Source organism: Nothobranchius furzeri, chromosome 8, assembly GCF_043380555.1.
Source record: "Nothobranchius furzeri strain GRZ-AD chromosome 8, NfurGRZ-RIMD1, whole genome shotgun sequence".
Classification (NCBI taxonomy): Eukaryota; Metazoa; Chordata; class Actinopteri; order Cyprinodontiformes; family Nothobranchiidae; genus Nothobranchius; species Nothobranchius furzeri.
The window spans coordinates 66,724,506-66,984,669 of NC_091748.1; the positions used below are offsets into that span (position 1 = coordinate 66,724,506).

The window sequence follows — 260,164 nt, forward strand, 5'->3', positions numbered from 1 at the left end:
ATGGAGAACGTTTAACACCGGGATCATGGAGGAAAACAAGAAGAAGAACCGTTCTTCTATCATTCCATGTGAGTAGCAGCTTCATCTGGACCCGCCTCTTCTCTTTGTGAGTCTTTAATCCCACGTTGGTTTAATCTGACTCATGATTCTATTTCTGCTGGATGAAATTTTCGAACCTCAGACGACTACAACCGAGTGTTGCTGAAGATGGACGACGGACACAGTCATGACAGCGATGCTGATGATGAGGAGCCGGATGATTCCTCAGATGAAGAGGAGGATGAGACCTCCACTAAATACATCAACGCCTCACACATTCATGTTTGTTACTTTACTCTCTTAAAGGGATATTTTGCACCTTTTTCATATTTTTAAATAACTTTCTTGAGCCAGTATGAGCTAAAACGACCCTTTACAGGGTCACACAGCCCCTATCGCCTCTTGCAAGTTCAGCCTGCGGGATGCTCTGTTGGAAAATTGAGCTGACATAACTGGCGCTGCAGTCTGCTTCCAGAATGTTTCCTGCATGTTTTAGATCATTAACACAGCAGCATTTCAGCTGAGACAAACACACAGCGAGGAGATTTTGGTTTCGGACACTAGGGGGTGCTAAAAGCAAGCCAAGACTCACTAGTTCCCCTTGTAAAAATACACAATCCACATAGAAAATGGTGATGTTTTATTTTTATTCACCCTGTATGAGTTTAGATTTGTGTGTAGTGATAGATGAACGCATTTCCTCTGCCACGCAGGGATACTGGGGCTCACACGCCCTGATCACAGCTCAAACTCCTCTGGAGGACACCTCTGCAGATTTCTGGTTGATGGTTTATCAGAAGAGAGCTTTTACCATAGTCATGCTTTCAGACTGCAAAGAGGTACTGAACACCTTCGCTTTTTTCACTCATAACTTTATACGTACGTTTATGCATTCAAAATGTATTACAACATGTTAGGGGTGCACAATGTCAGTATCGGCTGATGTTAGTCATTTTTTTAAACATATCATATTGATCTGATTAGCAAACTTAGCCAATATTAACAGCTCATGTTTATTTCCATCTTGTTACTGTTTATGCATGTTTTGTTTTGTTTGTTTTTTCTTTGGGGGAGGGGGGGGGGGGTCATGTGCAGGATTGTGGAGGTGTTTAAATGTAGCAGATAAGTAATGTAGGTGGAGTAGTCACTGTTGAAAGTATACAGAATATGATATAATATGACATGTTTTATTATACTATTATAGTAATACTACCGTATATAGTATAGCTTAGCATATTATAGCGTAGCATAGTATAGCATAGTACAGTACAGTACAGTACAGTACAGTACAGTATATTATGGTATTGTATGGTATAGAGTGGTATAGTATAGCATAGTATAGTATAGTATCATGTCATCATCTATCATATCTTATGATATTGGATATGGATAACAGCCCATATTTTCATACGCGCGTGCCTCTTGAACGTTTAGAATTTGTTTCTTTTGCTAACAGGACAGTGAACCCATTTACTGGAGCAGAGAGAAGAAGACTTTTGGAGACATTGAAGTGGAGGTCACAAGCACAGACATCTCTCCATCTGTCATCACACGCAGCATACAGATCCGACATGTCAGGGTAACGCCGTCACGTGTCCCTCATGCACCGGTGTCAAGCAGCAAAATGTAAAAGTATCAGAAGTTCAAGGCCAGCATCACTTCTTTCAACAGAGAAAAGAAATACGGACGGTGAAACACTTCCAGTTCCTGAAGTGGAAGGGGGCGGAGCTGCCGGAGCAAACTCAGGACTTCATGGAGATGATCAAAAACATCCGACACGCGTACAAGGACAGCGGGTCACAGAAGGGCGTGCCTGTTGTGGTCCACTGCGAGTAAGAAAACCTGAGTTAGGGTAGGAGAGGAACAACAAACCAGCTGTCAGAGACTTTGCAGCTTGATTTCAGAACAAACATCAACATCTAGTTTGTGTTTCATTGACAGCTTGTTTTATTGCAGCTGCATCATGTTGATCATCCTGTTGGGATTTTATTTAAAGTTTAACAAATGCAATCAGCTCAACACAACCTTAAAGTTATACTGAAGAATCCAACAATAAAAAACCATCCAACACAACAACAGTACTGCAGAGCTCCTATTTCATATAATCATATTTGCATTGATTATTAACAATACTCACTTAGAGTGGCTTAGATTAGAACTTAATTAACTGTAAATTATGAATTTGATCCATTTAAGTCTAAATGATCTCTATTTATTTTCTCAGTTTGATACAATGGGTCCAAACAATAAAAGTACCACTATCCACAGATTTTATTTATTTGATTTGCATATGAAGATGTCTCCTAATACTGTTAAAAAGGTCGTCCATTCGATTATCAAGCTACTGTGTTTTAAAAGCCTGAAACTGGAACTCTGACCTGATCCATTATTAAACTTAGTGGTGTTTTCTTATCTTTATGAAAATGGGTTTCATTACAGCTTTATGGTTTATTTCATTTGTTTGAATCAAAACTTTCTGGAAACTTATTTCATTAAAACTTTTGAAATAAAACTGAAACATAATAAGAATCGTTGTGAATAACCAATCGTGTCCTTATTTTTACTGATGTTGTGTTCGTTTGTGTTTCCCCACAGCGATGGGTCGTCCCGCTCAGGGATCTTCTGCGCTCTGTGGAACCTGCTGGACAGCGCTGACACTGAGAAGCTGGTGGACATTTTCCAGGTGGTCAAAACTCTACGCAAAGAGCGGCAGGGGATGATGTCCAGCCTGGTAAGGTGGAGGAAGACTCCCCAGAATTTTGCTGATTTAGACGATTGTGTTCTGCTCCTTCCTGTTTACTTATGAGCCTGTTATGCAACTCTGAACCCAGAAAAATCAAGACATCACATGACTTTTTAAAAATGATTGCAGTTTGCTTCAAACTATTTCATTCATACAGCCATTTTAAAAGAATAGAAGAAAAAGCTGGTAGCATGTCTTACTTTAATTTTTGTTTTCTAGTTTGGTTACTGTCTCTCTAAAATAAAACGTTCTAATTTAAGATGTCTTTTTAGCTTGTTGTAGGTTAGAACTGCAGCACGCTCCTGTTTATGTATCTTGTGAGCAGGTCCACAAATAAAATAACCTGTTTATATATGCTGAACATTTGTAAACAATAATTAATGGTTCAAGTTCATACTAGTCTGTTAGTTTTATATAATTACGGCCCTACCTGCATGAGATGATGACTACTTCCTGTCTCCAGGGACTCCGCCCACTAACCCTACCTATTAATAACTAACTTGTAACTTTTATTTAAAGTTAGGCAGCATGCTCAACATCTCTCAGCTCTGCTGTTCTTTCCACTACATATTATATTTATTCATTTATTTTTCTGACGGGTTAATAAAGCTTTCTCCTTCTTACTTTCACTAACAGTTAGGAGGAACTAAAAATAATCCTGAACTAGTATAACTACTCATGTCGGCACTTAGTAAAAGTCGTGAAATTAGACAAAATGTGTGATTCAATTTAAAAACATAAAGAATGTCATTTATAAAATAACATCCTTTTTCATTTAGCCTTAATAGATTCTCTCTCTCTCTCTCTCTCTCTCTCTCTCTCTCTCTCTCTCTCTCTCTCTCTCTCTCTCTCTCTCTCTCTCTCTCTCTCTCTCTCTCTCTCTCTCTCTCTCTCTCTCTCTCTCTCTCTCTCTCTCTCTCTCTCTCTCTCTCTCTCTCTCCAGGAGCAGTACCAGTTCCTCTACAGCGCTCTAGGAGTCGCCTTTCCTGTCCAGAACGGGGAAGTGAAACCAGTTAAAGATGCTGCCGAAGCTGACCAAGTTCAGGTTGTCAATGAAACCGAATCCGCTTCAGAATCTGAGCAGCCAGTCAGCACTACCAGCAACGTGCAGCAGGCGGCAGCAGAGATCACCCCTCCTGGGGCTGATGAAGAGCCCAGCCCCCCCACAGAGTCAGCACCAGTCAAAATGTTTGATCAGAATCTGTTTTCCCAGAGTTTTCTGTAAGTTATAAATTATTTGTGATGGAAATGTAAAAAGATGTGAGTGTGTCATTTCCTGCTGTTTCACCATGACTGCTGTTGTCAAACTAGGACCAAAAATCTAATGTGGGAGACGTTCTCAAGTCCTTTTAGACAGGTTTTAGGTTGTTTTCATCTTAATCTGAGTTCAATATGTTAGTTTTAGTCTTTGTGGTTTCATAAAAAAATATTTTTACACACTTCACAATCCACACATATACTGTATGTATAAATATTAATAGTTTTATCTAAATACTTTAGCTCAAAATGTTCTTGTTAAAAATAAAATGCTAAAACAACTATGTTTGTGTTTTCAGCTTTGTTTTTGTCTTTATTAAACCACAACAAAAAAATCCTGAATTTGTTTAGTCAAGCAGCTGAAAAGGCTTTTATTCCTAATCTCAGTAACTGGATTAATATAGGTGATGTGTGATGATTACACTGTGGAACACACAGAAGTCACACGCCAGCTGAAAGACCGTTTAATACACCATCTCAAAAACAGTAGAAAAGAGACAATTACAACATGTAGTCCTTTTTGTTCTGATGAGTAATATTTCAAAATCAGAAGTTTGTGACTGTTGAAGGCAAACTGTAACAAAATATAAGACACAACATTAAAAATGGACAGTTTCCTTCAGTTCTGCTGCGTCTACTCAAACTTTCATCCAAAACTACAAAAAACATCTAAAGTTTAAAGTGCATAAAAAAATATTTTATTTTAGGTGTAAAAACGCAAAATCTACTTCTCAGATTGTCCTCACATCCAGCTGTTGGTGGGTTTTGTAGATGCTTCTCTCCTAAGCTAATATGTTATCTAAACATGCATGAGTTTAGCCTGTGGGAGGAAACCACAGAAAGCTCTTGCATGCATAGGGAGAACATGCTAACTCCCCACAGAAAGGCTGCAGGGATTCAAACCTGCAACACAGCACGGTTTAATTGCATTAACTGAAAATGAGAGCCACGCTTATTACCCTGACACATAAAACCAGTATTTGTCATGTTCATGGTTTCAGAACCAGTTTGTGCTTTTTTAGACTCCGCTTGGATTCATTGATGAGTTTTAACCAAATGTAATAGCAAACACTTGACTGAACACGGGTTTTAGGAAGCAGCAAATTTTCTTTCACTTCTCTTCTGAGCAGCTTCTTCTTTCTCTTTTTTAGCTTGAAGAGTCAACATTTGCATCTCATTTTTTCTTTTGATTAAAGGTACATGAAGTGAAATAATCACAAATCAGTCTGATCATGTTGGAAGAAAGGTTGCACTGAAATCGATTTTCTTCTCAGCCTGGGGGGTTGACGGCTTTTATTCTCTTAGTAGGGCAGAAGAGGGGCGTAGTCACTGCTGTCTGTAAGTCTGTGAAGTTGCCGAGTCAGCAGAGCTGACATTAATTTGACACCAGCCGGCAAAATACACTTCTTTTGTGACGATCCGAAGCCAGTGACAGAAGTGACCCAAATGTTATTTCTTGTACTCGTAAGAAGCCATGGCATCGTTTTGTTTTACTTCAATATGGGGTAAAGCAGGCTAGAGGCTAACGTTGAGCTAACAATGCTAACGGCGAATTAGTAACAAAAATTCGGTTCAAAAATATACATCAAGTTACTTTCTTAATTACCAACAACTGGATATTACAGTTAGATGTATTTATCTACTTATCAACTTACTGTGTATGACTCATTTTCACTCATCATCTAGAATCTTCTGTCGCTGATCCGGAGCTGGCAACAGCCATCAAACTCAGACTGCAGTACAGGATGTCATTCTTACTCCCTTCTTACATCATTCTGCTTTATCACCTGGATCACAGTGCAAAGATATTACTCACATTTAAATGGTAAATGGCCTGTATTTGTATAGCACCCTCTAGGGTTCTACAACCCCCCAAGGCGCTTTACAACACAATCTGTCATTCACTCATTCACACACATATTCATACGTATGCTGATGGTGATTAGATACAATGTAGCCACAGCTGCCCTGGGGTGCACTGACAGAGGCGAGGCTGCCAAACACGGACTCCAACCGGTCCATCCGACCACCGCCAGCAGGCAAGGTGGGTTAAGTGTCTTGCCCAAGGACACAATCACTACAGAGCGAGTGGGACTTGATCCCACAGCCTTATGAGACAAGTACTTAACTCCTCTGCCCTAGCCGTCCACTATGGAGACAGAAAAAAAATCATAATATTCTACTAAATGTTTACATTTCCGCTCTATGTTGTTTAAAAACGTATCATAAAACTCTGTTTCAGGACCGAGGGATAAATAAATCCAACCAAACGACACGTCCCAGCATGCAATGTGTCAGTTTGATATTAAAGGTGCTAAAACATGAAGCTAATAGATTCTCCGTCCGTTTTCACATCACAGTTTTGTTGTTGATTTTAATCACTGCTGTAAGTTTTTGTTTCCTGTTTAATTGAGAAATTTTAAGGCACAACCCGTCATCTCCTGAGCTGAAACTCCTGTAGTTCAGTAGTTTAGTTTCAGCTCAAACCAAACCTGAACGTCCTCCAACGGTTTTCCAGACTGGCTCAGACAAACTGGTTCATCGTCAGGTGCAGCAGCTCAAACCAGCGCAGATTTCCCGTCTGAATCCCGTTTTCTCCCCGACTCTGTTTGGTCATGTTTGCTTGGCCGTGGCCGGACGGACCTTGGCAGACTCAGAAATGACCCGAGCGTTTTCAGTTTGAGCTTTGGCCGTCTCCGGACGGGTTTTGGACTCCTTCTTTGGTAGTGGAAGGGTAACTGGTTCCCACAGGAAGAACTCGTGCAGGAGTGTGTTGACGGCCTCGGGACACTCCAGCATGACCATGTGACTGCCGTCCTCCAAAACCTTCAGAAACGCCATGAGAAGGATCTAAAATAGAGAAATAGTAATCATTAGAGAGAGAGAGAGAGAGAGAGAGAGAGAGAGAGAGAGAGAGAGAGAGAGAGAGAGAGAGAGAGAGAGAGAGTGTGTGTGTGTGTGTGTGTGTGTGTGTGTGTGTGTGTGTGTGTGTGTGTGTGTGTGTGTGTGTGTGTGTGTGTGTGTGTGTGTGTGTGTGTGTGAATGTGTGTGTGTGTTTTAAGGATTACACCACTTTCATCAGCTCCTCCAACACTGAGCTCATTTTAACAGCATTCTTACTCCTTTTTCCCTTTAACTGAACACCTGCAGCAGTACAAACCACATCTTCATCCCCACTGGTTTTCTCGGTCGTTACCTCTGCCATCCGCTGGTCTTCTTCTACGGGAACAAACTTGTCGTGCATCCCGTGAACCAGCAGGACGGGCGCGGTGAGCTCAGCGTGGTAAACCTCATCCCCCTCAGGCCAGTACTGCCCGCTCATCATGGCACGCAGCACGAATGACGACACGTTGAAGGCATTGTTCTCTTTCAGCAACTGCTTCTCTTTGGCACCCTGCCGAGCAAACCCGGCCCTGCGGAGGCACAGATTAAAAGGGAGCGACTGATAACCGACCCCGGATCTGAACGGCGTTCCGGGTGTTTGAAGGTTCTTGAAGGTCTTACTTCAGAAAGCTCCAGGCCAGCAGAGGGGAGAGGCAGTGAAGCACACAGGTTGGCAGGTTGAAGATGGAGCAGAGGCTGGGCTCCAGCGCTGTGGGACCGCCACCGTTGATCATCACCATCTTGTGGATCTGGTCCGGAAACTCGTGAGCCAGGAATGTGCAGAACGACACGCTGGAATGACAAACAAACACGCCATTATCATCACTTCACCTTGCATGTTTGGACGTTCTGCACAAACTGAGATATGCTCCTGATCTCCTTCCTAAACTCTAAACGTCTAATCCTAATTTCACCCGTATGAATGTCCGATGAGAACATTCCTCTTCTTGGCGTATCTCTTAAAGATCAGCCTCATGTCCTCCGCCAGGGCATAGAACGTGTACCCAGCAGCTATGTGAGGGGTCGAGCTGGCGCCGTGGCCCGCCAGGTCCGGGGCGATCACCTCATAGCCGAGTCGGGAGAAGAAGTCCAGCTGGCTTCCCCAGATATCCAGAGACCCCCCCACCCCGTGGATGAAGAACAGAGCCAGGTCTGAGTGAGTCCCCTTACAGGAGGCTATCCTCCTCTCACAGTCGATCACCACGGTGCGTTTGGGTTTCCTTCTCCGTTTCCGGGGATGCTGCTGCTCAGTCTGTCCTGCAGCAGCTGCTCCTCCTGCTGCTCCTATTTCAGAGGCAACCACGTTGTTCCCGGCTGGGACGGGGTCCGATTGGGGCTCTGGGATGCTGACTGGAGGCGAGGAGTTTCGACAGTCTGTCAGCTCGACCTCCACCGTGCTGTTGGGTTCCGTGTCTCCGTTCTGGCAGGTTTTCAGCTCCGCGCTCGCCCTCTCGCCCAGGTTCTCGATGAACAGCTGTCCGTTACGATAAACCGTGATTTTCCTCTTGCAGCTCACGATCCCACCCTGGGAGGGCTCCTCCACCGTCGGCCGATCTGGGATGATGTGTCGAACCCTAAGTACCCGGCCCGGTTTCACCTCCACAAACTCGTAGCCGTCTGTGGGTTCAGAGGTTTCCACGGGAACCACTTTGTTGGCCGGTTTGGAGGGGAGACAGCAGAGGAGGCCTTCAATAAAGCTGGCCAGCATGGCTGCCAGTCTGCAGGTAATAAAGAGAAAAAAAGGACTGTAGATGATAAACTAGAAAACATTTGATCTGACCTTTATTATCGGTCGCTGTGTGGACAATCTAACAAGCATCACAGATACATCTAATGTCATGATCACCGTTAGATCTTTCATTTTTTCTATAAATATTAATAAAAATAAAACAAAATTGATGCTTTTACATTCAGAAACCTTTAAATTCTCCCACCATCTATAATAACCTTATTCTAAAAGTCAGACAGGTCTGGTGTCTGTACCTTCTGGCAGCTATTTGCAGCCCAAACTCTTGTGATTTTCTGTGCATCATTCCTTCCTGTAGTATTTAAGGCTATTTATAGCCACAGGCGCTAATAGCTGGCTGAGTTAAAGCTGTCAGCCATGTGAACCCTCCTGCAGCAGCACGGTTAAGACCACAGGGACACTCATGAGCAGTTATTGCACTTTTAACGCGCCAATTCTTTATTATGTAAGAGAATATAGCCTCCCTGTATAACAAAGCTTTTACAGAAAACATTAATATTTGTATAAATGATCATGATAACTAGGGATGCACCGATGCTGACAATACCATTATCGATATCGGTAAAAGTTAACCGACACCAATGCAGCTGCCTGAAAATGGCTTCACTGTAACTTGTCATTTGTGTTCACCTAATATTTTTGTTTTGTGATCATTTCTATTCATTATTTTACGTTTTATCTACCACACAGTCTTTTCCTGTTGAAAGCAAAGGAGAAAATAAAACCTGTATTCCAATTCATAGCATTTTTTTGTGTGTGTGGTAGAAGTATCAGTATCGGTAATCGGTATCGGCGAGTACTCAGATCCAAGTATCAGTATCGTATCGGTTTGGAAAAAAGTGGTATCATTGCATCCCTAGTGATAACTGCGGAAACTGAGCAGAACTCTGGTATAAGCTGAATAATCACATTATTACAACCATAATAACAAAAAGCTAGCCTCTCAAAACAGGGATTGATTTATTAAAATTTTAACCATTTCATTCAGATCTAACAGGAACAGATCCCAGTTCAGGGTATTGTTATGATCAGGTGTAGTTTCAGCTGTTTACTACAGTAGCCAGTCAGGTACGCTCTGCAAGTGTCTCTGCTGGAGGCATTATCTTACCTTCCTGTTGCTCCCCTCCCAACCAGAGGGGATTAGACTCTCCGCCTCTCTAAGACAACACAACAAATCAGACCAGCCTGGATAAACAACAGTCATCCAGCGCTGCAGCAGCAGCGATGTCCTGCATGTCTCCAGTGAGATGCTGCTTTCATTTGAGCATCAGGGACAAGCAGCACCCCTGCTCTGCTGGCTAACACACGTGCACATCCTCTTTGGCTGCAGTGTTGTTGTGGAAGGCTGTTTGTGCTGACTGGAGGCTAGTTTGTTATCTGTCAGGGTGATACGTTGACCTCTGACACGATCCCTACATCAGGAGGAATCCTTTTATCAGTCAGACCTGACCAAAGCCTTCATGCTGATAGTCTGAGTTTCATCTTTATGACATCTGAGACGCTCTGATCTGGATATGCCAACCACCGCCTGGTTCCTGTCACCTCTCCGTTACCTGGACTTGTCCCAGTTTGTGAACACATCTGTATCTTAGTGATAAAGCAGCATCATAATACACCAGATAAACGGCGATTCAGACCAATGCATCGTCTAATTTGGTTGATTCTGCTTTTGTTTTGTCATCATTAAATATTTAAGTAACAGGAATGCCCAGACCAGGATAGACAACAGCTCAGTCAGCTCTACAATACAAAACAATTTTTATCCATGGAAGAATCATTAAAAATCAATAATACAAATTAAAAGGAGTCGAATGATGTAATTAGTATTTTCTGTGCAGTATTTGTAAATAAAAATGTTTACATCCTTGTGTTTGAACATCTAAAATGTCTAAAAATAGTTTAAATTCATCCTGTTAGACGATTTCAGTCAAATTGAGATTTAGGAGCTGAAGAATAAAGGGGCAGAGAGTCCTTCCAAGATAATTTTATTATGATTTTATTTCTCATTAGTCACTGATTCATTTTGACTTTATTTGATCCTGTTTTATTTTTGGTCTTGTTGCTGTAGCCGGTTGTTACGTAACGTTACAAAAGTCTGACACAACCACAACAACAGATCCAGGACAAAGAATCATCAACAGAGGGTTCACGTTTTCATGTTAGCCAGGATCAATAAACTGTGTTTAAGTGTTTTTCTTAAATTACTGAGTCACTGCAGTCATTTGTTTCAAGTGGTTTTAGTGGTGGTTTCTAATTAACTGTCATCTGTGCAGCAATACACTAAAACTATAAAACACTATAACACTATAAAAATCAATCTTCTGTTAAATGAATTAAGTTTTATTTCATTTAGTTTAAGTTTACTCTTCTCATCACATATCTGTCACTCTGATGCAATGAGCAGTTATTTTGAGTGTAAATTTGTTTATTTTTATTTGAAATATGTCATATTGAACTGTATTTATCATGTTAATTAAATGAATTTTGCACATCTGATGTTCGTTCATCAACACAAACAACACCTGATAGTTCATCTGACACTTTTTGTGTCAAATATTTATTCTCACTGGAGATAAAAACTCTTTTTCAGGAGCAGAAACGTCTAAAATCATTCAGAAATTAGACAAAACAGCAGAATTCTTACCTTCATCCAGGCGGCGTCTCCTAAAAGCCCCTATGATCAAATCTCTGGAGAAGGAGAGCTATAATCTGTGGCAGTCAATCCAATAATCTCATTTATCGGGATTGAATTTACTTTGTCACCACACGGGGGCCTGGCCAGGCTATCAGCACGTCTTTCTACGGGTCGCTGGTAGGCTCAGAAAGGCCCTCCCACGCCGGAGTTGTATGGCAACCCAATGGAATAAAAAAAAGATCCGCTTCAGGGAAGCTCTAGGTTCCGGTGTTACTGGACAGAACACCGGTGTTAATCATTGATGTTTAACCCTCAGGTTCGGAATGACTGACGCTCCTCGGACATTCTGGTTGTTTTCATTCAAGTGAAGAACTGCCTCCTGCTGCCGGCTGGTAAAAGACACGTGTTTGTTAGTGACTTGAAATTTAACACACACACACACACACACACACACACACACACACACACACACACACACACACACACACACACACACACACACACACACACACACACACACACACACACACACACACACACACACACACACACACACACACACACACACACACAAAGTAAAGATCCTGCTGGAAAAGTGTGTCAGGAACAAAAGAATCTCATGTCATTTGATGAAAATTATGAACTAGAGAACTTATTTGCAAAACAGCTGGATCTGTTCATTGAAAAATGGATTACTCAGTGAGCACCAACACGGGTTTAGAGCAAAAAGAACACTTACATATGCAATTGTGGAAATGGTAGAAAAAATAGAGGCCAGGGGAAATGATGAATATTTTGTTGGGATTTTTGTTGATTTGCAAAAAGCATTTGATACTATTGATCACAGTATATTATTTTTTTAATGGGGAAGATAGATTAAGAGGAGTGGCTTATTCATGGTTTAGGAGTTATTTGGACAATAGGAAGCAATATGTAGAAATCAACAATACAATGTCAAAATTTAGGAAGGTTACTTGCGGTGTTCCCCAGGGATCTGTTCTTGGACCAAAAAGTTTTTTTTTTTTTTTTACTTTATATTAATGATATTTGTAAGGTCACTAATTTATTGAAATGTGTGATTTTTGCAGATGATACAAATTTATGTTGTCCGGGTAATAATTTACAGAAACTTTTGCCGTTTATAGAAAAAGAATTGGGAATCGTTAAGACTTGGTTTGATGTTAATAGATTATCGGTCAATTTAAAAAAGACATTTATGATATTTGGTAATCAAAAGGAACTTGACAGGGAAATTAACTTAAAAATATGGAATGTTGAAACTGAAAAGGTGACAGAAATAAAATTTTTGGGGGTAGTAATTGATCATAAAATGAAATGGAGACAGCATCAAGTCAGTGTCTTGATGCAACCTGCTGGGTTCCTTATATAGGAAACTATTTACTGGGCTGCATGGTGGTGCAGTGGTTAGCACTGTTGCCTCGCAGCACGAAGGTTGCAGGTTCAAAACTCTGCAGCCTTTCTGCATGGAGTTGCGTGTTCTCCCCGCATGCGTGGGTTTCCTCCGGGTACTCTGGTTTCTCCCACAGATCACAACACGCCCTATAGGTTATAAATTGTAAGTCGCTTTGGATAAAAGTGTCTACCAAATAAATAAACATAAACATTTACTGATGTGCTTAATGAACTGACCTGTATTGGAGTGTTTACTGAAGTGCCTTGAGACGACTCTTGTTGTGATTTGGCGCTATATAAATAAAATTGAACTGAATTGAATTGAGTAAAGAGAGGGTGATGAAGGTCACATCAAAGCCTGAACAGGTGAGTCTTCAGCTGCTTTTTAAAGGAGACCACTGAGTCCACTGATCTCAGGCTCACGGGGAGAGAGTTCCAGAGTCTGGGGGCCACAGCAGCAAATGATCTGTCACCTTTGGTCTTTAGCCTGGTGTGCTGCACAACCAGTAGGCTTTGGTCACTGGACCTCAGGGACCTGCTGGGGGTGTAGGGACTGAGAAGATCACCAGTGTAAGATGGTGCTTGTCCATGTAAGGCCCTAAAGACCAGAACCAGGATCTTGACATGAACCCTGAAGTTGACTGGCAGCCAGTGAAGCTGGAGGAGAAGCAGGGTGATTTAATCAATTTCCCTCTGGGAATAATATTGTATTTTTGATTTGAATTGAATTGAATTGTGGGTGTATTTGGAGGACTTGGTCAGAAGCCGAACACAGGCATTTTGAACCACCTGTAGACGATTCAGGTAGGTTCTGCTGAGACACGTGAAAAGAGAGTTGCAGTAGCGTGAGGAGATGAAGGTGTGGATAACAGTCTCAAGTTCAGAGCGGGACAGAATGGGACTCAGCTTAGCAATGTTCCTGAGATGGAAGAAGGAAGAGCGAACAAGAGAACTGACATGAGAATCCAGGGTGAGAGCTGGGTCAAAGGTCACACCAAGATTCCTGACAGAGGGTTTGGTGTAAGAAGCAAGCTGACCAAGAGAGTCTCTGACTTTGGGAACCAGCTTGTCTGGGGCACAGATGAGGATCTCAGTCTTATCTTCATTCAGCTGTAGAAAGTTCCCAGCCATCCAGGTTTTAATAGAGTCTAAGCAGGTGTGTAACAGCTGCAGCTTAGACGTCTCATGGGGCTTAAAGGAGATGTACAGTTGGATAAGATTCCTTTAAAGGAGCTCAGGATGTGCTGCAGGGGAAGCAGATAGAGAATCAACAGTAGAGGCCTCAGCACAGAACCTTGTGGGACACCATGTGAGCATTGAAGCCAGTCTTAATGTAAACATTTCTTTAATCCTCTAGAAACTGCCTGCATGCTGCCATATGGGGCTGCTCATCTATGCTCTTGGGACTGTTCTTACCTTTGGGGTCTGAGTATCACCTCATGCTACCAATAAGGACCCAAGGGACAAAGTCATTTAGAATCACTAATTAAAACTTCAAAACTGCAGACCCCTTCTGCTTACAGGTAAGTTTCAAAAATATTTATTTAGTAGCTGTAATAAACTGCCATTACATTTTCAAATCTAAGATATGATACAATTGAAAACGATCATTTTTACCACCACCATTAATTTATTTTATTTTATTTATTTATTTATTTATTTTACAAAAAACGTGAAATTTTCATTTTGTACATGCCTATTAAAATAAAAGTAATTGTGTTTGGGTTACATGAAATAGGTACTCATCTCTTTGTTCAAAATAACCCAAACAATAAATCAAAACAATAGGATATGTTTAAAAATATTTTAAAGCTGGTAGTTTTAGACAATGTGCGGGGCATTTGTGTTTTTTACTTTGTGTTTGTTACTCTCCAAGTAACTTTTCTTGACTTTTAACGGAAGCTTCGTGAAACGTACAGTTGTTTAGAGTTAAATTTGTGAGATCTCTGGTGGATTTTCGCGATATTAAAACATAAAAAAACATTGTTTTGTAACTTGTCTTGCATTCACAGTTTGTAATTCAACTACAAATCCACAAGATGGCGACAGTTGTCCATCATACAAAGGTAAAGAAACGAGCCCACTCTGTTCTGTCGTGAAACGTATCATGCCAGAAACTGGGACCTAATTGTTTTCTCAATATTGATTGGCTCTCTGGCCAAGGTTGCGTCACGTGGGTTAAAGGCTAAACCAATGACCACTTTCAAGGGCGTGGACACGTAAACGTAGCCAACATGCTAACCGAAGAAGTCATGTAAATAGCTTTAGGAGCTTTTGCAGCGACAACTTGGATTTTTTTTCTTCCAAAGACTCTGGTGACATTTATATTACAGATTGAATATATGATGGAAACAAACCCTATTGTGTAAACGTGCTGTTTACTTTGTCAAGAGGATACGTTAGTTTAGCTGTCTCGGTGAGCTAATTTGTTAGCAATCGCGGCCATCACGAAGCAGCCCAAGAAAAGCTCTCAAGTCGACGTTTGAAATTCTCCCGTCGTCATGGAGAAGGTACTCCTCACACGCCCCGCTTTTTACTTTTTATTTGAGTTGAACTTCAGATGGTACAGCGGGATGTTGATCTAGCTGACTGTAGCTAATTGTTAGCTCGCCACACCTGGTCGCCTTGTTCACGGCCGAACCCGGCTTCTATCAATGCTCCGAAACATTCAGTTCTGCCCGGGTATATTTAGATCACCTGCTGTATACTTTCACATTCAGAGCTGATCGTTTACGAAAAACCCTCGAATAACGATAGGACCCTTTTTTATGGAACTGGTCTGCTAATGTAGGTGACGCCCAGCCTTGACTTGGATAATTACTGATACCAACCAATCATTTAGACTTTTGACCTTTAATAACCCCATCAGCTTTCACAAAGTGCTGATGAACAAGTCATTTAACCTGTTCGGGTTGTGATCCTGGGAGATCCAACAGCACTAATCAACCCTCTCATCTTCTTTCCTCAGGCTGATTTCTTGAAAGGACTTCCAGTTTACAATAAGAGCAACTTCAGCAGATTCCACGCAGACTCCGTTTGTAAAGCATCAGTAAGTAAAAACTGGCATATTTGTCATGTTTGTCCCCTCTGCTCTAGAACATGTTGTTCTGATGGATGTAAAAAAGCCCTCAGTGTAGAGGCTGTGTCCAGAAATAGATCCACACTAATGTTCCATCAACGCTTGTGCGTTTTTATTTAACAGATTAGCTCTGGGTGCTTTTCCAAGTGTAATTTTTCCATTTGAAAGTTGGACGTAAAGCTGCTTGTTTTAAGGTTTCTGACAGCAAACAGAATAGTTTAAAAAAGAATAACACTCTGGATGTTAAATCTCACAAACATGGTGTGCATTCATAGCAGGATCAACATGATAAACACTCATCTGGGTATTGGTACAGTTATAAAAGGGATGGTAACTGCATGCGACTTCAGTTAGAAAGTATAGAATATTTTCTGTGGAAGATGATAGGAGCACTGTGATGTTCATCTTCTTTGGGTCACTTGATGATGCATTGATGATGTAACAGGATGCAGCAAAGCTGATCAGCACAGATAGACAGTGATGCTTTACTGAAAAGCAACCTGATCAGTTCAGAAGGTTAAAAAGTGGAATATGCTGCGACAGATTATTCAGTCTCAGATTTCAAATAAAAAAGAGCCACAAACAACAAAAGAAGAAAACGTTTATCTGACATCTTTGGGTTTCACGCTGCAGGATTCTCTACGCTTTTATTAGAGACTCTGGGAAAGAGTGTTTTCCAAAACTTCATTTTTTTACTCTGTTCATCCAAGTTTGACTCGCATTGAATAAAAATCCAACTTAAAAATTAGCTCTTTCTATTCATTAGAGGATGTTTGACCCTTTTTTCTTACATTTTCATGTAGAGTAATTCATTATAAATGGATGGCACGTCATCTAATATTAGCATAAACATGAAATACTCTTAAACTCCTTCTGATTTGTCTTCTAGAATCGAAGACCTTCTGTTTACCTTCCAACACGGGAATACCCATCTGAACAGAGTGAGTCTGGGAGAATACTGCAGCAACAATTTATTTATTTATTTTTATGTGGGTGGTAATCTGTTGTCCTTGTTGGTTACAGTTATTGTAACAGAGAAAACAAACATCCTCCTGCGCTACCTGCATCAGCAGTGGGACAAAAAGGTGAGCATGTGCTTGACTCTAGCCTGACTTGAGCCTCGTTTACACCAAATGGGGAATGGATGCGGTCCGTTTTCCGTACGGTTTCTGAAAAGAAAGAGGGGAAAAAATCATTGAGTCCAATCGGAGCATTCACACCAGCTCCAGATCTGGAAAGTTTCCACATGGAGTCTTTTTCCCGGATGCAGATTGTCCTAAAGCTGAAGAAATTACACGAACCAGACAGGAAGTGAGACGTGCTTTACCAAAGTGCATGCTGCACATTTCAAAATAAAACCAGTGTCACATTATTTTTGCTGGATTTTGTTTCATTGTTAATGACATCAGCGGTGTGATAGTTCACGTTATTTTTACGGGAATAACCATGTTGTGTCGGATTTCTAATCATTTGGAGCTTTTTGTGGGAGCAGAAACCTGGAGACGTTCAGCACACGGTGTGAGTGACAGTCCGTCTGGAAGCCGTACGGAAACCGTTCCACGTTCTGTGTGAAACAGGCTTTAAAGTCATTGGTTACGATGATTTGTTTTTTCTGACGGCTGAAAAAATCCCATTTTTAAGCAGAATGCAGCGAAGAAAAGGGAACAGGATCAAGGAGAAGGCGACAGCCCTGCACCCCCGAGGAAGATCGCTAGGACAGACAGCCAAGAGATGAACGAGGATTCATAAGTGTGTGTGTGTGTGTGTGTGTGTGTGTGTGTGTGTGTGTGTGTGTGTGTGTGTGTGTGTGTATGTATGTATGTGTGTGTGTGTGTTTGAGCTGAGCGAGTACGCTAAAGTGTGTAGATGTAGGGGAGACTCAGACATGACAGAGAAGGTCAGACGCTACTTTTAAAAACTCTAAACTTGTGTAGTTTTCTGTCCGCTGGAGAAGTCTGATCAGTGTGAGCATTTTGTTACTGTTATAATTTTATTATAATACCTGTTATTGTTGTTATTGTTGTTGTTTATGTATGGCAATGAGCTTCCTGCCGGCCACAGTGCCCACTCTGTTTCACTGCCCACTTTTTATCCACATGGGGGGGGGGGGCATTGTAACATCTGGGGAAACTGTTTAGATCCACAAACCCAAGAGAGCACTGTGACAAGGAGCACAACGTTGCGCCAACTCTTCCTGTACCCCCCCCCCCCCCCTTTGCGTTTAAGGTCCTGCTCCGGGACTTGTGCTGGTGGGATGTAAACTGGATACTTCAGACTTAGAAAAGTGGGATTGTCTCAAATATTAGAAACGGTGAAACGGGAATCATTTCTTCCTAAAAACCTCTTAAGTTGCACAACCTGGTAACAGCACAGAATGAAAACTAATGAGCAATATAAGGAAAAGGATGAAGAAAGCTTTGTGTTGGGAGAATCTCTCATCAACACACCCATGGGTATGATGAAAGCGCCCCGTTTCCTGGTGGATCTGGTCCTGCATGTTGTTGCTTTCTCTGTTTCCTCCAGAACCAGTTATAAATTAAAGCTGGTGTTGTATTGTGTGACTTAGAAAAGGCATCAGCCAAGAGGCCTTACCACGTCTTGTTTGGATCTACTTCCCCCCCCCCCCCCCCGGCGTAGCTGCAGAGTTCACCTCATCGGTGTGATAAGCATGTACAGCAACATGCAGTAGCCCGCCCACCTCCTTTCTCCTCATTCTGTTTATTACAGCATCATAAACCGCAACACTGACTAAAGCGTCTCATTCTTATCGCTGCCCTGCAGATCCTCATCAAAGCCTCCTGTTCCTTTTGTCGGTGGAAGCTGCGGTGTAGGTGGACCGTGTGTTTCCACCTGCAGGGGAAACACCCCGCTTGTTTTTCACGTTAAGCTTCTGTTCTGATAGACTGTCGGGCTACACCCGAAGCCTGGCCCATCCTGCGTGTTCGGTCAGATGTTCTTTTAGGCTTTGCTTAAATAAAGCTTGACTGAAAACTGGATGTTTTGTCATGTGGTGTTTAAAATGTGCTGTCAAACCAGAGTAGGCCGTCAGGGTCGACACTTTTCAGATGTCATCAGTCACTGATCAACAGCTCACTTTTGCTGGGGGGGGGGGGGGGGGGGTCTCTGGTGTGCCTGTTTCAGCACAGATAATTAGTCAGAGAAAATAGCTTCAGAGGACAGGATTTAGTCTAATTTCCTGATATTTGGACATCTCTGATTGGCTAACAGCAACACGAGTCTACCGCTGACTGTTTAATCTGCATACGTTGATGTTTTATCTCCACAAATAACACAAGCCTGCAGGAGTTCTGCTGTGTGGTGGAGTTGCTAATGCTAATGGTTAGCTTCTAGTAGTCATGGCGTTGTCTGCTGTTTACTGGATGCTAAACCAACATCCTTCCCCGTCATGAATGAAGATGGGAGTCAATGAACTCTAGTGTGACGTAGATCTGTCAGGCCTTTCTAATCCTAGAGTTTAGTCTATTTTCTATCAGAAGTTAATGCAGGAGACAGGTGTAGGAGACTACTTTCATGTTTCTCAGAGAAGGACCTCTGAAAGGAAAAAAACATCCACACCCAAAATGCATTTCAAAAGTTTTATTAACTATTTTTCAGATTTTACAAAAATATGACAAAATAAAAGAAATAAATAATCCCATTTCCCAGTATTTTTCTTTAAAAGTATTTTTTTTTTTTTGTACATTGGAAGAGCGTTTGATGTTCTTTGAAATCAGCGAGGCTTCTGTGAAAGTGTTTTAATTTGGAGGTTGGGGCGAGGGCATTAATGTAGCTGTGGGGAGAATCTTCACATCCAAAACAAACACCAAATCCATTCCCACAGATTAGATCAACCTGAAGAGCTACAGGTGTCTGATGATGAATCAGAAGTTTGAACAGTGAGCTGCTGTCTTTATCTGAAGGATGCTGGTCCTCTGCCTGACGACTGTGATGCTGATGTTTATTTTTAAATCAGCGTTTTAAATCTATTCGATCAATAGTTAATTCAACTTTTGCAGCTGCCTCGAGTACAAAGACATTATCGTTCCATATAAATGTTAGTTTCACCTGAATAAGGCCTGCTAGCTGTGATGCAGCAGCATCAGCACACACCTCGACCTTTGCCCCCCGCTCCTTTTTTAAACTGCTTCCTCTGCACAAGTTCACAGACGGTGATGAATGAACTCCTCTGCACGCTGACGTCCTTCATTCCCGAGTCCCAAAAGCTGCAAACTAAAGTGTTTTTTCTGAGTCTTGAGCTCAGCTAACGTTTACATCTCCGTTAGGCTGTTTTGTAACAACCCCAGCTTGTGAGATTTACACTAAAACACTGAGGATCTCTCGTTTGTAATCAAGGGTGGGAAACATTAAAAAGGACGCACTGTACTGATGGTAAAGTGGCGTTTTCACAACTATCATCCTCTTGTGTTTCACCTCTATTGCATTAGACCTTTTTGCCTTTTTTCTATTTTTATATATTTACTTGAAAAACTGAACCGAACAGACAAGATTCAAACGTTAAAGAGGGACAAAAGACAAGAATTAGTTTCAGGGCGGCCATTTTCTTCTAAACAGGATGATCTGTGGGATGGAGGGTTTTCTTTAAGGGTCAGAATGGAGACTTAAGGGAGCTAACCGTAAAGGGCTAAAGTAATGCAGCTGAAGCTGGCGGTGACCATGTCAGTCTGGACTTATTGTATTACCACCTCAGCTCTGTTATTGCCAAAGACCTTGTGTGTAAATGCATAGCTGATGTCTCTCATCCCACAGTGCAGTGCTACGGCCTCTGACGCATTTACTGATGTGTGTTTTCTAACGCGTTTCCCTTCCAAACCTAAACTCTGCTGCTAATGCTGAAAAATGGTGTTAGGGGTTAAAGGTCATGAAAAACAAACCAGGAGGTTTAGCGAGACGTTTAGGAACTGGCACCACTTTCTTGGAGACCCCACAGAGTTGAATACAGGTTTTTAAATGATTAATTAAAAAAAAAACACTTTTAGTTGGAAAGTTTTCATACAGTTGTGTCCAAAAGCTTTCGGTGTGATCAGCTGTTTGGGATCTCGATCGTTTTTCCCCCTTTCATCTTTAGGAAATCTGTAAAAGTGATGGTCTCTCCCTGTACCGCGATATAATACGGGCAATGTGTCATTTTATTTGGAGCCCCATGCAATTTTAATTGAGCGCCATTCAGCACCAACTCCTCCTTGTGACGAGAACCAGAGACGGACTGTGGCTAAATCTTTTGCACATTTCAGGTCAACAGTATTATTTATAAAATATAATATGATTAAAAAAACTATCTGCGTGAGAGAAAAGATCGTGAAAACAAGCATAATAAAAATATTCTAAAACCGAACAGAAACAGCAGTGAGGACTTTGGTTTTAAATGAACAGCTTTTGCATAACGTGGTGAATCAGGCTGGTGTGGGTCTCTCTACAGACGTGTCTCTGCGCAGGTCTGGCTGGAGCGTGTAAATGAAGCACCATCTGTGTTTACAGGCGCTCGGCAGGCTTGGATGGAGAACAGCACACAACAGGCATCCGTGCTCCACTTTCTCTAAATCACCTTCATCCGCTCACTTCGGTTTCTTTTTTATTTGTCTTTTCCATTTTCTCTCGGGGGGGGGGGGGGGGGGGGGGTACTGGCACAGACAGCTTGGCTCAATAAGCTCTTTACTTTGTTTTCAAACAAATCCGCCACCAGAACAGTGGAAAGGCTGAAGGCATCGCCCTAGCTTTTCAAAATAAAGCTGCTGATCTATCGGGGACGAGGATGAATGGAGGGCTTTTAGGGATGATTGACTGGAATCGGTAAAGCACTGACTGATATTGCTTTTCAATTTTTCTGCTTCCAGAGAAGAAATTCTCACACCACAAAAGAGGAAAAGTAATCACTTGTGTTGCTGTAGCTTCAAAAATAAAAACAAGTTACTTTTTAGTGTAACAGGTAATCATTTCACACCACTTATCGTTTTTTTTTACCTCGTCTTGCTAAACCAGGCCGTTATTTTCTGTGATGCCACCCAGATGCTTACAATTTCTGACTGAGATGAAGAAACAGAGATTTCTGCTTTAAAGGCTTAAAATAGTCGAAACGCAGCTCATGCATTTCTTTTATGTATTGAAGAACAGGAAGAATTTGAATGTGAGATTTGACTCCGTCATGATAGAAGGGCTTACGTTTGCTGTTTTTGTCGCTCTGCAAAAAAAAGAAGAAATTAAAGAAAGAAAAAAAAAAGCTAACCGAAACAACATTGGTCTCCCGCCGTCTCTTCGCTCCCCGTACCTGCACGCATGGTTTTGGCAGCACGTGGAGGTGCATCAGGCCTCTTCTCACAGTAAACACATCAGCTCTGGGCTGATGTGTGATCGGAGATGGGTTTCGCTGTGGCGAGCCTCTAGAGTTTAGAACTGGCCGGGTCCGAGTCGGCTGTATGTCCGTTTTCAGACCCATCTCCTGGAGGGGAAGGGATCTCATCGGGAACGCCATTCAGGTCCGATCGGGATGCTTGTTTTTCAGATGTCTGTGATGATGACAATGATCCCTCTGAAGATTTTGGCCCTGGAGCTCCATTCACACAAGCTCCTCCTTCAGATTTCCCAAAGGTAAACAGTTTCCCAGGGTTGAAGGCTTTACTGGGTGACTGCGATCGCTCCTGAGAGCTGCTACCTGATAGTGAAGATGAAGAGGATGTTGCTGTGGCGTTAGCGGCTGCAGCGGAAGAGGCTGCGGGGCCTTCCTTCTTGTTCTCGGGGGACTTGAGGAACTTGAAGCCCAAAAACCCGGTATGTTTGGTCTCACTGCCGGTGGGCGACTGAGGGGAGCGGGCGCCGCCGGAGAACTTACTCTGCAGCGGGATGATCTGCTTCAGCTTCATCACGTTATTGTTTGCCAGAAGGGAGCTGGGTCTCTTGGGTTTGTCTGATCCGCCGGGCCCGCCTCCCCCGCCTCCGCCCCCAGAGCGAGACTTGTTCCCATGATTCTTGTCATGGTGGTGGTCCACAGAGGCGTCACCTTTGCTGTCATCTCGTTCCCGCTCTCTGCGGGCCATGTGCTCCGCCTGCCTCTGCCTCTCCTCCTCCTCCCTCTTCCTCCTCTGCAGCTGCTGGTAATGCTGCTGCGCCTGCCGCTCGTGCTTCTGCAGAAAGGAGGGGAAAAATACTCACTCAGTGTGTTTACTAGCATCAGCACTAACCCAGCTAACTATTTCTAACGTTTCCACCCTTACGACAGTAGTAGCTCTGCAGAAGGACTGCAGTGACCACTCTACTCTTTCCACTGTGCAGCAGAGCTGCTGACAGCACGTTATCCAGATGTGCTGCAGCAAGTCTGAACATTTACCTTAAAGGCCTCCCTTCGCTGGTAATCCAGTTTGGCCATCTCGTCTTTGACCCAGGTAGGAATGTCAGGAATAGCTACGTGGATGACGTACTTCAAGAGGATGGCAAAGTGCTGAAACAGATGATAAAACAAACCCCTGTAGCCGAAGTACCACATCCGTACCAGACATCAAAAAAAAGAAGAAATGATTTCTCCCTGAAGAACATGCGGGCTGTAAAACTGTCCTCCTGATACGCCTGGCTTCTTCACTGGGCCAAGCCGGAGCTGGAAGCTGTTCGCCTCCTTCAGCCGCAGACAGCAGAGTGGAGAGCTGACAGGACCAGGATTTAAAAATACCAAAGGCTGGGAGGACATGGCTCTTTAAACGATCGCTAAATACATAAAACCAGATCCTAACATCAAACTTGAGCTCAGTTCCAACATCAGATGTGTTTGCTAACAAACACACACATGAGGACCACCTGTCCTAGGAGACGAGAAGCTCTACCTCGAGGATGACAATGGAGATGATGGCCATCTCGGGACTGAGCCACGGGAAGAGGCGCTGCAGCTGACCGCACTGACCAATCAGGTAGCAGTTCACTATGATGGCAATCAGACCCATGGCTTCCATCGCCGTCTGAGTAGGAGACAAAAAAAACGTGTTTCAGCTCAGCTGTGACGCTTCGTTAAAATCAGGAGGGAATTTTTATTAAATTCTGAGCCACCGGTTTTGAAGCTTTGCCACAGCAAATGTTGAAACTCTTCACATAACGATAAGATCCTTTCTGAGTTTCAGACCCACCCACACCCCATATGACACCAGCATTAGAATGTTTTATCTGTTCCCGCTAGCCGACAGCCTGGTGAGTCAGAGCGAGTCTCTCACCTGCCACTGGCCGATGCTCTCCACGCGGACTCCGAACGGCCGCTGCAGCCCGGTGCACAGCTTAAACGCATCGCTGCGGATCTCGATGATGTTGTTGATGAGCGCACACATGGCGGCCAGAGGAAACGCGGAGGAGAAGAGCACCACGTAGCCAAACTGGACAAACATCTCCTGGTAGTCGTGGAAGGTGTCCTTAAAAAGTGACAGGTGGTGTTAAAACCCCTATTTGGGTCGATTCCAACATGTCTAAATGGTTTTTAAGCTATTTTAAATTAATCTACAATAAAAAATTCAATAAAGGAAGGTTAGAAGGGAGAATAAAATGATCTCAAGCTCATATTTCACAAAACAAAACAGAGAGAGTACTCCCCCATAAATCTATGTATCCGAGATCTTTTGTTTACTTCCTGTTTATAGACACACAGCAGAATGTTTACTCTGGTGATAAAAGGAGATTTTCCTCCCAGTTTGTCTGGTGAGTTTTCCTCAGAAGCAGATATGAGATTTTTTTTTTCCTAACAGAGAAAATGTAATCAAATTGACAAAGAAGTTCCCCATTTTCATCTTCAGTTGTCTGAGTCTAAATAACGATGGAGCTAAAACAACACCCAGATTATTGTGGACTGTGAGGTTTACAGGTTGGGATTATCAGAGGATCTTTCTTACAGCATACGTCTGCATGCAGCTCTCCACCTCAGCCTGAGTGAGGGTGGTGCTCTCCGTCTCTTCAGGAGGATCCATCCAGGACTCTCGTTTGGTTTTCGTCTCTGTCTTCTCCACGCTTTGGCCTCTTCTTCTGTGTCGCAGTAATGTGCTGCTCTCAGAGGCAGAGGGCAGCGCCGCACCGCCACCACCAGCAGCAGCGCTAATTCCCTCAGTCCCGCCTCCTCCCGAGTCCTTTATATCATGGATTCCATTATCGTCGTCATCATCGCACATTTCAAACACAGAGGCTGGGTCCATTCCCTTTTCCACCATCGTGGGGCTCCCTTCTTCCAGGAAACTGTTTTCCAGGAGGGCTCCACCACATACCGGCCTTCTGTCCACCTTGACGACAACACAAACAGCCCACAACAGCTTGTGTTACTATTTTTACCCCACCACAAAGTTCAGCGGTGTGAGGACGCTGCTCGTACCTTCTCTATGAAGCTGACTTTCCTCAGCTTCAAACCACAGTCGATCAGACTACTCTCCTCCTCCGTCTCTCCTTCACTGAACCTCCCGCTGTCGGCCTCGTCCCTCTCGCCTCCCTCCTCTTCATCAGGCACTCCACATCCTCCGTTCAAACACTTCTTCTCCCTGAGAGGAGTTAAAGGGACAACCAGACGTCAGACAGGGTTGTTCTGAGGGTCTGTTCTCGAAACGCCTGACAGGCGTGGATCATAACAGCGCGCAGCACACAATGACAGTGACTTCCTGTTTGAACCCAAGCGATCGTGTTTGTGGTGACTAACACTATTAACGTAAATGATCTGTGTTAGCGAGTCTGGAGCACCAAGACCTTCGATCCGGCGGCCCCGCGCCGGGCCGGCAACCCCTCAGGCCAGGTCCTGGCGTGGTCTGGTCTGCGGGGGAGGCCTGGGCCTTCCCAGCTGCCAGTCGGCCATATTTCAGCAGCACTGAGAGCAGCAGGTCCCACACAGCTCTCAGAGAGAGCTCCCCCAGCTTGTGGCGCTCATACAGGTAAGGCTGCAGCACCTCCTTCATGTTCTGAAGGAACTGACGGATGATGAGGAGCGTGGCCAGCATCTGAAAAAGACATGACACTGAATAAGAACCTGGAAAACTAAAAAACATAAACCCCAAAAACTCATCCATTAATCAATCATATACAGGACAAATTCAAAAGACGAGAATATCGTGCAAAAGTCTATTTATTTCAGTTGTTCAGCTCAGACTGAGAGACCATCTAAAGCAGGGTATATAAGAGGGCCACATGAAACAATTCCTATGATGTTGAGGAACGAAAAGGAAAAGTTCAGTGTTTGTTCCAGAGTTGTTTCAAATGAGAAGCTCTTTCTAATTCCCCTAATTAAAACCAATAAAAGAAGATCCGGAGGACTTAGAAGCAGTCTGACAAAAACTCTGATGACAACAAACACTTTTACTTTCACTGATCCTGCAGCTCAAAGGGAAATATCTCACAGTGTTGGGTACAGATAGGCTTAACGACTAATTAAACACCATTACACCTCTGGATTACTTTTATGGTTTTAATTATTAGTTGCAATAATAAAATCGTGGCCGTCTGCTCATCTGCAGAGGAGAAACCTGACTGAGAAATAAACAGAAAAACTTCTATGAGTTTTATATGAAACTCAGAAAAAAGGTGAAAGCTCAACGGCAAGGTGCACTGCAGATACAATTTATAGAAAAAAGCACATGATTAAAATAAAAAATCTGGAGATATTGACCCCATTTGTTGTCCAAGTGCTACAAAGCTAAAGCCTTCAAAATAAAAGCACGGACTATGAAAAAGGAGAATACAGTCATTTGAGTTTTGACAAGGAAAGCGGTATGCCCTTAAAATGCCCTCGACCTGCAGCTGACTCTGTAACAGACACATTTTAACACACAGACAAAAACGGACAGAACTTTTACTGTAAACATCTGAAGCAGGTTGTTAAGTCGTACCTCCTTCAGGCGCTCCATGTCTTTGAGGTAGAATCCGATGTAAAAAAGGCTGAGATAAGAATTTACAAACTGAAACTGTAAGAAAAATGATGATTAAAAACAGTCAAATGTGCAAAAACTAAAGCATTACAACAGTAGATCACATCTATAGTGAGAAAATCTACTAACAAGAACCATTTTGATGATGAGATTTTTCTCATAGGCACTCTGGAGTCTGTAGTTTTCTATGGAAACATAAAAAAAAACAGTCAACACTAGACGTATTAAAAATGCTAATTATTATTTATTATGATCGATCTAAAATGAGTACAAATCCACAGAGAGAGCTACAGAATCCCAAGCAGCCACCGAGAGCTCTCACCCATGTCGTTGAGCCAGCAGGCGATCTTCCTGTACACCTCGTCACATGCAGTCACAGTGATAGCTAGCATGATTTTGGGGATGAAGCGAGCGAGCCGAGGCATTTCCTTGATCCCCATCACAAACTCCTGCAGGACACGGAAGTCACTTTTAATCCCGTGACCCCACAAGTGAGAATTATGGTCCGATTTTGAGTCAGCTGTATCCATAAGTTGTGTCATTCATGGTTCCCGCCACACTCAAACAGATCTCAAACAAACTGGTGATGGTGAGGGACTGACCTGCAGCTCAAAGCAGACAAGCATGACCAGGAAGACAAAGCAGAGACACAGGATGCAGATGGGCAGGCTAACCAGCCACCTGAACACCCGCCTTCGCCACGGAGGATAGTAGAACTCCTCCCGTCCCGTTATCGGACTGCAGCGCTTGATTCCCTGTGGACAGAAAGCATGAAGCAAGCCAAAAGGACAGAGAGGGATCAGAGCTGCAGCGGCTCTCACCCGGAACTGAGGCCGCGGCTCCTCCAGGGACTCGGCGGGCGTGTCCAGAGTTCCCCACTTGTAGGCCAGCTCGGCTCCCCTCCTCTTCCACCGCTCCAGGAAGAGAGTGGCCCAAACAACGTTGAACAGTGCAAACACCACGCAGCAGATGTCACGACTCGTCTGAGGGGCCCCGAACGCAAACAAGAGGAAGGTTTCTGACTGAGATCGGTCAGAGAGGCGATGATTCTGGTCAGAAAAGGTTTTCTCCTCACCTGATCTGACTCGGTAAGCATCCAAAGCACGAAGCCAATCACAGCAGGGTATAGCATAGAAGTGGTGTAGAAACCCAGCCAGGCAAAATACATGGCGATCTTCACCCCGAAGTAGTCACAGATGTCATCTATGATGATGATGATGATGATGATAAAATATACTACAACCAGCATGAAGATCAAAAACCTCAGCAAAAGATCTGAGCTGAATACGAACCTAAAGGCTGCTTCTCACAAACAGCCTGGACCCACGACTTCATCAGCTGACCGAGGATCCGCTGCTCGTGAAGAGGAAACACCTGCTGGATCACACCTCTCGCTTTAAGCTCTGGAACTGGAAAACACACATAAGTAATAAAAGAGGAAATTCTGGACTGAAAAAGCATTACGGCACAAATAGGTGAATAAACTGGTCAAAGATGGCTCCTTGGCCGAGTGCTGCTTACTGATTGGCTGTCCCTCCAGGAAGCTGATATTATGCAGAACCTCCCCCTGTTTGGCACGTAGATTGTCCAGCCAGTATTTGATGATGTTCTGCCTCTCCTACACCACCAGGAGGACCAAAAATACTTCTGACGGTTGAAGACACTGGGTGCGGGTGTGTGTGTGTGTGTGTGTGTGTGTGTGTGTGTGTGTGTGTGTGTGTGTGTGTGTGTGTGTGTGTGTGTGTGTGAGACAGACCTGTGAAGTGAAAAAGCACATCTCGCTCTCGATGTTTTCATAGATGTAGTCCTCTTCACAGGAGAAGCTTCGCGTCCCTCCGCCGAACTCGGGCTTCACCGCCTTCCTCAGGCCCACCTCCTCTGCTCCTCGCAGCATGCTGCAGCAACAGCACCACAGATGTGACTTTGTTAAAAGCTTCCGAGCGGATAATTTGTCTCAGTCTGCTCTGGTGATATCTGCCTTTGTTACTGACTGCCTACAAATCTGGCATTACGCTGACCCTCACGCTGTTTAGCCACGAAACGTGTGGGCGGTGAGAGCAGCTCTGAGAATGATCGCATAGTAACAGCAAAGGAGTGCTGTGATTCCTCAGTTGTAAAAACAAAAAAAACAAAAAACAATTCAATTCAGTTCAATTTTATTTATATAGCGCCAAATCACGACAAGAGTCGTCTCAAGGCACTTCACATAATAAACATTCCAATTCAGGTCAGTTCATTAAGCCAATCAGAAATAAAGTTTCCTATATAAGGAACCCAGCAAATTGCATCAAGTCACTGACTAGTGTCAGTGACTTTACAGCAATCCTCATACTAAGCAAGCATAAAGTGACAGTGGAGAGGAAAACTCCCTTACAACAATCCAATTTATTTTGTGACAACGCAGAAAAAATAAATCACTTCTGAAAATAAGTAATGTTATCAAAAAATGTTCTAATAAAATAACGACATGTATGTTACGCATGATACTTCTTAATCATTAATTTTATTTTGATTTCAGGATTTTTTCACCATATTTTTTATTATAAGGGCTTACAATTAATAATAATAATAACAAACGAGCAACTGAGGTTTAAACTAAGTGGACGGATCTCTGCATGGCATAATCTTTCACATAATATCAAAGAATATTATTTCATCATAAAGCTGCACTTTAAGGTGTTCTGTGGTCTGCAGGTATTAGATATTTCACTAGAGATATACAATATATCAGCATCAGTATCGGTATTGGCCGATGTTAGTCATTTTAACATATCGGTATTGGTCTGATAATTAAAACTGGGCCGATATTAACGAACAACCCTTTCCCCCTCTGGTAGCTTTTTTTGTAATGGTTTTGGGGGGGTGGGGGTGGGGGTGGGGGGTTAATGCGTAATTGTTTGCTCATAAGACAGTGATAGTAATCATCTCTGAAGCATAAATGTTTGTGGCGTGTGTAAATAATAATATTATATTTATAAATAATTCTTATATTTCTGGTGTTTATTGGCAAGAATCTGGCACCTCCAAATCTGAGACCATGGTTCTCGACCAGAAAAGGGTGGCTTGCCAACTCCGGGTCGGGGGAGAGGTCCTACCTCAAGTGGAGGAGTTTAAGTATCTCGGGGTCTTGTTCACGAGTGAGGGTAGGAGGGATCGGGAGATCGACAGGCGGATTGGTTCGGCGTCTGCAGTGATGCGGACGCTGAACCAATCTGTCGTGGGGAAGAGGGAGCTGAGCCAGAAAGCCAGGCTCTCGATTTACCGGTCGATCTACGTCCCAATCCTCACCTATGGTCATGAGCTTTGGGTAATGACCAAAAGAACGAGATCGCGGATACAAGCGGCCGAAATGAGTTTCCTCTGTAGGGTGGCCGGGCTCAGCCTTAGAGATAGGGTGAGGAGCTCGGACATTCGGGAGGGACTCGGAGTAGAACCGCTGCTCCTCCGGATCGAAAGGGGCCAGTTGAGGTGGTTTGGGCATCTGGTCAGGATGCCTCCTGGACGTCTCCCTGGGGAGGTGTTTCGGGCATGTCCTGCTGACAGGAGGCCCCCGGGTCGACCCAGGACACGCTGGAGAGGTTACATCTCCAATCTGGTCCGGGAACGCCTTGGGGTCCTGCTGGAGGAACTGGTGGTGAAGGCCGGGGAGAGGACGGTCTGGAGCTCTCTAGTTGGGATGCTGCCCCCGCGACCCGGACCCGGATAAGCGGAGCAAGATGACAACGACGAATCTGGCAATGTATACACACACACACACAAACATATATTTATATACAGTATATATATGTGTGTGTGTGTGTGTTTGTGTATATCACATCACCAGGCAGTGACTTGATGCAATTTGCTGGGTTCCTTGTGTAGGAGACTATTTACTGATTGGCTTAATGAACTCACCTGTATTGTTAACTATGTGAAGTGCCTTGAGACGACTCTTGTCATGATTTGGCGCTATATAAATAAACTTGAATTGAATTGAATTATATCACAGAACAGGGGAGACGATAAAACAGATTGTGATACTAGAAGTCTGACAATCTTTGTGATTTTTTTTGACTGAACTTAAATTGAAAATCTCAGGCCGGATGCCTCCAAGTGTGTCACGTCTCATCACAAGATTTTGTTTCTGTCAGAGTGCAGGCGGTAAAAACTGCTGCCACCTAGCAGTCGGGGTTTGAATTGCACCTCACAAAAGACAGTAAACGTTTGCGTGTAAATTCTCAACAAAAATTTGAGACGCTGCTTTTAAATGTAGACTCATTATTACACAAAATTGCACATATTTCAGAGTATTGATATGTTTTACATTCCTTCTTGGATGATCGAGGTTAACAGAGATAATACTGGATATCGATAATGACCTTAATTTTCATATCGGCGCAACCCCATCTTTTACCCTAAACATAAACAGTCCTGGATGAAGCTGACCCTGTAAAAGACCAACTCACTGCTGGGAGGGGACATTTCTTAAAGGTTTGGGTTAATTTAGCAGACATAATAAAATCTCAGCAGAAAAGACCAGGAGAGTGTGCTGTAGGCACCCAGTCGGAGCAGAAGAAAGAGGAAGAGATGATGCTTCAGATGAAAGAAACAAAAGCTGGAGGATTTTTGTGCAACAAAGAATTTTAAATAGTTAGAACTGTGTTTTCGCATTAAGTAGATTTGGATTTCTTAGTGAAGCTGTGCTCCAGATCTCTGGATCATAATCAACAATCCTTTCCTTTTTTCCTATGCACCTAATTTTTACAGCAGCTTATCCCAAATCAGGTCACAGGAGCAAACATCTGAGCTGAGATCTCCAGACCTCCCTCATCCTCAACTTCCTCCTCCAGCCTTTCTGCTGAGTACAGATGTGATCCAGCGCCAGCTTAGAGATTATAATCCTTTCGGTGAATTCAGGTTCTTCCCCTGATCCTCCCACTGCGACATGTCTGACACACCACCCCAGGGAGGCATCTATCATTACTAAACCGCTGGACCACCTGGACTGGCCGCTTTAGATGCAGAAGCAGCCATTCTTCTCTAAAACTCTGCTGGATTATTGATGTCCTGATCTAATCTCTGCTGCACCAATTAGCATGTCAATTTCTCACTTCACTCCACTCATGAATAAGAAGACCCAAAAAACTCTCATGCAAGATATTTATCCAACTCAACCTCGGTCAAAAAGTAGATGGCTTCAGATTGAGAGGTTCTAGAGGTTTTCTGCTGTGTTAGTGCATCCACGGGATTATCAGATCTGAATCAGACAGTTGAGGACACAACAGCATGTGGCTTTGTTTTCCTTTCTTTAATTTCTCCTGATTATCCAGCTAAAATGGTAAACTCCTAAACAAACAAGAGGCCACAGTATCCTGAGTGAATACAACCCTAAAAATCTGCCCAGCAGCCCTGCAGCCAGAAGCAGATGAATGCACCAAGCACTTCCACTAATGATCCTTCCCATGCGAGCCAAACTGCTGCCTCTCTGTAGCAGCAGCTAAATCATAACTATCCTAAGGAAGTTCCTATTTAACACGGACATTTTTATCTTTTGCAACCTAAATCCAGGAGCAGCATTTAAAAATAATCCAACTCCTTGAGACAGACGTGGCTTGTTGTTTTGTTCATTACAAAGTTTGTTCTGTTTTGTTGGTTTACGTCTCGATGGAGCAGCGTTACAGCTGTAGCTTCTTCGCCTAAACTCAGCCTGGCCTGAAGAGGCGACTAAGGCACACAGACGCAGTTTAAACAGCAGTTAGTGCACCTTCTGTACCAGGTCACGACTGCTGATCTCAGATCAGAACACACGGAGTTCGTCTTTTACAAATATGTAAGTCGGTCAGTGATAGAGAGCAGCTTCTGCAAAAACAAAAAGATGAATAATGATTTTTATCAGTAGACAAATGTAATCAGGGTTTCTCCTGGTTTAACTAAAATTCAAGAAATATTAAGATGCAGAGCAAAACATGTTTGCCTTTGTCTTCAGTTTTTACATAAAAAGCCTCTTTCTTGTTTGGTCTAACAACAAAAATGTCTAATAAAGTAAAAATATGTATAGGGATTTAGTATTTTTCAACATTTTTGCTTCATAAACTAAAAACCTTCTCATTCTAGATTTATTTTTTTCTACTTTTCGAACACAATCTGCTACAGATGAAAGACAAATACATCTAAACGAGTAAAACCTGATCAGGTTCCTTACTTCTCATAAGTAGCAGTGACGAAGAAGGCGTACACTCCGGTTTGCTTATGGTGTCGGATTTGGATGATGAGCTCTGGAATTCCCAGTCGGATGTGGTTCAGTAACCATAGTAACGTGTGGTCATCTGTAGCATCTGTGAGAGAAACAGGAAACATTAGGACATGTTTCTACAGAGCTGCAGCTCTTTTCTTTGTTGCAGAGATTGAACACGTGCTTCTTGTTTTTTAGAGTTGCGTCTGATTTCTGATGGGGCCAGACTGGCAGGTGGACATTTGACCCAGAAACGGAACAAAACTGAATTCTTTCTGCAGCACATCAGGGTTTAATTCTAGCTGCAGGATATTTACTGAATGCCACTTGCTTTCCTGTGTTCTTATCAAATAAATGAAAAAAGAAAAATGGCTCATTCCTGCAGCTCTGCTTTTGCTTCTTTTGGCAGATGGATTGTTTCAGGTTAAGATAACGAGCATATTAAAGTTCAACAAGACTTAATATACTACTTGATATAATAGAGGAGATTATGCACATTAGAATGAATTATACAACAGTTCTCGGCTGTATAGGGTGTTAAAAAGGAAATCTGTGGTTTCTTTTGAGAGCCTGACCTGCAAACGTCATGAGGACATCACAGTTCTCTGTGGGCACCGTTTTCATCCAAGACTTATGAGACATGAAGTGTCTCCCGGCCTGCAGCAGCCGCTTCCCGAACAGCTTGTCTGAAAGAGACGGGGAGAAGGACGAGGACAGAGTCACCTTTTCAAAGTCAACCAGTGGAAAGACGGGTGACATTTGTTACTTGTGTGTTAAAAACTCACACCCCCCGCTGTCCCGCCACACAAACACACACAAAAGACAAATAAAACGTCCCTCACAACAGAGCCGGAGTAAATGTCACACTCACAACGTGAGACTGGTGGAAGTAAATGGGAGCCTGCAGAGGCTGCAGGTCCTACACCAGGTCAGTGTTTACATTACACACAAATCATTCAGACTGAATCTCAGGAAGAATAAAGTGATTAAACACATCATCAGATGTTAATCTGTTCCTGAGCGTTGAGTTAATGCGACTTTATCCTCCAAAGCAGACATTTCCTCTGGCTTTAGGAGTTCGCCTTGACTCCTTGTTCATCAGCCCTTGACTCTGCAGAGCTTGTGCTGACGCAACAGTGCAGATCTGGAGACAATGTGGGTCCAGACCACGCTCTGCTGTCAGAGGGCGGTTTGTGAAAACTGCTTCCTGCTGCTGAATAGTAACGACAGCGGCCCTGAGAGACTTCCCATCCCTCTACAGCTCTGCAATCACAGAGACGACAGCTGTGGGGCCAACCCAATCTGGAGCCGTTTTCCAAAACTTGCACACGCGTGCGTGTTCACTCTCACCACCGTAAGGCTGAAGCTGTCAGAAGTCAGAAACATGACGGGCCATAAATATCACGACACTGACAGTATTACAGTGATGCTGTGACTCCTGTGTGTCAGAGTGGAGATCCGATAAACACCGGCCACATAAAAACATCTTTGTGCTGCCGCTCGGTGTGTCCTTCTGCTTCCTGGAGGTGTGGGGTTTCAGAGGGGGAAATAACCAACGTGTTCATGCAAAAGCATGCAACATAAAACGGCCGCACGCAAATGACCAGAACTTTTGCCTCAGGCATTGGACTTTGGCTTGTTTCCAGAAAAGGTCTGCTGATCCAATCCTTCATGGATCACTGTTTCTGCAGTTGGTAGCACTGCTGCTTCAGCAGGAAGGTTGCCGGTTCAGATCCAGCCTGCATGGACTTTCTGACTTAGCATGTTCTCCTCATGCATGTGTGGGATCTCCCCAGGCGCTACAGTTTTCTCCCATAGACCAAAAACACACATATCAGGCAGATTCAAGACTAAATTGTCCCTATGTGAGTGAGTGTGTGGCTGGTTGTTTGTGTGTCCCTGTGATGGACTCGAGACCTGTCCAGGGTGTCCCCCACCTCTCACTGCTGGAGACAGACACAAGCTCCCCCCGCCGACCCTTCTGAAGGGCAGTTCAGACAATAGATAGCTCACAGTTTTTTGGTTTTCAGCCCTGAAAATGGCCCGCCTCAACCTCATTTTCAGTATAATTCTATACGAGCTTCCTGTACAGCAAGAGCAATAGTCTGGTGAATGTATGAAAGCATTTAGAGACTTCCCCTGGGGTTTTTAGAGATCCAAATTATGGGATAGAGTGATATATCAGTGAGCCAACATATTGGGCCGATATTAATCACTTATATATCGCACCGGCCGATATACCTCTTTGGTAGAGCCAATTTTAAGTCAAGTACATCCGCGGGCAGCCTGCTGCTGAGTTTTATTTAACAGTATATTTACATTCCTTAAAAATACCCAATTAATAAATGCTATAGCCTTGTCAACTAACATTTTTATTTGCCTGCTTTATATTCATGACTTGGTCATTTTATTGATTTGTTTGATTAACAGTGGTGAAATTTGTGATTTTGTAAAAAATTAAGCTTCAACTGTTGGCTAAATTCAGGGTTCAAAAAGCGACCAGGTTCAGAAATGTTCTTTATCAGCTGTTGTTATTAGTGACATTTTAGCATGAAAATGTGGCAGAAAACATCTAAATATCAACCATGAAAATCTGCACCACCATCGGCCGACCTCAGCATCGGTATCGGCAATAGAAAAACCATATCGGATGACCTCTAATCCAAACATATATAAACAGAGAGGCAAGTACAGGTGATAAACATCTGATCATGCCAGTGTTGGTCTGAAGCTGGTTAGGTTTCTGATTTAAATCCAGACGGAAGATTAATCAAAAACACAAACAGCCCTCCCTGTAAATGTTAAGACTTGCCTGTTTTTTTTAAGAATAAAAAATATAAAGTTTACAGATGAGAAATTAGTTTTTCTGTCATAATAAAGCAAAACATGACACTACAAACTTGTTCATGCACAGAATCTCCCACACTCTCAGGTACTTACTTATAGACTGTAACAAATTCATCTCACTACCCTCTGAAGAGTCCAAACAGAAAACAGAATGAGGCATTTGGAGAGGATCTTAGCTTAGAAACGAGACTGGTCGCTCAGCTGTGCTTTAGATAAAATGCTGCAGGCGCTGCTGCGACATGGCAGAAATTCTAATGAGTTCTGTATTCATCACTTAGGGGAACACACACGCACACACACGCATGCACGTACACACCAGAAACAGTGGATTGGCTTCGACACACTACAGACCTCCAATGTAATCATCCCAGTCGGTGCTCAGTTTGTTTGCATTCATGAATTTGGTTCAACATTAGCAGCATTCTTACATCACAGATTAGAGACTTATGTATGAATGAACACTGACTGGCAGCTCTGTGACTGCAAATGAGTCATTTACCTCTGAGCTCCCAGAAAAAGATGTCTCTCTAAGGTCTGGGGGACCAGGAGGTTTGTTTTACCACAAAGCCAAAGAGAAAAGACTCCAGCAGCAGCTGTGGCTGCCCATCAGTGACAGAAGGGTTACACGGTAATGAGGTACCAAACAGCTTAGATTGCTGGTGATCATTGCAGTCAGTGGGTCAACCTGGACTCCTGTGTCATGAAGCAGGACAACAATCCCTGCAGGCATGGCGGTCGTCGTCTCTAAATTCAAATGGATCAATCCAACGATCCATAATTAACTAGAGCAACCTGGTAGAAGTTAAGCTTGGAAATTCTCCTAACAGTGTGAAAGAATGATGACATACAGAGGAGGATTAGCTTCAATCGGACACAGGCCTGGGACGATAACTAATTGAGCAAATTATTGAGGATGAACGATATTATTGTCAACATTACTGAGACCAAAATAACCCCTTATGTAATACCTGTATATCATAATAATGCAACAATTAAAGTTTATTTAATATTGGAATGTCCAGAACCTGAACTTCTAAATAAATAAATAAAACAAAAAATACATCAAATAAAAAAGGACTTGCTCTCTGTTTGAAAATATTGCACCAAAAACAATAAAATAGACCCCGTCTCTCCAAATTAAAAAATCCAACAGCCTATCTAGTGTCAACAACCAAAACTGCACTACTATTATTTCTTAACCACGATATATTGAGGCTGGAAAAATTATGGACTTCATTTCATCTATCGTATGATTCATTGATTTATTGGTTATTGACGCAGCCCTAATCAGACATGTCTAAAGTACTGCCTGGGGATTGTTTGCGGACCTCTAGAGTGACAGTAAGCAGCCCCAGTTGCATTTCTAAAACGGTGAATTTATTCTCTCCAGCAGACGGCTGATGTAAAACAATAATTAACCATTTTATGTTCCGACTTATACTAATATTCTTATTTTAAAATAATGTCATGAAGTAACTTTAAAAAAATTATAAATCACCATAAAATATTTACATTTTTGTGGCCCTCGGGGAATAAACTTCACCATTTTGGCCCTTGTCTTGAAAAATCTAACTAATCGCTGCACTTTTCTAGAAATCTAGAAAGACCGTAGCAGAAGCAAAATGATTTTGCTCTGTAGGTCAGTCTAGCCACGCTACATTAGAGCCTCAGCAGGTCCAAACAGCCCCGCCCAGATGGCCGAGCTTCTCACCCTATCTCTAAGGGAGATTTCAGCCACTTGAATCTCCAATCTCATTCTTTCAGCCACTATCCAAAGCTTGTTACCATTGATGAAGGTTGGAGATCAACCAGGAAACTGAGAGCTTTGCCTGTTGGCTCAGCTCTCTCTTCGCCATGACAGACCGTTACAAGACCGCATCACTGCAGACGCAGCACCAATCCGCCTATCAATCCCCCGTTCCATCATTCCCTCACTCGTGAACAAGACCCCAAGATTAATTCCTCCACTTGGGACAGGACCTTGTCCCTGGCCTGGAGAAGGCACTCTACACTTTTCTGGCTCAAAAAAAAAAAAAACGATCTCAGAAGTGGAGGCGCTTTCACATTAACCCTTTGATGCATAGTGGTCACTACAGTGGACAGGTACTCAAAACTGTTATTCATTTATTTTTGCTATTAAGCACAGCTGTTGAAGACTTTATTGCATTTGAGCCCCTCCATTTGGACTTCAGTAAGTCAAGCCAACATATATCATGTTCAGAATGCATGCTGCCCACTGAGGTGGACATGTAATAAACTATGTGTAAATTAAATGTTACAAAAAATATGTGAATATGAAATTTGTTTCATTCACACCTAAAGATGAATGAAAAAAAATTGTTTAAAAAATCATGGTTGAAGATTTCATAATTCATGCATCAAAGGGTTAATGAGGAAAAGAAATTATGAATCTGAATCAGCTCAAATCTGTATCAGTAGGTCAGAGCTGTTCAGGAATAGGAAATCAGTGTCATTAAAGTACATTTTATATATAATATGCAATCGGAGGGTTGTAGGACTGATCCCGGCTCCTGGAAGAGAAGGCTGCTGTTGTGTCCTTGGGCAAGACACTTAACCCACATTGCCTGCTGGTGGTGGTCGGAGGATCCGGTGGCGCCAGCTTCAGCTCTGTCAGTGTGCCCCAGGGCAGCTGTGGCTAAGATGTAGCTCATCATCACAAGCGTTTGAATGTGTGTGTGCATGGGTGGATGACTGATTGTGTTGTGAAGCGCCTTGGGGAGTTGTATAACCCTAGAAGGCACTATACAAATACAGGCTATTTACCATTTAAGTATAATTAAAGAGAAAAGATAAGTCCTGACTGTCCTGTCTAGTGACATCATTGATATGATGTAGATCATTTCTAGTTTTTGTCCAGAAATGGAATCTGTCATGTTTGGCGTCAGGTTATATTTCCTGTCAAGGCCAATTTAAAGATCGGCTCTTATTTTGCCTTTTTAATAAAGGGATGGTGAAGGAGGATAAAGATATGGGTTCCACTATTACATCTGCCAAGTGTGTGAAGCAAACAAATAACCCCGACCTAAAGGAAAGATTAGTAATTGAGACAGAGACTAATTAAGTTCCAACACCCAATAATTTTCTTTCCTAGAATCCTTCTCTCCACCAGCTGTGTGTTGACGTCCCCTAACAGACAAGCCCACACACAACCCATCAGATCCTGCTGCAGACATTCAAATCTGTCTGCGACTCTCCATGTGTCAACACCAACACTGGTCAAAGATGCAGACACAAGCACACTTCTGTTACAACACAGACAGGTATGAAAACTAGCACTAGAATCCTGAGCTGCCTTCAAACAGGTGCAAAAAATGCATACCGACGTTTAAAATCTAGTCATGCCGCTGAAACATCTTACATAAGCAAGACACTTGTGAGGGTGGAGCGAATCCAGCCAAGGATTCTGTAACTTCTGCCTGCAGGACCTGAGGGGAGAAACTCCAACAATAGCCCACCTTTCCTTTTACGTCCCTCCTGCTTTTATCTTGCTTTAGAAACACGGACTGACTGTAGCGCTCGCAGCAACAGCCACTTCACTACATGCCCCCGATGAAAGGTGAATGCACAGACCGCATACGTTTGCAGAGATAACACATACACAAGGCAATTCAACATTGTATCCTTTGCTTTTTACCGGCAGCTGTAAACCAAGATGTGTTTTAAAGAATATATGCAGCAGAGCACTCCATCCTGAATATCCTTTTTCTTTTCAACTCAGCCCCGTTGATCTCTCTTTCCTCTTAACTTGTTTATTCCACTACCCTCCCTGCCGCTTTCGCTCTCCTAAATCCTCATTTCATTTCCTCCAAGCAAAAATCTGCTCCTCTTTCCTTCTTTTAACGTCTTTCTCGGCTTTCCCGCCTTTGCACGCAGTCAGGCTGTCTCAAGAGGTATTTGTCACCACATCAGGCACATGGAGCTTTGATGAATGAAGCCTTCAATCTAGAAACAGGAAGAGGCGAGAGGGAATAATTTATATTACAAATAAACTTGGTTTAACACTCTCTGATGTGGTAGCAAAGCACTTTGCAGTTCAGATTGCACCAAAGGCCTTAGAGTCTTCCATTTGCTGATGGATACACCTCAAACCTTTTTCCATCGCCACAGGGGGTCAGGCAGGATTTTTGAAAAGGTAAGTAATTTCCCTCTGATTTCAAAAGTGTGATGTTCCTGACCAGGATCACAACAAGTGATCATGGAGATGAGGGCGTGTGGCTTGGGAAGCAGTGTCTCATTCTGCCATTTGCAGATGATGTGGCTCTGTTGGTGTCTTCCAGCCGTGACCTTTCTGCTCAATGAAGGGATACCAGAGGGATGTCTGGGATTCCCTTCTGCACCGGTTACCTCCTAGCTTAGAAATCTAGACAAACCTGCTGTAGATAAAGATTTGGCTCCGCAGGTTGGTCTAGCCAAGCTCTATTGTAGCCTCAGCAGATCAACTATTCGCCTGAACAAATTTAAGTCCAGCCAGTCACAGCGCTCCAACATTGTAGGGAGACTTTGGAATATGTAGCAGAAATCCACGTTTTATATCCTCAGGTTAACTTTGTATAGATTTACACGGAAAAGAACAATAACATTGTCACACAAAGGGTTCTTTCACATTCAGCAGAAGGAAATAAAAAGGGGAATTTGAAACTGGCCCACAGTTGAGCATTCTGGTTAACCCCTACATTTTTCTCCCAGGAACGTAAATTTTACCAAGTGACTTGTTAAGCTGGACATTATCAGGACTTGGTCTGTCTTATCTCAACCTGCCAATAACTGGCTTCCCCCCAGGCCGGTGCTCATAAAACTTCTCAAGGGTCATTCTGGAAGATTCCAGGATCTCGCTTTTATCAAAACCCTGGTATTTTTGTGTTTATAATCAAAGAAGGTGTTTAGGTTGTTCACCCTTAAAATAGAAATCAAGGTGCTCCAAGTTAAAATCTTATCAGCCACAGACCTAAACTGTTTGTTTTGTGTTTTCCTTTATGTTAAACCTCTGTCATTTGGTGTTTCTCCAGTTAAAATTCATGCTAATGGTAAAACTGTTCAGTTTTAAGACACTAATTTTATTCTTTCCCATTTAAAGTAATACTTTGATGCTAAAGTAATACTTTTTGAGGCTTTATATGAATAACTGTGTTAAATTGTGATCATGGATTTTCCATCTTGAAGAAGGTAGAGTTTATTTGGAAGAGCCACAGTGCCCTTCATTGGTTTTTGAGTAAGATACAGGTGGGCATGTCCAAAAGGTTATATAAGTACCCATCAGAACCTCGTGGCGGCAGTTTAAGAACAAAGGACACCTTAAGCTCATTCCCTGCGGGCTGTTTTCCTTCTGATCCAGCAGACCCCAGTGCTTTAAAGTAATGTAGCGACATGAATGGCCTCAATTGTGACCCAAAGGTCACACTTCCTGAGCTAGGTCGAGCTGTCCTGGCTGTACTTCTATTTACAGATTATCCATCACAGGAGACACAAAGTCTGCTGTAAACCATCTTTAATCTGACTGCCTTTTATCTGACTGCTGTTCCGTCTGCAAGATGGGCACTTCAAGATTTAAAAGATAAATTTTTAATAAACTCTTTTCACTGTCCTATTACAAGGTTCATAAATAATCATCATGGTTCATTATAAATGTATTTAATTACTGAAATGAATTATTATTCTTTGGTTAAAAATAATAATTATTTATGATAATCAGTAATGTTTAACAGGGACAATAAGGTCATGTGCACTTATACACACCATGCAGGACACAGACATCAGGGTTAAAGGTAACTGCATTCACATGTCTTTGCTCCATAACAACCAAAGCTTTCTATCTCTGAGAGGGCGCGTCCTGAGGTTTAATGGTTTAAAACCAAAACTCCTCGGTTCAAGTTCAGTTCTTGAGCTCACCAAAATCTCTCCGTGGCACGAGAGTCCCAGAGGATCGAGACGGCCGCTCGAAGCCACCACTAATCTGTTCTGTCACGCTGATAGAATTGCTCCACCAAACCACCATCTGCAACCAGCTGATGCAAACTCCTTCAGAGTTAATTTGAGATGCAAACTCAACACCTGTGTGCCTGCGGCAACTCTAGAACCAGAGAGTCGGTACCACTCGGGTCTTCTCTACCGGACCGAGTACCCAGAGGCTGACAACATCCTCCCTTGACCTCCGGATCCACTCAGAGGGTCGTCTGAACTGTGAGGTAGAACACAGATTGCGTCTGGAATGCCTGTTCTTATTAAGAAATAATTTACTTAGCTGCAAAACAACTCTTTCACCCAGAATGTGTTTCTCTCTCTGATAGAAACCTCCTGAGATTACATTCACACATCCAAACCCACACATTTCATTTTAGTTCCACCCAGACACAGGTTGCTTCAATACCAAATTTTAATATCAAAGCTGTTATAAAGTGTCATTTATGAACTGTCTTTTAAATTGTCATCTTTAAATTGTTAGTAATAAATTCATAACTTTTTAAACCTGACTCTTCTTTGAAATGAAACAGAGTGGTGTACATTTGGTCATTGAACGAGCAAAGATTTCTTAAAATCTTCTGATTTAATAAATAAATTTTGCTATTAATTAAATCTCTTAAGTTAAATATTAATCTTTGGATTAAATATAGACCAAGCCAGTTGGTGTATGAACTTCTATCGACTATAGATATCCGTGGATATCGATACATGATATAAGTTTCATTTGCTACTTTGTTTGATCTTTCTCAGAATCTAACAAAGAATAGCACAGCGTTATGTAGTAAATCTAGTTATGTAGATTTACTATGCTACAGTAATTAGCTCTCAAAAGTTACAAAAAAACTTAGAAGCAACTCCGTTTGTATTGTTTAGACTTCCTACGTGAAACTGGAAGTCTGCGTGTTCTCGAGTCATTAAAAGTAAAAGCAATTTGGAACACAGTTTGATGATTCGGCTCCGTTTTGGAATAATTTGGGCCCGCAATCTGAATTCCACGTTTCGAGGCTGCAGAGGTGAAGGAACCGAAAAGTCAAGCCACTATCGAGGATTACCACATCCTCTCCTTTCAAGACCAACGTTGACCGAACAGGGAGCCAGTGACATTTAATCCAAAAAGGCCACGAGCCAGGAACCCAACGCGGTTGGAGCCACTGGCCACCATCCCGGCGATAGAAAGCAGGTCTGTAAATCATTTTCATCTGGCTGACTTTTCCTGCTAAGCCCGATTAGTGAATTCAGACAAACTTTTATGGCTTGTTATTTTGGATCCAAATTATCGTTTATCTTTCAAGATTTATCTTCTTTCTCTGCTGCACACGAATCCTTATTCACACACACACACACACACAAACTCCTGAATTCCTACACCCATAGGAACACACACACACACACACACACACACACACACACACACACACTCACTTGTTCTCCTTAGTGAAAATATTCCTAATATTTTCTATAATCCAGGTGTTACCGAATTTCCACTTTCATTACGGATCAGTTATTTCCTATCACTGCCATAAAGCTTTGGGTTAACAATTTTCTTAATTCCATGCATGAAACTACAAGCTGTGTTTGGTCCTTTTGTCAATGTATTAACTGATTTTGTAATAAATTCACAAAACGTAAATAACGCCTGATCACTGTCTAGCAATTCTTGGGAATAAGCGGCCCATTCTGTCAAGAAGTCATCCTTTGGATTAAAATGTGGTGTTAACTTTGAGACCGATTACATTGAGAAGAAGATAAATATTAAATCCAGTGTCCCAGTTCACACAGACAAAACTGGGTGGTGCCCCGAGTTATTTAATATAAAATCATGAACGACGAAGACAAGCTAAGTCCCCACCACATATGATAGATATAGATGTAAATTCATATTTATCACTACAGAGAGTTAGCACCAAAGGTATGACGGAGAAAAACTACAAAGATGGCGTGAGTTCAGGGACAGCACTCGTTAAAAACAGCTTTGGCATCAACTTTGGACGATCTAGACAAACTTTGTTTGAGACATGAGCAGACAGGATGTACTTGCTTTTCTGTCTTCTTTGACGGTGTATGGCGGACTTCCCCACTGACTGATTTCCATAGCGATGAATACGTCACGTTGTTTGTTGCTCTGTTTGGTCCTAGAGCTGTCCGTGCAAAGACGGTGACAGGCAACTGTAAATTCCACCCTGTGAACGAGCTCTGTTTATTGGTCGTGGTCAGACTGGGTTGCATGGTAGAGCAGTTGTTAGCACTGTTGTCTTGCAGCGAAAAGGTTGCAGGTTCAAAACCCAGCTGCGGCCTTTCTGCATGGAGTTGAATGTTCTCCCCATGCAAGCGTGAGTTTCCTCCAGGTACTCCGGCTTCCCCCACAGATCACAACATCCCCTATAGGTTAACAGTTGTACGTTGTTTTGGATAAAAGCGTCTGCCAAATAAATAAACAAACATAAATAGGAAGGCTTGTCAGGCTAGTTACCTCCAGGATAAAACTTTGGATAAGCAGAATTATGTTTTTCCCAGATTTGTTACTGGAATTTTATTGTCTATGATGGCTGAAGAATCAAGCTGTTGCTCATTTGACACAGTTCTGTCTTGATCCAGCTGTCAGGAGATTAAACAACTTTATAAAGGGGAGTAATGCCTGAAACATCTAATCAAATTCAGGTAGCAGTGGTTTCCTGGACACTGATGTCTTTGCATCAGTCTGCACTTGCTGTACTGGCCTGTAGCTGTTGTGGTTCCAGTTGAAAGCACGGTTGAAGAAGCCGAATTTCCCCTCCACTTCTATCAACGCCTCATGGTTGAGGCCCGTGTTGTAGATCCAGGACATTCGGGGTCATGCAGAAAGATGCTTAAGCCTAAACAAAAAGTTTCTTACTATGTGCTACATGTGTACAACTAACTGTAAACAATCCACTTTATTTTTCAAGAAACTGACACTGTCAAGACAATGCGATGCGTTAGTGGGATTCTGCAGGTTTCCTTTAATATCTGTTCTAGCTTGCGATCTCTTTAGCCCTGTTTCTCTCTCCTTGTGCTCCTAGGTTTGTCTTATTTCACAGAATGTTCAAGGTTTCCATGACCAACCCCTCAGCAGTAAATTAGTATGTTTGGGCAAAAACAAGTACTTTCTCTGGGGTAAGTGTGGCTGCTGGGCATTTGCACATTGTTTCTAAACCCAAATGGTCAAGCTACGTCCTTAAAGTGTCAACATATTCAGTAGAAGCCTGTTAATGACAAAAATCGAAAACACGCAGGTGAATCACTGAGTTCTAGAACCCCACAGGGTGACTAATAAAGAAAAAAGAAAAGAAAGAAAAGGATACTTTCTATAGCGCCTCTCAAGATAAAAATCACGAGGTGCTTCACAAAAACTAAACATTTTTAAAATAAAAAAAGATTTTAAAAAAGTGATCAAAAACATGTTTCAATCAGCAAAAATAGACTATTGTAATTTAAAAATGCAAAGAAAGAGAGAGTGTGTGAGAATAGGAAAGAGGGAAATCAATGAATCCTGGGGAAGGCAGAATAAGGAGAGATTTCAATTGAAATGAGGAGTTAATTTTACAAGAATTAGCTAGCTACATTTTTATTTAATTTAATAATCTTACAGCTCTAAAGGTTGTACCTTGAAGAGTCTGCAGTTCTCTTAGTTTCCATATTTTTTAAAACCACTGACTAAATCAAGTCTACAGTTAATCCAAGATGTTTACTCCCAGAACCTGCATTGATTTCTCTGATGTTGTGTCATCTGATTTCATTTTCTAGCCCTATAAACAAACACTTTGATGCAAATTAGGCTAATTTATCCAACCAATTAAACAGAATATTTAGCCAAGTGATAAAATGTCCTGTCAAAACTGTTCATTAATGCTAACAGGAAGAACAATTTTCAGAATTTATGCAGAAGTTCTGAAATTAGGGTAACAACATCCTTCTCTGCTGATCTCTGGTTCCCTGTTTAGCATTTTTTTAAGGAAGTAATTCTGATCAACTGCAAAGATTTTGTGATTTATTCTTTTCCTGTGTTCCGGTTTATTAGGTTTAATAAAACTGGGATTTGGGGAAATCTATGCAACTGTTCTGTAATTTTTTTATTCTTGGTGAAGCCGTTATCTTACGTCACCTATGGTTAGTTATAAAACTTTACAGTGCTCATTCACATAAATTAGCAGTAAACTGTAGTATGAATGAATGCCTTGTGAGTGTGTCTGCTGAATAAAAAGCTCTGGTGCTCTTGTTTCAGGAAGTAGAAGTTAGCTGGATAAGTGGGGGGACACAAAACGGCTGGATTTACTGACTGTTCGATACAACATTGTTTTATCTCCACAAATAACACAAGCCAGCAGGAGTTCTGCTGTGTGGTGGAGTTGCTCATGCTAACGGTTAGCTGCTACTAGCTGAGATATGTGATGCTGTCTCCTGGACACTAAATGAAGCGCCTCCCCTGTCGCGAGCCAAGATGAGTTCATGAATGTTAATTTTCAGTGTAACGTAGATCTTTTACCATGGACCATGGTTCTCGACCAGAAAAGGGTGGCTTGCCAACTCCGGGTCGGGGGAGAGGTCCTACCTCAAGTGGAGGAGTTTAAGTATCTCGGGGTCTTGCTCACGAGTGAGGGTAGGAGAGGTCGGGAGATCGACAGGTGGATTGGTTCAGCCTCTGCAGTGATGCGGGCGCTGAGCTGATCTGTCGTGGTGAAGAGGGAGCTGAGCCAGAAAGCCAGGCTCTTGTTTCACTGGTTGATCTACGTCCCAATCCTCACCTATGGTCATGAGCTTTGGGTAATGACCGAAAGAACGAGATCACAAATACAAGCGGCCGAAATGAGTTTCCTCCGTAGGGTGGCCGGGCTCAGCCTTAGAGATAGGGTGAGGAGCTCGACATTCGGGAGGGACTCGGAGTAGAACCGCTGCTCCTCCGGATCGAAAGGAGTCAGTTGAGGTGGTTTGGGCATCTGGTCAGGATGCCTCCTGGACACCTCCCTGGGGAGGTGTTTTGGGCATGTCCTGCCGGCAGGAGGTCCCCGGGTTGACCCAGGACACGTTGGAGAGGTTACATCTCCAATCCGGTCCGGGAAGGCCTTGGGGTCCTGCCGGAGGAGCTGGTTGAGGAAGCCGGGGAGAGGATGGTCTGGAGCTCCCTAGTTGGGATGCTACCCCCGCGACCCAGACCCGGATAAGCGGAGGAAGATGACGACGACGACGACGACGTAGATCTTTTAGACTTTTCTAATTCAAGCGTTTTCTCGTTTATTTTCTATTGGTCGCTAATGCAGGAAATGGGGTAGAAGACTATTTTCACATTCTGCCTGCATGTGAAACTGATCATATATCAAAAATAACAAGTAACAACTGTTTTTGTTTTTGTTTGTTTTTGTCTTTAAGACCAAGTCATCAGATTGTCATCGGTTTGGTGGGCCAATCACAGCGCTCTATCAGTTTGGTGGGCCAATCACAGCGCTCTATCAGTTTGGTGGGCCAATCACAGCGCTCTATCAGTTTGGTGGGCCAATCACAGCGCTCTATCAGTTTGGTGGGCTAATCACAGCACTCTGACGGTTTGGTGGACCAATCACAGCGCTCTAGCTTGTTTGGCACTCTATCGCTCTATCCTATGCGTCACCCACAGGGAGGTACAAACTTAAATAATTTAATCTACACCATAAGTGGCAAAACCAGAGTTAAGTAGACTAACTCATCACTAAATAAAACTGAGACTAAATAATGTGCAGATAAGATGTGAGGTGTCTATCCAATCTTTGTGACAAAGTGAATAAAGATGCCAATGTTCTTGGATGTCAGGACTCTGGTATCCTCATTAACGGTGGCAAGATGCATAATAGGAACTCGTTCTTGCCTTCAAAGTAACAATGATTGCATGTGGCATAAAAGACACCCGTGGCTGAGAGCCAAGAAAAGGACGAGGCCAGGGGACGTAAGGAGAGAAGATCTATGGTGCCCCCACAGTAGAACACCCTACCCCGCTCCCATCTTCTTTCTATCCTTTGCATCATTTTTTCTGTGCTACCAACCATAGACTCAATAAATCTGCTGCCTTTGTTTCCCACTGCGCATTTCTTGCTGCCCAATAGGCTAATTGATGGAGTATTTAAGGTCAGCTGGTAAATTAGAGTGAGTTATCTCTGTGAAAACAAAAAAAAGTGCAGACTGAGCTGTCAGGTGTTTCATAAAGCTGAGGTTAAATGAGGAAAATAATGTAACATGCCATTCAGTCTAGTAATAAGGGTCAGAAATAGCCGGTTTTAGGCCCTATTAAAGCAAAATCTTACTTCACACAAAACCCCACAGACTGGTTATCTAACCAGCTGAATTGAGCATTGTCATGCTGGTGGATTATGAATTATGAATAAGCGAGTGGCAATGATGAATAAAGGTAATGAATAGAGGCCTTCTTGTTGAGAAGTGAGCAACTGCCAAAAAGAAAAGAGTTTTCTGATTAACACAGAACAAAAGGATCCAGTTTACTCGTCTCTCTGTGCCGAGTAAGCTAAGAGTCTCTCAGAACATTTCTGCCCTGATTAGAAGATGGATAGCTGATTTTTAAAAAGAGAGATTTTATGGTAGATAAGAAAAGCAATCCAACAGTCACATCAGAGATCAACATGAAGCTGAAACCAGACTCAATAAATGATAAGAAATAAGCAAGAAAAAAGTACCTGCTAGTGACCCAATGAGGGATTTTAGCTGTCAAATCAGAAATATATTTCCCAAAATGAGACACATATATTGTGAAAAAGGTTTTAAGCAGGAATGTAGGAATGAATGCCCTACATGTCTTGCTCAGGGCACAAAAAAGCCCACAAACCAATGTTTCAGAAGGTACAAGTCTGTGACATCACAGGAGAGCATAATATCGCAGGATTTGGAATCTTATTCCCTGATATTTGGACATCTCGCCACTGATTGGATAACAGCAACGCAACCACCACTGACTTGCAACATGGATGTTTTATCTCCACAAAAACCACAAGCCTGCCATGAGGTGAAGTTGCTGATTACTGAACATTTAAACAACAGCCTTCCCCGTCTTGAGTCAAGATGGGCGAGTCCATTAATGTGATCTATGTCACAGTGTGATGTAGATCTGAGAATTTTCAAATCCTAGAGCTTCACCATCTATTATCTATTAAAAGCTAATGCAGGAGATAGGTGTAGGAGACTATTTTCATGTTCAGCCTGCATGAAAAACTCACAGTGCCCGATTATAATCAGAAATAAACATTTAAAAAGTGGGTTTTCAGGCAACCACACATTTAAGACCTATCTTCAGTGTAAAGGAGAAGAAGAAGTCCTGGAAGAGATGTTCTGGTCCCCACAAAGCCCTGATCTCAACATCATGGAGTGTGTCTGGGATTACATGAAGAGACAGAGAGATGTGAGGAAGCCCACATCCAGAGAGGATCTATGGTTAGTTCTCCAACATGTTTGGAACAACCTACCTGTCCACTTCCTTCAACAACTGTGCAAGTGTAGCTAGAAGATCTGGTGTTGTTTTGAAGGCAAAGAGTGGTCAGACTAGCCTGGCGAGCCATCCTATATATATGTGCATAAATAATCTGTGTATGACCCACAGACATGTGGTGGAAGCTACAGCTGTCTGTCAAACTGTCTCTGCATGCTATTGGACAACAAACAACATGACATACTCACCGCTATGGATGTCAGCCAACAGGAAAGTCCGCCATACTCTGTCGAAGAAGATGCAAATAGATATTTTTTCTACAAAAAAAAGGGCTTAAATGCCTCTATCTGCTCTTGACTCAAAGAAAAGCCAAAGTTTAAATGATCCAAAGATGATGCCAAAGCCGTTTTCAAACAAGCCAGCACCATCTTAGTGTCGCTCTGTTGCAGTAACATCCCGCCCACCAAACTGATAAGAGTGCTGTGATTGGCAAGACACAAGACTGTTCGGGCCTGCTGAGGCTCCTATGGAGCGTGGCTAGACAGACCTGCAGAACAAATTCCTTTTGCTTTTCGGTCTCTCTAGATTTCTAGGCTATAGTCACACCATATCTTGGTTTAATCTATAATTTCCTTTTGTTCATTCGCTGCTTTTTTTTGATTGACGAAAATAAAAGATAAATGATGGTGAATAACCGCACTTGGAAAGCTCCTTTAAGAGTCAGAGAACTCCAAAGCGCTTCACACTGCAGCGAATCATTCATCCATTCACACACACATTCACACACTGGTGGTGATGAGCTATATCATAGTCACAGCTGCCCTGGAGTGCACTGACTGAGGCGAGGTGAGGCTGCCGAGCACAGGCGCCTCTGGTCCCTTCACCCACCACCAGCATGCAAGGTGGGTTCAGTGTCTTGCCAAAGGACACGACAGTAGAAGCCTGGATTGGTCCTACAACCCTACGACTGCTGTGCAACCTGCTCTACCTCCTGAGCTACTGCTGCCCAAATAAATAATGATTAACACTTCCATTTTTAAAACTGTCTTTACTTGCAGATTTTTTTCACACCTGCCAAAAGACCAAATGCCAAACAAAATAATATGAATTATCTAAAGAGATGTGAAATACTAGAAGTTGATCTGAAAATGAATAAATGTTGCTAATTAAAATGAACATTTGGTCAATTTGGGCAAAAACAACATGACCTAAAAAGATGTGGAATGGTTACGAGGAGGAGCAAAACTGCCATTTTACCTCAAGCAAGAGAAACCTGTGATGTAGACGCACGTGATGCTAATTAGTGGACACACCTGGAATTAACACGTCCCTTTGGTCACATTATTTTCAGTCTTTTCCAGGTGTACCATCATTTTTGTCCAGGCCTGTTCCCTAAGTTTTATTTTTTTATTATTATTATTATTTCCTTTGTAGCATGGTTGAAAAGCAATGTCTGACTTTTATTAGTTAAATTTCATAGAATTTTTATTTATTATTACTTTTGTCAGATTCAGTGTCATGGGTTTTTCTTTCATTGATCGAATGGTACCAAAAATTTGGTCCACGTCTGTAGCTTCAACACAAACGAGCCTACCTGTTAAGATAAAATATATATATATATAATAACCTAAGCATCATTTTTGCATGTATCTATTTTGCCCTGATCGTTCAGGTATAGAAAAACAATAATAATAACAATAATAATGCTCTTTGGTACTGTTCACTTAGCATCAGGTAAAAATTGGTATTTCTTTATCAGAAACAATCCTGCGCACTACAACAGAACAGGAAATGACCTGAGCAGAAAATGGATCCAGCTGCAGTAATTCAGCCTGAAGACTAGATGAGCTGATGTTTTCTATTGCTGTACAGGAAACGTGCAGGAGGCTCAGAGTCTGATCGATACACCAGAGGAGCCGCTGGTTACTGTACATTACTAAAAAATCTCTCATCTTTCCTTCCTAACTCAATGCCAGGCCGTGCGCCGTTTAAAACAACAGAAAATGTTAAAACGATTCATCCTGGTTTACTTAGCTCTGGTTTCCACAGGAGACGTTAAAAGGTTGGTAGCAGGAATACATGTAATGAAATTAAAATGAGATCAAACTTGGGCTAACAACTAAAGCAAATGAAGTCGTGCTGAAGATGATTTTACTGAAATCACAGCTCAGTAGGAGGTATGATTCAGATTAATGTCAGGTACAGAAACCAAATTCAGTTTTGTACTTTAAATCGAGTAAAAAAGAAGAAGGTGGAAGAGGAAGTGAAAATGCCTACCTTTTTAAATAAATGCAAATATGAGTGTTGAACTTTGTTTATGCTCTGTGACAGCTAGGTTTTATCAGGCATCATCAGGAAACATTCTGTTGTGAATGAAAATGAGCAGAAGCTGCACAAAATCTTGTTTTTCTGTTCAAATATGTGATTTCAAGCAAAGCCGCACGTAGATGAAATGAGAGAAATTTGAGAAAAGTCCATAAAAGCTGAAACTTTCAAGGAAACAAAATGGTCCATTTGAGCCGTAACTAAATATGACCCACATTCAGAAACTTTTTTTATCAAAAGCTGGGACAAACCAGGAAATAGACAAGTACAAAAGCACCCTTTTGCTATTGATTCACTGCCGAGTGAATCCTGGTGCTGCTGCCAGGTTTGAGCTCCTAAAACCAGATGTGAAACATGCAAATACACACCTTGAGCTTGTAAATTACTCTCAATTAAAGCGTAATATTTAGAGCATAAGACTGGAGTGCCAATCAATGCTTTTACAGGTTTAATGAGTAAAAACTAAAAAAAATAAGTATGCACGCCAACGCCCTCTGCTGTTATATTTAAATTATTATATACATCAACAATGTGTGTGTGTGTGTGTGTGTGTGTGTGTGTGTGTGTGTGTGTGTGTGTGTGTGTGTGTGTGTGTGTGTGTGTGTAAGTATCTTATAGCTCATATAATGCATAGTTTTCATTTGCAGCTGTTTTTTAAATGTTAGTCTTTGTTACAGAAAGCCAAACATGCATTAATTATGAACCTTTCCACAGCTTATATGCTCTTGTTATATTAGATTTAGTTGATGCAATATCCAAAAAGTGCGCCACTTATGAAAGATGTAGTTGATCCTTCGCTCCTTGGATGTGGTTTGAAGGTGAAATCTATGGGTGTATTAAAGACCAGCAAGGAGGACAGAGCCATAAAAATGCCCCTGTGTCCTAGTGATTGATGTATCTGGGGAAGATGAGAATGAATTCAGTAGGAGAATGTTCTTCCTACGTCTATTTTACACTGCAAGGAGAAAAAAAAAGACCTATAAAATAAGACAACCCTAAGAACCCTTTGGTGGGGTAAATCTAAACGAACAAGTAGCCAACCTTTTCTAAATGCCTGAGATGGAGCGAAAACCAGCAAAAGGAGCAATCTGCAGGTAACACAGTCTAATCACAGGAAATCTGCAGTCAAACAAATAGCATTGCTTTAGACAGAAGTCTTACTTTGGACTTTATCCAGCTTCAGAGAGTAATAAAGGCAAGATAGTGAGGATTGATTGCGCCTCTTCCAAACAAATCTGAGAAAACAGCCCAAACCAAACGAGTCACATGAGGGTATTAGAAGCGAACAAAGAATGGCAGAAGACAGAGACGCTGTGTGATTTAAAACTCCCCTGCTTCTCATCGACGGTCTCTGTTCCAACCTAATATGTCCATTTATAAGCTCCACAGCAAACGCCACACACTTTATGGCCATTTAGCTTATTTTTGAAGGGGGAGCTAGCAGAACAGCTAATGTGGAGCAATTCCCTTCTACCAGACCTAAAAACAGCATTCTTCTCCATAGTCACTGTATTTCTCAAGGTGTGCTTAGCAGCCAAGAAAAAATAAATAAATCCACACCGAGTGAGTCTTGACCGGTCTTGACACAGAAAGTAAGGGACAAAGTGACAGAACCCACTTTAGTCTGACTTTTTCCTCCCAAAAGCGCAAGCTGGCCCCTGAATCCTTCAATTACAGAAATATGAGACCAGGTATCAAAGATAAATGTTTCACATAAAGCAGGAGATGGGCAACACCAGCAGCACTTCTCTCTCTGGAGTGTGAAATATAATTTTCTGTGTAAAGTTTGATAATCTTCATGGCTATAAATGAAAAAGTGTAAACTTCCAGAGGGCACAAAAGAGGGATTTAGGAGCATAGGCTGTAGAGGCAAAGAGGCATTACGGATTATATAATAAAAACATCAAAAACTGAAAATTTAGGGCAGGTGAATCAAGGCTGGCAAGGCTAAATATTTACAACAACTCAGGGAAGTTTCTATGCCTTCTGAAACATGTCTGCATATTTATTGACTGATTATAAGCATCTGAAAAGCTGCAGAGCGACAAAAAGAATGCAGTTTATTTGAGGTTCCTTAAAATCTTGAGGAGGCAATTTACCAAAAAAGTGCAATTATTAATACAAAGATAAGGTAGATGAGTAAGTAGGGGCCCCAAAACACGTAGAGAATGAGTACAATGCCTTGCTATTTCTGATTAGACTTGTTTTACCTCCACAACTGCCTCAGAGCTGTTCAAGATTTCAAATCTGTGGAGCTAAATAGCTCAGATGATCATTTTTACTGTAATTAAAGTTGGTTGATTATTTCTGATAGGGGTGTGTATAGAAAATAATCTGGCAACACGATATATATCACAATCCAACCACGACTCTGTCACGCTTATCAAGTTTGCAGACGACACCCCCGTCATCTTACTCATCTCTGATGGGGATGAGTCTGCCTACAGAAGGGAGGTGGAACGGCTGGTGTCCTGGTAGCACACAGCAACCCCCCCCCCCCCCCCCCCCCAATCCCCACACACACAACCCTGTCTGACACTCCCATCACAATGGTGGACATGTCGCTTCCTGGACACCACAATCGCCCAGGACCTCAAGTGGGAGCCTAACATCACCTACGTCATAAAAAACTAAAGTGATCAGGCTCAGTGTGTCACATCTAAAAGGGTCCTGACAAAACCAGTTCAATCAGAATACCATGACTGTAAGATCTTTTCTAAGCCAGATGCTTTATGGCCATTCTTTTTTAAACCAAACTGAACTGAAAATGGTTTCATATTCAATTTAACTTAGGCCTAGTCCACACGTAGCCGGGGTTTTTTAAAACGAATATCCGCCCCTCCAAAAACTTGCATCCACACCACCGCGTTTAAAAAAATAACTGTCTTCACGTACCCGGATAAATACGTTGTTAAGGACATGCCAGACCTGTAGGCGGCAGTACTTCCCCCGTTCTTAACCTCGTCCTTCGTCTGTGGTCTTCCGCAAGGAGCAGTAATTCCGCTTGCAAAAACAAACAAGCAAAAAGCGCTTGGACCATTGATGGATCGGGTAGTGACAAAGCGCAGCTCTGAGGGCATCCATGATGCCGGCTAGTGTAAACACAGGTCGCACACGTGATGTCAGCATTTTTTTGTCGCGGAAAGTGACGTTGCGGACCTTAAAACTCCGGTTTTGTCCGTCCACACGCAGACACCCAAAACGGAGAAAACGCAGATCTTCACTTTGGCCGGAGTTTTTAAAAAGATCCGTTTTCGTGTGGATGACACATGTGGACAGGGCCTTATACGTAAAAGGTGCTTAATTGCTTTTTATGCACCCTAACCATTTCAATTAAACCAAATCTACTCAAAGAGAGAGCCGGTGAAGCTGGGATCCCAGAGGTGAAACACTTGGTTGACTACAGATCTTAAAAACCAGCCTTCTCTCTGGAACTCAGCGGAAACAGTTTATGAATGTTGTGGCATTAAAATCCAGTAGACAGCCAGCTGTGATGCTACAGCTGTAATCAGAACAGAAACACACCAGTTTGACAGGGATGAAGAAGATGCAATTCATGTTTATCTCTCAGAGACCACAGTCAGAACATGATACGCCTAATAAGGTCAGATTAGCTCTGATTCCGATCAGTGAGCATCACTTTTCCATAAGCTGATTAATGTTACATAATCACAAAGGTCATTTTCAGAATAAAACGTGTTGCAACTATTAATATTGTCACAGATTGACCATGACTTCTCACATTATATTTAATAAAATGATTTATTTAGCCAATACTATAGATAATTTGATGGTTTTCCAAGTTCCGTATAAAATGCTGCACCTTCTCACGAGTTAGTTTGCCAAAGTAATCTGTTAGCTGTGTGTCTGACCTCAGGGGTAATAAAGATAAAATATCACTAGCAGCAAGGTCACCCCACTGAGAGATGGTTTTCCTCCACTTCAAGTGCAGCTAATGCGCCGCTTGACGCTTACACCATGGGAGGAGAGCAGAACATCTTTCTGTTTGTACACTGAATTACAGCGATGTAGGCAAAGAGGCAGATGTAAGGAGCAGCATTAGGCCGGGAGTCATTAGACACGACACACTGCTGGCGTTTATCATACAGCATTCCTAAGCCTCTTCAATTATGAGGCTGTGGGAGGGCGTAAACCAGTGGCTCCATCAGTCCGCTGCTGTGAAAAACAGCTTTTCTTTTGGAAAGTTCAGAGTGATGCTTTTTCCTCTCAGTGCCACCCTCACGCCGCTGTATTTAAAGAAACCAGTGAGACGCTGAACCTGACTAAACCTGTCAGAGGCTAAGGTGAGGGTTCAAGCTGCTTACGAGGCACAGAGAGAGATGGACCCCGGCCGAAAGAGCAGAATCCTGCTTAATATATTCCCTTCATGTATTCTGCAGACTGTAAAGTGTGTTTAAAGGTAAATAAGTTTACATGGAGGAAAACTGACCCATAAATCCTACTTTTGCCTCAGAAAAATCCAGCATCCTCAGATCAGAGCAGGGGCGAAGAAAGGGTTTCAGACTACGACTGTTAAAGCTAAATCTGCCCGTGCTTCTGCTCTGCATGTAGCACTCTGAGGCTTAACATAACCAAAAGGGGGGTTCACATTCAGAGGAATGACCTTTCTGGGGCCCAACAGAACACGTTCCGTGTTTCACCCCAGAAAGACTGTCTCACCTTATGTATTACACAACTGCAGTGGCTGATGGGCAACCAGAAAATGCATGACCTCATTCGTACAAGACCGAATCTTATCAACGCCAGCCTCAGAGGGAGCACGCTCTAATTGGTGTGACTTTTACGTTGCATTTTCTAATGACGAGCGCTTAATTAATCCTTGAAACGAAAGCTTGTGTGAGTGTTTGAGCTACAAAGGAAGGTGGCACGGACGATCAAAGTCGCCGCGGTCTGCTGTGGAAGGATTAGGACAATACGGAAGAGGAACGGGGCCGATTGAGCAAGGTCCAAAGAAAATCCTTCGAAGCTGCCACCGAAGTCTCAGCTGAATGGTCACCCTGCTGCTGCGTTGGGTGACGTGTGTGAGGGGAGTTATGGGATACTACGATGTTCCTAGACTGTAGTCTTATACATCCTTTTACTACAAATTTAAAAGTAGAATCACTTTGATGCTTTTATTATCCAATAATCTAACACAAGGGGACCATTTACAAAACTGTCTCTATTGGCAATAAAATATGGCAAAAATGTATGAAGGGAGTCATGTGCATGAAGCAGAAGCAACACGCAAGAAGACGTTAAACTGCATCCCTCAGGGAGTCCTGGGGGGGTAGTCCAGGAGTATGGGGCAGCAGGCCTCTTTGATACGGACTGGTAGGCCCCTGTATGGTCAGCGTTAGAGCTTGGTCCACATTACTGACAGTCTGGCTCATTTCTGGGGAGAGTTGGACTCCGCCAAGGCTGCCCTTTGTCACTGATTCTGTTCTGATCTTTGTGGACAGGATCCATTTTGGTGTCCTAAATATTTAGGCCTCTGCTTTTTGCTGATGATGTGGTCCTGCTGGCTTCATCAGAACGTGATCTCCAACTTTCACTGGAGTGGTTCGTAGCCAAGTGTGAAGCATCTGGGATGAGAATCAACTCCTCCAAATCCAAAACCAGGGTCTTCAGGTAAAAGGCCTTCTCCAGGTCAGGGACAAGGTCCTGCCTGAAGTGGAGGAGTTTAAGTAAGCCGAGTCTTGTTCACGAGTGAGGGAAAGATGGAGCACGAGATTGGCAGGAATATTGGTCTTAGGTGATGTGGGCATTGTACTGATCTCTCGTGGTGAAGAGAGCTGAGCCGGAGCCAGTAGGCGATCTACGTTCCTACCCTCTATGGCCACGAGCTTTGGGTAGTGACCGAAAGAACGCGATCGTGGATACAAGCGGACAAAATGAGTTTTCTCTGCAGGGTGTCTGAGCTCTCCCTCAGAGACAGGGCGAGAAGCTCGGTCATCCGGGAGGGGCTTGGAGTAGACCCACTGCTCCTCCACGTCAAGAGGAGGCAGTTGAGGTGACTCAGGCATCTGGTCAGGATGCCTCCTGGATGCCTCCCTGGTGAGGTTTTCTGGGCACGTCCAACCGGGCAGAGACCTAAAGGAAGACCCAGGACACACTGGAGGGACTATGTCTCTCAGCTAACCAGGGAACGTCTTGGGATTCCCTGAAAGAGCTGGCCCAAGTGGCTAGGGAGAGGGAAGTCTGGGCCTCTCTGCTAGCCCTGCGACCCAACCCCAGAGAAGCAAATAAAAATGGACGGATAGATGGATGGTTTTAGGGCTGCAACAACGAATCGATAAATTCGATGAAAATTGATTACTAAAAGTGTTGGCAACGAATTGCGTCATCGATTCGTTGTCTCGCACAACTCTTCCAAAAGCCCCCCCGCCCGCCCGCCGTTGCGCGCAGACCGGAGCAAGTCAGATCAGCGCGAGGGAGAGCCGGCAGGTGTTTGGAAGAGGAACATGGCAGAAGCAGCGAGACCCAAAAAAGTAAAAAACTTCTTAAGTTCGGGAGCATTTTCATTTAAATCAGGAGAAGACATTCGTTACCTGCAACGTTTAGGTCAGACTTAGCATGGCACGGGAGTACTACGGTGGTGATGCAGCATCTTAAACGCAAGCATGTCGGAATCATCAGCGAGGGAGGAGAGAGCTCTGTGTCCGGGTAAGTTAAAAACTTTTCAAAAGTGATTCACCCAAGCCCCGGATTATTACACAAACTAGACATGCCCTAAGCTCGTAAAAAAAAAAAGTCTATAAAGTCGTGAGCGCGGCGCTTATTAGATGAACTGGGGGGATTTTCCCGTAGACTTGCGCTGCTGTGAACCGGTTCCGCCGTCACATCCCGCAGAAACTGGTTGATCATACCGGGGCCAGACTACTAGCATGTGGTTTTACAACCACAATGTCCTCAGAAGCGAAAACGCTTTTAAAAGGGAGGGAGGAGTCCTAACTGTTGCTGCAGGCGTGTTGTGTGAGAGTGCAGTTATACACTGGTTAATATATTTTTGGGTTCATTTGCTTTCATGTGGCCTAATGTGAGTCTATTTGGGATCATTGGAATGATCAGCAGCATTTCTTGATGTGACTTTATGGCAGTTGCCCAGGGCATCATCACAAGGTGGGTTTTTGTTTTATTTGGTATTTTTTCAGTCATTTTTGGAAATAGTGATCAATTTTGATTAATTCACAGCCAATGTTTAATTACATTTAAAAATTTGTTGTTTGACATCCCCAGTTTTAATAAATGTCTACAGATGAGATCAAACAAAACAGATGAGAATTGCCCTTAAGCTGTTTAACTTGGACCAAGCATTTTAGGTCACAGATAGGTGTAGCTTAGGGTCTCTGTCTATACACCTTATAAGAAAATTTAGGGGATGGCATGTTGTTTTTCTGCTATTGAACTGTTTTCTAATAATGTTGTGTTTAATAAAGTGAAGGAAGGAGAGAAATAACATTTCCCTAGCAGTTTTTAAAAATTTCCCCATGTAATCCGATTAATCGATTAATCGTGTCGAGACCCCATCCGATTCATCGATTATCCAAATAATCGTTTGTTGCAGCCCTAGATGGTTTATTAGAGATTTAACAAACAAGTCATGACTGTAAAGATGTTTAGGTTTCTGCGTTCACCTCTATTTATGTGTAAGTTACCCAAAGAGCGAATACAGCTGTAGTAAAACAGTAAACGAACCTTTCTAGATCACTACTTCTCAGTTGTTAGAAATGTTTGCATTCATGAACACTTGTGCAAAATCCATAATTGTTTTATGTCTCAGACCTAGCAAGAACAAACTCCCACTCCTTCCCTTTGCTCCACGACTGCCTCTAGCAAAGAAAGTCAGTGTATAACTGAACCAATCTTCACTGCACTGACCCTCCAGAGTGTCCGTGACCCGTTCAAACACCCAGAGGATGACATCAGTCTGCTCTTCCAGCCAGCCGCTGGCTGCTCAGGTTACCTCGACCAAGTGTGGAGAGCAGCACTCATGCTGCTGACAGCCCACTGCTCCACTGCATCACTCTGCAGCAGTGCTCCCAGGGAGCAAAGAGGCTGCCTCTGCACCCTGCATGCTGGAAAAATAATCCAGTCAAGGCGCCCTACCGGAGCTAATATTCTGATCTGGTCCTAAAATAGAATCACAGTGAAATCCTTAGATTCTGATATGACCCTAATCAAACCCACTGGCTGTGGTATTAGGAATAAATAGAAAGCATGTGTGTTAAATTTCATTTTAGCTACATCTAAATCAGAAAACACACAAAGCTAAATAAAAAACTAGATAAAAGAAGCTTCTACAAACATTCATGGTTTCCTGAATTGACATGCACTCCTAAACTGTCCTGAAAACTGGTCCCAACAGTCTAGTCTGGTCAGAGTTTAGAGAGCACTGCTTTTGTTTACCAGGTAGAATGACTGTTCATTAAAAAAAAGGTAGTTAGCAGCAAATTAAGACTATTAGAAGGCGTTTAGGATATTATGCAGCAGATATTCTGGCCCATAACAATAGTGAGACCAAAGACGACATAATAAAGACAGATGATAGCCTGATGGGCTGCAATAAGGTCAAAACTAGCCACTGATGTGCGTAATGATGCCATCTTCCTGGGAAGAGGATAAAACGTCAGTATTTATGGGAAAAGCTGACGTGAAATGATGCACAATAAACAAAATCCTAATATATAAGAAGATTAGTTGATCTTTTATGGGACGACTGGGGGAAACAAAGGAGGAGTGATGCTTCCCAACATCACGTTTCACCTGTCCTCTCCTCCTCCGATAGCAAACCTCCCCGTCCGGAGCTAGCAGACTCACCGAGGACTCCTGAGGAGCTTTGCTGCGGGGCAGCGCCCGGGTCTGGCCTCTCCGAGTCTCCCTGCTGCGGTCGGTGTCGGTGCCGGGAGCTCTCGGAGCCGTCGCCGGAGCTTGTGGCCCCGCCGGCGGCCGCGGTGCCCGCCGCCGCCGTCCCCGTGTCGTGCATGCTGCTCTCGATCAGCGAGGAGGAGCGACACAAGATGAAGATATTCTCCAGGAAATTGTGCTGCGGTATCGCATCTCAGAGAGCATGTGTGTGTCTGTGTGGAAGGGCGGTCGGTGAGAGTCCGGGGGAAGGGTTAACAGAGAATGAAAGTGAAGTGAAGGTTGTCGGTGCAACGGCGGACCATCCTGACGGTGCTCTGGAGCAGGACGTGCGGATGGAGAGAGCTCCTCCGACTGCTGGAGGAGGGACAAAGACCGGGGGGTGGAGGGGAGGGAAGGAGGCTGGATCTCACACACACACACGCACTTTACATTGGCTCACAAAGCAGCCTGGTGATTGACAAAAACAGAGGTGCAGTTACTCAGGAATCATCTCATTAAAAATGTAATTGCTGATTTGGAGCGTGCTGCTACCAGAAAACATTAATCCACCTTTTAACACCTCATTAGAAACTCCCATGACCTTGAGTTTCCATCTTCCAGTGAAATATATTAACATTACCCTTCAGTGACCTCCACAAGCAGCCAGGCATTAGGTTTATGCCACAAATAGAAATCCACTTGTGCATTCATGTTATCAGCCTATGTTCCCGTCCTCCCCAGTCCTCCCAGGCAGACAGGTGACACCTGCAGTGCATCAGGTAGATCACTGCTCCTCTGTGCCTCCTGGAAGAGACTGGGACTATTTTACTGATGCAAAAAATATCCCAGATGATTACATTTTCATTGATGTTCAAGTGGGAACCTCTCAGCTGACCAAGCACAGTACTGTTTTCACATTATTTCACCAAGGAATGTTCCACAAGCTGCTTTCACGTAACCCCTGCATGACTACATCATATTTGCTCTCTGCTATTTTCTCTAAATGACTTATCAGGGTTTATGGATGGAGTTGATACACTGTATCTGACTGTGAATCTCATAATCCGTAATCAGATCTGTGTCTTTATTAATAGTGTACTGTTGGCAGCTGTGAGATGGCAGCTGTCAGACTTTGTGAACACACAGAGTGGTCTATGAATTATTTAGACCTCAGGTTAAAGATTACTGTCAGGACCTGAGGTCATGCCTTTTTGCATGTGCACAGTCTATCTTCAGAAAGTCTCTCCTGGTTTCTCTGTGCAGCAGCAGCCGCACAGGCAGCTTGTCAGCCCTCCCCTTCATATGGCTCACAACTTAGAAACACCTCATGTGTGAGCAGAAATTCTGCTTACTCACCACCCTCTGGGCTGACAACTGCAAGGCGCTGCAGCGGGGTAAAGAAACACACATCACTGCACATGAAATCTATACGCCGTGTGCTCCTATGTGCATGCTCACACAATATATAGGTCAAGATAATCACAGTGCTCTTAATATTAGAGTTAGTTACTCCAGTACACAAAGGAAAATACATTAGTTGTAAAGTTGAACGAAAACACTAAAACTTTATACTCAGCCATTTAAGGGCCTGTTTACATTAAGGCTGCATGCTGTGAGAGAAACACAATTGTAGGTAAATTGGGTTTATTAAAAAGACACAATATTTTCATAAATTGCCAGAAGGTTTTTATTTTTCTTATTTCACAACAATCTAATGATACAATGAACCATGTTCAAATTTTATTGTTTGTTTTTAAGGCGCTGAATGGCTTAGCACCACCTTACATATCTGAGTTACTCGCTCCTTATGTGCCAGGAAGGACTCTCCGTTCAGGTGACCTACACCTACTACAGATTCCCCGTCAACGTGGTGAACGAGCTTTTTCTGTCTGCGCTCCGAAACTCTGGAATGATCTCCCGCTGAATATCAGACTCTCCTCCTCCATTGGGGTTTTTAAGTCTCACTTAAAGACTTACTTTTATTCCCTTGCTTTTACTGCCGATCTATTTTATTGATGGTTTATTTACACTGTTCTTTTACTGATTTTATTGACTTCTCTTGGTTGGTTCTTTGTGCTATGCTCTAGTTGTTTTATTCTTTTAAATTATTCGTTTAACCTTATATGTTCTTACCCCTGTACAGCACTTTGGTCAGCTCACATGCTGTTTTTAAATGTGCTTTATCAAATAAATGGAATGGAATGGAATGTTCTGACAGTGGGATTAACCCTCTCAGGCTCAAAATAAGTTTTGATAAAAGGACGAAAAACTAAGTCCTTCAGGGGTACTTCTGAGTTAAAAAATGCTCATGAAATACGTGCGTGGAGTAACCTGGTAGGAAGGTTTTAACGTTGCAAATCTGTAACACCTGCCTCCAGAGGGTTAAAGGAAAGCAAATTGTGTTTGTGGTCATCTTAATTATCAACATCATCTTGCTGCAGATGGAGTTACTGTAAGATGATGATGGAGTGCATCATTCAACCATCAACAAAACTACTTTACACAAGGAGATGCTGTATGTGAGAGACGATGCAGACGAAGCCTTTTCTCCACCCACAGCACAAACAAAGCTGCTTGAGGTACGCTGAAGCACATTTGGACAAGCCAGCTTCATTTTGGAATAAGGTGCTGTGGACTGATGAAACAAAAACTGAGTTATTTGGGCATAACAAGGGGTGTTATGCATGGAGGAAAAAGAACACAGCAGTCCAAGAAAAACACCCGTTACCTACAGTAAAACATGGTGGTGGTTCCATCATGCTGTGGGCTGTGTGGCCAGTGCAGGGACTGGGAATCTTGTTAAAGTTGAGGGACGCATGGATTCCACTCAATATCAGCAGATTCTCGAGACCAATGTTCAGGGATCAGTGACAAAGCTGAAACTGCACCGGGGCTGGATCTGTCAACAAGACAACGTCCCTAAACACTGCTCAGCATCTACTAAGGCATTCATGTAGAGGAGTAAGTACAACATACTGGAACGGCCATCTCAGTCCCCAGACCTGAATATTGTTGAACATCTGTGGTGTGACTTTAAGAGAACTATCCATGCTCAGAAGCCATCAGACCTGAATGAATTAGAGATGTTTTGTAAAGAAGAATGGGCCAAAATACCGTTAACCAGAATCCAGACTCTCATTGAAAGCTATAGGAAGCTTTTAGAGGCAGTTATTTCTACAAAAAGAGGATCTACTAAATGTTAAGTTAATTTATTGTTTGTGGTGCCCAAATTAATGCACTTGTCTAATTTTAATTAATGCATCGTTCTGTGAATCCTATCAACTTTGTTTGACTTCTCAAATATTAACGTGTGTGTCTCCTTTATGATACATTTAACTACAAATGTTTTATCGTAACAACCAACTATTTATACAGGAAAATCTTGAAGATTAACAAGGCTGCCCAAACTTTCGCATCCCAGTGTTGAGAAGGATAACGGAACTAATTATCGTTGGCATAACGCTACGGACTGAATGATTTGATGCACAGTAGGCGGAACTTCCTGTTGATCGACAGGTTCTCAGCGAATAGGAGCTCAGATTTTTCACACATGAAAACAGCATGGACGACATATCAAATAGAGGAGACGAGTCGGGTCGATTTTTTATTTTTAATGAAAGTTTAACCGATATAATTTAAATATTTGACCTTCGTGTCAGTAATAGCAAGGTTAGGTTTCCTGGTCCGTTTAGTAGAAACTATCTGAACGGCGAAAAAGCCATAAATACAGATTATAATGAGGACTAATTGTAAGTCTGAATGATAAAAAGGTGATAATTTAATAGTTTATATTTATTCCATAATTATGTTTCGACCATCGTCCATCCATCGTGGAGTGTGCAGAGCTGTGATTCGCGGACTTTGGACAAAGTTGGTTTAAAACTTTTAACTTTTACGAACATTTTTAAAGTCATTCTGGTTATAAAATGTTGTTTATGTCGTGATTAAGGCGTCTGATCTGTATAAAATGTGACTTAAGGCCCTTTGGAAAACGAAGAGCTTCTGTTAAAACATGTAAAACAAAAACACAACATTCCTTTTGGATTTTTTTTTTTATTGTTAATCTGTTAGAAACCAGTGTAAGGTTAAATCATTCTACATATTTAAGGTGTTTATACACTGACTTTTTCCAAGGAGCATAGTTTTTTGTAAACCTTTAGAGGCATAGTAATCAGTAGCTTTCAGGTTCTCTGAAGGTCTTTTTTATTGTTGACGTTCACTGCTGATGTGGCCTAATATATCTAATTAATAATTTATGTCCTCCTTAAATCCAGTAGACGCACCTCTCTCCATCGTCTCCTGTCCACGTACGGTGGAGTTCAGGGTGGGCTGGCAGACGCTGACACCATCTTTGCCCTGTCATCAGGTTATGGCAGGTGTGGCGTAGCTGTGGTACGTGTCAGTGGCCCTGCCTCAGCGACAGCTTTAAGGAGTATGGCTGGGCACCGCCTGCCTCCTCCACGAACTGCTCTGTTGCGCAGCATCACAGATCCCCTCTCCGGAGAAATGCTGGACCGTGGGCTTGTCCTCTGGTTTCCAGGTGAGCCACATAATTCAGAACATAATTCAAACTTTATTTGGTGTTCCCTTTTTTTTTTGCCAGCTTAAGAGCGTTTATTGAGGCTTGAGTTTCTTCCTGTCACAAGTCCAAGCCTTGCTTTATCTGGATCAAAGTCTTAGACACAGGCTAACTTAAAAATCAAAAGAACTTATCGTATTCTTCTGCTTATGTCATCAGCTCCTCACAGCTTCACAGGAGAAGACAGCGTGGAGTTCCACATCCATGGTGGTCCTGCTGTCATTACTGCTGTCCTACAAGCTCTAGGTAAAAAAAAAATTAAATACTAATAAAACCTGTCATCATTTTGAGTCCATCAAAATGCATATTTGCGGCTTAAATTCCCCAAGCCATAAGCCTTCAAAGTAATTCTAAGTGCTCCATCTGGTAGAGTCATGTGACTGTCTGTCATGTGACTTAAAAGAGAAAACTGCCACATGCACTTCTATTTCTAAGATGCTTAAAATATTTGCTTTGACAAGCATGTCAGTCCCTTTTGTGATGGACAGGAATTAATTCACTTCTGCTCTGTTATCCGCCCAGTAGGGGGCAGTGGTGCATAATACAAAATAAAGAATCTACCAGTTTGTTGTCCTGTGAGATTTTACCATTCATCAGAGTTCTATACAAAATAATCCATACAGTCAGTCCCAAATGGATTTATGCAGAATGTGTGAACTATTATTACCACTGAAATGTTCATTTATTATTTAGAACCCCCATTTCCCAAATGAACATGTGTTCTTTATTGTCCGCTAATGAGATCTAAAGAATGGTTGTAAGAACAATGCACACATGACCGTTGATGACCTGCAGATGAGTCTGTTGTGAGTCCTGGTGAACCTTAAGTACCTCTCTGACCCCACATCTGATCCTGCTCTCTTTGTTTGCGTAATGCACACGTGCACCACCTCCGTTTCTTCATGTTTTTGTTTGTATGTGTGTGTTTTGCAGGAAGCGTGCCTGGCACGAGGCCTGCTGAAGCTGGGGAGTTCACGCGAAGGGCTTTTCAAGCAGGGAAGCTTGATTTAACAGAGGTGAGTTAGAAGAGTCTGTACAATAAAATAAATCTGCTTTGTGCGTTTTTATGTGAGTCTACAGGACACCTGGAAAAAACTATTAAATAAACCTAAATGGTTCCTCTTGACATAATCCTGTAGGAGCTTCAGTGAGGCTCTGATGTTAGGTCATTGTTCTTGAGTGCAGTGAATCGGGTGAGTGTGCATAGATTAAAATGTTTTTGAAACTTGAGAGCCAAAGGCTTTAGTGTTTTTAAGGTAAAAAAAAAACACATTTTCATTAGAGATAAACAATTTTTTGTCCTGGGGGCCAAATGCTGACCTGTTGATACCAATTTAGGCCAATTCTGATTCTTTTTTTAAAACAGCAGCAGGAAACAGAGGAGGTATAAGCTGAATGCAAAGCTTCATAAATCTCCTAACATGATATCCTCTAACAAACCTGATCACGTATGAGAGGAAGTTATGTCTTTATTGCTGTTGGTTGGATATTCATTTGCATTACCAAGGATTTAAGAATGAACTTAAATTGACTAAATCAAAATGATCCTGTGTAAATCCTGATGAAGGTGGAGGGACTCGGGGATCTGATTCATGCAGAGACCGAGGCCCAGCGGAGACAAGCTCTTCGACAGATGTCAGGAGAACTGGGACACATCTACCGGGACTGGAGCCACAAGTTGAAGCGAGTAAGTCTAGAAATAGTTGTAATTTATACTCTGCTGGAATTTTTCAGCTTTCTTCCAACTGTTTGGATTCATCATGGTTTCAGATGCTAAAATAAAGCTCCAGATTTATGATATGATCGATTAAACTGATTTGTATTGCAGGAACTTGTATACTTGTTTTTTTTATTCACTACACTAAAACCTGTTGATCTGTTTGGATTTAAATGATTTTTCTGAAACTTTCTCAGTCTTGACTCAGGCTTTCTGTGGTTCTACCATTAAACCCTAAAACTAAAATTATTATAATACCTTCTATCAAAATCATAAAAATGCAAACACTAACTGCGTTCATTCACAGCATTTTAAAAATAAAAATGATTCACAAAACTAAATCACAGCATAAATGCAAAGAGGGGTAAAATAAAATAAAATTTAAGAATTAAAAGGTAAATATTATTAAATGTAATTTCTAAAGATAGATAAATATATAACTAGCAATAAAAGGAGTAGTTACAAATAAAAATGAATATTTAAAGTATGAAGATATGAATACCAACAAATCTATTATTATTATTATTATTATTATTTATGAAATAATGCTATGACTAAAAATGAAATAAAACATTGTATTGGAGACACTTTAACCCTCCCACTGTCTTTATGGGTGACCCCGCGAGGAAAGTTGACCATTGAGCAGGATTGGTGGTTTATCCCATGAGGTCCACGTGGCAGGGGTGAGGTGGTGCTCACTCCTCACCCCTGCCACATGGGCCCAAGGGATAAACCATCAACCTGCTCAATGGTCAACTTTACTCGTGGACTCACACCCATTAGGACAGTGGGAGGGTTAAGCAGGAGGTAATGTTTCAGCTTTTCCCTCCTGTATGTTTTATTGCAGCACAACTCTGACCAAAACCTCTCTGTTATGTGACCCGAACATTGTGTGGAGGATTTTAATGTCGTCTATTATGTCAAACGACTAAAGGGCTTTTCAATTTTCCTTTTGGAAAACAATATTTTGAGTGAACTTCAAAGCAGAAACAAGCTCTCATTTTCCCCGATGAGACTTTGGAAAGACCCTGTCAGACCTCAACCTTTTCACACCCACACAAAGCTTTTGTTGCTCAGCTGCTTTTAAAGGAATTACAGGCTTCCTGTTTTCATGTTGCTGCAGCACATGTACTATGTGTGTTTTTTATACAATACTCGGAATAAAAAATATATATATATATATATATATTATAAATGCAACCATTTTTCATGAGCTGCACTCAAACATTTGAAACTTTTTCTACATACACAAAAGACACATGACTCTCAAATATTGTTCTGAAATCTGTCTACATGTGTGTTAGTGAGCACTTTTCCTTTACCAAGATAATCCATCCCACCTCACAGGTGTGGCATATCAAGGGGCTGATTAGATGGCATGAATAATGTACAGTTGTGCCTAAAGCCTGATTTATGCTTCTCCGTGAGCACGGAGTGTCAGACAGGTTTTCACATTCTGTTCAGGCAGAGGAGTGTTGCAAAGCAATTCCCCGCCAGGACAACAGAGGGTGTAGCGCTGTTCTGTGGTATCCTGCCACCATAACACCCATGTATCCGATCCCCGATAGTGTATTTACCTGGTATTTACTAATGTGTTTATATATTTCAGAAACTTTATAACACGGACAAATTTGTGCTTCATTTTGCTCCACCTCTTAATGCGGTCGCCACCTCCTAACCCACTTTTACCACTTTTTGCTCCATATTTTGTACTCACTCACTCACTCACTCACTCACTCACTCACGGTTAAATAAATGTTACTATTTTTGGACTTTTTCCACGATGCGTTCTTTAATCTGTTCTGGGTCTGCTGCTAAATGTCTGTTTACTTTTTAATGGAGCTACAGCAGTGCTGGTGACAAATGTACAGGAAGTGGTGTCCTGACCAATCACAAGCTTGCGTTCTCCGTTACTTTCGATGGATGTTTAAAATTTTGGGCATGTCTCCGTCACCCTCTGTGAGCTCGTCGGAGAGCCCTTGTGGCGATGCATAATGGCGTTGCGTGTCCCCGCACCGACGCAGACGGAGAAGTATAAATCAGGCTTTAGATTGCCCACAATAAAAGGCCACCCTGACATGTACACAGTTTTGCTTTATGGGGCTGGTTGGGCAGAAAACCAGTCAGTATCTAGTGTGGCCACCATTTGCCTCACGCAGGGCAACACATCTCCGTCTTTCCATGTACATTTTACATATTATAAATCATTGGAAAGCTAGGATTATTGTGATTTCCAATGATTCCACCATTCAAAGACTCATATCATTGACAGAACAGAGCCATCCCCACCAAAAACTACTTTTTACATCAGAAGGAGACAAACAAAAGTACTCCAATAAAACAGTGAGTCCACAAAAGGGCTGCACAATATATCGCTAATGTGTCGTCATTGCGATATCGGTGTGCACAATATGCATATCGCAAATAACAAAAGAAAATTGCAATGAATGGTCAGCTCAAATGTTTGCTACACTTAATGCATTCTGTCAAACAAATTGAAGCATGATGTTTTTTAACAAATCAAGTTGAGCTCTTTACCCATTTGGTTTTCCGGGTGGTTTAGATGCCCACCCCAGGTGAACAGCACTTAATTTAGATGGTTAGCAAAAACCTGAGTTAGCTTCGTTCTGCTGATTCTGCTTTTGCCACGATCCAATTTTGCTTTTTCTTGTTCATTTTCTTTTTCCCTAAATTAAAATGACATTTAAACTGTGACATAAAATATCTTAAAAAGGAGAAAAGCAAATTATGTGAGATCTTTTGCTATTCTTATTTTTATGATATTTTATGTCATTTTTTTATTTCCATTTCTATCTCTTTTTTTTTTTTTGTTCCTGATATTAAGTGCCTGGTGTGATATTTGAATGCCAAAATCGGCCAATATTAATAGTAGACCAACAATATTGGACATCCCTACTGCTAATAATCAGTGTGTAAATGAATTTTACTATTTGACACAGTGATGCTACTTATCATACTATGACATTAATAAAAGATTGAACAGGGCAAGAACTGATTATAAGATGATATAGAAGTAGATGATGTCATAGATTCATACACTTTTTATGAATTAGATTATGTTCAAAAGTGCAACATAAGAAACAGTAATTAAGATCTGCAGCATGTAAAATAAAGATTTATACATCTTTTGTGAATTTTCTGAAGACTTTACCTCAGAGTGGATTAGTTCTAACATTCACTAGTGGCGATAACAGAACTTCTTATATTAAAATGAATATTTTGTTCTCTCGAGTGTCTCATTGGAGGCACAACATGCTTTTCACCCCACAAAAATCAGTTGGACTTCTGTGTTTTTTTATTGTCCTCTCCGGTTACTTTATTTTTATAAATTACATTGTTTGTTTACACATCTAAGATGGGAAATCATCATATTTTTGGAACATTAACATAAGATATTCAAATAAAAAATGATCTTTTTCAAACTTTTGCTCAAATCACACCTTTAAAACACATTTGCAGAAACTCAAGGTGACATGTTTGCCATTGATATTAATCTAAACCACATGGGAAGAATCAATTTAATATTTCCCCTAAGACACAATTGGTGTCTTGAATAAACATTGGTGAACATACACACAATAGCAGTATAGCTGCGGAAAAACAGGAAGCATCCGACTCCAGTACTTTGACCCATTCACTGATGTGGGAAGCCAGTGGTTAAAAAAGTAGCATTGTTTAGGTGTCAGATGGCGATTTGACCCCTGTCAACATACAAGTTGCATACCTCTGATTAACTATGTTCTCATAAGATGGAGTTCGAAATAATGACATGCTGGAAAAAACTGCTTCTAGGAACTAAAGCTTAACAAAGCTTCTCAGGGGAGAACACCTGGATTGGTTGGTCAGGTCTCGTGCCAAAACAGTTTAATGAGGAAAACATTCTGGCCCACTTCCATATAGAAAGTGTTCACCTGCGGTCATTGACCTTCTGTTGCGGACAACCTCAACAGTAAATGTGAGGAAAAGTAGGGTTTAAAAGGTACAAAAGACTATTATAAGACGCCAACTGGAGCAGCAAATGACTACACACATTTAGGACTTTTAGTTGCTTAAAGGAATAATACACTTGTTATTTAACCCTCCCACTGTTTTAATGGGTGTGACCCTGCGAGGAAGGTTGACCATTGAGCAGGATTGATGGTTTATCCCTTGGGTCCACGTGGCAGGGGTGAGGAGTGGACACCACCTCACCCCTGCCACGTGGACCTCAAGGGATAAACCATCAATCCTGCTCAATGGTCAACTTTCCTCACGGGTTCACCCATAAAGACAGTGGGAGGGTTAAATAAGCCTGCTGCGTTCTCTCGAATTAATTCATGATATGCTAATGTCTCGCCTCTGATTGGCTAACGGAAACATAACTCTTCTGCTGTTGCTATTCTTTCTTGGGTAGAACAAGCAACTTTTATGTTTCCTCTCTACAAATAACACAAGCTTAAATGTGTTCTTCAATATTATAGAGTTGCACGGTTGGGCAATACCTACAGTTAAATGGTATTTGTCAGTCCAAAAGATGACAATGGGCAAACCATTTGCATTGTTTAGTCTTTTTGTGGGCCTACACGGATAGATCCACCAATCACAATAATTCTTACTGAGTTTGCAGAAGATGAACACAAGGAGTCCACGTGAGATTTAGTTGTATTCTGGACCTTCATTAACTATTTGATATGTCAGTCAACTAGATACTACGTTGGAATTGATTCGAGTTTCACACATGAAAATAGGGGACGGTACTTCCGACTTATCGGACAATAACTGAAGATTTTGCCTCAGCTGAGGAGAGTAACACTTCATCTTTTCAGTCAGGTGGGACGTCACTCAAAAGTTTAAAGCAGATATGAAAATGATAACCGAGGCTATGATTAGAACGAGATGCATCTGAATGATTTTTTTATGTTTACAGCAGCATATTATGTTGGGCTTTGAACATAAGATATGTTGTGGACTAGGGCTGCACGATATTAGGAAAACCTGCGATACGCAAAACAGTGATTAATATTGCGATGACGAAATGACTTGCAATGAATAAAAACTTAGATTTTGCCTTGGTACCCGTCTGCTGCCTCCGGAGACCCACAGACCAGCCACGTCCTGTAGGCCTCCTTCTTCAGCCTGACAGCTCACGAACCTCTGGTGTCCACCAGTGGGTACGGGGGTTGCCACCACGACTGGTACCGGCCACCTTGCAACCACAGCTAGCAACAGCCGCCTCAACAATTGCAGAGTGGAACAAGGCCCGCTTTGAGTCGATGTCCCCCACTGCTCTCGGGACATGGTCAAAGCTCTGCCGGAGGTGGGAGTTGAAGACCGTCTTGACAGGTTCTTCTGCCAAGCGTTCCCAGCAGACCCTCACTATGCATTTGGATCTGCCAGGTCTACGCGGCATCTTCCCCTGCCATCTGATCCAACTCACCACCAGGTGGTGATCAGTTGACAGCTCCGCGCCTCTCTTCACCGGGGTATCCAAAACATACGGCCGCAGGTCAGATGATACGACTACAAAGTCTATCATCGACCTGCGACCTAGGCTGCCCTGGTACCAAGTGTACCGATGGGCATCCTTATGTTCAAACATGGTGTTCATTATGGCCAAACTGCGGCTTGCACTGAAGTCCAATAACGAAACACCACTCGAGTTCAGATCAGGCGGGCCATTCCTCCCAATCACACCCCTCCAGGTCAAGCTGTCATTGCCCACGTGAGCATTGACGTCCCCCAGCAGGACAATGGAGTCCCCTGATGGAGCACTATCTAGCACTCGTCCCAGGGACTCCAAAAAGGGTGGGTAATCTGAACTGATATTTGGTGCATAAGCACAAACAACAGTCAGGACCCATTCCCCGACCCGAAGTTGCAGAGAAGCTACCCTCTCGTCCCCCCGGGGTAAACCCAAACACACAGGTAGAGAGTCTTGGAGCTAACAAAAAGCCAACCCCAGCCCTCCGCCTCTCACCCGGAGCAACTCCAGCAAAGGAGAGTGTCCAACCCCTCTCAAGGACTTGGGTTCCAGAGCCAATGCTATGTGTCGAGGTGAGTCCGACTATATCTAGCCGGTAACGCTCAACCTCTGCCACAAGCTTCTGCTCCTTCCCCGCCAGCGAGGTGATGTTCCATGTCCCAAAAACCAGTTTCCTTGTCCAGGGATCGGACCGCCAAGGCTCCCGCCTCAGTCTGCCACCCGATCCACACTGCACCGGACCCTTCATGTTCCTTCTGCGTGTGGTGGGTCCACGTTTGGATGAGCCCATGTATCCGGTTCAGGCTGGGCCCGGTCGGGCCCCATGGGCGAAAGCCCGGCCACCAGGCGGTCGCTCACGGGCCCCAACCCCAGGCCTGGCTCCAGGGTGGGACCCTGGTAACCCTTCGGGTCGAGTACTCCGACTCTTTGATTGTACATCCATGAAAGATCCTCTGAACCGTTCTTTGTCTCACCCTTCACTTAAGACCATTTTGTCATGGGAGACCCTACCAGGGGCACTTTTTATATTGACTAACATAAACTGGAGTAGTTGTCATTTAGCAACAACAATGTTTACATTTTAAGCATCCATTATAGAAGATATGTGTTGTTGGCATGCTAAAATGGTTTAGTTTTTTTTTAACGAGGGCGTGACCCTGCATATATCTGTGTCGGAAAATCAGGGTTGAACAATATTGGAATATTGGGTATCGGTAAAAACGCCAATTTCAAGCATCCCTACATTAAAGCCATCTCTCTTCTCTTCTCTCTGTTTTTATTACAGTGTCTTGCCCACATTGAAGCTTTCATAGACTTCAGTGAGGACGAGCTCATTGAAGATGGAGTCTTAGACCAAGGTCTGTTAACACATCAGTGTTTAAAAATAAACAAAGGATAGTTATCTCATGAGCTTTGGCCATGAAGTCTACTATCTTGAGGATTTTTTTTTTCTTTTTCCAATATGATTCTCTACAGGTAACTTGGTAAACGGTTTGCTGGAGTTGAGGAAAAAGCGTGGAAAAGAAACCACTGGGAAGCCCAATTCAATAGAGAGCCTGAGGGACAGCATTATTCTTTCCGTTTAAGATAATATCGCAGGAATGTCAGCAGAACCAAAATCCCAGAACATTCTTTAAGTGTCTAGTTTCCCCAGACCCTCTGTGTTTGTTTAAATTATAGAGGGTTTCCCCCTCTTTCAGTATCTGTATCCTGCTGTCTAGATCCCATTAGAAGCTCTAAAAATACAAATTTTACCACATTGAAAGATTTTGGGAACAATTGCTTGTTTTGGTGGGCTACACCTCAGATGAGCAAATAATGATAAAGACTTGTTTAAAGTCTTTAAGAGCAGAGATGCCATAAATATTTTGTCTGCTACTTTTTATGTTCACGTCCGGAATAACTGTGCTTCAGTCAGATGTGAATGCATTCTCTATAATCATAAATGCATTATTAAGCCAATAAATATTCTTTAAACTTTAGTCACATCCTGAAAGTCCATGAGGCTTTTTTCTGTTTGTCATGAGCTCCTGCCTTTGTCACCGTTCTGTGTTTGTCTCCCATCAGCTGACCGTTCAGTCTGTGATCTGCAGAGTCAGATCGAGCAACACTTGAGGGATGAGAGGAGAGGTGAGAGGCTTCGCAGTGGCGTCCATGTGGTCATCGCAGGAGCCACCAATGCTGGGAAAAGTAGTCTTCTTAACACTCTCTGTAAGAGCAATGATCCAGAAAACACACGCACACAAACACTCGGTAGAGAAAACTTTACTGATGAAGACCTCTGGGTAAAATCTGCTGGCTACTGTTCGTAATTAGCCAGGATCAAACTGCAACGTGACTAAAAGCAAAACTTACGCCATGCTCATGAAATGAGAAATGTTTCCCAGAAAATAGAATTTTTGTCAGGAGGAAAAACTAGCGATTGGGATGATTAAAGCTGTTTTCCAATCCACTTTGCCCTGAGTCACACATAAGTCGCACTTCAATTCAAATGATAAATAGTTATGTGTGTTTTGACAATGTCTGTCACATAATTTGAGATTTATTAACTTGTAAAAATCCGTACTTTAAATGACTACAAATCAGACGTCGCATATCACAGCAGAGTCTCTTCTCCCCCAACGTCGCTGCTACTTACCACCACCACATGACCTGAGTTATTAGTGGTTTTCTTCACATTTTATCATCCTGGAAGAAGGATTCGAAGCTCACTAAACTTCTTTACTTCACTTTACTTCTACATTGTGCATAGAAATGAGTAACATGACTAGGGCAAGGCGATTAGGACCAAAACTTATATCTTGATATCTTTTAGCTGAATTCTGATATAAGATCTATGTTTTGATACTTTCCTTCTGTACAATGTCGTCGTCGTCTTCCTCCGCTTATCCGGGTCCGGGTCGTGGGGGCAGCATCCCAACTAGGGAGCTCCAGACTGTCCTCTCCCCGGCCACCTCCACCAGCTCCTCCGGCAGGACCCCAAGGCGTTTCCGGACCAGATTGGAGATGTAACCCCTCCAACATGTCCTGGGTTGACCCGGGGGCCTCCTGCCAGCAGGACATGCCCTCCCCTCCTGTAAAATGTTTACAAGTTAACTCCTTTTAAGCAGTCTTGAGAAATTGTATACACAAATTCATCAGCAGATGAAATGCATGAAAAATATTGAGTCGTCAAACATTTATCTTCGTGCCGATTCTCTATCAGTCTGAGCTGCAGAAACACTGGTACAGCTGTCTGTTAACACACACGTAGGTTTATATCTCTATGTGTTTTACCTGGTTCGTTTTTATACTGTATTTGTAACAATTTTTAATGTAAACTGGACCTTGAGTCTGTAATAAAGAATCAAGCTTCAGCTTGTTTTCGTAAAGTGACCTTTAAACGGCTCATTCTGGAAGGGACTGAAACTTTGAAAAATAAAACTGCTGAAATCACTTTATGTGAAAGAGATTTTATGCAAGGAATTTTATAAAAGTATTTTGAGCCATAAAAAGTCTCCTTTAAGGCATCAGACCTATAATTGAACACATATGGAATTATGTAGTAAACAAAAAAAGCATCGTTTTGCTTTGTTGACAGGGCTGCAAACTAAGGACTTTACGATGTAGTCACAAGTGTGCCTTTTCAAGGTCCATCTGAGGCATTCCTCGACTTCTGAATGTGGTCGAGACCAACAGTTGTGTTGGTACCATCGACATACTGGGAAAACAAGGCTCGAATGATAAGTTTTTGTTTCCAAATGGGAGGTTCCTACCCCCAATATTTTGACCATGTCACACCCGTCCTGTCACGCCCAGATAATCCAAAAATGGGAAAAGAGGTGGAGCTGAGGGTGGGGTTGTTACAGTTGGAACAAATGAACCAATGTAGCCACTAGCTAACTTAGCTAACCCAAGAAGCTAAGAAGGGCTCCGGGGACCAGGATAGCCCACCCGCACGGCCGCCTGGCTTCCATGTGAGGCCAAGCGGGCAATCAGGCGGGGTACACCCTGGACAGAGAGCCAGTCCATCGCAGGGCAACACAGAGACACACAGGACAAACAATCATGCACACACACACACACCTAAGGACAATTTAGACAGACCAATCAACCTAACAGTCATGTTTTTGGACAGTGGGAGGAAGCCGGAGTACCCGGAGAGAACCCACGCATGCACAGGGAGAACATGCAAACTCCATGCAGAAAGATCCCAAGCCGGGAAGCGAACCCAGGACCTTCTCGCTGCAAGGCAACAGCTCTAACCACTGTGCCACTGCGCAGCCCCGCTTTCAGTTTTTATCTCAGCTTAACCTCCATAGATTTTGATCATCTCCGCCTCTGTCTGAACACCACTAAGACCAAGTGCATTACTTAGCCAAACACCTGTTGCCTCAATTCCACCAACAAACAACTTGTTTGAACGGCATGGTTCTGGAGTATGTCAAAACATATGAATATCCAGGCATGTGGTTGGATAAATCTCTTTCACCACACACATCAATAACCTTTGAGCAAAAGTCAAAGCCAGACTAGCCATTCTATTCTGCAATAAAGCTTCTTTCCCTCATGCCTCCAAATACACCCTTATAAAGGTGACTGCACTGCCAATTTTGGATTATGGTGACATTATATATAGAATGGCGCCAAGCACAGCCTTAAAAAATAACTTGATACACATTATCATTCAGCCATCCGTTTTGCCACTAATGCTCCCTTATATACCCATCACTGTGATCCGTTTAAACTGGGAGGCTGACCCTCGCATTACACCCGGCGCCTCCATCGTTGGGTTCTCTTAATATACAAGACAATCCTGGGAAAGACACCTCTCTACCTGTCGTCTTTTCTTCATGCTACTCATAACACTTGCCAAGCAAGATCAAGTAACATTATCAAGTTTTTTACTACATGATTCCATATGTGTTCATTTGTAGTTCTGTAGTTAATAAATAGTCATGAAAATAAAGAAAAAAAAACATTTAATGAAAAAAGTGTTTCCAAACTTTTGTCTGGTAGTGTATTGACGGGTAAGAATAAAACTGAACCGAACATCAAAAATCTCATCAACTACAGAGGCTCATATAGTAGAATAAAATATTCACCCCGACGGAGACGCATAACTGCTTACAGCATAAAACTGTGACTGTATGTAATTATAAATAATTCCTAAATTTTATTACATGAATTGTAAAGTTGTTACGTGTTGCTGCCAGAGTCTTAACAAGAGCTAAGAGAACGGAGCACATCACTCCTGTTCTTAGATCTCTACACTGATTACCAGTTAACTACAAAATAGATTTCAAAGTGCTTCTACTAGTTTATAGTCACTCAATGGCATGTGACCAAAATGCATGTCTGATCTCATTCCTGTATATACGCTCAATAGGGCTCCGAGATCCCTTGGAAACAATCAGCTGGTAGAACCACGGGTCAGAACCAAACAAGGTGGAGATGCATTTAGTTTCTATGCTGCTCACATATGGAATCAGCTTCCCCATGACCTCAGATCTGCCCCAACCCTAGTGTTGTTTAAATCAAAACTAAAACCCTAATGTACTCATCAGCCTCTAAATGAATTGTTTCTTATCATGCGTCGTCTCCATTGTAATCTGCGCTGTAACTTTGTCTTCTCCTTTAGCTCTAAACTGTAATTCTATCTGTGTGTATTTTAATTTGTGTTTTATGTTGTTTTCATATCACGTCCTGATAATTGTAAAGCACATTGAACTGCATCTGTGTTTGGAATGTGCTCTATAAATGAAGCTGCCTTGTCTTGCCTTACATGTTCTAATCACTCTAATCTGTACTTGTGTTTACACAATTGGTGTCAACTTAACGAGACCTTTGTGTTGTTTAAACATGATGTTTGTTTGAGATATTGTTTCCTGGAGTCATTTAGAATACTTTATATAAACTCTCTTGAGCAGAAATTTGGCAGAGCCTCATCAGGGCTTCCTGTCAGGAGCATTTTTAAAATCAAATCGTCTTCTGTTCTGAGCTCTTTTCTAAGCAGCAGGGACAAATAGTGATGCAGCAGCATCACACGAATCAGCTTTTGGAGCTTAAGACCAACCCAAGCCAAGAGCGTCTGGCATCATCAGGCACCAGAACATTCTCTAGGTTCAGTTACTAAGAGGTTGGACTTTTGATTCCTCCTCATCTCAGACAGAAACAATGAACAAATAAAGTTTTGACAATTTGAAGATCAAGACAAGGCAAGGCGGCTTTATTTATTTTGCATATTTCATACACAGAGGCAATTCAATGTGCTTTCCAATCAGCAGGAACGTTAAAATCAACGTGACAGTGCAATTCAAATACACACGTTCAATTTAGATTTAAAAGATTAAACAAAGTCAAAGGGTGAGCACTTAAGTGCACAAGGTGCAGTACAAGAAACATTCATTCAAAGGCTGAATACATGAAAGTTTTCTATTTAGATTTAAAAGTTACTAGGGTTGGGGCGCATTTGAGGTCATGATAAAGCTGATTCCATCTGTGAGCAGCATAGTAGCTAAAAGCAGCTTCACCGTTTGGTTCTGACCTGGGCTTCTACAGCCGAATCCTTCCTAAGGATCTCAGAGCCCTGCTGGGAGTATATAAAGGGTGGAGATCCAACATGTATTTTGGCCCCATGCCATTGAGTGAGTTATAAACTAGAATCACTTTCAAATCAATTCTGTAGTTTACTGGTAACCAGAGTAGAGATTTAAGAACAAGAGTGATGTGCTCGGTTCTCTTGGTTCTTGTTAAGACTCTAGCAGCAGCATTCAGAATAAACTGCAGCTGCTTCACAGCTTTTTTGGGAAGACCAGTCAAAAGACCATTAGAATAGTCCAGCCTGCAGGAGATGAACACATGAATGAGTTTCTCTAGATCCTGTCTAGACTTGAGACTTCTGAGTCATGCTATTTGATGATGATGATGATGATGATGATGGTGATAAACTGCTGGTCTAATTATAGCCTTATATGACCAGTGAAGCACAAAGAACATCTTAAACTGTTAAATTGATCGGTGAGACCTCATAGCATCACGCTTTGATTCATCATTCTTCTAACAGAGAGCCATCAAATACATGTTGAAGAGGCCTGCAGATGTGACATGGATTTTCTTTTCTTTGCTAAAGCACATTTACTCTAGTTTGTGTGTGTGTGTGTGTGTGTGTGTGTGTGTAGCCTATATATATATATATATATATATATATATATATATATATATATATATATATATATATATATATATATGTGTGTGTATATATATATATATATATATATATATATATGTATAAAATTATTTATTTATTTATTTATTTAATCAGGTCAGAGACCTGCAGCCATTGTGTCCCCAATCGCCGGGACCACCAGAGACATAGTAGAGACAGCAGTGGACATTGGTGGCTTCCCTGTCCTGTTGAGCGACACAGCGGGTCTCAGAGAAAGCGCAGACCTGGTGGAGCAGGAGGGGGTTCGCCGGGCCCGAGAAAGGTAATCCCACAAATTCTAATCCTGTCATCCAGTTTACAAAAAGCAAACAAACTTTTAATCTAACACAACAAATGAGTTTGGAGAGCAATGAAATATGTTCTGGAAAACTAAGGAAGGAACAAGTTAATCTTTTCTGTGATGTCTGAGTAGCTGCTACAGTTTATGTTACTGCTGAGACGTGGTTATAAATACACGAGACAAACACACTCAGGAGGTTACGTAACAGAGAGCCACCTTTCTTCGTTGTCCAACATTTTTCATTTCATCATTTTTCATGTGTGCTGACGCTCGTAAGATGTCCATTCTACTGTTAACATCCAGGAAAAATGCTTCTTCCTCTCAGCTTTATTGCTTTATAATAAACAAAGATGCCAACAGAAGAATGACTCAGGAACTCTGCTAAGACAAAACACCTGTCTAGATGAATAGTTGTTTTGTGATGTTTTATTGTTATGTGCCTCAGGAGAGGGGGAAAATGTACATGTATAAATTAACATCAAATAAATTATTTTACATTTTAATAAGATAAAAACCAAAAACCTTTGAATGCAAAAATTGTAACATTAATCCTACAAAATACAGTAATGAATCGATCAATGCTCAACACATACAAGGCCATATTGATCCTCATACCTTTACTGATCATCTAAGAATATCAGCATTTATAATTCACTATAAAATGCCATCATTGTCGACTTAGGCTACTGTCCCTGCGACCAGACTCCGGATAAATGGATGAAAATGAATGAATGGATGGATGAATGAATGAATGAATGAATGAATGAATGAATGAATGAATGAATGAATGAAGCCAAAAACGGGTTTGGAATTTACTTCAACTTTTATTTTGAAGCAAGCTCAAAACCAATTGGAAGAATGTCTTATTTCAGTTAGTTAACAAATTACCTTAATGAAGAGTGTAAACATTTTTTAAGAGGCAAAAAGACAAATTTATATGTAATTTTAAAATTCTGGGATTTTTAGTTGAAACAGATAAAAAAAAATGAAGCTTCAGATAGAGATCTGTTCCAGAAGTCTAAAACTTTATATCCTCACTTTTTGGTTATTGTTTGGTTACGTGGATCTTTAGGAAGGGCGGGCTCTTTGTGTTCTGTAGGAAGCTTGTGTTCAGGGAGCAGGACAGAAACTGGTGACCCGGGTCACTACAGGAAGGATGTGGTAATTACAAGCATCCGCCGCCACTCCGGCTTCTACCTCACACTCGCCTGGATACAAGACGGCGAGATTTCAAGGGAATTCCATTCAAAACTAAAAGTTGTCAGGTTCAGTGATTTTTACGCTGCAACATATAACAAATAACATCAAATTGGTGAGAGATTTCTGAAGTTAATGTAGTCTTTAATAAAATTCTCATGGTAATTATTTAACACCAGCTGAATAAGTGAGCAGATTCACTTTTCAGATTTCACAAAAATCAGTGCAGCCCAAAGAAAACCACTTATGAAACGTGTTCAAATTAAGTTGGAAAGTGTCGACTGAACCGGTTATTTATCTGTACCTGAGTGATGGATGAGATTTGTGGGGCAGATTTCTGTTACTCACGTCATCCTCCACAAACAAAGCCACAACAAGAGATTTTCTGTCCTCCCCTGATGACTTATTCCAAAACTTTAGCGCCAGGGTTTTTTGGAAGAACGTCATGGAAAACATAGATCACAGAGCTGGAAAATACAGGAAACATGTATTTTACTCTTGGATTGTCACACAACGCAGCTCAGACCTTGGGAATTTTGAGGATTTGCTGGAGAACCTTCCATGCTTCGTTTCCCATTCTCATTGCAAGATCCTAACTAAACATTATTACAATTATTACACATTACGCTGGAAATGAATGTGACGTTGCCTAAGATCATCCAAACAACGGCTCAGTGAATAACAAAGCTGTATTTTGTTACACTAAGAGTCAAACAGGCTGTGAAAACATTTTCTCCATTCATCATATAAATCTAAGAGTGAGAGAAGCTCGTTGGTGACTTTCAGGTTATAGATGAAGCTGATTTTGTTCCTTCAGGGTTCAGCAGGCTGATCTGACGCTGCTGGTTGTGGACTCGACTTGTCTCCCCTCAGACGTACAACGAGCTGCAGGTTTCCTGTCAGAGCACCTGAGGAGTGTGTCGCCCTCCCAGAAGCAGCCTGCAACAGGTATTACATGAAAGGTTCATGAAGCTACTACTTGACGTTTGTGTGTGTGTGTGTGTGTGTGTGTGCGTGCGTGCGTGCGTGCGTGCGTGCGTGCGTGTGTGTGTTAGTTACCGAGACCTTTTAACTATTTACTCAGAGGAAAACATGTTTTCCCAGTCCACTTAATAAAAGTTATGAAAGTTTAGGAAGAGAGACGTGTCACCCAGATGACTCAAGTACATATCAGTGTTTGGCGGCTAACTCAGTCCATGATTAATTGCAGACATGTGTCTTCTGGTGCTGAATAAGTCCGATTTGCTCCCTGAGACTCAAAGACAGAAGTTAAAAATGGAGCTCAGAGGAGTCTCTGGACTTCCTGCTGTGTGTCTGCTCTCCTGTCAGACGAACGAAGGACTCAAGGACTTCCTCACTGTGCTGCAAAGCAGTGTCAAGACCCTGTGAGTTTTTATTGTTTATCAAGAACCAATATTATTAGGACTGTTTTGCAGGATCTTTAATAGATATTTTCATGTTTTTTCATGCTAAACTAGGTGGCAGTAGCGCTCACACTAAACAACAAATAAATTTACGTTCCCTAGGGGGTGCGTGATGCAAAGTAATTGAGAAACGCTGCTTTAGAACATGTTTTTTCATTACATTTGCAGTGGGCTCTAGTATAAATGAATGACTTTTGAGTCGATCTCTGTGGGGGAAAAGCACTCACACTTCTGTTTCAGGACGTATAAACAAGCCAGAGGAGAAGGGAGCAGAAATGGCAGGATATTCTGAGATCTCACCTCTGATTGGCTAACAGCAACGCAACTCTCAACCTACTGTTTACTTTGCAACGTTGATGTTTTGTCTTCACAAATAACACAAGTCTGAAGGGGTTCTGCGGTGTTGTGGAGTTGCTAATGCTAATGGTTAGCTTCTACTTGCTGAGATGTGCTCTGTTCTCTCCTGGGCCCTCGTTCATAAAACGTTAATAGAAATTGACCTTTATTCCATCGTATGAATTAAATTGAGCATGTTCTTCCCAACAGCCAGATTATTCACCCTTGAAATGCCACAGAATTCCTAATGGCAGAATGCAGCTCAGTGATAGCTGAGATACCAGAATCCTAAAGTTCTCAGTAACTGCATAGGGACTGGAATCAAATTCTTGTAATTTGTCTGCGACTCCACAAAGGGTCCCAAATCACAGCATAACTGCAGAAGGATCTCCTTCAGGAAGCAATATCTCTTCAGGAGCCACTCTGGATTCTCACCAAGCAGATCAGTGAGTTCATGGTTAACACATTCCCTCCAGAGTGCTCACTCTGCCAAATCCTCCTATAAGTCAAGATCAGCCAAACTCCAGACAGTCACAGGTGCTTTTATAGGCTCTAACACCAGCTATGTGACAAAGCTGTTTCTCCACAGACATAATTACTCACAGTAAAACTAATTTGTGGATGAGGAACATGTGTGGATGTCTAAGTCCTTCAGTATTGCGGTTCTCTCATTCTACCTCCAGATGTTCTTACGCGTGGTCAGAGCTGTTCTTATATTTAGGAACATTTCTGTGCACAAGTACAAGATGGTAAATACCACACAATGTGTCCAATTGTTCCTCAGCACAAAATACTTACTGACTGTGCTTAAGAACTGCTGATGAATGAGGGTCCTGGACACAAAATCAACACCGCCACTGTGAGACAAGATGGAGGAGACCATGAATGCAGATTTTTCAACATGATGTGCAGTTGACTGGCTTCTCTAACCTGAGCAGTTCTTCGTGTTTTCCAGGGGTCTTTTCAATGCTGTTTTTTTCTTTTCTTTTGGGGGGGGGTTACAGATGTTTTAACACTATTTTTAATATTTAGTTTTTGTGTCTGACCCACAGGATATACACATTGCTTTAAGATAAAATAAGCAAATGTCCAAATTTAAAGTAGATTTTAGCTGCTTGGAAGCAAAATACAAAAGCCTGAGGGCAGACACTAGACTTTTGCTGTACTGTAACACTGGCCCTCACATTCAGGATGACTCAACCCAAAGCTCTACTGATACCAGTTTGTCTTATTTTCATTTACAAAATCAAACATAGTATCTGAGAAGTGTTTTTTTGTTCTCCTAAATGCTCCTGTAGGTGTGGTGATCCTCTGGCCGGTGCCCCCACCCTGACCCAGGCTCGCCACAGGGCCCACTTGCAGCAGTGTGTGGCGGCTCTGTCTCAGTTCCAGCGGTACCGAGACTCTGACCTCGCTCTGGCAGCTGAGGGTGTCCGCTTAGCTCTCACCAGCCTGGGGAGAATCACTGGCCGGGTTGGGGCAGAGGAGATCCTGGATATCATCTTCAAAGACTTCTGCATTGGAAAATAGAGAATTAAGAGTGAAAACATGAAGCACAGGTGATTACAGCCCACTGGGGGAGAAAGACCTCCAGCCCACATTCCCACAGTATCAGTTAGGAAACTGGAACAAAAAGGGCACAGAGCTGGCGTTTTGCCCGGCTTGGAGGCATGTTCTGTGTTCTTGGCTCCAGAACACTCCCCTCCTCCCAGGACAAAAACGTTTGTTTTCTGTTGGTCCGGTTTTTTCATCAAGCTCAGATAGTTTATAGATGATGACAGTGCCTCAGGGGTCCAATATACTGAACAAGTGTTTGGCAAATATTAGGTCATCATCTAAAGTGTTTTTCCAAGGCCTTTGATGGTTAGATATTGCCCTCCAGGGCTGCCACATTATAGCTGAAACTTGCTGCTGACTTGTCAAAACGTTGATGCTCCAATGAGAAGCACTGTTTTATTTTTAATGTTTCAGGCCTTTGCATTCTGAGTGCAAAATACATCAACGTCATAGTTAATTTATTAATAGAATGTGTTTAATCTCACAAACTGCCCTCTGACACCCCCCCCCCCCCCCACGCGCGCGCGCAGAAACCCCTTTATGTGCACAAACTGATGTTCTCGGCTTGAAGCAGCTGAACAGGAAGTTAAACCAGAGCTGGGCTAGCTAGTGTAAATGGTAAATGGCCCGTATTTGTATACCGCCTTCTTAGAGTTCTACAACCCCCCAAAGGTGCTTCACAACACAATCAGTCATTCACCCATTCACACACACACACTCACATGCTGGTGGGGATGAGCTATATTGTATCCACAGCAGCCCTGGGGCGCCATGACAGAGACAAATCCTGCTGAACGCAGGCGCCACCAGTCCCTCTGACTACCACCGGCAGGCAAGTCTTGCCCAAGGACACAACAGACGGAACGTTCCATTCTGTTTTTTGTTTGAAATTTTCTTTGAAGAAGTTGTTTTACATGTTCTGTTTTAAGTCTGGTTCTGTTCTTGTTGGGAAATATCTAGGTGATGAACCTGTTGTCTGTGAATGCAGCCTGTCCGTTGTCGGCCGTCAGAGCCGTGTGGTTGAAGCACGTCTGTGTTTTATCGGTAGCCGAGTAAAGCCTGATTTATGCTTCTCCGTCTGCGTCAGTGCGGAGACACGCAACGCCATTATCCGTCCTTGCGTAGGGCTCCGGCAGGCACGCAAGTACGTACGGAGTCGAGCCTACATTTTTAAACATCCGTCGAACGAGACGGATTACGCAAGCTTGTGATTAGTCAGGCTGTTGTTTACAGCGCCGCCATTGCAAAGAGAGCCGAGGATAACTAGCGGCAGACATGGAGAAGCTTGAAGAATACCTCACGAAAAAACTCTAAAAATATGAACGTTTCATCCTCCCGTGACTGGAGGAGTGATAAGATGCGCAGCAAGCGTTTTATTAGTGGACGGAAATGACAGGAAATGTGGGTTTAGAGGTGGGGAGCGCATGAAGCGGTGGGAGAATGAGACAAATATGTCCGTGTTAAAAGTCTCTTATATACACATAAAACACAATATAAATACACAATCTTGGACCGATACATGACAGGATACCACAGAACTGCGCTATGCCCTCTGTGGTCCTGCCAGGCAATTGCTTTGCAACACTCTCCAGGAGACGGAGAAGTAAAAGAGCAGAACGCTTCTGTCAATCCGTGCGTGTCTGTCCCTTGCGGAGCTGACGGAGAAGCATAAACCAGGCTTAAGAGGAGAGAGTTGAATCTGTGGAGGTTCGGGCTGTTCTTGATTTGTGGGGTTTCCACGGATCAAATACGAAGTGCTTTGAGCGTCGTCCAATATCAATGTAGTAGGAGCTCCACAGCTGAAGGGCATGGAGTGTTATGGTTGTTTCCTAGTACCCGTTGCATCCAGGCAGCTTTTCTGCACCCATCAGATTCTGTGACTCTAGGGGTGGAGCCTGAAGGATTTGGACCTTTTTCATTTAGAAAATGTAACTAGCCTGAATGGCTTTTTCCAAGAACATACACTATACCTGTAACGTACAAACAATTCTGTCAACACTGTAGATGCACAAGGTGTGACTGTAACTTTCCTAAGTGGGACTTCTAGTTTTCCCACAATACCGTTAAAGTGCTACTTTTTGTGTTTGTGTAAGACATGCTGAGGTTTTTTTCTTCAGTATTCAGGGAATGTAACAAACTCCAACTTTCAGTACAAGCACATGCGTATTTTCTGTCCATTGTATATTTTATTTTGGGTTTCATTCTGTGCATAAAGTGATGGACAGGCAGTAGTCAAAGTGACCCTTCTCCCCTCAGTGGGAAGGGGGTGTCTTTAGAGACAATGATCTCTGCAACCTTTGTTCGCCTGTCAATCTGGCCTTGATTAAATATTTATGTTTCCTTGTTGACCTCCTCACCCGTCTTCCCAGCTGGTTTCTTCCTTCTCAGTCTCTGACGACATTCGGCCTGCTGCAGGCTGCACTAACTGATGTCTGTCTGCGCTACCTGACCCTTCCTCTTTCCGCTTCGCCCCGACAGCCCTCTCAGGCTCTTTCATGTTGTTCCTGATTAATTACAACTCAGAGGGTGTTTGAGCTAAAACTGGCACTTGCTGTCATGCAGACTTGTCGTCATAAATTTCAGATCTGTGCCTTTAAAGCACTATGTTCAGAATGTTGTGTTTATTAAAGCTGCGGAAACACAAAAAGTGTTTTAAAAATAAAGTTTTCCCATATTTCAAACCCTCCTTTGAAAGATTAATTTAGCCTTCCTGGCATTTTTCTTTGCCAATGTTTTGGCCCAAGTGGCTGGGGAGAAGGAAGTCTGGACCTCCCGGCATAGGCTGCTGCCCCCGCAGCAGCATCCATGAATGGATGGATAGAGAAATATGTTTATGTTTGTTTATTTATTTGGCAGACGCTTTCTATCCAAAGCGACTTACAATTTATAACCTATAGGGCATGTTGTGATCTGTGGGGGAAACCGGAGTACCCGGAGGAAACCCACGCATGCATGAGGAGAACACGCAACTCCACGCAGAAAGGCCACAGCCAAGTTTTGAACCTGCGACCTTCGTGCTGCGAGGCAACAGTGCTAACAACTGTGCCACCATGCAGCTCGGGAAATATGAAAAAAATAAAGTGGAAACATTTTTATTTTCATTACAGAACAGTTATTTCATGTTATTTCTTTAAATTAGTGAGCTTATAGCCTACAGGTGACCAATTCTTTCCAGAAAATACATTTTGTAATATCACATTCAGAGTTGTCACCATTGCTCTAACATTGTCTCATTACCATTCGGAAGGTTTGTAAAGCTTTATTGTGAATAAGAGTGATTTGGGAAAGCTTTTCTTCTACCTTCATTTGTCATTTTATAATTATATTATTTATTTTAACTTATTTTTATTGTGCCCTTTAATTAACGGGAATTTGCATGTATTAGTTTGTCTGATGAAGTAAGTACGGCAAATGAAATCAGCTGTTATGATCAAACATTTGGGGCAGCAGTAGCTCAGGAGGTTGAGCAGGTTGTCCAGTAATCGGAAGGTTGCAGGGTCGATCCCGACTCCGGACAGAGAATTCTGCTGTTGTGTCCTTGGGCAAGACACTTAACCCACCTTGCTTGCTGGTGGTGGTCGGAGGGGCCGGTGGCGCCTGTGCTCGGCAGCCTCTCCTCTGTCATTGCGCCCCAGGGCAGCTGTGGCTACATCGTAGCTCATCACCATCAGTGTGTGAATGTGTGTGTGAATGGATGGATGATACACTGTAGTGCAAAGCGTTTTGGAGTCCTTACTCTGAGAGGCGCTATACAAGTGCGGGTCATCTATCATTTATCATTTACTCAGTATTTGAATAGCTTTATGTCAAGTATTTGTATTATTTTTGCAGTTACTGGGGTATCCAAGTGTCAAAGTAAAGCTACAGGAGTACATTTGACTCCTCTACCCTCCTGAGGCTCTGGTGCACATGTCTCCTATCAGAAATCCCAGTAATCAGAGTACTTATGTCACGGATCTTGTCAAAAACCAAACACACAAAACAAAATGATGAACAAGACTTTCACTAAAATTGAGGCTCCTTCTGTTTTTTGGTGAATACGTTTTGCACAACTTTTTTAAAGAGTTTTTTATTTATATTTTTAACATTTTATTGTGGATTGTGACCCAAAATCACTGTAACAAATGCCACTAATTCATTAGTACCGTCTCTGTGTGCGTGCTCCATCTTCTTGATCCCCAGTGAGTCATGGCGGATGGCTGCTTATACTGAGCCAGGATTCTCTGGAGGTTGCTTCCTGTTAAATTGAGTTTTTTCTCTCCACTGTCGCTACATGCTTGTTTAGTATCAGGATTGCTGTAAAGACAGTAAAGACACTATGTAATCTCATCACATTTGGACAACTGCAGCTCTCTTTTTGCTTGTCTGAGTGAAACCTCCCTAGACCGTTTACGGGTGGTTCAGAATGCCTGTACATCCGTACACCCATGTCACTGCACTTCTCTTCTAGATTCACCAGCTGCTGGTTAACTACAGAATTCATTTCGAGATCCTGGGTATGTTTTTTAGGGCCTTACATGTTACCAATCTACATGTTTTGTGAATTTGGAAAAGGCGTTCAACCGCATCCCTCGGGAACCAGACCGTCGGGCTTGTTCCCATTGAGAGTTGGACTCCGCCAAGGCTGTCCTTTGTCACCCATTCTGTTCATAAATTTAATGGACAGGATTTCTAGGTGCAGCCAAGGTGTTGTGGGGATCCACTTTGGTGGCCTAAGGATTGAGTCTCTGCTTTTTGCAGATGATGTGGCCCTGTTGGCTTTGTCAGAATGGAATAATTACCATACCATACTATTTTTTTATACCGCACATTTAAAATACAACTTGCGAGCTGAACAAAGCACCTTACAGAAGGTTGGAAGCAAGCAGAAAACATTTCAATAAAATAAGACAAAATCATACAATTAAATTCAGGAACAGACCATTTTAAAACATTTCAATAACATAAATCAACCATAAGAATAATAACAGTAGCTCAAAACCAGTAAAACAAGCACAAAAGAAATCATTGTCCAAAAGCCAAATCATCAAAGTGAGTCTTCAATCTGCACTTGAAAACCGAGACTCTTGTATGGTGAGAGGGAGTGCGTTCCAAAGATGAGGAGCAACGTACACAAAAGCCCGCTTCCCTCTCGCCTTATAGATCATTTTGGGGATGCAGAGCAGTAAGCAGTCAGCTGATCTTAGAGAACGCACTGGCACAAATGGTGTTAGGAGTTCTGACAAATACAGGGGTGCTAGGCCATTTAACGCCTTGTGGACAAATACTAAATTTCTTAAAACAAACCCTAAAAGTGTAAATGTGCCAAAACTAGGATAATGTGACAGCGGCTGTTTGTGTTGGTTAGAAACCTAACTGCAGCCGGTTAAGTGCCGAAACAGGAGCACCAATGAGTAATGAGTTCGCATAATCCAGGCGAGAAGTTATAAAAGCGTGTAACACAGACTCCAAATGAGGACGTTTCGGTACTGGTTTGAGGCGTATGAGGCGGCCCAGTTGCAGGAACATGATTTAACAACTGTGTTGATCTGCGATACCATTGAAAATCCTGCATTTAGTTTTACACCAAAGCTAGTAACACACTTCTGAAGTTCAATACACGGAAAACCAAGAGCAGATGATGGGCGAGAGGTGTTTTTTGGCTCAAATTGACTCAGTCTTTGCAGCATTTAGGTACAAGAAGTTGGCAGCCAACCACTCTTTTACCTCAGAAAGACACTTTAAAACTAAAGTGCCTGCATCCTGTTCTTTCACGGCCAGATAAAGCTGACAATCATCAGTATAAGTGTGGTAGCGGATGCTGTGATGTTTAAAAATCTGACCCAAATGTAACAGATAGATGGAAAATAGGAGGAGGCCAAGAACAGAGCCCTGAGGACCCCCCCCCCCCCCAGGAAAGGTGAGGCAAAAACCCCAAGCTGCACACTAAAATACCTATTTCCTAGGTATGAGCCAAGCCAGTCTAGCTCAGAGTCCGAGAGACCAACCCATGACTTTAGGCGATCCAGCAGCATTCTGTGGTCAACAGTGTCAAATGCTTCCGACAGGTCCAACAGCATCAAAAGTACACGTGACCCAGGAAATCATTTAATACACAAATCAATGCTGATTCAGTGCTATGATGGGGTCTGAAAGCAGATTGAAATACATCAAACAGCGAATTTAACTCCAGGTGAGCCACAATCTGTTAGTGTACAATTTTCACCAAGACCTTGGACTAAAATGACACCTTAGATATTGTGCAGTAGTTGATAAAGTCTGAATGATCCATTCCAGGCTTCTGTAAAATCGGACAACTGCTCTTTTAAAAGCCATTAAAAACACACCAGTGGCAAGGCTGGTGTTCACAATGTTCAGGATGGCCGGTCCAAGAACAGAAACAAGGTCACGCACCAATTTAGGTGGCAGTGAGTCCTCAGGAGAGCCTGCTGGGTTCATAGTTTTTATCATCTTTTCCAAGTCATGGAGACTAATAGAACCAAAACTTCTGAGAGGAGGCGGAGTTGATGGTTGTACCAAACAACAGAGGTGGACAGTTCGACCTGATACATCAGTCTTTTGAAGGAAATAACTCTGAAGCTCAGAGCACAAAGAAACAGAGGGCAACAGGCCATCTGGAGCAGACATCAGTAGGAATGAACTTACAGTACTATACAGTTTAGACTGATCCCCTTTGTGCTGCACAATGATGTTGGCAAAATACATTTTTCGAGCATATCTGTTTTCTGGTGCTGGAACAGCGAGTCAGTAAAATCTGTTTTGAGATGACCAGACCATCCTTTCTCCATCATTGCTCAACTTTCACTGGAGTGGTTCACAGCTGAGATGAAAATCAGCTCCTCTACATCTGAGACCATGGACTTGAGTAGGAAAAGGGTAGAATGCCTTCTCCGGGTCAGGGATGAGGTCCTGCCTCAAGTGGAGGAGTTTAAGTATCTTTGGGTCTTGTTTACAATTGAGGGTTAAGATGGAGAGCGAGATCAGTAAACGGATTGGTGCTGCGTCTGCAGTGATGTGGGCGTTGTACTGGTCTGTTATGATGAAGAGAGAGCTGAGCCGGAAGGCAAAGCTCTAAATAGACCGGTCGATCTACGTTCCTACCCTCATCTATGGTCACGAGCCTTGAGTAGTGACCGAAAGAACGAGATCTCAGCAGCCGAAATGAGTCTTCTCCAGGGTATCTGGACTCTCCTTTAGAGATGGGGTGAGAAGTTCAGTCATCTCAGAGGAGCTCGGAGTAGACCCGCTGCTCCTCCACATTGAGAGCTCCTTTTAAAAGCAGCTAAAACTCATCTGTTCAGGCTGGCTTTTGCGTGACCTCCTGTTATCAATCAATCAATCAAAGATACTTTATTAATCCCAGAGGGAAATTAGAGTTTCAGTACACACAATTCAGAGATCAGACATACATGGGCAAGACACATGACAAGAATTGGTGACTGTGGTCATTCGCAACCCTGAGTCGCGCTACCTTAATAGAGATAAGGGCTAACATGAGGATTGGTTCAGGTGGAGGGAAAAAAAGAGGCACTTCAGAGCTACTCTCCAGCAGAAGAGCAGCTTTGCTCTGCAATAAAAACACCTCAGACAGATACGCAACAGACTTCAGACAGCACAACATAAGTGTCCACTAGGTGGGGTGGTAGGTTGGGGCTATCCCAGCTTCAGCTCCTGCAGCCATGATAGAAGCAGCGCATGTCACCTCAGTGTGGATGAGGGGAGGAGCATTCAGGGTTGGAGGGTTGCAGTGACCCTGGACGCTTCAGCGGCCTTCCCGCTGTCCCGCCCAGGCTGGGAAAGGAGGCAGAGTTGAGTTGCCATAGCGACGGCACATTCCGCATATCTTCTGAGGGGGCAGTTTTCGTTGGAGACTTGCAGGCTCAAGGACGCTAGATTCCGATTAGAAATTGTTTTGGGGCCAGACAGAGATAATTTCCTCTCTGTCTTACAGTCTGCTGGTCCTCACCTCTCCGAATCCCAATTAATGGACGTTAATCTAGCCCAATCCATGCTGATTCGTCCACTTTCTCCTTGATGGCATCCATCTTTTGTGCCAAAGAATGAATCTCCGCCATAGTCCCAAGCTTACGATTCATCTCGACAATTATTTGAGTCTGTGAGTTCACAGCGCGGTGCAAACCATCTCTGAGCTCCAGGATCAGGCCACTATTCCTCGACAGCTCGTTAATTTTCCGGTAAGCCAGGTAGCCTCCAAGGCCAATGAGCAGCAAACCTGACACCAACACCACGAATATCCACACGTCTTCAGAGTCCTCCACAGACAGCTGAGATAAACAAATCAAGTTCCACTGTTTCCAGGAGTCCAAGATGTATCCAACTGGGTCTGTATCGGCAGGGCATCCGGGAGCCCCTTCTCCCGTTCTCATCGTTGAAAAAAAATGTATCAATCGCGTTGAGAGACCAGCTGACGAGATCCATTTAAATGTATTTCAGTTTCCAGAAAAATGCAGAAGCAGCCGTGCACCCAGCACACACAGACAGACAAAGGCCTTGAGGATAAGATATGGAGGAGAGGAGGAAAAGAAGCATCTGCACCCTCCCACTATAGTTTCTTTTCGTGCTGCCATTTATTATTATTGTTGGGAACCCATGATTTCCTTTTTCATTTTTCCTTCACATTTTTAATCAGAATTTTACATTTACCTCCTTTTTATTACAAAATTTAAAATTAAACTTTTTTCTTTCATTCTTGTGAAGTGCCACGTTATTTTTATCTTGAGAGGTGCTATATAAAAAAATCATTTTATAAATGAGACCCCTGTTCTTTGTCTTTGTTTGGCTGGACACTTCTAGTGTTCATCACACGTTCTAGGGTTCTCTTACTCCAGCCTCAACACACTCCTGGTGAAGCTCCCCAGTATTCTTGAATGGATTCTGCTTTTTAATCCCCTCAAGGACGTAGTTCTCCCTGTTGCTGCTGCACCTTTTCCTAGCACACTTTTATCCTCCCACTCAGCTTTCTACAAATATGCTTGGATACACTATTGTGAACAAGCAGCTTCTTTAGCTATGAGCCTCCCTTTCACGTGAAGGGTGTCGATGTCCGTCTTCTGGTGTCTTCACCATGAATGTGTAGCTTATTGACCCAGACTGAGACCATTTATAGGCTCGGGAAACCATCACAGGGGTTTGAAGTTAACTAGCTAATTACGGTGTTTCTAATTTTTAACTTTTTCACAGTGTTACATTTTGTTGAGACAGAATTTTGGATTCTCGTCATCTGTATGCTTTAACCATTCTTATTGCATGAAATAAAAGACTAAATATTTCATTGTATGTATGATTTTATCATTAAATTCTATTTTTTAGATGAACTTGTAAAGAAATTTACAGAAACTTTAACAGGTACCTAGTTCCACTAAGGCTGTGCTTTAGCGGGTTTAAACCTAAAATTATCTCCTCCTTGGTTTTGTTCAACAGCAGATGGTTCACTTTCTTGTATGATCTGTGGTTTGGATCAAAGTATTTGTGAAACAAATAAGCAACAACTTACGGAGCCCCTCTGATGACATGGTCCAAAAAATAAATAAATTGTGGCCACGAAATAGCTATAACGTAGATACGAAATACTATTTTGAGGCCACGAAATAGCTATAACGTGGCCACGAAATACTTATTTGTGGCCACGAAATAGAATGTGTCCTGGGATGATATGTATATTATCCCAGGACACATTCACTAGAACCTGCGTCAGCCATAGTACGGAGTCCTTGCTGTGGGTGATGTCCTTAAGGTGAGTGTATTATATTTATTTTGCTATCCCGCATTTCGGCAGTTATTTATTCAGACCTATCTTTGTTACTATCTTCTAAATGGTATCTGCTGACGTTTCAAACGTTGTATCCTCATGGTGTTACTACACGTTGTTTTGTTGTGCTAATATGTAGCCGTAAACTCATTTTTAACTGTAGGACGTGCGATGACTCCGCAGTACACTTTCAAAGTAGAGCAAGGCTGAAGGCTACTAATAAACGAGGTATGTTCAACATAAAACCTTAGTTCTCTGTGTCACGAAGGTGTCTCTCCTTTACCCTGGCCACATCACCATGCTAGCTGGTGCAACTAATCTAGTCTGGAAAATAATAACAGACAATTGCCCCTTTTTTCGCTGAACATCTCCTTTGAAAGTAGCATCATGTGAGTCACACTAGTAAAGGTAATACATGCTAAATGAGCCGTAGCTTTCAATGCATCACAGGATTCATCCTGTAATGCATTGAAATGCATTGTGATGCCTTGCAGTTACAGTAGCTCACTGCGGGTATGTTGCCAAGGGAACTAATTAAGCATACAGTGATCGGAAAGATTTTGTATTGATACAGGTTGTCATTGCTCATACTGAACTACTGAAACTCCAAGTAGACAATCGCTCCATTGCTCATTACCATAGATAATATCTAAGTGAATTATCATTATTAACTCATCTCTATTCCTCATCAGGGTCAGGAGCTGGCGTCCAACTCCAGTAGACATGAGGTGGAGGACACGTCTCTGGACGGGTCTCCAGTCATCAGACACACATGATGACCTTTAATAAAGCCAACATGCATGTTTTTGGTCTGCAGGAGGAAACCAGAGTGAATCCACACATTCACAGAAATCAGCCAGAACGAGTCTGTTTCGCAGGTCCCAGTTATTCCTCTGTGTGTGTGTGTGTGTGTGTGTGTGTGTGTGTGTGTGTGTGTGTAGCGAATTAAACTTGTCATTTATTTTAAGGACAACGGAGCAAAGAAGTGTTTTTATTAAGCTTAGAGTGAAGCTGTTTACACACAACCACAGAAGTTCTTTTGTGAAAAGTAGTTTTACAATCAGGGATTTACAGCTGACACGTTTAAATAAAGTTAAAAGTGTTTGTGTGAAGAATATAATTTTTATCTTCTCGTGTGGATAAATGTAAAAATGTGTTTATTGCCTTTTTGTCACCTGTGGTCTCTGATTTTCTCTGTAGGACTGCAGGTGTCCAGGGTCAGGAGAGGTTACCTGTTGGTCATCCTGGGAGAGAGGCCTTCTACTGTCATCATGTTAATGTTATTTAGCTGTTTGATATTTGAACACGTTTATTAAAACAAATACTAATAACTCTTTCTGGTCATTGATTTTATCACCAGTTTTATTATTACAGATGTTTTTTGAACATGTTGCAAGAACAGAAAATGAAAAGATGGTAAGGAGACAAGATTATTTATAATACGTTACAATTATTTACAGATCAAAACCAATATGGACCAGTTATGTACAGTTAAAGCAGGATTAACCTGAGTGACTCTTCCTGGATCATTTATTTAAATTGAGTGAGCAGGAAGTCTTAACAGTGCAGCTGGATCTGCTGCAGGAGAATCCAGACGTGGATGGAGGGCTGGAGCAGACCCGTGGCTGGATGCTTCTGGTCAGAGGAACATCATACAGGACGGTCTGCAGAGAGAGCTTTGGGATGCTTGCTCTCACTGTCCACTCCATCGTCCATCTACTGCTGGGCTGGCTTAGACGACGGCTGTTACATCTCTGTGAATGACTTGCCTGTTAACAATAGTGGTGGTCTGCTGGTACCTCCTGCAGGACAGAGCACCACTGACCTCCTCCACACACATCTTCCTCAGGCTCATCCTCCAGACCCACAACTTCACCAGCACCGATGCAGATGTGCAGCACAGTGCATGCTGACCTGTAATAGATTAAAAAATGTTTTTTTTTTTGAAAAATGTAAAACAAAACATATAACCTGCAGTAAACTGGTTCTGTTCAGTTTTAAGAAATGCAGCAGGGAAAACTACAGAGAATTTACATTTTTAAGACAAATCTAATCATTCTCAGAAATTTTTTATTGGGTAGAAATTCAGGTGACCTGGTGATCCATTAAAGTAATTCACAACAAAATAACGAATCATTGCTATGAAAAATTAAATAAAGAACTAAACAAGTCAGTCAGCAACGATGCAGGTTTATACCGGAAATAAGGCAGCCATCTTGGACACGCCGTCCTGTTTGCAGCAGTCGCGGTCCACGTAGATGAGCTGGGGGGCAGGTACCTCAGCTAATCGGTACCGCCTCATCAGTCCGGCCGCCATCTTGGACAGGCCCTCGGAGCCCTCGCAGCAAGTGAGGACCTGGCCGTGCTCGTTACCCACGTTGGTAGCCCAGGCGGCCGTGCCAGAGGCGGCACCTGCGAGCTTCTTTGTCACCTGCACACAAAGAACTTCCTGCGTAAAGACCAGCAGAACTGTTGTTCACAAGCAGCAAGTAAACACAAAGCGGTGACCGACCTTCTTTGTGGAATCCATCTTTAGGATGGATCCGAAGGTGGACGTGATCCTGGCCTTGTACTCGTCCAGCCGCGTCAGCACGTCGTAACCGTAAAAAGCCAGCAGCCAGACGGGTGAGGGCACAGGGGGCATCTGGAGAGGTGGTGCGATCTGCCCCTCGTGGTACCCAAGGCCAGGAACTGCTCGCAGACGCCGAGGTACTGAATCGCTCTCCGCATCCAGGCGTCGGAATGCTGCTCCCGCAGGGTGTTGCACAACTGAGTGGCACTATTGCCCAGAGTGTGAGATCTCAGCATAGCAACCACCCTCTGGTCACAGGACAGCCTGCGTGAACAAAACAAACATTACCACATTAAACTCTGCTGGACACACCCGCATGAGCACACAGTTTCACTCTTCTCATACTTGTACGTGAGGACAGCTGGGAACTGGCAGCTGTAGGTGGGGGGCAGCTGCCTTACGATGCCCTGCGACCACCCTCCGACCTTCTTCTTACATCGACGGCACTCCAGGTACTCAGTGGCCAAGAGATACCAGCCCTCGATGTCCAGGACCCTCTGGATGGTCCTGTAGAGCCCAGCCTTTATCAGGATGCCGCTGCACAAAGGCTGGGGGCACGTCAGCTGCAGGTGCCACATCCTGTGAGGCATCCACAGGAAGAGCCGACATGCAAAGAAGGGGTCGGGAGAGGCGGGAGGCTGATTGTAGACCGCCCGGGGCTGGGGAGGGTACCACCAGGGACTTGAGCTCTGTGATGAGACGCGGCCTCCCAGCACGGTCCCTGGTGAACAGCACCTGGCCGATCCACTCCTGCTGTTCTGCAGTCAGAGCTGCCTGCCAGGACTAGAGAGAGAAAACAAAGCAGCAGAGTAAGAAAGGCATGACTGGAAACCCTTAATATCTGATACCTCACCTTAGAGCTGGCAGCAGGAGGTGGGGGAGGGAGGACTGCAGCAGGGAGCTCTGGAGTTTCTTGTGCAGCCTCCAGGAGTTCCTCGTCTGTGGGTTCCTCCCGTCCCGCAGATGTTTTTTTTTGTCACAGGAGGCGGCGGAGAAGGAGGAGGAGGAGGGAGCAGGAGAGGTGCCTGTACTCCAGAAGCTGAAGCACAAGGGCCACGAGTTAGTGACTAGAAACAATTCAGTTGAACTGTGAGCTGCACAGACACCACAAGCCAAAGCAGGAAGCAGCTAGACAGACGAGGAGAGCGGACGAGGATCTGACGATTAATGAGCACCAGGTGTGTTTGGGAGGGTGATTAGGCAAGACAGAGAAAGGTGACATCTACAGACCATGACATCAGTGATGGAGACTAGTTAGAGGCAGCGGGTTGCTACTTGTGAGTTACCAACAACCAAGCAAAGTGTAACTGAACCCAAACTTACTGACACTTCCGGTTCATCTGTCGTTACACAAGTTTTTATGAAGTAGAGAAGAATGAGAAACGAGTCAGCATCTGTTCACATCTGACTGTCACCAACAAAATATGAAATGAACACATTTCTGTCACTTACGTTGCCCTTGGTCAACTACTGCCTGGACCAGCTCTCCATCACTGGGCTCCCCAGATGCTGTGGGTGGACGAGCTGGTCTGAAGGAGGCTGGAAATCAAATCATCAAACATCAGGCTTCTGCCCCAGAAAGCGTGAGTGTGAAACACTCAATGTGCTGACCTTGAGTAAAAGAATACAAACGAGATCATTAAACAGACTTACATGGAAATGCAGGCTTAGGGGCCACCATCTTCTTTAGTTTTGCCTGCATTTCCACCGCAGACAGAGAACGCCGCCCAGACACAAAGGCTGCAAATCTGAAAGGTGACAAAGTGTTTGTTTAACTGAATGTTATTTTAAAATGTTGTAAACCATCAGAGATCAAATAGACAGAAAACATACTGAGATGCAGCCTTCGGCCCCGGGTAGGAAGGAGAGACAGTCACTCTGCTGCAGCTGAAGGCGGAGGCAGCCACTGGGGTGGAGGAGGTGCTGGTGGCAGCGGCAGCGGCAGATGCAGCAGTAGCGCCCTCCCTCTGTCTGTTCCTCTTCCTCACGTAGTGGACGGCGTTCTCCATCTGCGAGCCTGGAGCTGGCGCCGTCCTCCTTAGGTAGTTGACAAACCTGTACAGGTGAGACCATGGACGTAATTTTGGGGGGGGGGGGGGGGGGACATGTCCCCCCCCCACTTTCTCCAAAGTCAAGTTTTCACCCCTGCACTTTTTACCAATACTTTATATTAAATTGGCACTGGTTGAGCTCTAGGACCAAGCAGAAAACAACCATTTGTGTTGAAGCCTGTTTCCCATTAGAACATACTGTAAAGACCCACACACACACACACACACACACACACACACACACACACACACACACACACATGTGTCCCCCCCACTTCTAAAGTGAAAATTACGTCCATGGGTGAGACACAGAATTTCATTCAGACTAACTTGTAAGTTGTTGTGTTTTGACTCTATTGGTGGGAGACCATGGCTGTCTAGAAAGGAACTTACAAACTAAGTGGATTATTACTATTATTATAAATAATGCCATCATCATCATTATTAATAAAAGTAATCACCGGATCGTTTTGGGGTCCTTCGAGTCGTACAGGCTCTGCAGGCTCTCAAACTTAAAGTCCCCAAAGCCATCAAGGGCCTGTCCCTCCTGACCAGGCTGGAGGGACTTCACCTGTGCCTCCTCAAACGCCTGCCGGAACCGGACTGCCTCAGCAAATTCTGGGTACGCCAAGGAGTAACGGGTGAAGGCGTCCTGTGTGTTCACAAAGTAAAGGTTAGAATTATCAAACTCTGTTATGCACAGAGGAGGGGAGCTGAGAGATCCCACCTTGTTGGCCATCAGAGGGGACTGAGAGCCTGTCCTCTCTCGCTCCTTCTGGTGAGAAGCCACCACCATCGCGGCATAGCCCACGTCGTTCTGCAGGAGCCAGTGGAAAGTCTTGCCCTGGTACGTCCCAAACTGGACCTTCCACCGGCTCAGCATGAGGGTGGCGTAATATTATCTATGGTAATGAGCAATGGAGCGATTGTCTACTTGGAGTTTCAGTAGTTCAGTATGAGCAATGACAACCTGCATCAATACAAAATCTTTCCGATCACTGTATGCTTAATTAGTTCCCTTGGCAACATACCCGCAGTGAGCTACTGTAACTGCAAGGCATCACAATGCATTTCAATGCATTACAGGATGAATCCTGTGATGCATTGAAAGCTACGGCTCATTTAGCATGTATTACCTTTACTAGTGTGACTCACATGATGCTACTTTCAAAGGAGATGTTCAGCGAAAAAAGGGGCAATTGTCTGTTATTATTTTCCAGACTAGATTAGTTGCACCAGCTAGCATGGTGATGTGGCCAGGGTAAAAGAGAGACCCCTTCGTGACACAGAGAACTAAGGTTTTATGTTGAACATACCTCGTTTATTAGTAGCCTTCAGCCTTGCTCTACTTTGAAAGTGTACTGCGGCGCCGCCGCACGTCCTACAGTTAAAAATGAGTTTATGGCTACATATTAGCACAACAAAACAACGTGTAGTAACACCATGAGGATACAACGTTTGAAACGTCAGCAGATACCATTTAGAAGATAGTAACAAAGATAGGTCTGAATAAATAACTGCCGAAATGCGGGATAGCAAAATAAATATAATACACTCACCTTAAGGACATCACCCACAGCAAGGACTCCGTACTATGGCTGACGCAGGTTCTAGTTAATGTGCCCTGGGATAATATACATATCATCCCAGGACACATTCTATTTCGTGTCCACGTTATAGCTATTTCGTGTCCTCAAAATAGTATTTCGTGGCCACAGTTTATTTATTTTTTGGACCATGTCATCAGAGGGGCTCCGTAACAACTGAATAACATGTTAAGATTCTGAATAGAGATGAAAGATCCATGTTTATTCTCATCATTGTGTATTTTTGGATCAAGGTTTTGCCTTAGTCACATTTGTCTTCCAGCTGGGACTTGAAGCTGTCTGTTAGCTTCCTTTGCGTTTGATTATCCTGGATGTGAAGCTGACGTCTCTGGATCGCACCGGTACCACCCTCGCTGTCCTCGTGTGAGCTGGTGCGTGTGTGTTAGTATCCGGGACTGTGTGCTGAATCTAAAACTCTTGATGTTAAATAAAGGATTTCCTCCTCACCTGTAACACATCAGTACAGGCCGTTTATCTTGTGAAATCAGGAAATGAGATCAAATATTTGTTTTGTTTGGGTAGATTTTTTCTTTTATTCGCCTCCACGTTGGCCACCGTTGTGACTCATACGTAAATTGGCTTCTGGCTGTCTTTCCCTTTTTTATGTCGGGAACTTTTTGAGAAAAGCTTTATTTTGTTTTTAGATAAAAGGCTAAATTAATTGTAGATTTTGTGGGTCAGAGGTCACAGAGAAGAAAAAGCTTCTGACAAATTAATTCAAATGTTTTGTAGAAAAATTGATTGTTACCCTTTTATATAAATAAAGGTCAAATGTCAGCTTTATAACTTTATCATAAGGTTCCTCATAAAAGTGCTTCAGGTCATTAAATTAATTCATTTTTTTCAGGGACATAACGATGCTATTGTCTTCAACAAAAAGGTAACTGCATGGAGTTAGCATCTTCTCCTTGTACGTGCGTGGACTTTCTCCACACTCTTGTTCCCTCCAACAGACCAAGATCACGCATCTTTGGTTAATTAATTGAATTGCACAGTTGGAATTCACTATAGATAAAATTGGTCCAGCCATTGCAGGCAAACTGTTTTCTCTGCTTACATCACATTTTATCTAAACCATCAACTTTTAATCCAAACTTACTATAGTATTTATTTGGTGTTCAAAAACTAATGGAGACATAAAATATCTATTTGAGTTAAAGGTACAATATTGTAGCGGAATATAGTTGGTATATTCTTACACTTTTATTAAGGTCCAGAGATATCACTGATCCAAACCTGAGCTGGATCATTAATCTTTGGACCGGGCCCTTAGAATCAAAAGAGGTTGTTTTTACTACAGGGAATTTTATTCAAACACTTTGTATTGACTTAGAGACAAGAAGAGAGAGAGAGATGGGACGTTTAAGAATGTTTATTTTATAATTATTCGAAACAATCACCAGGACTAACTCTCTAATGATGGATGCAGATGAATGTAATGCTGAAGTGTTGGTGTGTGTGTGTGTCAGTTCAGAATCTCCATCTGGTGGAGGCGAGTCTGAGTGCAAGATGTTGTTTTGTCTAACTAACCGATGATGGACTTCAGGAGGAAGACATGAGACGCCATCTATGCCGATCTACGTACCGTGCGGAGACTCCCGTGTTAGATCCGGATGCCAGGTCCTCGGACCCTCCTTGGTGCTGGAACTGGTGAAACAGCGTCGGCAGCACGACAAACCAGTCTATGGATCGTCTCCCGGTACAACGGCAGGTTTCAGCGTCACGTAGAGACCCCCCTTTTTGGGTCAGAGAGTTCAGCTTTTATTCTGAAGGAACCGTCGTCTTGTTGATAAAACGACAGAATTTTCCAGCTTGACAGTTCTCAGCTTAAAAGTAGAAAATACAGCTGGCCAGTCTGTACTTCACTTAGCGATGATGGACATCAGATGGATTTGAGAGCTGGTCGAGTACTTGGTTGGAACTGCGTTGAACCAAGTTGAACTACGTTGGAAAACCTAACTTAAAATGGCGTTGTTCTGTTTTATTAAGCTTAGTTGTTTATGATTCTTAGCGAATCGGAGTGGACAGATTAACTAAACACCACAGAACTCTGCCCCGCATCAGAAAGGAAGTTCTGATTGGATGAGTGAACAGTGTGTCATGTGTTTACCTTATATGGATCAGGATGTCTAGCTCAGTTAGCCCAAAGTCCTGTTATTCATCAAACACATAAATCATAACATTGTGATTTCACAGATCGGTCACTTGATTATTATTGACCAACAGTTGTTTTGATTAGCTTCATTAAAAATAAAGTTCTTTGATTAACTAATGAAAAGCGTTCTTCGTCCTTCTTCTGTCTTCTTTGCTGGAATGTAAACACCAGAAGCAAGCGCACGACCTTGGCAATTTATGCACACTGTCACTGTGTCAAAGGGCAGCTGTTAAGGGCAGAAATGGCATATTCATAACGCTACACACACCCCTTTTCAAGGTCAAGGTGGTCCACCAAGAGAACACTTGGTCGTTGAACAAACCAGAGTTATGAAGGATCTTGACAACCGAGCAGGGTGCGTGGTGAGGTACGAACCCCACGCCGAAGAACAGTCTTGCATACTCCTCGGGAAGCACACAAGTCAGCAGGTTATTAAATATTCCCCATGGAAGCCATAATTGAAGCAACAGCAACTTTATATCTCCACGGGCAATAATGTCAAGCAGGAGCAAAGCTTGTACGTATCCACGAGCAGGGAAATATTCCAAATAGTAAATTGATCTTTGTAACAGCACTTATCGTAATCCAGCAAAAGGGAAGAGCAATAGGCAGGTAATCCCAGAGAGCGAGGTGTCTCAGCAGCCATGCCGGGACCACGGACGTCCAGGGCCAACGAGCCGGAGCACCAACCAGGAGGAGTCTATTCCGATGACGAGTCACGGGTCCACCCCCAGGAAGCAGGATCCTCATGAGCTCAGCAGAGGAGAGAGAGCACAGTGCAGGCACTTCAATGTAGACACGACAAGATTGCGTTTCATGTCCTCAAACAAATAAAAACCTAACTCTATGAGTACCTGTTGTACTATGTGTAAGTTTTACGTGAATTACCCTTTAAGTGAAGAAATGGATGCAGCCCTCTCTATGTGAGATGCAAAAAGGATGGTGCGAAAAGCAGAAAATGAAAGAACTCTGTCTGGTATCAGTGAATCACCGCACGAAATACACGCTGACAGGATAGAGGCAAAATTGGTCATAGCCCTGTAAGGCAAATAGATGTGGAAAATCATAACGTTCACGTTGCAATCATCCTGTCAAAGATACTATAAAAAAACAGAAATGTAAATCAATACTAAAATGTAAATCAGTGGAGTTAGTAATCACTTTCATGTTAATGTACCCATAAGGAATTAAGATTAGTAAAGATCAAAAGAAAAACAAAACTTTGGATAACAGTACTATGTGGCCTAACCCACTCACTGTTACCTGGCCATTTACCTGACTCCAGGAGCCCACAGCATGTCCATCTCAACACACCCCAAGTCTGCACGTGATGTATAACATGAAAGACAACCATGCACACCCACAAACAAACAAATTTGTGTAACCCGAGATCGACATCGCGGAACCAACAAGTCTGGTAACCAGAATCCTCTACCTTCTACGTCTCGGCTGACGGAGGAGGAGGAGAGGAACTGACTGGCCCCGGTTCAGGCGCCTGGGCAGCCGGTGCTTCACGACGCGGTGCCAAGGTTCGAGCTAGGCGTCCTTTAACATCACCGATCGATGTCCCCAGAAGGTTCAATTCGGCGAAGAAACGACGGTTTTGGAGAAAGAACATAGCCCAGATGAAGCAGATGTTCATGCCTATAATGAATATCACGACAGAGTCAGCGGAGGACCAGGAGTAAGACACTGGTCGAAACTGAAGGTCGGGATCTGACAACAACTCACGCAACACTCTGTTTACCACACCCACGCGAACCACGGTCGGACCGTCGAACGTAACACGATCCACCATCGCTGGGGAGAGAGCAAAAGAGATGTTATCATAGAAAGGAGAGGACTCCACTTCAGACCTATGCTCACTAGGATCAAAATAATATAGAGAGACCTCACCTACGTGGACCGTAGCACCATGTGGAACCATTACCCATAAGGTCTCAGAGGGTAGCTCCACTTGTGTAGACACAGAACCCTCAAAGCAATCTTCAGCTTCTCTAGCAGGGGTATTGAGTAACCAACGGTCGCCAATGATAACAACTCTACTGTCATCACATGTGAACGTGGATACACCGTCATAGGACATCTAGACGTATCCGACAACTCATCAACACCACACACGACAAAGGCTTCGCCATGTAGAAAAGGTGTGCCTGGACACATAAAGTGCAGACCACGGGTGAGAAAACACGCGCTCAAGTCCGGGACTAACCTGACATGCGGCGCGCGGTCATGATACGCAATGACTGGAGGCGTATGCAACTTGACATGAGAGTCGCGAACCCAGTTACCCACATTCACCACATCTTTCAATCTATATATGTTCTTCGGAGACACCACAGGTAAGTTGATGAGGAAGGCTAGCTCTCCAGCCTCTGGAACGACGCCTAACTGAATAGAACTGCCCAACGAGAAACCTAGGTGAACCTGTAGTGTAATTGGGGTCTCTGAGGTCACAATCGCAGCCCGGGCCATGTCCTGGGACACGAGGTACGGAGGGATCTTCCCCATGAGGAGGAGGTCGATTGAGGCGCTCACGTCCCGACCATAGTCAGCCAGGCAAGCAGTCAGCATCTGCGTATGACCATAATCAACCTCTACAAATGACCGCAACTCATTCACAGTGGATGTTGTTTTACGCAAAATGTTACTATGAGTGTTGAGTACCACCATAGTTTGTTTCTCCGACACGCCCAGCTGTCTCAGGGCACGCCCCTGCTGCAGGACCTGCTTACGCAGTTTGGGGTATTCTATGCTATCAACATGTCGACGAACTGCGTGAATCTCAATCGAGTTGACTGCGGAGAACGCGAGATTTAAGAGATTGCCAATTACATTTCCAATTGAGAAAAGTCCGTCCAGGAAATGCTTCGGTCTTCTCCTGGTACTGGAAAGTTCACTGTTAGAAACTGTGAATTTAAGTGCCTGTTTAAGGATGTGACCGACATTGGCGATTGCATGCTGTGTCATAGTACGAGTCCAGTGTTCTCCCGATTCCGATAGATTGCCGAAGGCTGTCTTCATCTTATCAGTGCATGCCATAGCGGGGTCGAATTTTACGAAGACCTTTTGTGTAAACAAACGATAGTCAGTCATCAGCAGACCTGGGCGGTCTCGGAGTGCGATCCCCGAAGAGGGCCCAAGTTCGTACAGACGCGTCAGAGGTGGCCGATGATTGATACCAACCGCAGTTGACAGCAGGCCGAAACACGTGACTAACAAAACGTATCTTACCAGAGCCAGGAATGGAAACCAGGGGCGTTGTAGGTTGTAGATTGGCGTGGTCATGAGTAGGGTTGTCACGGTAACCGGTATAGCGATAAACACCGGTAAAAAAGTTGACAATAAAAATAACCGTCCAGTTTTTAAAAAACTAAATTATCTCGGTGGGTTTACCGTGGCCGCGGTTTAGGCGCGGTGACCCTTACCAGCCACCGTCGCTTCTGCTGAAGTTCCCGCGGCACGCACTTTTTAGTTTGCAACCAAAACTTTGAAGCTGAAATAATGCCGACGGAGGAAACGGCAGTGCCCAGGACATCCATCAGCCCTCAAGGAAGACTAAATCGGAAAACTGCTATCCCGTTTGCAGAACATGCAGGAAAAAAGTGTCTGCAAAAGGCAGGAACACTTCGAATCTAATGGCACATCTGCGTGACCATCACCCACGTCTCTACAGCCAGTGCAAGGTAAGTTAACATTAGCATTTTAGCTTAAATGCATGACGTGAGGACTTTTGGTTAAGGGAGAATGCAACGAGTCACTATATACTGCAGCCGCAGCGCCCTCTGCCATCATTTAAACCGTGTCACGGACACCCTGTTGCTGGATGAAGCATCTTATTTGTTGATGATGAAGAGAAATATACAATTAGTTCCTTGTCATTGATTTGTTTACTTATTCAATGCCATTTATACTTGAACATTTGGATTTGATTACATAGTGTAGTAGTTATTTTAGTAATTTGTTTAAAGTGGCTATTTATTTTAAATACATATTTTTTTAAGGTTGACTTGTACAGTGCTCAAGTCAAGTGTGGACTGGAGTTTTAGATTTTCATTTTGATAATGAAGAAAACAAGTATATGAGAAAACAAGTGGTGTTTCTTTGATTTGTTTACATAGTATGTTTTGAATGTTTGGATTTGTATAATTTAAACCTGCACTGACTACTGTAACATGTTCCAGAAAAAGAAGCTATTTGTTCCTTTACTTGTGAAAAGTTGCACTTTTGCCAAGGCTTTGTGTTATTTTAGGTTTAATAAACACTGTTAAACCTTTTCAAAACTATTTCAGTTTGTGTAGAACAGGACTATCAATGCTTTCTGATGCATCACCGTTTAAAAAATACCGCAATAATACCGAAAACCATGATAATTTTGGTCACAGTAACCGTGAGGTTAAATTTTCATACCGTGACAACCCTAGAGAGAGTTTGGCGCAGGTGGAGGCTCCGCAGGGCCCACGTTCGACGCGCAGGTGGAGTCGTAGATGTCGGTGTCAGCCAGTGCCAGTACAGGACACCAGACCCCCACGCCATCGGTAGGTGAATCACCCCCCTCCGGGCCAAAGGTCACCAGCGCCTGCTATAGCGCGACACCGTCATCGATGTCATCCACCTGTCTCCAGGTGGCGGGGTCGTCCCCCCCAAGGCTCTGGGCTTCAATTCGAGTATTAGCCCCACCCTCAGCTCCCCTTTTGGTAGGTGGATTTCCCACCGCAGGGTTCGCAGGTGCAGGCGTTGTCTCACCGCGACGGCCAACTCCCCCTTGGGTAGACGTTCCCCTCATCTCCGTGTGGGAAGTGTTCACAGAGACCATGCAAATACCCTGGATGTCACGGACATCCCTGGTAATGGACTGATCGACCGGGTCGACGACTCCGTTGACCTCGTCACCGTCGACACCCGCAACGAGGCGCCCAAGGGCCTCTAGGGGTTTCGGATGGGTCAAGGCAGTTCGGAGCGTCCAATCATGCAACGCAATTCCGGCACCAAGGCGCACCAACAGGTCACCCCCCAGCACGAGAGGAAACGAGTCGACGGTAGTCACCAACACTGGGTGGCGCACGGACATGACACCTAGTGTGAGGTCGACGAATGCTACACCCTTGAGGGTTGTCCGGTTTTCAGAGTACGATTGAATCGGCTTCGCGCAGGGCGTGAGTGTTAAGTCGTGACCCTGCGACTCCGCAGCCATGCGGACCTGTTCCCAGACAGAGCCGGACATGACTGTATAAGCTGAACCAGTGGCTATGAGAGCCTCACAGTCCAGCACCCCCGCCATGGTCACCAGAACGTGAGGTTTCTTCGTAGGACCACGTCTGGTGATGTCGCCGAGGACTATGTGTGGGAATCTGTTTGATTCGTCAGGTCGGGCTTTCGATTTGTTAGGTCGGGTCTTCGGTTTGCTAGGCCGGGTTATCGGTTCTGCGCGTGCCACCGCACAAGCATCGATAGAATTAATCACCGCAGGTGTCACCAACGCCTCAGGTGCCGGTGGACGTACCATCGTGGCGGGCTTCGCCTCTGCCCTGCTGGTCTCAGCCACCGAGCCATAGTGAGGTTGCGGAGTCCCTACCGCCGTCACGCAAAGGATCCGATCCCGTGTCGTCGAGTCACTCCTCAGTACCCTAAGTAGCTCTGTTATCGCCCGACGCTCTTCTGGGGTCGCTGTCCCAGACTGAGGTTCCCGCTCTCTGGCGGGGCTGTAGCTCCCGCGAGACGCATGCAGGGACCCCGTCCTCGAAGGAGTGCGTCTCCCGCCCGGGCGAGGCGACTCCTTCCTGTAGGGCCCTGGAGAACCCCCCTTTCTACTGAAAGAAACACAATGTTTAACGCGTCCCGGTCGTGGTGACTTAGGGGCCCCCCCGCGAGCAGGCGGAGGGGTCCGGGGTCTTTCCGGATCCCGTCGCTTGTTGGCTGCGGTGAATGTCTGCTGTTGTCTGTCAGCAGTCTGCTGGGTCCCCTTTTGCTTAGGTCCAGCTCTAAGCCCTTTTGGCTTACGATCCTTGTATGCAGCACCCTCCAGTTGAAGCACGTCCCTGTCCCCTAACGCCATAACTGATGCATTGCTTGAACTCTTACCGATTTTACCAAACCGAACGAAGGCACAGCTCGCCATTCGTCTGAGCTCATCCATGGGTGTGGTCTTAGGATCCACTGTACCCATGTATGGGCCATAGTGGGCATGTAGGTTTTCGAGGAATAACCCTTTAAAACCTTTATCCTCCTCCATTCCATCCTTGCATTCCGTACCAAAGTACGCGTTGAAGAGACGTTGATAGAAGACCTGTGGGTCTTCGGCACGACCCTGCTTGACTGATAAGGCTAGCAGTATGCCAGCTTTCTGTGAATTGTAGGTGTACTCTTTCCGAACCGCAGCTTCCAGCTTTTCGTAGTTGTCCCCAATCAAGTTACGCTTGCGATCAATGAGCGAACCCACGCCATCGGAGGTCAGTCTTATCAGAAAGATCTTGTCCTCCATGGACATTCCCGGACATCGCTGGAAGTGGTGTCGGAGGTCGCTCAGGTACGCATCAACCGGGTACGAAGTACTCGGTGCAGGGCTGAAACGTTTGACGCTCTGAGCCATCAAGTAGACGTCCGGTTGAGGGGTCACCGGTGCAGCAGGTTGAGGGTAACCAAGGTAAAAGGCCGTTGTTGGAAGCAGATGTGCCGGCTGAGGAGTCGTGTAACCCGAATGAGGTGCCGAAGGGGGCCCATATTGGCTAGATAGCCCAGGCTGATGGACTTGTCCTCTGCCAACTCCAGCAGGTGTGCCTTCACCCGCCGGTGGAGCAGCGCCTATAGCATCAGCCGGAGGAGGTGGTGTTGTTTGAGCGTGTAGGTGTGATTCGTGTTTCGGTGCTGCCGGTCTAGACAGCTTTGACTGCAAATAACCCATTTCCGTCCGTTGATTCGCTATGTCGGCTTTAAGCCCATTTGCCTCCTGTTTTAAGCTCAAGTTCACACCTTCCAAGAGTTCCAGTTTGTGTTCCAGCTGATTCCTGTCATCTAACACCGTATCCTTCTCAGCAAGAGCTACCGAAAGTTGGCCTTGGACCGCGGCTAGCTGCTGCTTAGCCACACTCAGCTCACCCAGTTCTCTCTCCCACAAGTGAGCTAACAGCACCGCGAACTCTACTAGGGACTCTGTGCGGGCTTTTCCCCTAAGGGGTTTACCTGTGGTGGGGATACCGGACATGGTAGTTTGAAGTAAAGATAGCAGTTCATCAGTGGTGTGACCCCGAAGGCCGACATCATAACCGTGATCTGCTAAGCCTGTCTCTCCTACCACAGATTCCACTGCATCAATCACCTGGAGTGCCAGTGAGTGTAGGTCTCCCTCTTCTGCAGACATCTTCAAGTAAAATGACCTATTAAAGAAGTACTTACAGGTAAACCTGGTTTTGGAATGAACCTTCAGGCCAAAACTGTTAAGTAATGCCAAAAATATCACTCTCTTTTGACCTGCCCAAGATGGCCGGTCGAGCTACGAGTTGGGTCACTCAAAATGGCAGATTGTTACGCATGCGCTGTCCGTCACTTGGCATCTAGCCACGTAGCCAAATCCGATTCTTTACACCGGAGCGTTTTAAAGAACCGCCGCTAACGTAACCGACTGTACCTAGTACTCGAAGGCGTAGCGGATTTTGAGACGCAGAATTGCTGCGTCGAAATGGCTTGATAGTTTGTCGGTACGCGCCACCGTATGTCTCACCGGGGTGACTAGTTAGCACTTTGGCTAAGCTAGCGAATGCCTGGAGCGACCAGGACTTAACGGTCCAAACGGACCAGTCCGAGCAACCAAACGTGCGTGAGCGACGTGGTAATTTCTGGACTTTAGCAGCCGCACTCTGGGCGTGCAGAGGCGCTCTTCCGTGTCTAACTTCAGCTATTAGCGAATTAATGCTAGCGGTTGAATGCTAGCAGATTAATGCTAGCGAGTTGACCGGGACGGTAGTCGGGGATCAAGCGGCTACCGGACGGAAGTAACTTCCGACGGGGATATCTCTATCTCTGGTTTCACAAACAATTGCACACAGTGTCACAAACACACGCGACAAACAAGAAAACATACAGTATTCAACATACAAGACAGGAAAATACTCCTTCAGTGGTAGGCTTAAAATGGCCGCTATGTGCCACGTCAGCCTTAGAGTGGTTTGATGAAACAGCGCCTCCTGTGGAGGGTGACTAATGTCCAAATATGTCTCAAACTCGACACAAAGTGCTTTAAAACTTTGTAGATATCTGGCTTAGGCTCGCCATTAAATGTAGCGGAATATAGTTGGTATATTCTTACACTTTTATTAAGGTCCAGAGATATCACTGATCCAAACCTGAGCTGGATCATTAATCTTTGGACCGGGCCCTTAGAATCAAAAGAGGTTGTTTTTACTACAGGGAATTTTATTCAAACACTTTGTATTGACTTAGAGACAAGAAGAGAGAGAGAGAGATGGGACGTTTAAGAATGTTTATTTTATAATTATTCGAAACAATCACCAGGACTAACTCTCTAATGATGGATGCAGATGAATGTAATGCTGAAGTGTTGGTGTGTGTGTGTCAGTTCAGAATCTCCATCTGGTGGAGGCGAGTCTGAGTGCAAGATGTTGTTTTGTCTAACTAACCGATGATGGACTTCAGGAGGAAGACATGAGACGCCATCTATGCCGATCTACGTACCGTGCGGAGACTCCCGTGTTAGATCCGGATGCCAGGTCCTCGGACCCTCCTTGGTGCTGGAACTGGTGAAACAGCGTCTGCAGCACGACAAACCAGTCTATGGATCGTCTCCCGGTACAACGGCAGGTTTCAGCGTCACGTAGAGACAGTCACCAACACTGTCACTGTGTCAAAGGGCAGCTGTTAAGGGCAGAAATGGCATATTCATAACGCTATAATATGTAAGAATTTTACTAACGGTCAAATGTCTTAATCGTGTTGAAAGGAAGGTTACATTGAAAAAGATTTCCTTCTCAGTCTGGCTGGGGGTTGTCAGTTTTTCTCCTTTTCGGGAAGCTAAAAAGGATGTTTACAATCTGTGAGGCTGCAGGGTTGCCACGTCTTTGCCAGCAAATGCTACATTGGCATTTGTAATTCAATACCAACCAGGAAAAAGCTCCAGAGTTGTGGACAGTATGTTAGCCAGTGACAGGAGCATGAGCATCCCATAAGTTATTTACTGTTACCCAAAAAGCTGCGGCATCTTTCTGTTATACTCTAATATTGGGTGAAGCAGGCTAGAGGCTAACGTTGAGCTAATAATGCTAACGGTGATTTAGAAACTAATTTTTTCAATCACCAACTTGATATTATAGGCAAATTTATCTATTTATCAACGTACTGTTTATGACTCATCTTCACTTGTCATCTAGAATCTTCTGGTGCTGATCCGGATCTGGCAACAGCCATGAAAATAACACAACAGTAGTAAGAAAATTTCTTTCTGTTTAGAAAATGGACTGCAGTACTATAACCTGAGGTCCTGGAGTGACGATGGCACAGGAGTTAAGTGCTCATCAGTGTTGGGCAAGTTACTTCAAAACTGTAATGCATTATTTATCACTTGTTACCCTCATTTTAAAGTAATTAATTACATTACAATATTACTGATTTTAAAAATGTATTACACTACTTTTGCATTACTTTAAGTTACTTTCACCAAAACAACTTCAATATGAATCTGGTAATCTGACGCTCAGTGAGCTCATGACATAGATGTGGAAAGTGATGTGGTGTCTGAGCTAGGATTGCTGTTCAAAACAGTCAGATATAATAACAGTGCTTTAAAATGATTGTTTATTAAATAAAAGCAACAACAATCTGTACTCTCAGCACGTTGCCATCTTATATTAACTGAGCAGGGAGTGAGGTGGTGGGGGCTCCAAGCCTATATTTGCCTTGGTCCCCAAATGCCTTGATACGGCCCTGGGTGTGGGACTGACTTCTGGGGTTATCTGATTCTATCATGTATAAATATTAAATGCTTATGTATATTATTGCCTTTCACTGGTAAAAATGTGTATTGGGGATAAATCTACCTACTTTTTTCTTTTCAAGCACTTTGTTTTGTTTTCTTGATTTTATGTGGATATCCTGCTCTCTCTAACCTTCCTGCATGCTGCATGTTTTCTCCGTCTTCTAGAAAAACTGTAAACTAGATTTCCTAGTTTCTAACTAATCAGCCAAAGAGATCTACCGAACACACAAATAAATAAATAAATAAATAAATAAATAAATAAATAAATAAATAAATAAATAAATAAATAAATTTAAAAAAGCTTCGCGCTGCGCTCCAGCAGCAAAGGAGTTGAAATCACCGGCGCACAGATTATGAACTCAGCTAAAAATTACATGAAGTACCAGAGAATATGGGCGGATATAAACGATCGCAAACGAATTACTTTGTTTTGGTGGAGCGATTTTGTGAATATAACAGCGCCCGCGCGCGCGCAGGACGCAGCTGGAGTATTTGAGCCATTACTGCTGCGTCCTCTGCTCATAGAATGCCCGCAAAGCTGAGTCCATAAATGACGTCATATATGTGGATACTGGATCTTTTTCAGGATTCCCGCAATTTGAATTTTTAGGAAACCCACATCTTGATTCTGGGTTTAAAAATGCGTTGTAATTACCGCGTTACTGACAATTGTACCGAGTAAATGTTACCATTTTCTTTCCCTGTAATGCCTTACATTACCACATTACAGCAAAAAGCAATGCATTACAGTAGTTAATTACTTTTGTACCGCATTACTCCCAACACTGCTCACCCCATAATCAGAAGGTTGCAGGTTCGAGCCCAGTTCAGTCTGTCGCTGTTGTGTCCTTGAGCAAGACATGTAGCCCACCCTGCCTGCTGGTTGTGTTTGGAGAGACCGGTGGCACCTGTGTACGGCAGACCCGCCTCCGTCAGTGTGCCCCAGGGCAGCTGTGGCTACAATGTATCTAATCACCACCAATGTGATGTAGCTGTGGCAAATATGTATTATTTATTTGATATTCTGAATAAATATACAATATTACCTTACTTGATCTTAACTGTAAATATTAGAAAATTATAGGGCTTAATCAGAAGATTCTGAGATTCTTTGATTTATTAAGCAATTATACACACTTCGTTTTGATTCATGAAAGAGTCAGTTTTATAGTAAAAATGATTTTTATCACAAGAAAACATGACAAGTGAACCAAGCATTTACCGGGAACGGATGGGTCTAAAGGTGATGTAGGCTATGTGTAAATGAGGTGTTGGTCAGAACTTCCGAATCTCAGAGAGCGGCGTCTCCGGATACAAAAGAATTTGGTTTGCAATAAACTATGAGGTTGATTGTTGTCAAAGCACATTCAGACGCAATCTCTCTGTGTTCTACGCTCACCCTTTGGATGACCCTCGTCCGGATCCGGAGGTCAGAAGAGGTCGGATGACCTCAGGCCACCCAGGTCCAGTAGATTGACCGTAAGCACAGACTTTCTCCAGTCTCAAGAGATGTCACCAGGCATCACAGGATGGGATCAGCTTGCATCTCAGAGATGACTCTTAAGGAGTGAATAATTCAGCTTTGTTCTGCAGGAAGTGTTTTTCATCAGCTTTGCAGGTGCACAAAAGGTTACAGAGTCTTGCAACAGATGGCCAATCTGAGCTATTCTCCAGAACTCTGAACCTCTCAGCAGGTTTTAGTTTTATAGAATTGATGTTATGATTTTAACAGCCAGTCAGAGGGTGACAGAAAGGAAGATGTTACCAAGGCAACCTCGGAAACACGCCTTCTTTAATATGGAAGTCCTGATCTGGGTAAAAGGTTTTAGCTATGTGTATGGGACTTTAACTTAGCCGTGCTTGTTATGGCGGATGTGCAGGTGTTTGGACCTTGTCGTCAAAACATGGGGAACACATTGCAGTCTAGTAGATAAACAACATCCACTCAATGAGCTCAATTAATGAAGCATTCCATTTTATAATACTATAATTATCATGAGTAGTCATAAACAAATGATTATTTAATGATTATCTAGATTAGAAGTCATAGAAGGGGTTCATATTGATTTATTAAAATTATTCTTGAAATTGGCACTGATTTGAGCTGGATCTTCTGTCTTCTGCAGCTGAGACCTTGAGGAAAGTAAGTTAATGTTATGATTTAGCCTTGTGGAGTTTGAATCCCAGCTTGTGTGAAGACAGACTTGTTTAAAGGGAACACATGCAATGTTGTGTCTCCTCTCTGACCAGATGCTGAATGGTGGAAGATCAGGCTGCACCTAAACTGACCATTGCTGGACGCTACAGTGTGAATGTGTGTGTGAATGGGTGAATGACTGATTGTGTTGTAAAGCGCCTTGGGGGGTTCCAGGACTCTAGAAGGCACTGTATCAAAAACAGGCCATTTAAAGCATGACATTAAAATTAAAGAAAATTGTACAGAAAATATTGCAGTTTATATTTTGTGCAACCTTTTTATGAGGAGTTTAACACGTCACAATTTTATACAAAATATTTATGAGAAATATAATTTAAACATGAAACACGCATTGATTAATTAATTATATGATATAGACTTATCTAAATGAATGAGGTACACAGTTTTTAGCGATTCCTTTTTATTAAAATATACAAAATTTACAAAAATCACAACTAAACGCTGCTTTAATTATTTAATCTTAAAGGTCTTCTTTTGTTGAGTAAGACTTTGTCTCAGTGTACCAAAATGAACTCATAACAATAATGATAATAATAAAAAAGCCCAGCAGCTGCTTCCAGCCTCAGAACTGTTTGTGCTCTTCTCTTCTGAAAGGAAAAGGAAGCAGTAAAGTTTCACAACAGTTCCTATATCAGCTAGTTAAACTGTAAAATGTGCCATAAAACTGCTGATTATTAGTCTCGACCCTTTTTCACCATCATAAACATGCCGTTATTGTCTTCTCCTTTCTGACCTATTAGCATGAGGAGCTGCTAATAAGTGCAGGTTTGATGATGTGTTTACGTCTGCATTAGAAATCCATATGAACCACCAGGAAATCTGGACGGAGCTATTTTAGGAGCAGCTGTAGCTCATTTTTACTGCTGCAGACACAAAAGAGACCGAGGACAATGAATCTAACCTGAGTCTGTTTAGCTGGATGAATCAGTCACACACAAGAGGAAATATTTACACCCGTGCCATTTAAATCTTTACATTTGGATCCTTTTTACACCCCAACTCAAAAAGAGGAGAAAGAGAAAAGATCCATTAACAGATCCTGTCATCACTAGTGCAGCAAAGTGTGTGATGGCAGCGGTTTACACACGCTCATTTAAAATGATGATCAGCTGGAGCTGTTTCACTTTCCTCTCAATGTTGCTGCAGCAGAGTTCAGAAAAAGGATGAAAGGATTTCAACCAACCTGTAAGCGAAAACAGTTATCACATTAAAGTTAATATAACAATAAATAACAGAGTCGTGTAATGTGGTTTAGTCTGTTTTGATTCAGAGGCAGATCATAATCTGAGTAATATTATGTAGGATAACTTGTACAACTACCTGGAGTTGCATATTTGTGATGAAGTTTTTGTTCAGATTTTTCATTTAAAGTTTTATAAATTCTTTAAAACCACATTATGAGGTGAAAAGACGATGGTTTTGGTTTGTAGCCTCACAGGGTCAAATTAAGCTCATTTTAGTGTTTCATGAGGAAGCTTACTGTTGGAGCTCTGCTGCTGCCGTGTGTGCCGCTGAGGGACCAGGTAGCCGGAGCCTGTCGGCTCTGCTGCGGCGCCGACTGAAGGGAACCAGCTGGACCAGCCTGCCAAACAAAAGTACCGAGATCACGTTGTTTAATATTTCACATTGTGCTGCTCTTTCTGGCTTTTTACTGTTTATGGTTCCCTAAAAGTTCTGCTACTCTGTTATCTTGCTTCTCCACGCTTCCTGCTCCTGCAGCCCCCTCGCCCCTGCCAAACCACACACCAGCTTACAACTGTCTCAGTAAATAGTCAAATATTCATCATTTAGAGTTCTTGCCTGGCTGACTTCTGTGATTCTGTGAGTGTTTTACCTTATTGTTGGGCAGAATTCCTTGCAGGGTCTGAAGCTCTTTTTCCTTCAGAGCAAGCCTCTCATCCTGGAGTTTCTTCTGGTCTCTCAGTCTGTTCTGCTCCACCAATAGTTTTTCCACCTAGAAGAAACAAGTACCTAGTTTTAACATGTGCATGAAGACTTCATCCGCCCATGCACAGACGTAAGACCTACCTGGTCATCGTGAGCTTTCTGTTTGAGCTCTAAGTCCTTGGCAGCTCTGGCAATCAGCTCACTGTGCTTTTGTTCACACCGCTGCAGACTGGAATTCAAATATTTGATCTGCACCTCCATCTTACTGGACTGGGCTTGAATCTCTGCCACCTAGAGCATAAAAACTATTAAAACATGTAAACGTGGTGCTACAGAGGTCCTTATAAATCAGGTGTGGTGTTAGCCCGGTTTATCCACATTTGTTAGACGTTTTATTTGTCCTGGACACATTTGCTGCCTCAGCAGCGCTTCTGTTTTGACCCTGAGTTTGGTCTCACAGGACGTCTGTCTCTTTAGTTAGATTTATCAGGAATGACGTCATGAATAGACCCCCCACCCAGTTAGAAATGATTCTTTTCAGCTGTTCCTTTGGAAAGATTTTGGTGGAAGGAAAGTGTGAGGTCATCATTGGCAAAGGTTGGTTTAGGAGCTACTACCGCTAAAACACCTGATTAAACCATTCTACCGTCTTAAAGGAGGAATTGCTGCTCAATTAGACAAACCTAAGTTTACCCCACTACTTTGAGTTTTAAATAAAGGTACAAGTAAAATATTTAGATAAAAAACGGAGACCTTTCATGTTGTTGTTTTTTTTCAAGATTGAGTTTGGAAAACACAGAGACCACTTGCCTTGTTTCCCACGCTATTCAGATACAGCTGGAACTTATTCTCCACGTCTCTGGAGAGGTTCGTGCAGCTGCTTTTAATCTTCTCTAGTTGCTCTTTCTGGCTGTTGCAGGTGAGGTGGAAGGTCAGCTGGTGGGGAAACAAGTTGTTGATCTGTTCCAGGAAAGCTTTGGTCACCGTCTGGATCCCGTTCAGGGAGTGAGCAAAGTCCTCTTTACACTTCCTGTTCAGAGATAAAGCAAAAACAGACTTTATAAGATTTTTCCTCATATTTACACACCGTCAGTCAGGCTGGTTAGGGTTAGGGTTAGGCACCTAGTATAGGCGGTGAGCTGGTCCTTCAGGTTGCTGTTGTCTGTGCGCAGATTGATGGTCTCTGTGAGGTGTGTGTCTCTGTCTCTGAGGGCGCTGTCTCTCTCCTGGCTCAGATATTGAACCGTCTGAGTGAAGTTTGAGTGAAGGAGGTCAATCATAGTTTTCTGCTGAGCGTTGAGGCTCTCCAAGACCTTTAATTCATCTACAGAAATCAGAGAGCTCAGAGCATTAATATCTAAATAAAATCTACACAAAAATTATTTCATTAACGCCAGTGCCCTTAATATTGCCTCATCTTGAACTGTCTTCACACTACATGTGACAAATACTTTCTATGTATTAAAGGTTATTTACACAAACATCAATTAGCCCACAACTTAAAACACGTAGCAAACCACCACTAGCCATAACTAAAGATGTCTTGCTAGTTTTATTTGATTTTAAACATAAGCCAGTTATTATCCAGGGCAGGTTTAGTGATCGTTCTGATTTGGATGTATGACGTGGTTCTGTGAGTCACAACTTACTGTTAGATGAGACAAATGGGGGGGGTTGAATGGGAGGGGAGGGCCGTCGCGCCATCGCCATCGCAGAGGCATAAGCCCTCTCAGAGTTAGCCTATCAATCAAAAACAAACATCAGGAGTGCACCAGCTGGTACTATCGTAAGCTAGTTGTAACTCTTACATCAGAATCTATGGTGAGTGAACTCCGACAAAACTAAGCCTAACCAGATTCAGGAGAAGGAGCAGCTGAAGGTGATGTCGCTGTGTGAACGTCTGCACTGTCAATGGGATTTTACATAGAGCTGACTTACAACCTGCGGCAACGTATGAAAACCAACGCCTGGTCGCGGCGAGTATAAAAAATAATTCCTGATAGCGGCGACGCATGAAAACCAACGCCTGGTAGTGGAGACACATGAAAACCAACGCCTGGTAGAGGCGATGTATAGCAAGTGAATTCTGTCACGAATTACCAGCCGAAGGAGACACTCCTCTGAAATTAACTTTTGACAAAAAGCCTAAATTTTTTCCTGTTAAAAGGGAGTTTTCCTCTCCACTGTCGCTGCATGCTTGCTTAGTATGAGGATTGCTGTAAAGACTCGGATACTAATCAGTGACTCAATGCAATTTGCAGGGTTCCTTATATAGGAAACTTTTTACTAATTGGCTAAATGAACTGACCTGTATTGGAATGTTTATTGTGTGAAGTGCCTTGAGACGACTCTTGTCTGATTTGGCGCTATATAAATAAACTAGAACTGAATTGAATTGAAAAGCCCTCGGAGAAGCACGTTGTCTCAGTGACATGTGGAGAAGTACGTCACCATTAGTAAAGTGTTTGTTAAAATTATGGTTTTAATGTTACAAATTGGCCAAACTGAAGCTTTAAACCCACACGAATTACTTAACTGAGGCGATCAAAACAGTGATACGTGAACTAAACACATTAACACAGGTCAGGTAGGAGAGGACACGTACAAAATGAAAAAAATTACATCCGTGGCAGAAATCACTCGCCGTACACATCTAGCTGGGCGTAACTTTCAAATCTACGTCGGACGTAGGTTACGCTCGGGCAGCTGGTGCACTCCGCCCAGCAGATGTTTCTTATGGTGGTAAACACAGAAGCTTCTCACATCTAAACTTCCATAAAGACAGTAAAGAGAACTTCACACAGAACTACACAACTTTTTGCATTTTCCTTACCAATTTCCTTCGAAGATCCTGGTCCACGCTGGTGAAATTCATTTTTAGCTTCATCATTTCTCTCTCCACAGCAGCTTTTTCTGCTGTCCGAGCCGACAGCTGAACTCCAAGCTCACCCTTCTCCTTCTTCAGCTTCACGTTGTTATCACTCAGCATGTTGAAGCCCATCTCCAGCTCCTTCACCACACATGAAGCAAAGATTTTAGCCAAAGATGGGATTTGAAGCATATTTGAAGCACAACTGGAGGAAGATGCGAGCTTTTACAGTTTATCACCACAAAACCTACAATAATTCTGTAAGAAATCACCAACCTTGATCCTTTTCTCCTCCGCAGATTTCTCCGGCTGCCCATAGATGAGGAAGAGCACCAGGCTGACGATGATGAGCGACTGGATGAGAGATGAGAAGAAGAAGATGATCCTCATGTAGTATCCGCAGCTTTTCCCCTTCGGTTTGTGCAGCTGCTCCCTCGACAGCGGCCCGAGTTTGGCCTGGGAGTAGCTGGAGCTGTACATGACCGGTGGAGGTGAAATGGTTGCAGCTGGAGATTGATGATCTATGCAGAAAAGCGGTGGAAACAAAAAAAAAAACTCCACAAGTCCCCCGCCCTGCGGTTGAATCTTCTCAGCTGAGGCTCCCAGGCGATCAGAGAAGAAGTGAGTGTGAGATTCTGAGCGCTGTAGGGATGCAGACACATCGATGTCCGTTAACGATGACCCGTAGAGCTGGGAGATGGGAATGTTTATAAAAGGTGCTGGAGGCAGACTTCCAGTCCATCCTGGCCCTCCCCTCCTCTCTGCTTCCTGAATGGCCTCTATCAGAGCAAAGCCTCCTACTGCACCAGCACTCAGACCTTCCTTTGGTTTGTCTGGGATAAGAAATCCTCACAAGCAACAGAATTACAGTTTAAAAATCAAATTTCAGTTTTAACAAAACGTGTAACTGTACTAACTCTGGAAAACATTTGACAATTTTTAACAAACCTATTCTAGTCTGGCCTAAATAAATCCATGCTCTTCATGTCTCACCGCTCTGAAATTATCGCTTTGTCACATTATGCCTGAATTCTTTTAATTTGTGCATCCCTTTAACCCACAAGAAATATGAGTCATGAATTAACTAAGTGTTACCCAATAAAAGCCTCACATCTGATACAACTGAACATTCATGCAGTTTAGTGGGAATTTATTACACAAAGTACATTTTTTTATGAAAATAGAAAAAAATGCTGGAAGTGCTGCAGAGGTGTAAGAAATTTTATCTGGTGCTCTTCAGCCAAGGGATCCACATAAACCGTAATCTTCAACTGAAAGTTTGGTACCATACGAATCCAAGTCAAGCAGCTTCTCGAGACCATATACAGCAAGATGGTGGGAGTACCCCATTCAGACCCAAGTCTACTTTTATACCCAACATATGTAATCAGACTCTCTATAAAAAAGTTACTCATGAAGTTGATCAACTTTTTGCATCTAAAAATAAAATGAAGCATAATCTCACAAACAAAGAAAGAGATGCAATTAAGAGGTTATCAGCTAATGAAGACATCATTATCAAGAGAGCTGATAAAGGAGGAGCGGTAGTAGTGTGGGGCGGAGACCAATACGTCACAGAAGCTAAGAGACAGTTGGATAACAGTGAGTACTATGAACACATTAAAATTAATCCAGCAGAGCAAACAAAGACTGAACTTAAGGAGATACTTTTACATGCTAAAAATGAACAATGGATCTCACAAAAAGAACATGACTTTCTACTGAAGCACCCAAGAATTCCTTCCTTCTACATGCTCCCCAAAATCCATAAGAACTTGGAGAATCCACCAGGCAGACCAATAATTAGTGGTAATGAATCAATCACAGAACCAGCCTCACAGTTTGTAGATTTTTTTCATTAAACCAGTTGTATCAGAACTGTCTTCTTTTGTTCAAGATACTACACCAGTACTGAACAAACTGAATGATATATATAACATAGGACCTGGACCTCTTGTTACTATGGATGTGGAGGCGCTCGAGGCGCTATACACCAACATTGTCCACACAGAAGGACTAGAAGCACTAACCTATTACCTGGACCAAAGACATTCAGAAGATATGCCTCCTTCTTCTTTCATCCTTCAGCTGGCGAAGTGGACTCTGTGCAACAATGTGTTTCTGTTTCAAAACCAATTTTTTAAACAGAAAAAAGGTACAGCAATGGAAGCATGTTTTGCACCCAATTACTCTAACCGTTTTATGGGTCTTTGGGAAGAAACATATGTATACTCTGATCGTAATGTCTACGCTGATAAGATGATGTGGTGGAGAAGATGCATTGATGACATTATTCTGCTGTGGTCTGGTTCAGAATCAGAACTACTTCAATTCCATTCATATCTTAACAACACTAGCAAAAGTTTGAAACTCAGCCTAGATTTCTCCTCATTTGAAATTAATTTCCTAGACATAAAAATCTCAAAATATGATAATGGAGATTTACACACTTCTATTTTTAGAAACCCGACTGACCGTAATACAATCCTCAGAGCAGACAGTTTCCATCCATCATGGTTAATAAACAACATTCCCACTGGTCAGTTTCAAAGACTTAGACGTATTTGTGACACAGAAGAAGAATTTGAAAGAAATGCTACAGCTATGGGCCAGAGCTTTACAACAAGAGGGTACCAGCAAAGAACTATACTCAAAGCGTATAATAAGACTAAAAGCCTGCCAAGAGAACAGCTATCGGTTCCTAAAGAGAAGAACCATCAAAGATCAGATGGTGTTTATTTTGTGACCCAATTCAGTGATCAAGCCAACAAGATCAAAAAACTAATTACAAATAATGGGACATACTGAAAAGCGACAGTATTCTTAGCTCACCCAGATACTCCTACTATCAGCTTCAGACGAGCCCCAACATTAAATGATCAGCTTGTTCAAAGTCACCTTCCTCCACAGCAACAGAAAACGTGGTTATCAACTCGAAAAGGCAGCTATAAATGTGGAAATTGTGTTCACTGCGACAACATGACTAATACTAACTGTTTTGCTGATGTTTTCACAGGACGTACATTTTGCATTAATACATTCATCAATTGTAATACTTTGTTCGTGGTCTACAGTGGTCACAATGTCCATGTGGTTGCTTCTATATTGGGAGAACTAAACGTAAGTTAAAAGCAAGACTTGCAGAACACAAACAAGCAATCAGATCTGGTAATCCTCTATATCCTATGGCAGTGCATTATAAAGACACAAATCATGGAAGCTGTAACTCTTAAAATCACAGGGATTGAACATATAAAACATTCAAGATAGGCTTAAAAACTCTTGCAAAGAGAATCATTTTGGATTTATACACTAAAAGCTACTAATTTCCCAGGTCTTAATGGAGAATTAGATTTCGCTCCTTATTTGTAATTTTATGTTTTCGTACCATATTTACTTATAATTTTTTCTCAAATTCTCTAAGTGTATTTTAATATTTGTTATTATTCATCCTTACAATAGGATTGCTTAGATGTTAAAAGTTTTTTGTGTCATACTGGTCATCCAATCCTGATGCTGTCTACCTGCCCAGCTTCAGACGGTGTCACTGATTAGCCTTCTTAACATGAAAGTGAGAGAACATACAAACATTTTGAGCCCTGACGAAGGCCCTGTGGGCTGAAACGTGTCGGCATTTATGTTTTTAACTATTTAAGCCATGTACTAATAAAGGCTTTTTATTTTGTATCTCCTGAATGCCTCAGATCTCCTTTTGCCTACATTTGTTTATGTTTGTGGTCACCAAAAATAAACTAGTAAAACCAAAGTTCTCACTAACTGAAACCTCTGGAAAACTGTTTCAGTGAAGATAATCCATCACAGACTTGTAAAAGTGGTCCTGATAATAAAAATGTTAGTCATCGTAATTTTATCAGGGTCCAGGTCACAGAGGCAGCAGCCGGAAACTCGAAGCACCCTCTGCCCAGTTCCTCCGGAGGGACCTCAAGTCAGATCTTGGTATTTGACACGTGGATTTCTTAAAGATGAAGAAAAAACCAATTGTTGGTCCAACATGTATGAAAGAGCACAGCGTGAACATCTGGGGGGAAAACCACAAGTCCTAAACTTTCAGTAAGCAGGGTTTGAAAAGAAAACTGCTGATTCCAGCAACATTTTAAAACACTTTCAGAACAACTTTTAGACTAAAATTCATACATTTGGAATTCAGGTCTGAAAACATGGAGGATATTATAAAAAAGTCAGGATTCTACATTTCTCTGTGGCTTCGTTCCCACAGGACCGTCGTAGTTCTTGAGATTCTTACTGAAGTCAAACATTCTTTGTTAGAAAAAGAAAGCATTTGACATTTTAACTCATGCTGTGGACAGATGGAGTTATATTCCACTCATGTGAATCAAATTTCAAAAGGAAACAGGAAACATTACCTATTTGCACCACCTTTAAATATAGCAACCACAGGATTCCTGATCTTATTCCCCTGGTGCAGGATGAACAATGTAAAACATGTTAAAGAGTTAAGCAGAAAAATAGCAAACAAATGCAAAAGAAAATTCCACCACATCCTGTCCTGAGCCAGCACGGAAAGGAGTCGTGGCAACGGAGGACTGAGAGAACGAAAACAATAGGTACCTGTCATTCTTCAGAGATGAGGGGATAACAAATCCTCCATCCAGCCCTGGATGGAGGATCCCGTAGGGACCCCCCTCCACACACACCAATGTTATCAGTGCTGATGACGTGAGAAATAGTCAGGTCTGGTGTGAGAGGGTAAAGGTCCTCCATGCCTGAGGTCTTCCTGCACACTATTGTCTCCCTGACAACATTTCTTCTTCATTTATTGAGATACGTTGAGGTGACAGAAAAAGAGGAGCTGCTGGATCATGCCTGAACAAAAGCAGGAAACTTAACAGTTGAAGACTGACACTTTTAAAGATTATCAACCAGACAGGAAGCTATATGCTTGCAGATGAAGAATTAGATCTGGATAAGAAACCTAATTTACTATGTTTCATCATGCAACGACAGAATAATCCTGCTGCAATGAATCAGAGTTAATGACATTTGGAGAATAGACCAAGTGGCATTTTCCACACTGTAAAAAAAAATGTTGTTTTTACAGGAAATCCCTGGCAGCGGTGATTGCCAGAGATTTTCTGTAGATTTTATAGCTTCACAGTAAATACCTTTACTGAAGAACTGTAAATTAATTTACAGCAATTGAAATCACATTAAATATATGTTAAATCTGCAAAAAGTATTTGTTCATTTTGCATATCAATGTTGTTTATAAATAAACCCTTTCTTGTATCAAAACGTATAGTCAGGTGATACTGCAGCCAGTAGTTTATACATCATGATATGAGGTAGGACGTAGCACCAAGGGCCTTACCTAATGACTTACACTGGTTGTTGGTATTAGTCCTAGCCTGGACTTCAACCCGGGTCCTCTGCATGTAAGTCAGTTGCCTTACCAGCTGAGCTATCCATTAGACATTTGTCAGAGTAGTCATTTGATATTGGTCCTGATTCCCTCATGTTCCCAGCAGCACATGATAACTTCTCAGTTTCATGATGCAATTATAAATAATGTTTTTTTACTGAAAACATTTCTGTGATCAAAATTGGCATAACTTAATCAGTTGTGTTAAAGCTAAAACCTGTAAAGTGACGTTCAGATCTCCGTATTTTCAAAAAGAACTGGCAAAAATGTCGTTTGTACAATATTTTTGTCATGATGAGGAAGGAAGGACTCAAATGAGTGAACTCAGACCAAAGACTCAGAAGAAAGGAAATGAGTTGAATTCAGGGGAGATGAACTAAAGGTGCACCGGTGGGAGGTTCAGTCCAAGTGGGAGGTTTAGAGGTCTTCCTCGTTGGGTTTGGTAGCAAGGGGGTAATCATCCAGCAGCCAGGGTGCAGATTTTCAGTTTACACATCACACAGGGACTTATCTGCTTGTAAAAGTTCGTAATTAGCATGATTACCAGAAATTGCACGTCGCATATGTGACGTCACCACATAATCTCCCCTAACGTAGCAACTACTTCCCACATGGCCAGATTTATGGTGGTTCTTTCCTCCTGTGGGAAGTTTGCTGAATTTACAGCCCTTTTCCCTCAGTTTTCTCCATGTCTGGTTCGATGACGTCACTTTCGTGAAACTCATTTGTAGTCCTGGACTTATTTTCACACAAAACCTAAAATAGCATTTCCCCCTGTCCGAAAGCAAGCACGTTCTTGGTATCAAAATGTGTCTTTAAAATTCATGGACATCATATGTGAAATCCATGGCACAAAACAAGCGGGATTAGAAAATACTGTAAAGACTCCGACACTAGTCAGTGACTCCATTTATGGTAATATACCTGTTTTACTTATTTTCTGTTCTCTTAAGTGTATACGCTGCTTGTCTACGTCTATTCCATTCTATTCTATTCTATTGCATAAGAACATTAATATTAAATCCATACATGCCGAATATCATAACACCTTCACTAGATTACTGAGTAATGAAGACATCAAACACACTTGTATCTGACTGATGTGTTTTCAAATATAATTGCACCGTAGTGAACAAATTTACTCCCAAGAAGGAGAATAACAATCAGATGTGATCCTAATTCAAACGTCATGCTGGGAAAAGACTCTTCCCTGGATGGAACAGAAAACTGGGTTAGATATTTGGGACAAGGGAGAACTGCTTTATATTGTAATCGTGAACAATCAGTGGCCATATTTGTTACAATTAAACATTTTTTTTAATTTTAGGTGCAGGCTATGCAAAAAGGCCCCCTGAGACAATCCGTCACATAACTGCAGGGTGTAAGATGCTGGCAGAGAAATCCTACAACCAAGTAGCTGGCACAGAATACAGAAATGTCTGTGCAGAGTGTGGACTGAAAGCCCCAAACTCAAAGTGGGTTACACCCCTAAGAAGGCAGAGAACAAGACACCTCAAAGAAGAACTTGAGGAAGCCTGGAGGGTGAAGACATCGGTGGTGCCCGTGGTCGTCGGGGCAATAACCCCCAAACGGAGTGGCTAAAGCAGATCCCAGGAAAAACATCAAGCACAGTTCCATATATATATATATATATATATATATATATATATATATATATATATATATATATACATACATACATACATACACACATATGTGGCAAGGTGGAGTAACAAGGGCCCAGGCAGGATTTGATCCCCAGACTCCCGGGTGAGAGTCACGCATGCTAACCAGTCAGCCAAAGGGACATCCCCCCGCCCAAGTAGCCAGGGTGCATGATCAATCGGGACACTGACAGGTCGCTCACACTGCCACATCTTCCCCCCTCTTTCCACAAGCACGTCCTCATGCTCCCCCGCAGGGTGCCACAAACTTCACATCCATGGACCTACTTGACAGTACTACATGGATCCTGCCAACAACGCCAAATGTGGCAAGGTGAAGTAACGAGGGCCCGGGTGGGATTTGATCCCCAGACTCCCGGGTGAGAGTCACGCACGTTAACCAGTCAGACAAAGGGATATCCCCTTGGCCAAGTAGCCAGGGCGCATGATCAATCGGGACACTGTGACAGGACACTCACACTGCCACATATATACAGTCACGTCCATAAATATTGGGACATCAACACAATGCTAACATTTTTGGCTCTATACACCACCACAATGGATATCGAATGAAACGAACAAGATGTGCTTTAACTGCAGACTGTCAGCTTTTATTTGAGGGTATTTACATCCATATCAGGTGAACGGTGTAGGAATTACAACAGTTTGCATATGTGCCTCCCACAGGAGGAAAGCAACCCCCCACACCAGAGAATAGTCAATGTAACTTCCAAACTTGAAAAGGTAATTCCACTTAACACCATCCTAAGGAAGGAAGCAGATGAGCAGGGACCGCAGTCGGTCCCAGGTGAACCGTAGAACTCCAGCAACCACGGCAGGAACCACAGGACGGCCAGAGCCAAGCAAACCGGACCCTCAGGCAGCAGGCAGCCGAATCAGGCGATGGTGTAGAGAGGTCCTCCCAGGAGGCGAGGATCACAGGTGAAACCCAGGAGAGGAGAAGAGCACACATGCATGGCACTTGAATGTAGACACACAGATTGCATCTGATGTAAAATAAAAAATAAAAATAAACCTAGCACTATATGTACCTATACGTCCTATGTGAAGCAAATTATGTGAACAGAGTTCAGGTGAAAGAAATGAATGCAGGAAACTACGTGTGTTGGAAAAGTGTTGCAAAAAGAACCAAATTAACATAACCCTGTAATATATTTAAGGGAAAATCAATGCTTTTGAGCAAAAATGTTATTAAAACAGAAGGGCAAAATAATCTGTAGCCCATAACTCAGGGGTGGGCAATTATTTTTTCCATGGGGCCACATGAGAAACAGAAAATATTGTGGAGGGCCAGGCCAAAAGGCTGAAGTCAATTATGTATAATATTAATGGTATTTCTTTATAAAAAGCAGTAAATACCATTGTTTTTTCAAGCTGGTAAGAGTAGACTATATGTTATAAATGAGCAAAAAGGAAAAAGTGAGGTTGGCTTACAAAAATGTGATTTATTCAAATTTCCCAAGGCAATGGTAAACAAAGTGTGCACATTTGGTTTTTGTTAAACATTTGTGACTTATATTAGTTAACAGTTTCAGTCACATTCACTCCAAAACACATTTTGAGTTTCAAATATTGTTGGAAAGAGGTTCTTAGCATTCTACAGATACACAGTATTGTCTGTAAAATAAAATCACTGAACTGTGATCTGACTGTGATCTTGAGAAAGAGGTTTAAAAAAAGTGTCCCAGTTCACTGCTAGTTGCCTACATTTGTGGTCCAAACACCGTATTTTGTGTTTTTAAGCGATTTTTTTCTTATTCAGTGAGAGAAATCTAGTCTCTGCTGGGCTTTAACGAGTGCATCAAAGTCAGGTTGAAAGTCTGAGGTGGAGATGTGAAGCACAGCTGACAAATGATCATCAGTGAGAGGATCTATACCTGGATTTTGTAAACTTCATCATTGAAAATGTTTGTTCACAAATGTAGGTAGAGCCGAAGAGAACCAACATCTTCTGAGCATGTCTCCTCAGGTTTGGAAAGTTCTCCTCCTTAAGAGAAGAGCAGAAATCCAGCAGAGATCCTGACTTAAAGTGCTCTGCCAGTACTGCATCAGACTGCAGGTCAATGAGTTCCAGCTGCACATCACTGGGTGCATTATCCACACTGCAGGTAAAGGGAGAGGAAATCATGTGCATTTCATCCTCGATTGTTCTGAGATCTTCAAAACGCCTTGAAAACTCACCACGTAATGCTCCTAACATGGATGAGTACCTGCTGACTTAGGGTCCCCCTCACCAGCCAGTGGGGGGTCCTGGGCTCTGGCGAAACTCTGAGACCTGTTAGTGGGAAACCCTCACAGCTTGGAATTGTTATAGGTGTAGTGGATCAATAGTTACATCTTACGTAGGAAACCATCGAAGGTGAGATTCTATTGAAAATATGAAATCAACTGATGTATCTTTGAATATCACTTTAAACAGAAGATCGGAACATTTTATTGCAAGGATTAGGTAACACTTCGTAACGCTACATAGGAGTTCTGGGCCTTTAATTTAGCACTAGGTTTGCAGTTCTTAGCTTTACCAGTTCCTGACGTAGTCCCTTCGAGTCGCAGCGTGGAGGGATCTGCCTCCACCGCCAGGACCGAAGGGGTGTCCTCAGACTTACTGGAATCTTTGAACCGCCTGAAGCTATAACTTGCCATCCTCCTGAGATCGTCCATAGTTTTGACTTGAAGGTCTACAGCACCCATATGGGGACCATACTGAGGATGCAAATTATCCAGGAAGAGCTCTTTAAAGCCTTTTTCCTCTTCCATCCCCTTTTTACATTCTGAACCAAAGTACGCGCCAAAGAGGCGTAGGTAGAAAGCTTGTGGGTCTTCATTACGACCTTGTTTGACTGACAAAGCTAACTTTAAACCAGCTTCTTTAGCATCGTAAGTATATTCTCTTCGAATTGCAGCTTCTATCCGGTCGTAATCATTTGCAATCGCATCCTGCTGGCGTTTAATGAATGAACCCACTGCATCGGAGGTCAACCTTATCAGAAAGATCTTGTCCTCGAGAGTTACTCCAGGAGATCTCTGAAAATGGTGTTGAAGGTCACCAAGATATGCATCAGCTGGGTATGAATTACATGGTCGAGGATTAAATCTTTTGACACTAATGTATGTGGTCTAAATGTGTTCTACAGTGTGTTCGGACTGTCGTGTTCCTGTAATGTAGAACAGTCACGGGTGTCTGTCTTCCTACAAATGCTCGGAAAAAAATAAATAGGCTACTTTGTGAAGGAATTAGGACATAATATAATATATAATATTATTCAATTATTACCAAAAATCATCAGGGAAAATGTGACAACATTTAATTTTTGTGATTTGTCCCACCATACGCTGTTCAAACTGATTTACGGCGCAGGGATGTTTGGAACTATTGAGAGCTCCATGAACCACGTGACCGCGAGTTCAAAGCGCGTCGCAACTCTCTCTTTCTACAGCTCTGCACCTGACTGAATAAGTTTTGATTACAAGAAAGGGTTTATTTATAAATAACATTGATATGCAAAATTAACAAATACTTTTTGTAGATTTAAAAGATATTTAATGTGATTTCAATCACTGTAAATTAATTGACAGTTCTTCAGTAAAGGTATTTACTGTGCAGCTGTAAAATCTACAGGAAAACTCTGGTAATCACCGCTGCCAGGGATTTCCTGTACAAACAACAGGTTTTTTTTTTACAGTGCAGCATAAAGATGAAGTGATTTTGGGTGAATTCAAATAAAGAAACATGATGGGCCTCTGTCAAGAACTATTACGATGATCGGGTGCTGATGATCAGATAACCAGACTCATCTCCTCTTTAAGGAGAGGAACACAAACTCATAACATTGTACTGCTGTTTCAGCCTGTAGAAGTTCTGGCTAAACTTTATTTTCTTTCATGGGCCAAAGTGACATAAAATGTTAAATTCAACTTTAAAATGGTTGACAGGAAGCTTTGGTTTACTTTCAGTAACAGAAGATGGTTTTCCCTCTTCAGACACAATGGACATCAGGGGATAAAAGTCAAAATGTCCCAAAAGGACATTGAAGAGGTTTTTAGTAGCTGGTTAGTGAAGGATATCCATCAGCTAGCTGGCTATTATTGATTCAGCCCAGACACCTGCTGGTATTATTAAACATAGATATGCTGGTGGTGGTCAGAGGGATCGGTGGTGCCTCTGTCAGTACGCCCCAGGGCAGCGGTGGCTACATCGTAGCTCATCACCACCAGGGTGTGAATGGGTGAATGACTGATTGTGTTGTAAAGCACCTTGGGGGTTCCAGGACTCTAGAAGGCGCTATATCAAATACAAGCCCTAAACCATACACGCCATATAAGCATCCAACATTTTAAATGAAGGTTTATTATTTTTAACGCTCCAAACAGACCCTGATTCATTTCTGAAATTCAGATGATAGCTCAGGTTAAAAATAACCAGGCCTTTTATTGTCATTTCTTAATGTTATTTCAGTGACCATTTAGTGCCATGCTGTAGTTCTTTTTTAAAACACAGAGCAGTTTTGTTTACCTGTTTTCCCACTACGTTTCGTTTGCGGCTGCAAACTTCCTCAGGCTGACGCTCAACCATTTAGTTAGTTTTTAAAGCTCTCTTGTTTCACTAGTTAATTTAAAAATCTTCAACAACCTGTTAAAATGCAGGAAATGGCATCATCTTCTACAGTGGTAAATGTACAGGAGGCACGTTTAACAGAATTAAATAGATTTCAACCATTTGCCATTTCATCTGCTTTTAGTTTTAGTCTTCAAAAGAGTAAAAGTTCTCCCCCAGTGAAGCATGAAGATGTTTAGCTTTATCTCAAACGAGGATTTGCTGCCATCTCCTGGCCAAAAATATTTAAAGCAAAAGAAAACATTTGCTCAGAACTAAACATGACTTTTAATAACCCAAAAACAACTTTAGAAAAGCTGGATTTCCACCACCAGAGAGATCGTTGTCAAAGAAAATACATCTGATCAAACAAAACAAATGAACAACAACCCTTTAAAAACAGAAAATACATTCAAACAAGCTATTAAAAAGAGGGAAGTTTCCAACTGAAAGGCATCAAAACAGATAAAACCAGTGAGTTTTGTGCAGGACATTTAAAACATTTATTTTATTCTGTCCAAAAGCTCTTTGTGGAAACGTGTTGCACTTATTTTCATTTGCTTGATTTCCTACCTTAGGATTTACAAGGAGATGATTAAAATGAATATGGGTGTAAGCTCAGTGCCTTAACCACTACATTTACATCCTCGCCATCATTACTGACAATCAGTCACGTTGCAGTAATTCTCATGACCTGTATGTCAGTAAATGGAGAAGTAAAAAATCCTTTTAAAACCAGTAGAACAGAGTACTCTCTGCTCACCAGCAGCTTGTGTCTGCTTTACACCATCGCTTCGGAGTCCTGGGGGTCGTCGCCCTCCAGCAGACTGTAAGATGCGTGACTCTGGAAAGGTCTCTGTAAAGGATGGGCCAACAGCTTAGCCATGCAGTTGTGCAGCTCGATAGCAAGCCCACTCAGGGAGACTTCATAATGGTAGCACATGCCCTTTGAGTCCAGGTTACAGAAAGAAGAGTAGTTGTCCTGAGGAAGATGAATAGAAATATTCAGCAAGGGAGGGAAAAAAAGACTGAAAAATACAACAGAAATATTTACTTTGTAAGGCCGGATCGATGCACGTGTCACATCCGCAGTCAAAAGAAACAAAACCATGAGTTTTATTTAGCATCCCAACATGAAAGTCAAGTCAGAATTTTTGGTTAAAACAAAAACTTAACACGTTTCTGTTTTACAAAGTTCACGTGTGAAATTTAGAAGCATGACAAAATATTGCCTCACTTTTGCAACACTTGGGATGTTCTAGAACGACTTTTTCTTACAAGTGGAAACGGCTCTTTGTGCCTCTATAAAGCATATGAAACTTTGTTGAGGCTCAAAAAGGCCCAGGAGCCCATAATAAAACCCTACAATGGAGAGACTGGTTTTCCCCACCCACTCGACCAGGATATGAATATTAAATGAGCTATGTGCTGATTGGCCAGTTTACCCTGAGGGCTCTAGGATGCTGCCTGGTGTTAGAAACTCTGTACAGTTTTATCCTGATAATCCTGGATAACACAAAGCTCTGGATCTGGCAAACTTTCTGGAACATCATATTTGTTATTCCGACATTATTCTTTGTTTTTCCTCTTCTCCAATAAGGATAGCAGTAGCTTGGGTTAGCGTTGTTCTGTGGTTAGCATTACCGCCACAAACATTTATATATTTTTACAATAGAAGTGGTTGGGACATGACTAAACAAACACACATCACCCCCCTCACCCTCTGAAATACATAAACAAATGAACGGTTGTTAATATTGGCCCAGTTTTATTTATTGGACCAATATGTTTAAAAATGCCTAACATGGGCCAATAACGATATTGATGCCAACATACTGTGCATCCCTAATTTAAAAACATATTTTGATGCCAGGAAAGTGCTTATTTTCAACATGCAGCAATAGTTACTTTGAGTTTTGTGTGAAAATATGAAATACACATAATTATTTAAATTGAAGTACAAATTACGTGCGATTCAGGACATAAGGCTGACCTCGTTCACTTACATTCATTTTTTTTCCATTTAAGGGGATCCATGAGCCAACAGGAAGGGGAGGAGCCTTAGGCTCCCTAAAATGCTGCTTAATTAGATTTAAAGGGGCATTATGGAAGTTTGACAGCCAAAACATGTATAGAAATAATACATTTCTTCTTCATACATTCTCCTGCAATGCCCTGGTCCTGTAGAATGAGCCCTGGCATTTTTACTGTGATTGCCTGCTTTTCTGTAAAATCACAGAAAAAGAGAGCTGCTCGGGTCGAGCAGGCTGCTTCATGCGCGTTCATGCTCAGGCATCGCCCGTAGCATTTGCTGTCAGTAGCTTTAGCAGCAGAGAGAGAGGTAGTGCCAACTCAGAGACTTTGTCGCTGTTCCTAACGCCTAGTGATGAACCTAGCTACATTTCTAAGGGCCTTAGCTACTTTCTTCTAGATATTTCCTGCAAATTAGCAACAAAATAGCCATTTTCGCTCCGAACCATTCTTTGAACGTCGTTTCAGCTGTCATCAAGGATATAAATGTTACAGATACAAAAGACATCACTGGTGCTATAGCTCACCTTGTAAGACGTCGGACACTCGTGCAGAAGACCCGGGTTCGATTTTGGATGTGAACATAGTTTTTTATTTAGAGTTTATTTTTTACATTAATGGTATATTTTTTACAGTAAGATGCCCAAATTTTTATTTGAGACTCGCCGAACGGCATTGAATTCACAGATAAAAAAGGGTTCAACTTTCATTTTGGAACAATTTTTCAAGCAAGGGAAGGGAATGATCTGAGCATGCAGGAGGACTGACCCATCATAAACCTTTGTCGGCTGTGCTGAAGAGAAAGGTACAGAACCAAATTATTTAATTAATTAGCTGCGCGTTCTCCTGTCCTCCGGGCCACACACACACACACACACACACACACACACACACACACACACACACACACACACACACACACACACACACACACACACACACACACACACACACACACGGGACTGTCTCAGCTGTTATTTTTGTTAAGGAGTGTGCACGTACAGCATGCGCACCTCGTGCACGAGCCTACTATTGAAGCTGCCGTTACGCTTTTGGCCTGAGGGGGCAATCGCGAGCATAAAAATTCAAAACTCCGTAAAGTCCCTTTAAGTAAATGGTGTCATGTTCTTAACACCTAGTTGGATGAACCAACATTAAGCATTTGGCCCACTGTAAAACTAAGAGGATAGTTTTTTTAAGCGTGGCAAAAAGAACAAATAGCAAATGTGCAAAACTAAAGTTGATGAAATAATCATTGCACAATTAAAGCTGTTATGGCGAATCTGCAAACAAGCTGGGTTTGGAACGCAAACACGGTCATGGAACCCTCCCCCCCACAGGTATCTTCCCTGAAACACTTCTGCAGGAACCAGAAATCTGCGATGACGGACACAACGAGAGGGCTGAACGATTAGTTGCACATGCAATTAAATTGCGATGTGGCAAAAGGAGATTTTCTAATCGCAAAGGCTGTGATTTGACTGGCAGCGAGTGGTTAGCACAATGCTAAAACTCATCGGGATGCTAATGCTAATATCGCAGATTACATTCTCACAAATTACGAATTAGGAACATGCCAAATCATTACATTTGGAGTCTAATAAAATATAAAAACTGCCATCAATCAAATAAGCAGACAGATATTTTGGCAAAGTTAGAAAACCGTATGAGACTTTAACTCCGATGAGTTCTGGCTAGCAGCTATGGATGTAACTCAACTACGGAAGATCTGCATGGACAAGACGTCAAACACTCTAAACACTAGGGACTTCAATAAATAGGACAAAATTCTTTCCTGCAAATACATTTTCACAGGTGTTGCTAATACCTGTACTCCTTCAAGGGATGTGCTCCTGGCTGTAAAGCATTGCACCTTCAAATACAAAAATGTGTCTTTACTTGTGGGTGTGTATGTATATGTAGACAAATGAACTTGTTCATATGATATGAAGATAAATATGTAGATACATAAACTTGTTTATATTCAGTACAAGTTACATAGATTTTTTTTTGCTTCCGTTCCATTGAAAAATATGAGAAAATAATCTTGAATTAAATCGCAATTAGATTATTGAAGAAAAAAAAATCACAATTAGATTACTTTCCAGAATCGTTCATCCCTAGTAAACGCCTGCTGCTGTTTTCTACACCCAAAGATCTTTTGTTGTCTGTGACGTCAAAATGGTGTTTTTCTTTTATTCCCTAACCCTAAAGTTGATGTGGCAGCAGCCAGATGTTTCTCCTTCTCTGGCTTTATCGAGACCCTTTCACACCAGTGGTGTTCTGTTGCTAAATAAGTGAGTGTGTTATGTGTGGAGGACCCAGGGTAGTGCAGCAGGTCGGCGAAACAAACCACCGGAAGGTCCAATAGTTGCTTTTGGTCCGAAATGGGTTATTAGTGAACGTTTTTAGACAAATGCGAGATAATCAACTTTATTATTTGTTTTCTTTTAACCTCCACTACATATTTATAGCTTCACCATGTTAGAATGTTGTTAAGGGGCATGAAAAAATGTTTTTAAATGATTAGTTTTCCAAATTTGCCTTTGCAGCTTTAATTCATAATAGAGCATGCTGTAGATCAGCCTTTCTCAAATGGGGGTACGCGTACCCCTGGGGGTACGTAAAGAAACTCCAGGGGGTACATCAGAGAAGCAGACTGTGTCTAAAAAAGAGCTTGATCACAGCAGTTGCCTCCCTGCCACCAAGGATGAAAAAGATCCTCAGTGAAGCACAAGCCCAAGTGTCTCACTAAAAAGTCTGTAAAAACACTCCGATCAGTGCAGTAATGTTAAGATTTCAGTCTTCTTTTTGATTTTTAAAAATATATTTTGAGATTTACATTTGTTTTTAGCAATTGTTATTTAAAATGACGTTGATGATTTATTTTAGAGAACAGATATACTATGATCCCAAAAGAGAACACTTTATGTTGATATGCTTTTTATGAGCACAAATCTTTAATTATAATTAGCTTAATCATTTCTTTGGCCTGTATTTGATTTTTTTTTATATTTCTAGTTATATATATATATTTTCCAAATAGTTCCAGAGATACTACAAAAAATGTGCAGTGTTTTGCACATTTATGGATTTTTCAATGGGTAATCTTATGGTTTTAAATAGTTTTATGGTGACTGTTTTCAATTAATTAATTAGAATCTCATTTTAGTGTTGAAAAATATTTCCAATACATTTAGTTATGGAGTATTAACATTTAAAATATTCAAAATAGTTTTTTTTTCCCCAAATGGTTGAATTTTGTACTTGTTTATCAGTTTCAAAGTTTAATAAATCAGTTACTGAAGGCACCTATTTAAGGTCTTGTTTTTTACAACCAAAAATGTTTTTGCGCTGATTTGGGGTACTTGGCTGAAAAAAAAATTTCACGGGGGTACATCAGTGAAAAAAGGTTGAGTACCACTGCTGTAGATAATGAAGCTGGCGCACAAAATTAAGTTTAATCATCCTCAATTAATCAAAATCCTCTCTACTCACCCTCCAGCTGGTTTCATCTCCCTGCTCATCCACGCCGTTATGTAAATAAATCACATCAAAGAAAAAATAGGGGGATTGCAGCATTTTCTGTAACAACACACACAGAGAGAGGCAGTTCATTTGATAATAAAAACAGCCAGAAAAACAGTGCCTAGGAGGCTGTTCAACGCCCAGTAATAAGGATAAATGTATAAACCACAACATGAACAGATGAGAGACCTCTCAGCAGTGTTATACTCACACTAACCGCCTCGGAGGGGTTGAGCTGTAAAGGTCCAGCATGACGGCTGTAGATGAGCACCGTTCGCACCACGTACGGCGGTGGGATGGTCTGAACATTCTCCATTGAGGGAAGATCAATTTTCTGACGACTACAAAAAGCACAAACTTTAATTTGGATAATTTACACTAAACTTGGGTCAAAAATGATAAAAACAGTGTGTTGCTTGTATTTTCATAAGTTGTATATACCAGTGAGACTTACATAACATTAAGAAGATCTTCCAGATCTAGAAAGAGCAGTTAAGCTTGAAACAGAATGTCTTGAATTTGTCAAGAACTTTTAAATTAAAATAAGAAACTAATGATTTGTTTGAAGCAAAAGGATACTGAAAGACTCGCACACATTAGTCTCCAGGTCATACAGACAGCTGCACAGCTCCCTGGGATCAGACGTGAAGCCTGACAGCTGAGACATCCACACGCATGTGGCATTTATTAACACAAAGTTCACAAAAATATCACAGTCAGAAAATATATTGTTTTTTAATTATTTCATAAATAAACCAAGTAGTCCCATGATCGAAAGGTGCGTGATTATTTAAAAGGTTCCTGCACTCACCCACAGGGCATCGTCATTGACAATAACCAAAGCAAACTCGTGCCGTTTGTCAATCTTGTGCTTTGTTCTCACGAACATCTCAATCATCTTCTGGGATATGTTCAAAGCATTTGTCTTAGATCTGAACGGAAATGCAATAAAATCACACAAAAATAACAAAAAGCAATGGTAATGAAAATGGTTTGTGTGAATACACACCCGTTAAAAGACTCCAACTTTGGCAAGGACATCTCTTCAGAAAGATCCAAGCAAATTATCTGTCAAAAGGAAAGGAAAGTAGGAGCTCTGGGGTTATTCAAAGTTGAACATGTTTGTGTGATAGTTCCTGAATTAGTAAAGGATTCTGATCGTATAATGTGGACCCACCACTTTCTCTGGACAGTTGACCCGAGGAACGTTGATCTGGTACTCTGCAGGTGGTGGGACGGGTGCTGTGAGAGTGGACTGTTGCTGTGTTGACTTTGGTCTTTCTTTAGCTGACACTGCAGCAGCTGACAGCTGTACTGTGGTGCTGGCTGCAGCTCCTGCACCAGCAGCCGAAGAAGCAGAGGCCTGAGCTGCAGCGGCTGAGATGGTCGTGGTGATGGAGCTCGGAGGGCTGTCGCTGGTCGAGGCCTCGCCCTCACCCTCCACACGACTCCCCACAGCTGGCTGAGAAATGTTCTGGTTACCATTGCCTCCAAGGCTACCTGTGCTGCTGCGACGGTCCTCAGCACCTTCAGGGTTGGAGCGGGTCCGAGGTCGCAGCTCTACCGGGCGCTCCTCTCCGTCAGCTGGGCCAGGCTCTGGTGTCTCCATGGATGCTGGAAAACGAAAGTTAAAAGCTGATTTTAAATGATTGGTATTTCAAGTCTGATCATGCACAGTAAACCTTAAGCCTTATGTTCCCGCAAGGAACCTTCGGTCAGCACAACAAGAACTGTTAGTCATTCCGAAACACAGACTACAATCCCGAGGGGGTCGTGCTTTCTCGGTGCTGGGGCCAAGGCTCTGGAATGAGCTACCTACATGGGTTAAACAGGCCAGCACGCTCGGCAAGTTTAAGAGCCAGCTGAAAACTCACTTTTATTCTTTAGCTTTTATTCAGGAAGAGTCCTGTTAACTGTTGGCTTTGCACTTTTTGCAGCCCCACCTAGATTTTATCTGCATGTTTTAAATGGTTTTATATGTTTTTATTTTTTTATGCTTATTTCTGCTGTGCAGCGCTTTGTTTGGTCCTTGGGCGCTATATAAATAAAGTTTTAGTTAGTTAGTAAACAAACATGCAAATGAATGAAAAAGCAGCTTCATTTGATTTGAACCACAAAAAATATTTACTTTATTCACTCAAAAAAATTACATAACTATACATAGTCTAACTCAAAGCTTTTAGACAGAATAACGTTTTAGGCAAGGCAGCATTATTTGTATTTACGTTTCAATTCAATCAGCTTTATTTATGAAGCGCCTTCCTCGACCCTGTCGGGAAGCCCAAGGCGCTTCATACACAGAAGCAATTCAATGTACTTTCCCAGAGCAAGAACTACAAGAACATGAAACATTAAAATCAACGTGACACCTTAAATCACCTTCATTAATTTCTTATTCGTGTTTCAGTTTCTTTGCATTGTTACAATTGTATTATTTTACATAAAGCCATTTGGAAACTTTGACATGAAGCTGCGATTTCACTCAGCAGATAACTGTAACAATAAAGCCTGTGCCGGTCTTCCTTTTGTACATGTAAGCCATCGCGTCTAAAAGGCATGACGGTTCTCTCGAGCGTTTAACAAACTGGATAAAGGCTCGATAGCGTTACCACTTTTAGCCGTTAGCATTGGTTAGCTCTCGGAAAGCAATACACCAAAACAGCAGAGTGGTTAAATATTATGCTGCTACGTCTGGAAAAGATGAAAACTTACGTCTTTGTTTACTACAGTATGTTTATGAATTATATACCATAAAGACTCTTTGAAAGTTAAAACATTTAAGCGACAAGCTTACATCTGTTTATTTTGGACCAGCAACTTCCTTACCGGAAATGAGTTAATCCGGAACCGGGACGCCTAGCATCATGGGTAATGTAGTTACTATCACAGCGGATTAAATCAAAAATTGTTTCTTCTTCGGTAAGTGGTTGATTAATCAAACATATAATTTTCTAAGGGAAACAAGCATTATGAGCATAAATAAATAAACTACTTGAACGAGTTGTAATTGCATTACTTTTCATTGTAATTTCTCCCCCCCCCCCCTTTTTTTCCAACCAAATAAAGGTTTTTTTTTTTTTGCTATTTCGCATTGCCTGTCTATTTAATTTAGGCATATACATTTCAGAAAATTAGACTCATGGCTTTTAATTGAGCGTGTCAGAAATGATATTCCTTTCTTTTTAGCATGTGCCCTGATCAGCACATTGTGCATATGTGTGTGTGTGTGTGTGTGTGTGTGTGTGTGTGTGTGTGTGTGTGTGTGTGTGTGTGTGTGTGTGTGTGTGTGTGTGTGTGTGTGTGTGTGTGTGTGTGTGTGTGTGTGTGTGTGTGTGTGTGTGGTGTTTAGAGTTGCCACGACTGGCTTCTTCGCTAAATTGCATAAGATAAATTGTTAAAAGCATGAACAATTAATTTGTAAACACTTTATTTAGGATAAAAACAGAAAAGAAATACACTTTAGGAAAATGAAAAAGTGACCTGGCGGGGATGCAAAGCCGAATACCTCTAAATGTCCCAATACCAAGTGCTGGTAACATCGGGAAAAAGGAACACGAGAAACTAGAGAGGTACCAGGGCCTCAAAGAAGAACTTGAGGAAGCCTGGAGAGTGAAGACATCGGTGGTACCCGTGGTCATTGAGGCACTTGGGGCCCCCAGACTGCAGGAGTGGCTAAAGCAGATCCCAGGAAATACATCAGACATCTCAGTCCAGAAAAGTGCTGTTCTAGGAACAGCTGAGATACTGCACAGAAGCCTGAAGCTCTCAGGCCTCTGGTAGAGGTCCCAAGCTTAAAAGGATACATAAATGGATTGGTTTTCTCTTTCTCAACCAACATAGGGGGTGTTACTCACTTTGACCTTGAGGCTTTCAGTCCATACTCTACACAGTTAATAATAAAACAAGCCTTAACCCTCTGGGGGCAGGCGTTGCAGATTTGCAACGTTAAAACCTACCTACTTGGTTACCCCACCTTCGTATTTCATGAGCATTTTCTAACTCAGAAGTACCCCTGATGGACTTAGTTGTTCGTCCTTTTATCAAAACTTATTTTGAGCCTGAGAGGGTTAAATAAAGATGCCGGGGACCATTACTTACTTACTCAGACAAAATTAGCATTATAAATGGTTTGGCCCCATGTGAAAGACCTAAAACTGGAGCATTGACAACATGAAGTGTAGTGCTTGGAGAAGACAGCAACAGGTGAATTAAACTAAAAAAAATAATTCTAAAGTACATTCTGAAATCTCATTTCAAATAACTGAAATATATTTTTCTGAAAGGCGTTTTGGATACATATTGTGTTAAAAAAATAAAAGAATAAAGGAGCAATGCAATGCATCGCCACAGGCTGAACTCACCCAGCATTATCACAAGGACCTGTTTGGTGTGCCACCCCAAAATTTTCTTTAGCCCCATCTAGCCACCCTTATCAGAAATTTCTGGGGGCGCCCCCTGGGGGGCACTCCTATGTAAGCAAAACGTAACAGTGGCCATTTTTCTATGTGGATTTTTGTAATCTCCAGTTTATATTTTAAAAATGCATAATGCCCTTCAGCATATGTCAGTTTTCTAATTTTATATAAAATAAAAACACACTAATAATTTATCTTGTGGAATTTACCTGTTCTTTACATATCACATCTCTTCTCATGATCAGATATCCTTAAACTGGAGACCATCCAACCACAAATTACAGATAGGTTCCCTCAAGATGAAGCATCACCATGATGCTCAGTTCATTCAGCATTTGTGGAAAAAGACTCAGCCAATATCCTTAATTGCCTCCTATTGAATAATTTTTGCATGAGCGATTGTATTTCAGCTGGCAGCAAGTTATTTAACCCAAACTGGTGCAATGAGTTGCTCCTCATTTCTTAAACCACGTGGAAAGACACATCTGATGGTCATGGAAAAAAAGATGTTAGTCTGTTTGAGAAGAGCCAGCTCATTGCATGCATCAAGCAGAGAAAACGTCTAAGGAGATTGCAGAAATGTATAAAACTGGGTTAAGACTTATGTAACGCTTTATTAAAACTGCTCTGATGGGTCCAGATGGACCCTGTTCCAGAGTGATGGGCAACAGGATGAAGCAGCACAATACAACACTGCCTCAACACCAGCGGTGGAGAAAACAGGAAAGGACACTGAGCGAAGGGTAATGGGTGGGGTTGTCTTTCTGAATGTTTTCCGCTAACTTCATTCATCACATAAACAAGGCTAGGCAGACAGACTGGGTGCAGTTTGTTACAGCCTCTAAATGACTGAAGACTGGAAAATATAATTACACAAAATAGCAGGGCGATAGAAAATCATCTCTCCAGAATCTGTCAAATGTTTCCACACCTCAGATTATCATAACCTCAGATTGCAGCTGTAAGAACCAACAACTATGGAGGTGAGTTGTGATTTATTTATTTGCCTTTTTTGTTTTACAACATGTACGTTTGAAATATCCAGTCTAATGTTGTTTAACGCTGGGTAAAAATGCTTCATAGCGTTGCGTTAATCTGATCTATTAGAAGATTGTTTCTAGAGTCACTGCACTTTATATTAAATGTTTGTTTAATTATTCTGATACTGCGAGGGTTTTAAAAGGTTCCCTTTGTTGGAATGAGGAGTCGTTTCATGCTCAACCTAATCAGATTTGCATTCTTGTGCGAATGTGAAATCCTAAACTGCCAGAAATTGTGAAAGTGACCACAAGTCTCACAAAGTATCCACGGCATGCTGCGATAGCCTCTGACATTGATAAGAAATCTCCCAGACTCAGAGAACAGGAATCTGAAGCATGTTGTCTTCTCTGGTCTGAACAAATAGGCTGAGATTTGACTCAATTAAATGTGGGTGTGATTCTGAGTGATTTTAGTCAAACTTTGTAACTGAAACCAAATTAAACATTTGGTGGTTTTAATTTGTAGGCGTTAATCCAAATCTCTTAGTGAAAACAATGGACGGTATGATCCACAAATATTTGCCTGACAGGAAGTTGGATCACAGGATGTTTTTGGTTTCCTCCTTTTCCGTTTGCTTAAAACAATAGCTGCAGTTCAGTCTGATGGCTGGCTTCAGACAATTATAATTTGGGAACATTACGGGCACAAAACACGGGATTTTGTGTTGCGTCAGTTCACAAAACAGCGTTCAACAGACAGATTGGGAGCTGAATCTGTATTTAATAAAAAACTGTGGCTGAATAATGAAGTTATTTCTTCACAATTGAAATTAAACTCCATGTCTGAGCAGGACTCCAAGAGGGGCAGATGCAACAGCCTGGATCCTGCTTCCCTGTGTGACAAGGAGGCGCTGAACCCTGGTGATTATGTAACCTTTGACCCAGAGGGTTCAGATCTTCTGGTGAACCTCGAACCCACACCAGCAGAGGTGGCTCAGTGTGAAGCTGAAGTCGGCACCCTGCTCAGCATCATCAATGAGCTAAATAAGAAGATGGGCTCCCTGAAGGCCCCGAGGTGAGTGAAGAGTCACGTGACCTTCTGCTGCACCATTGCTGAAACCCACTGAGCTGCAGATCTGAATCACTGGTGTCTCATGGATAGTTTTACTTTCAGCGATCACTCAATTTACCTAATTTCAACACAAACACTGCTTTTTTTATCTCAGTGAACCAGGTGACATGAGATCACCAAGTCCATCCAGACCTCTGGTCCCAGACCTCCTGTCTCATCGGCTGCTCAGAAGCAGCCCAGACAGGAACTCTGCATCTAGCATCACATCTAAACATCCAGTCATGACCCAAGGTTGAACCTCATCTGAATGAATTTTCTGCACCTGGGTTGGGAGTATTTTAATGTCATGTGCTGTACTTTTGCTAATTCCCCCTCTAGGGGGCGGTACTGTCATCTGGACAAAGTTGCAGGATGTTTTATCATCAGTGGAGGACTCAATCAACTTCAGAAGAACCTGGGCTGCTCCCATCACAGCCTCAGATCACGCCAAACACAAAGAGCACCTGAGAGCTGCTCAGGAAAACTGGGCTAAAGCCACCCAGGTGACAAACTAGAGGGAATTTATCAACACTGTGAGAACAGCTAAACATTTTAACAAAATGTGACACCTGGAAAAGATTAGAGGCATTACGGCATGCTTCAAGTAATGAAGATTTTGTCAGTCTAATTTCATTCAGGGAGAAAACATATCCACCAATGTTGTTGACTGGTTGCAGATACTGGATGAGATGGAGAAGGAGTTTGGGATTTCATGTCCATTGGGCCTGCAGAAGGACCAGAGCCTGGATGACTTGCTGGGTGTGGACAGACGCGAGTCCTCTCCCAGGACCATCATGCAGAAACACCAGGAGGAGCTGCAGAAAGCACGGAGCTCAATGGAAGAGGAGAAGAACAAGGTAGGGTCGCTTAGATATAGGGAGTAGAGTTTGGTGGAGCTGGATCAGATCTCCAGTTTTGATCTTTTAACGTTTTATAAGTTAGACAAAAACAAACACAAAGGTTTTTTCCATTTTCATGTTTCAGTTTTTTGGGTTCAACAAGGCCTGCAGGTCCGGGAGTCACTCTCCTTCCTACCGACCACCTGCTGGGGCTCTCAGTCCAGACTGGGCTTCTTCCTCCTATCCAGGTTCACCTTTACCCCAGAGAAGGTCGTCTCGAGCTGTAACGCCTTTGTCTCTAGTTGGGGACGCATCCTCACTGAGCTCTGTCAGTCCATGTCCCAGCCCCGTCAGTCTGGAGTCTGAGACAGAGCGATTGAGTAGGTGAGATTTGTATTTTGAGAAAATTTCAGGAATAAAAGGATTCCCAAGTCACGTACTGGTTTGTGTTTTAAAGATTAAATGAAGGATTTATGTAGATGTTTCATTTATACACTTGCACCCCTAAAAAACTCCTAATTTTTTGACATTTTATCTTATGTTTAGTCTGAAACGAATATAAAATCTTCTCTAGAAAAATAAAATGGCCTAAAATAAGGTAAAAATTCTTAAATATGACCCAAATTTTCTTTTCTTTTTTTTTTGAGTAAAACAAAATCTGCCAAGGACATAAGCAAAAGTTGCTTATTTGGCTAGAAATCTTAAGACAAAAAAATTAACTTAAAATTAGATTATTTTGCTAGTTTTAAGATTTGTAGAAGAGTTACTCATGTCCTTGGCAGATTTTGTTTCACTCAAAACAAGTAAATTTGGATCATATTTAAGAATATTCACCTTATTTTAAGTCCTTTTATTTTTCTAGAGTAAATTTTATTTTATTTTTAGACTAAAATGTATAGAATTTATAAATATAGATTTGATAGAATTTTTTACTTTCTTAGAAATCATTTTTGCAGTGCATCTAGTTCAGTACCAGAGCCAACCACAAGAAGGCCTGCAGAGCTCTGCCTCTGCTGCAGGAGACTGCAGGCAGATTGGGTTGGACTGGTTGGAAACACCTCATTCCCCCTGTCTTCTGTCCCAATATTCCAGATGCATTGAGAGGCTAAAAGCCAAAAATGAGCGTCTGACTGCAGCTCTCGAACGAAGGAAGGGAGAGTCAGAGCAGAACAGCCTGAAACTAACCAGATTGGAGTCTGAATGCTCAGCTCTGCAGATGGCTCTCAGATACAGGTATTCCTCACCTGAATCTGCACTTTGCATCATCTGTCAAGGTTACAGATTGATACGTGTCAAAATAATGACTGTGCATGGGCCAGCAGTCCATGAGTGTTAAGTGTTTTTCTCATCTAACAAGGTTGTGTTTTGTGCACTTTGACTGACAGTGAGGAGTGCGAGGAGGCCTACAGCGAGCTACTGTCACTTTACGAGGCCAAGAGGCAGCAGAACATTCCTCTGCAGACAGACTCAGCAGGTGTTTGAACACCAAGTTTTACTGCAGCTTAAAGAGCTTGACACTAACACACATAACAGGTACGGATGTCATTCACACACATGGCCGACACAGTTTGAGTCAAACCATTTTCCCTGTCATCAGAGCCCGTCGGTGACAGGCAGCAGACTGACAATACATCAGCCCAGCTCGGGAAAATGGGAACCGAAGAGCTATCCACCTCCTTCTCCACAGCAGGAGTCACAGAGGACACTTTGAGTCTCACGAGGCAACTGTTAGAACAGAATCATTAAATCATTGTGCAGCTAAAGGTATAAATAACAAATCAGACTTTCTGGTTTTCTACAGAACGCCTGAAAAAACGGACCGGGAAGCTGCTCTTCAACAACAAATCAAGCGCCTGCAGAAGATCCGAGCAGACATTTGTGTGCCTAAACCAGATCCAGGAGTGGAGAGCAAACTGAGCCCAGAAAATGCTCCTCCTGCTGGGACCAGATGGGGCCAAGTGCAGAAGGAGAAACCTGTTGATAAAAGGAAGGAGAAAGCAGCAGTGTTTCATGAACTTATTTCAGTCAGGGTAGGAGCTGCTTTCAGAAAAGAGAATGTTTGGTCATCTCTACCTCTAAATGTACATTTTTTATCACCAGGTTTAAAACAAAAACATCACAAAAAAAGTTTTGGTTTATATTTACTATTTGGATACATATCTCATATAAATGCAAACGTGTATTTTCTGTTTGTGGTTCGTTCAGGAGGAAATGTCAGATATGCGAGCTCTGATCCGCTTGAAGGAGAAGGAACTCAGGTGTCTGGAGTGGAGTTTAATGGGTCAGAAGGCCCAGGAAGCAGCGGGAGTTTTCATCCCGGAGCGTCTCAGAGAGGAGGTGGAGCATCAGAGGAACGAACAACAGGTATCAAAACTCCTGCAGGAGAATATGTTTTTTTATATCGTAAAGTCAAGGTGAAAGGACCAAGAGGGAGCAGAGGGCTGCCCCACTGCGACAGAGCCCAATCAAATCTGGCCGTCCCACACGGGAAATCACACATCTACCAAAGCAGGATCCCTGCAGGCCCAGGCAGATATTTTAGTTCCTCAAGGTCTTCAGCCTGTCCTGCTGCTGCAGCTCTAAGTCACACCACATAACTTACATGCTGCCTTTAATGTTTATGGTTTTGACAGTTGGAAAGTAATTAGACCCGATTTGTTGCAAAGTGATTATGTTTAACTGTACTTTCCTACAAGGAGGTTGCAAACACAATAATCCGGAGATTCATTTGATTTAGGGCTGAACCGAATCGCGTAACAAGCTGTTCTGTAAGGATTTATTGACACGTAAAAACTCTGTTCTCATTTGGATTTGGATTTCTTGTTGGCTTGTTCAACAAAAGCAGGTGAGATAGAGTCCTATAATTCTCATCCTCAACATTTTACAAGAAACATCATTGAAGTCAAATTTTCATGGGCTCATATTTTAAATGACACTGATTTGGCCGCTGGCTAAACTATCGGTGCTGCATAGATGCAGATTTAAGTGCTGAAGGCATTTGTGCATTCAGGTGTAGAAATTCCCAACTCTGAGCTCTCTGAGTCTGATTTATTCAGCAACAAGAGAAACTGGAGCATTCTCTGGCACATCTGATCCATGCAGATGCCGTTCCACATTCTGGACGACCCCGTGTCATCTGTTGTTTCTGCAAAGCAATCAGTCACAGCAGATGGAACCTGAAAACCACAAGAAATGCAGCTTTAAAGTGCAAATAATGGAGCGTGTTCGAACGTTCTTTTTGCTTCTTATTTTTCAGAGATTCTGTGAGGCAGCTGCTAAGGCTGGATGTGACGGAGACGTTGCAAGTCCTCTAACCAGATCGATTCTGAAAGAGCTGCAAGCAGTTCTGCAGAGGTGAGCGTTCGTCTCTTTAGGCTACTGTTCTGTGTTTAACTGTATCACACGCATCAGAAAAACACTTAAATTCAATGGAATAAGAAGGTCTTGGAAAATACATTTGCTGCCTCTTGCTTGGCTTTTTCTGTTGCTTAGTAACTGCAGAAAACAGAAAAGCAGACTCTGACACAAAGAACTTGTTATTTTTCTTTGTGCAACGCTTCAGTGGCCTCCATCTTACATAACCGTGACTGCTGATTCGTTCTTTTTAAATTGCATTCTGTGTGACACTTAAATGAATAAAGTATGACTTTGCTGTGAGTAAAAAGCTCCACTGACTTAAGCAAACTGATAATATTAACTTAACATATTGTTTTTGCAGGGAACAAGCCCTGAAGAAGAGACTGGGCATGGCCCAGGACTCTCTGAGTACAGCTCTGACAGACAGCGCCCCCAGCAGGAAGGACAATGCAGAGCAGATCGCTCGCCTCACACAAGCTCACAGGTGATTATCCCCAAGAGAGAAACACAATTCTTGCTGTAAACCTTGTTCTAAACACACTTAATGCCCTTCATTCCAGTAAAGCCTTGAGTTCGTACAGACAGATTCGCAGGAAGTATCGGGAGCAGGTGTGGAGGCTGGAGCAGAAGGTGGCAGCCATGATGGAGAGTCAACACAACCAGAGTCAAGCTCCAAAATCTGCAGATGAGGAGTTGGAGTGGAGGAGAGAAGAGACTATTCTATAAGAAACTGATCCAAATATCACTAATGTCAGCAGCTTGTGCTAAGGGAGTTTTCTTCTCCACTGTCGCTACATGCTTGTTTAGTATGAGTATTTTTATGGAGACTGACACTAGTCAGTGACTCGATGTAATCTGCTGAGTTCCTTATATAGGAAACTTTTTACTGATTGGCTTAATGAACTGGCCTGTATTGGAATGTTTACTGTGTGAAGTGCCTTGAGACGACTCTTGTCATGATTTAGCGCTATATATAGAACTTTTACTCATGTTGTACAGCGCGTTGTGATTTATATCTGTGAAAGGCGCTATATAAATAAACTTTAATTACTTACTTACTTACTATATAAATAAACTAAATTGAATTAATGACCGCGTTTCACATTGTATTTGTAAGTAGTTAACAACTAAACTAATAATGGCACCCATGGACGTAGTTTTTACTTTAGAAGTGAAGGGGACACAGAACCGGGGTGGGGGTGTGGGTGGGGGGGGGGGGGGTATCTTAACAGAAAGTATACAAAAATATGTATAAAACTACAGCCTAGAGGATCTTTTATGCAATGTCAGAAATGCAGAACTGTCAAGTACACAGGTGGCAGGAACGGCCAATCACACGTTAGCAAGTATCAGCAGAGCCAATCGATGAGAGCATGGACGGTGTTAATGGGAAACAGGCTTCAGCACAAGCTGTTGTTTTCCGCTTGGTCCTAGTGCTCAACCAGTGTCTATTTAATATAGCGTACTATTGTTTTTAGATGGTAAAATGTGCAGGGAACAAAAATTGACTTTGGAAAAAGTGGGGGGGGGGGGCATGTCCCCCCGTACTTCCCCAACAAAATTGTGTCTAAGATGGTACCCACTTCTGTGATTTTGGAGCTTTCTTTATAACTTAAAAGAAATCAAATTCAATGCAGGAAACATTTTACTGAACACTGCTCCAACGTTTGACCTGTCTGAAAGAACTCAGATGTTCCCAAACATCAGCACACATTCCCACAGATGACTCCGAAATTGGACCAGAAACACACGTTTCTTTTACATGAAAGCCATCCCTTCATCAGATCACAGCGAAGCTGTGAGAAAGACCCGGGTGGGGGGAGGGCGTTTGGGACAATGACTGATCTTCACACAAAATGTACGGCAAGCCCATTTGTCTTCTTTGCACTTCCATAGTCCCACGTTCTTTGCCTTTCACGCTTGACAGTTCTGTTAAAAGGTCAACTTAACCAAATTACAAAAAGAAAAAAGAAACATGTTTCCCCCTGCAGATAGTAGGTGAGAGAAGGCACCTGTTCTCAGAGCCCAAACGTGAGTTTTAGGCCAGACGCCTGAACGCTCTGCAGAAATCATGAGGAGCAATGCTGGCGCAAATGTTCATCAAATTTAAGAACACATATTTCTTCCTTTGCATTTGGAAGCAGGTAAAAAACAACACGAACCAGTGATCAACCAAAGCAACTCTTCAAAAACACATCTGACTCACACTCCCTTCGTCCCTCTATCCTTTTCTCTTTACCACTCCCTCGATCATCTTTACTCTCCATTTCCTCCCCCTCCGTCCTCATCACTCACCCATCAGTCACCCCTTCGGCCGACCCTGCACCCTGACCTTCTCCAACCGCTCAGCTGCAGCTGTGACCAGCGGTCAGAAGGTTAAGGCAAAGGTTGAGTGTCACACCCACAGGGTCACAGCGAAACTTGGCTGTTGTGTTAGCCTCTGAATGGAGAGCTCAGAGAGGCAGACAAGGTGGCGAGCCCCCGACGCCCTGGCTGTTGCCTGAGCTTGCCCTTTCCTGAGGAAAGGTCAGCATAGGGAGCTTCTCCTCCTGCCCCTCCCGCACCTTCGGGTCGCCCTCGCTTTTATTGTAATGGCTGCCATTAGACAACATGATGTAATTATCATTCAATTTTATGTCGCCACTCTCCAGAATCCATGTTAAGCTCCCGAGTTCATCAAAGGCTTGCGGATAACACGACTGCTGTAACCTCGGGGTGACTTTTGAATCAAAGGTGAACAATAAAGACAAAATGTTCCTTTGAGATTTTTGAAAAGGATTTATTTTTTATCTTGTTGAGCTGAAAGACTTTTATCATGACTGGCTCAATAATCTGCAACGTGTTTTTCAGTGCAGAAATCCTAAAATGTTGCTACAGCTTGTAATCTCAGCTGATTCAAAACTATTTGCAAACATTGTGAAAAGTGTTTGTATCTGACATTATGACATTATTATTTTTTTTACGTATCAAGCTACTTTTAAGTTGCACTTCACCATGTAATGAAAGTAGCTCGTTGCTGCTTTAATATAATGTAAGCTCTTAGTTTGCAGCATGAGCCTGAGGGACTTTAACAGAACATCTCAAATCACTTGTGTTTATTTAAAGATTTACATTTGACTCTTTGTTGTAGTTTAGTTGATTTGGAAGCTGTTTAGCTTTTTGCACGATCTGTCTTTTGTTTAAAACCATTTAGGAGAAGCAGAAATCAGACAACCTGCAGCTTGTGGAAAAATGGTGAATTTCATTCGAGATTGCGTCTGCACGGCTCATTCTGAGGGTTTATTTGTGATAAAATTCCACGATAACAAAAACAAACTCATGGAAAAGCTATTGCATTACACCACTCCACTTTTTATAACTTTTAATAATAAACGTCCTGCTATAATGTTTTATTATTTAAGCATTTATTTTACTTTGATTGCACTTTAAACCTTAAAATACCTTGTTTTGTTCCTTCTACAGATTTGATGTGTGTGTGTGCTAAAACGTTCAGTTTGGGGAGAATGACAGCCCGTGAGGGGCCTCTAGCCTCATGTGTGTCATCTGTTATCATTTAAGCTCCATATTTCTGGACTCACCCCCACCCCACATCCAACGGCCTCTGCAGGAGGACAGCAGAGTTTTATAGAGCCTGGGAAAAATACTCACACCATTATTAGACAACGGCAGCGGCTGTCAATCACAGTGGGGGTGGACGCTATAGCACACGCACATGCTGGGGGGGGAGGGGGCTGACCTAAGGGTTTTAGGTCAATTCATTTACTCTGCATCTATCCCCTTATTTTAATAAGTTGTCCCTCTGTAAGCTGCATCAAGAGATCACAGCCTGCAGCCTTTCAGCCTGAGAGCCATCAGCTCACCTGTCACAACCACTCTATATCCCTGCTCATCTCCTCCTCTTCTCTTCATCCACCCATTCTCTGCTCTCTGCTGCAGGACGCCGCCTCTCTGACCCGACACCTCTCCGGCGCTTTCTGACACCAGTCGGCCCCGAGGAGAGGTCAGGAGGCAGCGAGGGGTGCACGGGAGAAAAAAAAGCACAAAAAGGCTTTAACCTCAATCAAACGGCCGATCACATCCGCTTTGTGCTCTCGCCCACTCAGATAATGAGAGCAAACGGCTCAGGCCAAGCGGCCACCTCTGCTCAGACAGCACAGGACAAAGAGTAAAACCATGTTGCATGTAAGTCTGTGTAAGGTGATTTCCATGCTTGTTACTGGGATGGGCCAGTGGATGGAGAAAACTGATCCGCCAAATTCATCAGCTTGATGAACATTAAACAAAAAGGTCTATTTTCATATTTTAATCTAATTGAGTGATGATAAATAAAGCAGCTCTGCCTCAAGCCAGAGTAAACGCTTTAAACAAACCCGTTTAATAATCGTTGTTCATATGAACTCGTGCTTCAAGTGAGATTAAACAAAGACCTAATGCACATTGTACTGCATCAACCAGAATCTGTCTTTTATTTTGTTTATTTCTCTGAGGAAGCTGTCATCATTGCTGCAGCACCAACAGTTTACCGGCGTCCAGCTCATCCTTTCATGTGAATAACCCCAGTGTTGTTCTCTCAGTTTGACCTATGGCTTTACCAACCCATCAATAGTTTCTCTCAACATTCACAATTTTCTAGATCTTGTTTATGTTTAAAATAAAATCCTGGGTCAGTCTATCCTTGCCATGGTTACAAACTGAAAAAAATGTTTCATGCAGATGAAAAATTTTTTGCAAAGCATCATTTCTGACTCCATGATTTAATAAAAAGGTACTATTCACATCTTTGAGTGTAATGAGAGTTGAATTTAGGCCTCAGTGAAGCTTTAATTAAATAATAATAATAATAATAATAATAATAATAATAATAATAATAACAATAATAATAATGAATGAATGAATGAATGAATGAATGAATGAATGGCTTTATTTATAGAGCACATTTCCTGTACGACAACAACTCAATGTGCTTAACAGTAAAAGAGACTAAATGAAACAAACAATTATAAAATATGTACACCCTTAAAAACGATCGGTGTTTACATATTAAAATATACACATGAAACTAAAATCTACACATTCAAACATGCACGCACACATACACATACACACACGCACACAAACATTTATACACGCACATACATCCATGCACAGCCATAAAACATAATTGTAAGAACTTATTTATGAATAAAACCATGTCTATGAAATGAGGAAATAAATTAGAAATGAAACAACCTAGCCATATGTTTGTTCAAATAAAAAGGTTTTCAAATTTCTCCTAAAAACATTTGTTGTAGCTGCTTCCCTCTTCTCTAAAGGCAGAGTATTCCAGATCTTAGGTGCATAGACACTGAAGGCAGCCTCCCCTGACTTAGAACGTGTACGCAGTATCACCAGATTGCCCTGATCTGCAGACCGAAGTGGTCTGACCGGCGTATAAGGTACTAGCATGTCTGTAATATATTGTGGTGCATGGCCATTGAGAACTTTATATACAAGCAGTAGGATTTAAAAATCAATTCGTTTTTCAATTGGTAGCCAATGCAGAGATCTTAAAACAGGAGTAATGTGTTCAGAATTCTTTGTACCAGTCAGAACACGAGAAGACGCATTCTGAATCAGTTGCAATCTGTAAATAGCGTACTGAGGAAGGGAAATTAAAAGATCATTACAATAATCGAGCCTGCTGGTTATGAATGCATGGATTCGCTTTCCGAGGTCAGTTCTTGAGACGAAAAGTTTGATTTTAGAAATGTTACGTAAATGAAAAAATGCTATTTTAGTTGTATGATTCATGTGTTTTTTTTTATTCAGGTTACTGTCTAAAAATACACCCAAGTTTTGTGCTTCGTTTTTACATTTAAGAGACAGAGAGGCGAGAAAGTCTACCACTGTCTGTCTCTGTGCGTTTGGACCAAATACCAGAATTTCTGTCTTGTCTTGGTTTAATTGTAAGAAATTTTCAGGCATCCAGGCATCCATGTCCTTGATACATTGTATAAGAGAGTGAAGAGCTGTATTACCAGAAGACAATGAAATATATAACTGCAGGTCATCTGCATAATTATGATGATTAATATTGTGCCTCTGAACAATGTGCACAAGAGGAAGCATGTACAGGTTGAATAATAGCGGACCAAGGATAGAACCTTGAAGAACACCACAAGTAACCACTAATTTTTTAGAGTTAAACCCCCAACTGACATAAATGACTGCCTATCTCTAAGGTATGTTTGGAACCAACTAAGAACTGGACCGGGGGAACCAACCCAGTGTTCTAGCCTCTCTAACAAAATGTCATGATCAACTGTATCAAATGCAGCACTAAGGTCCAGAAGGACAAGAACAGTTACTTTACCAGAGTCCGTGCTTATGTGTAGGTCATTAACAACCTTAATGAGAGCTGTCTCTGTGCTGTGGTTACTGCGAAAACCAGACTGGTAAGTATCAAAGATGTTATTTGATATAAGGTAACGATTGATCTGAATAAAAACTGCTTTCTCCAGAAGTTTACTAAGAAACGGTAAGTTTGAGATCGGTCTATAATTGGAGAATGCAGTTGGATCAAGGCCACTCTTTTTTAACCAGGGTTTAATGATGACTATTTGATGATGATGATGATGATGATGATGATGATGATGATGATGATCATGATGATGATCATGATGATGATCATGATGATGATGATGATGATGATGATTTAGAAACTAATATTAATAATCCAACAGCCTGCAAAGCAAAAGAGCTAATGAGGTCACTCATCTTAGCTGTAGATTACAGTAGGAGGTGTTCAGAGGGGAAAGATGGCAGGCGGAGTGTCCTCGACCTAATTCTCTTAAAGCATCTGAGTCTTGTTCACTGAGCTGATTAGGTTAATTTTCTGTCATCCTAAGCACCTTAGGCGACCCACAGGCAATGTCTGGTGTAACCAGGGGCAACAGCTTGGAAACAGATTTATTGAAGTTGGTGATTAGGAGCAACAAAAAAAAATGTTGAGGCTGTATTGCAGTGTCACAGGTCTGAAACACCATGAGCGAACAAACAAACCTGTGAGGTTCACATTTCAAATGACCATAAAACAGACTATTTGTAATCACATTATACTAGTTTAGCTAAACCACTTCAGTGTGCTCCTCACTTGGTCCTCAAGAGTCCATATCCAACGTGTTTTAGTTGTTTCCTTGCTCCAAAACAGGTGATCAAGCTCCACAGAAGCCGTTAATCACCCTCTGATTCAAATCAGCTGTGTAGGAGCAGTGACACAACAAAAACATGCTCTAGAAGACCAGGTTGGGGACCACTAGTTTAGGTCATGCTTCTTCACAGAAAATCCATCTTTTGTTTCCAGAATTAATGGAGCAATCCGTAGGAGTTCTACAGTAAATAATCACAAAACTGTTTAAGAGGTGTTATGGTAAGGACTAATTCAATCGTTCACGCAGCACCCCCTGGTGGTTATGCCGTGTGTGTGTTGGGTTGTTGCAGCTTGGAAATAAATGGAGTCGCTACGTTGAGACGGAGCTGGCCCAGTCTCGTTAATGTTGCTGCTATTATAAACCGGAGGGCTACCAAAACATGGTGTCAGAAGTACTCTGGAGGGAAGAACGTCAAGACAACGAAAGCTTTCTCATCTAGAGAACTCACCTTGCAAGTTGGCATTAACAGCCACAGTAAGAGCTAAGCTAACAAATTAGCAAACGCTAACTAGCATCTCGCGATTAGCAGCATGGGGGCCGCGCTGGCAGCCTTCCAGGTATCACCGCCGCCGAAGTTCAACTTTTCAAAGCCAGAAGAGAGGCCGAAATGGATCCGACGCTTTGAGAGGTTCAGGATAGCATCCGGACTCGAGCTACAATCGGACGAAAACCAGGTTAACACTCGGCGATGAAGCTGAAGACGTGATTACTTCGTTGAACCTGACCGAGGAGGAGGCGAGTGAGTACCACACTTTCAAAGATAAACTTGAGGCACACTTCGTAGTCAGAAGAAATGTTATCTTTGAATGTGCAAAGTTCAACCAAAGGCAGCAAGAAACGGGAGAGACTGCAGATGGATTTATTACATCCCTATATGCCTTGGCTGAGCATTGTGGCTACGGGGCGCTGCACAGTGAAATGATAAGGGACAGACTCGTGGTCGGAATAAGAGACAAGAGGCTCTCGGAGCAACTGCAAATGGACGCAGAGCTCACATTAGAAAAAGCAGTGATACGGATTCGTCAAAGTAAGCTTGTTAAGAAGCAGCAGAATCTTCTTAAAACAACTTCAAGCAAGAAAATCCTTTTAATGTGGACATCATTAAAACAAAGGTAAAACACTTCAAACCAAGAAAGACTATGCCACAAAACACAGAGAAGAATGTGAAAAGCCAATGCAACCAATGTGGAAAGACACTCTTTCACAGCAAGAACCTGTGCCCAGCCAAAGAGGTACTCTGCAATCAGTGGAAAAAGAAAAGTCACTATGCAAGAGTGTGCAGGTCTGGGGCAGTGGGAGAAATACATGCAGCAGGAGGTGACAGTGTAGAAAGAGAGGTAGCATTTTTGGGAACAGTAGCCTCAAAGAGAACTGAGGATGCGTGGTTGACTAAAATAAAAGTTAACTGTGTAGACTGCTGGCTCAAGATTGACACAAGGGCGGATGTACAGTAACGGTCTTGCCTGAAAAAGAGTACAACGCTCTAGCACAAAAACCACAGCTGCAACCCACAGATCTGAAACTGTATGGGGCAGTAATGTCTCCACTAGCAGTTAGAGGGAAATGTACTGCTAACCTGAGCACTCCAAGCAAAACTACAGTACAGCCTGTGTATGTAGTAGCAGATCTGACGGGAGGGTTACTTAGCCGCTCAGCATGTGTAGCACTTGGGTTAGTGGCCAGAGTAGAAGCAGCATCCCTCACTTCAGTAGAGGCAGTAAAGCAACAGTTTCCAAAACTATTCAGCGGATTAGGCCAAATGGAGGGGGAATACAAAATTGAGCTTAAAGCGGACGCTAAGCCATTCTCCCTGTCAACCCCCAGAAGGGTCCTGCTTCCCCTGTTGCCCAAAGTCAAAAGAGAGCTCGCTCGTATGGAAGAGTTAGGAGTAATCTCCAGAGAAGACAATCTACTGACTGGTGTGCAGGAATGGTTCCAGTGCCTAAACCAAACAGAGATGAAGTGTGTGGTGGACTTGACCAAACTGAACAAGTCTGTGAAAAGAGAGAGACACATGTTGCCATCAGTTGAGCACACACTAGGACAGCTGGAGGGCACAAAGGTGTTCTCAAAACTCGATGCTAACTCAGGGTTCTGGCAAATACCTTTGTCCAAGCAGTCAGCTCTTCTCACAACCTTCATCACACCATTCGGAAGGTACTGGTTCAATAGACTCTGTTTCGGCACATCCTCAGCCCGTGAATATTTTCAAAAACGAATGTCTCAGCTTTTGGAGGGGCTGGCAACAGCCGTGAAACTCACAGAGCATGAAAGAGAAATTGAGTTTTTGTTCTGCAGCTATCAGATTTGACCTCAGGATGTCATTCTTACTTCATTCTTACAAACAGCACCTTTACATTTTGGAACATCAGATGCAGCTTGGGTTGTCTCTGCTAGGAATAAATCATTTGGCCTTAAGTTTGAGTGTGTGACTGCACAATGGTGCATTGGTGTCATTTTAATTTTTTTTTCTCCATGTCCTGTCTGGCTGTGAAGCAAACAGAATTGATGTCTGAATGCTGGTGACAAGCCTTACAGATTTACTCTCAGGTGCAGCATCTGAGCTTCTGCTTTTAATGTCACGCCTGATACTTAAAACTTTATTGTTATTGTGTTTTGAATACTTTATAATTTCGACAAGACACGGAGACAGAGGTGAAAGAGAAAGGAAGAGACAAAAGGAAGGGGGGGGGGTCCACAAAAATAATCAATCAATGATGAACAAGAGTCTGCTTCTAGACCTGCAGAAAGAGAAAAACAAACCAAAAAAAAGGGACACACAACAATACAACTAGAGCAACCCATCACTGTGTCAACCTGATGAGGAAACATAAAATCAACATTTAGTGCCAGCCACAGCCTTAAGACATGTGTTGAAAATGCCCAAGTCCATACTTATGAGAGCACCATGTGAGCACCTGTTTGTGTACACGCGCTTGTATATGTAAGGTTTCTCTGTAGGAGTGTCCAATAGAGAGTGTGAAGGGCCACAGATCTGCTCCCCAAAGATGTGTAGAAGATGGAGGGAGCTCCAAGTCCCAGAGATCCGGGAGCTGCCCCAGAACGCAGGGACCCCAGGGAGACTGTAACCAGAAAAGCCCCAGCCGTAGAGGCGCAGAGGATTGTCCCGGGGGTCACAACCAGCAGCTGGCAGAGTCCCGGGAGATATCAGCGGCAAGCCCACAGGCCCGCCCGCAGCCTCCCACCACCAAGCCGGCCGAGCCCGGAACCCAGCGACCCGGGACCCAGGGGCGACCAGCCCCGCCGGGGACCCAACAGAGCCCAGGGACTCAGATTCCACCAGGCAGACACTGGGATCGATCAGGCAGACTCCAAAAATCTTAAACCCCCTTACCCAGGAGCCGAACTCTCAGGCAGACCAAGGCATCACACTCCACACCAAATGTGGCAGGGGGAGGGTAGGCGAAGATGTAGTATAGTATCGACCCTTTGCACCGACGTCACCTAATCAATGGCAAAAGCATGTAAACAGTGAGCGACACGAGTACTAAACAAAGGGAAAAGTAGAGCCTGAAATTGTTTTTGCGATCAAAACAAAAACAAAACTCCTCCAGCATTCCTTCAACTACTTCATGCCCAGTTCAGTTATCAGAAGAAGTAGCGCATCTAGCCGGGGCTCATAGAGAGCGGTATGTTAACTAGCTTACCAACGTTAGCTTACGTTCTCTCTGCAGCTGTTCACCGATGTAAACATGTTGCTGACTTTGCCTAAATTCACCCCTCTGTATTTATAACTTTGTTATAAACAGCGTTTCACTTTACACCAAAGCTGATTTTTAAAAAGTCCGGATCCCTACCAGCTTCTGTTGCTGGTGGTGTTACCGGGTTCAGCTGCTGCTCTCACACCGGAATGAGAAGATCTCTGAACGGTGATGCTCATATAAAAAAATAACGGAATTTTAACACGCGTAATCATACATCGGAGCTTTTATATTGTTAATAATTATCTCGCTATTGTTAATAATTATCTCGCTTTACACTACAGTGGACGGCGCGCATCTTCCGTGGTGAAATACCCATCCATCAGGATTATCAATAACTAGTATAAGCACATCACATTTATCCCTGTCCCTGTCTTCCTCGTGAAATAAATGAACGTTAATCTTACCCGGTAAAAACATGTTCGCTGCTAATCTGAGGGCTGCTAGTCCACTTGATTGGTCGCTGCAGTTCATCTCCGTCCTCTGTCTCCATCAAATCAAAGTTATTAAAAAAAACAAGACGAGTTGAGTTTACATCCTTGTCTGTTAGTGCAACCAACCATGCAGCAAGCTAAAACCATTTTACTGTCAAATCAACTAAATAAAAGCGATAAAAAGCTACAAACTGGCTTGTTTTGACTAGCTTCACTGGAGTTTCAATGGGTGTAAACGAACTTCTTGCTGTCCATCATGGCAAAGGGGGCGGTCACATGAGTGGTGTGACGTCACGTGCAAAGGGTCAGTAGTAGCTCAAGAAGTCAGAGGAGAGGGGAGGAGTCCAAGACCCCACCTGACATATACAGCCATGCACAGACAAAGTCACACACTCCCTCCCTCATGCTCACACATTCACATACAACCTAAGACTTACAAAAATGAATGCTAGACACCTACTCACACTCCCCATACACACCCTATTCACTCTGGTCCTGGTACTGCTGCACAATGGGTACAACCATCACTGGTTCCCAGAGTTCACCCCTTTCTGCTGGGGGTGATGATGAGCAGGCACCCCCGCCCAACGCTGAGCAAAGCACCCCACCACCCCAGACCCTAACATGACGGCCAGCTCTCCCTCCTAGCCTCCAGCGACGGGAAGCCAAGCGACAACAGAGGTGTGCTAAGACCCCTAGTCTCCCTCCGCCTGCTCCAATACAGTGTTGGTGCATGTTGATGAGGTGTATTCATAGCTGTGGTGAGCAGGCAGTGCAGGCATCATCTGGCCTATGCCAGCTGATGCAACCATACAACCCCACTTCCCCCCACAGCCCTCTGTGTCTAAGTGCAGTTTAAAAATTGGAAGTGGGCACCGGCACTCGGGATGAGGCTGAAAGATCCCGTTACCAAATGCCGCTGAGTGTGCTCACTCCCAAGGCTCTAAGTGTGTGTTTGCGTGGAATGTCGTTGGTGGAAGTGTATAAGGTGCAAAAAAAATTGAGGGTCAGGCTGCCACAGGAATGCGGAAATGGGGTCCATACCCGCATCCCTGGCTTGCCCACCCCCCAAGGTCCTATGTGCATGATTGTGTGATGATGTGAGGGAGCTGGAGGAGAAAAATGTATGGGGATGGGGAGGAACGGCTGGTTGGCCTAAGCCCTCCAGGAAGCCAGCCCCCCCCCCCCCCCCAATAGGCACCTCCGTTCCCAAAATGCCCCCCAGGGCATGGAGACCCCAGCCCATCTTGCCAGGGCCCAAAGCAGCAGCATCGCAGAGCCCCACGAAGTCCGAGGGCACCAACCAATCTCCATCCCAGCAGAATATCTACTCCCATCGCTGCATTTGCACAACTTCCAGAATATTTAAGACATGAGACATCCAGGTAAGGTTGGGTCCTCCCCCTCCTGGACATCCCCCTCCCCCGTGATGGGACAGAGTTGTTATCATTCCAGAGGAGCCAAGGTCCACCTGAGGCCCTTGAGCCTGGGCCATGCTCTGCCGCTTGTTCCTGCCTTCTTCCCGGCAGCTTATGAGTCAGGACCACCTCATCCCTAAATCCCCACCCAGATCCCCACACTCCGAGCCCCCAGGCCCCCACCCATTGTTGTCTTTTATGAAGACGGTCCTGGGTTAACCCTCTCAGGTTCAAAATAAGTTTTGATAAAAGGATGAACAACTAAGTCCTTCAGGGGTACTTCTGAGTTAAAAAAATGCTCATGAATATGCATGTGGTGTAACCAGGTAGGTAGATTTTAACTGTTGCAAATTTGCAACCCCTGCCTCCAGAGGGTCAAACTCCCACCTGGCAATGTTCAACATTAGCATGTTCTTCCCATGCATGAATGTTTTTTCTCCTTGGAGTCCAGGTCTAACCTACTTCTGTCCTATAGCTGACAGCAGAGTTTTGTGATTATCCTCATGCAACCCTGAAGAAGCAGGTGAATAAAAAGGATGCATCGGTTGGATCTTTAAGGATGTAACTTTCGATTTCTCACAGGTACAGTCAAGCACCAAATTTTGTACAGTAGAAGTTTCCAGATGTAATTTCCTGGCAGTAATATTGTTCATAAATGAGCATGGGTCACCAACTCCAGTCTGCAAATGTCACCTGTCTCTTTCCTCCAGCACACCTGCAGAAATGAACAGCCTTCTGCCGAACTCAACATGTTAAAACTAAAAGGATGGCGGCTCTGGAGGAATGGAGCTGGTGACCCCTGGTTTAAATATTGTCTGATGTAGATCAGGCTTAACATAAAAAAAAACGTTTAAGGTTCTGAAGTAAACCCAACACTCATTTTTCCTCTCAGTCTGAAATCAGCAGCTCTGAGAGTACTCCCATGTGAAACATCCGGTTCTGCTGCTGCTGCTGCTGATGTAAACGGCTCAAGTGGCCCGTCAGCAAACAGTGAAGATATCAGATTAAAATGGCAACAAATCACAGCGAATGGGAAGTTTCCCACCACCTCCTGCGTGTCCTGAGAGGAAAAGAGGGCAAATATTGATCGGACGTATAGCGTGTTGCTGTGGAGTCACCCCAGCAGATGTTTTTTCTTGCCTGGTTCCAGCGCCTTGTTTATTTTAAGACCGCTCCTCCGTTCGCTGGAGGTCAAAGGCCTGAGGATGGGTTGAGCGCCGTGAGGGGGAGAGAGTAGCGATGAGTTTTCTTCTGGCTTTGAGGCCAAAGGGCAGCAGGACTAATGAGGAAGGAGCAGAAAGTCATGTGCTAACTCAGAGTTACTCCTCAGGGTTAAATTTTAACCCCTGCTTCAATTTCCTCCACGCTTTAACTAATGCAGTCAACAGACTCTGAAGAACTGTTAAAACCCTCCTCACACTCTCTGTGTACTAAATAAACAGGAAATGCTGCTGGTGTAATTCACCCTCATTAACCTGGTCATATTTATGAAACAAATGCTGCCATGGGTGGGGAACACGCAGCGGACTGCAAACTCTTTCTTCATGTGTTTATCTGTGATCTTCTGATGCAGGAACACAAGCAGGCAGTGAACAAAGGACACGGTCATTCCACTTACCATCTGGCCTCAAAGCCTTTTGTTGATTTGCTGATCTTTCTGTCTTCTGAGTCCACCATAACTGTGATGATCACCATTATTATTATTTAGCAGCAACTGAACAGCTGCTGAATTTCTCAGGCATCAACATTTGGAGGATTTTTAATCGCTTTCCAGAGTCTCATGGTCTAGATGCACCAGGAAGACGACCTAACATGTGAGAATCTGAATCAGCAGGTCAGTGTTTTGAGACAGTGACGTCAAAAACATCAAAATATTTTCAGATAATGATAATATACTGTACTAAAACTGAGTTTTATGTTGTTAACCAACAGGCAGATCTGTATAATTGCTGTGGAGAGACTGTTAAAGTGCTTTACTTCATATAAAAAACAGAAAGGACATTCTAATAGCTGACAGCAGAGTTTTGTGATTATAAAATGGAGTAATATGAATAGAATAGAATAGAATGCCTTTATTGTCACTATACAGGTGTAAAGTGAGATACAGAGCATCTCCTACTCAGTGTAAAACAAACATACTGGTGGGGGGGTTACAGTTCTGCAGCGCTATGTACATATGGACAGTAATGTTCAGTATTGCTGTGTTTTTATTTCATTTTCCTCCACTTTTTGAATGTTTTCTGTAGAACTTGCTTGTTTTCTGAACTTTTATAAACATTTTCTGACATTATTTAGTTTAATATCTGACTATAACGCATATAAGTCTTCCTAGCATGAATATTTAATAGAAAATATTGTTGTGACTCTGCTGAAGAGCCTTAAATCCCAACTCATCATCTTCAGCTTCTCCAAATATTCATCGACCCAAGGAAGCAGGAAGTCAGGATTTATTTGTTTCTGCTTTTTGCAAAAAAAATTCTTATTTATTTACAATTAATATGTTTATGTGATGATTTTACAAAGCAAATATAATCCAAACCAGTGACCCAGGCTGACTACTAATCTCAGTAAGTCTATGATTTTGATTATTAGACAAAAAACTTTATTGACACAAAAACATTACCAACTCAACAAGTGGATTAAATGTTTTAAGATGAATCAGATGTTTTGTTCTGTAGCTAAGTTCAGGTGAGTCTGCTGAATGCTGCCGTTGTTTTGCTCCGACTATTCTGAACTCCTGAGAATGTGCAGACTTCCACCACAGTCGACTTCACGCTGAGAGCAGCTGCATTCCTGACCCGCAGTTCAAAGAGCAACACACACACACACACACACACACACAAACACACACACACACACACACACACACACACACACACACACACACACACACACACACACACACACACACACACACACACACAAACACACACACACACACACACACTGACTTACAGATATGTAAGCTGCACATGTTCTGTTGTTACACAGGAGGGAATATGATCTGACTCTAAACCTGCAAATAAACAAAGCGAGCAGCAAAACTCACGACAACAGGACAGCCAGGGATCTGACCTCTCCTTCACTCAAACTTGTTTTTATCCTGGGAACTTTTTAAAAATCAGACTAAGAAAGGAAAAAAACAAAGTAATGAGAAAGTCTGGACTCACTCATTTCTTAATTAAACTTGAAATAAACTTCTGTTTGGTCTCAAATGAACAAGAACATTTGTAAGATGACCTGATCGACTTTGTTCCCATGATCTGTTCCTTTTTGTGCCAAAGTTTAAACTAATTCCTAAAATTAATCAGGTACCCACCTGTGCAATGCAAAAGGAAAGTGGTAATAATGCTGCTGCAGATTTAAAGTGACAATGTGTAGTTTCTGCCAATAATCTCTGGAAATAGCCATCAAAATGTTGCTGTAAATGTATTAAAAGATGCCCATCCATCCATCCATTGTCTGAACGCGTTTTGTCCACGCAGGGTCGCGGGGGGGCTGGTGCCTATCTCAGCGGTCAATGGCCAATCAGGCGGGATTAGGGGCTTCACGACTTAAATTTTTTTAAAGTCGACTGTCAAGTAATGAAAATCGAGTCGACTTTGACTAGTCGTTGATGACGTCATACACCTGAAGCGGCGTGTGGGGGGGAGGGGGGGGTCGCTGGAGTTTTTGACAATTAAAATTGCACCCTCATTTTCAAAGTTAAACACATATCTTTTAACAGCGGTAGTTTCTGCATCTGTACTGCTCCACTTCAGCTTTCTCCCCCCTCCCCACGTGCAGTGCGCCTGCATTCTCTCAGAGTTCCTGCTGCTCTAAACATTAAAATAATTATTTCATTTTCTGTTCCTCACTTCTGATTACCTTCAATGGTGTCTGTTTGTTGCAACCACCAGGTACAAAAACTAGCTTGTTTTTATTTGACTATTTTTCTGTCCTGTCTGTCTATTATCTTCCTGCATCTCCTCTCAATCCTAAAGAAAAACTGCTACCTGGGTTCATATATATTCACCTCATGAGTTACCTTTGAACTGCAGTTCTAGAAGATCTACTGACCGCAAAAACAGCGGAGTGCTCGCTGCTTGCCGACCACATCAGTGAGGTGAAGTTATTGGAGGGCAAAACAGGTGATGCACCCCGCTCCACAGCAGCGAAACGCATCAGGCACAAATAAAAGACAGAAAACATCAAAGGAAATGAGCCGACATGAACGATCGCGTGTTTAATTTGTTTTTTAGGTGGCGACAACTAATTTGATGTTACTGTGGCCGTGCTCAGGACGCAGATGTCTGGAGCGCGTCAACGGGCAGAGCTTTGCATGCGCAAGCTGGTTAAGGTTAGGATGGGGGTGAGGGGAAGGTTAAATTGCAAGAGGGTAAACCGTCACAATTTGGTTAAATGTCCGTTTTACGGCGGGCGTCAGTACCGACGCTCTGGCACAGCGCGTTGCCTCCCGATGTGCAGGGGCTCGTCACCTGCTGTCTTTTCCGAGGACTGCATCTTGTCGCTCATTATCACGTGACAGCGACTAGTCGCTGAAAGGCATAAAGAGTCACTACAGAGCAGTGAAGTCGACTAGTCGACTAGTTCATACAACCCCTAGGCGGGGTAAACCCTGGACAGAGAGCCAGTCCATCGTAGGGCAACACAGAGACACACAGGACAAACAATCATGCACACACGCACACACACCTAGGACAATTGAGACAGACCAATTAACCTAACAGTCATGTTTTTGGACTGTGGGAGGAAGCCGGAGTACCCGGAGAGAACCCACGCATGCACAGGGAGAACATGCAAACTCCATGCAGAAAGATCCCAGTCTGGGAAACGAATCCAGGACCTTCTCGCTGCAAGGCAACAGCTGTAACCACTGCACCACTGCACCACTGCACAGCCCAAAAGATGCACAGTTGTTGAAAAGTATTTGGAGATTCATAACATATAACCACAAAAATCTGTTCTAAAATACATAGAAGCTGGTTTAAGTCTCTGGGCGACACCATATTGGATGCCATGTTTCCTTCTACGGAAGCCCGTGAGGACAAAACACATTTAATGATTTGTAACAAATGGTTACAAAACTTTCACCAATAATAAACATTGTTGTTTTACACATTTACCTCTTCACTTGTTGCCAGTGATGAAAGGGAGTCTGGTGTGCTTGTCATTTGGTGTCATGTGCCGGGGTGAGTGCTCCTCTCATTTTTGTTCCATCTTTGAGCTGCTGTGTTTCAGGAGAGGGAGGCTCCAGCTGCAGCTCATTAACAATCAGCGGGCCCAGCTATAAGAGGAGGAGGAGGACACATCTCGACGCCGGATGATTAACTACAACTTGGTAGTTCCAGCCCTTTGTGTCTCCAGGTTAACTCTAGTGATTTTTGGATTTTGGAACCCTTGTGGATACACTTGTGCTTACCTGTTCCCAGGAGTTTTGGATCATTTGTGGACCTTACCTTGACTCCTCAGGATCTCCTTGGACTTCTGAAGCTTCTGGAGCTTCTCTGGTTTTCCTGTGACTCCTCTGATTGACTACTTGAACATTTCCACGATCACGCTGGATTACTCACCTGTGCCCCTTAAATCTCCTGGACACAGCATTCCACCGTTCTCCTCTCCTCCCTGCCGGCCCGCTCTCCTGCTCTCCTCGCGCCCCGTCTCCTGGACACCCCCTCTTGGATTCACCCCGGCACTCCACCTACCCTCCCCAATTCCTCAGCCCCCAGCTTCCCGTAAGTCTTTACTCTGCACCTTCCTAGTTTAGACTTACCTCCCTGGACTCACCTGTTCCTCTGCTCTCCCCTCCTCAGACGCTGCGGTTCCGTTGCAATCCCCACTGGACCTTATCCAGTGCGCCCTCAGTTCCCGATTGTTTTAAATAAAATTCTTTAATTTTTCTAATTGACTCGTGAGTGGTGAATTCTGCATGTCTTGGGTTAAACTTGTCCCCAAAACCACGTCATTTGGCTAGAGGTTGCACTCCCAGAGATTTTTGACCCTAATGGGCATCTGTTGGTAAGATCTTACTTAAACTAAAATAATGCTTGCTTGCAATGATTTAGGTATGTACTGCCCCCTATCGCCAGGGAAAATACACATTGTTACTTTAATAAAGAAGACATATTCTGCTAAGTTCAATTTTTTTGCATGCTTTTGTGCCACCATGTGGGTCTCTCCTGCTTCTATAAATGCTCCAAACTTTATAAAAATCTGTCCATCCGTTTTCTGTCCCTGCTTGGCTTTAGGAATTATGTGGCTGAAATAAGCTGTGTCAGAAGTCCCCGTTTGTGATGTCACAGATGGGGACTTGACACAAAACACCTCTCACAGGCAAGAGAGAGCTGCTGCTAGAGGGGGAGCAGATATAGGAGCTTCGGTTCCAGATAAAGGAGCTTTTCAGCTTATAGCAGCCAGAGCAGCGGACAGGTGGGCGTGGCCAGTAACAGCTTATTTTCTTAAAGTGACAGAGCCCTGAAACTGTCAAGAACAAAACAGCTGAAATTGCTTGATGTGAGAGGGATCTCATGCAAAGAACTTCATGAGCATGTTTTGCATCGACCATAAGACCATTACAATTTAAGAATAAAGTCACAATACGTCGCCTTTAAACTCTTAGAGTACGTACCGAGATGTCAAATGTTTTATTGTTCGCATTTCAGGAAGGAGTTCTGTCTTCCTAACCAACGGTGCTTTAACTGAAATAACACAAGATAAACTGGACCCAAGGGAACAAAGTGTCTTTCTGATTTGGGAAAAATGTGTGTCTGGGCATTCTGTTCCAGGTCAATAAATGCTAAATAAATACATACTTCCAGTAAATTTCTTAACATTTTATTAACGGACATAACATAATTCAGCTAAATTCCCCTTTATATGGAAAGCGTTTACGCAGTCCCATTACACGCTTAAAGTGTGAGCAACAACCAGACTGAGCTCTACAATAAAAGAAGCACAAAGGTCAGGGTTTTAGTAATACACATGCCCCCTGAAGCTTAAAGGAAAGCACTAATTCAACTTACAGCAGCTTAGCCTGGTCTCCGTTAACCTCTTAACCAAACAAAAGGCCTAGCGACCCACAAAGAGACCCGCTGTGATGGATGTAGGTTAACGTTGCTCACATTTAAATAAAAACAACCAAGATCCTCTCTTCCTCACAGCCCATCTGATCAGCTCATTACACCGTTCTCATCCTCGGGCTGGTTTTGGTGACCACAGGAGCAGCGTGTTTTTGTCATTCCGGGGGAATTCCTGTGAAAGCATGTGATGAGTAAACTCCTCCGGGTGCAGGAAGGCTCTTTGAACTAGGCGTGTTTGGAAGCAGCAGTGAATACCTCACTGTGTGTTTTTTCTTTTACGTTTGGAGTCGGTTACTGGAAACCTCAGTTGTTTGTTCTGTCCTCCTCTTTTCATGGAGACCTTCACATGACAAAGCTGTTGAGATGGTCAGGAATTCCATTCCTCAGGAGCTCCTCCGACATGCCAAGACGATGGATGGGCGGGTCAGATACAGCTGAGTGAGGCGGAGACAAGATGTGTGTGTTAGAGCGCTTTAGGTCAGTTAAAGGGGCAGTCTGTCTAAAAGTCTGATGTTGTCATCGTATTCAAACAAGAATGGGGCCTCCAGAAAAGTCTCTACGGATGGATGAAATCCCACATTTCTGACCCAGAAAGTTAGGAAAAGTTGAGAATCGTTCCACGGTTTCGTGTTGGGCCCGGTTGGACCTGACTGTTGAACTGAATTACCACAAAAGAAAAAGACAAATAAACCAAGTTGTAAACATTTGGTATAAGTTCAGATTTCTACGCTCTGGAATTTTGTTTGACGTTTGAGATGTTTCCTACTTTGCAGAAAGAATCAGCGAGTCATCAAAACGTATCCTGCTTCACCATCTTTACTCAAACCTCACTGCATTTTTCACAGTTTCAACATAACGAGACATAAAATCTAAATTCTTAAACTTTTTTTATGTCAAATTGTGTGTTCTGTGTCAACGCAACACTGGCTCACCCCTTGAGTTAGGTGTCAAGGTTCAACCTCAACCAAAACATATAATAAATCACCAAACTCAAGTTTTAAAATCTTTAAAACGATCTGGGGAACCGTTTTTAAACGAGAGAGTGTGGGTTGTTGGAAACGAAATATAAAAGAATCAGAAATTGGGAGTTTTTCACAGAACTGTTCAAAGTCTACAAACTCAAGCTAGTAATAGTTAATAAATCTACCACTGCCTCATGTGACGGATTAACTCCTATAAAAATGTCACATAAGTGATATTTTCTCTGCATGAGTCTTTATTTACAGTCATCAACACGTTGTTGAGCCTTTAGGCTCAAAACATTTGTAAAAATCATCATAAACACAAATCGTTGAGTCTCTTTTCTCAGAAAGTGTGTGTGTGTGTGTGTGTGTGTGTGTGTGTGTGTGTGTGTGTGTGTGTGTGTGTGTGTGTGTGTGTGTGTGTGTGTGTGTGTGTGTGTGTGTGTGAGAGAGAGAGAGAGAGAGAGAGAGAGAGGCAGGTGTGAAAAGGAGAAGGCAGCGTATCATATAACCTTTTGACAAGTTGCTCAACAACAACAGGCGCTGCCTGTTATTATTGGGTCAACAGAGCGGGAGGAGGTCTTTGGGATTAGAGCGGAGTTGAGAACATGAGTGTGATTTCCAAGCTCTCAGCCCCCCCACCCCACACACACACAAACACACACCTCCCTCTTTGTCTTACGGCAGAGTTGAGGTTAACTCCCCCGTGCTCCTAGGCTGGCCCTAGGTCAGGGGGAAAGCAGGCAGCCAGTCAGGCAGCCCGGCATTCTTCCTGACTGTGTGTGTGTGCGTGCATGCGTACGTGCGTGTGTGTGTGTGTGTGTGTGTGTGTGTGGCTGCAGCCCACTCTGTGCTCTTTGACTCCACTGGCCTTATAAGGCATCCAGCGCCATGGCAACAGCAGGGCTTGAATAGCAGTGTCAAATCCCTCAGCACACAGACACACGCTCACTCTCCCTGAAGGAGGGAGCAAAGCAGAGAAAGAGGAGGCTATCTGTGGGCTGCTGCAGCGTCTGGCTTTCACTAAAAAAGCTCAGCGACTGTGTTTTCTCTGCTTGTTTGCCTAATTTATTCCTGCCCGGGCCAGCTGAAGGAACGGCAAAAGAGGGAAACAAAAACAAGCTGGATGGTAAAGAGTGTAACAACACTCTCAGAGCCTCTGACAGAAGGCTGGAGCTGCCGGGCGGACAAGCTGACAAAACAAGAAATGGGAAAGAGAGACGCGACTTTGTGAGGCTTTGGAAGAGGAGAGGCCGCTGAGACTGAGGAGATTTCTCAACTCTGCCTTTATTTTGGTTTGTTGTTCCTGTGACATTTGATCCTCTGACCCCTCTGGCTTTGAAGGAGTTGGAGGCACCACAAGAAAACAGACTCTGGTCACAGAGGGCAGACCAAGAGGACGTCTTTGATGCTGGTGGTGGTTCTGAGCTGCAGGAATCACTCAAGAGTTTCTTCTCAGGAGTACAAGAAGAACACCCAGAAACTTTGCCACGTGCAAACCAGCCTTTTAAGAAGAAAACACACAGATTTTTCCTTTTTATCACCATCACTCCGGCATTTCTAAAAGCCTCAACAAGTCAAGAGTGAGTCTGGACTAGAACCACCTCAGATCAGAAGATAGCACCTCAGCACAGCAGGAACTGGTTGGACTAGTTTATAAGTTGGAGGAAAGGGCAGGGCAGTTTAACCCCGTCTAAAGGAGAGCTGTTTTATTTTCCTCTCGCCTGCTTGTCCTTTGGAGAGGAAGTGGTGAGCTGAAATAAAGAAGAGGAGTCTTTCTTCCACCAGGAGAGCCTCAGTTCTCTGTCTCCATCATGCTGAAGGGCTGCTGAGGCAGATTTCTTTCCTTTCTTTGAGGAAGACGGAGAAAGAAAGTGAGAGAGGAAGAGAAAGAAGAAGAAGAAGGAGTCAAAGTGTAATTTATTGTTTCCCGTGAAAAGAGCAGAGCTGCGCCCTTTTCTCTCCTGCCTGAACTCTGAACCACTTGATGTGCATCTGAAGTTTTCTCAGAGCTCGAGAGCCATTGATCAGAGGTCAGGGCAGAAAGCAGAGCCGAGAACAGAGAGCAGCGGGATTAAAGAAGAGAGAGAAAAAAAAGCAGTGGAAGGACCTCCGGGTCAGCCCAGCCAGACAGCAGAGAGGGGAAAGGTCACCGCAGGCGGATCGGGGACCAGTTCTCCATCTACTTTTAAATTTTATTGGATGAAGCTTGCTTTGGGACCAAAGCTGGTGTGAAGGTCTGGAATCAGTTCTTTAAACCTCTGAGGGTGGTGGTGGAGGGGGTGAAGCCGGGGGGACAGGACAGGTCTGTGTATGGTCCACTCACAGGGCTGGGTGTCTCAGAAAATATGGCCATGGTGAGCGGGGGATGGGGGAACCCCAACGGGGACACCAACGGGCTGGGGGACAAGGCTTACCTGAAGAGGGAGGACGAGGACGGGTCGCCCCAGGCTGGGAGCAGCGACGTGGACGTCGGGGACGAGGACAAGGCCTGCGTGGTGGACTGTGTGGTGTGTGGGGACAAGTCCAGCGGGAAACACTACGGTGTGTTCACCTGCGAGGGCTGCAAGAGCTTCTTCAAGAGGAGCATCAGGAGGAACCTCAACTACTCCTGCAGGTAGCTGCAGGGACATTTCTTCAGCATTCATCGAGGTTTTTGATGTTTTCTCATAAATGTTATTTATGTGTTTTTATTTGAGCATTTAGATAAATACAGATTTAACCAAATCTCCCAGTTTTTTTCCCCCCACTATTTGAATATTTTATAGTGGCAAAAAAGCAAATCATTAATGGGGGAAGTGAAAGGATTTCTACGCTCTTTCATGGTTGGTGACGTGCACGAACGAAGCAGTAGATAAACACATTTTTCACTGAGGAATGATATCTCCCAATCTGGGTTTCATCCCTCAAACAGACAAAACAACAAAAGCAGCCAGAAATGAAGCCCTGAAGGTTCGTCATGTGAGGATGGATTACCTCAGAAGGTCAACACTCCCATTATCCTTCACCGCCCCGCTCTCTGCTACTTGTTTATTTCACATAAAAATTGCATTAACTCCCGGTAGAAAACACACCTTTTTTTTTTTTTTTTTTTTTCCTTTTCCTACATCTGAGCCTGAGAACGGCTCTCTGTAGGCAGAACTCATCTGGCTGTAAAAAGCAGCACAAGGGTGTGTAACGCTGATAATTTACAAAGGTCACAGTCTCTGTAGCTTTTCAGCCATGCTGGTTCAGGCAGTTCACCCATAACTTGTGTGTTTGTGTGTGTCGGGGGGGGGGGGGGGGGGGGGCTTCACTACCTCACTAGAGGTTTTAAGATCTTTGAGGGTGAATCAGAATTTGGATGAAAATGATTTTTTTTTCTCTTTTTTATTTTGCAGGTCAAACAGAGAATGCCAGATCGATCAGCACCACCGTAACCAGTGTCAGTACTGTCGTCTGAAGAAATGTTTCCGAGTCGGGATGCGCAAAGAAGGTATCAGAGTCTCACAAACCTGCAACCTGACAGCTCCTCGTCCCTGGCTTTTAAATCGAGCTGCAGGACTTGCTGCAAACTCAAATGATGTCACCTTCTTTTCTATTGTTGAGGGACTTTATTTAAAAACCAAATTAGTCATTTTTTTAACTTTACTGTTTGTTTTATTCCCTTAATTATCCTGCAAAACCCACTTTTATACAAATTAAACCGCAGGCAAACTCAGTGAGACAGAATGCTCTTTATGACCCATTTGTCACAAATGTAGACATTTCACAGCTGAATAACTTGTGAAACAATAAGTTCTGTCCTGTAGCACAGTGGTTCCATGAGCTGGGGTCGGGACCTCCTAACCCTAACCCTATCTGGGGTCACGTGATCCAACAGCTGATGGATGTTTTGTGAATGCACCTAAATTAGGTCTTAAAACAAAGCTGACATTTGCCAGCCATCCCAGCACAATATTTATACTGTCAACCAGAGCATGTTTTCACTCTGCTGCTTGAATTCCTGCAGAGCCGCAGGGCAACTCAGAGACTGATGACCAAACAGGAAAAACAAGAACGTGCATGATGATTAAACTGAATTTATTCAGCTTCATCCACCAAAAACACTATAGTACACTATCTGTGTTGTGTCTACAGGTGACATTAAACCTTGTTTGGATAAATAATCACTTAAACATCCACTCTAATTTCATTTGACTTCAAACTGACTCACGTGGAGGTGCAGCATGAGCCTGGTTGTAACTCACCTGGTGTCACATGGACATCAGGAGCTCTGCCACGCATAGTCTGGGTCTGCAGCAAACGCGTCCGATTATTAATGATCTGTAACGGCTAAAGTCATGACGCAGGTGGAGCAGGTTCCACATTACCTGAAAGTGTGTGCTTCACCTCTGACCCAGTCAGCTTTCAGTCTGAAGAGCTGCAGCTCCAAACAGAAGCTGCTTAACCTGAGGATGGCAGTCCCTCTCTGTCTCAGGTTGGTTTTTAATCTCATTAGGAGGTCTCACTGTTAATTATCACAACGTTTACCTAAAGCGGAGTGAGCAGACTCTCAGGAACAAACATGTTCACTTTATTTTTGCACATTTTGGAGCCAAGAGCATTTATCGTTGTTTGCATAAATGACAGATGAGATGTTACCTGACACTGAATCTAGGAGAAAACAAAATATGTTGAAATAGGATAAATTGGTAAAGGTTGGAGTAGATCACCTGTTGGCTAAAATGTGGGAGGAAGTAGAATCAGTTAAAATATCTTCTGTAACAATGAAAGAACCTTAATTTTGTTTATTTTCTGTAAATATTTTGGAACATTTGTATTAATCTTATTCTAATTAATTTCTAGGTTTAATCCGAGTTATACAGTAATCTGATGGAAGATTTAAATAAGGTTTTATGGTATTTTGCTGAATTTAAAGCTAAATAAAGCAACTATAACTGCTCTCTAAACCCACATTAGGTCTGATTCAGTTTTCTAATTTTACATTTATGTAAACATTGACGTTTCAGATTATATATTTTTAATAAATACTTACATTTTACTCCTACTTTACTATATGGATGTAATTCTCTCATGAAAAACTGCCAGAACGACTCTGCTGAAACCAAGTTTGCTTTGATGTCAGTGATTAAAAATCTCTATAAGGTAAAAGTTTAAGTGAATTTGTTTCAGCTGAGATCCTTTTACCCTTTTAATGATCGCGGACACATTTTAGTCCTTGTTGGACAATGAACGGAAAAAATGTATTCAAAAAATTCTGAATGTTTAAAGAACTTAAATGTAATTTCCTGAAATAATAATAATAATAATTATTATTATTATTTTATTATTATTATTATTATTATTAACTTGAAATTTCTCCTTAAACAGCTTTTTTGTGTGTACATCTTTTTATTTCCTCCAGTTATTTTTAGATCTGTGGACCTTGGAGACTTTAATAAAAACATAAGTTCCAAGAAACTTTGAAGATTTAGCTGTTAAAGTGTTTTTCACTAAAAAATAACTAAAACCCAGCTCATCTAAGTCAACAGAACCAAGTTGAAGAGAAAATAAAACATAATTTCAAAAGAAGCTGATTGAACCCATAACCTCCTGAGACCCAGCTGTTCATTTTGGTCTGCTGTAGACATTTAAGTTTTCACGCTGCACGTGCCACTCTGGATGGGAGGACACCTGTAGCTTTAAAATGATGTCACGTTTATGGGGGTGTGGCCTTAGCAACTTTCATTCTTTGGTCTTTTCAAAATGGCCAACCTCCCCCAGAAAAGGAAAGGCAAGAATAACATTTGTATTAAAATATCATCTAATCATTTAGATTATTTTTTACAAAACAAACATCAGATATGTCATTTGAGTTAGTTTTCAGAACTAAGTTAATTTATTTTTACAGGAAAAGTGGTGGTCATTTCACTAATGTGCACATCAGGGCTTTTCAGTAGATTCTTGTAGAAAAAGGCAGAAATAATTCTCAGCATAATAATTCTGCAAGATTCAGACAAAGATGTTTCAGAAGATTAGAGTCCAGAAAGGCAGGCGTGTGTGAGAACAGAACCATCTGGGCCAAAAGCATCATGAAGGAGTCTGACTTTTGTGTTTTGAGCCAAACATAAATGTATTTGTGTTTAATGATCTCAGATATCAAGTGAAATGTGCAAATTGTGTTTTAGGGATGTCTTTTAATGACCCAGCTTTTACATCACACACACATGTTATACATCAAACTCTTCAGCTACTTATCCTCTCTCTCAACATGTCAAAATATGACAGATCTGAGCAGAAACTGAAAAATCTTCACCCAAAGCATAATTTTCTTATCTGAATATCTTTATAAATGTGTTATCACCATAGCTGCAATAAACTGAAATAGAAAAAATGGATTAAACACGTGTTAGTGTCACGCTTTGGGAGAAGCGTGTCGTGCGCTCTGCTGAGAAGGTCTGAGAGACTCCCCTCCATACAGGACCTGTACACCTCCAGGACATTGATGTGTGCAGGTTGGTTCACAGCAGACCCATCTCACCCTGGACACTGTCTCTTTGACTCGCTCCCATCTGGCAGGAGGTCCCAATCCATTCGGACCAGAATCGTAGACCTGCCCACTTGTTTCAGTCACCTGACCCGAATGTTGTGTTTGCACCTGAACTGTTCTGCTCTGATCAGTACCTACAGCTGCTTCTCTAATTATTGCCTCCCTATATTATTATTATTTCATTGTGTTTATTTCTTGATTCAGTTTTTGCTTATCGTTTATTCTCTCTTACACCAAGTACTGCAGCAGTTTCCTAATGTTGATTTTCACACATGTGGCAATAAAACCCTTTTGATGCTGAATGTGATTCAGCTGCTGCTGCAGACAAATGGAAGGGCACTTTTCCTGCTACTAACTTAAATAGAAGTAGTTGTCATTTTGCTCAAAATGTTTAAAAGCATTCATGATAGGTGATGTAATAGTAACCTAAAATGTTTTATTTATTCATTTTTTAGGTAAATATCGGTATCGGTTGATATCGGTATCAGAAATTAGGAATCAGATGATATTGGTATATCAGATATTGATGCAACAGCCAATATCAAACATCCCTAGTTTTGCTAAATTAATTAAACAATAACAAAACACGAAATTAAAGTCAAGAGAATTTGTAATGCTGTTTTTACCACCCTAAGACTTTATTTAGAAAATCATGTTTACCTGGACTGAACTGGTGTGTTTCTCTGCAGCCGTCCAGCGAGGTCGAATCCCACCGTCTCACTCAGGTATCAGTCCAAACTCCCTCTCTGGAGTGGTCGGACCAGCAGGTCCAGGCCCCGTTGGGGCAGACTACTTTAATGGACAACCGGTGTCAGAACTCATCTCTCAGCTCCTCCGGGCCGAGCCGTATCCCAGCAACCGCTATGGTACCCCCTACCCTCAGCAGATGCAGGCGTCGGCGAGTGGAGCCTCAGTCATGGGCATCGACAGCATCTGTGAGCTGGCCGCACGTCTTCTTTTTAGCACCATCGAGTGGGCCAGAAACATCCCATACTTCCCAGAACTCCCAGTTTCAGAGCAGGTTGGTCAAAAGAGTCCATATTTAAAACTTTTAATCTTCAAATTAAAGTTAAAAGTTCATCATGGGTTCAGTTTTTAGCCCAGAGTGAAACCAGAGAATCAAAGGGTGGTCTGTGAAGGACTGTAACAGCATAACTGAAAACAGATGACAACACAGCGTGGTCTTTATTACACCCTACAGGTGGCGCTGCTGAGACTGAGCTGGAGTGAGCTGTTCATCCTAAATGCAGCTCAGTCTGCTCTACCTCTGCACATGGCTCCTCTACTGGCAGCAGCTGGGTTCCACTCCTCTCCCATGTCTGCAGAGCGGGTTGTCTCCTTCATGGATCAGGTCCGGGTTTTCCAGGACCAGGTGGACAAGCTGAACCGGCTGCAGGTGGACTCAGCTGAGTACAGCTGCCTTAAAGCCATAGCACTCTTTTCTCCTGGTGAGTTCCAGTGGGCCTTCCTCGCAGGAAAAACCCAAAACACAGCAGTCAGTTGGAAGTTTTTAAACCCTGTCAGCTCCAGGAATCCGTTGATTCTGGGTTTGACCTTAATGAAAGGAGGGAAACGATAGAAAATCTTCTTTGAACCAAAAGATTTGGCATCAGAAGATTATTAGCAAACCCAAAGCCTAAGAATGTAATGGTTTAGCAGGAAAATGGACATCTGGGGGGGGGGGGGGGGTATGAATAAATACCACATTTAAACTGCCCCGAAGCTTACAAAAGTGTAATAGCTCATTTGTTTTTAAGTTAAAGGAGCAATATGTAAGAATGAAATAGGGATGACATCCTTTAGTGAAATTTGGTTGCTGCAGGTGATTTTCTGTGTTAAAAGTGGCTCTCACTGCCGTTCCGTGGGTTTCATGGCTGGTGCCAGTTACGGATCAGCGCCAGAAGATTCTAGATGACAAACAAAGACGAGTGAATTGATAAGTAGATAAATGCATTGTAATAACTGGTGCTAGCACTTTTGGGTGTTTAACGTAGGGAGCATTTACTACATTCATTACAGTAGTTTGCCTCCCCTAACCCTTCTTGCTGTTAGCTTGCTGTTATAGCTCTGAACGACTCATTAAAGGAAGTAAAACTCCACAATTGACTCATCATTCACTTCACACGCACATTTCACCGTAATATCGAGTTGTTGATAATTGAAAAAGTAGCATGAGATATTTTTATAGCCGACTGTTTGCTTCTGTCTTTAACCGATGTTAGAGTAAAACAAAAAGAAGTGGTGGCTTCTTGGAAATACAAGATATAACTTCTGGGTCACTCCTGTTTACTGGCTTTGGGTCTTTGAACAACTCTGGAGCTTTTTGCCTGCTGGTGTCGAATTACAAATGCAGGCGCTGCAACAATAGCTTGCCAGACACATGACAAACTCACAGATTGTAACTGACAAACCCCTGAAAAGGAAATCTGTTTCAATGTAACCTTCCTTCCATCGGGATTGAGATCTTAGACTGTTTTGTGATAATTTCACTGTAGAATTCTGACATATTGCTCCATTAATCTTCCCAAATGTGATAAAAACAACTACATGCACTACCACTTGGATTATATCTACTGCTCCTCCAAGTTAAGAGAGCCAGTTGTGGTGGCTCAGACATCTGGTTAGGATGCCTTCCTGGGGAGGTTTTTTGGCCATATCCAAATGGGAAGAGACCTAAAGAGAGACCCAGCACACGCCGGAGGGCCTTATGTCTCTCAGCTGGCCAGGGAACACCTTGAGATTCCCCCGGAGGAGCTGGCCCAAGTGGCTGGGGAGAGGGAAGTCTGGGCCTCAGGCTGCTGCCCCCACACACTACCTCAAAATAGCAGCAGATTTATTTTGGAAATCAAATAAAGAAATAATGAAGCAGAATCAGAGGATTTGATATTAGTGCTTCCCTGTGTTGCAGATGCATGCGGTCTGACAGACCCAGCCCATGTGGAGTCCCTGCAGGAGAAAGCCCAGGTCGCCCTGACCGAGTACGAGAGGCTGCAGTACCCCAACCAGCCTCAGCGCTTTGGCCGCTTGCTGCTGCGCCTCCCGGCTCTGCGCGCCGTGCCAGCTAACCTCATCTCCCAGCTCTTCTTCATGAGATTGGTGGGCAAGACGCCGATCGAGACGCTGATCCGAGACATGCAACTATCAGGGAGCTCCATCAGTTGGCCCTATGCCCCGGGACAGTAACACCCCCCCATACACCCCGCTGTCTCAGGGCCTCAGGGGGAGACAGACTATGAGATCAGGTTTTCAAGGAATCCGAGCTCCCAGAAAGTATCTGAATGTCATAAATGCTGTTTTATGTTTTTAAAGTCCCAGTTTGGGACAATTCTCTCCAGTTTTGATAGAAAACGTTTGCAGCTCTGCTCTGACTTTTGGCCGATCTCGCTCTTTGGTCGTCTCGCTCTGAGTAAACAGGGCTTTCATTAAAACACGCGCTCACATGAGGTCATGTGCCTCTTCTACCTCCTCCCATATGACCCTGAATGTGACTCCCGTTTGAACCCAGGCTTTGTGTGCTCTTCCTGCTTTGTTGTGTCGTCCAAAATGATGCTGTAGCAGCCACGAGCGCTCCACCAGGCAGTGCAGACCACCTTCTGAATGTCATGAACTCAGTTTGAGTGAACACAGATCTCATTTCTTTGTAATCAGACTGCAGGGATGGGCAAGTATTAAAATATGCCCTGGTGTTCAGCCAGTCACATCCCTGTAGAACATTATTACCTCATGTTTTCTACATCTGAATCAGAGATTGTACAACAAACTACTCGTGTACATAAAGGGATTAACCCAAACTGAAGGCTTAACTGTTTAAAAAGGTTCGTAAAATGTAGAGTTTGATGTGAGAAAACACAAAGTGATGAATTTCTGCTGCCTGGACTCTGTTTCTTTTATAAAAGTGAACTTTTTTCTTGTTTCTGTACCTTTTAAAACTCTTGACGGATGGAAATCAAGTTATATAACGACTATCTGATGTCCTCTGATGTTTAGGAGTATAAGTGTGTATGGAGGTAAAGGTACTTAATGGTTCCTGAGAGTTGCCATAAACTGCATCATCATGTTATACTAAATTGCCAAAATTGTTTACTGAAACAATTTGATGAACAAGTTTATGGTATGAATGAATTATCAGATGTTTTATGGGCAAAATAATGATAAGGAAAGAATGGCCCAGATCCCTAATGCTGGCATCACTTTTTGTTCATTTGTTGAAAATTTAACTTTAGTGATTTGAATGTGTAGCTTCAAGTGTAAATTCATGTTTTTAACTACACCAAAACTAAAAAAGACAAAACATATGTCTCTGTCTGAGTCATTATTTTAGATTAATGTAACGTTAATTTGCTTTTATCAATAGCACAGAAAGTAAAACAATGATTTTATTATTCTTTAAATTTTACCATCCCGGATCAGCGTCCTGATATTTGCAAAACAAATATCTTACTTAAGATCTTTGCTGACTCATGCTGCAATAAACAAAATGTGATTTATTTACTGTTGTACAAAGAAAAACATTAATGTTTAACCACTTACTAGACGATTAATTTAATTAGGTCAAGAATTCATATTTAGATCAATTTTCATTCATATTTAAAGGATTTGTTAGAGTTTAAAGTGAAATTTCTATGTTTGAAGTTCATCATATGAACCCACTTAAAGCTGGTTTTGCAAGAATAAAATAAAACTGTCAAAATGCATTTTGTTGTGAACTAAAACACCTTTAAAAAACTGCTTATATTCAGTGATCTGAGACAAAAACACCATTACTGACGTCTGATCCAGTCAGTAAAGTATAAAACCAACCAACAGAGGGCAGCACCAGTTTGCATTGGTGTCGCTGGGATCGCTTCTGGCAGAAAGCCTTCTTGCTCCCCCTGCTGGACGCTCTCTGTAGGTGCAGATTCTCTCTTTTCCAAACTAACAAACCGACGCCTTTGCTGAGAATTAGAGAAGTTTATTATGTGCTAAATTAATAATTTTAGACAACCTAATTTATGGAAGAAGTGTACAGTTACAAAAATGTTTTTTATGATAGCAACAAAGAAAATAAAATTCTTACAAAAATAAATGGCTCACCAAAGGTTTGTAAAATGACAATAAAACTCTTTAAAAACACAAAAGCTTAACAAATCATAAGCTGGACTACGTTTTTTTCGTTGAATTTACATTAGATGTATTTGTGCTTGTGACTGATCAATACAAAATTAGAGCATAATTCTAATTACTGTGTTCATGACAAAGAATTTTAAACACAGCTTGATTAAATCTAAGCATTTTTTTCAGACCGATCAGAAGTCATTAGTACCAACTATGATCATGACTGCTCTGACAGAACAAGCTGGGGTTTGATCTTTGTATGAGACCATTTAGAACGTGTACAGTACAACAAAATACATCTCATTGGCCAGTTTATCTCATGTTTGGTCTCCTTTCTATGACAACCAGTGTAAAAGTCTTAAGAGTACACAAAAACAAAACAGTACATTTACCCATCAGGAGGCAGCTAGCTCTCTGGTGGTTAAGGTAGTTGCAAATACTGATGCTCATGTAAAAAGAAAAAAGAAGCTAAAGTACTTTTGCGACGAAGCAAAACACATCAGCGTACTTGCTGACGAGCGAACTCCTTCACGTTTCTCATTCATAACTACATTCCCGTTGATCCTGCTCCACCTCGGATCTGAGCAGATAAAACAAAAACCTGGTGTTATGTCCTCTTCCAGTCCCCTCTGTAGGTGGACACTTTGGAGACAGAACGCAACAGAAGTGGGGGTTCAATGTGAGCGAAAGCACATCTAGATGGTCATTTTTAACACGTTCCCCCACGTGTTTGTTTTTAATGTTCGCCGTATTCTCATGTGTCTGCTGTAACTTTGGTCTCAGCTGGTCACAGTCTTTGCTGTTTAGTGGAGTGTGTTGGCCGACGTGGGTCTCAGCAGCGTGACCCGCTGAACAGGACGCAGAACAGCACGGCTCCTTTAGTGGGTCTTATCGTAGTCCTTCACCATGCGCTTGATGTGGAACAGTTTGTGTCTCAGCCTGCGGCACTCTCTCTTCTTCGACTGGTATTCTGATGTCTGCAGAGCAAAAACAACATGGGAGTAACACATTACACGTTGGATCTTTGACCTAAAACCATAATTACAACTTCAAGCATGAAAAAAGTTATTTGCAGAGTGAATTTAGAAAGTCAGAAACACCTCTCACCTGCTTCAGATCTTTCAGTTGGTTGTATTCTTCTGCAACAGCCTGATAAAAGCACAGCAAACTCATATTAACTCCTTCACACATATATGCACACAAGCTGAATATTTAAGCGTCACTCTGCCGTGCAAACACTTATTAGATCGGCTGCAGGTCTCTTTTATGTACAAAGTATTAAAGACTGTGAAGATTGTGTCCAGCAGCAGAGATAAGAGAGAAGGACTGAGATACTTCTAGAACATCTAGAGAAACTAAATTACCAGATTAAATACATCCCTGACACAAAGTCCGACATGATAAAGGAATCAAAACAGATGGACTCCTTTTGCGCTGCCTAAGATCTTTAAATACACTTCTCAGCTTCCTGGATTGAAACATTGGTTTCATTTTTGATCATTTATACTGGCGCAGATGCAGATAAAGTATTAAAAAGAGGCCTTTTATCTCTGAGGTATTTGATTAGCTGAAGACAAATGTGATCAAATAATCTGGAAACTGACATTTTTTTCCTTGTTGTTGATGAAGGTCAAACAAACTTCTAGCTGAATCTTTTCTGGGAAATTAAAACAGTAAACAAGTAAACACAAATAGAAATACCTCATCTAATAAAAGAATATGGCAAAAACATTTTAGAAGTAGAATTTTTTATTTTTTAGACCCAAGCTTTTGCTTTATGTTCATTTTTAATTTCAACAAGCTTTTTGTGTCATCCATCTTCATTATGGCAGGAAGTTAAAGGTCTGGAACACTCGCTTGATCACTACATGTGCAGTGGTCTCTAGTAGGAATTAATCCTCGGTGGTGGGCTCACTGGTGCAACATTTCCAGGAACTAGAAGTGAACCACGTCACAGCTGTGCTTCAGATGGCAGGTTTAGGAGTCTTATTTCCTGATATTTGGACATCTCACCTCTGATTGGATGACAGCAACACGACTACCACTTGCAACGTGGATGTTTTATTTCCACACACGCCTTGAGGAGCTTCTGCTGTGAGGTGGAGTTGCTAATGCTAACAGTTAGCTTCTACTAGTTGAGACGTCCTCTGCTGTTTCCTGGACTCTAAACCAACAACAGCCTTCCCCGTTGTGAGTCAAGATGGGTGAGTCCATGAGTGTTCAGTGACATGGTGACGTTGATCTGTGAGGATTTTCTATCAGAAGCTAATGGAGGAGATAGGTGTAGGAAACTGTTTTCATGTTCAGCCTGCATTAAAACCAGAGTAACCTATATACACAGTGGGTATGGAAAATATTCAGACCCCCATCAATTTTTCACTGTTTTTTTATGTAGCCATTTGCTAAAATCAATTCAATTCATTTATTTCCTTATTAATGTCCACACAGCACCCCATTGTTGCATTCCTTGATTGCAACCAGTCATCCTGACCCTGCAGCTAAAAATCACCCCCACAGCATGATGCTGCCACCACCATGCTTCACTGTGGGGACTGAAATGGACAAGTGATGAGAAGTGCCTGTTTTTTCCACTCATACCGCTTAGAATTAAGACCAAGAAGGTCTATCTTGGGCTCATCAGACCAGAGAATCTTATTTCTCACCATCTCTGGGTCCTTCAGGTGTCTTTTAGCAAACTCTATGCTGGCTTTCATGTGTCTTGCACTGAGGAGAGGCTTCCGACGGGCCACTCTGCTATAAAGCCCTGACTGGTGGAGCTCTTCTGGCAGTTCCTTTGACCTTATTCTCATTTGCTCTGACAAGCACTGTGAGCTGTAAGGTCCGATATAGACAGGTGTGTGGCTTTCCTAATCAAGTTCAATCAGTAGAATCAAACACAGCTGGACTCTGATGAAGGTGTAGGACCATCTCAAGGATGATCAGAGGAAATGGAAAGCACCAAAGTTTAATACATGTGTGTCACAGAAAGGGGTCTGAATCCTTAGGACCATGTGATGTATCAGTTTGTCTTTACTAATAAATCTGCAGAAATAAAAAAAAATTCTGTGTTTTTCTGTCAATAAGGGGTGCCGTGTGAACATTAATGAGAAAAAATGAATGTCATTGATTTTAGCAAACAGCTGCAATATAACAAAGAGTGAAAAATTTGATGAGGGTCTGAATACTTTCCGTACCCGCTGTAATCAGAAATAACATTTTTAAAACATATTTTCAGTGTTCCACACCTTTAAAGCAGAAAGTTTCATTTTGCTACTAAACGAGGAGGTTTGTGACTAAAACATCCATCAGAATCCCCGTCTAAACATGGATGCATTAATGCACAAGTGTCCTTTAATCAGATATGTGGGTGTAAAAGCTGGACAGTGATGATCAGACCTGGTACTTGGCCGAGCTGTCGTCCAGGGTGTCCAGCTGCCGGCTGAGTTTGTTCATCTGATCGTTGATGTCGTCCATGTCAGCACAAAGGCGCTTGTACGCCCGCAGGTCTGCATCGAACTCTCTCTTGTACTCTTGTCTCTGAGCGTCTGAAGTTATCGCTGGGTAAACTCTGGGGGAGCAGCATGTAGCAAGGTGGGAAAAAGATCCTTTTAGTATTTTAAAAGTTAACTTCTGAAGTGAGCGAGCTGTCCAGCTACAACTGGACTAATGAAGCTTCTCTAGCTCGACTCCACTTTTCTCCCACTTCACAGACTACAGAGTGGCACGTTTTACTGGGCTAACTGGGGAAAACAAACTGTATCTGTCTCCAAATGGGCTGCTGGAGTATTCACCACCCAGTATTTAGAACAGATGTTGAAAAAACTAAATATGTTCTGGCTGCGATACTAAATCAAATTAATTTCACATGAGATTGTTTTTCTGAGCTTCATGTGAGAGAATGTGGGTCTGGTCCCGAGGGGCAGACTATAATCTACAGGCTCCTTTTCAAATCCAGGATGTAAATGAGAAGCTTCGCTGCAACAGAACTAGACTCCTCACCTTTCCCATTCTTCTGCGTCCAGCTCGTTGCCCGTCTCTCCTCCTGTGGTGTATTCGGTTTCATACTGAGATTCATCCAGTTCTGGGTTACGCCTGCGCCTCTTGCCCCTGTTGGCCGAGGGTCTGCGGCCGCCGCCGGCCTCTTCTGATGGGCTGGAACTGGTCCTACCGTGGGAGAACGCTTCAGACGGCCGGCTGGTTGTTCTCTCTGAATATCTGCAGAACCAATAATAAGAGAGCATTCTAACTGGTCCACACTGGTAAATTTGATTTACGTTAATTCTAGATGGGATTATATGCAAGATTCTCCCTTTGTCAATATTTGATTGTTTAAAAGAAATCTAAAAGTCCTGTTGACTCTTCTGATCAGTGAGGGAAAATAACTGAAGAGAAAAAAAAACAATGACCCCCAAGGGCATCAGGAACAAAATACCCCCCCCCCACGCGCGCGCGCGACCCAAACTGATGCCATATGGAGGAAGGTACGACACTTTGACTGATTCTTGCAACAATGCGCCATATGGAGTCCCTCAGGAAACAGGAAGCAGGTACAGCTTTTTAATAAGTCCTGGACTAAACACAATTTTGTGGGTTTGTAGGGATTTGTGGAAGAATCCAGATCCAAAGGCACAGATAACAAAGGTTATTATTAAACAGAGGCTGTAGGTCTACTGACATTCTCCTGCTTATGAAGAACTAAATTAAATGATTCTGTACTTTGAGCTAAATCTAATCCTTTTTTCCACTTTCTATTCTAAAACGTTCCTCTGATTCTAAAACACGTCGGACCTGATTAGATCATCTAAGGAAGTGTAAATCCTCATTTTTGTCACATAAACCTTAACCCGACTCGGGTTGCGAATAACCACAGTCACCAATTCTCGTCATGTGTCTATGCCTATGTATGTATGTCTGATCTCAGAATTGTGTGTACTGAAACTCTAATTTCCCTCTGGGATTAATAAAGTATCTTTGAATTAAATTTAAATTGAAGATGCTAAAACAAACAAAAACAAAGCACTGAAGGAATCATTCCCTCCTCCGACGAACAGCAAACCCATTGCTCCACAAACGTTCAGCTTATTCACCTACCCGGAGAGTTCAGGAAGGGGAAAAAAAAAGAGTTAATCCAGAATAGGCTCAAAGGTCACAAACAGCTCTCAATGTGGGCCGGGCAATATGTTTTTATGGGCTTTAGAACAGACTAGTGATTAGAGCTGCTTGTGCGAGTCACATGTTTGACTGACTGAGGACACAAACGCTGGAGCCATGCTTTTATGAAAACCTGTCAGGTGTTCCTCAGGATTCATGTGGAAATTAAGGTAGTTAGAGGATGAAAACACTGTGGCAGGAGCTAATAGCTAACAGAGGGGTGAATGTAAATATCTAAAGTTTTCTGCCTTTTAGGTCTATTGCTCTTTCTGACATAAGATCGGTCAATCTGAGTTTCACACGCACACCGAACATGACATTTGTCTTCAAACGTATCATGTATAGCGTCTCCTAGGGTTCTACAACCCCCCAAGGTGCTTTACAACACAAACAGTTGCACACACACATTCACACACTGATGGTAATGAGCATTGTAGCCACAGCTGCCCTGGGGCTCAGTGACAGAGGCCAGGCTGCCCAAGGACACGACGACAGCAACAAACTAATCGGGACTCCATCCTGCAACCCTTTGGTTATAATACGGGTACTTAGCTTCTCTGCTACTGTTGTTCAACTCTCTTCACCACATCATTAGCCACAAAAAAGAACTAGACAGGAAAACCATCGGGTCAGAAAAAGCTGCACAGACCTACGTCAGACCAAAAACTAGCATTCATGGACTCAACCATCTTGGCTCACCACGGGGAAGACAGTTGTTGGTTTAGCATCCAGAAGAGAGCAGAGTCTTTGCTAGTTGAAACTAACCATTAGCAAAGCAACTCCACAACATGGTGGAACACATTGGGGCTTGTGTTATTTGTGGAGATAAACCACAAACAAAGGCAGCAGAAGAGTCGCGTTAGCCAATCAGAGGCCATACCTTTGCATCTTGCACTATTGCTTAACTGAATAGGACTAACAATCCGGCAGTTTGTACCAGTCGATCAACAAAAAAATTAATGAGACTTTTTAAGTAAAATCTGTGTCAATTAAAAAACGAGCTAAAGGTAGAATATGGAACATGAACACTCTGGCGACATCTAGTATTTAAAGGTGGTAGCTGCAACAACAGAAAACATTTTCCTGCCATCAGGGCAGTAGCGGTTTTAGGCATGGGCAGACCGGGCGGCTGCCCAGGGCGGCATGTTTTCATGACACAAAGGGGGCGCACAATTGCTGAGTAAAAAAAAGGAAGAACCTGCGCCGCAACATGGTTTTCTATCTGTCAGATATCACTGTGTCTGGATTGGAACCAGCACGTTGGCGCCCCCTGCAGCTGCAGGCGCTCCTGCTCACTGAGAGGGTTCAGGCGAGCACCGAGTGTGTGAAGAAGAGAATAGGGAGGGACGCGGGGAATTCACCTCTGGGTCTCTCCAAAATGAAACAGACGAACACATTCTCACTCCCAGCGCGTCAAAAACAAAAGCTTGGTCACTGGAAGGGTAACGTGTTAGCTATCAAGATGGTCAAGGTTAGGATAGGGGTGAGGGGAAGGTTAAATAACAAGAGGATAAGGTTTGGGTGCAGTACAATGAGCTCGTTTGGTGCCCCGGCTGCGGACATCCCATCGTGTCAGTTTTACGCTGCATTGGGATCTGCAGTCAGAAAAGGGGAAACCCCCTTTTCGTTCATAGGTGACGAAAAAGAGCACTTTTGGCGTCGGGGTGTGACGCGGAGGGTGGCTGACCGTTTGTTTTTGACACGCTGGGAGTGACAGACGGGGGGTGGGGGGGTCTGAATCAACTGTATGAGATGGCTGAAGTCAATCACACCTTGATGTTCTTCCATATAACGCGGATTTAATTCAAAATATTATAAATACAGGCTTATAATTCCTTCACGTTTTTCCAAATTGTGTGAAATGGCCCCCCAAAAAAGAGGAAAAACAAAACAATTTTGTGGTCACCCACCAAGGTCAGTTGGTTTAGTCTCGACTCCTGTTGTTGTCATTGATGATTAGAAACCTGTTTATTGAGTCGAGTGCCAAACGAGATGGACAGAAAAAAGCCAAAACCATCAGGTGCCCAATTCAGGAAAAGAAGAAGAGGAGAAACGGGAGAAAGATAAAGGTAGTACGTTCTCATGCTAGGTTGCATGTTTTAAAATTTTTTTTAAACCAGTTAAATTTGATCAACTAATTGCTAACAGAGCAAATAGCGCTGAAAGTTTGAAGTGAATGGTTCAAATAAATTCCTTGAATCCTTTTTGAATGATTCAAGCGCGAGGATTCATTAAATGCGCACTGCAGCCTGCGGCCTGCCTCCTGAACAATAACAAAAACACGTTGATCATGATTCATGTTCACATTATAATGAATGAACTCTACAAGCCCTCACTAGCATTTCCAGTACTACTGAACATGTTAATGAAATACATTACTGGTCTACTGATCACAGCATGCCAGCAAACTCATGCACTCTCCAAATATGCATGTGGACCTAGCTGTGAGTCTTTTGAAGAAGACCAAGCAAGGTCTCCAGAGCTACAGGGTAAGTGGCTTTGTGACAGCACAGATGGCAGCCAAAGAAATGTGTGAAGAAATGAATGTGGAGGCTGTTTTGAAACAAAAACCGTTGAGGTCCACAAAGTGCCACTTTTCATATGAATCCCATGATGAGCCTTTCAGTGATGCCCTTAAAAAGTTGGAGGTTGAATTCTTCAGTGTTGTTCTTGAGGCAGCCACGTCAGCCATCAACGAGAGGTTTTCCACACTGGAAATTGTACAAAACAAATTTGGGGTTTTGACCAATTTTACAAGCCTTGCAGATGAGGAGCTGACAGAGCAATATGAGGAACTAAGCACCACACTGCTTAGTGGCGCAGTGGTTAGCACTGTTGCCTCGCAGCACGAAGGCTGCAGGTTTGAAACTCTGCTGCGGCCTTTCTGCGTGGAGCTGCGTGTTCTCCCCATGCATGCGTGGGTTTCCTCCGGGTACTCCGGTTTCCCCCACAGATCACAACATGCCCTATAGGTTATAAATTGTAAGTCGCTTAGGATCAAATCGTCTGCTAAATGAATAAACATAAACACTGCACTTTGACCCGCACTTGTATAGCGCCTCTCAGAGTAAGGACTCCAAAGCACTTTACAGTACAGTGTATCATTCATCCAGTCACACACACATTCACACACTGGTGGGGATGAGCTACGATGTAGCCACAGCTGCCCTGGGGCGCACTGACAGAGGCGAGGCTGCCAAGCACTGGCGCCACCGGTCCCTCCGACCACCACCAGCAGGCAAGGAGGGTTAAGTGTCTTGCCCAAGGACACAACAGCAGAATTCTCTGTCCGGAGCCGGGATCGAACCTGCAACCTTCCAATTACTGGACAACCCGCTCAACCTGTTGATCTACTGCTGCCCCGATAAATGACCCGCACTTGATGGGAACACTGATTTGGACGGTAGAGCTTTTGCAAGAAATCAAGAACTTCCCCAACCTGCCATCAACAACCATGAGCCTCCTCGAGCTTATCATAGAAATGATATTTTCTTCTTCTTCTTCTTCTTCTTCTATCACTTTTATCCATGATAAAGATCTAGCAGAGATCTACCCCAACTTTTGGACTGCTCTCAGGATTGCTCTTACACTGCCAGTCACTGTGGCTCAAGCAGAGAGGAGCTTTTCAAAACTGAAGTTGATCAAGTCATACCTGAGGTCAACCATGTCTCAGGGGTGTGGGCGCTCAAGGGATGTCTCGCCCGGGGAGTAATTCCATGTAGAACCGCCACTGCATCAGGGTGTTGGTTGACTGCTGACACATTAACTCATTTACTGCCATTGACGACTAAAGTCGTCATTTGCATTTATTTACTGGGCGGGCATCAGAACGAGCCCCCACACTGTGAGAACAAACATTACAGCTCTAAAGCTGATCTTCATCTGCGTATGTCATATGTCACGTGATCAGGAAGCAGAAAATCCATGAATTTGGAGATCGTTTTGGGCCGCGCGACCGGAAAAGCCTCTGCTGCTCACAAATCAACAACAGATTATGAAAGAACGGACAATGCTCGAAACACGCGGATTCTTCCTGATGTAAGAAGTGAGTCTACTCTTTGTTTTGGTAGTTTGGGCGTTGACGTCATCATAAAGCACAACGTTCTGTGACTCTTCAAAAAACAGTAAAAACGTTCAAAAATGCTGGCAGCCAGAGGCTTTTCTGATTAGAAATCGGCTGGCAGTTAATGAGTTAAGTGACCATCCAACACCATGCCCAGTGACAAATTGTACAGGATAAGAAATCATTTCTACTAAGTTTACTTCACAACTGTTTTTACTGTTAGAACATCTTCTGGGCTCAGAATCAGTTGTTTGACTCGACAAGCCTGCCATTTTACACAGTCCCAGCCTCGCCTTGCCTAGCGTACTTTTTAGCACAACAGTGCCCTCTAGTGGCTGGTGTAAACATAAACCCAGTGTCGTGCCGGACACAATGAAAATGTGACTATTTATTTTTGTAAATATAGCTTTTAAAGGAAAAACTGTACATTCATTCTGTCCACGCCTTGCCCACGCCCTTACTGTTTGTCGTCCCCGTTGTAGGAGCTGATGTCCATCTTGGTGGGTGGGTAGGAGGTGACACTATTCGCCGATGCGTTGAGAAGCCCGCCTCCCTTCTCCGACACCAGCAGGGTCGGGGCATCCTGAACACTACGGCTTTCCTCCACATTGTTCACCTAAACCAGCAGGAAAAACAACAAGGAACAGGCTGAGCAAATAAAAACTTCTGTACCACCAGAACAAAAACCCCACCCCACCCCCGACGGCTTTACTGTAGCACGTCCTGCTAAATAAACAATCTTTCCTCTCTCTGTTTCTCACATTGTGACTGACTGACTTCTACATCTTCTAAAATCATTAATGCACACCGGTTAACAACTGAGAAGCAGAAAGAATAACCACATGAGCTTGATAATTATATTTTTAAACATTTAGGTACAGAATATGACCGCCGATACCTCAGTGAAACCTCTCTGTTTGGCTCAGTGTGCAAAAAAATCAAGAGAGCAAAAACAAATGAGATCTGCAGGTTGGGCACAAATAAAAACAAACGTTTTCCTTTTGTTCCTTTGTTTTGTGTTCAGAAGAACACATGGAACAGATCCTCTCTTCCTTTCAAACAAAAGAAGGCTTCACGTGTGAAAATACTGCCTTTGATCTGTACTTTCAAACCTTTCCTGTGAGGTCAAAGAGCCTAAAGGGTCAAATTCCTCACAATGAAGCCCTCATGGTCAGTTCCAGTCATATTAACAATCAGACATTTTTTTACGAGTCCCCTAAACAAAAAAAAAACTACTCTGAAATCTCCAAGTTACCCATTTCAACATAAGAAAAGTTACTTTTGAGAATAAATCCTACTAAAAATGATTAAACAGAGCAATGTAACTTGAGATCCTTTAAACTGACATTAGGTTTATTCTGTCACACACACACACACACACACACACACACACACACACACACACACACACACACACACACACACACACACACACACACAGTCACACACACACACACACACACACACACACACACACACACACACACACACACACACACACACATACACAAGTTAGAGCTTTTAGCTGAGTGGAGCAGGGTGGAAAGATTACCCTGCAGGATTTTCAGATTGGTATTATGATGCGAGGAAAGATAATCCTAAGGTCTTTTGCTCATAACAAACTCAACCCAGATGGTCTCAGGTTATGTTTTTCTAGATTTGCAAATCCATTAAATGTTCTCTCCAATAAAAGTGTTGCTCAGTGTAAGAAGTAGTAGCTATTATCTAAAACTGGGACTTTATTGACATAGGACAAAAACAGATGTTTATAACTGTTTATGATGATACCATAGAGGGTGGAGACCCTAACTAACCCAGGAATGATACCACACTGTGGGATGCTTAAGTCAACATGAGTCTGGGACATTTGATTTATCAGATTAGCTTAACCCTCTGGAGGCAGGCGTTGCAGATTTGCAACGTTAAAACCAACCTACCTGGGGTCTCATTTATCAAACACTGCGTAAAATCCTTACTAAAACCGTACTTAAGCTCAGCAAAAAAAAAAAGTACTTAAGCCAAGTAGGTTTGTGATCTATCAAACATGGAGTACACACAGCTTCATAAATCAGAAACTAGAAATGTTCTCAGCTGCTTTTTAGTCACATCCCGCCCTCACCACGCCCACTTACTGCCATAAATAGTCAATGCAAAGAGCCTTGTGGATCTCATGCATTTACATAAGCCGGCTGTTGCAGCGCTCCACCAATGACGATGGCGACAGTAGATCAAGGCAGATCAAGGAAGCGCAATTTCACAGAAGCAGAAGTTGAGGTACTTGTGGGTGAGGTGGAGAAATGAAAGGAGGTGCTTTTGCAAAACAATAAGAGAAAATCCACGGAGTGGCACAGCGTTGCTGAAGCCGTCAATGTTGTGAATTCTTCAGAGAGATCTGTGGCGGATATAAAAAAAAATGATCCGATCAGGATTCGATCCCCAGACTCCCAGGTGAAAGTCACACGTGCTAACCAGTCAGCCAAACAGAGATATCCCTTGTACAAGTAGTCAGGGCGCATGATCAATCGGGTCACAGTGACAGGACACACACACTGTCATAGGCGCATGACTTTCTGTCTCAATCTGTCCCCCTGCTGATATTCTGCATTCCGTATTCTGCGCTTCAGGCTGTGTGTGTGTGCGCGCGCGCGCGTGCACTCGTGTGAGTGTGCGCGCATGTGTGTGTGCGCGCACGTGTGTGTGTGGGGGGGGGGGTCTTGTTCTGTGTGAAAACGAAGTAGTACAAGTGATAATGCTGCAGGATTTCATAATTTTATCCTTCTCAGCAGCAGCTGCAGGTGCTCTCCATGTCTACAATGTGCGTAAGCCAGGTCCTTAGTCAACTTAAAGTTGTGCACATTTTTCCGCTAAGTTTTCTTTCATAAATCCCAAAGTTTGCGTGGAAAGTTGCTTACGCAGTTTTCCGACCCCATTTTGTGCGTAAGCAAGCTTGATAAATGAAGCCCCGTTACTCCACATATGTATTTGATGAGCATTTTTTAACTAAGAAGTACCACTTAGGGACTTAGTTGTTCATCCTTTTATCAAAACTTACTTTGAGCCTGAGAGGGTTCAATCATAAAAGAAAATGCAGCCCAGAGACAGCTCATCCATAGGGGGTGCTAAGGCACCATCCTCCATTGCTGAAGGAAGAAAATAAATCTAAAAAGTAAAAGAAAATCTACAATACTTACAAGTATTTGCCATAATTGTGTGAGTTTTGCTTAATTGTGTGTGCCTACATTCAATCTGAATTCTTTACGCATCAGTTTCACCAGCTGTCTGTCTTTAAATAGTGTATTTTTCTCTAGCACTCACTAATATCACTCCTGGGGCGCTGGGAAAAGCAATCTGAGCTAAAGTTAATCAGCCAATAATATTTGGTTGCTAGGGAGAACTGAAGAATTTTTGACCAATCAGCATCACTAAATTTATCACCTCTGGGTCACTGGCTGATAGCGCAAACACCTAGCTACAAGCATGTTAGAAGGTGCGAGATCTCAATTCAAACGAACATCAAACAAACGTCAAAATGTGAATAAGGACAAATATGTACATTATGAACTGTGGATCCTCACAGGTAGGCTTGTGTATTTATTTGAGTATTATTATCTCATTTATCTGTAAGTTTTATTACTTATTTGAGGGAGAAATACAGAGTCAACATCTGCTTTTCTCTCCTTGATCCTCATGATCTTGCCTCACTAACAATTTCGGATTGGACCTAGAACTTTTGTACTTTTGGTTTAAAAAGTATAATTCATTTGGTCTTTTTTGAGAAAATTGTTTATTTTGTGTTTGTTCCTCCGTTCGTTAGATTTTCCCGCTTTAGAGAGCAGACTTTATTTGTTAAATCGATTCTTAGTTTTGCAAATTGCTGTTGAGTATTTTAGTTAACCTTAGAAGGACTTATCCTTTCGTTTTGGTTTATTACTTGACTCTGATTTTGACTAGTTTTAATTATAATTTATCAGATTGTTGCTGTTCCTTCCTGACACCCTTTTGCCACTGGTGTTTTGAGTTAACTCCCCCTTATTTGTCTTTTTTTTTTGTTATTCTTTATCTAATCTAAATAATCTTAATTCTTGTGAAGCGCCTTGTGACTTTTATCTCTAGAGGCACTATATAAAAGACTGTTTCTTCTTCTAAGTGAAAACTTTTTTAAACTTAGCCTTATTTTACATTCACTGAGAAATTGTGTTTCTTTGTGTTAATAAAAGACTGTTTTTATTTTGTAAAACTGCTTATTTGGAGATGGGAAAGAAATAATTGTTTTGGAAGCATAGTAATTTTTCAGCTGTTCATTTGAATACTTATGATGGACTAAAAGGGAAATGCATTCACAGACAGCCCCCCCATTAGTGTGGTTAGTTTACAAATGTGTCTGATGTTGAGTTAGAGGTTGTCTAGGAGGAAGGCAAATTTAAATAAACACAATACCTAAAAACAAAAATCTGTCTTTCTCTAAAAACAATCATCACGATGGGTGGAGTACATGGGGGACGTGGGAGCAGAACTTCTTGCAGCTGCAGGAGAGTCCTGCGCTTCACGTAAAGACCCAAACAATGACCCCCTCAGTGTGCAGCACGGCTGCCAATCAGCTGTGAGCAAAGTAGCGTGTAAGGGCGGTGAGAATGTCTGAGGCCCAAACCCGGTGAAGCAAGGACAAGAGGCACAGATTATTTAGACACAGAAGGAATTTCAGACACCAGATGGTAAATAAGAACACAGAAACAAAGAGTTGCGATTAAGTAACGTTCAAACCAGGAAAAATGTGATGAGAAATCAAAGTTGTTGCACAGAAACAGATAAAAACACTAAGAAGATGTTCGGTCATCAAAATGATTTCATGTTAAAAATAATCCTATAAAACAGTTCCCAACCACCACAATCTCTCTCCATCTGCGCAGCGTTTCTGTGGTTGTGACACAAAGACGACCCTTACAAACCCAACTCCGATGACTTCATGCAGCAGACACAATGCATGACCCATTGGGGGGGAGCTGAGTGAATAAAGCCTGTATGTGAAGTCATCAAAGCAAACCGGGCCTCCCCAGCTTCCCAACAGGTCCAATCTCAGCCTTAGACAATCTCTGTCAGGACTTTAAACGGGAACGGTGACTCGCGACCAGGTCGTGCTCGACGGAGGACATGTTGGAAAGGTGGAAACTAAAGGCCTCTTTTCCAAATATAAAATACGTATTTGTCTAAATATAAGAAAGACACCCACTGGATGATTTGCTTTTGCAAACACAGTCTTAAGACCCCAAAATCAAGTAGGTTACACAACCTACGTGTTCTAATCTCTCAATAAATAATAATCCGACTGTCAAATTTTCTAGGACTCTTTTTATTTTTAGAAATTCCTTTGCTTATTCCTAAGCCTTTCTAATCCATAAACATACCTCTTACATTTTCCCATTCCCACGAGAGACGTTAAATAAGTGGCAGCACACTCTGCATCCCTACAACAACAGGCTGATGACGACACCAGCGGGCATGGCTCCATTATTAGACACAAGTGCTAGTCAGAGGATTTACCCAGCGAGGCAGACGAGTCACCTTCGTGCTCCTGATCTCTGTGTGTGTGTGTGTGTGTGTGTGTGTGTGTGTGTGTGTGTGTGTGTGTGTGTGTGTGTGTGTGTGTGTGTGTGTGTGTGTGTGTGTTGCACTACACACTCAGCTGTGACACCCACCTCCAAAACAAGCGGCTCTGCATCATTCAGTTTAACCACACGTCTGAGAAAAGTTGCTGACGGTGTTTTCAGAGATGAATTACTGTTTTTCTGCATCTTTGATCGTCTAATAGAAAAGAAGCTTCCACAGACACTTTACACCAGGTTAAGAGTTCAAATGAGCTTTTGCAAATATAAGGAGGCTGCTTTTTTTAGGAAAACTGTAGCAAAAACACTGATTATCCCTTTAATAAAAAAAAATACAGGAAAATAAATCTGTGGTTTTCTTTTTTTTTTGTGCATATTTTTTAAATTTGTGGCAGTGGAGGCTAGAAAATAATACAAAACTAAGCATATTAATCTTAAGATAATGATAATAGTATGTAGATCTATTTTTTCTTTTTAATTCCCATATTTAAAAAAAAATTGTTTAGTAGTTTTATATTTTAGGTGAGTTCAATCTACATTTTATTCAGCTATAAAAATTTTAATGGGACTAAAATATCAAGCAGCTGACCTGCCAGTTAAAGAATAAAACCCAGCCCCAAAACACCTTCCTTCAGGTTGATCACTATTGTATTAAACATTATTATCACTTTATACAGGTGAAACAGAAAAAAAGTAGAGCATGGCGCAAAAGTACTTTTATTTTAGTAAATGACTCTGCAGGCCTTCGGAGCTCCTGATGCTTTAGTCATTCATAAAGCAGAACTCGTCTAAAACGTGGCGGATCAGGTGGATCATTAAGCCGTGTTTCACCTGTATGACCCAGAGTGTTGTTGATGTTTAAATGAGACAAACTCTAGAAACCAGAGCTCTGCTGGCTATCTTTACAGGTGGTTAATGATTACTCAGAGCGAAACCAGGTCGTAGACCAGAAGAACACACTCATAGGCCGTTATCAGTTCTGACCCTGGACCTAATTACTCAGAAGCAGCGCAGTAAGACCATTTCTCCACTGGATCTTATAAACTATAAGGCCTCTATGAAAAGCTCCGCCTGGACTGTCAATAAAAACAAATGAAGGTTGAAAACTATTCCAGCAACAACTTCATCTGTTAAAAAGATCTTTATATGAATGCACAACCATCTGTTGCACCACCACATTCACGTTCCTGATGACTGCCGCCATGATGACCCACGCCATCGCCTATCCCACTTCACAAAGGAAAAGATTTCAAAGGTAAAAAGGTCATTTTTGAGGCTGCAGCTTGTTTTGTAATCTAATCTAATCACTTTTTATCTGCTGACAGGATTTAAACACTGCATCAGTGAAACTGTGCATGCTCATCTCCAGGTCAGTTTGGGTCAAACATGGATTTTTTTTTGTCTCCTTCTTTTTAAATCCCATGTAAACACAGACTGATCAAACAGTGTTTTTCTCTTACCCATTCCTCCACATCTCTGCCTTCCGAGGCCTTCCCACCAACGAGAGGCTCCTCCCAGTAGATATTTGGTTTTCCGTAGCGCCAGATCTTCCCTCTTGTTTTCTGAGCAAAGAAAGCAGCGACCCCCAAAGCGATGACGACCAGGAATCCACACACCATGGCAACTCCCTAGAAAAGCAAGAACAAGGGGGTGAGATCTAGAAAAGAGATAAGCTGTAAGTTGTTAACAGACGTCATACTGAAACACATCCTGCTACAGGGCTTTAGGAGAAGTCATGTTCTCAGACCTGCGCAAAATGGTTTCTTATATTTATAATGGCTGAAGTTCTATGAGTCATCAATCATTAGAATAGTCACGGAGGCTGAATTAAAGAGAAACGGACCTCTTGTGGATCCACAAAGCAGTAATGGTACAGGTACTGGTTGTACATGGGGAAGCCTCCCACTCCTCCCATCTGAGAGTAGGTGGTCTGGTAGAGGTTCTGACACATCATCAGCATCGGGTTGTACATCATACTGGAGGAGCCCTGGGCCATGGGGTTCACGCCCACAATGTACACGATGGTCATGATGCCCTAGAAACAAACAGGACACACATTCAGTCACACAGATGAAGCATCACTAATGTCTACAGGAGTCACAATTAACATGATTCAATGGAGACACACACACACACACACACACACACACTCTAATCAGTGATATGCGGGTTTGTTTGAAATCATTAACACAACTTTTCTCTAGAGGGGAGAAATGATCTGTGTCACGTTTGCTGAGATAATTAAAGATACAGGCAGAAGCATCCTGAACAGATCAGGGTTTTTTCCCTTCAGACACTCTCACAAATACTCCACTTTTAACCTGCTAATGAGAACAAAACTAAAACTACAGTGTAGTTCTGTTGTCTTCAGCATTTCGAATGATCTATCTAGTGATTGTGGGTTGATTTGATTTAACGAGTCATACCAGAAACAGGTGTTTCCAGTAGGGATGCACCGATGGATCGGCATTTGGTTCCAATCGGCCGATAGCGCCCCTATCGGTTTTGATCGGAGTTTTCAAAATAGATCAAAGCAGACCGATCAGACCATTTTAGATTAGGTTACATTTCCTTTATTCCCAGATTATATAGTTTGTAGCACTCATTATAATGTTGTAGAAAATTTCTGGCCAATCCACGTGATCGGTATCGGTGATCAGCATTCTTTGATATCGGTATCGGTGATCGGCAGCAAAAAACCTGATCGGTGCATCCCTAGTTTCCAGTGTTTATTGGTGATGTGTTATGTATATTACACACTCAGACATACAAGCTCAATATAAATTCCAGCTATTTCAAATGTGAAATGACATTAAATACATGAAGTTCAGTTTTTGCACATTTGCTGTTTACATTCATCATTTTAATGATACTAAACACGGTACTACCTGCAGGAGAGCCATCAGGATACTGCATATCAGGACGGCCAGGAAGAACTTCCTAGAGTGGACCATGTTGGATTTGGAGAAGCTGGCGATGAAGAAGCTGAGCGATCCAATGAAGTTAATGGCTGCCATGGCGATCATGGCGGTTTTGGCCGAGTAAGGAGAAACGTATGAGCCATAGTAGTTTCCGTATCCTCCATAACCTCCATAACCGTAGCCCGAGCCATAGCTACCCCCAGTGTAGCCGCTGCCGTAGCCCAAACCAGAACCATAGTAGCCTCCGCCCATCCCATAGCCGTACTGGAATTCCCACATGAGAGTAGAAGCCACGCAGGCAAATATGGCCACACACAGCACAATCACACCGGCCATCATGGCCTTGATGATCCCCGGAGGTGATAGCCATTTGTAGAAGTGCTGCGGTTTGTCCTCCATGTAGTAAGATCCCGGTGGAGGCGGGTAAGCGTTGTAGTCGCTGTGAGGGCCATGGAAGCTGCCTGGAGGACCAAAGCCATTGTTAGATGGAGGAGTGTAAACAGGTGGGCTCTCGTAGTGCTGCTTGTCAAACATCACTGAGGTTTCAGGAGCTGAAACAGGAATCAGAAGGAGTCAGCTGAGAGAACAAAGTGTCCTAAAGAACAGAATGACTCCTTTTCTCAGTAGAACTGATATGAACAACGCTACGTGGAGAGATATGGGTGAGTTAGGTGTGACCTCCTATGGTAATGAGGCTTAGGAACAGCAGCGTAAATGTTTTACCATTGCCAGGTGGGTGTGATTCATCAGAGTAGGACTTATGCTTGTTGGCATATTTTCTCCTGCTGTCATGATTGAGTTTAATACATTTAGCATTTGTACGTCATTATCCTGACTTCTTGTAGGAACAGCAGAAGAAATACGAAAGCACCAGAAAGCCCAGTTGGATGAGAGATGTTGGTACCAGGACGGGAAGAGGAGCCTAACAATACGTCCCTTTTTGCCTCTTTTGTAGGGCGTAGGAGTCGCTCTCTCCAGCCCACACAATGACAAGACTTTGAACATTTCACAACCATCCATTCAGCTACAATTTAGGTTTTCTTTAACATTTCTTATAGGATGTGCAAAGCTGTAATGTGAATGACATCATATCGGCCATTCTTCTACACAGGGAGTGGGAGGTGGACGAGCTCCACGATACGTAAACAACAGGACAAGGTTACTGAGTCAGACCCTGGGTTTAACTGCTTACTGCTTACTTCCTGTCTGCATAAAACTACAAAACTAGCAGCTCACGAGACTCCATAAACAGATACTTTATGTGGATTTTTGTTTTCCTTTAGCCGATGAAATATCAGTGATAAAAAGCTCACCACAAACAGACCCAAGGTCATGTTCATACTGTTGATTTACTCTGTCTGATAACACAAAAACACAGATATTTAGTTTGCACTTGTATCAAACAAGAAAATTTGATTTAAGAGCAGAAAGTGGAAGGTGGGAGCTTTGCTAGACTCCTTTTTCCACCTCTAAATCACATTTGTTCCTCAGACAAATTAAAACAATCTGAAATATTTTAAGGTGTGATCCACTCATTTTTTTCATTGGTCTCTAGAAGGAATGAAAGCCTTGGGAGTCGTTTTCTGTGGAAAAATAGAAGTTAGTCGAAGGAGTTGAGGGTGGGGAGCCAGGATAGAGGTCAACCAAATTTGCTTTTTCTATCTCTGATACCGATGATGATATGTAGAGATAGATGGTGGTCAGACGATGGTCGATATGTGCTGCAAATGTTTGGGCTGACTTTCACAGCTGATATCTAGAAGTTTTCCACCTTATTTGCATGTTAAAACATCACTAATAATAGTTGATGCTCAAATTTTTGAAGTTGAATCAATTTTTGTACACTGAATTTAACCAACTGTTATATCTTTATTTTGTTCACCTAAAATCAGACATCTAATTAAAGTTAATCAAACAAATCAGTTAACTTAACAAGTAATGAGTATTCAAAACTGGTATATCAAAAGAAAATTTCGTTAAGAATAAAATTTTAGAGCATTTATTATGCAGATGTTATTCAGGAAAGTAAATATACATTTTAATGAAATTCTCTAGCAGCCGCGGGCTGCCCAGGGATGTGCCAAACTTCAAATCAACTTTACCAAGCAGGTGTATTGGCTGATGCTGATACATAAAAAATGGTAAATATCAGTCAACTGATATACGTGTCTATCCCTAATTACTCATTAATATGATGTTCAAACATCTCACCTCTGATTGGCTAGCAGCAATGTTTGCTCTTCTTTTTGGGGTGAAAAATTTAACATTGATGTTTTATCTACACAAAAAACACAAAACCAGAACATGATCTGTCATGTGGTGGAGGTGCTAATGCTAATGGTTAGCTTCTACTAGCTGATATGTGCTCTGCTTTCACCTGGAAGCTAAATCAATGCAGCCTTCTGGAGTCACAAGGCAAGGTGGGTGAGGCCATAAATGCTAATATTACCAGTGACGTATAAGGGACTAGCTTTTTCTGATTTTATCATTTTCCCCATCATTTTTCTTTCTGCAGCTAATGCAGGCGATAGGGCTTGAAGAAATGTTTCAGTTCAGCATGCATATAGAACTCAGACTGATAGTATTTCAAGTTTTACATGATTTCTCCATGAATGGTCTCACATGAGATTAGATCTTGTTTTGTCTTATCTGAACTGAAACTCTTGTTTATGAGTCTATGTTGAAGAAAAAAAACAAAGCTCAGGAGATTTGTGACTGGTGTGTTTTAGTACCGTTCACATATGTAAAATTGTTAGACTCTTTAAAGAGTCAGTTACCCCCTACTAGAGTCTTACTCCACCCACATTTCCAGTTTGAAAAATGCACCACAAGGAGGCATTGCCTAGCGGACTGGGAGGGCGGGTCTGTGGCAGTGAGTGACACTGAATGTTAACACCATCACTGCTCCACCAAGGCACTTGAATAACCAAGCTGCATACACACTCTGCTCAGACAAAGAAAAGGAGGCATTTCTTAGTCCCTGATAACAAAGCGAGCTCCTTTGCCTCAGACCGATCCTTTGAAGTGTAAGACTTCTCTACCTGCTTCACCAGAGGACAGAGGTAAGGGAGGAGGGTTTGTTTTGGAGGCGAGCAGCTCAGAGCCGTATCATTTTGAACCGAACGCTCGTGAGGTGTCTTGCTATTGCAACTCTAACTCGCTATAGAGGCGTGGCCTAGCTCGAACCTCAGCTGATTTTATAGGCTACAGCGGCAGTGCAGCTGATGTAGTGGTGTATCGGCAACCTAACGGTCTACCATTTTTGCTGATTTTAGTTTTAACCTGATGGGGGCGCCACACAGGCAGATTTAGGCTGAATTATTCCATTTTAAATAAGATGCACTAAAATGCCTAACTAATGACTACACGTGTATACAAAACTATTACACACTCATTTATACAGTTTATCAGCAAAAAAAACTGTTGATCTGGTGACTCGCTCTTTAAAGTGCAATCTTAGCTAAATTAGAGTTAGATGAGTTCAAGCACAAAACCTACACACACAGCATTCTGGTGTCTCAGTATGACAGTGAGGGAGGCAGCAACCAAGACACGAATCCATTCAGACATAAAGATGGCGATACGGTCCCTGGCACTGCCCTTAGCTCCATAACTCTTCTCTTTTTATGGGATGTGGCCACACACACACACACACACACACACACAAACACACACACACACACACACACACACACACACACACGCATCAGAGCCTCCATCCAGGACACCTTCCCACTCTCTCTGTCCCCCAGCTCTCCTCCCCCTCCCTCCATAACTTCTTGTCTTTGCTTCAGGAGCAGGAGGAGCAAAAGTCAGGGCTTCTCGTCACAGAAACAATGTTGCCATGGAGTTGGAGGTTTTTTTTTCTCAGACAAAGAAAACTGGGGCACTTTCCAAGGATCAAACAAGGCCTTCTCTGTACTCTGAGGGACTCGGTCAGACCTGGTGGGGCTGAGGTGAAAAGTAGGGAGGACAGGTGGATGTTGTGCAGTATCAGGTGTCCTTTATTGTTGATCAACAAGCTCTCCAGCAGGTGTTGGTGTTCTATTTTAATTCCCACTAGTGTTTGATCATATAGAAAACTGGCAGGAAATGACCTTTCTGGGCAATAAAAAGCAGCTCAGACTGGACAAACAACAGTTTCACTTTAAAGGACCTTTAAATACTTCTATAAAAACTCTTCTATAGCAAAGATTAGCTCTTTATGTAGAGAGAAATCTAAACCTTTAGCTAATCTAACCCAAGTACTTAACCGGGCTTGGAATGAATATGAAGTTTGTTTAGGTTTGTGATGATATAGACTCGACTAGGTTATTATTCTCTCAGCTTCGTCCTTAATGGAATAACTAGCCAAGTGGCGGGGTTGAAAAAATGTGAATACACCTGATAAGATCATTAAATAAGCATTAGTATCTTCTTATATTAGTATCACAAATAATGATAACTTATTACGGGGTTGTTTTAGGTAAATTACCTGCATGTTCACTTAGAGCCGAGTCTGTAATAACTGTGTTACAGCAGCAGGAGGTGGATGGAGTACAGCAGTAGTAGTAGTTGTAGTATTTGTCTAAAGCTGGTTCATACATCTCGTTTTTTAAAAAGCTGGACAGAAAGCGTGGAGTTTAGATGGCGGTCACAGGTCAGGTCAGACTCCCACCAGCAGACGCATGAACTCCACAGCAACACAAGACTCTATCATCTGCTGCTGATGAAGGAATTCCAGTTATACAGTCACATGCCTTACATCTGTCAAAAACAATCAGGCCTCCACCCAGTGTAGGCTGGGACCCACTGACACACACCCAGGAGCCAGGCAAGATTTCCTGTTCCAAAAAAACCCTACTGTGCAATTTCCTGGAGCATGAAAATATAATTGGATTTGTTACAAAAATGAAAAATATGTTGAGATTGCACATGTTTGCAGGAACAACCACAACCTTCTGAAACCTCTCACAAACATGTTTTGTACAGCTCTTTGATTTATAAAAAATTATCTATTTCTTTAAATAGATGGAAATGAATTATATCATGTTTGATTTCTTTTTATTGGATAGATAGCAACTCCACCTCTCACAACCAATGAGCATTTGACTAGTATATTGTTGTCTAATCAGCCTGCAAACACCTGTGTATATAAACTGGTTGAAACATTTAAACTATAACTCTGATGAAGACAGCAATGTTGAAATGTTAGTTTCTTTTTACTTGCACATATTAAATTAAATATTTATTTATTCTATTCCTCATGTTTTGAGAGTTTTTGAAGGTATTTAAAGTGACAGTGTGTATTTTTCCTGGCGATAGGGGGCAGGGGATACCTAAATTGTTGCAAGCAAGCAGAATTTTTGTGTTGGAGTAAGACCTTACCAACAGATACCCATTAGGCTCAAAAAGCCCTGGAGAGTGCATACTTTAGCTAAAATAAAAAGCACATGAGACTCCCTTTCATCACTGGCAACAAATGAAGAAGTAAATGTGTAAAGCAACAACATTTAAGAATGACGAAAGTTTTGTAACTGTTCGTTTCAAATCAGTAAATGCATTTTGTCCTCAAGGGATCCCATAAAAGAAAATATGGCATCTAATTTGGCGTGGCCCAGAGACTTAGATCTGCTCCTATGTGTTTTAGACCTGATTTTATGGTTATATGTTATTAAGCCGCCAATATTTTTCAACAACTAGGCATCATTTCATTCATTTTCAACAACATTTTGATGGATATTTCCAGAAATGAATGATAAAAACTACACATTGTCTCTTTAATAAAAACTTTAGATTAAATCTATAAAACTTTATGTCAAATAGATTTTTTTAAAGGGACAATAAACCACATTAAATATCCATATCTACAAAAAAAAGAAAATGTCACTCCATATATGAAACATTTAGCTTTAAACGATTCTGTGAAATAACAAAATCACATCAAATGTAAGAGTTATTGAAATCTTAGAGTACACCTGCATTTCTCAGGTGTAACCGAATTAATCAGTTATTATCACAACAGATAAATATCTACACCTGAACGTATCTGATAATTAATACAATCTTTGATTTACTATATATTAATAACGCAAATGTCAATTGATAATCAACACGTCGTCTGTTTAAGCCAGCATAAACCTAAGCAGGCTACACTTTTATAAACTTTTTTCCTGTTTCTCAGTCAAAGAGCTGATGTTTTTACCAGCAACATTCTGTATCTTAACCCTGATCTGTGTTGAGTTTGGTCTCTCCTGCTGATCGATGCATGAACGTGGGTGAGTCCTTCCTGCTGTTAGCTAGCAGCTATCTGTGACTGTAAACCCACCTGTCGAAGTTAAACATTAAGTTTCCGTTAACTTTACACAATCAATCTTCTCGCTGAGACCTCAAAACATCCTAACAACAATAAAGCTAGTCAGCTTAAAGACGGTGTCGTGGAAAAAGAAGTAAAATCTGAAGCAAACATAACTTGAATCCACCTTGAAGTTTTTCTTACCTGAGGACCGTTGAAAGGGGAAAAAAGCTGGAGTGTCCGTTCGTGTTTTCTGCTAAAACGCTCCTTCCAACTAAAGCTTGACTCGGATTACAGGCTTGGCAGAGAAATAATGTGTCCCTAATTTAGTCCTAAAATAGACTTGTGTACCTCCTGAGAGCGTCCTTGTTTCAGATGCGTGTGTTGGACAAAGTAAACTGTCCCAACAGCCTCTGAACAAGTGCTGAGCCTTTGTCCCGCCTGTCCGCGCGCGCTGGTGATGAGCTCCACCGCTGCCTGCACCGCCACGCAGCACCGCTAGGGGGCGGTGTTTCGTCACAGCAGGTGTATCACCATGCGTTACCCCATTGAGAAAGCCTTAGCCCTGTTTAAATTGTTTTACTCAATTACTTTGTAAATAATTCCCATTTCAACGCTACTTTAATAGTCTTTTTTTTTCTATTTTGGCAAACTGTATTGTTCAGTGAAAATTGTCCAGAGCCATGCTGCTAACCAATTCACATTTCCCCTATGTAAAGGTCTGGACAGGCCACATTACATTGAACTGCATATAGACCTGATGGACGCTCTCGTGGTCTGCCTGTATCTGTTTTGTTCTACATGGTTGTGTGTGTAACCTTGGACAGGCTCTACAGCGGAGACAATTTTCTATGCTTCAGGACAATAAAGTTTAGTCTGGTTTTAAATGACATAATTGATCTTTTGTTTGGGTGTCTTGTCTTTTGGATGGACCAATTTCTGTCTGAGTGTGTTGTTGGGTTGAAAGTTTACCAGGATATTGTGTTTGGGGAAAATTCTTCTCATTTTCTCTGAGACTCCGGCCACATCTGGGATGGTGGTGCTTTTGCGACTGTTGCCCTTGTCTTTATTCTCCTTGTCTAGCTCGGTTCTGGGCTGCCCACTGGATTCTGCTGAGGACGTGTGTGACAATAGGATGCTGATGAAGCTGACCTCCATCTTGGAAAACGACTCCCACCTACTATGTTCCACTGTGGAGACCATAGACAGCTCCTTCAGAGGTAGACTGAGACTCAATTTTCCTTTTTTATTCATTTTGTAAGTTCAAGTTTACATAAATAGCGCCAAATCACGACAAGAGTCATCTCAGGCAGCCAATGTAGGGAAGCTAAGACAGGGGAGATGTGATCTCTCTTTTTAATTCTCATCAGAACTCTAGCTGCAGCTTTTTGGACAAGCTGAAGACTTTTAACTACATTCTGTGGACTTCCTGATAGTAATGAATTAAAGTAATCCAGTCTTGATGTAATAAATGTGTGAACTAGTTTTTCAGCATCACTCCTGAAAAGGATGCTTCTAATCTTAGCAATATTCCAAAGGAGGAGGAAGGAAATCCTACAATCCTGTTTAACCTGGGATTTGAATGACATGTCCTGGTCAAAGATAACACCAAGGTTACTTACTTTGTTCTCGGAGACTAATTTTATACCGTTCAGGTCAGGTGATTGACTAAGCATTTTCCTTTTCTGCAGTTTCGGTCAAAAGATGAGAACTTCAGTCTGGTCTTGATTTAAAAGCAGAAAGTTTAGAGTCATCCAATTTTTTATGTCTTCAAGAAAAACCTGTAATCTAACTAACCGATTAGGTTCATTGGCGGTTAATAACTGAGTATCATCAGCATAACAGTGGAAGTTTATCCTGTGCTGTCTAATGATTTTACCAATTGGGAGCATATACAGTGGGGCAAAAAAGTATTTAGTCAGCCACCGATTGTGCAAGTTCTCCCACTTAAAATGATGACAGAGGTCAGTAATTTTCGTCATAGGTACACTTCAACTGTGAGAGACACAATGTGAAAAAAAATCCATGAATTCACATGGCAGGATTTTTAAAGAATTTATTTGTAAATCAGGGTGGAAAATAAGTATTTGGTCAATAACAAAAATTCAACTCAATACTTTGTAACATAACCTTTCTTGGCAATAACAGAGGTCAAACGATTACTATAGGTCTTTACCAGATTTGCACACACAGTAGCTGGTATTTTGGCCCATTCCTCCATGCAGATCTTCTCGAGAGCAGTGATGTTTTGGGGCTGTCGCAAGCAACACAGACTTTCAACTCCCTCCACAGATTTTCTATGGGGTTGAGGTCTGGAGACTGGCTAGGCCACTCCAGAACTTTCAATTGCTTCTTACGGAGCCACTCCTTTGTTGCCCGGGCGGTGTGCTTGGGATCATTGTCGTGTTGGAAGACCCAGCCACGTTTCATCTTCAAAGCTATCACTGATGGAAGGAGGTTTTGGCTCAGAATCTCACGATACATGGCCCCATTCATTCTGTCCTCAACACGGATCAGTTGTCCTGTCCCCTTAGCAGAAAAACAGCCCCAAAGCATGATGTTCCCACCCCCATGCTTCACAGTAGGTATGGTGTTCTTGGGATGCAACTCAATATTCTTCTTCCTCCAAACACGACGAGTTGAGTTTATACCAAAAAGTTCTACTTTGGTTTCATCTGACCACATGACATTCTCCCAATCCTCTGCTGTATCATCCATGTGCTCCCTGGCAAACTTCAGACGGGCCTGGACATGCACTGGCTTCAGCAGTGGAACACGTCTGGCACTGCAGGATTTGCTTCCCTGCCGTTGTAGTGTGTTACTGATGGTGACCTTTGTTACTGTGGTCCCAGCTCTCAGCAGGTCATTCACCAGGTCCCCCGTGTGGTTCTTGGATTCTTGCTCACCGTTCTCATGATCATTTTGACCCCACGGGATGAGGTCTTGCGTGGAGCCCCGGATCGAGGGAGATTATCAGTGGTCTTGTATGTCTTCCATTTTCTGATAATTGCTCCCACAGTTGATTTTTTCACACCAAGCTGCTTGCCTATTGTAGATTCACTCTTCCCAGTCTGGTGCAGGTTTACAATTCTTTTCCTGGTGTCCTTCGAAAGCTCTTTGGTCTTGGCCATAGTGGAGTTTGGAGTCTGACTGTTTGAGGCTGTGGACAGGTGTCTTTTATACAGATAATGACTTCAAACAGGTGCCATTAATACAGGTAACGAGTGGAGGACAGAAAAGCTTCTTAAAGAAGACATTACAGGTCTGTAAGAGCCAGAGATTTTCCTTGTTTGAAGTGAACAAATACTTGTTTTCCACCCTGATTTACAAATAAATTCTTTAAAAATCCTACCATGTGAATTCATGGATTTTTTTTCACATTCTGTCTCTCACAGTTGAAGTGTACCTTTGATGAAAATTACTGACCTCTGTCATCATTTTAAGTGATGACAGAGTGATGACCGACTTGCCCAATCGGTGGCTGACTAAATACTTTTTTTGTCCCACTGTATATAGTAAAAATAATTGGTCCAAGCACTGAACCCTGTGGTACTCCACAAGAAACCCTGGAGTCCCACGTGGCACCATAAAAGTACGTCCCAACAAGATTAAAACAAAGAGGACCTTTTAGCTTAACTGAGATAAGGCTGAAATTATTTCTTCTACATGATTTACCAGAGTAGTTCCAGCTTGTCACTACTGGAGTGCGTCAATTCCCCTCTTTGTTCATATAAAGTCAATCTAATAACTCGAAGTTTGATGGCGACACAACGCCTAGCTCAGATAGATAAACTTTTTCCTTCTGCGTGAGAAATCTGAGGTGTGGCACAACAAGAATGTGTGAAGACAGACATATGCGTGCCTCACACTCTTTATAAAAGAGTTAGCATTTAACCTTTTTAAATATTTACTAATTATTTGGTTATCTGTATCATGCTATTGTACACCTTCCAGAGCAATGAATGAAATATTTCAACCTGCTCTGTTGAGATGTCATTTTTCTTTTAACACAAGTTATTTTCGTGAGCTATACATACCTAAAAACAAAACACTTTGGGGGTGCTTTTTATGAAAGACTAGAACAGGGTCAAAAAGTGGATTTAGCATGATTTAGGACATTTAAATCTTGTACAGGTAGGTACATGAGGATGCATCACATTTAAATTGCAAGGTCACTTCCCATTTATCTAAAGACTTGCTAAAGTTTTTTGTTTGTTTTTGGTTGATTTAGTTTGTTTTTGGTGTCACAACTCACCTAAACAAATTTTGGCACCATAACAAGCTGGTTATTCTCACACCTACAAATCCCAGCCAGTAACAGGAAAAGTACTGGTTTCATTTGCAAAAATAGGAAGGAAAAATAGAATAGATATTTCTGCAATTTAGACTATAAAATAGTGAAAAAAATCAAGTGCTCATTTAATTAAAATTGAAGGAATGTGAAAAAGAACAAATAAAAACTAGATTTACCTGCAGCCAACTTGAGAACAGCAGGAGTCTTAAAACTGGTTTGCATTTAAGTCTTGTTTCCCTGTGCTCTGGCTTGTGAACACAGAAATTATTGTTTGATAAATAAGTTGTTTAATGGGGACCACACATCCTCTGATAAGTTTCAGGATGCCAAGTATTTAGTTGAATTCTGGACAGCATCTCACCTGCACAGGTGAGATTAACCCAGCCTGCAGACTGATAAAAACCGATCAGAATGCACAAACTGCCCCATAACTGTGATAAAATTTCCTTTATTCACAATTAGAGATCTGTCGTTGTCATATTTACAAATACATGTTGCAAATAGTTACACCAAGAGACGTAGAGCAGAAGCAAAGTCCCAACACTAGTCTGAACATCTCTAGAAGTCTCCCCAGTTAGAAATCATCACATAAACGCAGTGTAATGAGCTATACCAAGCCGGGCCTCCAGCCTGCTCTCAGTTCAGTTGGAAGTCTGATGGCGCCACCTAGTGTTCCTCGCTGGAAATGGCGCAACGGATACAGGAACACATCCATGCGTAAAGGCGCACTGGAGTCTCCGCAATCGTCCTCAGAACATCTGCAGATGCCTTCAGGTTTTTACAGCAACAAAACAGCTCTGCAGCCAACAAAAACCTGTGGTTCTCACACACTCGAGGCTTCGCTTTTCGCTCTTCTGTCCTCTAAAACCTGCTCAGAGGAAGAAACATTCGGCTCACTTAAAAAGTAGTCGGGTCATATCTGAACTAATAAAATGCTGCAAGCAAACCAGACATTTGGGTTTTATGTCACAATAGAATTTACACTAAACCGCCAACAGATGTTTAAATTTCACAAACGATCCAACTTCAGCCTTTAACCAGAATTTACACCCCGATTTTTTATTATGAATTTAAAATCGTCCAGGTTCACAGCAGCAACATGCTATGGTTAGTTTGTTTTACCGGTTCACTTAAAATCAAACTAAATAAACCAACTATCATGGACTAGTTATGATGTAACAGACCTCTGGACATCACATTTTAGGCCTTAACGTATTTGAGCGTTTTCATTCGGTTCCTTCCCGCGATACAAGTTTAAATGTTGACAAGTCTTAAGACACCCGAGGCCTGTTTAGTTCACTGACCTTTAAAAATCCACCTTAAATGGGTCGTTAAATAAGCACGTTAACAATTTTACACAAGATGAGGCTCAGAAAGTAAAAACTAAGCTTTTGATGCAAGCGTTTAACAAATATCTGGAAATCTGGAGTTTTAAAAGCAGGAAATTAGGTAGCAGGACAGACTGGTGACCATCCAGATTCATTTATCAGGTTTTAAATGAAGGCTTTTTGTTTAACAGACTAGCACGTCTGTCAGGCTCAAAGTCAATGTCAGATCAGTCAGCCAGTCAATAATTGGCACCCCCTGGAGGCTGAGTAACACCAGCCTCCAAGGGGTGCCGTCTGCAGGACACAAACAATTTCAGTCTGCACCTCAGAAGGAATCAGTGGATGCAGCAAAAAACTGTTCAGCTTGGGGGAAACCACAAAGAGGCTACTGCTTCTTTTGCTCGAGCCCTGATTCAAACGGAGTCCAGAATCTGCTCAACATCATCTATTCCATCAAGATTGTTAATGAAAATTGCAGTTTAACAGCTGAAGATCTCTAGGATTGTTTCACACAACCACATTACAGTTCCTGTCTGATCAGCTCATCAGCTGAGTGAGAGCACCTGTCTGCAGGACACAAGCAAATCAGTCTGCACCTCAGAAGGAATCAGCGGATGCAGCAAAAAAACTGTTCAGCTGGGGGGAAACCACAAAGAGGCTACTGGTATTATACTGACAACATTCTACTGTTGAATAAAGTTAAATGAAATTACCTGCTTAGGAATAAAGTTAAATGAAATTACCTGCTTGGATTTAAAATAGTATTTGAAATGCAGTGGATGATACATTATTTGGACTGTAAATTTAAAATCAGCATTATTAGATTTATTCATTTTGATTGTAATTGTATAAATCTGTTTCTGTTTGAAGGTTTTCAACCTGATTACCTTATTACCTGATTTACCTCAAATAAACCGAGAAGAGGAAATGAGTTGTTTCCTAGCTTACTTTTGTGATGGATCAAGTCTTTTTCAAGATTGGACAGAAGCTGAACAGGGAGAAACTTGGCAACGTCCTTGCAGTAATTCATGAGTATAACATTAGATGTTTGTGTAACGGACTCGCTTTAGCGAGCATTTAGACATGGATGAAATCAGAATAGTTTGCTGTCAGGCACAGACCAAAATAAAATCAAATGAAAAACCAAAGGGATACATGGAGCTACGCCTGGCTGCAGCACAAATGAACGTGTACGTTTTCATCAGAAACACTTAATTAACCTCACTGAGCTGTTCGTCTCTTGGTGACATCCAAATAAAACAAGTTTCGACAGATTTGGGTTGTGTGTGTATGTGTGTTAGATCTCTTTGAACTGGCCACACACACACGCACGCACACACACACACACACGGTATCCCCGCCTCCCGCCACACGGATGTGCCTTCACAGCAGAAGGTCAAGGAGGAAGAGTCATGAGGGACAGGGGGACGTGCACTCATTTAAAAAATTTGTTTACAACTTTCAGATTAGCAAACATTGGCGTGCACCCGCCCGCCCCCCCACACACACACACACACACACACACACAATAATCCACTGAGCATTTGGGTCAGATTAGATAAAATGTCATAGCGGGACACTCACTTGAGCTTTAAACATTTTACTTAAAAAGGCACAAACTATGATTTCCTGGTAAATTATCTTTGATGTAAGAAATAAAAATCAATTATTTTTCCTTTTTAAAAAAAAAAAATCAACTTTTTTCAGCCATAACTCAAATAAAAGCGTTGAAGGACTCTTCCTACATTAGTCTTTATTTAGTTGGCTTTTTACTTTTAAACCTAAACTTGTCCACTGTAATTGGGTCTTTTCTTCCAAAAGTGCAATAGAAATAAGAGAGCTTAATATGCGTTTCTCTGGTTCTTCCACAGTACCTGAGGCCAGTGACTGTGCTACATCGACCGTGTCCAAAGACCAAAAGGAAAGAAACTGAACTCCAGAACACTATAACATGAAAGCAAGTTTTCAGTTCAGGGATTTGACTTTTAAAACCGAGGATTCACTTACAAAAACAAAAAAAAAATTAAAAAAAAAAAAAAAAAAGGAAAAAAGTACATAAAAATCTTCCAAATTCAGTTTTATAGATTAAATGCTTCCTGTGTCTTTCAGATTGAACATCAGCATAGTTCAACTCTTCTTCTTTACCTTGATCCCCAAAAACAAAAACAAAAAAACACCAAAATTAAAAAGTATGAAAATGAACAGTTTCCTAGAGAGCAGATTTCTTTCACTCCGTCCACTTAAATGGTTTCCCCTGATCAACAGCTGACTGAAACAATAAACGTTCTGAATGGAATCTAGAATACAACTGCTTCAAACAGCATCTTTTTTCATTTCCACGCCACAGTATCGGAGTTTCATTGTTACAGCTTTTATAGTTTTTCTCAAGCCCCTGTTTGTGAAGCAAGGTGCGCTTATTTTTCAGCGATAAAAGAATCAAAGAGTCTCTTGTGGAGTCAGTAGGTCTGCAACATTCCTTCAACTCGGCTGTAGCCCTGGAGCACTGAGAACGAGAAATACAGAGCGCGCGGGAGAAGGAGGGATGGAGGCGTGGTGATGATAGGGAGGCGAGAGGGAGAGGCCTCGGGGAGGAGGGGAGTTTGTGTAGTTGCTTCAATTTAAAACTTGACAGTGACCACAATGTTTCAAGTTCTCTCCATGTTCCTCCTTCACTTGTGCCTCTGGAGAGCTTTCCTCTTTCTCCTTCTGAAGAAACAACAGCACCTGCAGAGCAGAACATCACACTGAGAGGGATTCACATTTACAGCTTCACATGCGTATTCTGTTAAATGTCCAAAGTTCAGATGGCTTTTCTTTACATTTTTCATTCAGGAAGTCAAATGAGTGTATCTGAGTTTTTGTGATGAACTGAATTTGAAAGATAAACCAGAAAACGGCACAAAAGCCCAGCAAACACAGAACCTTAATGTAGCCTAAAGACATTAAAGCTGGGGCAGAGCTTCAAATGTAAAATTTAAAAAGCTTAAAGTTGGCTATTTTTATATTATATCTTATCCCTAAGTCACTCCCCTGGCCTCAGAAGCAAAACAAATCAGGCGCTTCAGTCAGCTTAGCACACCTACCTAGCTTGAATGCTAACTCAACCTGCATTGCATTAATGTCAGTCTTTTAACTTTAAGCTAAAGGTGGAAGATGAGGGAAGGTAACAAAAAGCTGTTTGTCTTTGTGTGTTGGAGCTAAGTTATTAGCGTTTTAGCCTGTTGTAGTGTTAGCAGGCGTGCGCTAGCATCACAAGTGCCAGCTTCCTGCTGGTTTTAGTTGCTTCCCTGCTTGAAAACTGCAGATTTGATTAAAATGAATGTTTAGCAGCTCCTGCAGAAGCCGATGTAGGCTGAGGAGGGAATTTGAGAACTCAGGCGAGGTTTGATGTGTGGCTTCCAGATAGGAAATGGGAGCAGGGAGCTGTCCAGATTTCTAACTCTCCTCCTCCCTTTTGATGATGTCACGTTACAGACTCCAGCTTTAAAGAAAGTCAGATTAAGATGAGTAATTGAACATGAATTACTTTATAAACAACATGTAAACTACAGAAAGTTACTTCATAAAATAATTCAATTGGCCTATTTAAATAAATCAGATCAACTTGATGCTTTTCACAGCAACACTGACTAACAGTTCTGTGTTGTAATACCAAAATTCTTTTGAGGAATCTTGGTGATGAAGAAAAAATTTAAATCGACTCAAAAATGCACACAACTTAAATTGGGTGTAAAATTACTGCTAAATCTGGAATCCTTCCTGTGCTCCAACCCATCAGTACACCGTACCACAGAAGATCAAATGATTTATTTCATACTTGGGTTCGTCTGCCACTTCTACATCGGTGGGAGCAGTGATGGGAGCGTTGGAGTGTCCGGCTGTGGGATCATCTGGGTTTAGCTCTCCGTTCGTTGAGCTCATCACCTGCAGCGTTGAAAAAACACCACAAATGCCTCTCAGATCAGCCGTTTCCCATCGCCGCTGGGCTGAACCAACTACAGCAACGTCACAGTTTAGAGACACTCCCACATATCACAATTCTTCCCAGATGAATACTGAACGAGGTTTTACTTGCTGCCATGATTCCTCCTGTTCAGGGCAACTCCTTACAGACTTCTATTACTACGTTCTTTTAATGCATTGACAATTTCCAAAAAGATCATCAACGCAGGTGTATGGGTGAGCTTTAAGACAAAAACTTTAGATAATACCAACTTAATGCTTGTTATCGTTTTATGACACTTGTTCATAAAAACATTATTCAAAAGTTGAATGAACAAGAGGAACAACAAGAAAAACCTGTTTTGACGGCAGTGAAAACACAAATGAGCAAATCGCTTTTAAAAGCTACAGTTCTACTTTCTGACACTAGGTGGCAGATTTGCGCCACTGAAAAAAACAGACCTCTGATTTAAAGATCAAGAAAAATAATTAAATGCCTGATAGGTGTTTCCTTTTCTCACTAATAGAAACACAACGAGCAACAGCATCTACTCAGGTTGTGTTTTTCTAATTATTTAAATAAGTACGGGGTTTAAATAATGCTTGATGTCTTATTGAAAGCAGCCTACAAGCAGCATGCAGCGCTCTGAAAACAAAACAAGAGTTCTAGGATTCTAATGCAAACACACAAAAAAGCAGGCAATGTGGAGTCAGTGAGAAGGGGGAGTCACGTCACAACTTTACATGGATGCATGCATCAGCAATCAGAGCAGCAGCAGAAGCAGCAGTGGTGGTGGTACCTGAACAGAGCCCCCCAGCCGCTCAGCCGTGAGGTGCGACCCCAGAGTCTCCTTATTGGTCACGGGAGTGGGCTGAGACTCACTTCCTTTGGGCTCAGATGACTTGACACAGAGCAAAAAGGGTTGAGGCAGGAAGTGGTGAGAAAAGGGGCGGAAGTGGGGGTTGCAGGTGAGGTGATGATGTGGAGGGGGGAAGGGGGTGGTAAGGAAGGAGGTGCAGATAGAGGGGAGATAACAAGGAGGAGAGGGAGTGAATAAAAACAAAAATTATAGAAGACATCTCCCAAGCAGAAGCAGGCTTGTTAAGACAAACTATGTTAATAGAGGATTAAAGGGAAGCAAAAATGTATGTAAAGCACAGATCGACACTAATAAAGTCATGCAGAAGTAAAAGAAAACAGCCTTGATCATCTCAGCTAATATTGTATACTGGATTAATAAAACAGAAATGTATCAAACAGAAAATCGCTTTGTGCTTCAAACAAGAATTTACAGAACTGTTCTTTGTTTTTATTTAATCTAAAGACATTTACTTATATTTAAAAGCCTCACTCACAAATAGGACACTGATTCCACTACGTTCTTGTTGAAAGGTGGACTGCTTTAATCAGGATGTAACTGGTTTCCAGTCCTAAACCAGTGTACACAGAACACAGGGAGGTGTTTTGGCAGCATTAAAAGATGGCGAGTTGTTACCAAGCCAATCCCATCAAACGCAGCGCAGTAAAACAGGGATAAAGTCCACTGTAGTAAGTCAGTTATAAAATCAAACGCTGTCCCCTCCTCAGCTTTACGGGACATGAGTCACCTTATCTGCACCATTATTTGTGTCAATCAGACATATTTCCTTTCTTCATAAACTCACTAATTAGCCTCTTCCTGCACCAAACAAGGCTCGGATAGCATGCTGTTCAAACAAAACATCTACACTTTGGCACACGCTAAGCAGTTACCTTGTCATTACTGGTATGAACAATGCAATTTGCATTTTCAACTCATGCACGCAATGACTAGAGCTTAGAGTGGCAAAGGTGTCAAGAACTACTTAAAACCATAAATGCTGCTTTGCTTCCCAGCTGGAGTCACCTTCATGTCTGCACATGCCAGGATGATACTCTCGTTTTTATTAGAGTGGTTGTCTGATAAGGACTCTGAAGAGAGCTGAGACCATGACCCGCGGTCATTTTTCCAGGAAGTTGCTGATAGAACAGTAAATGAACTTGAACAACCAGGTTGTCTGATTGGTCAGTCAGGCTGGGTGTGGAGCCCGTTGATGAACTCACCTGGGTTTTCTGAGGTTGTGGTTTGCTGGGCTGCAGAGGCGTGTCACTGGGGATGGGGCCTATCGGTGTGGGCTGAGATACCAAGAGGAAAAGGAAACCAGTTTAGAAGTAAGATTTTTATCAAAACAATCACTGCTGACAGTCATTATTCAGCAGTAGAAATGACACCTAATGCCCAAACAAAGGAAGTGTGAGGTAGGGCTGGACGATATAGAACAAAAGTATATTGATAACAATTTTTTATATTGATCAATATCAATAACTATTGAAAAATTGATAAAATGGCCTTAAAGCACCTTGGAACCCCCCAAGGCGCTTTACAAAACAATCAGTCATTCAACCATTCGCACACACATTCATCAGAGTTTCTGCAGAAATCAGCAAAACAAATTTAATGCTTTTTAATGCCATTTTAATGCCATTTTTAACCTTTTTAATGCCATAAACAAACACGTGAGAATCCACGGATATATATGTACATAAAAAAAATCCTCTGAGAACTCAATGTATTATAATGTACCCTGAGATAAACAAAAAAATGTATGCCTAGAACATAGCAAATACATAGTTGCATGGAATGTTACATGTTATTGAACATGCTACAGCATTTTTTTCACACAACAGGATTAATGCATGTGCCTTAGCTCACTAGTTTTTGATTCCAGCTCTGACTCAACATTTGTCAGTTCACTGCATTTGTCCCTGTATCTCTTCCTTAGAGTATTAGATTTTGTTATCATTTGAGCCATGAGCGTGCTCGGTTTGTTTTCTGCCTGTTCAGCTAGTTGATCAGCATCTTTCTGAAGGCTGACACACACCACCCTTAATATCTCCTTTTTCTTTTTCAGCTGTTCTAGCTCATCTTCCAACGCTTTTCTCTTAAGTCCACGCATGGCACCCTCTCTCTTTTGTCTCTCTTCCTCAAGGTAGATCCTATATCTAGTCCTGGCTGATGCTACAGATGCTAGTAGCTCTTTTGTGAGGGGAACTTTGAGAACCCCCCCACAAGCTCTAACTTGGTCACAGACTAGTCTTTGGGCCTCAACAGTTTCTTCTTTTATGTTGCAAGCCTCTACTTCCCTGTTCACAGAGAAGCCTCTCTCTACTGTAGCTTGCCCATGAGATAGGAGCAACAGGCGCTGAAGGAAACTCCAGAGTTCAGGATAAGTCTGGTTGAGAGCGTCACGAAGAAAAACATCAAGTCTTTGCTCCATGGGTTTGAAAGAGAGGAGCTCCTCACTTTTGCCATGCAGAGAGAGAAAGCTGTCAAACTGCTGCACAACAGCATCACCTGCAACAAGCAAACACAAAAAGCAGTAATTAAATCTAATCCACTTAAATGGATGGACAGTTATTCAGACATCACATTGGTACAGGATATGTAAACGTTTTGTGTGTGTGTGTGTGTGTGTGTGTGTGTGTGTGTGTGTGTATATATATATATATATATATATATATATATATATATATATATATATATATATATATATATATCATGCAACATGTGCATTAAAATAACTTGATCAACAATAAAAAGCAAAACTGTTTTTAAACCTTAGAATGTACTGAGAATATTTCTCATGCATTAAAGGGTGGTCATAACCTTTATTTTAAAGCATTCCCTATAACATTCCTACCAGCAGAAATCCCTCCTGTCAACTGCTCGTCCTGCAGAAATCTCTGAACTAGAGACTTCATCTTTCCCATGCACCATTCTGGGTCTCTGCTCATGATGGAGGGGTCCAAGCATGCAATCTGCCTGACAGTGGGGTATTTCAAAGGGCTCTTCTCTTGCACTTTCTTAACAATGCTTGAGCGGCATCTTATGCAGTCCTTTCTAAATTCGAGGGCAGTGAGGTCACCTACTCTGTTGTTAGGTTTGCTTTGAAGAGCCTACCAAGGAGGGATAGCATCGAGTAATTAATGCATAGGGAATTAATGCACTGTTTTAAGTTTTTTTTTTAAATATACATATAAAAAATAAACAATACCTTAATGGCAGACTCAGCACCCAAGCCTATGTCAACATACCTATGTCTTGAATGAATTGTGCAGAGTGTGCAGTCCACAGCTTCCAACATTAATTAATTGGCGGCCTCCATGTAGTTCAGCATGCTCTTGCTGGAAATCATTTAAAAACTTCAAGTTCACATTTGGCCCATCCATACTGATGGAAAGGAGGTTCTTCATGTCTAGCAGGCGCACACAATCCTATGAATACAAAAAAATAAATTTAATTATTTGATATGAAAAAGAAAACCTGAAAACATTACACCAACATGTTTGATTTGAAATGTGCTTATAGTAATTTCAAAATTAGCTTATTAAAACTATCTAAAAGCAAAAAGCCTCAACAAAATGAACACATCTTGTCTCTTTAATTCATCGGAATATCACTTTATAAACAAAAAGTACAAACATACTCACTTTGAAATGGTGCAGCAAATCTTTAGCCTTTGAATGTCCCACAAACTGTGATCCAAGATAACGTGACTGGACAGCACCAGCCTCCCAAAATCGAATATGGACGTCTAGTTGTTTATTTTGTGTGGACTGGTTGAAGCTTTCATCAAACATCAGCACAAATGGTCCAGCGTTGTTAGCTGCAGAAATCAGTTTTTTTTTTTTATATGTGGGGCGAGTCCAAACTTTAAAACGTAGCTTGTCTTGTCCTTTCCACAGGTGAAAGATTTAGCTATTTCAGAATCCAAAAACATTGCCTGGAACAACTCCGAAACACCTTCATTGGATGCGTAGGAGTGGTGCTGCACGGCAGTGTACAGACACCAGAGCACCTTTGCCTGAAGCACCGCAGGTGATCCAAACAATTTTTGAAGCGTGCTTGATGTTCCGACGGCAGGGTTCACAGCTGCAGTTGTGCTGCTTGTTGTGGTCGTGGTAGTTGTAGAAGACGTCGCGTTGCTAGTTACAGAAAAGTAACTAGTCACGGTTAGCTGCTGTCTGCCTTTTACGGCTGCTTTGTGGTTGTCCGACTGCATGTGCGATTTCACAGCGTTCACACCCATTGTACCAAGTTTTAATTTTTTTTTACAAACAGTACAAAATCCTTCTCCATCTTGACCATTAACGGGCTGCAGCCATACCTTGAATTCGTCGATTTCCAACCACTTTTGCTGGAATTTGCATTTCCCCATTTTCCAAACATTTACTCCTCACGATCCAGCGCGCCAGCTTATTGTCGAACATCCGGTTTTACGACAATTTGACAAGAAACGAGTCGGAACAGAAGTAATCGAAATGGTTGCGCCAGCATGTTTACTCAAACGTACTTATCATACAATTTCACAACAGATCACAATAAAGACAAAAAAATTAAAATTATTTAAGAATATTTCTTGAGAAAATTTAATGCCACTGACAATCTAATTTAATGCTTTTTAATGCCATTTAAGGCCTTAATTTTTGAAAATTTCATTTAATGACTTTTAATGCTTTTTAATGCCCCGCGGAAACCCTGATTCATACACTGGTGGTGATGAGCTACGATGTAGCCACAGCTGCCCCTCCAAACACCACCAGCAGGCAAGGTGGGTAAAGTGTCTTGCCCAAGGACACAACGACAGAAAAAGACTGAGCGAGCTCTAACCTGCAACCTTCCGATTACGGGGCGAGCACTTAACTCATGTGCCACTGTCGCCCACAATCACTTCTAATATTTTAAAAATTGTAGAAAATATATTTTACGTGCAGCCCTGGCCACTTTATTTCTGGTATTTTAATTTTTTCTCTGCCTCTTCTCGCTGAGACATCTTGCTGCCTCATGCTCTGTTTTGGAGGGGAGGGCCTGGTGACGTAGCGTGCCCGAGTCTGTGGTTTTGATTGATTAGGAGTAAGTGGTGAGTCTAGTATGCTGCTACCTGATAGGTTATAATGAAAAAAGGAAACTTTTTTTTATCAAAGTTTTATCGACCCATTTTTTTTCCCTATCGCACCACATGTCTATCGGTAGATATATTGAACTATTGAATTATCGTCCAGTCCTAGTGTGAGGTCAAGGCGTTTCTGTAAGGTGCACTCACAAGAGCCTTGCCGACCCAGTCGTACTCGTAGTCGAAGACGTAGTTGTTCCTGTCGAACAGATCTGTGAAAATCTTCCTCAAGTAATCATAATCTGGCTTCTCAAAGAAATCCAGCCTCCTCACATAGCGCAGATAGGTGGCCATCTCTTCTGTAGCAAAAATATATGTGTGTAATTGTACATGTAAAAAGTCAGACGCACACAAAACACCATGATTCTACTGACCTGGGAAGTTTTCACAAAGCACTTCAATCGGTGTTGCTCGTTTGGTGTCCCCGATCTTCTGATACCTCTCTTTCAAAGTGTCGGCCTTAAGAGGGAAAAAATACAAAACCATTCATCGTTCTCTGAAAATAAACACATCTCTGCCTACTTTTGGGGTCTTGTCTTGCAGCCAGATTAAATCTCTTGGATTAGTTATTTTGAGTGTAGAACTAGAAAGGTTACATTAGATGTTAGCAGGATCGCCGACACAGAGAAACCACTTTGGTTTCCAGCTGTAGCTTCAGTGAATGATGTAACTACATCAAAACTAATCAAGTACTTGGCACAACTTTCAAAACGTCTTCCTAGGAAGTATCAGTGGAATTAGGTCATGTGATTCAGCCTCCTCCAAGGGATCTTTTCGTGTCAAAACATCATTGTCTAGAAAGTCTTTAGGTCTAATCCTGTTGGGAGGACAATAATTCTCTGATGAAATTATTTTATGTTATAAACACGGAGGTTCTGGTGTGTTTTGTAGGTAAGAACATAACCTGCCAACTGTAACTCAAATATTTTGTTTTAATTACAGTTCAGACATAAATCTTTAGCTGGTGTGAGTTGCAGAACAGCACAAAGGCTTGTTTTGGCCTGAGCCATGCGACGTCCCCCACACTACACCCCTCACATTCATCTACCAAGAGCTTCCACCCACACAGCAACTGTTCAGATGAGATGTCTTTTCTTCTCAAACGTTCTTTGATGCCTTCAGAGAGCCGCTGCCTGCTACGACCTGCCATCCAGGCACCTGTCTTTATGGCCCTTTAGAACGCTCCAGGCTCTTTCAGCTATTATAACAGAAATCCACTGAGCAAGTTTATATGTGATTATGTAAGAAAAGAAAATTACATGAGTCATAACTGGTGAAAAAATATAAACTATTAGAACCGTAACAATGACTGGTTCCCGTCTCAGATTTTTGTGAGGTTCTGGGCGGACGGATTATTCTTCATAACCAATAGTATACTTTTTTATTATTTTTATTTATGCTCCAATAAAAGATTTACAAGGATCAGCATTTCCCTGAACTGTAGCAGGTTAGGATGCCATCACGTCACATGGATTACTGTAGAGGTATTTGGACAAAAATAAAGTTCAAATATAAAGTCATGCATATTTATTTGCTTATTTTATGAGATTGTTTCTCTACAACAAGGAAAAAGAAGCAGAAACCTGCTCCTGTGTTCATCAGATACTGCAACAATGTCTTCCCTCAGTTAGTTTCCAAAACACAAACATGCCGTGTGCAAGTACGTGCACGACGACTTCACGTGAATAGGGAAACAGCACATATCTCTGATGCCAGTCAATTCATCTAAGGAATAATCTGCATATTCCTAAAAATCTTTATGTTCCCTCAAACATAATCTAAACGTTATTTTTAACTTAAAAAATAAATCATGAAGTCGAAGCAAAAAACTAGAAGCTTCAGAATCTAGACAGACCGTAGCCGAAGCAAAATAATTCTGTTCTGCATGTCGGTCTAGCCACGCTCCATAGGAACCTCAACAGGTCTACCACTGGCCTGAGCACTATTGTGTTCAGCCAATCACAGCGCTCTATTGGTTTGGTGGGCCAATCACAGCGGTTTATCAGTTAGGTGGGCCAATCACATTGTTCCATCGGTTTGGTGGGCCAATCCCAGCACTCACTTGGTTTGATGTGTGGGATGATGCAACTGAGCTAAACAACTCACACACAAACACTTAGGGTTTTTCTTTAAGTCAGTAGCAGATAGAGGTATTTAAGTCCTTTGTTTAGAAAATGGATGTATTTGTGTCTTCTTTGACAGAAATACAGACTGCCCCCTTGACTGACATCCGTAGTGGTGAGAACATCAGGTTGTTGGTTGTCCAATAGCATGCGGAGATCCTGCCCCACCACTGAGTTCTGTCTATGGGTCTTGGCTAGACATTATATACATATATACACATATACATATATATATACATATATATATATATATATACATATATATATATACATATATATACATATATACATATATATATACATATATATACATATATACATATACATATATATACATATATACATATACATATATATATATGTATATGTATATATATATATATATATGTATATATATATGTATATATATACATATATATATATATATATATACATATATATATACATATATATACATATACATATACATATATATACATATATACATATACATATATATACATATACATATATATACATATATACATATACATATATATACATATACATATATATATACATATATATACATATACATATATATATATATATATATATATATATATACATATATATATATACATATATATATATATATATATACATACATATATATATATATATATATATATATATATATATATATATATATATATATATATAAAACTAGTGCACCTGTAATAAAACTAATTTTTAAAGGTATTGGCCAGACTGCTTGAATATTGTAGAAGTTCAGTTTAAATACATTACCATCTATAAAAAATAAACCATGTTAGTGTTTTTTTTATTTTGTTGTGGAATTTTGTCATAAGAAGATGTTATTCTGGCAATCTATGGATTAGTGTTTTTCTGAAGTTATATCAATACGTACACGCAGTGATAAAAATGGCAGCACATTCTTTAATTTTTGTGTAAATTAGTGAAACATTCTGGGGAAGCCTGAAGCAGCTAAGCTGCTATGTGCAAGCACAGAAATGAAACACAAAAATAAACGGTACCAATTTTGGTTCTGAAGACGTTCACCATCCTTCCATGTCACATTTAGTATGAGTGTTCCAATCAGCTTGCATGTTGTCTGAGTCCAGCTGTTTGTTCACCTCGCCGGCTAACATGTTTGCGGCTAATGAAAATTGGGTGACCCAGTTGCACCCCTCCAGGCTCTCAGATATCCGTTCTCCTCGTCATATCCCAGAGAAAATAAAACCCGACCAACTAGCAGAGGTTTCAGAAGCTACAACTGACTGACAACACATTGTTGTCTGCTATAATACTAACTAATCCCAGAGATACGGTACTGTTTACACAAGTTTTTGACTGAGTTACTGGCATTAAGTCGTCAGCTGGTACAGGCTCAGACCAGAAGCCATCTTCTGTTTTGAGAGCGCTTTTTAAAAACTGGATTTTCTTAAAAATCCAGAAGCCTTTTTAAGCTGAGGTTTTAATACTGTTTTACAAATGCCACTCAAAGGAATTTTGCTCTTGGCTGCCTTCTTTAAAGCGTTTCAAGTGCTATTTCACCCAGTTTCTCTATACTGAATAATTATGAAATCTTTATAGACTGCTTCCTGAATCACCTGTTTGGAGAAATAGTTGACGTCCTACAGGACTGATAAGTTCACACGTGTGAAATTTTTAAAAATTCAAAATATATCACATAATAATAATAATGATGATGATGATGATAAATGACCTGCACTTCTTTCCAAGTCAAAAGACTTCAAAATGATTTACACTAGTGAATGCATGAACCACTATGAAATTTAGATCAGCTGTAATATTCACTGAGTGTGACCCATTCAGATGGAATAGACAAGCTAACAAAGGTCTTCACCAGATAGACTAACTTTAAACAGAACTTGCATGAAAATAAAAACAGAACCAAGCATCTAAATCTTCCAGGGATGTTGGATGAAAGAACAAAATGCACTTCAGTACCTTTAGGCCTTGCCAGGGGAGGCTACCTCGGAGGAAGTACATAAACATGTGACCTAGCGCCTCCAAATCATCCCTTCTGCTTTGCTCTGGAAACAGAATAAAAAAAACATTACTTTGTTGTTTGCTGTGAGAGGAAAGTTCATGTAAGAACTTCTGCTTAAACAAGGTTCATTAACCTACAGTCCTGTTTAGCAGACTCACCTTTTCCCAGGTGTGTGTTAATGCTCATGTAGCGTGCCGTCCCAGTCAGACTCTTGTGCTCCCGGTAGGGGATGTGTTTTTTGGTCTCAGGGTCTATATATTCTTTGGCCAGACCAAAGTCGATGATGTGGATGGTGTTCTGCCTCTTGCCTCCAGGCCTCCCAACAAGAAAGTTCTCTGGTTTAACGTCTCTGTATATGAGACTCTTGGTGTGAACGTACTCCATCCGTGTTATCTGAAGAAGCAGCCAGTTGGGGAGAGTTAGTATCTGAATGTCAGATACTGGTTTTCAAACCACAACTCAAAAGATTCGGAGCAGAAAAAAATTAAGGTTTTCTTTTGTTTCTAACTAAAAAAAAATTTTTTAACTATGAACCAAATAAACTGGAAACGTAACTAAGACAAAACACAAGTTTGGCAAAGCATGTTGAACCTAACATCATCTTTTTAAGTCTAGTGCAGATTAGTCATCCTTATTGTAAATATGTCTCCAGTCCAGAGTTTCTGGGGAGTCCTATTAGTCCATTTATTCTGCCTGCATTACAGTGAAAGGGTAAACACAAGTAATCAAACTGAGCAACAAACAAAGCAGTGAGATCAGAATAAAAACATCCATGAAGCTGTTCAATTTAGACGTTTTCTTAAAGTCTGGTATTTAAGAGGGAACCTCATCAAAACCCTTCTTCCTGGATCAGACCGTAGAATCACTGATCTATAAATAAAATACTTTTTAGATCCAAGTTGTCTTCAACAGTTGCTGCGTATACCTGGCAGGTCGCAGCTGAATAAATATACTAAATATTTGATCATACTGTCAAGACTCCACAGCTTTAACTTCCATTAGGAAAAATCAAGTCTGGTAAATGATGAATGAGTGGACTTGATGCTGGAACAATTGACTTTCAACTCCACTGCTGCTGGTTTCAAAAGATAAACGTGTATTGAGACACATAAATATTTCAAGCTCTACTATATTTTAAAACGGAAACACTGTTTATTACCCAGCAATCAGCATGGCAATTGGAGTTGAGAACATGGTTTTATTGTTCACCGGTTAAGATCCAACCTTTTTCCCTGAATACAAAAGTCTGGATGGAATTAATTTCAAAAATACTTTAAAAATCCCAGAGGGAAATTATGTGTTGTAAATCATTCCTCATTCCTCTCCTGGACATTTAGGGCGTCATCTCAAAGCTTAAAAATAGGTTTGAAATGAAAACACAAATATATGTATGTTCTCGCTCTGATCTTACCAGCTGTATGGCTATCATGAGGACGGTCTTGAGGGAGAAGGTACGGTCACACAAGTCAAACAGGTCTTCTAAACTGGGTCCAAGCAGCTCCAGCACCATGGCGTTGTATTTACCACAAGGACCAAAGTAGTACACCTGAGGAATTCCCTCTGCAGAGACAAATGACAAAAAACTTGGAGAATCTTTCCCTCAAAAATAAATACATAAGCTACAAATTAATGGAACACAACTACATAATGTCTTTGTTGTATTTTGGTTATTTTGTCTAACAACACACTTTATTTTTAAATGGACAGCAAAATCTGAATGGTGGACTTTTTATTACAGAATGTGTGTTAAAAGACAAATAAGCAAAAAAAGCTATGAAGAAATTCCTAATTTAAACTTTAAAACAGATACAAATATTAGCTACTTCCATAGAACAGATTTATACTTCCCATTTGAAAACATTACCAACTAGAACGTACGTAATAAGCTCATGTAGAGTGAAGCATGGGAAGGTGGTTCATGCGCTGAATTCTCCTGCTGGCACAAGCGCAGCAGCGTTCAGAAAATACACTCCAGTTAAGATTCTCACAGTAGAAACAGATGAACCTTTTCTTCTTAAATAATTTAAGGAAAATGTGACACAAGGTGCCACACCCATTTTAAAGGTTGTGTGTAGGATCTCTTCAGAATGTGGAAGGATCAACAAGTCACAAACGGAAAATCCAGCTGAAAGCTAGGAACACTACAACGTACTATCCAGAGTGTTTCCCACTGACTTAAAAAAAAACAAAGAACTCTGAGGATTGGATGTCACACTTCACTTGGAAAAGCATTCCCTGCACACATAAAAACATTCTACATAAGCAATCGCTCATGTAGAATGTCTTGTTCTGATTTGGGTCAGAAACCACCAGGCTGTAGGCTGGTTGTCTTTGCTGGCAGATATTTTTTAAGCAAGGAAAACGTCAAAAGACTCAAACTCTTCTGTGGTACCAAAGACCAGGGCCCTCATTTATCCACCGTACTTACGAACATATATGTGCGTTTGTAGTGTGTAGGACCGATTTTACCCATTTTGTGGTATTCACCCATTTGAACTTGTGCGTGAAAATGTTCCTAAATAAAAGAACAGCTCTGACCATGTGTACGAACAGCATCAAGTGGTAGAACAGAGGAATCGCAGTACTGAAAGTCAGTCATCCATACATGTTCCTCATCCATAAAGCATTGTACCTAATAATTATGTCGGTGGAAAAATGGCTTTTTTGCATAAATGGTACTAAAACCAATAAAAGACACACATGACCAATGGGAATCTGACATAATACCATGGCTGTTATGTGTTTTTTGAGGATTTAACAGAGCGTGTAAACCAGAGGAAACGTGACCTCCGTGAGTGCACTGATCTCAAAGGAAATCTTTCTGGGGCTGTGATTTGGGACCCTTTGAGGCACGACAGGCAAACCTCACAAATCTGAGTCCAGTTCATATTTTATTTTACAACTACGAGAACCCTCCAGAACCTCCTCTGCTCCCCGATCATACACGCTGCGTTGCCAAGGGAACCAGACTGAATGACCGCTCAGAAAAGGCTGCACTCTCAGGCAACATTTCCAAATAAAATCAACTGCAAACAGAACTCCTTAACAACCTGTTACTCCACGATTTATCAGATTCAGATCATTCTGATAGGAACCTCTCCTTGGTCTTGACCTTGTTTATGACCTCTGCAACTTGTTTGGTTCTTTAGCGCTTTGGCAGCCAGTGTCTCGATCTCGCTTTCAATAAAGTTTTTCTTATTTTTCCGGGGGTGGAAAAAATGGAATTCCCTCATGTGCTGAGGATGTAGCGTGACCAAACATGGTTAAGTGAGGGAGTTGCTGTATGTAAATGACTGAACGTGGGTACGCACAAGTAGGATTTATAAGATGACTGCGAAGAAACATGAGAGACCATCGCATGTTTAATAAATCCGGATTTTGACTGGACACACTTTCTAAATTTCATTCGTAGGAAGGAATATTGGACAGTTTCTACAAACATTTGATAAATGAGGGCCCAAACGATTTTCCAGCAAGCCCATTAACACTGGGCAGCAGTAGCTCAACAGGTTGAGCGGGTTGTCCAGTAATCAGAAGTTTGCAGGTTCGACACTGGCTCCGGACAGAGAATTCTGCTGTTGTGTCCTTGGGCAACTTGCCTGCTGGTGGTAGTCGGAGGAACCGGTGGCGCCAGTGTTAGTCAGGCCTGGCCTCTGTTAGTGCGCCCCAGGGCAGCTGTGGCTACATCGTAGCTTATCACCATCAGTGTGTGAATGTGTGTGTGAATGGATGAATGATACACTGTAGTGTAAAGCACTTTGGAGTCCTTACTCTGGGAGGCGCTATACAAGTGTTGGTCATTTACCATTCTCACTTATCATGAATTGTGCTCCAGAACATCAGAACTGTTGCTACACAGTTGAGAGAGGAAACAATTTGAATAAATGTGACAGAGATAAATGAAGGGTGAAAACAGCTGTCTATGGCCAGTATTCAGTACTGAACAGTCATACTGACCTCAGCATTCCTCAACATTTACCCCACACAAGGCAAAGGTCGCTCTAAGTTTCTAGCCTGGCAAGCCAGACTAATTAAATGTATTATTTAAACTTTGCAAAGCAAGAATTTGGTCTAGTTCACTAGGCTACTAAGTTTCATGTATGGATGCAAAACAACACACACATGCACGCGCGCGCACACACACACACACACACCTGTCTGCACTTTAGCCTCTAGGATTTTCCTGATACTGACGTCCACGACAGAGGAGGCTGTGCCAAGAGATCACAGAGAGCTGACTCATCAAAGCTTGGCCCAAATCTAGAGGGCATTCAAAGCACAGTCATCACAAGAGAAGAGCACAGTGTGCATTATAATTTTCTGCTTGTGTGTGTTGGTGTGCAAAAGCTGGTGCTCACAGGGTAGAAATTACTGGTTAGAGTCAGGTCATTTTAACCCAGCCTAAAATCTATTTTGACATGGGCCAGCTATAGCTGCACAAACCCTACAGGATCTAAACAAAAACTAACAAAATATGGGAAAATGTGACTCTTAAATGCAACAAAATGATCGTTGAGGGTATTAAAGAAATAATGAAGAGGAAAAAAGAAGAAACTACTTTTATATAGCGCCTTTCAAGATAAAAATCATGAGGCACCTCACATGAAAAAAAAAGATAAAAAAACAATTTCATAATAAAAATGGGGAAAAGAGAAAATTTAGATTAAAAAAATTTGAAGGGAAACAGAATTTGCAGAAACAGCAGCATGAAGAGAAAATAGTGATGAAGAATCAGCAGAAGGACATGCAAAAGCCAATCTGAACAGGTGAGTTTTCAGCTACTTTTTAAAGGAGACCACTGAGTCCACTGATCTCAGGCTCAGGGGGAGAGAGTTCCAGAGTCTGGGGGCCACAGCAGCAAATGATCTGTCACCTTTGGTCTTTAGCCTTGTGCACTGCACAACCAGTAGGCTTTGGTCACTGGACCTCAGAGACCTGCTGGGGGTGTAGGGACTGAGAAGATCAGCAATGTAAGATGGTGCTTGTCCATGTAAGGCCCTGAAGACCAGAACCAGGATCCTGAAATGAACCCTGAAGTTGACTGGCAGCAAGTGAAGTTGGAGGAGAAGCGGGGTGATGTGGGTGTGTTAGGAGGACTTGGTCAGAAGCCGAGCACACGCATTCTGAACCACCTGTAGACGGTTCAGGGAGGCTAAAGCTTGGTTTATGCTTGACGCATCCACTTTCCGCTTGGTGATGCGGCTTCACCCGAAACTCTGGCTGAATAGGACCCACACCCACCCTCACACCTTGGCTCATGTGTTTATGTAGAAGATCATCAGGGGGTCTTTTGTTCCCTCTTCGGGGGGAAACTCCCACTGGGTTTGAATCTGGGACTCTCCACCATTTGACCTTAGAACTGAAGAAGCCTCTCGGATGAGAGGTGAAACGTCTTCAAGCAACTCAAAGAAGTCCAGATGCTTTTCTTTCAAAGCTCTTTAGACTACAATGACCTGGATGACTGAGAACCTTCACAGACACGGTTCAGGGAGGTTTTGCTCAGAGAAGTAAAAATCGAGTTGGAGTAGTCTAAGCGTGAGGAGATGAAGGTGTGGATAACTGTCTCAAGTTCAGACCGGGACAGAATGGCACTCAGCTTAGCAATGTTCCTGAGATGGAAGAAATAAGAGTGAACAAGAGAACTGACATGAGAATCCAGGGTGAGAGCTGGGTCAGAGGTCATACCAAGATTTCTAACAGAGAGTTTGTTGGGGGAAGCAAGTTGACCAAGAGAGTCTCTGACTTTGGGAACCAGCTTGTCTGGAGCACAGATGAGGATCTCAGTCTTATCTTCATTCAGCTGTAGAAAGTTCCCAGCCATCCAGGTTTTGATAGAGTCAAAGCAGGTGTGTAACAACTGCAGCTTAGACATCTCATGGGGCTTAAAGTAGATGTACAGTGTGATGTCATCAGCATAAAGTCGGTATGAGACTCCTTTAAAAGAGCTCAGCATGTGCTGGAGAAGGAGCAGATAAAGGAAGATGGCAGCGGTGGCACAGGAGTTAAATCCAATGGTTGAAAGCACCGAATTTTTGCTGCAGCTTGTAGGTGTCCTGGAGATTCTTTTTTTTTCTTTCTTTCTTTCTTGAAAACATGTTTCTATTGAAAATGAAGGGGATGTTATTGTTCATAATATGTTGAAGTTCAGATTACTTCATCAAGCAGGACCTGTGGTTAGCTGGCTCATTTAAGACTTGCAGTTTGTTTATTGTGCCACTTGAAAGAATCTGAATCAGGAATTGATAGAAACCGAAATCGAAACGTGGAATCGGAATCATTCAAATTCAAACAATGCCCAACCCTACTGAAAACTACCATTTTAAACTTTAACAATGATCAGCAGATAAACTTCGTGTTTTTTTATTTGTATTGTTAAAAGATGGTACATTTCTTTTGTCACACATACGCTTAATAAATCCTGGACTTCAATGTCAAACCACTTATCTGTGGACTGTTCCATCTTCATGGGAGGGAAACGTCTTCACCACAAAAAACTGTTGTTTACCGTGTGAATGCATTTTAAATGGGGCAGATGCTGGGTGAGTATTCAGCTTCCTCTCTGCCAATCACCGTGTGCTTATGACTAGACCAATCACATTCCATTATGTCACTCATGGGAAAACCCTTACTCTTAAGCAAGGGCTAAAAACACACTAAAACCTAGTCATAGGGACCGAACAGCTACAGTTCTTGCTGTGAGAAGACAAAAAAAAAAGTGAGAAAAGGAACTGCCTTGAATGGTTATAAGAACTGTGAAAAGGTTCCTGTGGTCTGAAAGTGCCATGTTAGAAACAATCAACTGCAGGCTGGCCTTCCCAGGCAACACAGTCAGAGAGAAGGCCACATCACGGAGGCAGAAAACAATGTTGTCTTACAATAAAATGTCAGAGTTAGGGGCCAAAGAGTGAAGCTGTGGAGAAAAGAAGAGGGGGAAAATGCATATTAAAGATTTACACTGGAGTGAACAGAGAGGAGGATAGAAAGGTGAAAAAGTGACTTCCATTAAGCCCGGTTCTTCGCAGATGTTCAAGTCTGAAATTTGATCAGCCATCAGGATGGCTCAGACGGAGCCTAGAGACACAAGTGCAACACAACTCAAGTGCTGTGAGCCTGGAAACTAGCCGCGTGAAGCTGGACACTTTTTACTAAGTTATTAATTCAGCCGGATAGTTTTAGCTTTTAACCTCCAGATGTCAGCAATAATTTGGCTGAAATTAGAGAATCGAGGAGTGCTGATCTAATAGCAACTGTCATGTATGTTATGTGATGATAAAATACATACAGTATATGTTGTTAGACAGCTGGTGGCAAGCTTAAAGTGACAATGTGCAGTTTTTATCATTAACCTCTGGAAATATCCATCGAAATGTTGTAAATGACTAAAAAGATGCCCAGTTGATGAAAAATATTGGCTGTTTCATAACATACAACCATAAAATACTGTTCAAAATTAAATGGAGCGGGTCCAAGTCTCTGGGCGATGCCATATTGGATGCCATGTTTCCTTCTACGAAAGCCCGTGAGGACAAAATGCATTTATTGATTTGTATAAATGGTTACAAAACTTTCACCATTAATAAACTTTGTTGTTTTACAAATTTACTTCTTCACACGTTGCCAGTGATGAAAGGGAATCTGATGTTCTTGTTATTTTGCTAGGTTGTGCTCCCAGGGATTTTTGACCCTAATGACCCTCCGTTGGTAAGGGCTTACTTGAACACTAAAGCAATGCTTGCTTGCAATCATTTAGGTATGTACTGCCCACTTTCGCCAGGGAAACTACACACTGTTACTTTAAATTAACATAGCTTTAGCTTTGTCTTGTTAAAATAATCTCAAAAGAGAAACCTAGACAGAAAGAAATGTATGACACATGTAATTTTTTTAAAAGTGGGTGTAGGTGGTATCCTCTTGGTGTGAAAGAGTCCTCATGTGGTTTGAAATGTAATCAGAACAGATCCTGTGTCACGAACACAGCACGTCGTATCTAGAGGCTCAATAGATTTCACAGACAAGCTGAAAACCATCAATGAATAAGGAGATCCTACCCTATATATGACAATAACCATGTTAACACAAATGCAATCAAAGATGAGTAAGTGTGTTCCACTAGATGACTGCTTGCCCATATGAACTGGGACATATAACAAAGCTATTCCATAAAACACAGTGGTGATACCTCCCTTTTCACGTGTCTGAGCAGAACCTCCCTGAACCGTCTACAGGTGGTTCAGAACGCCTGTGCTCGGCTTCTGACCAAGTCCTCCAAACACACCCACATCACCCCGCTTCTCCTCCAGCTTCACTGGCTGCCAGTCAACTTCAGGGTTCATTTCAAGATCCTGGTTCTGGTCTATAGGGCCTTACATGGACAAGCACCATCTTACATTGGTGATCTTCTTAGTCCCTACACCCCCAGCTGGTCCCTGAGGTCCAGTGATCAAAGCCTACTGGTTGTGCAGCACCAGGCTAAAGACCAAAGGTGACAGATCATTTGCTGCTGTGGCCCCCAGACTCTGGAACTCTCTCCCCCTGAGCCTGAGATCAGTGGACTCAGTGAACTCCTTCAATAAGAAGCTGAAGACTCACTTGTTCAAGCTGGCTTTTGTAATACCTTCTTCACCACTCTCTCTTTATTCTGCTCTCCCCACCTATTCCACCATCCTCAGGATCCACTGATTTCCCTCTTTCCTATTCACTCTCTCTCTTTCTTAACATTTTTTCTTTTAAATCGCAATTGCTTATTCTTGCTCATTTTAAATATATTTTTAAACATTTTCTAAATGCTTTTTTATATTTTTACAATTTTATATATTTTTTGTTTTTGTGAAGCACCTCGTGATTTTTATCTTGAGAGGCGCTATAGAAATGATATTTTCTTCTTCTTCTTCTTCTAAAGTAACTGGAGAAGCAGCCACAGATTTGTAGTTTTAAACCCTTCTGACATACAAAGACAATCGGGACTTGACACCGAATATGTCCCTTCTCGTCCTGGAGGGGGGGGACGTTTCACAAAACAATGCAGAAGAAATCCGCACAAGAATGTCATGCCAGACCATTTGAAAGGACTGTTTCCATGAATCACATCAATGCTTACTGTATCTGACTAGGGCTGGATGATATAGAAAAAAGGCTTATCAATTAAAAAAAAGAGGCTATAATGGAAAATGGAAACTTTTATTCAAGTTTTTATTGATCCATTTTTTTTCTATTGAACTACATGTCTATTGAGTGATACATATCATTATTGAAGCCCTATATCTGACTAATGAAAATAAATGTGCATAAAACCAGGAAGAGTTATATGATGGGAGAACGTTGCCAGCATGCACACTAACCTGTAGGGATTTTGTATTCATATTTATGTGAAAGATTAATGCAAACATTTTCTAGATAGTATATAAGTAAGGTGGAAGAGGAAACTCCATATAAAGGTCATTAAACGTCCCCATTCCCATTTCTCATTCCACTGCACATAATGTAAAACCTTTCTGTAATATTGCCATAGCCACCAGGAGCAACTGAAACATCATCTCTGTTGTAAAATGTCACAATAATTTGTGAGGTAGGAGGCAAGATTTCCAACTGCTGGGATCTGCCCAGAAGAACAAGAGAGAATTAAGAGTGTGCAGATAAGCTTCTTCTGGGCATTAGGGGCTGAGTAGTCCACACTACAACGTATTTCAAGCTCTTGGATTGGGCAGGACTAGCAGAGTCACATGTTCCCATTCAGCCAAGTTGACAAAATAAGTAGATTTATTGCCCTGGATTCTTCCTATGCTACACAGTTAAGTGAGACTTTCTGTCATGTCATGGGATTCTGAGAGGTTGAGGACTAACAAACTGTAAAACAGAGAGGAAATTATCTCTGTCTGGCCCCAAAACAATTTCTAATCGGAATCTGGCGTCCTTGAGCCTGCAAGGCTCCAACGAAAACTCCCCCCCTCAGAAGATATGTGGAATGTGCCGTCGCTATGGCAACTCTCCTTTCCCAGTCTGGGCGGGACTGCGGGAAGGCCGCTGAAGCGTCCAGGGTCACTGCAACCCTCCAACCCTCAATGCTCCTCCCCCTATCCACACTGAGGTGACATGCGCTGCTTCATCGTGGCTGCAGGAACTGAAGTGGGGATAGTCCCAACCCACCACCCCACCTAGTGGACACTTATGTTGTGTAATGTCTGAAGTCTGTTGCGTATCTGTCTGAGGTGTTTTTTTGCAGAGCAAAGCTGCCCTCCCGGTGGAGGGTAACTCTGAAGTGCCTTTTTTCCCCTCCACCAGAACCAATCCTCATGTAACCAACCCTCTTATCTCTATTAAGGTAGCGCGACTCAGGGTTGCAAATGACCACAGTCACCAATTCTTGTCATGTGTCTTGTCCATGTATGTCTGATCTCTGAATTGTGTGTACTGAAACTCTTAATTTCCCTCTGGGATAAATAAAGTATCTTTGATTGATTGATGTCATCATGTAGTGGCTGGTTGACTGATTATGATCTCAACCCCCTCCTTTCTCTAATTTTGCTTAACGGTGTGTTAATATTGTGGATGTGCAATGTCATGTAAACAATGACAGGATCTTTGGCTATTCCAAATTCTTTTAACGCTGGTTGTTTGCTAATCAAACCTTGGTTTCCTTAAGTTACCATTTACTAAATCTGATTTTTTACAAGTTTTGTAAACTGCAAGTGTTTTCATACCTGAAGTGTTTGGTCCATTTTAATTGAAACTTGGTTTACTTTGCTCCTTTATGTGGCTTGTTTACACATTTGTTTACATGGTGTGATTTTTAAAATGCTCGAAATTTTTCAAAACATGAGTGATGAAAATTAAATCCCAAATATAATATCACTCACAAACATTCCCAGTTCATCCGGAACATTTAGCTAAATCTCTTGCAATCAAACAGGACATTCGAGTAAACACACATGGTGGATGAGGAAGAGGACCTTCCCTTGCTCCATTTAGTGTGGTTCAAAGGAACCAAAATGTCCTAAGTCCTCAAAAAGGGCCCACGTAGAAAGGCAATGCTATCTCAAGATTACCTAGTAGTACTAGTTAGATCTCAGAGTAAACGCAAAAGATCCAGAGTTACAATTATAGTTCAGGTCACTGAAAAAGCCCCAGCAGGTGTAATGTTTGGGATGCAACTGGTCAAAGAGCTATAGATTGAATGCAGAGCTAGGGAGACAGACATAGCTATAAGAAATGACAAGAATTAGTAATACTCTAGGTTTGTTTGCACTGCGATTATAAAACAGGCCAGAGGGACTAATTACAAAAAGCTGCCAAATAACAAAACAAAAAACATAACTTTGTCAGAATCAAGTGGGGATTTTCTTTACTTTTTTTTTTTTGGCAAACTGCAGACCGGACACTTTCAATTGAGGCAGAGGAAACTGGGACCAGGGACGCTATCCAAGTAGACAGAATAATGGCTCGAATGCTTGTAGAGGCCCAGCTATAAATAGTCAAGGACTGCTCTAATGCCCCAACTCCTTATCAACAGTGGAGGGGTTTGGCTTTGGCACAAGGAGCTGGCACGTGTAACTAAATAAAATCACAGTACACACACTTGTAGCACGAATCATGATAAAAGACAGAAAAACATACAGCCACATCCCCTAGCAATCGTGGGGGGAGGCTTATTTAATTCACAGACTGAATTGCTCTTACCCGAACTTCCCAACTGTTTGTAAAACCTGTACTCCAAATGGAGCTGTGGCGCCCTGGACTTTATGGGTTCCTGAAAGAAGAAAAAGCAGAAAAGGGTTAAACATACAGCATAACATGTTGATCAGCACATGCTTGTGTGGCTGTTATTTTAAACACACAGATTAGAAATTCACTACAGTAGCCACGTTTACATGTGCACATTTAATCGGATGGAATGCCCAATCAGGTCAAAAATTCTTCATGTAAAAATGTCAATCGGAACGTTCTGATCCGATTCGGCCCGATCGGAATGAAATTTAAATCTGATTGAGATGGTTTTGTCCGATCCTTATTCCGATTAAAGTGCATGTACACCGCCATTTGGATTGTTGGGAGTAAAATAATGCTCACTGCGCATGCGTGCAACAGCTAGCTAGCCTCCCCACTGTCATTTAGACTACCTGACTTAAAAAATGGCCTAATTAACCAAGTGGTGCTCGCTGCAGAACCACAAAGGCGGAGCTGCACCAGAAGGTGGAGCTGCACCAGAGTCAACCCCGCCCATTCCAGAATCAGCCCCGCCCATTCTATCGGAGTCAGTCCAATTCCTTCCAGTTGTCAGACTTTATAGCATTCTGGAACCAAAGAGGGTGTTATAGCTAAAAAATGCAAGATTGAGGAGGGAGTTGAGAAGTGAATTGAACAGTTTTTGTAAAGGTTCCATATAATTAAAAATCTAACTTTTGGAACTTTTAATCATGTTATATTGTCATTTCCTCATAAGAAACACGCCAAAGCCATTTTTGGCCTCATTCATGCATTTTCTTCCCATCTCAGCTTCAATTTGGTCTCCTCCCCCAAAGCGGGTCTGGTCTTGGTTCTCAAATCTGGATATTCTGTGAATTTTCTGACAAATTATTTATGAAATGACTTCTACTGAGACACCGCCAGAAAAATCATACATCCCATCTACAAAGACACACCAAATGACATAATAAAATGTAACGCCACCTAATTTTTATCAGATGTGGTGGTGTAGTGGTGATGGTGTCAGGTTGACATGCAGTTTTGTGCAGGTTTGCCTCCCAGCAGTGGAAATATTCTATAATCTCTTTTCCTCATTTCTAGCTACACTTGCCAGTACAATGTTTACAACAATTTATTGGTATGCCGTTTAACATATAATGACTAATGTGTTTTTTTTATTTATTCATTCGTTTATTTAGCCAGTGTGAGTCCATCTGTGAGCAGAGTTTCAACTAAAATGCTGTTTAGGAACGACCAAATTCAAAGAACTTGTAGAGACATAAATATTTTGCTGAAAATGAACATTACAACTAAAATATGAACAAATTAAATGTTTCAGCTGGCTGAATAGATTGTTGCCGACCCCACCGAGAATCGAACCAGCATCAGCTGAGGGGAAAGCAAAACATAAGTCAGACGATCTTGCCACTGGACTACCAGAACCCACAGGGAGGGGGTACATGCTGTTGTACAGGACTTTTGTTAGAGCGGCTGTAGGCAGATATTCGCTACGAGAAACCTTTTTATTTCGGGATATATTCAGACTTTGTCATGTAGCAAGTTATATTTATCTTGTTTAATTGGAGCACAGAACATAGCATTAACGACTGTAAACTAGTAACAGCCGTAATTCATGTGAGTCAGGTCAGTTTGCGATAAAGTTGAAAACAAAAACGGAAGTCAGTGGGCTAGGCTGAGTTTGCGTGAATGGGCGGGGTTGACTCTGGTGCAGCTCCACCTTATGGTGCAGCTCCGCCTTTGTAGTTCTGCAGCGAGCACCCTCTCTAATTAACGAGCGCCGGCCTTTAAATATGATGGCACGCCGTCCCCGTTTCCGTTATATCTAATCCAGAACTTGCATTTTGTGGAAGTAAAATAAAAATCTGATTATTGCACAAATCATTCAACTAACGTGTCCAAGTCTGTACTGGAAAGACGCAGATTAATTGCAGGTTTACAGCACGGATCCCTGTTTCTGTGAACGCAGCAGCTGTTTCTGCTGCAGGTGGATGGAGACGTGCTCGTAAAGAAGACAGGGTAACATCGGTTACACAGACCTGGTTTGAGTTTAAGGAGGTTGGTGTTCAGTAGAAAAACGTCCTCAGTTAAATATTCTGGGCAACTATCTGTGTAAAAACATAACGCAGATGAGATGCTGTTCGTTTATCACCACACGATGAACACAGGCTTCCAGACTTTCTGAACATCTCCTGTTATTTAGTATGAACCAACTTTTCTCAACAGTTTCAGCTGATTGTCACATTTTATTAATAATAAACCACAACAGAGCTCAGTAATAAAGAGTCTGACCCCCCCCCCCCCCCCCCCCAGCCATCACGTCAGACCCACGGACCAGCTGATCAAAAGGCAGAGACAAGGATAACCCTCCCTTATTTTAATATTGTCAACAATAAAACGCAGCAAAGCATAAACCTGCAGTTGTTTACTGAAGAAAATGTAACTTCTATGAGCAAAATAAAAACATTAAATTGATACAATGAATTAGGAAAGCGGGAAGTTTCATTTCGTTACATGACATTTGTTTACTTTTTTCCGGGAAAGACAACTCTGTGCATGCTTAACCTATTTAATCGGAATGAATACTTGGCGCATATAAACTCACGGCATGATCGCATCATTTTAGTTAGTGTGCATGTAAACAGAGATTCTGGATTTCCGATCAACCAAGATTTGAATCGGATTGGGGAAATTTGGCGCGTGTAAACGTGGCTAATGATACAAAAGTATAAAAGAATCTCATCCTGGCGCGGAAATCTGTGTGTTTTAAACTACTTATCAGTAAAATAGTCAGCTACCTTGGTATGAAATGTATCTTGGAAGATCACGATGCAACACATGACTTTGTTTTTAATGAGACGACTTAAGTAGCTAAAACATTTGACCTAATCTGAGGTCAAACTTTGTGACACATGCCAAGATAAGAGCTCTTCCAGCTGGCACACAGCAGGTCATTGTGTTAAAATGGCTGATAATTAAGCCACTAATGCTGTTCACTAAATGGCAAGCTTCACAACCTAAAATGTAATCTGATTAGTCCTACACTAGTGATAAGGGCATTACAGACAAACATGTGGAGGACAGAACTGACAAACCCAACTTAATTCCTTTAGTCTAGAGCCAAGTGCTGTATTAAAAGTCCTGATTTAACACCTGAAAAAGGAAGATTTTTTTTCATTCACCCAAAACCAATCAATTGGCTTGCATGTTCAACCGCTGCAGAAAACGGCATTAAAGATGTACCTTCCTACTCATTATAGAATCTCAGAAATGATGTCCAGGTATCCCTAATTCCAATGTCCTGCTGTTGTAAATCATTTAAACTGAAAGCTAAAAGGTTGTTTAGCTCTCACATTCACTCCAATATGCCTTTATCAAATCAGAATCATCTTATCTTCAGATACTCTTTTAGCACAGAGAAGTGGAAACACAAATCATGAGCTACTTCGAGAACAATAAGGAACTTCACATCCTTTTATGGTGCCACTTTTAGACCTATAAATTATGTTATGTGGTTGTAGTTAAGGTTTTCTTCGGAGGATTCTTTTCTGGGGTGGAAAATTACCAGCCATGCAGTACAGTTACATACATACAGAACCACCCACAAAGCTCTTGATTTAATGAAGGTTCCCTTTTGAACAGAGCCGTCAATAACGAAACGTCTCTAAATTAATTTGTTTCTAGACCAGCTGCATCAGCCTTGATATTCTAGCAGTACCTGGTTGATGACCTGCAGGGGAGGCAGATAGAGCTGAAGTATTATGTATATTCATTTGTTTTCAAATGGAACCACACGAAAACTAAAAAACAGTTACCACTGTTTCCTAAACTACGACTCTTTTACACTTGATGTTGTGAGATGCACCTTTTAAATGGGTTTAGATTAGTCCCACACTAGTGATAAGGGTTTTAATGACACAATCTACTGATAAACCCATTACCTCAACACTTTTCAGTCATTTTTAGAAAAATCAATATATGCCTTTTAGAGAATTCATATGTAGAGGTGTTAAATACATCAGCTTTGTTCTTTAAAGTTTTTCATTTAATTACCGTAGATGACTTTATAGGCGAAAGCATTTTTCTACGTTGTCATTTTTAAAGCTACATTCTGCAACTTTTACACCTTAAATAATGTTTTTTGAAAGGTTTTGGTGTAATACTATCATCTAATATGTTCATTTTCATAACTGTGATAGTGTTATGGGGTCTCATGTCTGTTTACTGCATTATACAGTTTTTGAGCGGTGGGCCGCCGGTGGAAGCACTGACTGCGTGTTGCTTTACGGCAGTATCTCGTAGACGACCGGTTTAGAGACTTCAGCTATGGCAGATCCACCAAACAGAGCTAGAAAACCATTATCAGAGGAATCTAGGAAAAGAGAGCGAGAACGCGATAGAGAAAGAGGAGAGAACAGAATGTGCCAGCTTTTCCTCACTGGAGAGCTCTTCTAGAAAGAACGGCATGTACTACAGACTCTGACCTAGCCGTGGTGCTAATGAATAGGTAAGTAAGAAATATTTCACCGGGTTATTGTGTTTGATCGGGCATTAAGTTGTTATACGGTTCTAATAAAAGTATTTATTAAATGTGTGTAGGTGGAAGTCTTTTTTCAGTATTTTTTTTGATCCACACAACTGACTCAATCGCAATGTTAGCCACAGAGGCTAATGTGATGCTAACATGTAAGAGTTGGGTCTGTCGTATCAAGCTGCAAGCCCCGGCGTACACTCTGTTTAGCAGTAACTAAGTCAAACATCTTGTCTCTATCAACGTGCCCCGAGTCAGCTTTTAGGTTTAAACTTGTTATTAGTCCTGTTTTTTCTGATTATAATTAGTAAACATTACGAAAGACCAGGTGTCATCCACGTTGGTCCTCGACAGCTACTGTTCTGCATGTTTTAGAGACATCTCCGTTCCAACACAGCTGAATACATGGATTGAGTAGTTACAAGAACTTTGCTAACATTGATCACAGCTGAAAAATCTTTTCAGTCTTTTGATTCAGCTGTTTTGAAGCCGAGAAGTTTTGAAAACCAGAAGGATAGTAGCTCTCGAGGCCCAGTGTTGTTGAGCCTGGTGGTGACACAATTAGTCTTTGACAATGGATTAAATTGACTCTTATCTTCTCAGGTATGAAACACAGCAAGTTACTTCTACGGCAAATAAGAGACAAAATGAAATAGAAGCACCATCACCACCACCTGTATCAACTGTTACAGAGGGGTCTGGGTATGTTTAGTATTTTTCTATGATAAGATATGTAAATAATGTTGTGATTTATCAATATCATGTTGTTAGACCATTAGAAATTTATCTGATGTTGTATTTTTTCTTTCTTTTTAAATCATGTATTTTAATAATACATTTTATTATTTAGAGTGGAGGAGATCAACATTGAAGGTGTTCAACAGGTGTGCTCTGAAAAAGAAATAGATGTGTTAGAATCCAGGTCGGTGTTACTTTCATTATAGACAAGATTTCTATGTATTTTTTTCTGTTATGAAAGTATCTATTTTTTTAACTCATTTACGTGTTTCAGCATGCACTCTATGAGTATGGCTCCAGAAGAGCTGCAAGACTGTTTGAATGAAGAGGATCTGAATGATCTGAGGAACAGCATGTAAGTTCTGAATCTCCTTTTATTTTTTTGGACATAATATTGGTATTGTTTTTCTTTCTAGCAAGTTATATTTTTTCATTAATAGTGTTGAGAACGATGGATGCTGTTATCCAGGTGAAGATTGCCCAGAAGAAGATTGGGACAGCTCTGATGAGGATTTCTTTCCACAACTTTGTCTATGGTGTGTTACGGTTATTCAGCACATTTCAGATAATTAATTTTTTCATAATATGCTCATAATATCAAATGTATCTGTCATTATTTTGTTTAATTCAGACCATGCCTTACAATATCAAAAGAAGTCATTCAACAACTACACAACATCAGCTTAGATGAAGCTGTTATTGATATAGCTACTACCAACGAAACGGATGAGGAGATCCAAACCACACCCAAATAACCCAAAGTTCTGTGTGAAGAATATTTGATTGGGAAAAGTGCCTGCATTGTCTACAATGATATTCAGCTGCAGCTGGTGTCATACCTGGAGTTGCCTTTCCGGACATGTAATTACAACGATCCAGTCACTGCAACAGCATGTCCAGGAAGAGCCCCATTTCAAGCAACTTTGAAACCTCGTGGAACAGGAGCCTGGCTGGAATGGGTAAGAGACCATTTTCTATTTTTGTTTAATGATGAATGATGAGGAACTATACTTATTCTTTTCTAATTTTACCCTAAACGTTTTTCGATACATAAGTTATATACAGTTTCTATTTTTGTCAAAGTTGTATGTTGTGTGTTCTTTTTTTAGACTTGCCCTTTCGGACACATCATGTGGAGAAGGAATCCCAACCTTTGTTAAAGTTTGTGATGCAGGGAGGTGACTTTATGTTGGCAACAAACATACTGTTGTCGGGGAACAATTACCGAAAAACAGCCCTCCTCTTCCGTTTCATGAATATGGGAATGATGGCACAAAACACTTTTTTCAAAATACAGGATACATATTGCATTGAACCTGTTGAGAAGTTTTGGGAGAGCACCAGGGCAGAGGTCATAAATAGCTTAAAACACAAGGACAAAGTGGTTGTTCTAGATGAGATTTTATGTAATACTTATTCCAGTGTTAGTCATTTACAAGAGTCCAGTGAGTGTTTAAACTTCGTAGTAATATAATGAATTTTTATTTTGTCTGCAACAGGAGATGGAATAACGGACTCCCCAGGTAATGTATGCTATAACATGGAAGACTGAAGGATTTATTTAGCTGAGCGACATCTCAACTGTTTTGTGTGCGTGTGCCTAGGCCATTCAGCACAGTATTGTACATACACAACGATCTAACAAGATTCTAGAGACAGTGTACATATCGTGACTGTTGATAAGCGGGAAACAGACAGAAAGTCTGTACTTATGAATAAGGAGTGCTTCATAAGAACCATGGATGTCCTCCTCCACAAGCTACCAGTGAAAGAAGTGGTCACTGATGCTCACCCTCAAATAACAGCATTGCTTAGTAAGATAAACTTAGTTCAAATACTTTTTGTGATTTGTTTATTGATTTCTAAATACTGTACTATGTTACAGATCCAGATCGAGGGAAATACAAAGCTGTCCATCATTCCCTTGACATCTGGCATGCTAAAAAGAATTTGGGGAAAAAGATCCGACAAGTATGTTGCTTTTAAAAATAGCAGTTATTATCCCTGCTTTGTTCTATAACAGATTTCGGGTCCATGGATCAGTCTGTTTTTTTATTTTCACAGGCTGGCATGAAAAAAGAAAGTGGTGCGATCCTGGAATGGACAACAGACATAGTGAACCACTTTTGGTATTGTAGTAAAGAAGCGACTACAGAGGAACATTTCAAGGTACAGTGGGAGAAGAAAACTTTGCTATGTTATTAGTATTTCTCCAGCTAGAAATTGATGTTTTGTCTACCATGGCTAAAACGCTGCACATCTTTTAAAACTTGTCAATTATGATTTTACAGATGATGTGGCATGGGGTACTGCATCATGTGCGAAACCAACACACGTGGGCATCTGGTTCCTGTCAGCATGAGCCTTTGGACAGTTCGAGATCTGATAAAAACTGGCTGATTCAAGGTAATCAGGGATATTTTGATTCAAGGTAATCAGGAATATTTATTTCTAAATCTGAAATTATGATTTTGAACTCAGCCTACTATATTGCGCATTCAGGTTCTGAAGCTCACCTGGCACTCGCAGCGATCGTTTTAAACAAACGGTGGTTAAAGGACGTGAAAAAGTTCATAACTTTCAGGTATGTAAAGTATTGTCATTAACTATTGCATGATGGGCACAGATTGTCATATGTACACTTTTTTTAAAGCACATCAAATATTATTGACTCTACTTGATCTGTAGTATCTACTTCATTATTATAGCTAGCACACCAGAAAAGCTATACACACTGGTTTTATTAGGTTTTTATGTGTTGTCTTCACCAGAACAACAAGTGATTTGGAGAGTTTCCAGAACCACGTCCTAATGTATGCTGGGAAGCAGTTTGCATACAATCCACTAGTATACAAGACACGGACGTTGCTTGCTGCAATAGACTATAATCGCCAAAACCACCGACCTCCAGCTCGCAACTGTGAAGGAAACAAGATGTAGGTTTTAATTTTAGAAATATTTTCTATTTTTGAGGCCTAATTGTTACATTTTGAATTTGTTTCAAAACATGAAGTCAATTTCTTCCCCAGATACCGGCGGCACTACAACAAGAAATCTAAGAACTGGAGTGTTTACACTACAAAAGAAGCAAAGCAGTACAGTTACATTCCACAACTGCAGAAAGCCATAGTTCAGAAGCAAATGCCGAGTGGAGCTGGACTTCCCACGGCAGACTCTCAGACCAGGTGATCAGAGACTTTTAGGATTGCTTGCAGTAACAAATCCACCACCCACAGTAGAACTTGTACAGGCACATGTTTCTAGGGGAGATTGTGTCCCCCCTAAAATAATAAAGAACATAGAAAAATGAACTGATGGTGTTATTTTTTGGAACAATTTATTTCACATTTTCAGAGTTGCGTACAATAACAAAAACAAAAAATTTTATTACTGAAAATGTTATTTATAACTATGATAACAAGACACCCATTTTACGCAGCTAGACAATGTACTCTAAATCCTGTGAAGTGGCCTCTGGGATCAGGAAACGTACTTCTGATCCTCCATACGCAGTGGCTTGGAATCACAACCCTGTTCCCTTGTCTGAGACAGCCGTGCTGCCAGAGGACAAACTGTCTGTACGCTGCATGCCGGTACTGACGTTGCTGGACACCAGGTTCCTGGGCATCATCTATAGCGAAGATGTCGTTCCAAGCTGCACGGACCAGCCTCAACACTCCTTCATCTATTATGTAGTAGTCCATGTATGCCATTTTGCTAATGCAGTCATCAGGTGCCACTCTGCAGCAAAGCCTCTCTATGTCACTATCCATCTCCCTGCAGTTGTTGCAGGTGCACCAGTGTAAGTTATATATGTTTTCAGGTTGAGGAGTCTGAGAAGGATCTTGCAATGCCAACACATCAAAAAGCAAACCTGGTAATCTTGACATCACTGTTTCTAGCAGCTGGTCTTTTTCTTGAGCTGACAATGACTGTATTTTGGCCTAGAAAGAAAAATAAACTATTTACTTGGTTGACGAGAAGATGATTTTTTTTCTGGGGTAGAGGATAGTTTACCTGCATTTCAGCTTTGCATGTCTCCTGAAGATTTCCCAGTCATAATTGTCTGTCAGGATCCAGGTCTACCGTGAACCTAGATCCTCTGCTTTTAGCCCTTACTGCCCCTCTCCCTCGTCCACCCCCTCTCCCTCGTCCTCTCCCTCTGCTCTGCTGGGGTTCTGAGGATGAGGATGTAGAAGATGCCATTGATACCTCTCGAGAGAAGTTAAAATAATATAACTAACAAATTTATAAAATAAGGCATTTGTTTTTATATATGAAATGCAAATGCTGTTTGGCAAAACATTTATACTTGTCACACTAATATTACTAAATGTAAAAATTACATTACTGTGGTTTATTCATCACTACATAAGCATAACACTTTTGTCACTGTTATAGATAAATAAATACTACCTCTCTTCGATTATTTAAGTACAGATTGTCATTATTCAACATTTTCACGGACATGCTCGTTATGTGCTTCTGACTGTTAAACAGTGCATTTTCGCCACTATTACATAACCAAATGATTAAGATAAATTGGTAAGATTAAAATATTAATACTTCACCTCGCTGCTCATTGCAGATTTTTACTGATGATTTACGAGCTCAAACGCCGCTTTGTTGTTTGTGTACGCGTGTTGGAAAATAGCCAATGTGCAACAGAGACCTTTGACTTTGCTACAGTGACGTTACGCAGCCAGCCTGGAGGGGGCAACAGAGTCCTTAAATCCGCTAAGTTGCGGAACGGGGCTTTAAAAAGCAGTAAATTTAGTTACACATCAATGCAAACTGAAATGCAAGTTCCAAACTTCAAATAATTATTAAATGTAATCAATATGATAACTCTCATAATTTTCTTTTTAAATGAGGACATAAAAGAAAAAGTTGTTTCAACTGATTGCTGCTCTTACATAATGATCTAAATAAAAAATAAAAAACCTCTGCATCATGTTCCAAACATGGCCTACGCAAGAGGTATCCCAACAAACAAATAATTTAATTACTTAATGACAATAATGTGCACACAATAATGAAAACAACAAGAGTGCACAACAGGAGACAACAGAAATGTGGAAGCGTGTGGGAGGAGACGTGACCAGTTTGGGAGGTGGAGTGGGAAACCACTGCAGCGTCATCCACCTCCCACATGAAAATGAATAACAAGCGTGTCTCAAACAAGTCATGCCACGGCAGAGATAAGGGACAGCAAGTGCCAAATATATAAATAATGAGAAAAAAGCAGATGGCACAGAGCTGAAGAACTCTTTAAAACAGCTTACAATAGGAAATACAGGCTTATGGCAGCTTCATGGACTTAGGAGTCATCTTTAGTCCTAGCAGATGGGCTAAGCTATGGCTTTGCAAATGACCGGGGCCAAGCTGCAAATGAATGATGAAGCATCTTTGTATAATGCAAAGATTTTACTGAGTGTCCTGTACATATTACATAATCTGATCCAATTTTTGGAACAAAATACTGAGAATTGGAGCCATTTGTAGAGGGAAAGTGGGCCCTGCCTGCACCAGGTAACACAGTGAAGCAGCAGTATATATATAGAGCTCCGGGTGTCACATGACTCTCAGAGAGTAGACGCCATGTTGGCAGGCAACAAATGTAAACAAAATGAACGGGATCGGCTTGGATTTTACTTCGTCTGAGTTTACTTCAAACTTTAAAACCAAAGAAATTGTTTTAAATAGTCAGAAATTAAATAGACTAAACATCTCCGACCCTTACCGTGCCCCTGGGATACTTTTTAAAAACGCCAGAAGCTGTCGGAGCGGATTTCTTACCGGACCTGGCCGGGGAACCCCTTGGGATTCCCCCGGAGGAGCTGGCCCAAGTGGTTGGGGAGAGGGAAGTCTGGGCCTCTCTACGCTACTGCCCCCGCAACCCAACTCCAGACAAGCGGATGAAAATGGATGGATGGATGGACAAAAAACATAGATTTACATGTAAAGCCGGGCGTACACTGTGCGACTTTTTCACTCGCAGCGTTCAGCTTCAGCTCAAACTGTACGACTTCCTCGCAGAGCAGATCTCACGAGTCGTGTGCTCACACTGCACGACCCAGTTCTCGCATGCGACCTGACTGCTCACACTGTACGTCTGGTAGCAACACGTCGGCCCTAAAAATGTGCTAAAAATAGCAGTTTTTACTCAACACGTCAGACTTTTTTGTCTTGCCTGTTGTTCTTCGGGAGTGCTGCAGGAGGACACACAGGGATTTATGGGGGTTGGATGAGGAAAACGAAATAAAGAAAGTGAATCTGTGTTTTGTGATCAGTTTAATTTGACATGAACACGACAAACACGCTTTCTTGACAATCTTTGTGAGTAAAAAAACGTGTAGAAACAAAAACGAACAGCGTGTGTTATTAGGGAAATAGCGAGCGACCGGCCGGCGTTGATGCAGGATTGCGCGCGCATGCGCCGTGAGCGGTTCTGATACTTTTTGGATCGTAGCTGCTCGCAGCGCCGCTTCAACAGTGCGATACCCTCACGAGGGACGAGCGAAATATTAAACACACCAGAAGTCCCTGCGACCTCACGACTGCTGATCGGCGGCTGGTCACGTGGTGTTAATCGCCTCTCGTAACCCCCTGTACACTACACGACCGCTCGGCGCAAAACTCGCCCCGATGTCGTGGCTTCTCGCACGACTGGAAAATCGGCTCAAAAAAGTGAAAAAGTCGCACAGTGTACGCCCGGCTTAAGTAGTTTAAATAGAGTGCTGTGCTGTTTGAATGTATAAACTGAACGCCAAGAGAAATCACTAGTTTGATTTTTTTCCGTGAAAAAAATAAATATGTCAGGCAGGAACGTCTCAGGATCTGTCTGAGATATGTCTCGGTGAGACAGATAATAGCAATCCAAAGTGCTTTTTATGTGTGATCTGACAATTGATCAACCATTGCTTAAAAATGAAATACAGCTTAGCCGGTTAATTGCTGGGATCATAAAACACGTAAACGGCAGCACGCAGAACTCACGAGGCAACGTTTAACGTGACGTTTACTTGTTGCTATGAGTAATAAGACAGAAAAAGGCACGCCAAAATGTTTAGGAAGCCCGCTAAGAATTGTAATAAAAGCATTTAAAATAAATACCATACACAGTTGAGGAAACGTTGGTTTAAGTACCTGATATGAAGTGGTCGCTGCATAAGCGAAAGCCTTTACTCTCGGGATCCCACAGTTTCATTTTAGCCCAGCCACTAGCGCGTTTTATTACAATGATCCAACTTTTGCGGCGCTCCGGATCTTGGGGAATCCTGTAGATGGCTCATTCCTTATGTCGTCCGCGTCTGTTCTGCATCCTGGGGCACAACAGGAATCTACCATATTTCCCGTCTGATTGAATTTTCTGACAATAACAAATAGTCCAGCTGTGGGCTTCTGCCTGCCAATATGGCGCTGTTTCGATTTGAACTGTTGCATGCCGGGAGAAGTGAAGTCAACTCCTGGAGCTCTATAGGGATTAGTGTTTCTAACATGGTGCAGCCTTTGTCTCATGTTCTAATGTCTGTCTTCATACTGTGATGCCTTGATAAAGATTAGCGTAATAAACAAGCAGGTGACAACAGTTGGTTCTGTGTAGTGAATGTCAGTCAGAGTTCATATGGAACAGAGACGCTGCCAGTTTCCCTTGGTGCTGTGTAATGTATGCTAACAAAACTTCAATATTCTCACAAACGAGTAATTATAAACTAACTTTTTGTGTCAATATCTATTTTTTGACTATTGTAATGGCATGGCAGGTTAATGATGAATGAACCCAGAACATGTTCTGGATAAAAAAAAAAAAAAATAATAATAATAATAATGCATTGAACTTATGTAGCGCTTTTCAAGACCCCCAAAGACGCTTTCACACACTCTCACATTCACACACTGCTAGTGATGGCAAGCTACTTGTAGCCACAGCCGCCCTGGGGAGGACTGACAGAGGTGAGGCTGCCATTTGGAGCCGTCGTCCCCTCTGACCACCACTAACACAGGCAAGTTGGGTGAAGTGTCTTGCCCAAGGACACAACAGCAGGATACCCCTGGCGGGAGCTGGAATCAAACCCATGACCCTCCGATCATGAGGCAACCGGCTCTACCACCTGAGCCACTGCTGCCCCAAAAATGATAATGAGAACTACTGTGCTACTAATGCAACATCAGCTGTGTTCTAGTGCAATGACGGAACTTTTTCATTTTAGTTTGGGGCAAAGGGTTAGCCATGACACATTTGGTGCTGGAGCAAACATGAGTAAGATGTTCCTTTTCTTTTAAAAACAACATCAGGTGTGGTCCCTGCACCACTAACTTACATTTTTGAAACAACCATTTTGTCTATGGAAAAAAAAAACATTACAAGTTTTAGTCAACATAAAATTGTTTATCATACAAGAACAAGAAATTATGTCATGTTGTGAGTTTACCCTGAGGTGGACACCAAGCCTTCAGCCAATTCAACGTGCTTTTCCAGGGATTAGATCACTTCTGTAAGTACAGAACAAATGGAATATGTCCTTTGCCGCCTTCAGCTAGTCTATGTGTCTGGTTCATTTAATGAAGAGCTAATAAAAAGAATAAATGCAACAAAAATTTTGTATCAATAACCCAGTTAGGCCTTTGTCTGCAATTAATCAAAGCGATCCTAGGTGAGGAATGACTTAAAAACAGAGCATGATAAAACGGTAAAATATGACACAGTAACAGAAATCTGTAATGACAACATATTAATAAAGATCAGTGCTGTCCATCATCTGGAAATCTAATGTGACAAGTGTCTGTGCATGTGTCCAAAGGAACAGACCCAGCATTATGTGTAAGTCTAAGAATAGCTTTTGACCTTTGCTTGATCACAGTGAACCTTTCACAGCTGGTAGCGTCACTTCATTATTCTTGGACCGATCAAATCAAATTTCAACATATTAAAGATGTCAAACGATGAGAATAAGGCTCAAACAATGTGAAATGGAAAGGGTGTGGATGGGAAGTCCTCTGTTTAAGGAACCTTTCTGATGAGGCGCATCAGCAGGGAGGCGGTGTAAAGAAATAAGCCGTGTCAGAGACAAACAGCTGTTTCTTGTGCAGATTATCTCGAGTTTCAACTCAGATTTAACATGTCCAGATGGATACGAGCTGAAATGTGATAATCTGGAACTGTTGGAACTGGACAACAGAAGACATTGATTTCAGAATCTTAAATTAAATAACTTTTACAAACCCCACAATTCTGAGGTCATGAGCCAAAATTAAGGACTGACTGATATTTATTCAGATTTAAAACTTTTATGACAAGTATACTGTTACAACTTGCAGTCATTTTTATGCGTTTTTCCTAATTGGGCATGAATGTTTGAGGAGTGGCAAATCACATTTATCATGTTATTATTAGTCGTTTTTATAAAAACACGTCGTCAATTTGCCGCAACCCCGTGGCACATCAGAGAGCCTTAGGTGGTTTATAACTGGTGACACACACTTTTATAAGACACACCATTGCGGTAAAATTATGTTGATTTGTCGGCACAGTGTGTCTCATAAAAAGGGCTCTACATGTGTGATGTGTTTCATCAGTTGGAATTAGGGTTGTCACGGTAACCGGTGTAGCGGTAAACCCCGGAAAAAAAGTTGACGATAATAATAACCGTCTTGTTTTTAAATATATATATTATCTCGGTGGATTACCGTGGCTGCGGTGTAGGAGCGATGACCCTTACCAGCCACCGTATCATCTGCTGAAGTTGCCGGCAGCACATGCGCACTTTATTGTTTACAACCAAAATTTTCTTGAAGCTAAAGCTGAAGTAATGGCCAAAGAAGGAGACGGCAGAGCTCAGGACATTTATTATCCCTCAAAGAAGACAAAGTCGGGAGTATGGGCATCTTTTGGATATTTGAAGAATGCCGAGGGACAGTTGATAGAAGACGGCTATCCTGTTTGCAGCATGTACAGGAAAAAGTGTCTGTGAAAGGTAGCAACACTTCAAATCTCATGACACATCTGCGTGACCATCACCCACAACTCTACAGTCAACGCAAGGCAAGCTAACATTAGCGTTTTAGCTAAAATGCGTGGTCTGAGGATTTGGTTGAGGGAGAATGCAACAAGTCGCTATATAAAGCAGCCGCAGTACCCGCTACCTGCATATAAACCGTGTCGCGGACACCCCCATGTGCATTACGGGGCTCCCAGGGGCAGATAAGAGTTGGTCTCTCTCCGACAATAATTAGGAATTTAACAAAGATTACTGCCTGATGACATTTTCCCAAATCTGCAAACCATCAAGTTTCAAATCCCATGTTGGAATTTCTTATGAGGCACAAATCAGTTTTATATCTACTACCTCCAAACCTATGCCCAGCTCTTGTATGTTGCTTAAAAATAGCACAAAGGTAAATTCAGCTCCAGTCTTTTACAAATTACAATCATCTGATTGTGGTTTAGCTATTTTGTTTTTAGTTTACCACTTTAATTACAAAGCTACAAACAAAGATGAGACTGAGTAGGGAAGTGTAAACTCAGCAGCAAGCAGAAACAGAAGGAAAACATTTTGGATCACTTCTAATTGATCATGGGACGTAAAAAAAAAACTAAGAAATGAGACAGAGTGTAAACTTTAAAATGCATCCATGACTAAAGCTTTGCCATGACACCAGCAGTGCAATTGCACAGCACAAACAATTCTACAGGCACACACCCTATTTCACTTTCCAACCCTTTTATTTGTTGAGGTCACAATTTGCACTACAGTATTTCAAGATGAGCATTGTTCATGTTGCTTCTGAATTCAGACTCCTGATTGTATCTTCCTCAAAAAAAAAAAAAAAGAACAATGTGCACCAGGGCTGCTGCTGGCTACTGATTAATTAGGGGATTAGCTAGTTGACTGAAGCTAGGTTTTTACATACTGTTGACATCTCTGGATTTATTCATTCGGCGTGCCCAGCATGCACTCTAGAGAGCCCGAGCAGGGTGTGGAGAAACTTAAATCGTCAAAATGTCACTTTAATTCCAGCTAAACATGCTGATAAGGCTTTTGTGCATTCACAGTTTTCAGACAACTGCCTCGTGGCAAGCTTGTGTAAGCTGCTGAGCTAGACTGCAACAAGAGCTGCTTATCATGCTTCAGTGGGAGGCAGACAGGAGAGCTGGACACACCACCACAGATTTCCATCGCAGTATCACGACTGACCAGCAGTGACCGACTTCGCTCAGAGAAAGCATCGAACATGCCTCTGCACAAATGACTCAGTCGCTGAATATTTAAACATCATAAGTGATATTTCACCTCTACTGATTACCTGTACTTACTTTATTATTTTTCTGACAACTGAATCCAACAGCTGGGTTTGGCTCGTCTTTTTTCTCACCCTGTTATGTTTATGAAACATTACAGTGCCATTGACAGGATACTGCCTGCTTTAAATGGGCTGTATCATGCTATTTTACACCCTCCAGAGGAATGGTTAGCACAATACATAATTAAACATTACTACTGAAATGTCATTCTTCATTAAACATAAGTTATTCTCGTGACCCATTTTTTCTACAAGCCAGGAAAAGAGATGCTTGGATTAGATCAAACTCCGCCTACCCCTGTGCATTCCACAATAGTACACAGCTGCATACCCAGAGACTGCAGATTCACCATGTCCCACTCAGCCCCTCAACCCTTTCTGGAGAATTCTTGGTCAGAGGGTCAAGCCCCTAAAGCTGGGCGGACACTGTGCGACTTTTTCACTCGTAGCACTCAGCTTCAGCTCAAACTGTACGACTTCCTCGCAGGGCAGATCTCACGAGTCATGAGCTCACACTGTACGACCCAGTTCTCGGATGCGATCTGACTGCTCACACTGTACGTCTGGTAGCAACACGTCGGACCTAAAAATATGCTAAAAATAGCAGTTTTTACTCAACACGTCAGACTTTTTTGTCTTGTCTTGCCTGTTGTCCTTCGGGAGTGCTGCAGGAGGACACACAGGGATTTATGGGGGTTGGATGAGGAAAACGAAATAAAGAAAGTAAATCTGTGTTTTGTGATCAGGTTAATTTGACATGAACACGACAAACACGCTTTCTTGACAATCTTTGTGAATAAAAAAAACGTGTAGAAACAAAAAAGAACAACGTGTGTTATTAGGGAAATAGCGGGCGAGCGATGTTGATGCAGGATTGCGTATGCGCCGTGAGCGGTTCTGATACTTTTTGGGTCGCAGCTGCTCGCAGCGCCGCTTCAAAAGTGCGACGAGGGACGAGCAAAATATTAAACACGCCAGAAGTTTGTGCGAGCTCACGATTGCTGATCGGTAGCTGGTCACGTGGTGTTACTCACCTCTCGTAACCCCCTGTACACTACACGACGCTTGGCGCAAAACTCGCCCCGATCTCGTGGATTCTCCACGAGTGGGAAATCGGCTCAAAAAAGTGAAAAAGTCGCACAGTGTACGCCCGGCTTAACACTCACATGCACCATTTGAATATAGAAAGGCAGCTGAGATGGCAGTGGATTCCAAGCCTGAATCATACACTTTATAACCATTCAGCTAGCCAATAGCATTTTAATTCTACATTCAATTCAATTCAAGTTTATTTATATAGCGCCAAATCATGACAAGAGTCATCTCAAGGCACTTCAAATGACAAAATAATGATAAACTACCCTCACTTGTATAGCGCCTCTCAGAGTAAGGACTCCAAAGCGCTTTACACTACAGTGTATCATTCATCCATTCACACACACATTCACACACTGATGCAATTAGTGACATTTTGGCATGAAGATAAAGAGGAAAACATTCACATAGTAAACATTTCAATACAGGTCAGTTCATTAAGCCAATCAAATAAAAGTTTCCTATACAAAGAATCCAGCAAATTGCATCAAGTCACTGACTAGTGTCAGACAGTGACTTTACAACAATCCTCATACTAAGCAAGCATTTAGCAACAGTGGAGAGGACAACTCCCTTTTAACAGGAAGAAACCTCCAGAGGATCCCGGCTCAGTATAAGCAGCCATCCACCACGACTCACTGGGGATCAAGAAGACAGAGCAGACACACACAAACGCCAACCCCCCTCTCTAAACCCCCCTCTACACATTGATATCGGTATCAGCAGCTGAAAAACCCACATCAATCAACCTCTAGCTCAAATGTAAACAAAACAAACGAGAACTCAGAACTGAGTGCATTAGCTTCATCTGATGTAATTTGCATTGCTTATTTCAGTCAGACCAGCTAAGGTTATGTGCAAAAATCCCTCTGAGTCGTTTTCAAACACTGCTCTGTATGTTCATGACTGACACACAATACACAGAAGGCCTCAGTGTTTACTGTGTGTATCGTCCTACATGGCCACTCCAATAATCAGTACAATGAGCGTCAACACCATGGCGTTCACTTATTACAAGGTTCAGCAAATATTACAGCTACTTGTCATAGTCAAAGCCAGTCATTACCACAAAGAGGATTCTTCAGCTAATTATCACTCCTCGCAGATTATACCAGAACTTGAAGGTGTCAAGTCTCTCACATAAAGCAACTATCTCACAGTGAACAGGCAATGACACGAGAAGAGGCTAAAATAAAACCCACACTATAGGATTGGAGCTGTTTGCAAAATCATGGCGGAAATAATCAAAGACAAGAAATAGACTTAAAGACATTGTAGTTTGCCTTGGTAAGATAAAATGACATTAGAGGTAATGAGAGGATGAGCAAGACAAATGCTGCAGGGACAAACAGTGAAATGGTTCCTTTCTAGGAAGACAGTGGTGGAAATGAATAGGTCTAAATCAACAACAACTACGGCTGTAACGATTCACTCAAGCCACGATTCGATTCCCAACTTTAAGTTCACAACTCCGATTTTTGTCTTTAAGGTATTTCGTACACCCTTTACATTTGTAAACACTGACAAGCCAAAAAGCTGCAACACTGTTGACTTCAAATTGATTGGAGCATCCACCATCTCGAAGTTGCTTGCTGTAGCCATGCTTGCGTCTTGTGGTGCGACTCAAGAAAAATCTCACGGTTTGGACTCTATCGTGGTTTTCAGTCATGGAACGGGTCGTTTTCGGATCAGCAGAAAGAAAAAGAACAGAAAAAACAAAAAGCTTTCCTCTCTCTTTACTTTGTAGAACACTTAGTGCAAAATGTTCTGCTCAATGTGTTACTTGCTATAAAAGCAGGAGAGAAGTCTGATTGCTGATTAGTTGTTAGAACGGCTTGACCTACATAGACATGCTCTGCGTGTCCTCCTGCTTTCACTTGACATCTCCTCACCTTGCTGATGCACCGTTCATTTTTCTTTCGTCCTCTTTTACAGATTAGTCCCCAACAATATTTACAAGTCTTAACACGTTTATGTGACAATTGTCCAAGACATGTTTTGCGCACCACCCCTCTCCTTTCCAACAATCAGAGGTGTGTGTGCGTGCAGCGCTGCGCCTTCAGACTGAAGGCGCGTGCTAAACTTTTGATCATTATTGTATCTTACAGGGGAGCCTAAATGCTCCCATACATGCAACTTAAATGATGCAGGAGGTTTGTCAAGCTCCTCTCCTCCTCCTCCGCTATAACCACTGCTGTGTGTTTCTGCTTTGGATAACAGGTAGCACCTACACCCTCCACGTGACTGATCCACAAACCAATCCGTACTGATTACAGAACATTAATAATAATAATAATAATAATAATAATAATTTGTTGCAATCCTACTTGCCTCTGTTCTGATTAGCAGCACTTTGGCGAAAGCAAGCTTGCCATTTTACGTAATATTTGTGGCTGTTGTGAATCAGTTTTGCTTTTTTTTCAACCATGGTGGATATTTATAGCCTAGTGAGCTAGACCAAATTCTTGCTTTGCAAAGTTTGGTCTAGGCATGCTACATTGGAACCTCCGCAGCTCCTACCAGGACTCTGGCTAGCCAATCACAGCTCTCTAGAGGGGTTTCAAACACATAAAGAGCTGTGATTGGTCCATAATGGTGGGCCAATCATAGTGCTCTATCTGCTTAGTGAACAAATCACAGAGCTTTATCCGCTTTGTGGGCCAATCAGGGCACTCTATATGCCTGGTGGGTGGGATGATGCAACAGAGTGAAACAAGAGTATGTCACATTCATTGTCCAGTGGAATGCGGAGATCATTTGAAAGACAACGGTAGAACCCACCCCACAACCGAGAGCCGTCAATGGAGCGTGGCCAGACTAGACTAAATAATACATTTATTTAGTCTGGCTTGCCAGGCTAGGATATTTAAACTAGTTTGCACCAATTTTAAATCAATTCTCGGAGCATTATTACGTCCCCAACAACAACCTGTAATTGTTTAACAGTATTGTTTCTTTTTGATGCCGTTCTTATTCCTGAAATCATAATCATACTTGTAGCAAAGGTTTTAATGCTGTGCCTCAATCACACTGAGGCACAGCATTGGGTCAGTGTGAGAAAGCACCCAGCTGGACCAACGACTGAACCGCTGTGTGTCGACAAGCCTTGGAAACAAAGACAACCTTTCAGCCTTTCTCCTTTTTCTTCCCTCCCTCTATATTTTCCTGAGTCAATTTTTGTCTAAAATACGCTATATTAAATAAACACTGATTGAGAACTAGGACCAAGCGAAAAACAACCGCTTGTGTTGAAGCCTATTTCCCATTAGAACCATCCATAAGCTAATCTGTTGGCTCTACTGATACTTGCCAACGTGATTGTCCGTTCCTGCCACCTGTGCAGTTCTGCCTAGGCTGTAGTTTTATACATATTTTTTGTATACTTACTGTAAAGAACCACCCCGGTCCTCATGCCGTTGTGTCCCCCCCACTTCTAAAGTTTAAACTACGTTCATGGTCACTGCAGCGGTCAAGTTTGGGTTGCTAGCAGTTTGTAAACGCATCATGATGACTGAATAAAAGCCAAGAAGCTACAAGTAGTGAAGATGTTGGAATTTGTTTTTTTTTTTATTTAAATGTTGTAAGAAAGATTCTTCCTGCAAACAAATCTTGTACTGTTGTTTTCTTGTGCCTTTCCATGTCAAAAACAAAAACTTGAATCATCACAGCAAATGCTGTAGCTCTGAAAGAGCAACAAAAAAAAAAATCTCAATAAGATAAATAAAACACTCCCAATTAGGTTTTCTAGAGCTGAACATTTTAGAGTGCATCATCTTCTCAGTCAGTCATTTAGATAAAAGCCAGAGAACACGGTTCTTGTAGCAATATTCTGAAGCTACTGCCAATTCCAGATTTAGCTGGATACCATAGTGGTAAAAATATCCAACAGATGGGATGTTCTCATGCAATTGTGGTGAGGAAATGAACACAACTAAAGATTTCTGTAAAGTAGAACAGCAGTTACAGTTGTCTTTGCCTTCTTTGTGGTAGGTAAATCTGGAAGAGTGTATCCGCTCTAACATCATGATCTTTGTGACGAAAAAAGTATTCATCACATCGGCGTAGGTGTAACGGAGTTGAAAAATTAAAATAAAAAACCGACACCAAGAGGGTGATTACTAGAGTCACCAAATATTTCCGTTGGACCATCAGTGTCTTATTAGTGTAAGTGTGGCACTGCGATCAAGGCTTTACAAGACAGAACTGATAAACAGCAAAAACAAATGCTGAGAAGTGGATGAGTTGAGGAACTTGTGCAATCAGAAAAACAAACAAGCCTTGACATTTCATGTGGTTTCATCGATGCCGCAGTTACAAAAAATTCTTCATGCTGACTAAAACCAAAGACAGAAAATGTTTCACAGGTCTTGTGTGAGCTTATTAAATAAACTGCTGGTTTTAGACATACTGACTGAGAGAAACTAGGAATGAGAATTCAGAACGATGTTCTGCTTTTAGAAAAAATGTTTGGGTTTTTCTGAAGTGCTGAACTTCATAAAACTGTGTAGATTTCAATTTTACAACACACAAAATAAGCTTCAGCGCTTCTTTAAAACAAAGCTAAAGTCTGTTTTTACCTTCTTTTTAACTATTCTTCCCAAAAAAATAATCCCAATACTGGTTCAAATATAATCTAATCTTAGTTCTTCACCACTGATAAACAAAGGCTGAGCATCATGGTCATGAGGCCATGTGAGAAAAGTGGGGGGTGGGGATGGATCCGATTCACTTCCTGTTTCGTAGGTCAAAGCAGAGAGTTGCATTCCGAGACACGGCTGCATTTTCCTATTTAACCACTTTGAAAAAGCAGAATTCATGTTTGTGAAGCTGTGTTTGTCAGATGAGCTGTAGGTGTGCATCAGTACAAGTCATTTACAGAGTCAATGTTACAACACCAACCATTTTGCTTCAGCATATAAGTACTTACCAATTTGATGGCCACATATTCATTAGTATAGAGGTTTTTTCCAAGCCGAAGCTCTCCAAAGTTACCGCAGCCAATTTTTTTACCGACACGGAAGTTTGGGCCAACCATAAGAACTCCAGAATTGGTGCCCGAACCCCTGCCATGTCCAGTCCTGCCGCCTGCTGTCTTAGACATCTTTTTCCCTTCCTCTGTCTCTCCCTTGCCCCCTCTCTTGTCAAAATCCATAAGCTTGTGATACCCTGGCTTCTCCACGGTTATTCTCCAGCCATGCAAACCATAGAAACTCCAGTAACAGCGATGGAGGGTGTGGTAGGGAGGGGATGGGAGACAAATCTCATAGGACAGAGGAAAGGTGTTACTGCTAAAATGTGCAGAGGACACTTAAATGAGCCAACAGTGCAGCAGAGGTGTCCTACGTGTCAATCATGCAGCCTTATTTCCTTTTCTTCTTTGCGTTTGCCGTTTAAAAGAGATGACTGTCTGTGTGGGCTTCTAAAAATCAGTCCCAGAGTAGTTTGTCCCCGGCTGAAGGTAATGGCAGGTTGCACTAAGGTGTTCCCACTGACAAACATACAACGCTTGTTATGGAAAAGCACTCCGGCACACAGCTACTGCATCCACAAGGCCACTTGGGAACATCATCTGGAGTGCCTCCTTCCTTCTGGTCAGCCTTCATTTACACATTGGAAACTCTTCATGTTGCAGGGCCACGGCAGGAGGCAATCCAGCATTTGAGAAAGTGCCGAACAGGTTATGGATTGGTTTGATGACAACGAGTAATCTGCAAAAGTAAAAACAATACAATTAGTTTATAGGCTATGATTATGTGACAGTAGCCTTAATCAGTCACACATGAAATTACTAGCTTATTCTTACAAGATCCATCCAACATGTTTTTGTAATAAATAACACAAAAAAAAACGAGAGTGTGATTATTAAAAATGTGGAAGCACTCCATTTACTTTGGTAAAAATAAATCATGTAAAATATTTACACAAAAATATGGCAATGAATTGGTTGTTGTCAACATCACCTTATGAAAACTGAGCACTTTTTTTTTAAATGGCAAAAATAACATCAATATTCTGTAAAACATGACACACCTATCAAGAGACAATCAGAGAGAAAATACTAATAAAACAGTCTGTTTCCATGTCACTTAAAGGCAAATGAGAGGCAATTTTTTTCTAGAAAAAGTAACAGATTTAAACCTTTTGTATGAATATCAAATTATGCAGAGTATGGCTGATTCATACTACTGCTGAAATAGGATCTTGAAGCCTACTGGTGCAAAGCAAATTCAATAAGGCAATCAATAGGACCAGAGGTTTTGTACAGAAGACCTGAGACACTGGAGAAAACATCTCTTTTGCATGTAAACCTATAGTGTAAAAGCACAAATAAATGTAGGAACCTCACAAGAATTCACACTTAATGTCAATAAAGACTGATGATGCGACATGTTTGTTTCCACCATAGGCAATTTTTGAAAATACTGAAGGTTCTCAGACAAATGGAGGATCAGGACAAGAAGAGAGGGAAAAAAAAGACCTGCAAACTTTTGAAAACTTTTCCACTCTCAAATGTTTCACATCAAATACAATAAATGTTACTAAACTACTTATAAATGATCACATCAACAAAACCAGGATAAAACATCAAACATAATTTGGTCCATCTCTTTTCAGCTTATCATGACGTCTCTAAACAAAGCCACTCATTTCCTTATGTCTACAATCCAAGATGCTTCTAATGCAAAAGGCAGCAGGTAGTGCAGGCGATAGCTACAAGCAGCTTCTCTTTATGGAAAGGCACTTACACAGATCAATGACTGCCATAATGCCTCATCTCATCACACAATTCGCATCACTGGAACTCATTGGATAGTCTAGTCTACAGATAACCAGGTTATATCTGTCAAAAGAACACTTTCAGGGTGGAAAACAGAACTGTAACTTAGATTTGCTGAAGATGATTGGGCTATGTTGTAAAACATTCAACATGAATTATATGTAGTACATTTGCGATTTTAATCTGTTTGGTCCATTTATTCCAAGTCATCGAGCTTTATTACAATTACTGTTGTTACTGAAGCGTTCAAGGTGTCTTCTGAGTAAACAATATTGGCCATACGAGCAATCCACAGGAAATCTGTAAGTGTGAATGCCAAGCATTTTTTTTATTACTGCTGTGCACACACACAAAAGAATCAACCTACAAATCAAGCGTGCAATCAGTCAATACACTGCATCACCCTCCATTTTGAGTGACACACACCAGTGTTTAAGAAGAAGAAAATATCATTTAGGAAATGAAATACTTGATGATGGCAATAGGTATTTTTTAAAGAGTTGAAAAGATTAAAATATAACAAATTAAAAAACATTAATGAATTAAATTGCTATATTTAAAAATTTGTGTAAGAAAACGTGAAACAAAATGAATTAGATTAGTAAAAAAAGAAAAGAAAATCTTCAATGTTCACTCACTTTTAGAGTAGTCTAGCATTAGTAAAAGCCATTGGACATTACATTTTTAGTCATTTAAAAAAGATTGCTTAGGTGGCACAGTATGTATGAGTAAACCAAGGTCTTTGAATGGAATTTCTATAGGCCATACATACAGTCAGGTCCAT

General features: G+C 42.1%; 11 protein-coding genes and 1 long non-coding RNA gene across 27 annotated transcripts in view; 6 read left to right on the forward strand and 6 right to left on the reverse strand.

The window, feature by feature from the left end:
- The window catches only part of ptprc (protein tyrosine phosphatase receptor type C), a 27,589-nt gene extending 23,032 nt beyond the window's left edge, over nt 1-4,557 (forward strand). For 2 of the 4 annotated variants that reach the window (XM_070554236.1, XM_070554235.1), the window contains 7 exons: nt 1-68; nt 182-321; nt 753-878; nt 1,496-1,618; nt 1,711-1,871; nt 2,635-2,770; nt 3,726-4,557. The exon at nt 1-68 is cut by the window's left edge and continues 20 nt beyond it. In XM_070554236.1, coding sequence (XP_070410337.1) covers nt 1-68; nt 182-321; nt 753-878; nt 1,496-1,618; nt 1,711-1,871; nt 2,635-2,770; nt 3,726-4,007 — 1,036 coding nt within the window. In that variant the 3' untranslated portion in view covers nt 4,008-4,557. The remainder of the gene's footprint in view (nt 69-181; nt 322-752; nt 879-1,495; nt 1,619-1,710; nt 1,872-2,634; nt 2,771-3,725) is intronic. The other 2 variants (XM_070554234.1, XM_070554237.1) reach the window with 2 other exon arrangements.
- Nucleotides 4,558-4,827: 270 nt separating this feature from the next.
- Nucleotides 4,828-11,497, reverse strand: abhd8b (abhydrolase domain containing 8b). Its single transcript, XM_015970903.3, has 5 exons — nt 11,314-11,497; nt 7,837-8,640; nt 7,544-7,714; nt 7,236-7,452; nt 4,828-6,889 (listed from the first exon to the last, which is right to left on the reverse strand). The coding sequence occupies exons 2-5, from the start codon at nt 8,628-8,630 to the stop codon at nt 6,653-6,655; spliced, it is 1,419 nt and encodes a 472-aa protein (XP_015826389.3). The 5' UTR covers nt 8,631-8,640; nt 11,314-11,497; the 3' UTR covers nt 4,828-6,652.
- A 3,412-nt stretch (nt 11,498-14,909) lies between these two features.
- Nucleotides 14,910-18,790, forward strand: dda1 (DET1 and DDB1 associated 1). 2 transcript variants are annotated; one of them, XM_054752172.2, is made up of 5 exons: nt 14,910-15,227; nt 15,686-15,766; nt 16,686-16,737; nt 16,820-16,881; nt 17,438-18,790. In XM_054752172.2, the coding sequence occupies exons 1-5, from the start codon at nt 15,219-15,221 to the stop codon at nt 17,543-17,545; spliced, it is 312 nt and encodes a 103-aa protein (XP_054608147.1). In that variant the 5' UTR covers nt 14,910-15,218; the 3' UTR covers nt 17,546-18,790. The 2 variants fall into 2 exon arrangements, with proteins under 2 accessions (XP_054608147.1, XP_015826390.2); XM_015970904.3 differs by having other exon boundaries at nt 14,912-15,227; nt 17,441-18,790.
- Nucleotides 18,791-19,378: 588 nt separating this feature from the next.
- ano8b (anoctamin 8b) lies at nt 19,379-60,671 on the reverse strand. Of its 3 annotated transcripts, XR_001573836.3 has the most exons (20): nt 60,279-60,671; nt 33,463-33,573; nt 32,858-32,990; nt 28,433-28,571; nt 28,198-28,294; nt 27,969-28,085; nt 27,752-27,879; nt 27,498-27,659; nt 27,279-27,431; nt 26,999-27,125; nt 26,806-26,861; nt 26,638-26,712; nt 25,505-25,752; nt 25,140-25,302; nt 24,670-25,050; nt 24,004-24,195; nt 23,623-23,754; nt 23,136-23,246; nt 22,080-22,932; nt 19,379-21,992 (listed from the first exon to the last, which is right to left on the reverse strand). XR_001573836.3 is itself a non-coding variant. In XM_015970905.3 (19 exons), exons 1-19 carry the CDS (start codon nt 60,442-60,444, stop codon nt 22,192-22,194), a joined length of 3,432 nt encoding a protein of 1,143 aa, XP_015826391.3. In that variant the 5' UTR covers nt 60,445-60,671; the 3' UTR covers nt 19,379-22,191. The 3 variants fall into 3 exon arrangements, 2 of the variants coding, with proteins under 2 accessions (XP_015826391.3, XP_015826392.3); XM_015970905.3 differs by having other exon boundaries at nt 19,379-22,932; XM_015970906.3 differs by lacking the exon at nt 60,279-60,671 and adding an exon at nt 35,828-36,921 and having other exon boundaries at nt 19,379-22,932.
- Nucleotides 60,672-63,857: 3,186 nt separating this feature from the next.
- On the forward strand, nt 63,858-93,381 carry gtpbp3 (GTP binding protein 3, mitochondrial). Of its 2 annotated transcripts, none has more exons than XM_015970907.3 (11): nt 63,858-64,175; nt 64,580-64,845; nt 65,044-65,130; nt 65,818-65,900; nt 66,452-66,571; nt 73,369-73,441; nt 74,151-74,294; nt 79,387-79,552; nt 81,585-81,715; nt 81,978-82,152; nt 83,826-93,381. In XM_015970907.3, exons 1-11 carry the CDS (start codon nt 64,111-64,113, stop codon nt 84,055-84,057), a joined length of 1,542 nt encoding a protein of 513 aa, XP_015826393.3. In that variant the 5' UTR covers nt 63,858-64,110; the 3' UTR covers nt 84,058-93,381. The 2 variants fall into 2 exon arrangements, with proteins under 2 accessions (XP_015826393.3, XP_054608146.2); XM_054752171.2 differs by having other exon boundaries at nt 64,672-64,845.
- A 22,022-nt stretch (nt 93,382-115,403) lies between these two features.
- On the reverse strand, nt 115,404-119,997 carry plvapb (plasmalemma vesicle associated protein b). Its single transcript, XM_015970908.3, has 9 exons — nt 119,474-119,997; nt 119,162-119,338; nt 117,978-118,068; nt 117,451-117,652; nt 117,139-117,358; nt 116,470-116,619; nt 116,276-116,395; nt 115,922-116,023; nt 115,404-115,624 (listed from the first exon to the last, which is right to left on the reverse strand). The coding sequence occupies exons 1-9, from the start codon at nt 119,675-119,677 to the stop codon at nt 115,616-115,618; spliced, it is 1,275 nt and encodes a 424-aa protein (XP_015826394.3). The 5' UTR covers nt 119,678-119,997; the 3' UTR covers nt 115,404-115,615.
- Nucleotides 119,998-131,144: 11,147 nt separating this feature from the next.
- Nucleotides 131,145-139,288, reverse strand: babam1 (BRISC and BRCA1 A complex member 1). Of its 3 annotated transcripts, none has more exons than XM_015970909.3 (9): nt 139,234-139,288; nt 137,617-138,053; nt 137,449-137,507; nt 137,251-137,371; nt 137,019-137,097; nt 136,894-136,918; nt 136,651-136,780; nt 136,410-136,496; nt 131,145-131,862 (listed from the first exon to the last, which is right to left on the reverse strand). In XM_015970909.3, exons 2-9 carry the CDS (start codon nt 138,046-138,048, stop codon nt 131,662-131,664), a joined length of 1,134 nt encoding a protein of 377 aa, XP_015826395.1. In that variant the 5' UTR covers nt 138,049-138,053; nt 139,234-139,288; the 3' UTR covers nt 131,145-131,661. The 3 variants fall into 3 exon arrangements, with proteins under 3 accessions (XP_015826395.1, XP_054608145.1, XP_015826397.1); XM_054752170.2 differs by having other exon boundaries at nt 139,266-139,286; XM_015970911.3 differs by having other exon boundaries at nt 139,152-139,277.
- Nucleotides 139,289-141,640: 2,352 nt separating this feature from the next.
- On the forward strand, nt 141,641-148,230 carry ushbp1 (Usher syndrome 1C binding protein 1). 2 transcript variants are annotated; one of them, XM_015970912.3, is made up of 14 exons: nt 141,641-141,837; nt 142,686-142,909; nt 143,061-143,197; nt 143,285-143,448; nt 143,623-143,802; nt 143,930-144,168; nt 144,877-145,017; nt 145,170-145,258; nt 145,382-145,511; nt 145,586-145,814; nt 145,990-146,148; nt 147,041-147,138; nt 147,503-147,625; nt 147,702-148,230. In XM_015970912.3, exons 1-14 carry the CDS (start codon nt 141,832-141,834, stop codon nt 147,865-147,867), a joined length of 2,085 nt encoding a protein of 694 aa, XP_015826398.3. In that variant the 5' UTR covers nt 141,641-141,831; the 3' UTR covers nt 147,868-148,230. The 2 variants fall into 2 exon arrangements, with proteins under 2 accessions (XP_015826398.3, XP_070410065.1); XM_070553964.1 differs by having other exon boundaries at nt 145,382-145,505.
- Nucleotides 148,231-161,469: 13,239 nt separating this feature from the next.
- LOC129167749 (uncharacterized) lies at nt 161,470-165,779 on the forward strand. The gene is made up of 3 exons (XR_008566101.2): nt 161,470-165,246; nt 165,338-165,640; nt 165,719-165,779. It is a non-coding gene; the product is annotated as an uncharacterized lncRNA (long non-coding RNA).
- A 4,313-nt stretch (nt 165,780-170,092) lies between these two features.
- nr2f6b (nuclear receptor subfamily 2, group F, member 6b) lies at nt 170,093-177,872 on the forward strand. Its single transcript, XM_015970915.3, has 5 exons — nt 170,093-170,563; nt 171,327-171,421; nt 175,147-175,478; nt 175,659-175,905; nt 177,366-177,872. Exons 1-5 carry the CDS (start codon nt 170,295-170,297, stop codon nt 177,638-177,640), a joined length of 1,218 nt encoding a protein of 405 aa, XP_015826401.1. The 5' UTR covers nt 170,093-170,294; the 3' UTR covers nt 177,641-177,872.
- Nucleotides 177,873-179,828: 1,956 nt separating this feature from the next.
- Nucleotides 179,829-203,904, reverse strand: si:ch73-61d6.3 (occludin). 2 transcript variants are annotated; one of them, XM_015970914.3, is made up of 9 exons: nt 203,765-203,904; nt 197,254-197,837; nt 196,209-196,400; nt 195,826-195,993; nt 189,227-189,381; nt 183,551-183,766; nt 182,948-183,119; nt 180,659-180,700; nt 179,829-180,528 (listed from the first exon to the last, which is right to left on the reverse strand). In XM_015970914.3, exons 2-9 carry the CDS (start codon nt 197,818-197,820, stop codon nt 180,430-180,432), a joined length of 1,611 nt encoding a protein of 536 aa, XP_015826400.3. In that variant the 5' UTR covers nt 197,821-197,837; nt 203,765-203,904; the 3' UTR covers nt 179,829-180,429. The 2 variants fall into 2 exon arrangements, with proteins under 2 accessions (XP_015826400.3, XP_054608141.2); XM_054752166.2 differs by having other exon boundaries at nt 197,254-197,747; nt 203,765-203,903.
- Nucleotides 203,905-211,621: 7,717 nt separating this feature from the next.
- On the reverse strand, nt 211,622-257,979 carry csnk1g2b (casein kinase 1, gamma 2b). Of its 5 annotated transcripts, none has more exons than XM_070554247.1 (11): nt 257,530-257,979; nt 234,911-234,980; nt 224,649-224,797; nt 223,396-223,630; nt 223,195-223,280; nt 219,472-219,556; nt 219,248-219,393; nt 215,208-215,279; nt 213,925-214,026; nt 213,000-213,106; nt 211,622-211,906 (listed from the first exon to the last, which is right to left on the reverse strand). In XM_070554247.1, the coding sequence occupies exons 1-11, from the start codon at nt 257,752-257,754 to the stop codon at nt 211,852-211,854; spliced, it is 1,332 nt and encodes a 443-aa protein (XP_070410348.1). In that variant the 5' UTR covers nt 257,755-257,979; the 3' UTR covers nt 211,622-211,851. The 5 variants fall into 5 exon arrangements, with proteins under 5 accessions (XP_070410348.1, XP_070410347.1, XP_070410350.1 ...); XM_070554246.1 differs by having other exon boundaries at nt 219,248-219,396; XM_070554249.1 differs by lacking the exon at nt 213,925-214,026.
- Nucleotides 257,980-260,164: the final 2,185 nt, after the last annotated feature.

Excerpts from the sequence above, each read along its gene's own strand:
- abhd8b (XM_015970903.3), bottom strand. The coding sequence starts at position 8,630 with ATGCTGGCCAGCTTTATTGAAGGCCTCCTCTGCTGTCTCCCCTCCAAA. Across the intron at positions 7,453-7,543 it reads CTGGCCTGGAGCTTTCTGAA|GGCCGGGTTTGCTCGGCAGG; the intron begins GTAAGACCTTCA and ends GTGCCTCCGCAG. Across the intron at positions 6,890-7,235 it reads AAGACCAGCGGATGGCAGAG|ATCCTTCTCATGGCGTTTCT; the intron begins GTAACGACCGAG and ends TCTCTATTTTAG.
- dda1 (XM_054752172.2), top strand. Across the intron at positions 16,738-16,819 it reads GGAATACCCATCTGAACAGA|TTATTGTAACAGAGAAAACA; the intron begins GTGAGTCTGGGA and ends TGTTGGTTACAG. Across the intron at positions 16,882-17,437 it reads ATCAGCAGTGGGACAAAAAG|CAGAATGCAGCGAAGAAAAG; the intron begins GTGAGCATGTGC and ends CCCATTTTTAAG.
- ano8b (XM_015970905.3), bottom strand. The coding sequence starts at position 60,444 with ATGCACGACACGGGGACGGCGGCGGCGGGCACCGCGGCCGCCGGCGGG. Across the intron at positions 27,126-27,278 it reads TTGTCTGCTTTGAGCTGCAG|GAGTTTGTGATGGGGATCAA; the intron begins GTCAGTCCCTCA and ends CGTGTCCTGCAG. Across the intron at positions 25,303-25,504 it reads GCGGGGCCGCCGGATCGAAG|GGAGAAGAAGTGTTTGAACG; the intron begins GTCTTGGTGCTC and ends AACTCCTCTCAG.
- gtpbp3 (XM_015970907.3), top strand. The coding sequence starts at position 64,111 with ATGTTTCGACCATCGTCCATCCATCGTGGAGTGTGCAGAGCTGTGATT. Across the intron at positions 81,716-81,977 it reads CCAGAAGCAGCCTGCAACAG|ACATGTGTCTTCTGGTGCTG; the intron begins GTATTACATGAA and ends GATTAATTGCAG. Across the intron at positions 82,153-83,825 it reads CAAAGCAGTGTCAAGACCCT|GTGTGGTGATCCTCTGGCCG; the intron begins GTGAGTTTTTAT and ends ATGCTCCTGTAG.
- plvapb (XM_015970908.3), bottom strand. The coding sequence starts at position 119,677 with ATGTACAGCTCCAGCTACTCCCAGGCCAAACTCGGGCCGCTGTCGAGG. Across the intron at positions 117,653-117,977 it reads CCCATTTGTCTCATCTAACA|ATGAATTAAAGGTCTTGGAG; the intron begins GTAAGTTGTGAC and ends TGATTTCTGTAG. Across the intron at positions 116,396-116,469 it reads AGAAAGCTCACGATGACCAG|GTGGAAAAACTATTGGTGGA; the intron begins GTAGGTCTTACG and ends TGTTTCTTCTAG.
- babam1 (XM_015970909.3), bottom strand. The coding sequence starts at position 138,048 with ATGGAGACACCAGAGCCTGGCCCAGCTGACGGAGAGGAGCGCCCGGTA. Across the intron at positions 136,781-136,893 it reads GAAGATCTTCTTAATGTTAT|TCGTCAGAAAATTGATCTTC; the intron begins GTAAGTCTCACT and ends TGCTTTTTGTAG. Across the intron at positions 136,497-136,650 it reads ACCCCTCCGAGGCGGTTAGT|AAAATGCTGCAATCCCCCTA; the intron begins GTGAGTATAACA and ends GTGTTGTTACAG.
- ushbp1 (XM_015970912.3), top strand. Across the intron at positions 142,910-143,060 it reads GGCTCCCTGAAGGCCCCGAG|TGAACCAGGTGACATGAGAT; the intron begins GTGAGTGAAGAG and ends TTTTTATCTCAG. Across the intron at positions 147,626-147,701 it reads CGCCTCACACAAGCTCACAG|TAAAGCCTTGAGTTCGTACA; the intron begins GTGATTATCCCC and ends CCTTCATTCCAG.
- nr2f6b (XM_015970915.3), top strand. The coding sequence starts at position 170,295 with ATGGCCATGGTGAGCGGGGGATGGGGGAACCCCAACGGGGACACCAAC. Across the intron at positions 171,422-175,146 it reads AGTCGGGATGCGCAAAGAAG|CCGTCCAGCGAGGTCGAATC; the intron begins GTATCAGAGTCT and ends GTTTCTCTGCAG. Across the intron at positions 175,906-177,365 it reads CATAGCACTCTTTTCTCCTG|ATGCATGCGGTCTGACAGAC; the intron begins GTGAGTTCCAGT and ends CCTGTGTTGCAG.
- si:ch73-61d6.3 (XM_015970914.3), bottom strand. The coding sequence starts at position 197,820 with ATGTTTGACAAGCAGCACTACGAGAGCCCACCTGTTTACACTCCTCCA. Across the intron at positions 195,994-196,208 it reads GCTTTGTGGATCCACAAGAG|GGAGTTGCCATGGTGTGTGG; the intron begins GTCCGTTTCTCT and ends TTGCTTTTCTAG. Across the intron at positions 180,529-180,658 it reads AACTGAAAGATCTGAAGCAG|ACATCAGAATACCAGTCGAA; the intron begins GTGAGAGGTGTT and ends TTTGCTCTGCAG.
- csnk1g2b (XM_070554246.1), bottom strand. The coding sequence starts at position 257,754 with ATGGATTTTGACAAGAGAGGGGGCAAGGGAGAGACAGAGGAAGGGAAA. Across the intron at positions 224,798-234,910 it reads CAAACAGTTGGGAAGTTCGG|AGGGAATTCCTCAGGTGTAC; the intron begins GTAAGAGCAATT and ends TTGTCTCTGCAG. Across the intron at positions 219,557-223,194 it reads TCCCCTGGCAAGGCCTAAAG|GCCGACACTTTGAAAGAGAG; the intron begins GTACTGAAGTGC and ends TTCCCTCTTAAG.